This window comes from Tinamus guttatus, unplaced genomic scaffold (assembly GCF_059628265.1).
Source record: "Tinamus guttatus ecotype Peru unplaced genomic scaffold, ASM5962826v1 Tinamus_guttatus_pri_ptg000115l, whole genome shotgun sequence".
In the NCBI taxonomy this organism is placed as follows: Eukaryota; Metazoa; Chordata; class Aves; order Tinamiformes; family Tinamidae; genus Tinamus; species Tinamus guttatus.
The window spans coordinates 4,288,667-4,575,783 of record NW_028288649.1 but is presented as its reverse complement, the minus strand read 5'-3'; the positions used below and the strand labels follow the sequence as shown (position 1 = coordinate 4,575,783).

Below are 287,117 nucleotides of genomic sequence, written 5' to 3'. Positions count from 1 at the left end.
GACGGGTTTATTTACTTCCCTGCGTTTTTTTCCATGCTTGACTCTCTCGCAAAGTCCAATCCACGGCCCTGCCCATTTGCAGCGATCCGGTGACCCAGACGTTGCAAAGGCGTTGGCGGCAGCTTGTAGGATGGTTGATGATTAGTGGGCCTAGATGAGCTTCTGTCCTCCTAGAAAAACTGCTTGGGTGAGGGACTTCTCCCAAGGAAGGAAGATGACTCTACTGATGTGGCAAACCGCATCTTGGACAGGTTGCTGTTTGTTCTCATACCCCTCACAGAAGATCAGCTGTGAAGTTCAGCTCTGCACTGATGTCGATTTTTATTTTTAAGTCTTCCCTTATCCAGGATTTGGATCTGATCCTTCCACTGTGACCCTTGGTTCCTCCTCCCAGGGCTCCAAATGGCTTCTTGCAAGCTGCTGCGTAGCTGCCCCTTTCATCTTAAGATGAGTCAACAGCCCTTATCTTAAGTAGAAACTGATTCTCTGCATTGGTTTCATTTGCAGGATTTTAAGCTCGCTTTTGGCCATCACCAAGGCAGAATAAGTCCTCTCTGGCATGGAGGTGCAGCCACCGTTGTTCAGAGCCCTGGAGATGAAGTATGGGGAATAGTGTGGAAAATGAACGCTAGCCATTTAAGTTCTCTGGATAAGTAGGTGACTTAATTTTGCTGTCTTGTATTCCTTCAGAGAGCAATTCAAAAGTTAATTTTTGGCAAAAGCCAATGTGGAGGCTTTGCTTGGGATCAAGAAGATGCCTTTTATTTTAATATTTCAATTTTACATGTGCTGACTTCTAAAGTGTTTGTGGTTAAATGACTTTGTTTTCCACATTAATGCTACTTAGAGATATTTTAGTACAGAATGAAACTTGATTTGCACCTATGTTTGTCAGGTTACATTTTTACACTGTCCCCACAGTATCCTGCCCATGTCTGACTCTGTACTCCATGTCTGATCTGTGAGCTGTTTTCCACTGCTCTGAGGAGAGTTTGCTCTGAGATTGACACCAATTTCTGTCTCAGTATATCCAGACTGCAGCGGCAGTGGAAAGGGGAAGGGGCGAGGACCTGACTTTGCAGAAGAGAAGCAGATTTTTAACGCAAGCGAAGAGACCTTTGGGGGAAGCAACTTTTGCTTGTCTTCCCTTTTAAGGCTTTTAATCTTTGTAGATTTAAGGGAGATCCAGGCAGGGAGCAGTGGCAGTCTTGTTTGCCCTCTTCAGTGGGAAGAGCTGGCAGCACCTTGCTCATCTCCAAAACTTTGGCTGGTATCCTGCACTCCCTGTGCTGTCAGCACAGTGCTGTGCTCCTGGTGTGGTCTAGAAATGGGAGGAGGATGGAGGTGATTCTTCCTTGCTCCTTCAGGATGTATTCTTACAAAAGCAAGATGACTTGATGTAGTGTGATTCGTGCTAAGCCTGAAGGAGCTAACTATGTCCTTAAGGGTTCTACAGGCCAAAAAAAAAGAAAGAAAAATCAGCACAATAAATATTTGTATCCTCTCTGCCCCATCTTTTATATTGCGTAAATGACTGAGCGCATGGCAGAATTGTTGTAGAAAAACATCTATGAAGTGAGAAGGAACCAAAGAGGAAACTCTTCCTGTAAATATATAAAGAAGTGGTTTCCTTATCTGCATATCTTCCCTCTAAAATCCCTGGTGATAAATCTTTTACTATCAAGCTTCTACAGTGTTTTTTTTAAAGGATAGTTGATAGTGTTCTTTTAAGAATTGCTTCTAAGTATTTCCACTGAGCGTACATGTATCGCTGCTGAAGATGTTGGGATTCTTTGGGTGTGCACAAATGGGTTTATTTGGAAGTTCTCAGGTAATTATTTTCTTGCATTTCCGTTTGTCAAAAAAGAAAATGTCACCCATTTTTTCTCTCTGGGTAAAGAAGTTGGTGCTTGGTTAATCAGAAACAGAAGAGGAAGTTTATAATGAATGCTGCATGTAATTCAAACCCTAGTAAAACAAAATAATACTTAGAATGTAAGTATAGAAGAGGAATTTTTAGGTTGGATGATTAATGTTGTCCCTGAGTGGGTTTCAGTGCTCTTTTTCAGAGTGAGACCTGAGGGACTTTTTTTTTTTTTTTTTTCCTATCTTCTGGCCATCCCGAAGCTACAGATCATCAACGAAATGACTTTCCTCTAGCACCCCAGCAGACAGTGTTACATATTTGTATGTTTTTTCTTGCTCCCACCGCACTGTGTGACTTTAAATTTTGTGTTCTTTTTGTTGGCCTTGACTGTGCACTTAGCTTTCAACCTGTCTGTACCTCGTGGCTCACACAGCACGGCCTGTGTTATGTAGGTTAAGTAACTTGCAAAACAGTATTAAAAGAGAGATGATGTGTCCAACACCTGGATCTCATTTTGATAAGCACTGCTAGAACTCATGTCATCACTCTTATCTGTAGCAGATTTTAAGAAGCATTAGTTTTTTTTCTTTATATCTTACTATTTCCTAAGACTTTTATTGGTGATTAAGTATTAATGGTTAAAGACAGAACCAGAGGCAACAAAAATTATTTATTTATTTATTGCCCTGATCTTGCTTGTTGCTGCTGTACAGGATCTACAAGTCTTGTGCAAATTAAAGGGTGTCCTGGATTATGCACTGCCAGAGTTAGGCAAGTTTCCTCTTATTCAAATGTAACACAATGGGCAAGATAAAACTTTGCAATTGTTTTGTTATCTGAGCGGAAGGTAGTGAATGATGTGTGCCTGCCTTAGTAATTCTGATAGCCTTGCTTGTGCTTCTGTTGTAGATTATGAAACTTGCACAGTCATCAACTAATTCACAAGTAACCTTCTCTAATTTTGCAAGTTAGCCACTAGACTCCTCATATTACTAATGTGATAAAAGTGAGTGCTGCTCATTCTTTAGAAGGAGACTTATTTTGGGATCTGAAGCAAGTTTTGACAAAAAGCAGGGATTTTTTGTTTTAATTTGGTCAATGGTGCAACCCAGTGTTCTGCCTTAAGCTCTTTTATTCTAAATGCTTATGTGTAATTGAATACTTTGTTTGAAAGACATGCTGTAGTTGTCACCTGTGCATGGGTGGTTTGGCATGAAAGGAATGTCCTTTACAGGCAGGAGGGAGTTGAAGAAGGCATTTATGTCCCAATAGAAGTTAACGTCCACACTCAAGCAGGAGAAGTACTGACCTGTCGAAGCTACCAGATGCGTGACTGTGTTTGTGGTCTCCCTTCTCCCCAGTACAAAAAGGTAGGTTATGCATTGCTGTAATTCGGACAGCACGGACAGAAATGCATAGTGCAGTGCTTCCAATCACTGTAAGTAAAGTACTTATTAAACAAGATAGAAGGGGTGAGTAATTCTAATGTAAGGGGTAAGTTAAGCCTAGTGCAATGTCCTGGTGCAGTGCTGCTTACAGGTGATTCCTACCTTCTTAATCACTGTTGGTTTTTGCTTTGCTCTAATACGTGAGGGTAAGTTACAGAAAGTCTTTGTCAGTTATAACTGACACCCAGGGCTTTCTGAGGGATGTCAGATGTTTCCATAGACGCAACAATTCCCTGTTTTGGCCTTAAAAATGAACATGCTCCAGTAAAATGAGTAAAATGGGCAGCTTCTGCTGCCGCGAGGCTCCTGGCACCTGGTTTGGAGTCTCAAGGACACAGGTTTTTCTCTTAGACTTTTATAAAATGCTCGCTTAAGAAGAGGCCACCGCTTGTGGCAGGGCGCATGGCCGAGCGTCCGGCAGGGTTTTCCACAGCGGAGCAGGCGGCTCTCGGCATCGCCGCTCTTGCCCGACCGGTTCCAACCGGTTCCGACCGGCTCCGATGGGCTCGCAGAGCCGTGGTGAGCAGGACCGCGCGTGTGGTGCTGCGGGTAGAGCTTGCCACAGCACCGTGGTGTTTCTCCTCCTGCGCTGAGGAGAAGCGGGGCGCGTTGCTCCCGCACGTGCATCGCTCCCAGCTGAGGAGCTCACCCGCCGCGGCCGCTTACAGGAGCACGGCCAGGGCTGCCAATGCGGGATTCCTCAAGGAAGAAGGATCTTGCTTGGGAGGCAAGATTTGCCACTCCACAGACTGCTTACTCTGCCTTCTGCCCAGCCAGGTTTCTAAGGCTTTTCAGGGAGTTAAGACTAATACACTAATGATGCTGCGTGGTGAGACTCCCACTAGTTCACCGTGAGAGCAGCCTTGCAATACTGGCAGCCTTATCTAGGTAAATATTCCCCCTGTCCGGCTTGGCTGTCAGGTTTTTGTTCTGTTTTGCTTCACTTTCCTCCCTGCTCGTGTTTGTTCAAGTGCAGTTAGCCAGGCAGGAGGGCCAGGATTCAGCTCAGGTGCCTGCGTCTGCCTCCACGTCCACCCAGCACGGGGAGCGCTTGCGGCAGCGCTCCTGCCGCCCTAGACGTCCTCTCCTTGAATTCCCTGGCAGTTGAGTGGGTGAAAAAAATATTTACAGTGGTGCAAGCCTTTAAAATCTGCATATTTAGCTGTTTCTTCATTCCTGCTTGTGAACTTGCTGGTGTCCTTTCTAGTCGCAGTTCCTACAGCCTCCTCTTTTCCTCTCGCTTTGCCATTTAGTTTCTTCTGCGCTAAAGCTTCAGCTTACTTTGTGGGTAGAAGAAACGCTGCAGTAACAAATTTTAAGCTAGGTATTTTTACTAAGCTGTTCTCATTACTGTATTTTTTATTCCTCTAACCACTCTAGCTACTCACAGCTGTGCTTTGGATTCAAACGGTTTAGTTTGAAAAAGATTTTCAATAATAAATGCTGCTTTTCACTCAGATCTGATACTAAGGCTGAGTGAAGACATAGAAGTCCTCTTCTTCCCTGGAGGAAAGACTGAAATGCCTGAACAGGAGCTTAATCATGCAGTCTGGTGCATAGTAATAGCTTTTCAGGATCCTAAGGGGTCTGCCTGGTAGCACCTGGTATGACTTCTTCACATTAATTTTGTTGATTGTCTTCAATAGTCGTCCAGAAGCCTTTAGGTGTCCGTGGGTGCAAACAACATTATTTGTGATTAATTTCTTGTTACCATAAGCAGTTCTTCCTGTATGAGCAGAAAAGTCTGTAGGGATCTCTCTTTCCTAACATTATTGTTGAGGTTTTTCGCTTTTCCTTTTTCTCTCCTTTTGACTGCAGGTTATCTGCATGGGTGCAAGACAGAACGGCTTGCCAGATGAGTATCAGAAGAAATTAGAAGCTATAGAAACCAATAACTATGCAGGACCGGTGCCGATCCTGGAAGAAATTGAAGCTGCTGCTAAGGCAAAGAAAATGAATTCTGTGTAAAGTCCTGCTGCATCTGCTTGCCCATTCACCCTCATTTAGCTATGTTTCCGTGGGTGCACATCCACGCTACGCCAGGAGATGTAGCGTGCAGTTTGAAGACACACCAGCACTGCTAATTTCCTCACTTTTGTATGTCTGGTTTGAGAATTTGCTGAAGTCTTTTTTTGCAGTCCTTGAGCAGCGCTGCACAGGATCTGTGCTTCACATCCTTCAATTTACAGAGCTTTTTACATGGAAAAGGCCATCCCACTAGGAATTTGTGTCTCTCTCTGAGGAATAGAATCTGCAGGATCCAGGCCTTTGGTCTTAAATGGTCTTAACTACACTATTATTAAGGATTTCAAAGGTTTCCTGGGGTGCAAAATAGATTGAAACTTTAAAGCAAGACTAAATATTTGTCTTTTATTTTCTGCTGCTCCTCTTAATGGTTTCAAGCCCCACCTGTCCGAAGTGATGGCTTTTTTGTCTTCATTTAAATGGTTAATAATAAAGAAAGCAGAGGCATTTTCTTTTTTAATCTGTCTCCATGTTTCCAAGCATTTAGTCCAAAAGGCAAGCCAGGCCTGAAACATCGAGCAAAGGGTCTCATTCAGAGCATCATTTCCTGCTCCTATCCACGTCTCGTCTCATTCAGAGCATCATTTCCTGCTCCTATCCACGTCTCGTAACCCCCGTGATTGAACTTGGGTAGCTCCAGCTGGTAGATTTTGAAGCACTCAGATAATTCTCAAGACTTTTTTTTTTTCTTTTTTCCTGGTGGGGGAACAGAGCCCGAAACCCAGTGTAAGCAAGGAGCCTTCCTCAGAGTGAGTTTGGTGCATTGCGTTTCTCTCATATTTGGGCCTTCCATGCATGTTCCCCCAGCCCCAGTGAGCAGGTTTGACCTCATTTTTTCACTCTCTCCTCCAGAACTGGGGGCTCCTGTCAGACATCCAGGACTCCCCAGTCCTGGCAGCCCATGGAGTGAGTTTGGGGAGGGGGGATAAGAAGAATTGCTGAGAGAGGATGTGAAAGGCCTGAACTTTGATTTACCTCACGTAATACGTACAACCAGCCTCGCTGCCTGGTACAACCAGCCTCCCTGCCTGGAAAAATCCCGGAGTAACAGACCCACCGTGTGGGTCCCTCTACACCTTTCCTGTTCCCACAAGCCGCTCTGGCTGCTGCAGCCGCTTCCCGTGTTGGACTCGGGGCCAGGAGGAACCGAGCCGCCCTCCTGAAGCCCTTAGCCCTGCCCGGCCTCACAGGCGGGACAGGCCGCGATGGCCCAAGCTGCCCCGCTGGCCGGCCCCGCGCTTGCCTAGGGGGAGGCACGGCTGGAAACGGCCGGATCGCAGGAATTGACCGCAGGTTTCCCCAATTTACTGCTGTGAGCACCGGCTCCCACGGGGAGGCGCCGCGTGGGGCGGGAGCGGCGGCGGGGCCGGGCCGGCCCGGGCGGGAGCGGCCGCCCCGTCCCGGAGCGCCTCGTCCCGTTCCCGGAGCGCCGTCCTGGCCCGGCCCGGCCTGGCCCGGCCCGCTCCCCGACCGCCCCGGCCCGCCCCTCGTCCCGCTCCGGCGCCGCGGTGAGTGCGGGGCAGGGGCCGCGAGGGGGTCACCCCGGCCCGCACGAAGGGAGCAGCGCCGGGGGGGACAAGGGGAGGAGAAGATTATTTATTTATTTATTTATTTTATTATTTTTGTGGGTTTTTGGGGTTCTTCGGCAAAAAGAACCGGGGGGGGGGGGGGGGCGTGTGGAGGCCAGGGCGTATCGAGCCCCCCGCCCCGGAACGGGGAGTTTCGCCCCACAAATCACCCAAATTGCAGCAGGGACCTTGGGGACAGAGAGGGGGGAGATGGAGGTGAGGGGGACAGCATGGGGCAGCAGGGTAAACTGGGGGAGAAAGGGACCTCCTCGCGCTTCCCAGGTCTCAGTCCTTCTTTCCTTTCTTTATTTATTTTTAATATATTATTTATTTTTATGTTTGAGTTTCATTTTCTTGAGCAACAGATTTGAAAAAAAAATAATAATAAGTGCAAAGCGAGGCAAGGGAGGCCAGCCCGTAAGCGTGCACCCAGATCCTGGCCACAGGCCTCGGCTTCCCAACATAAACAGGACAGGGAAAGATCCCCTGGGAGCTGTAATGACAGAAGAGAAGCGCAAATCGAAAGCTCAAATGAGGGGGAAAGCAGTTTCATTTCTTTTAGACACGCTGTTAAATTGTTCCTCCCATCCTTCTTCAGGAAAAATAATAACAATCAAAAAAGACCTCTGTGATTGGAACTAATTTTAGCAGTGGCTCCTCCCTATTAAAGTTTTTCCTGAGACCAAATGGAAAGGATCTATTGGGAAGACCCAGTGATTTGTTAATGCATCCCGATCTGGAAAGCAAGGCCCTGTTTGCTCAAAGCTATTCTTTAGGAAAAGCAGCAGCAAAACCTGCCCGGGACAGGAATATTTGTCTAAAAACCCGAATCTTTTATACAAAAGCCACTCGGTCTACCAGGTGCAGGCAGAAATCATTTCTTCTGTGAGTTTGTTTATTTTTTCCTTTTTTTTTTAAAAAAAAAAAATATACCTGCTGCTCTTCAGAGAACTAGGGATGGCTGCAAAGGCTATGATCAAAGGAGAGAGAAAAAAAAATCACAGAGAGATGCTGATCTCGATGACCCCCGAGCAATGCAAAACCGCAGGAGCCCTAATGGATTTCTGCTAGTGTGAAGTTAGTATATGGCTCCCTGGACATTTATTGACATAAGTAGCATCGATTATAATAGTTACACTGAGACTGTAAACTGGGCTGTATGATGAATGCGCCTTGACAGCAGATACAGAGTGTTATTTAAGATCATTAAGACACACGGGGACTCTGTGCAAACTCCACTAATGCGCCATTTGCGTTACAGAAATAAAAGCCTATTTTTTTCCTTCCTCTGGGAAGCACGTTGCATCACTTCTTGCCCAGACATGCAGACTTTTCACGTAGATATATGTACCCAATTGCCTCCAATGTCTGTCTGCTGTTTGCTGTTCTGGTACTATCTAAAATATTTGAGGTTCTTTTAAAAGTGTGATTACAGTGAGAAAGAATAACTCTAAAGCTAATGCTATGGGGAAACGCACTTATTTATTTGACATATTAAAGGACTGGCTGGTGTGGCACACTTCAGATTGGACAGGAAGGAGAGAAGTAACATGGGCTGAATTTTCAGCTTTTCAGAGATAACTCGTTTACCCATATGCAGTAATGTGGATTATTTTTTTCACCTCTCGTAAGGTTGTTCAGCCTCTTTATGTACAACATAAACATTTAGGACCTCAGGAGGACCCTGCCGTGATAAATATCAGTGCTACCATAAGCAGGCAGATTCTCCCCTGCCCAAAGACTCGCAGCCGTGTTGGCCGAGGAGGCAGAGGAGCTGGTGGAAGCGATGGTGATCTTAGCAAAGCGATAGTGATCTTAGCAAAGCGATAGTGATCTTAGCAGCGATCTTAGCAGAAAGAGGATGTGAGGAGGGCAGGGCCACAAAGTATGTGAGTGGTTGCACAACGCCGAGGGCTTTCAAACAGAGGGAAGTCAGAGGCAGCTCCAGATAAAAGCGCCTTTTGCCATCAGTGCCACTGCAGTTTATTGACACGGATAATATGGAACCTTGCTGTAAGCACTGGTACTGCTACTGTACCTCTTTCTATAACAGATTTCGCTTCCCTTTTTCATTTCCCTCCTTGTGCCTGTCCTGATACCCCCTTACTTCTTCTTTGCTGCTCCCAGTTATGCAGGCTGGTCGTCTGCCTCTCTTGGCAGCCTTGCTGTGGCTCTCACGTCCTTCAGCTCCCCGCTGACCCTGCTCTTGGCCAGGGCCTTCTCCTGCGCCCTCTTCCCCGTTGTGGTTTCTGGGTGAGCTCTCTGCTCTCCAGCTCTGTTCAATGCCCTGGGGTCTGTTTTCTCTCTTCTTTGCTTGACCAGAACTGCTCTGCCCAACGTGAGGAGTTGTATTTTCTCTCTGACTGGGATCCCTGGCAGGGATGCCATTCTTTTAGAAGCAAGCCATTATTTCTTATTTCTCCCCACATGAACGAAATAGCCACGCTATTTCCCATAATATCCCGTTTCCCCATGTTGCGGCCTGTCAGCTGCATATTTCATGCACACACCTCAGCACTAATATTCATTTCTGTAAAGAGCTTGTTACTACATAGTAACAAGCTGTTGCTGTTGCAGCAGATGCTCTCTTCTTATCTCAAGGATGTCTTCAGGAGGAGCCTAAAAGGCTCAAGGTGGCATCCAAATCATGGTTTTCTTCCCTAGCCCTACCAGAAATGGAACAGTTGTTAAAAGCAGTGGTTCTCAGCAGCATTAGTGTTTTTAGACTCAGGCCAGCGCACTAATCTTGCACTAACCTACGCCCCAGTCTTTCATCCAGCATTCCCGTGAATGATGTCCTGTCAGGAGCTGGAACTGCCCCGGAATCGAGTCCGGCACCTGGAGCAGCTAAGATAAGGGAAAGGACGTCACGCTCACGTCACAGCCGGCCACGCACACGCGTCCAGCAGGGATTGCTGAGCTGCAAAAGCATTTAGGGCTCACCTGTGAGCATAGCACGTGCGCAGCCTAGCGCTGGAAAACAGAGAGATCCTTGTACTAAGAGACTGAGTACACTGTAGTTGTGGGATCCATCACTCAGCGGGCTCACTCGGAGCCGCCACCAGGCTCTTTCCAGAGAAGGGGGTGATGGGCAAATGGGTAAATTAGAGCCTTCGCGATGTCAACACATTGGCCTCATGTTTCAAAGAAAATGAAGGCAGCAAAACTGAATCGTGTATGTTGGGAGCGTCCAGCCAAGGGGTGCCTTTTCCCAGGAGAACAAGCAAAGCCATGCCAACGTGTTCCTCACGCTGAGCAGGACTTTGAGGTGCTGTTGCACCTAGGGCTGCTGCTGTGGAAAATTTCTGTGTCCCTTGCTCTGAGTAGGACCTCAAGTTTCTTCATGTGCTGATGCAGTTTGCTACAAACGTGCATGTACCTGCCTTGCTATTAACTGCATGTGACGGGAAGCATTTTTGTTCCAACTCTAGTTAAGGCATTAGTCACTGCAATGTTACTTTTCTGCAGCGTGTGGACAGTGGAAATTTCCCATCATTTTTGTTAAAAGAAGTGGGTGTAAATTACTGGTTTCTCCAATATTGAATGTCCTTTTTATTTTCTCTCAAAGTTAATATTGCCACTGAAAATATCACTGCATACATCATCGTGCACTGACTTCACACTGCCAGCTCAGACTCCCCTGCTCTGCGTTTTTGCTCTTGGTCTTTCGCCTCTCCTTGTGTTGTTCTTCTTCTCTCTTGTTTTTCCACTGTTTTCAGATCACACTGTGTGGAAGAGAACATGCTCTCCTGCAGCACATGTGTGTATACCCCTTCCAACAGCAACCAAATTGACTACTGTCCTGGACTTACTTAGGTGGAGTGGCGGCGTCTTTGAGATTTTCAGTCTTCCAAGTGTTTTCTTCTGAGACTGTCTTGTCTTCCCATGTTTTGTTTCTCCTTTTCTTGTCTTTTTGCTTTATTTCTTCTTTCTTTTCCTAGCCTCTTTGTAGCAGGATCTGAAAGAGTAAAGAAAATGTTTCTATTTATTCTGTGCAGGTGACACCGCTTTGTGCAACACTGCTTTTTGTAACAATACTATGGTTTCCTGGGTGTTTGCCTCACTTTTTCTCACAAACCAGGAAGAAATTCAAGGGATTAGTATAACCTGGCCTCAGAAGAACAAAAACAAGGAAGAAATGTTGGGTAGATAGAATATCTTGAAAGAAAAGATGTAATCTTTCTTTTGCCTGTGTTTTAAGGTGGCTGTATCGCTTTAACTAAAACTTTGCAAAATCTTTAGAGTAATTGACGTTTTCAACATTGTTTGGTCCTCATGGTAAAGTTCATTTATGAAATGAGCTTTCTTGAACAAAAAGAGCTGTGCCCATGTGGCTTCTAGAGGCCGAGTGACTCAGAAATCAGCCACTTCATCTGGTGGGTCATGTGAATAGTGTAATGAAAGATAGATTTGTCTGACTACATGCAGTCACTTGCTCATGTGATGAGAAAGTCGGGTCGCTGGGTTAGATTCCATCCAGTTAAAGGAGTTGAGTAGTTTTTAGCTGGCTTTAATCCCAGTGGTTTTGCCAGGGATTTGCCCGATCACAGCCATCCAAAGGCTCATCTCTCCACGTAGTTCTCCCTGTCCGTGCAGACTGGCAACAGACTTCTTGAAGAATGGTTTTTTTTTGTAACATGACAGTTGTACGAAATGTAAGAACGTTCTTCCAAACCTCCCTGGACCTGCTGTGTCAGCTCTGCTTTTCAGCCGTTGCTGCAGGGCGCCAATAATTCACGTCAGTCATGCAAATTCTCCGTTGTTACGCGGAGGTGACTCGCTAGTGAGCTTGTAAGAAGCCTCCTTCGTGCATGGGGAGTCGTATGTGCAGGGCCTGAACCTGAACAGTAGCTCAAGGAACATCGTTTTGAATTGAGACTAGTGTAGCCTCGTGCCTACTCGGTGGTTATATTAACTGGAATTTAAATAAAGCAAAAAAGTTCATTAATCCACTAGGGAGGGATCTGCTCCTTGTTCCGACTGCTTCATGACTTGGAAAGAAAAATGACAATAAATGGCCAGTTAAAAAGAGCGGCCAAGAGCTGGTATAGAGGATGAGGGAATACCTGGTGCATATAAATATATATACAAATATATATATTTGTACAGCTGTCCGAATTACTGTGGCTCTAGGTGCTGAGACATTCAGGCATAACTGTTTTGCACAGGTTTCAAATCGGCATCTTCATTACAAGCTGTAGCATGCACAGTCCTTGGACTTTGTGAAGACTGAGGTGGGTTGGATGCCCAAACTGGTAATGAACATGAATTGTCCTGCTGCCTTCCAGGCCTAGCTCATCATTTGGGGGGAAAAGCCCATGAATTTAGCTATTCTATGCAATCCCTGCCCAAGTAGAGATCCTGATTTCTTTGTGAATCTCTAGAGATGAGGTCTTATACATTTGCAATTGCTAATAGCGGTCCTTGCCATAATATTGTTTTTTTTTCAGGTTGAAAAAAGCTCTATTTCTAGCTCTAACTGTGATAAAATTAACCCACTTAAGCCAATGAAGTGTCATTTTCCCCGTTTTACATACTATCTCAGGCAGCAGCATAAGAGGTATGAAATGCTCTCCACCTCTAAGTGGTGTTTCACCATTAGCCTTGTTTTACTCTTGGCCCCCTTAAATCAGCAGCTGCTCAGTGGGTTTCCCGCAGTCTCATAATGCCCTGAAGCGAAACCCTCTTTCTTCATTTAGCTAAAAGAGCCTCTGAGCTTGCAAGGCCTCCCTTACAGGGACAGTTACCCTGTTGGCAAAATTTTACACAGGGACTGTTCTTGTAATAAGGAAGAAGCAAAGGGAATTGTTACTATAAATTAATTGATACGGAATTAATTGCTAAGAAGTATAATTTTAATCCACTTATTCCCTTGTTCAGCTGTGTTTGGACAGATGCCCCGTTTTGTCTATTGAAAAATGAAAAGCTAATAAAAACCATTCAATTATGCACTAAGAAGAGGCAGCTAATAAAGCAGTTGCCAATGGTGGTGTAAAGCTGAGTAAAGTATTTGTGTCACAGAGGAGGCTACCTGCAATGGGTATATTTTTTTTCCAAAACCCAAAGAAACGAAGGGAAAAACCTGAGGAAGAAATGAGAATATTTTTGAATAAAGTTGGCGATAGCATTATGCAGAGACTGGAAGTTCCATCCGATTGCTAGTCAGGATGTTTCTGCATAGATTCATGTCTAAATTGAGGCTCGGTGCAATTGCTTTTTGCAGTCGTGGTAGCGCGAAGGCCGAGTTCCTGTTCCGCAGGAATCCACGCCGAGCTGATCCCCCGCTCCCGACGGACACTTCGTCAACGATGAGGCCGGGCGGAGCGGCCTCTCGCCACCGCCGCCATGGAGGGCCAGCGCGGCGCTGACAGGGGCATTCCCGCCGCGAAGCGCTCGGCGCCGGGTCCCGCGTCCCGCATCGCCCTGCTCAAGGTGCACCGGGAGCTGCTGGTCGGGACCATCCGCAACACGCAGTGTCTGCTGGACAACTTGGTGAAGAACGACTACTTCTCCACTGAGGATGCTGAGATCGTGGCCCAGTTTCCAACTCAAGCAGATAAGGTATCGCTTTTATCTCACCAGCTAGCTGGTGCTTTCTTGCTTTCAGCTTATTCCTGTTTTGGGGGGCTTTATAGTTCGACAACTCTAAAGACCTGTGTACACGGCAGAAGATTGATGATAAACTTGATACATCCTGGCACATTGGCAGGAGAAAATGATCAGCTGGACTCCATGGCGTTTTTGCCTCACACTGGTCTCCCCGGCCAAGCAATTCCGCAGCTTCAGAATAGTGCCACAATTCAAAGCAGGCAAAGCATCAAACATCCAGAGACCTTGGCCTTTCCTCATAAAATAGTAATTCTTGCTGCCGAGTTGAAATGGTAACACAGTGAGAGGCACAGCTGAACAAATGCAGGCTGTGTGATGGTCTTCGCTTCCTTTTGCTCCGCACAAAGCTGTCGGAGCAGAGCTGGAGGACAGCCGTGCGTTAGGGGTCTATGCAGAGAACAGGTCACAGTGAAGTGAAGTGGACTCTCTAGGAGCTTCCTTCTCTGGAAGGCATAAATTTGCTTTTAAGAACATAGGAATTTTCAAAGACTACCTTTTTTTCTTTTGCTCTGCCATGAATGCTTCATCGCAGTTTAAGCTTCCAGGCGATTCCAGGCTCTGGAAACCTTTTGTGTGTTTCAGAAGTGAATTCTTGATTAATCTGCAGCAAAAGGAGTATCCAGATATTCAAAATAGGTCTCCAAGATGATTCACATGTCCTGTAGAGGGTTGTTGCGTAGCAGCTGTTCAAAGAACAGACTCTGCTCTGTCTCTAGGGGTAGTGAGTTAACTCCAAGCTGCTCCAGCTCCTACTGTGTGACACCAATTAATTTTGGCAGTGACCCCAGGTGATAAGTCCATCATAGCAGAGAGAATCTGCAGCATTTAATTGCTGTGTTTAAAGAATGGTAATTGTAGGTATCTGGATCTGCATTAGGTGTAGGGACATTCTGTCCACTCTGGATCTGGCTGGACCCTGTGGCAAACCTAAGTGTGGCTAGGATGCTCACGAGTCAGAGGATAAATTTAGGGCACTGAGAAATCACCTCTTTCTTTTTATATTCACCAGCATTATTTTTATAATACACTTTCCAGCTGCAGTATCCAGCTGGGGAAATCCTTTGGGATTCCTACTGAGGCGTAGTAGTTGTTTTCTTTGAGGTTAGTGTCAACACCTTGCTACAAGTTCAGACCTTAACCTCCAGAACTGACCTTTTTGCAACATCCAGGCAAACAGGAAGAGATTTTTATGATGGTTCCAATTCAGAACTAGATTTTGAATTGAATTCCCAAGCACCAGTTTTGATTCCAGTCCTCTGTTCCAGCCCCAAAAGCATGCTAAAGCAGTATGGAAGTGTAACTGAGCTAAAATGCTGCACATCAATGACCTCTCACATGGTGTTTCTTCAGGTGCGCAAAATTCTAGACTTGGTTCAAAGCAAGGGAGAAGAAGTTTCCGAATATTTCATCTATGTCCTGCAGAAAGTCACTGATGCCTATTATGAGCTTCAGCCTTGGTTGGATGAAATAGGTTACCAGCCTTCAGAGAATATTCTTAGTAAACCTGTGGAAAATACAGATCCAGGTAAGGAAAAGCAGCTATATCCCTTTCTTTCCAACTACCCTGCATGTGGGAAACTAAGCAGGGGACAGGAGGGTAACAGAGTCCAGGCAGGCACACCTGGAGAAAATAAATGTGCTTAAGCTCTGTTTGCTGACTGTCATAGCCATGTAATTAAAAGGTAGATAATCCACTCTATAACAAAACAGTCGTGTTGAAATATCTCCTGTTCTGCTAAAGTCAGCCCTTTCTTCGTTTGTTTGTGGACACAGTGGTGTTTCCACCTCATGCCTGTCATAGTATTGTCTAGGGCTTTACTATGGTGTGTTAACAACCCTGTGATGGTTTGACAATGGAAAAGTCAATATTCACCATGAGCATGGTCTAGTAATGAAGTAGGTTGCCCAGAGAGGTTGGGCAGTCGCCATCCATGGAAGTTTTCCAGACCTGTCTAGATAAAGCCCTGAGTAACCTGATCTGATGTGAGAGGTGACCCTGCAAGAGGTTGCACTCCAGACCTCCTGAAGTACCTTGCAGTCTGAATTACTCCATACTCCTAGAACAGATTTTGAGTTAAAAGAATTCAGAATATTAAGAATTAAAATACTGCAGGAATACATATCTTTCTCAAGAGGATTTTTTATGGTACATCAATGCAAGAATCACTTTACCCCATCTGAAGTGAAGATTCAATTGCAATAAAAGCACATGCTAACATGGCACAGACTTTTACTGTTGTATCACCTTAAAAAAAAATCCTTTCGAAGTGTCTGGACCCTGGGTTCTAAAACACATGCCTTTTTATTTGCAAAAATAAAAATTATGAAACAAGCTAGGAATCAATAACCACCTACCTGCCACTATCCCAGGGCACTAATCTGCCCTTTTACCTTCACAAAGAGTAAGACAGAGTCTATAACAAGGAGGTCAGGGCCTCGGCTTGGAGTCTCGTCTAGAAGGCAGCTTTCCTTCATGCAATGCAACATCCTGAGGTTGTGGCGACTCACCCATCTACCTGGTTAGCACCTGAATTTTTCCTGACAGTCTCCTGTGTGAAGAGTTACCATACAAACCTATTTGGTTTATAAGGTTTAATGTTGGCAACCCATGTAAATAGCAGTAATCTGCCAAAGAGTCAGTTCTGCATAAGAATCATTTTAGCTTGTCACTCTCTTTTAGTTCCTGAAGAAATGGTCAAATACTATAGGCCTTGGTCTCTTTTTAATAATAGTTCACTGTCTTTTTAGTTAGCAGGTATTATCAGAAACTCAGATATGAACTGGGCCGGGACTCGAAGTTTGTCATGTCGTATGCGCAGAGGGAAGAGATGCTGCTCGAAGAAATCTACTCTAACAATATTATGGAGCTGCTCACTTTCACCAATGAGAGTCTAGGCAAAGTGTCTCAGCCAGAAGCGCTTTTTGATGATACTGTTGGGCTAATTAATGAAGATGGAGAAACCATCTATGTCTACGGTGATGCAGGAATTGGGAAATCCATCTTGCTGCAAAAGATCCAAAGCCTTTGGGCCAGACAGGATTTGGATATAGGGGCCAAGTTTTTTTTCCGTTTCCGATGCAGGATGTTTAGTTGCTTTAAAGAAAATGAAGCCATATGTTTGAAAGACCTTTTGTTCAAATACAACTGCTACCCTGACCAGGACCCCGCAGAGGTGTTCCATCACATCCTGCACTTCCCTCATACTGTTCTTTTCACATTTGATGGCTTTGATGAGATCTATTCTAACTTTGATCTCAGTAGCGTTCCCGAGATGTGCTCACCCAACGAACCAATCCATCCCCTGGTGCTGCTGGTAAACCTCCTCAGAGGAAAGCTGCTTAAGGGATCCAAGAAAATTCTTACAGCGAGAACAGGAACTGAGATCCAAAGAAACATCATTAGAAAGAAAGTGCTGCTCTGTGGGTTCTCCAGCAGTAACCTGAAGGAATACACTGCCATGTTTTTCAAAGATGAGGGGCAACGAACACTGGTGCTGAACCAACTGGAAGCTAACCCCAGTCTCTGCAGTTTGTGTTCAGTGCCTTTATTTTGTTGGATTATCTTTAAATGCTATGAACACTTCCATTCCATGTTTGACAGCCATGAAATTCCAGACTGCTCTGTTACATTGACAGATGTATTTTTGGTCATGGTTGAAGTCCATCTGAACCGATCCCTGAAAACAGGTTTGCTGAAGAACAACACCAGAAGCCAAGCAGAAACATTCAGATCAAGAAAGGAATCTCTTGTGGCTTTGGGTGAAATTGCTTACAAAGGCATGGAGAACTCCCTGTTTGTCTTTGAACAGGAGGAGGTCTCAGCAGTGAACATCTCTGAAGAGGATTTGCAATTGGGCTTTCTCAGGACAGTTCAGGGTTACAGTGGCTGTGACGATCAGTCCATTTATGAGTTCTTGCACTTAACGCTTCAGTCTTTTTTCACAGCTTTGTTCCTGGTCATTGAGGAGAAAGTGGGTTCCAAGCAACTGCTTAAGTTTTTCAACGAATCCTCTTCCACTAACACCACACAACCTACTTGCCTTCGTATTCCTTGGCTGAGGAAACAACTGGCAGGGGGGGATCCTTTCCGAAATAACGAACATTTTCATTTCACCAACCTTTTTCTTTGTGGCCTGCTTTCTAGATCCAGGCAGAAGCTCCTCAGACATTTAGTTCTGCCCTCAGTCATTAAGAGGAAGAGAAAGACGCTCTTCACATACCTTGGGGAGAGCATGAAATCCCACCTTAAAAACCTCACTCGTGCCAGGCTTCCAAACTACTATCAGCTCCAGGTCCAGCCCAACTTTGTGTGGATGCTGCGGTGCCTTTACGAGACGCAGAGCGAGAAAGTGGGCAAGCTGGCTGCCAAATGCATGCGTGCCAACTACGTCAAGCTCACGTACTGCAACGCCTACTCCGCCGACTGCAGCGCCATTTCTTTCGTTATGCACCACGTCCAGAAGCGCCTGGGTCTCGACTTGGACAACAACAACATCAATGACTACGGAGTAAAACAGCTGCTGCCTTGTTTCAGCAAACTCGCCGTGATCAGGTAGGAGTCTGTGCAAGAGGGCCCTTGCTTGCCCTTGGTTTATCCCACCCATGGATTGCTGGAGCAGAGCAAGGCAGCTCCAAGCATGAGGGAGGTGAGGGGTCTCACTGCTGCTAGGAACTGAAGTGCTTTTGTCCCCGAGAGCTGAAACCAAACACTGGAAATAGCCACACGTGGCACCATTTGGATTAGAGGTTTGACTGTCCTAGAGTCGGCCAGTCTCAAACCTTTTGAAATGTTTGTTCACCTGGTCACAGCAGCAGGGACAAGCTTGAATTTTGGTGGGGAGGGTGGTAAGAAGTCCTTAGAAGCCTAAACTATTTATACCTACAGATTTAGTTAGTTCTATCTCTATTTGTTTTTGTCTCAAAAGAGAGTTTTTAAAGGAAAAAAATCTTAAGGGAAAGAAAAAAAACAACTTAAATACCTCCTACTTTACCTGCCTAGTAGACTGGGCAGGTCTAGACTGCCCTAGTCTATCTGTGGCCTTGGACATACGCGGTGAGAGAGGATCTACCCTTCACAGCTAGCCCTGATCAAAAGCTGCTCGTTTCTTGCCTTTCCATCCCAGCTGGAGGCCGGGCTTTGACAGCCCCAAAGTGCTCTCTGCCAGGGGTGCAGCTGAGGAACCAGTTGTGATACCTGCATGGGCCAGTGTGGAGGGAGGACATGGCCTGGCGTGATCCGAGAGGACTAACACCTCCCTCAGGTCAGGTTTGTCCACCTGCAGTCCCTTGGAGTTCGGGCCATGTAGCTAAACCTTTGGAGTTCCACACCTGAATGTTGGGACAAACCAAGTATTTATGAAAATTTAAAACTTTTAACTTCAGCCCCGTTCAACCCCCTGCTTTTTAAACCGGACTTACCCCTCCTAATTGGCTCCTCTCTGCTTTTTTTCTCTAGAAGCCTTTCATAAAGCAAAGCAAGTGACTGTTTCTTTCCAGTTAATTGGAAGTAACTGACTTTCCAAGAGAGAGGAATATGGGGACTTGGGAATAAAAAGGCATGCGTATGTAAGACAAGTGAAGGAAGGAAGTCACAATCTTTCATTCTCTCTCCCAATTACAGGATCATGGAACATGGTGTATGGTCTTAACACCATCTCCGATTCCAAACCAGTCTGTTCCTTTTGACCTTTGAGGCTCTTCCTGATGTTAGGACTTTTATTTTTAATGACCAATTTCTGCAGGACAGAAAATGCTGTTTCTACTGGTTTAATCTAATTTCTTCATTCACCCCTTTGAAAGAGGCTGCTCTGATCTGTAGAGATCCTATGTGTTCCTTCCTATGTGTTAGTGCATTTTAGGGGGAACAAATTACTAACCAGAGAGGGCCAGGGAAGGTGCTGGTGATAAGGAACAATCAGCAGTAAATGTTCAGCCTTAGAATTTGTGTTGAAACTAAAGCTGGTCAAAACGTTTCCACTGGGACTGTTTTCCTAGAAAATGCGATTCATCAGACTTGAAATGTTTCATGGGAACAAGTCCATTTGGCCAAAGTGAAAAATCTTTAGAAGATTTTTTACTTTTTTTAGCACTGTGAAAAGAAGTATTTTTATTCTGTGAATGACTGACACGTTGATTTGTGTCTGATTGGGACAATAAAATTAGAAACGTTCAGCACACCCTTGGGACTGCAGTTCCATTTCCTGGCCAGAGATTTTTACAACCTTTAGCCAGCAGAGCCTGAATGTGAGGTGACCTTCAAGACACCTGGTTTCCACTAGGTACCCAGAGAGAAGGCTGCAAGAAGAGAGGTTGAAAAACTTGCTTTTTTTAGGAAACCGGCTACAACTTCTTTCTGCATTTGTAGAGGGTGGAAGCAGCCTGGGAGGAGGATGGAGTTTTTGTCTCTGGTTTCCAGCCGACTGCATTTTGTTTTCACTCCTATGGACAGCATCCAGAACAGTGCCTGGGAGACCTGGGGATTTCTGGTTTGTTTGCAAAGCGAACCATGTACAGCTGAGCTCACATTTCCCTTAATGGCTTTTAATACGTGGCATAAGGACCTCCTGAAAATGTCAGAGGGAAATGCGTAGAGCTCCAGTCACTCATTAACTCCTGGGTGACGAACGCTTGCAAGCTCTAGTGATTCAAACGCTGCTTCCTTTCCTCTCGTTTCAGGCTCAGTGTAAATCAAATCACAGATCATGGCGTGAGGATCCTGTATGAAGAGCTCTCCAAATACCAGATTGTGACCTTTCTGGGGTACGTGCCCGTTGGGAACAAAACACTAGACACTGGTGCTGAATATCGAAACTACAAGGCCACGGGGCCGTCGCAGCGAAGGCCGGGGGGAGCCAGGGTTTGCTCCTCGTCTCCTGGACGGGAGCAAGGCAGCGTTTGGTGTCGGACGTGGTCCAGCAGCTCCCCCAGGACGCTGGCTCCCGGCGCGGTGCCGCTGGCGTCGCGCAGCGCGGGTCGCCGAGGGGCTCTGAGGGGCACTTCATAGCAGAGCCATCCGCTGCCGCGGCTGTAAATGGATTCATTTCGAATAGGGACGGTCGAGACAGCTCGATGCTGACTGAGGTTCAGGGACGTGGTGTCTCCGGGTGTCGTTTTCATGGTGCCCTTTTGTGCAGTCATAGTTTTCATGTATAAAGTAGAGACTTTTTAAGACCTTAATGAGCTCTTCATCAAGCAGAAACTAGGAGGCCTGTTAGCCCCTGACTGCCCGTTCTTGCTTAAGCAGTTACATAAAAATGACTTTTTGAAATTTAAGCATGAATACCAAGGATTGTGTCCTTCCTCCAGTGCCTCACTGTAAGTGCATGTGCTGAGGTATTTGATCCTCAGTAATATTTGCAAGGGGATTTTATGACTTCTAAAAGACTGGAAACATTTTTTCCTGACTTCTCTCCTGACTTATGCAATATTATTTCTGCTAACATTGGAATAAAGGGAAGCTTTGTTTGCCTGGGGAGACTATTTATTTAAAAAAGAAAGTATTTAAATATTTTCCCATGAGTTGCAATCTGGTCTCCTTGTACTTTAAAGTGCTTTAAACCCCTTCAAAGTACTAATTCTACATCAAAATGGAAGTGCAAGCGATTGTGAGTATGTACAGAGGCACACATGAAAAAAAGAGCGATGCTGCATATGCATTATAAAACATTCAGGATGTAAATATTAAAGTAACAGCATGGGTAACCTACTTTTACCAATGTGATTTTTCTTCAAGCTTATACAACAATCAGATCACTGATGCTGGAGCCAAATATGTTGCAAAGCTAATTGAAGAATGTTCAAGCCTTCAATATGTTAAGTATGTTGGATTTTTTTTTCTCTTTATGCTTCTACAGAATCATAATTAAGGATAAAGAAAATTAAGAGAGAGTTTAAAAGATTGTATTTCAAATAAAATATAGCTTAGGTTGTAGTTACATGCTCTTTTACGATAGTCTGGTAGTGATGGCCCCTAGTGAAACTCCTGAATCCATAATCTTTACTAAAGACTGCTTGGGCTACGAGTAGGATGCAGTTGTAAGCACAAGGAGAGTGCAAGACCTATTCTTCACTTAAATCCAGGCAGAGTATTTGAGAGAGGCTTAAGTGGTGTATGAGCTTTGCAGGCCTTTGTAAATACATTTGTTATTTATACCAAGCTGCTTTATATTCAGCCTTTTGTGGGCAACTGAAATCAGGCTGTGCCAGTGCAATATCTCAGTTTACGAATTCCCCAAATTCACTCGCTAAGTCGTACCCATTAATTCCTGGAATTTCGCCTGCTGGAAGTGTCCGGCCGTGCACAACACCAGTTTGACCTAAGGGTAGATCATTAACCAGTGTTTTAATTATGCCCAGAGCAGAAAACAGAGGTGACTGCAGCCGTGTCAGCTGCTGGGGTGAGCGCAGCGCCGGCAGCCAGGGCCTTTGGGGCTCTTGTCCTTGTTTCACTGCTAACCTGCTCTCAAACCAGACCCTAGCCACATCCATCCCGCTTGAAATACTTCCACAGAGAGGCTGGAGCCCCCAGCGTGCTCTGGTGGCTCTTCAGCTGCTTTGGCACAGTATTTGTGCGTTGTTTAATGTCTCATAACTTTCCCAAAACAACCCTGGCGGAGGATGGTGACTTTCGGGTTACACATTAAGCCCCGGGATTGTTCTGACACAGGGGGCCTGTGCATGTGTCTGCAGTCAGTCAGAGAAGACAGTTTCGATTTATGTGATGGGAGGGGATAGACTTGTTATTTACATCAATGCATATGCAATTGAGACTTAGTCCTTTGTTGAACTCCAGTCATTTGATATCCCCACACAGGCCAAAAAAAGAGGTGTACTTCTACACAGCACCAGCTGTATAGACTGCACTGACCTGTGTCACCACCTGTAGCCTATACATTGAACAGAGGGACGTGAAATCGTGGCAGTCTGTGCCTGCCAGCTGCAGTCTCCTCTGGAGCCACACTGCCAAGAAATGTTCTTTTCCTGTAGCATCATGAAATATGCACTCGGGAGTGCCTGTGGATATTATAATTTGTATTATAAACCAGGCAGGGTTCCTTGTCCTGAGGATCAGTTCCTGACTCCTTTCTGACATACGGAGGACCAAAAATGAGACCCTGCGGTAATACTTGTAATTTGGAGGACTAACGTAGTACAAGAAAGCAGAGTCTAAACAAAATGCATAAAAGGCACCTTCGACATTTTGCACCCTAGGTTAATCTTGGCTAATTCTAGCCTCCTGAGTTAACTGGTCTGAAATATTTCCATCATTTTCTGAGCTAGGTGTTATAAGTGTTGTTTCTCATCAAATCATGTATTTTATGCAGAATAGGAGCAAACAAAATAACTACTGAAGGAGGGAAGTGCCTTGCCCAGGCCATACAGAAGAACAAGATGATGTTTGAAATTGGGTAAGTTTGGGGCTAAGGGGCAGAGCTCAGTGCTTGCTTTTGGCAAAGCTTCTGTAAATCCTTCGGGATTACATCCTTTCATTCTTGCCTGCCTTCCCTTTCCTATTACTTCCTTCTCCTAGTGGCAACAGCACAAATCATTGCAGAAGCACAGCCACGTTTTTTTCACTCAAAGGGAAAATGAGGGCTGTTTTACTGTTTTTTTTTTCTTCTCCACATTTCCCTCCACAGAACCTTGAAGGTGAGACAAATTGACAAGAGGACAGAGTGTAAAGACAGCTATTTTCCTTACAACAACACAGTCATTTTATAGCTGCTTGATCCATTTTTAAAAGTCTGAGTGGTTTTTGTGACTCCTTGCAAACTCCTTACCTAGTTATTCAGCATGAAGGTTAAGATTGCCAAATCTCCTACATCAAGTTCTGATCAAGCCGAGAACTGAGAGAATAAGAAGGAATTTCCATTATCCTTCTCTCCAGTCTGTATGAGACTGCAAAGTCCAGTGGCAAAATTGTTTGAGAGAGATCCGAATGTCCTCTAAACCATTAATCCCTGCCCCCTTTTTTAGGAGAGTTGTTAAACTTGAAAGTCTGATAATTGTTCTTTTCCTGGCAAATCCCAGTTTCTCTTTCTGCTGTACATGAGGACATTCTTCTCAGAATCTGATATTCAAGTACATGTAATTGAAACCTCTGTTGGCCATTGTAAATATCCCAATAACTCTCCAATGTCAGAATCCCATTTGAACAATCAAATTTTTGGCCTTTTTTTTTTAAATGCTATAGTATTTCATAGGTATTGTCAACAGCATGCAAACTTCTGTTGTCACACAGTTGAGTTCCTTTATATGTGCTGTAATTTTCATGGAGAATCTGTTTTCTCCTTTGGAGAAAAACCTCAAAATGGGTTTAAGATAGTTTGGATAGAAAGTTGAGATAGAAAATTCTTGATTTTTGCATAACAAACTGTATTGGGTCTGAAGGGCAAGGAAATTCTGGGACTTACTGGAAATGGATGTTTAGATACCACAAAGATCAATTGATTTTAAAACAGCTGCCAGCTAATTACCCGTCGAGCTGAACGTGGCTCTGAGTCATCAAGACACGATCTCTGTTTAAAAAAAAAAAACCACCTGATACCTCCGGGTTTCTTCTCCTCGCAGGATGTGGGGTAACCGGGTTGGAGACGAAGGGGCCAAGGCGTTTGCAGAGGCGCTGAGGAACCACCCCAGGTTGACCAACGTGAGGTAAAGCCCCGGCGCGGCTGGGCTCCCCTTCTGCTCCCCCTGCTCGTGCCAGGGCTGGTGGCACTAGTGAGGGCCAGGCTCAGCGGCTGCTGTTTTGGAGTGGGAGCAGTAGCACAACCTGCCACAGAATGAGGGCCCCCTGGGCTCCACGTGGACAAGACTGTGAGTGCTGCATTTTTTTACCAGAGTATTCGCTAGCCGATAAGCTGCTTGGGTAGGGCCTGGTGTGGTCTGAAATTCTGGCTCTTCCTCCGTCCCAGCGGAGCTACTCCTCCATTAATTCAGCAGTAATGAGCCGTGGTTGGCACGGGAGCTCCGCATGTCCTGGCATAGTCTTCCGAAAGCCCCCGAGTGGGAGAGGTTGGCACGGGGAGAAGCCAGAAGCGTGGAGTGCCCTGTGCCCTGCCAGGCCATTGGGTGCTGCCCAGGGATTTGGTGTGTGCTCCAGCTGCTCCTGCTGTTCCGCAGGGCCTCCGTGTGGCCGGAGCGCTGGATCCTTGGCGCTCCTTGCGTCTGGGCCCCCTCTTCCCCTGGACCCCACGGTGAGGGAGCCGACCCCGACCGGGCTCCTTGGTTTCCCCACAAGGTGGCACATGGCACTACTTTTCTTTAGAAACACGGAATTTAGAGAGTTCCGGGACCTCTGGAGAGCTTATTGCTGCTGCTTCAGATCCAGGGGTTTCCGAGCTGGTGCCTTGTCTTCCATTCTGCGAGCAGATAGCTGGGCTTAAAAAATTCAAAGCCGAACAGGTGCAGTGACCTAGATTTGCTAAAATTTAAACGCTAGCTGAAATAGCCATCTTCCCCTAAACACAGAATCCAGCCAGGTGCCCCAGGCTTGAAAGAAAACAGTCTGAACTTGAATCGGGCCTGGGTTATTGCTCAACCCGCGACAAATACGGTGGTGAAAAATGGCCTTGCCAAAAATAAGAGCCAGCTTGAGCTGGAGCCTGCGCGGGGAGGATCTGCTGCTGCCGCTCTGCAGCGTACCAGCACTTGAGTTCACTCCTGTCTCCTGCTGCTCAGCCTCGCTCCCTGATTTGGAATGCATAGTTTGCACCGGTGGAAGCTTTATGCAGAGATGAAGGGAAGATAGTCACTGCTGCATCAGTTTGTTTTAGCGTGTTTGCCATTTTTAGGCCTAATCATGAGGGACAGAGGATCTCCGGTTTCTGCTGAAATTAGCAGGGACTTGTGCTAACACATACTTGTGCCATAGTTAGACAAGCCTTAGCCCCTCTAGTCCCCCCCATCTTTCCCCCCCTTTTTTTTTTTCTTAGGCCTTGCACTATTTTCAGGCTATGGCCTGACTTCTAAAAGGGAAACTGCTTTTTGAACTCTCAAAGCCTGGAGCATAACTTTAGCTGGCTGTTTTTGCCACTGCTTATTCAAAGAATGAGGGGCAGACTAGGAAACGTTTGTGGTTTGCAATGGAAAGCGTGCACTTACAAGCTCATCTCCCCATATATATCAGAGCAGGTGTTGTGGCTGGAAGACAAATGAGGTTTTTAGGAGTCTGCACACCCCACCTGAAGGACGACGTGCTGGGTTTGTATGGGGAGTTGGGATGGTAAATGCATGTGCAAACCTGTAGCCTAATGAACGCAACCTCCTCTCCTTGTTGAAAGCCGCAACTTCCAGTCCCGGGAGTGCAACTCCTTGGTGGCAAACCTGTAGGATACACTCAGGCTGCAGCCTACGAACTGTTGTCAATTGTAAAACCACAAGGAGTTACCTGGTTTGCAGAGTACCTGGGCCTTTGAACCCCCCAAATGCTGCCCCATACAAGGGGCAGAGATCATCTGGGTATTCGTGAGTGTTTGAAGCAGGGGAAGGGCCAGGTCACGCCAACTGCTTCTCACAATTCCCTGTCTCCTGTTCCCTTCACAGTCTCGCATTCAACGGCATCACATCGGAGGGGGGCAGAAGCATCGCCGAGGCCATGCAGCACAACGACTCCGTGAGGATATTCTGGTAACCGGCCTTGTGACCTCCTTCTCCTCTTCCTCCGGGAAAGCTGCAGCTAAATTTTACTTCCTCTAAACCCGCGTCATCCTCCTCTTCTCTTTCTCTCCTTCCTCCTGTTCCCTATGCCTTTTTTCAGCCACTGTGCTATAACCACTCCTGCGTTTTGCTGCAGAGATTGAGAAGTACCTGATTCTTGCTGGGGAGATTTCTACTTTGACTGCATCAGGAAACAAGAGGGTGAAGTTACAAACGGCAGTAACCAGGGGTCTCTAGAGGGAGGGGTCTCTAGGGGGTCTTAATTTATTTCTCTTCTCATGGGTTAGGAGTTGGGCAGGCCTGGGATGGCTCCGCATGCTGGAAATGCAAAGGGACTTGCATCTCTTGAGCAGATTCTTGGCCTGCAAAGCTGATACTTCCCTGCTTGTAGGGTCGTGGTACACTTGCTAGCGATGCTGTGGGAAGGTGCACATGTACTGTGAACACCCTACGTTCCTCCAGGCCTTATTATGTTACTATAGGATACCCTGCCACCTGCACCGCGTGCGTTCGGGGCAGCCAGCTCCAGCTTTGGTGCCCCCCAGTACTGGCTGGGGAGCAGAGCATGCACTTCACACAGTGGCTTGCAAACTTGACAGCTGCTGACCTGAAGCCTGCGTCCAGTGAAGGGGCAAAGGTCTGGAGAGGGAATTTATGCCTCCTGATTACAGCTTGCACTCCTCAGCGCTGCTCTCAAGCCCCTTTGACAGAGCCCTGTCCCCTGTTTTGCACTTTCCTGTGGCAACCAGAGGAGTGCACACACGGGATTCTGCGTATCCTGCTTAGCTGTGGAAAGATTGATTGATTTTAGACTGAAGGGGGCAGGGGCTCTCTTAGTGCCTCTGCAGGCAGTTGGCTGAAAGCAGTGATTTAATCCGCCTGACTCTGCTTTTGCCTTGCACAGTATTGAGTTTTGGCTTCTCGATTCCCTCTGTGCATTTCTGGTTCATGCTTCTTGCTGCTCCCTACACCTTGTGTTCCCTGTCTTCTCTCACTTCCATCATGTGAAATCCAGTTCACTGTCCTCACAGTCTTCCCACTTCTTCAGCGCTGTCCTGACTGCCTTTTCCACCACATTTTGTCCACTTTTTAGTCACCTTAACATTGTGAGAAGGTATCATTAGATGACTGCTCTGAGAAATAAGGTCCGATATTCTTGTCCCTGTTACCTGCAGGGCTTCTCATGCCTCTTTGTGCCCAGTCTTGAGAAATTGCTTAGGGCAGAAACAGCATATGCCTTTTTGGCGATCAAAAAGCTAAGTCACAAACAAGCTGGAAAAACACAGAGCTGTAAAATAATGATAACATCCTAAGTGAACATGTTCTCTCCCACCTAGGTTGACTAAAAATGACTTGGATGATGAGGCAGCAATGAGTTTTGCAGAGATGCTGAAGGTCAACAAGAAACTGGTGCATTTATGGTGAGTTACATTCCACAGAGGCACAAGGCTCTTTGGCAGTCACTGCATTAAAACTTCACCTTTCAAGTATATGTAGGTCACAGTAAGCTCTCTGCGCATGCACTGGATGCAGCTGACTGGTTACAGACAGGTCAGATGGAAAGTTAATAAAGCTGCTGTCTAGCATTTGGAACCTGATTTCATATGGGGAAGAGTTTTAAGCTGTTTGTGTGTCCTGGTAACTAGCTGATTTCATCCACCTTTAGCAGAACAGTACTGGCCTCAGAGATAGACTTTTCAAAAATACAAGCAAGCAGCTAGGATAAAATAACCTCATTTTCACCCTTACTGTCACACCACCAAAGCAGGAGGCTCCACTCTTACTATACAACCAAGAGCCCACACATGATGGGCGCCGAGGTACCTGTCCGTTCACAGCAAGTTTTTTTCGGAGCTTCGGAGCACTTTCACTCATGCAAGGCACTCAGCTATGGGACACAATCCCCAGGAAATCAGACATTATTATTTCTAGCGTCTGCGAAGGGACTTGTTAAACTTCTAGGAAAAAGCAGCACTCGCGTTTCTGATCCGGAGGTTCCCGAGAGTTTGTCCAGTGACAGGGCTTGGCAGGCGCAGGCGGTGGAACAGCCGTCTGCCCGCTCATTCCAAGGGATCAGGCAACATAAAAAACAGAGTCCCATAAAAACCAGACCACATAGCAAGTCTTTCTAAGCACACATTAGCATTCCCTGTATGGTTCCTGCCCGTAGGAAGCACGCTGCTTGGCAGAGGCACGCGGTGCTTACAGCCTCTGCTGAAAGCAATAGAGGCCCTGGTGCCCATCGCCCTGAAAACACAGGGTCGAGCCTGGGCTTTCCTGTGCGCAGCTGCTGGCGTGTTGCACTGGACAATTTGGCAGACATAGCACCCAAGAAACATGTCTTTACACTGCCTCAGTATTGCCCAAGGGTTTCTGGTAGTAGGCAAGTTTATATCCTCTTTTCTTGCGTATACCAGTGGGTATCTCCAAAAGGTGATGACCTGTATGGGTATTTGCGCTTGAGGCAGAGCCAAATGCTTTTCCTGTGGGTGAAGGAGGTCACTGGGTCCCTTCACATTTGGATTTGTCCTTTAGTGGGGATTCATCTGTCCCTTCCTCCCTCCATGAGAGATGTTCATAACAGCGCATTCCAGCTTTCAGCCACATCCTGAATCCTATGGGATTCATTCAGCTGGTCACATGCAATAGTAAAGATTCCACCATGGTAGACTGCAAGGTAAATAATGAATTAGTGTAGACTGGCAAGTATTTTTATACTCATGTAGATGAGGGGTTGCTCATTTTTTTTTTTTTTTAGCTAGGGAGATGCTGTACAGTAGTTGATATGAATTAGTTATTGCTTCTTCAGTTGTGCTACTTGAGGATCTTTCTTTTGTATCTTTGTTTTCCTAATCTCAGATTAGGTGTACTTTATAGCTGCTAAATGAGCTTCATGGGAGTAGCACCTGCCCATACCTGAGCCAAATTAAATGCATTATTTTTCAACAGTCTTGCTGGTCTGATAAACAAGACAAGCAGATTTGGCTCCTCTGAATCATATTTGCTAAGGCGTTAGGCCCGCATAGGCTATATTCAGAATTTTCTCTAATCAGCTTGATGATTAAGACCAATATCTCCAGAATGTAACCACAGGGAGGCTTCAAGGAGGAGGCTCTGGGTGTGAAAGTGCTTCCCAAGTGCATCTGTGGGGCATTTGACCACTGTTGTGTGCCATCCTCATGGACAGAAATCAGACCCACCTTCTCGTGGCAAACAGGCCACGTCTTTGCTCCTTCCCATCAACTTAGGTCACACATGTGCTGAGCACACAGCAAAGGGGGTGCTGTAAATGAGAACCAGTATGTTAGTTTGACACCAAGTGCTTTCTTTTTAGGCTTATCCAGAATCAAATTACAGCCAAAGGAGCGAAGTACCTCAGCGAAGCTCTCAAGGAGAACACAGCCATTAAAGAAGTCTGGTAAGGATCCCCTTCTCGGAGGCTCCCTTGGTTAGCTTTCTTTCCCTTTAAAATGCTTGTGCTGTTATTACTTTCCAACATATATCAATTTATGCATATATATATATATAAATAATTCAGAACAAATTTATGCGAGGCAGAGGTTGTAGTTCAGCCATGGGTGTCAAACAGATAAAAAGCCTCTGTCATTAAAACACTTCCCCATCCATTATGAACACCAGGCAGTTTTGTTATTTCAGTGTTAACTCACTCACTGTGTGGCTTGCAGCGCAGATGCATCTGCAGACTTGGGGCCTCATTTTATAGATGAGGCTTTGCTTGTCTTGATTTATTTGCAAATTTCAGAACATTCCCATGCTTCTTCTAAGGAGCTAAATCCCAACAAGTAGGAGGTGGCTACATTTAATTAACATCACTAATTTGGTCCATAGAATTTGGGCTTGGATTTTCTTTGGGCAAGGCTCCAAACACACCAAGTGCTAAGCTACAAGAAGATTAACTTTTTGCAAGATTTGCTTGTTTTAGATTAGGTCGGCATCACATAGTCGTGCACGTGCATTGGGTGGCACAAAGCCAGATACCACATTCCTCCCCTCACCTCAGCGAGCACAGGAGCCCATACGACTCGGCTGCTTTTAGCACTGCCACTTCCATTCTCTAGAACTTGAAATTTGGGGGGGGTTTCTTTCTTTCTTTTTAAAGAATATATTTGCTTCAGTAAAAGGACACTGAATTCTTGCTTAGAAAGATGGTGACTCACTGTCTGCCTTCCCTGGAGATGTGGACGAGAGGCTCTTCTCAAAGGCGACCGGCCGCTGTCGCCTATGCAGGAGGCCCCGCTCGAGCCCAAGTCTGGCCCTCAGTTCTTCTTGGCTGGGGTTTCAGAGGTGTTTATTAACCCTAATAACTTCATACAACTGAATGGCTTAATAGTATTCAGCATTTCTGAAAGCTGCATTTATTGGGTGGCTCGTATTTAGGGCTGGAAATATCAGTGTAGATTAGCTTCATTTAGCCAGACTTGGAAACTTTGCCTTAAGTCATTTTGTATTAATAACGCCCCAGTACTTAACACAGTTTTTTCCTTGTTGCTATGGAAGGCACAAAATGCTCTGAAGACCATTTAAATTTCTTTATAAACAAGCCCTTTACACGTTACAAACCTCTGTCCACTGCATGCCGCTTTTCATAGAGATCCCATCAACCTAGTGCTTAGTTCCAGGTGGTGTGGGGCTGTTGCACCCCGTTGGGTATGGCCAAGGCTTCTGGAAATGGAAGGGGAGCCTCCAAGTCCATGGGCTTTTGGCCAGCCTCAAGGGCTGCTGCACGCTGAAATGCCAGCAGCTGGGCATCCAGCACCATGAGGGAAATTAGGGATTTTAGCTTGAGGAAGTTGAGGTTTTAGCTCAGCCTTCGTTTCTGAAGAAGTAGGCTCTTTCTTTTTACGTGCAGTGGAAAGAACGGTGCTGTAGTTGGCCCCTTTGAGGCTTGTTTCCAAGCCGTGCGCTTGGGAAGCACGTAGTTTGCTGGGCTTGGAGCACTTTGATCTCTGCTCCAAAACCTTGGGAAAACAGAAGCTGGGAAGCGGTCACTACCTTACTTTCATATCCCTTCTTCCCCCCTCCAATAGTTTGAACGGGAACCCAATAAGCCGAGAAGAGGCCAAAGCCTTTGAAAATGAGGAACGGATCATTTGCTTTTGAACGAAGACTTGCCTGTTTTGTCGAGTTTCACGTTACAGAGGCTGCTCCTCCACGTGGCCTGCAGGGTTTAGGAAGGCATAAATCTGCAGTGCTCGTGGCAGGAGAGCGATACAGGACGAGCTGCCTGTTTGTGAACGTGCTGCCCTCTCTCAGCTCCATCCCTTGCCCTGCCTGTTACACTTAATCCGTCTGGTGAGTGGGAAATCGCCTTGGCAAATAGTTAATGTTTGTATGGTGCTTTGAAATTTAATTGCAGAGTGTTACCAGACCAAACCCACTGGCAGGCTTATGCATTTTGATAAGCCAGTTTATTAGGTTTATTCTGTACAATGATGTAAATAATCTCTAACTTATTTATACAGATAAATATGTATGTATATGGATGCAAGATGCACAAACTCCATAAACTCACAGTATTATATTCCTCATAACTGAAGAATCAGCATGCATAACCTTACTGAAACCATAAACCATCTGTAATAGTGGTGTGGTACTTACTGTTGCTTTCAACATGACTATTTTCCTTCTGCCTAGAAATCAGGCCCTCCTTCCCCCCTGCCCGACTACAGGGAGAGCTGTAGGCACTGCATTTATGGAGAAACGAATACCTCGGGCATAGATTACTTTCAGTAATCTTCTTTTTTTCCCCACGCTGAAGCCAGTGCATTTACTTTTATTCAAGCAAAAGCCCTTGCTCACATCACCATAAAATGGTAATAGTGGCAGTAAGGCACCTTTGCTTAAAATATCCGAAGGGCTGCATGGAAACTGCCACCTCCTGTTACCGCAGTGTTTATTCTGGGGGGGTCTGGGGATAAATGTGAAAAATTAATTAGCAGGCTGTTCACTGCCTTGGCTCTTGGCCTAGGCGCTGTGCTGGTGGCAATACACCAATATTAAGTTGCCTGGCTTCAGTGGGGAGAAAGGACAACTGAAAATCAATTGCACTGAGTTGAAATCCCTTCTCCCAGCAACATGCAAGCGCACAGAAGCATTGAGATTTGCTTGGAAAGCTTTCATTCTGTACTTGAATTAATGGAAAGTGCAAGGCAACGTGTAGGTAAAACTGTAAGAACCAGCAAGGAAGCATCATCCCCCCTGCAAATAATTAGCTTGGAGAACATAGTTTTTGGTGCCTCTAAGAGAAACCAACTTCCAGGGGAATGTTTTTTTGATATTGTTTCCTGCAAATTATGCCTTCTTCATAAACGGCATCTCAAATTCTACTCCACACTACATACAAGGAACCCAGAGTGGAAAAGCGACATCCGTTTTCCTTCACATGCCCATGTTACCCACTGCCTTTGACAAGCAATCCTCTGGGTACTGGCTAGTGCACAACGCCACAGTGGAAAGCAGAATCTCCCATTAAAATGCCAGATCAGCAAATCTCACGTTTCCCTGCTCCCAAATCTGCCCCCAAAAGGAAAACGTGGGGAAAAAGAAAAAAGAAAATTCAAGAAAAAAGAAAAAAAGGCTTTTTTTGTAGTTTCAGGTCTTTTCCCATGTGGTCACAGATCTTTCCTACTCCCCAACTCCAACTACTTCCTCCATCCCCCAGAAATGTTTTGTGCTCATAAACCCTTTTCACAAAACCAGCAAGTACCTACATATTATAGATACATCATATACATATTATACTATATATAGAGAGAGTGCAGTGGATTTTCGTCCCTGGCCATGCCATCGACACCGATTTCTCCCAGGGAGGCAGACAGATGAGGCTTTCAGACCATGAAGAGGAAAGTCGGGCTGACTTGAGTGATTTGTGCACCTGAGCTGTTTGTTTACTGAAGCTGCTGAAGCAAAAGGGCACTCTGTTACACAGGAGGTGGGTTTGAACTGCAAAAACATTTGCCAAAACAAGATCTTAAAAAGAAGAAAAAAAACTTCCAGTGACTTAAAAAAAAAAAAAGACAAACCAAACCCACACAGACACATCCCCATGCGCCTTGCTGAAATGCTGTTCATGTCCCGCCAGCCTCACGGAGGTGAGGACACTGCTTTCCCAGGATGAACCTACACCATTAAAAGCAACAGATCTTGTCCTCACATCAGTGACACTCCAGCAGTGCAAAGCATCCCTGAACATACTCTCCAGGCCTTCCCATTCGGACACCTCTGGTGTTGGGAACTACTTGTGGCCAGACAACATCCTAGAACTCATTGCAAGTGCCACGTTTCCTGCTTTCTAGTATTACAGGACTGCAGAGCACTTCTGAGCTACATATTTGCAGCTTGCAGCCAGTGTTGTTTACTGAAATTCAGAGACACCTTTTTTTTTTTCCCCCTTTTAAAACTTGGTCATAATCTGCTAAGACATTCTCTGTATACAGTGTTACTTTATTTTTCTCCCACTTGTCCACAGTGATAATAAACAGCTTTGTAAAGCACTTCTAAGAGACTGCCTGCGATTCCTGTGGCTCTGCTGAAGCGCTGTCACAAAGATGCTTGGCCAGGCGCTGCTGGGAATGTGACAGCCCAGCCAGCTCCGGCTGTAGAGGACAGGGAAGAGCTGTCACCCCTGGAGAGAGCTGCTCACATCCACCTCCATCCCTGCTGGGCCTTGCAGACAAGCGCCTACAACTCACTTACTTAGCAGCAGCAAGGAAAACCACCCCCATGGTTTCCCAAGGCACAGACACTCTTGCTGGGCTCTGCCCCTCGAGTTCAGCCACCAAACTCACTGCAGAAGCTCCCTGCTGGGAACCAAGCCCCGTGCTGGCTGGTGGGCACAACACCTGTGTTTGCCTGGGGCAGGAGGGCGGCCCTTGGACGAGCTGGGTGGCACTGGGGGTTCCAGCTCTGCCCACACGCAGCCCCTTCTTTGGGAAAGAGGCTTTTCCAGAAGGTGTCACCAACTGGAAGTCAGGCTGGAGGCTTTCTGCTCTACCGCGCAGGAAGCAAATACCCTTAGAAGCAAAAAGTGACCAGCTGTGTGTGAATGTGTTGACACTTGCTTTCCAAGTAGGAATGCAGTAGCTGGATGATGCTAAGTGAAAATGGGTGCCAGAGTGTGGGGCTGCCTACCCCCGCAAGGACCAGCTTGATTTATGGTTTTTATTTAAACCACTTCTCTTACCTTGCCCAGGGAGCTTTCTTGGTTGGGATAGCACAGGGTGAGGGTTCCATAAACATGATTTATGTGACAGTGGCGAGTCCTTTCTCGCCAGCAGATTCCCACCACATAAACTGACAGAGGATGTAAGGAGGGCCCCAGGCACTGGGGAATTCCTGCTTTTTATCCTGATGAATTTATCTTTGCATTCCTGGTGAATTTCAGAGGGGCTGAGACCAGCCCTGGTTCACTCTGAATTCTCTGATCTGGGTGGCAGGTGAGGGAGCCGCAAAGTTTTGCAATCGCTCGCCTCGGGTGCACGGGATGCTTTGATCCCAGGGATGAGATTTCAGCGGAAGCAGCTCCGATACACACCCCAGGGAATAGCTGTGTGGGAAGACATCCCTGTCACCCGAGGCTGAAGAGCATCATGACAGAAGAGGCCAAAGGAAATAAGACCCTCATTGGTCCCTCCCCAGTCGTGACTGCAGCCTGAAGGCTTCGCAGGAATCCCCTCAGCGAGGGAAGGTGGAGGAAGATGGGGCAAAGCTGACCTGCGATCCTGAGCACGAGGAAGACGGAAGGGGCTGCAGAAGTGCATCCACTGCCTGTTTTCTGGGGAAAGCTACTTCTCCTCCTCCTGAATGCTAAGGGATTTGTTGAGGTGCTAAGTCCTCCTGGCTAAACCAGGCGCATTGAGGCACTGGGTGCTCAGGGTCGCTCTCCGGCCAGGGGCAAGAAGCACAGACCTGGTTTTGTACTGTGAGACCCAGGCACTGCCCTGCGGCCTTGCACAACAGGAGACTCTGCAGATATAATTTTCCCTCTTCGTGGAGACCTCTAACTTCCTTTCCCTGCACGCCGGCCCGGACACCTCCTTGTGCCGTGCTCCCGATCCCACGGGAATGCCGCCTCATGCGGAGACATTGCCCGTCGCAGACCGGTTCCCCCGCCAGGGAAAGGCAGGGCTGGGGCTCCAGGAAGCCCCTTGCGAACGACAAAATGGCCGCTCTGCGGCCTGGCGTTCGTCGCAGCGACGCAGTGGGCCATGAACGCGCTGCGAGCCCACGTCGACCCCGCGGCTCGGGCTGAAGTCTGCTGAAAGAAGCAACCGGGACAAGGGAAGAAGAAGAAAAAAAAAATTAAAGAGCAGATCTTTGTTAAAATTTAAACGAGAATTCAAACCGCAGGCAGTGTGCAAGCACAAAGCAGAGCAGGAGCGATGTGACTCAAAATGCAACAGGGGGAATGCGGAGGGGTGTTGAGCACCTGCGGCTCCCACCGAGCCATGGGCAGCGAGCAGAGCGGGGCTGGGGACCTGTCCCCGCGCTTTTAGTATCTGCCTCCTCCGCAACGCTGCCTTCGCGAGGAGTGAGTCATCCTACGTCAAGCGACGCCGGGCCCTGCACTGTTATTTATTTATGCCCAGCCCTCCTCCCTGCCCCCGCGCAGCCCTGACCTCATCGCCCAGAGAAAACAGACGCACCATTAGACAGGGCTGGGAAGCGCCGTCTTGTTTGGCTTTGTCTGGGGCAGGAGAAAGAAGCCATGAAGTTTGTCATCAAGAAAGAAGCCATGAAGTTTGTCATCCGGCACCTTGCTGGGGTTGCTTGAACTGCCGCTGGCTTCGTTTGTCCCTGGTTGCCCCCAAAAAAGCCAAGGCCGTGCTCCAGGGTGGCATCCTCTGAGGCACCACAGCGCCCATCTCGGGCTGCTGCTCCGTGAGAGCCTCTCTTGGGAAAGGCAGGCCAGGGCCTGCAGCACTCGCAGCCCTGGGGACACCAGTGTCCTGCAGCTTGAGGAGCAACCTCGCACCAAGGAACTTGTAGCCCCCGCGATAATTCAGTAGCCCCCATCTGTACCCGCAGCTCCTGAAAGTGACCCAGCCGCGAGCATCCATCGAGCGCCAGCCTTCGCACCCCGACACGGGTGCGCGCCAACGCGGCTGAGCACCGCGCGGTCGCCACGCTGCGGCGACGGCCCTCGCCGGTGTCCCCCGCGCGCTGCCGCCCCGGAGCAGCCCTGCGCCCCCCGCACAACCCAGCGCCTCGCCGCGACGCGCGGGAGCGCTCACTCTTGAACCATGAAACCCACACCCGCCACTCATTAAATTCCACACAGGAAACCGCTACCGACTCACTGGAATCACTGAATTTCCTGCAAAGCAATCTGCTGCTAATGTCAACCGCTTCCATAATACAGCTTCTCATTTCACACACACCCAAGCCAGAGAAGAAAAAATGCAGGAATTACTGGCAATGGAGGAATTCCGGCTTCCCAGAAGCCAGGCAGGAGAAAAGTTACACTAGCAGGAGATGTGGACATGCTCCATAGTAATGATATCCAACTGTCTCTTGGCGCAGACTTGAATAATTCATACATTGGAACTATCAGATCCCAAGGAAAGATGTGCAGGGGTCACGACAGTCCCCATGCTTTAACGACCCACGTTAATGAATCTGCTAGGCACTCGTGAAGGCGGCTCGCCAAAGAGGAGCAAGCAGGAAAGGACCTTTGAGGAGGTCATGCCGTCCAACACGACTGGAGTGTGGACAGTCCCGGCTGGGAGCAGCACCCTGCTCCTCAGAGATGCCACGCGCCAGCATCAAGGAGCGGCGTTTCCTGCCTCATGAGTAAGAGAAAGGGTATGTGGGTAGAGGAGACGAATGAATGAGCAGTGTGTTCAGCTTAGCAGCTTGATGCTTTGGTCTACCTCAGCCTTCTGCTCTCCCATCTCTAGAGAAAGGGAAGGAGGTGGCTCACCTTTTTTTAAGGCACCCGCATGGATTTCCCACCTCCGGATCTAACTCATTATGTGTCGACCCCAGATTGTGCTAATCCTGAAGGCCATTATATCTGTGAAGGATCATGAGAGGACGCATCACCCAGACCCACCCTCCTCCAGCCACCATCTCCCCTGGCAAAACAGCAGCGGCAGAGACGCTCCTCAGCCAGCTGGACAAAGCCTGTCACATGCCCGTGTTGCAGGACATGCACCGAGCTCAGGGGGCTGCGGCAGGCCAGAGGCTGGCCCAGGTTGTCTGGACTCCTACCTGCAGGAAAGCTGCCAAGCTGCTTTTACAGCTGTGCCCGTGGCCCATGGCCTGCTTTTCCGCTCGCTCAGTTTTCAGCTTGGTCGGTGGTGGAGACCTACAGCATCTCTGCCCCACAGCTGTGCCCGCTTCAGCGCTGCTCACAGAAAAACAAACAGCAAAACCTCCTGGAGGTGTGATAGAAACTGTGCTTCAAAAGATTTATTACATATATTTGTACATATTTTACATGAATGGAATGTTAAACATACAACCTAAAAATCAATAAAAAAATATTTTCATTCATGATTATGTACTGGCAAGACCGCCGGAAAAAAAAAAGTACCTTAGAACAACATAAGTCAACTTGCAATCATACTGCTCAATTAAAAAAAAGAAAAATTACAAACATGTTTTTTACATCAGACATCGCAAATTACATTCTGATTTCTGCTTAAAGGGTAACGAAGGAAGACGTCTTGCCATTACCACTACACGTGAATGTAGCATTTCCTACGCGATCACGGAGCTCCAGCTTGGTGAGCGGGGTTAGTTCTGTGGAAAGAGGCATATAAAAAAGGGGAATCGCGCCGCGCTCTCTGCCCGCAGGTACGTCTGCTAACAGAGCCCAGGCGACTTTCTCAATCAAATGATAAGGTTAATGCTGGACCACCACTTGGTAAATGTGATGCTGCAGCTTTTAAAATTAAGTAGTTCATGAAAAGGTCCCCTCAGCGCCTAAGCTGCCTCCTTTCTTCCTCCAAAGTTACAGTACTTTGGCAATATCAGCTAGAAGAGATTTTTTTTACTGTACAATAACGAATACTTGAGCTTCATCTCAACACGTGCAGGAAGAACAGAGTCATGCTTTGATGCCTCTTCCTGCTGCATTTCAAACCTCGAGAGCCCATTTATGCTGAGAAGCGTTTACTAGTAAAAATAACAAATTAGCAAAAGAAAAGAAGAAAGGACAGACCTGAGGGAAACAAGAGCAACAGGATTCAGCAACAGATTAGGTACTTGCAACGTCGCGTTCCTTACATTTGAAACTCTGCCAGAATCGAGCAAATCCTACTTATCATTGCAAAATCTTTGCCAGAGCACACCCAAGGGCAAAAGTCTCTCCAACAAACATAGGCAGATTAAAAGCTGCCAGAAAGATCAGCGAGTAGTGGGCTTGCTGCCTGCTAGTTACTCTACATTGGCAACTTACTAGGTCGGAGGCAGAGCCAGGCGCAGTCTTCAGGTGCAGGATAATCCTACGCTAGTTGAGCTGAGCAGGCCTTGAGCGATTAGCAGGGCCCCACAACTAGGTCACGCTGCAGCGTGTCCCGTCACCAGCTGCGCGGCGCTCGCGGAGAGCTGCCCTTACACAGGGTTGCGCAGCGGCTGGCGGCGCAGGCCCAAGCGCGGGAGAGCTCTCGGGGCACAACCAATGCAACCGGGACCGCTCTGTCTCAATGGGCTACACAGTCTTCAGCCTGATTTTAGGAGCAAACGGGGCTTCTGGTCATTTATACGGAAAAAACACTGCAGAAGTTTCACACTTAGGAAGCAGAAACTGGCCACGGTTCGGGTGCGAATTTCTCACGTGGAGTATTTTGGATGACAAAAATAAGCGGGTACAAGCTGATGCCACTGCCACAGGAACAAGAAAAAAAAAAAAAAAAACAAAAGCACTTGGCTGGGTGGTAGCAAAAAAAGCCCTCCTCTTCCAACTGCATTGCCACACTTTACTCTTAAACATGCCAATGGAAAGATTAAGGGCACAAAGCCCTAGAAAAGCATCATTTCTTCAGATAGAGAGAAGGGAAGAAACTGATAATAAAGTAAGTTCGAAGCTTTGAGAGGTGAAAACCGAATCTCGGAACACAGCACGGATGGGAAAACACAAGCTCACTTCCCGCCCCCCTGACAAAGGTAAGTTGGAAGATCCCGTAGTGGCATTTCTGCATTCCAGGATACTTGGTAGTCTCTTCCCAGGAAACTCCACTGTACATCAGAATCAGCAGATAGATACAAAACCGCAACACCAAATTTACACACAAATATTCTTTTTTTTTTTTTTCCTATGCAACAAAGCAGCTAAAATTCACAAAAACTCAGAGAGATCATGGCCTGTGCCAGAACCATTGTAGGCCTTGTTGCTGTACACTGAGAGATAGCAAGAATATTCAAATGCCAAGTTCCCTCGTTTTGGTGCAACACATTAACAAATGGAGTGAGTTTCTGAAGCCCTCAAATGGAAAAGAAGGCATATTAAAAACGTCCATAAATACATCCCATGTGTATTAGACATTATCCACCTATAAACACCAAAGACCCATATTTCTGACTAAGAATTATCTTTTCCACATTTGCTGAGATTTTAGTCTTCTGGGAGTCAGGTTTACCAGCTCTCCAGCCTTTCAGCAAAAATTTAATTAAAAAGCCAGTATTCCTAACATTAAGAACTAGGATAAATATAGAAATCTCAAGACTGTTTAAGTCATAAAACCCCCTTTATATCATAAAGAGGGGGAGCAGAGAGAGCAAAAAGGTCACAAGTATCCACCCACATCTTTGTACTTTACCTACAAATTTTCCATTTAAAAATACTGCAGGACACTTATCCTTGAATATGAAAATTGAATACAAACAAGACCATCTATCTTACATTTTACCTTCCCAAAAATAAAATACTGCAAAGCTTGCAGTGTGCTTTGTATTTTTCCAATGTCCCATTGAGCCCACCATCTAATGCACATGCTGAAAGAAAATTAGCTGACTACTTCAAAAGAAACACATTATTATAGATGTGCTGATTTATAAAATACAGGATAATCAGTGCCCTGTACTGACAGTAGCATGGCTCTCTTGGTATTGTATGGAGTATGGTTATATACAACCCAAATCATAGCCACCTCCTCTATTAACTTTAGAAAAAACAATTGCTACTCAAGATACACAGTTACGTTACAAGCTCAGAAAAACCTGACATTTCAAGACAGTGTCGTGTCTACTCTTCCCCTTCTGGCAAGCAGCATGTTAATGGCAGACCTGAGTATGGAAATCGCTTCACACCCTCACATACTTTGAGAAGATATAGCTCAGATGACACAAAATATTCTGAAACAACACAGAATTGGCAATCTCAATATATTTACAGGCAAAGAAGCATATCGCACCCTAATTTAACTTATTGCTTCTTGTGGACAAGCGTGGTGTTCCTTAACTGCAACACAGGACTCGTTTGCTGTTTTTCCCTCCTTTTGAAGAACAGGGATTCAGGATCACCGTGAGGATGCTTTTAAAATGAAGGTGTTGCCCACAACTAGAGCTACGGGTACAGTGAGTTCATCTGCAACGGAGCAACAGCGCTGGTGACGGAAAGCTCAACGCATGTGAATCTCCACAGGAGTTTTCACACCTGAGCACCAGCCTGACACATCCAGGGTCGCCGTAGGCTTGGTCCATATTACAGGCTGTGATACCAGCCAACCTTCCGTGGGCTCTGACAGTGGATTAGCGTGTACCAAGAATGCTTAATTGGGGTCTAAGGCTGCCGTCGTATCACACAGCCCAGAGGACAGCTGCTCAACCGGGCCAGCTCTTGCCCACAGGAGCGCAGGTGAGAGCAACTGCTAGTGGCACTTTCTCCCCACGCTGGCCCCAGCACAGGCCAGGGGCGATGACTCTTGGGTCTGAGTCATCTACTTGCATCTGACTCCAGAAAAACTGAGGTTTAAAACAAACAAACAAACAAACAAAAAACCCCAAACCCAGCAAATGTACTAAAATATGGACTACTGAAACTGAGTTTAAGTTGTAAACAGGTTATGTTCATAAATATTTATCTACTTAGTCCCCAAGCCAAAGACTATCTACGACCTTGGCACATGGGAGACCAAAGCGCTAACTTACCTCCTTTACATACTACAGATCAGTTCCTGTAGGCATGAAGCCAACAGTAAACATCAAATCAATGCAAATGCTTTACTTCCAGAAGATAGAAAGAATTCAAAACATTGGAAAAGTGGCCCTTCAGGCAACATCACTATTAAAATACTAGAGGTGCTGTAATATTTCCCCCTTAACAATAATACAAGGCAACACAATGATACTCTGCTAAAAAAACAAGGAACCCATGGAGGAAAATACTGTACCTTTGATATGACTAGACAAGTGAAAGCACAACAAAAGGCTTCTGCTCCCACTGAAAAAGGGAACCCAGTAGGGCCCCATAGTTATAGGTTCAGCTGAAACCAGTTATGCAAGCCAAAAAAATGCAGAAACTGCACCATTGATGTTGACTGTTATCTAGATTGGACTCCCTTCACATTTGCAGCACAACAAAGGCATTTCACAGAACAACATTCAGGGAAAAATGTTATCCAGGCAAGGATCACTCTGCAGGCAAGACAGGAGTCTAGTAACATGCAATGCACTTGTTTTCCTGGATAGCAGCAGATGCTGCTGTTCTCTGCCCTTTTTGATATGAATCACAGTAGCAACAGAGAGAAAGATGTGCTTAAACAAAAAAGGAAAGCAGAATTATGTATGCACAAGAAAGACGTTTAAAGTGTTGTGCGATTTATTTTAATTGCTGAAACCACCAAAACGTCTGCCACTAATAAATATTCATAAACTCTTCCCTGTACTGTAAATTTTAGAAACTATGAATTAATTCTTGATATAAAAAGTATGCTTCTAAGCCCTGATATTTGTTCCAGTTTTTTGTCCTGTTCTTTTTCCTCTTTTTGGACTCCAGTGCTTTATGGGAACTACTACTTGTCCACAGTTTCACCTGATGTACTCCTTCTACATTTCCTGGAGCCCTGGTTATATCAATATAACATAGTAAAATAATAATAAATTAAACAAATGCAGATGCCTTTAAAAAAAAAAAAAAAAAAAAAAACAAGCCACACTGGCAAATGCCAGTCTTCACATGAAGAGACCAATGATTAAGATGCAAACTACTACAGATCCTGCCATGAAAAAAAATACTAAAACAACAAAAAACGCTTGCACGTAAGTATTTTAAAAATTAAATCCAAATCCCACCTCATGTTACCTCACCTATGCCTACAAAAACCACTTGCTGTGCCCACATTTGCAGTTATTCATTTATACCTCAGGAGGCAGCCTGGAGATGAGAGTAGTACAATAAAATAATTACCTGAAACAGTTTCTTAAAAAAATACCCGTTAAACAAATTACCTTAACTGGCAGCACTTAAAATTCGTAATTCTTCTTTTTTTTTCCTATTAAAAAAAAATTGCATAGCTGTAAGATTTTGCTTTGCTGCATTTCTTTTTATCGGTTTTACTCACAAGCAGTAAAAGAGAAGTTTTAGTTACTTAAATAGCAATACAACGTACAGATTTCAACAATCCCTACAGCTAGATCAATATAAATTAGTTACCTGTCTTGGTTTTACTCTTTGGACTGCATTGTGACAAAGGTTCAGTTACAAAACTTGGAAATATAGTATTCCTACGCAGAGAAGTTTATGTTTGCTGTTCTCAAAAAAAGTGAAGAACATACAAGAGGGTGTGATTTCAGTAAATAAGGTCACACTGTTAGGTTATGTTATATTCAGTTCACCATTTACTCTTCTTGAGCCAGTAAGAAGGTGAAAATGTTCCCTCTCAAAGCGGGGCCGTCCTCCTGCATGGGTCTCAGACCGCGCGTATCGAACATCTCCGCTGCCCCGCGTGGCGCTGGGAAACGTGTCCAATAATCCGCTTCTTCACAGAGCCAGAAGTTAGGCTGAAATGAGGAACTTTGGCCTTCCAGTACAAAATAGCAACAGTAATGTCTGTGGGGAGTAGATTGTTACAGAATGTGCAGCATTTTCAAAATCCCTGTGTGTCCTTTGCATGAGTGTTTGGTATCTGAGCACTACTGGCAAGTAGCTGGGCTCCGCAACGCTTATCCCGTGTCCCTGTCCATATTTGCCTTTTGCAGCCACAACGAACCGTGAGTCTCAAGCCAGGCGCGCTGTGTTCAGCGAGGGAACCTCCATCTCCTACGTCGTCCGATCAGTGGAAGCAGCTGTTGAAAGAGCAGCAGACAACGTGCCATCATTTCAGCTATTTCAGTGCATAACTCAGAGAAACAGCACGACGATGAGCATCGTGTTTTCCTTCCCCCTTTCCCTAAGCCCTCAATTATCGCGATCTCTGCTGCGATAAAAAGGCAAATTGGTTTTAACATGAGGTTAGACACCTATGAGTATATTTACCGAGACAAACGTGTTTATAAACAGCATATGGGCTTCTTCCACAAATCAGTGGCTGCATACATAAAGGCAGACATTTATTTATTTATTTATTTATTTATTTATTTAGGCTAACACCACTCCGGGATTAAAATAGTTCCCTTGGAGCAGGCTATTTTCCTCTAGGCTTTGTCTGCTGCTCCTGCAACAGTCATATCCGGTATCACTGCAATGTGACCCACAGACTCACGAAGCAAAATCAAACAAATTAACAAACAAATGCTAATGATGAAGCTTTCTTTTTTCTGAAACTCAACCCACAAAAAACACAAGCTCCGCCTAATAGCAAGGAATTTAGATAGCTCGATTGCTATAAGAATTATTATGACTGCTGGTGTGTTTTGCAATGTTTGGGGCCAATAGTTTAATGCTAGATAAAGATTTAAAACTCGGCAACTAGCAGAATAAACCTATCTTTTAAACCTTTGACACTGATTGCAGATCTGAAATCATTAACACAAAATATAAGATGGAAAAATGTGACGCCATGGAATGGGATGGGTAGGCTCACATTAGTACTTTTCATTTTGGAGTGCATTAACATGCAAGTGGTTTTGAAAACACATAGTTTAAACTTTTCATAAGATTCCAAAACTTTCTGTCGGCAATAAATGCCAGTGTTTATGTAACAATCCAAAGGTATGTGATTATATTAATTTTGCTTCATTTCATTTAAAGAAATAATTTTTAAAAGTTAACGCTATAGCTTCAATATAACTTCAATATAATGCTATAATTTCAATATTTGCTCATTAATATTGCAATTATGACACAAAGTAGTAGACTCACTTTTTTATATAAAAAGGTTATTTAAGATAATCAAAATAATTATTCTAGAAATGTACTTGCCTAAAAATATTACCTAAAAACATGAATCTTCTCTTAATCCGACGGATGCTCAGGGCAAGATCTATTTACTTCAAACCATTCATCTATGCAGCTGTTGGACGAAAGACAAAAATGAAAAGAATGGCTGGATGAATCTCTTGGTAACATTTAGCAGTAAGATAAGCATATTAATGGATTCAGAATTGTTTAAATGCACAGGATTTTATGCTACACAAAAAAAATACAGGCACACACACACTACACCTCTTTAAATATTCACACACAAGCAGAAAAGAATAAATTTCAGTATTCATGAAAATGTGATGACTCTGAGCCAGAGTAGTATATGGGTATTAAATACCGTTGAACAACTAATTATCTTTGGTGTTAATATTTCTTTTAAGCAGCCATTTTGCAAATTCCTATCCATATTTTACACAGAGTTTACTTGACTGCTGACACCATTATCTCACTTACATCTTTTGTTTTAACTACAGGAAGTAGAACATTAAACACAAGTGAAAACAAACATGAACCAAGTTTAAGAAGTGAGTAGATTTTTTTCCCAGTCTACCAGGATTTGGGAAAACGTTTATTATATTAGCACACAAAACCTAAGATCCGTAGCTGACATTCGCTGTATCCCCACAGAGGTGATCACCGCTTTTGTTCCTGGGAGGTTTTTCATGCAAATGCGAGAGACTTCAGATACGTTAGTGGAGACAGAAAAAATGACATATTTTTAAATTCTTTTATTTATTTTCTAAATATAAGTGAGTCATTTTTAGTGCTTCTTTAAGAACCACTCAGAAGTGATACGCAATAAATACAACCTTCCAGAATTGCATACGCAGTGTGAGGAATACTTGCCCTTTATGATATATGCAGAGGCAAGGCAGCCGTGCTATAGTATCTCCTTGCTGCAGCTCTTCCAGGCATATTGCACACTCCCCAGCATCTTTACTCAGCACGTCCTCTGCAGAGAGAGAACAAAGTCACATAGTTAGAAAGCACATCACTAAAAGCCCAGAGTTCTTTATGGAGAACCTCATGGATGATGCAGAAGATGCCTCTTGTCCTACAGAAAGCCTTGTCACGGTCGGCTCGCTCACACTTGTGCTGGGTGACTCAACGTTCCTCTTAGGAGACATCTCAACAGATTAAAATATGGTTGGCACTCAGTCTGTTGCCTGAACAGAGCTGTAGCTCCAAATGAAATCCTGTAGGAACTCACCTATTCACAGGATCTGCGGACAAGCTGGGTAACCCTAATCAATAGCCAGTAGCTCTCTGAACCTATTTGAATTAATTAATTAATTTGAATTAATTAATAACCTCTCTTGGCAGGTTGTATCCCACCACACAGGCTGCTCTGGTCTGAACCCTGAAGCCCATGCTTTGAACCACACAACAGCAGCATACGCAAGCTGTGCCGCTGCTCCCGGACAAGCAGGAATGGAGAACTTGCATTCTTCATGGAGGTGCTACCTAAGTTCTTCAGGGCTTTCAGGATTCATTCGAGGTGGATTTTTCCAGCTATGCCCTTCTCCTCATGTTCTGTTTTTTCACATGTCTGAATATAACATTTCTCACTGAACAGGAGTGCTGCACTGAACTACTTCAGGTAGTTAACTGGGCAAAAACCATATTACCTTCTTCTCTTTGAACAGCTGGAGTATCATCATCTTTCTCCTGCTCTTTTATACACCCAGCTTTGCTTCACCTCTTACCAGCCACTCCAATACCCTTATTTCATACCTTCATTCTACCACATAACATCCACCTTGTCCTCAATGTAACTAGCTGACAGATAGCAATAGGAAAGGGCATTTTCCATCAGGAAAGAGAGCAATGCTGTATGACTCCAACAATCTTGAATGCAGAATCAATACATTCTCCAAGACCCTGAATGCTTTGCAGCATTTCCAAGTCTCATAACAAATGAGAAGGGAAAAAAAAGGTTACTGTGAATGCACAGAGCATCTTTCAAACAGAAGATTCTGTGAAAATACATTATTTTAAATAAAAACCTTCTCTCCAGGATGCTTCTCTTAGACAGAACATGAGATGCTGAATTCAGTCTTAGCACAATGCAGAACAGGAGACCACATAAGGCCAGGTTTGCTAGAAGCAGGTTAAAAGTCTCAGTTAAAAGCAACCTCACACTGTGCACAGAGCTTGACCAGTAAGGGACTGTGTCATAACCAGGGCAGCAATCTCTGGCAGATCACAAAGATGCACATTTAGGAAAGCATTCAGATTTTGTACAGTCTCTAGAGGAAAATACAGTGTGGCTGTATATGAGGAGTACGAATCCCAGGCAAGACTTTGAAAGACCATCAGCAATGAGCAATTTGCCCCCAATAGTCATCACCATAACATTCAAAACATGTGCCAAGGGACAAGGATACAAGTAAAAAACTAACCAGTGCAGGAGAAAAGTGAAATAAAGATGTATGAAATTAAGCCCATCTCGTTTCCTCTATGATTCCTTCCAAGAGAGTGTTTGTTCCAGTTGCTACTTTATTAGTTGGTTATGCTAAAAATACTGTACAATGCCATGTGCATGGCATCTTCATGAGGATACGTGAATAATATCCACCGAAGATGAACTGATCTAAGGTAAAACATCCAAAAAAAACAAGGAACAATATAACACAATGAAGAAAATATATATTTTTTAATTTTACACATCGTAATATTATTTTTAGAGAGCTTATTAAGAAATTGTTCCTGCTGTTCTATCAAAACTTGGAAGTTACCATAGATATTACTGGCACCCACAGAAATAGCAAGTTTAAACAGTAGAAAGATCTTAAGAACTCTCACATCTGTCATTGAACCTTCCAGACACCAAGAACTTGCCCAGAAGAGGGTGCTAGGGATAAATACTTCCTTGACTGCTTTTGTATAAAAAGATATATTAATATCTGACACCAGGAGGCAAAGACTCTACAGAGAGCAATGTCGTGTTACAGAGAGATTAAACTTTTCCGGAGGCGCTCCAGACACTGCTCTCTTCGACTGCCTCTTCGCACAAGTGCTCTAACTCCACAGCCAGTCCTACGAACAGATCTACTCCCTCCCCGCAGCCAAGTCACAGGAAGAAGCGCCACTAAGAACCCGAGCATGTTTCAGATACACAGAGCACACTTCATGGAAGTTATTTTTTCCAGTGAATTACTATGCCAGAGGAGTGATTGATACCCCAAATCCAAAGGACACTTAAGACACAATGGATACAATAAACGTAATGCAAAATGCAGTGTATGCAGTTCTCAGCTTTTCAACACTCTCAAAGCATTCAGTCAAGCTTTGAAGATAAATATTAAAAAGTTGTCCAATAAAAATAAAATTCATAAATGGAAACATTCCTGCGAGCTGCTTTCACATCATTCTTCATTGTACATGTCTGGCTTATCGTGTACTCCACAGACTGCGCAGCGCTTGGGTCACAACTCCTGCTAGAGCATTTTTTTCAAGATTCTGCACCTTTTGGCTCACATCAGGGCGAGATGCCAATGTAAACATTTTTATCTCTCACCAGCTCTGGCCTAAGTGTCTGAGACTCCACTTCTTTCCTCCAGTACTCCTTGAATGCCACTAGTCTCCCTTTGGCCAGCGCTGGCCCCAGGGAACCCCCGTCTCAGGCAAACAATTTGCCCCTGGCGAAGCTTCCTCCTGGATGTTCCTCCAGGGATGACGGGGCCGGGTGCCCTGTGCCTCATCTAGCCGTGCCCCAAGGGTAGATGTGAACACTGAACACAGCCTCAAAAAGTTCAGTAGAGCTCTGCCACTCCCCGGGCATGCAGATTCTAGCAAAGGGTTTCAGTGCTCTTGACCTTCCTTGTCAACGAGTTAACACTCACTGCTTCTATGACCCTAACATAGTCTTCCCAGGCTCTCACACTACAGAAAAGTGCAAGCACTGAAGCAATTAGTAGAAAAAGCCCACCTCCCAGAAAAGCCCAAAGCACATGTTGCTAGACCCAAACTCATGGAACTATTCTTACAATTCATTACTATCACTGTTCTTAAAATTCAGTGGACTCATGACAGCAAAACCAATGCTGTCAAGGACCTATGACACTTCAGGCTTGACTATATTTTGATCATTCTTGGAAGATTCAGACTGTTGATCCCACATAACCCAAAGGAAGCGAAGGAAGCTGTTACACCTGGATCGGGTCAGAACTCCTCCTGTGCTCGCTTTTCGCAGCCCTCTCCCATGCCACCAGTGGCTCACACGAGATGGAAGGCAGGGTAAGGGCCATTTACGAGTGACCTTCCAATGTATCTGGTACGGAAAAGCGTGTAAAGCATTTTAGGCTGACCCACTGCAGTCTGAACAGTTCTTTTGTTTCTCATATTTCCCTGCAGTGGAGTGATTCAGCAACTACATATTACTAATTTAAAAAAGAGAGGGGGGGAAAAAAAGAACAGTTTGAGAGCTCATCAATGTTTTAATCATAACATTTATATTGGTGTATTAGCTAAGTGGAAGTGGGGATAAAGAGGAAATAAGCAGAAGCATCATCTTTTCCACTTCGCCCACACGTGCACGATATACAAAACACGCCACCACACCCCCACATCCATCTGCCTCGCACCGAATCGGAGGTAAACACTCCTCCACCTTCCCAGCTACGCGAACAAGTACTCACTAGCCAAAGGCTGCTGTCAAAGACGAAACCTGGCAAAACAACACAGCGTTTCCCCCTCCTGCATGTGCTCAGATGTCTCCTCCTCCTCCTCTGCGTCTGGTTAATGATGTTCAGTATTTTAACTACTAGCTGTCAGTCATTTTGCCTCCTAAAATCCTGCTTTTATGCTTAATGAAAAATAAAACTCTACTCCACTCCCGAGTTCATAGCAAAATAGGTAGTACTGAGTTAAAAGAGAAGTACCCTGACAATTTTGCATGTATCATATCAACTAAAAATAAGAAAATTTTCTAGATCTTTTGAAAAACATATACAACAACTACCAAAGCCAGAAACTCAGCCATGGTTAAAATTAAAGGCAATGCTCGTGATGGCATATTCTGTCCTTAAAATAAGGACTTCAAAAGCACATGCTGTTTAGATGATGCAGACCGTATCGATGAAGTCATTACAGTCTGTGCTGCTGTTTTTTGTTTTTCCTTTTTTAAACACTGATAGATAATGTCCCGGGCTCAGGAAACCCCTGCATCACAGGTCACGGAGGCTGAGATAGTACTTGTAGAGATACCACTTCAGTGTTGCAATATTTTATTTCTCTCTAGACATTTAGTGGAAACAAACACCAGGCTAGATGGACCTTTGAGCCCATCTATTACGACATTGTTCTTAAATATCCACATCATTTCAAAAATTTAAAAGCTCAAATCTACGTGGAAGTTGCTGTTGCAGCTCACCTGATAGAGGAAAAACAACGCTAAAACACACTGTTCTAGGAATATGACTGAAACTATCAGATATACTTTCTGAACAGCATTTTATCAGCAGTAAAATTGACCAAATACCACAGAACAAGAGCTGTAAAAGGTTTAAAAATACTGATGGAACTTCATTAAAGAGTACGTCTCATCATGTATCTGATGCACATTCTTTTCTTTTTATCTTTGAGTATGAACATCTATCATGGTTAAGTGCTAGGGGCTGGCTGTGCCTGAACAGGGTAGGTACAGCTCGAGAAACCAGCATATTCCTGCACGCGCACAACCTCCGTTCATCCACACTGCACAGGCTACTCTATGCTTTTACTGGTATCACTGCTTGGGTTAAGCCAAAGTTTTTCTTTTTGTTGTTACAAAAAGAAGTAGACCACGAAGACTTGCATTTTCCAAAGGCGAGTCTTTGGAAAGACTTAGCCAGCAAATGTGTATTTGATTAAAGCACCGATTAAAGTACATGTTATTAATTTGGTTTACTACAGCTTCCTAGCTTCTAGCTTCTGCTGCTACTTTTCTGCCTCGACATTTCTTTTCAACTATTTTCTACTACATCTTCCTCCTCTTCTTGTTTTTACTCCGTTTATGCTCAAAATACCATTCTCTCTAGTCCCACTTTTTCTACCCTATCTCCCCAGTCATCTCATTTCATTTACTGATAAACTTTTTGTTCCAACTCAGGCATTTAAGAGAAAGAAGGAATTAATGTTATCAGTCACTATCTGATACAAATAAAATCCTTGTGAGACATGAACATAGGAACAAAGGGAAAAGGGAACAGGTTTTGTGTTTCTTGCATGCAGTTTAGTAACTGTCTTTGCAACTTTGTGCTGGCTGCAAGTGAAAGCCTTCTCTCCTAGCACATCCTAAGCACTAGGAAAGCAAGCTCTTTCTTTTGAAAATCCACCCATACCTCAGTATTCTGGCTGTGACAAGGAGAATACCTTCAGTTCAGCTCTCTTCAGCTACAGACCATTCTTGGGTGACCAGGTCAACCCTGTCCTGGTGCTCAAAAGTTGAGCCAGAAAGACAAGCTGAAGGAGACCCAATTCTTTACTGCTCAAAGGGTCCTAAATAGCAGGAGAAAACATGAAAAGATCGTTCAGTTGTCACTTCAGAAGGCGCTTCTTTTTACTGATAAGAGCTCTTCCAGCTGTTGCTGTCTGCCAGGGGACTTTGAAAGGGAGAGCTAAAGCCCTAGCCTGGCTCCCTCCATGCAGAATGTTCTTCAGAGCCACAAGTTAAGCTTTGCGCTGTCCTCAATGACAAATGTTCCTTATGAAGAAAGCAGGAGGCTCCTGGCTAGAACTATGTCTTAGCGACTGAAGGCAAGAGGCCTTCTGCAGCTGCGATACAAAAGTTTAGATTTTTAAAGTCTGCTGATGCTTTTAGTAGAACGTTAACTAAGTGGTTGTCAGGATTCACAAGTCGTGCACATGAAAAACAAAAATGCAGCTTTCTTGAGTCCCCTCAGCTCACACTTCCTCCTATATTGCTGAGAAAATACCTCAGCCCTACTCGAACATGTGCAGCTTGTACTTTTGCATGCATTTCTAAGAGCACAGTAGCCCAAAGCACCATTATACAACTTGCAAAATTACCTAAAATTTACCAAGCTAAAACATCCCCTCACCACAATACACAAACACACAATCTTTCCTACACAAACTGACCAGCTACAACAAACGTGACACTTCCTCACCAAATACTGACATGGTGTTTTGGGGATAGAAGGTGTTTTTCTCTTTTTTTGGCATTTTTTTTCATCCCTTGCCAACATGGCAGCCTGTTGCAGTTTCCTATGCAGATTCCAAACATCACCCTTGTTTTCCCCTTCCCTCTCACCTCTTGCAGTGTTGCTCCAAGACTGCCATATCTATGTGCAAACAAATGTCCTGCTGCACAAACACTGCCCACACTCTTCAGCTCTCCCATCACTTAGAAGACGTAACACGGAGGCAGCGGACGAAGCGGCGAAAGTGAAAGTCACAGGAAAAACATCTGCAAGAGCAAATCAGGCCAATGGGCCTAACTCGCAGTGTTTGCATTGCAAACACCTCACTGAGAGCAAAGGAAGTGCCTGTGGAAGTTTCGGTCTGCCTTTAAGCTAACCAAAAATTTTAAGAACCAGATATTTTGCGTGCAACAATTATCTTTCAGAAGCCAATTCTGAGAAATAACAAGGTCCCTCCTTTTAAGTCAGATGCTGATCAGGTGTAGGGTAATGAAAATATACTTTTTTGCTAAATAAAACAGAAACACTAATGATAAAAATACTTTTTGGAGTAATGGAATAAGTATACAATCCACACAGCTCTCTTGATACAAATCTAATTTAACTATACTAAATAATCTAGAAAGGAGATGTCTTTGTGCACTGGTGGAAGATGTTCTTTAGAAAAGAAGTTTATTTCAGTGGCTACATTCAAAATCTACCTGCACTTTAAAGATACATGTGCTCAACACAGATGGTAACTTAAGGCATAGCTTAAATTACAGCTTTTCTGGAAGTGCAGAACCCTGAAACAATGCAGAAAGTACCTGTAGAAAACTGCTTCTTTTTTGGTAAGTAAAGACAAGAACAAAGGATACGTATAGCCTTGAATGCTAAAAATACAGTGATTTGTACAGGAGGTAGTGCCTGATGTTACTCCCTATATGAAGTATTTCACTGATTGGAGTTGGAAGACTGTGAATTCAAATAGCACCAGACACATACAGTTTGGCTGGTAGTTAATGGGATCTTCCTCTTCTCTCCAGGAGCTGGCCAGGAATCTCAAATGAAAGTTCTTTTAAGAAACACAAAACTACCAACAGTCACTAGAAAGTATGTGCCTGTACAGTGTCTGTCAATGCCAGTCTGAAGGACGCTTAGGGTAGCTACTCGCACGCTGAAACAAGTAAGCAAAAGACTTGGAAATTTATGATAATAGCAGCTTTTTACTTCATGCAACTCCATCTTGAGAGGTTTGCATTTTCTATGAGTACAAGTTCTACATCTTGACCCAAGGACTGTTTTTGAAGAGGTAACTTGCTCCTTTTTGAAGCCACAAGGTTCAATTAAGACATCTTGCTCACAAAGCCACATTTGCATACTTGTAAGGCTCACAGGGATGAGCTAGACTTGAAAAGGCCAGGCTGTCTGGGAAATACAGCTCCTCATCTCCAAACAGCAGCATCCATGTGACCCCAACACGGTCATGTGCTATCAGGATCAGCGTACCAACCTCCTCAATCAGTATTTACGCTTTTGGTAGAATGTGTTGGGGCGAAATAGGTGCTAGGTTCATTTTATCAGCCAAATTGAACATGAAAGGTCTTCTGCTCCTTTCTGGAGGTTTTGTACCAGCGTGACTGTGTGTTTCTCAGTGATTCAAGATCTGCTCTGGACACAGAGGAGACAATTATCTGACCAACTCTGAAACATCTGCTTAAGCTACAGTTGTTTCCAGCTCCTACTTAATCAGTCCATGCGCAGTCTGTGATGCCTTTGAACCTTAAATCCTCTCAGAGTAGCTAAACAGTTTTCTCCTGTTGTACTGATGAGTGAAGATAAGATCCGTCTGCTACATTTCTAAGTATCTAAACTGTCAACTTTTAGCCAAATATTGGCCAATGAAATGAACTCATTCACAACAGAACCACAAGTCAACAGTCTTGTCCTACAGAACATGACGCAAAGAGACTTTGCTCCAGCCCTATCCATCTTTTACTTAGTCCCCACTCCATCTGGATGATACATATTTACATTTTCAATGTCTCTGAGAGCAAAGACTTCTTGAGCAGTCTCCTTGGGATACTGTTTGTCCCCAGACTTTCCCTCCCTTCAGAAACATTATTACTGAGATGAAAGTTTTCTCATTATTAGTCAAGAGTCTAAGTATTTTCTTATCAATAAGAGACTGCATGAAAAAGTCTTGGGTACACCAATTCCAAACTGGTGCTCCACAATAAACTCCACACAAGCAATGGGCTTCAGCACGCGCTGAATTGAAGCTCCTCATTGCTATGCACAGAAAGAGGAAGCTGCCTGTTAGCTTGTTTTTTTTTTTTTAAAAAGAATCCACATCATATGACCTCATAGGTTATCGATTATTAATCTAGACTTGTTAAGAGCTAAATCAAGATCAGGACATAAAGGGGCAAAGCCACAGGAGATGAAACATGAGCAAAATGAGACTTCTCAAGGAAAGAGTGCAGGGAACTACCACTTGGAGAATACCTCCTGCTTTGCTCCACTGGGTAAGAAAGATTTACATTTCTCAGAGCTGAATTTACCATCAAAGAGGATGTTATACCACAAATATGCAGGAGCGGTTGAGTAATTGGCCAGAGGCAACCAGCCCGTGTTGCTGACAAAGAGGCTGCGGCAGCCAGAAAGGGTTGTTTCTTACAGAGTAGGAATTAGTTGGGACAAAGGAAATTTGTAGAAGTGAGGAAGTTAGAACAATATCAGGGCAGGATCCACGCATGCAGATCTGCCATCATTTTTATTCTTTCCTATGCCGTGCTTTATATCTTTGAAGAATAAATCAAAGCAAAATATTTAAGCACTGCCTATATATCCTGGTCAATCTGTACCAGCGTCAAGAAACTCATGATAGATGCCAAAATCTGTTTAGGCCTGTTGAGAACTCAGGAGTGTAATCCAGAAATCCATTCCAAAAGCAGTTGGACCATCTGGCTCCACCCAGAGCAAGGGGCAGAAAGGAGCCTTGGTGCCAAGGGGGGCACACTCAAGACAGGGAAAGAGGCCTGAGATGCCTCACTTTGCCTAGTGTGTCGGGTGACTCCTTCATTAAAGGTTAAAATAAAAAACCCCAAGAACAACAACAACAAAAAACCACAAAACCCCAACACCCTAACATGTATGTATCTACAGAAGCATCTTTGGGTTAGTCACTCAGGTTGATGGGGAATAATAACGAGGAATAAAACAAGGAAAAGGCCTCACTTTGGTCAGGAGAGCAAAGAATTCTTTTCATGTAGGAGGCACAGACAGTTCTGTTCAATTAAATTTTCCTTCCAACCCACTTCACTGGGATGCTGTACTCTGCTAAAATGAGCACCTTCACCCAAGCAAGAATGGCTGCTGCTGCCAACAATGTTTGCAAAGACTAGGAAAGGGAAGAAGAGCATGTGCAGGAGTAGATGGAAGATGGTTGCCTCTGACCAAGCTGAAGGGAATGTCTGAGCTAGGAAATGAAACAACTTCTTGCAAGTTTGAGATGTCAGTGTGGCTGTGCAGTAGGAGCTGCATGGAGGCCAAGAAACCCCTCTTGCTTTGGCAGTTTTTAAAGTGATGTTAAGCTTATTGTATTGCCAGATCAGAGGGACTGCAGAAGAGAGCTTTTCAAATGTCAAGACTTCACCTATTCAGTGCCACTGAAACCCCGGTCAGAAGTCTTAAAAACTGCTTTGAAATTATTTTCAGTCAAGAACTTTCATCCTCGTAACAGTTTGCAAGAAACCGAGAGCATTGATGGGGACCCTTCCGGCCTACTGGAAACCATCTGTGCAAACTTTCACCCAATGCTTGGCAGGTAAAGCAGGCAGATCAGAAACCTTTATGGAAAGAGAGGGCAGGAGAAAGCACTTGTGAAGTGCAAGGGGAGAAAGGGAATGAGCAGAGGTAGCTCAGTTGGGGTTAGCTATCTTACTGATCTTGAGCAACACAGGTTGTTTCAGGAGTGACTTGCTCTGAAGCTATATGTAGGGTCTGAGTCACTGTCCTCTCCACTTTGCCCTTTTCCAAGCTCCTATTCCAGTCTTCTTACAGGTGCCCTAAGCACAGTGAGTTTTGCCAGGTCTTTTTTCCTGCCTTTTAACATAGGCCAAATGACTGACTCATTTCTTTGCAAGCTTGACGAGGAGCTTGGTTGGATTCGATGCAAAACAAATGCACAGGCAACGCTAGGGGAGATGGCAGGAAGGATGAAACTATCTGTCTGGGATCAAAATAGAGCAGGGGAGGAAAAGAGAAAAGGTGCGTCTGACTGAGACGCTGCTCTCTGGGAAGGTATAATGTGTTACTGAGAAACACAAAATGCAAACACGGGTGCCAAGACTCAGTGTGCAGAAATTCTCTCTTGTTACCCACAGTACCAGGTGCTAGGCCTAGAGCGGGGTTATGCAGCAGGTTTAAAGCCATCTTCTCCCAGTAAAAATTGAATGCCTGGTGTCAAAGCACACACAGGACCAAGACATAAATCACTGCATAACGTTTACTTGGATTTTTTTTTTGCTGTTCACAGTAGACAGACTGTTTTTTTTAAGAACTATTTCTATTTTAAAAGCAATTATCTTTGCTACATAGATGGAATGCTACTTTTTAAAGCAAACTATCAATTTCTGCATCTTAGTACTTAAGTCAAAGAGAAAGCACTCATGTAATTTCAACAGTATTTATGAATCACTCATAAATAATAAAGATTAATACATGAAATATTTTAAGAAAACTTCTGAAGGAAAAGTCTCCAATAACTGTTCAAAGGCTTATGCACATAACCTGGCAATATATTTCTACAACCATATTAAAGTTGTATTTCTCTCCTCATCTGTTAATCTACGAGCAATCAAAACTACTGAACACCACTTAGACATTGAGGTGTTTCAACTAGTAAAGCCACAGATTGATGTGTGCTTGCATGGAACTGTAGGGAAAAAAAGATAAAAATCTAAACCAAACAACTCTCTCTCCCCTTCTCCATCTCTCAAAACCAGCAGGCATTGCTTAGGGGCTGAAGAAATCACTGAACACCACAGGCTGGGGGCTTGCTTGGCTACTGGACACACACGAAGGCTACTACGTAAACTCCACACGGACAAAGCAGGCATGAGGAACGCTGACAAAATAAACAAAATTTGACCCAGCTTTAACACAGAGCTAGCAATCGAGCAGCTCAGCACTAAAGGCAGCAACAGTGAGTATTCCAGGTGGGTTCAGCTAGAACGGTGGGTTCAGCTGTGCAGCTGCACAAATCGATGGCCACCGGAGACGACGTCGCGCCAGCTACAGTGAGGTGAGTTCTGCCCGTGGGGACACAATACACCAGTCTAGTATTCCCTATGCCAGTACATTGCCAGTGTAATCACTGGCAGGAGACAAGTTACAAGCTGTTTGAGAATCACACAATTTAATTACAATTGCTCGGAGCTCATGGAAAAAAAAAAATCTATATAAACACTGCTGATAATCCCCAATTTAGACATGGGAATGTTTTCATTCAGCGTCTTTCGGATGTTACTCAACCACTGAAATACCCTGCAAAGGATTGCACCAATTTCTTTTAACATTGAAGGCTCAAGTCTGCAATTCAGAAGTGTGAGACTACTTTATTAAACAAAAAGAAGCAAGTTTTAAAGCAAGATTTTAACCCAAAGAAAAATAATACTAATAACATTTTGGGCTATACTCCCAACTATCTGTCCCAGAGCAGTTTCTCAGCACGAAGTGCTGCCTATTGCTTTAGATTTCTTTAAGATAGAATTCTTGATCCGAGACCTAGTTGTTCTCAAAAAACTGTGTGGAATATAGGGAAGGAAATACCATGAAATTCCTACACAGGTCACCCAAGCTCAATGACATGCAATGTGGCATTCACTTTTAAAATGTCTAAGATTGCAAGCATTTTTATTTTAAAACCCAGCCTGCGAAATATATCCTCTAAGAGTAGGAAAAGATGTGTATTTTCAAGGATATTATTTCCACAGATCAACTGAAAAAAAAAAAAAAGTCATTTTGCTGCTAAAAAACGAGTTATCACAAGGTTTTAGAGGTATCAAATTTAAAGACTGTGGAATTACCGTGCAAGACTAGGGACATCATCTTCCCTCAAGCTAAATTCCCAGCAGTCACAAGACTGCAGCAGTAGCAGACACGATTTATGACATCCTCTGAATGACCTCGCGGAGCTAAAGACTGATTAAGTGCAAGGCACGGAAGGTAGTTCCTATCCTCCTGCATCACATGATGCAGAGTCACAGCACTGCGAGGCTTTGTCGCAAGCTACGAGCCTGTCCTTTGGGTTCCCACAGCACTGCACGTCCATTACATAACACAAGCACAGTGACATCCAGCAGAATATCGACGGTGCTCTTCCTGCCTCAGCTGAGCTACTCTGCTCTTCACCTGCAGATATTCTTTGCAGCACTGATATATCTACAGTTTTCTAGGGCACGAATTGCCATCTGGCTTTAGCAGTGCTGTCAGTACCAAGGCAAGACCACACTCTATTTGAGAGCCACAGTTCATAAGGAGAGGAATGAACTTGAGTTATTCAGCACACGAATGATCCAGTTTTCCCTATTGCTTTCACAAACAACCAGGCCTTTTTTATAATCTGTCAATAGCTTTAATGTATTTACTCAATACGGGAGATAAATATTCCTGTGACATATGCGCACTTTTAGAATGGTGATTCCAACGTATGGAGAAAAGCATTGCAGTCCCACCCTCAAGAATCAAGCACAAAGTGACATTAGAGCTATGTTGACCAAGAGTCACTTTTGATAGCTTCATCCCAGAGAGTGCTGCCTAATGGACTTTGACCTGGATCAAGGGAAAGGATGTGGAGAAATCATGAACCAAATATATTCCCCCTAGAGAGTGTCAGTCCCATTCAGAGCAAACCAGAGAGGAGTGTCAAATATGACTGGATGTATCTCTGGCTTGTACTCTTCTCAGGAGGATGCAAACATGTGGCTTCTCCTTCATCACAGCAATAAAATATAGCATAATCTACTGAGCATCAACAAACTGCAGTATGAAAATGTCATGGTTACTTTACATACTCCTGCCTCCCTTTCTCTTACATGAAGAGAAAGGTGGTAAGTGATGTGGGTATTTAAACTACCACCACTGAGTTTCTGATATTACACCTTACCAGGATAAATGGGGTAGTCTGCAGTTTGGGGAAACGTTGTGCCAGGCCTTCGAGGCAGTTCTCTCGCAGTTACACTCAGTTTCCATTTCAGCCAAACTGTTAAAAATACACAACTGCCCTTCCCCTTCCTCCTGTCCTGCTCGGAGCGGAGGTTGGTCTGTGGTGAGGGAGGGAGGGTTAGAGACTGCAGCCTCCAAAAAACACTGCAAGGCAGATCACATAAGCAGGGAGCCCATTAGTAGGTAGATCCACACCGCACCACTGCCACTTAGTGTGATCTTATTTAGCAACATTTGCCACCACCACTCTTTCAAATGAAAACAAAGACAAACAAACCTTCCATCCGAAATCATATGAAAAATTAAAATCTTAACTTCTTAACAGTGACAGGCTGGTTTTGCAGCATTGCTCTCCTATGAGGCACTGAAGCTGCTGAAAGAGAGACTTGCTCAGGTTGGAAGGAAATATAGCTCTATGAACCAAAGAGGAAAGAGTTTGACAGGGTTCCTCTTGGCAGCCAGGGTTGGACTAACAGCTCCCCACAGCCGACACTGGCGAAACGGTGTGAAGGTTCCCTCCCTGCTCAAATATCATCCACACTTCCCCAAGGGAGCAAGTACAAACTAAGCAGAAGAGCTGAATCAAGTTCTTCAAACTTGATTTTTCAAATTCGAAGATTCTTCAAAGTAATTTCTCTCCTTGAAATTGTAACAACGATTTGCAAGACAAGTTCAGAAAAGCTTGAGCTGATATTAGAGCAATTCATTGGAGTAACAGCTATGCAAGTGTCTGAGATTATTTTATTTACTTTCATTTATTTATTAATATATTATATTTATTATTATAATATGTTATTATATTATACTATTAATATTATATATAATAATAATATATTATAATTATTTATTTATTATTTTATTTTAATGTTCTTCTGTTATCACCACACTAAACGAAATCTCCAGGCTGAACAAATGTTGAACGTTCATTTTAATTTTTTTGAGATATACAGAAGAAAAAGTATTTTAAAGCATTAGGAAAAATTGAATGAACTTCCTATTGACTCCAAAGGGTATTCAGGGATATATACAAGATCAAATCAAGAGATGTTACTATTTTAACTGGAAGGACAGGGCAATTCTCTACCTGGGCTGTTAAACTCCTTTGTACGGGATACTCTTTTTTTCCCTGAGGACAGTGTGCAGCACCAACTAAAGCAGAGCAAAAAGCTAGACCTCACAGCCAATAATCCCATTAAAACTCCAAAATGGAAGACTTAAGGAATTCTATGGAGAATTTGCTCCTCAGATAAAGAGGAATGAAAGAACCATTTTCCCTTAGTATGACTTTGTACTGCTTTGCTGAAAGTCTAGTCCTATTAAAGGATGAGGACAGGGAGTGAGGCTTAAGCTTTTCCAGGCAGACTGGCACAATGCCCTTTTCCGAGGTCTTTTAGGGTTCGATCTCAGGAATCCCGGCACAGAAGTGAGCTCCAAGTTGGCAGTTCTCTTCATACCAGACTGCAGTTCTGAGCGCATCTGTCAGAGCAGTTAAGCTGTTTGTGTGTGTGCGCACACACATGCGGAGAAGCAAACAAGGAAATCACGTCACTGCAATAGGTAGGGCTGCCAGAATCAAGTCTCTCAGTGGTCTCAACACTGGGTTAAGATGCACTCCTGAACAGTATAAAGCGACCATTCATGTTCTGGCATAAGCAATTTGCCCCTAAGATCTTGTAGCAGCCACAAGTCAAGAACACTTACACTTCTTCATAGAGAAGTTCAGGTGAAAGAAAATGATTATAAAATATCGTAATTTAGGTCACTTATGCCACATCTCCACTGCTGATTATAGGTTATAATTTTCATTTAGATGTTGATAACATAGTGAGTAGATTATAGTTTCGATCAGTTGCACTAAAAGGACTCAAGCCACTTCAAATTCCACCAGACAGTGCTGGAATATTGGGCTAACTGCACTCTATTCAAATGCCCCTAAAAACAAAGTATGTTGCTGGATTGAAAGAACACTGAGTTGCACTCTTGTTTTCCTTCCAGTGTATTTTGTTAGTCTTCTACTTTAATTTTAAATATTCATCCTATAACAGTCTTGCCACGTAATAATCCAACACTCAAAACAGAGCTGAATAAACCCTAAATACAAAGCCATGCATGTAATCACCGTTGACAATATTTGATCCTCTATCCTTTTTGAATGTAGGGCATGAATTTCATTGATCGCTGTTATAAAAATGAATAATAATAATAAATAATAATCATAATAATTAATAATAATAGCAGCAGAGTAGTAGCTTTGAATAAGTAAAAAGCCTGGACAGCTCAAGCACTATCTTGACATTTTCTCTTTGAAATTACATTAGCAAAAGCTTTAGCCCTTAAAATGAACCTCAGTCAACGTTAATCGGTCAGCCAATAATCAGACCCACGGCCATATTTGAACTATATGCACTTATAAAGTAAGCAAGCAGCATTAAGGAGAGCCAGTTAAAAAGTTTCCAGTAGAACAACGTTCCAGCACAAAGTGCTGAGTTGATGAAACTCAAAATATTCCACAGGAATGTGCTAATTCAATCAAAACTTTTAAAAGAGGATGGGCTGGTTTGCCGAGCCAGCCAACCGGTCTAGGGAGAGGACTGGCTCTCCGGGGTCACTGGCTTCCCCTTCTGGAGAAGTGCCAGCTTGCTAACTCCAGCTGGCAGAGAGGCCCCTTAACAATGATAACACCACCACTACCACCACCACCACCTTACAAAGTGTTCTGAGAAACAAGGAAATATTAAAAGGAAAAGCAGAATTAACTTCAGACAGAATCAACTGCAAGGTTTTGCCAAAAAGGAGTTAGTTTCATCATCTGTGAAACATCTAAAATTAGTCTCTCTTAAATCACAACCCTCCCTGCCTCCCCTGTGCCTTTTCATTTTTTTTAAACATCTTGTAATAAAAAATACACCAAGACTAGAAAGAAAGTGAACACTTAGCCTCCACCCCACCAATACCTCAAAACCTAAACTGGTCTGAGTAAGTCTGATCTGTTTCTCAGTAGCTCTTACTTATGCAAACTAACTTTATAGCAAGGAGTTAAATGCAAGCTGTTCCCAAAGCGCTAGTGTTATTTAAGCAAATGCCTCTGCTTAACCAAAATAAGATCTAGTTTGTAAGCCTTGCCTTTCTTTGGTAGAGTAGTCACCACATGGGCTCTGGGCTTAACTTAGCAGAGCAAATGTGAAAGAGATGGTGCAGGGGGCCTCATTAAACACTCTGGAGAAGATAAAAGCAGTGACAATGGGTACATAGCATTTTGGCAGTTATTTTTTTCCAAGAAACCAGTCAACTGGCAAGTAACCCACTTTCTTCATAAAACTGCCTTTTAACACTCTGTGGCACGAGTGCTAGCTAGGCCACGGAACCTATTCTGGCTTCTCAGCAAGTAACAGTATGAAAAAGAGTTATTAATTGCTAAAAAAAGGCAAGTCTATTTAAGACAGTAACACGAAACAACACAATGTTTTTGCACAGTTTGATTCATCTAAACAGCTTTTGTATCAAAATGACTAGATACTGGTTCATGTCTGAGCACAAGTAGTTTAAGAGATACTTGGAACAAAGTCCTACAGAAACAAGAAAGAGCTCTCTTTATGTGCCAAATTGAGTAAGCAATGAGACCTCTGTTGGAGGCAGGTCACATGATTTCTCAAGAATAAGGCCAATAAAATGTACCAATTTATTTATATGAAACTCAGCATAGCTTCTAGCATGGAACGGGGGCAGATTTGTGACCAGTCTCTTTCAGAAACACATATAAATCAGACAGCTGCCAGAATTTGCAGTTCACTGACCCTTCCTCCTGCCAAATGTAATGCACAAAGGTAGCTCAGAAAGCAATTAGAGATTGGATGTAAGTGAGAACTCATTAATTTTTGTTAAACTACAGATCACAACTGAACAGTCTTATCAAATTTTCCAGGGAAGACTATATGCTTCAGACTCCTACTAAACAGAATGAGGATTTGTTTTCTCAGAATGATAATATGCAAAATTTGTTCCCAGGCATTTCCTAGAAAAATAACTAATCTTCAAACATTTACACTATGAGGGAACATATCTAGAACAGAACGAGATAGCCACACAGTTCACTCCAACTGGGCACTTTTTAAACATCTTATCACCCATAAGTATAAGGCCATCTTCAACAACTTGCGACATAAGATTCAGAGAGAAAATAATGAAAAAAAATGATTTTTTTCCTGCTATTGATAATAGGGGAACAACCAGGGACCAACACAAAACAAATACTGCCTACTTGGCTCTTGTTCACTGTAACTGGCTTAAGGCCAAGATGCCAGAAGAAAACAGATAGAGACCTTCCATTTGGGAAGAAGGTATTGAAAGTCAGAGATGACATCTCCTTTCCCCTCAAGCAACACCTTATATATACTTGAGTGATAAAAAGGCAAATCCATCACTAATCTCCCCAGCACTGCAAACAGCAAATTGTACTGAACATCGAGTCATTCATAACCAACACGTAATCCCAGCAACATTAAATCAAGTCATCAGCCTGCTAATTAAGTCTCTTGCATTAGCCTGGTTGAAAGGATCACAATCATACCACAAAGTAGCCATTGATGCTACTCAACTCTGAAGAGGGATCCAAGGTTTCCCTGTGCTGCACCAACTCAACATTAAAAAAAAAAAAAAAAAAAAAAAAGTTCTCGTGGAGTTGCATGAGACCTTATTGGCCTTTCTGAGTACAGAAAAGTGCCAGAAGACTGGCAGACTAGCAGCATTCAGATGGGTCTACTCTATTAAGTGCTTACATTAATACCTGACATGCTGGGATTGAAAATTTAATCCACTACCCTAAGAGTTAAAAGGATCAATGCACAATTTTATTACAAGTTTATGAGAATAAACCATACTTCTAAATAAGTGTCTCTCAAATCAATTTACACAAGTTGGTAGTTTTCTTCTTTCAAGGCTTATAACCACTTCCTAGAATGAGCACCCAAGACTCTGTGCTACACGTAAACTTCTAAATAGAGAACTCAGGGAATACCTCATATTGCACTGTCCAGAACTGCTCTTGTCCTGTTGTTGATTATCGGGAGAGTGGCTTCAGATGCCATTTGACACATTTGTACTTCTGCTCCCTTATATGAAAGCTTTTCAAGTCAAGAGACTGGACAAAGGTAAAAACATGCCACAAGAATGGGCTCCAACCAGCAGCGTGCCAGCCAAGAGAAATAATCCAGAAAAAAAAAAAAAACTATTACTTTCTTATGATACCAAAAAAAAACCCCAGAAAACACAGATAACTGCTGTTTCTTTGATAAAAGTCAGTCATCTACGTGTGCACATAGGTACACGTGGAAAGCAGCAGAGGCAAAGAATTTCACACAGTTGATTTCTCATTTACACACATCCCAGCAGCTCGATTACTGGAAGAGCTTCTCTGCCAGCTTCCTCCTCCACCCCAAACTCAACCACTTCTTTCTTGACGGAATCTAGACTGTTTTTCCCTAATGCACAACATCTCCAAGTACTCAGATTTCTTACAATATGCATTGGAAACTGCTCAGTCCTAACTAAAAACAAAAACCAAAGCAAATAACAACCCTTCGTTAGATGACGTCAACTCTTTTAAAAACGAGTAGTAACACCAAGAAAAATAATTTACTTATCTTGATTCCTATGCTTTGAAAAGAACTTCACATCTAGATGTATATGATTTCAAATTATTTTGGCTCTTCCCACAGCCAGGATGCCTTATTGTTCGCAAAACAAAGAATAAGGTGGGCCCAACCATCCTTCAGGACTTGTCCCTGAGCAAAATCCAGTTTTGAATACCGTAATAGCAAGAAAGCCAGGAGAGTCATATTGTCCACAAAACTATGGGTTATTTACACAATAATATTCGCTAGAAGGGAGATCTGCAGGTCTTCTGGTCCAGCTCCTTAATCACAGAAGAGCCAGCTTAGGCTAGGTTGCTCCAGGCAATTTCTGATTATCCTCAAGAACAGCAGAACCTCCCTGTGCTGCCATTCCCCTGTATGACCACCCTCATGAACAAGTTCTTCCTTATACTGAATCAGAAGTTTCCACTTGCATCCACTGCCATGCATCCTTTCACCATGCACCTCCAAAGAAGCTCCAGTGCCACCTTCTTTCTGACTGTATTCATTTCTCCTCTATTACATATCTGATGACTGGTGAGCAACAAACTCATTCAGGAAACACTTGCAAGATTTATAACAAGGCAGCTCTGTCAAAATAGGCACTAAAATTTCAGTAACATCTTCCAATTCCTATTTTTACTATATCTTTCTGTATGCTCCTCCTAGAGCCTCTGAGTGTCAGGTCAAGAAGGAAAAAATTATTTAGATACCCAAGTCACTTTCTCAAATAAGGGGCAAGTACACACTTGCAATGACCAATATCTGATCTTGTGGTCCAAAAATGAAATGAACACACTCAAATAAGAATAACTCTCTAGTAAGAGTTAGCAGTGTAAATTATATTGCCATGCAGTTTAAAAAAAAAAAAAAGTTAACTAGAAATTACTCAAAAAAAGGGAACTATAAGCAAAAATCATACAGCATTCCTCAGTCCAGTCACAAACAGTAGATTTAATTACCAGATTATTTTATTAATAAAGAATTGTTATCATGCTAATTTTTAAAATGGAGAAATACTTATCAGCTTACTTCTTTCTTACCATTGTAGGTTATCCTTGGTTTTGTCAAGCACATCACAAGATGTAAATCCATTTCATCAGAAGATACAAATTTTGAACATACAGGGCACTTGAATCCTATGAAAAACAAACATATGTAAGTGTGATTACACATGATCATGTTGCAAAGCTGTATATTTATATTCAGGCCAGAAAAACTTGTTCTGCACACATTACAAGCCAAAAAAAGCCATAGGGCAGCGCTGAATTTTTGACCTGGAATCTGTCATGTAACTATAACTCCCTGATTTCAAAAGAATTCAAAATGCAAGAATGTTCACATGGACCATTGCACCTGCAAACAAATCTGTTGCCTATCACAAACATGTCCACTGCTGGAATGCAAACACTTTCACAACAGCTCTCTAAGAGCAGTTTAAGACAGGCACAGGAGGCTAATATGACTCTCCTAAAACAGAAATTAGAAACATAGAGAGAACATAGCCATTAAAATCTGAACTTGGGCAGGAGCTCTGAATTAACATCTCGACTTTTTCCAGGAGTACTACTGAAACTTTAATGAAGGAGCTCAAATTTACATCTCACCCTGCAAGCTGCAGCATCCCTTACCAGTTTGGGACACAGGGATAGCATTAACTCCTGGGTGCCTCCTCACCTACTCCTTCACTACCATTTCCTGAAGCACTGAGTTTTGGGTTGGCTTCCCTCGTCCTAGCCATGTGTGGCCTTGTTTAGCTGGTGAGGTCAGGGCTGGAGGCAATATGGGGTGAAGAATAATTAGAGAGTCTGAAACATGATGCAACTTCGTAACAGTCATGACAAAACCCTTAATACCTTAATTCCAGTCATTGCCAATGGCAGTAGCTTTCCAGTTACAAGGCAAGATTGGTCGGATAGGTTTTATGATCCGCAGTTAAGCCTGAGTGATAGACTGATTCTGATCTGCTGAATAATTAACGCCACAGCAAGAGACAAAAAGCCACTAACAGTGGCCTGAAAATGTAGCGACTGTTAAGGAGGGAACCTACAGGATAACAGAGCAAAACTACAGAAACATATTGCCAGCCCGTGCCCAGCTGCGGCCTGCTGCCATGCCAGTTTGCCGCTGCCCCTTGGCCTCGCACCAGCAACCCCAGGAGCCCCGTGAGCAGCAGAGCCAGGCAAGGAGGTCAAGGGACGTGACACCACATTCGAGTTACTGGTGCCTGAGGTTTCATCTCTGCTGTTAATCATTATCCAGATGTGGACTAAGCAACTAACCTGAAGCAGCTGTACCCAACAGAAGTAACGCACTTCATTTATGGAAAGGGGTTTTGGAGAGCTTGTTTCTGTTTTATCGGGGTGCAGCTAATAGGTAACTGTCAAAACACAGGAACTGAACAGCAACTGAACGTGCACCCTGGAAACCACTTCCGGGCTTAAAGTACAGGGCTCTTTCTTCCCATTTTACTCGTGAGCAGTTGGTATCTACTTGTTCTTCTGCCAGGGTTACACTTTAGTTTAAATCTCTCTCCTCATTCCTCTGCCTCTCCTCACGCCCATGTCTTTACAAACAGCTTATGTGCATAGGTTAATAAGCACAAAACAAGCAAACGTATCTTGGGAAAAACAGGTAGAAAGGTTTCGTATACTCGTAAAAAGATTTGCTGGCTTGTCACATGAAACTCTCTGTCATGCAATTTATAAATAGGTGTAAAGCCCACTTCTTCAAGCAGTGAACAGCCTGCAAAAGTAGTGTTTCTCTTTCCCTCTCCCCTCTCTGAAAAAAAAATGATGATTTTGCTCTTTCTCCATACTTTGTTGTTTTTGTTTTTTACTATTATTTTCAAATTCTTTTAATCTTAGCCAGCTACTGTCCAGCTTCTATGTAGCCTCTTTCCCCCAGGGCTGCATCTCAGCATGACTAAAATCTAGAAAACAGTATCTTCGTCCTCCACCCCCCTAAAAACCATCCCTAACTGCCTTGCACGATTTTGTTACAGTTTTCTTCATGAACTGACTTAAGGACAAATTCTCTCTCAACCTTTACCAGTTCAAGCAGCGAAACACTCTTGTGCCCAGTCATAACCAAACACTACTAAGTCCCACGCACTGTTCTTATTTACATGCTTCTATAATTAACAAGATGTCTTGCTTTATAAAATAGCACACGGTTTCCTTATAGACCACAAACTGGCTCCTGCTGGGCCAGAAGGGAGCATTGGCATCACAGCGCTGTAACGACTGTGTTGATACCTAGTTAAGCACCGGGACAGTCATTAACAGGTTGTCTCTGCTGTCTGGACAGAAGGTTTATGGTCTGTCTAACAGGGAGGAACAGGGAAGCAGTCTTTGGGACCCTTGCCGAAGGTAACAGGGAGATTTAAGAGGTACACAGCCCAGGAACCCTTGGAGGGAAGACCTGAATCCAAAGAAAACACTAGGGAGAGTCTGGATATATAATGATTAAAATATGTGTATAATGGTAATTACACTCCTTATCAGCAAAAGCCATAAAAAACTCTTACTTGAAGCTATGCATAAACTTAGGGCAGCTTTAAGATACCTTTCTGGTTATCTAGCTAGGGTATCCAGTTCACTGTGCCTACACTACCATGGGACTCCCATCCATTTTTATTTCTGTACTCCTCCCCTCAGTCTAGGAAAACGGTCAACATTTTACCTCTGTAATACCTTGTAGTTTGTACAGAATTAAAGGAGATCTGGTGAACAAACACCAGTGTCCTCCTAGCACAGTACCTCCACGCTATCTGACTGCTGCTGCTCTGCTTGGCAGCCAAACGTTGCTCTGAAGAACCCAAGAGGTTCTTCAGCAGGAGGAGATACTACTTCACTAAGCCCTGCGGCTTGCGGGTAAAGGTGTCCGTGGAAAAGATGTTCTTGCCACTAGCATTAGCTGTAGGCCAGAAATCAGCAAGACAGCAGGAAAAAATGCCTTGAACTCTCATACTTGCTGAAAAAAAAATACAAATGAAATCTCACTTTGCAATGCTCTGCTGCAGTAACCAGAGCCTGGATTTAGTTGTCTTTCTCAAGAGATGCACACACATGTTTTGTGGGAAGGATATTATCATTTCCAACTCCTTCTGCATCCCCAAACGACAAATTATTTTGAATATAGGCATCATATCTAGTTAGTTTTAACTGTACTTGAAAAAAAAGATTAATATGTGAACATTCAACACTGTCCATCAACCAGCTAAAGGTCCTTTAAAAAGCTGGTATTTTCCCACCTTTTCTCAAATGAGAGGGCAAGTTTCACAACCCAGTTTACCATTAAGTGCTCGGAAAGTACAACAACTCCATTGTGTGGCTGTCCAGCAGGCTGCAGACATAGCCTATGTTTGTTTTTACCACCAGACTCAATGAACAATTCTGATAACTTAAAAGTTTCACATGACTTTGACAGCCATGACAGGGCAACAATAACTTAGCATCTACATGACTTGCCCTGTTGAGTTCTGCAGGTTCAAAATGGATTTGCAGACGTTTGGACAACAAAGTCATTGGAGGAGGTAGCCTCAGGTGAAGTCTCCTTGTATCGACTGTGAATCTCATGTAAGTATTTCCTTCCTTCCAGAGTGGCTCCAGCACACACCACTGAGTGAAGTGCTTGCCTAAAAGACTCTGAGAAACAAGTTCTCACCTAGGGCCCTCGTTTGGTTTCACAAGCCTGCATTCAATACTGAAAGTAACCAGTTACTTATAACCACAAGCCAGGAAAAAAAGCACAACTACCAGACGAGAAAGACAGAACAGAAAGTAAGGGTAAAGCAAGTCAAAAATCCCCACATGGCACAGAAAGTTTGAGATAACGAAACCTGAAGAAGTGGTAGGGCTTCAGTATTCAGAGGTTCTCTGGAATGTTCTCTCGAATGCATCACTTTTCCCCAGACTCCGCTGCTATATTTTGCAAATGAGTCTTCAGGTAGCTATGAAATATCATTGTCTCCCACATCCATTTACAGAAATGCTTCATTTCTGATAAGTTGGGAAACAGGTGGACAGGATGATGGGTGGCCACCCACTCTATCCATACCAACTTCAGCCTTCCTTTCATTGCTATCTGGCTCTGTTTGCCTTGCTTTGCAAACACCAGATTGCTGAACTGGCAGTTCAGTTCACAGCAAAGCTAACAAATAATAATAATAAAAAAGAACAAAAATCATAAACTCCTGGACTCCGCATGTTTCACAAAAAGATTCTGATGCTAATTCTGGAATATGTGTGTTGCGGTGGGGAGAAAAAAGAGCAAAGAACTTGCAGACAATACAGTGAAGAGTGTCACAAAACTACACATAAAAGAAATGTATTGAAGTCTTATTAGAAATGCACAGAATGGATTTCCTCCAGCACAACTGCTTAATGCTAAAACACTGACCAAAAAGTAACCCCGAATAAAGCCCTCACTAAGTCAAAAGCCTGATCCCTTGGCTTGATCAGGACAACCTTTCACAGAGGAAGCCTCAACTAGAACTTTACCAAAACCAAACTAAAAAGACACTGAGACCAAATGTCCACTTAAAAATAATAATAAAAAATCAGTACTGCAATTGTCTTGTAAAATAAGAAGGATAAATCCACCTTGGTTTACATTTAAAGTAGTAATATGCAAGGAGAAAGCAAGCATACATATGCCTTTGTAAAATGTATTTGACAAAAATAAGCTTGGCAAATGTTACTATATAAAGATCCTACCCTTGCTTGTTCTTTGGCATTTGGAAAAACAAGTATATACAATCAGGAAGGACACCATTCTGTGAGATCACACAAACAAACCTGCATAATGATGCATATATATGTGTGTGTGTGTGTGTGTATATGTATATATATATATATATAAAATACATATATATGTGTGTTTATGTGTGTGTGTGTATGTGTGTATATATATATATGTATATATGTAAAAGAAACCACAGAAAAGATCCTTCAGAGACAGGGAAAAAGGAACCTCAGGAAGTCACCATGTTCTTTCTATATTGGGAAACTGGGTAAATAAACTTAGAGGACTTAATCTGTCCTTAAAAATCAACTAGTGAAAGATTTTACAGCCATCCTAGATAACGTACAGTGCTGATCAGCTATTTCCAGAGAGACTGAAAAATCTTCCCTTATCTCTCATCTAACAGTCCTGACCAAAAAATAAAAAATAAAAAAAAAAAATTTTGTTTCTTCTCATATCTTCAGTGGACGTGGAAAATAGTTGATAATTGAACCAGTTCACCTTCCCTTACAGGTCCTGATGACTAAAAAACTTATTTCTCTTACTGCCCTCTAGACTGCCTCCAACCATGACCCACTGCATTGCCAAAATCTGGGCAGAGCTTTCACGCCAAGACTTCAAAAGTGCTAACCAGAAATGAGTAGTTACCTATTCTATGCTTCCATTACACTTGGTGTTGAATGAAGAAGGTATGTATTACATATGGCCGTGTGAGTATGCACTTGCCCAACACATGCAACACACTTTTAAACCAAAGCAACAAGACTGTCCTCTGTCAACCCATTCCACCCATGACCTAAAAGAATCCCCAAATCCTCAGCAGAACTGTTACTAACCAGGTCCTATTTTGTAACACTGCATTTTATTTCTCCTTGTCAAACTTAGCACTTTTTACTTGTCTTTTTTCTTCTGCTTTCAACACTTTTCTAGCGTATCACAAGACAACGATGAACTCCAACTTTACCCCCACCATGTTTCAGCAATTCCAAGTATGCCATTACAGCTCTTTTTTTAAAGTGCACTTAAAAAAGAAAAGATCTCAACCAAACCCAAGGCAGACCACCATTTGAATTGCTCTCCTACTACAACCATGGGATGTCTTCTCACTATTTCTGCATCCACCTACTGTTTCACCTAGATCATGTTTTCCAAATTTGCACATAAGAATGGCAAGTGAAATAGCACAAACTTTATTATTGAAGATGCAATGCTTCTATTCTTTCCACTTCTTCCTTTTATTTTCACTGTGTAGAAGACTGTGAAGTAAGATTGTGAAAACGGCAGAAACACAGAAGCAAGTAATTCAGATTCTTGCTGAAGTAACAACATCCTAGTCAAGTTGAACTTCCTACCCCTTTCTTCTAAAAAGTAATTTGAAAAGCTCAAAAGCAAATTAAACAGATAAACAGCACCAGTAAAGAATACACTGTCTATCAGAGTTATCAAGCCAAACCGTTCAGTTCGTTCTTCCCCCCAGTCAACTGAAACGGAACAACAGAACGAGTAAGTCCTTAAAACAAAAGCCCGAGGGTTTGCCTGGGAAAGTGGATTTCTTTAGCACACCTCGCACCTTATCTGGCAGCTTTGCCCTTACCACCCAAGGGGATATGAGGATTGAATTTCATTAGATTCTAGAACAGAGAATCGACAAGAAGGTCAAAAAAAAATTGGGGGCATTCCCAATTTACTGACTGCCTAGGAATAACCAAATGAGAATTTCTACATGCTGCAACTCCAAATAAGAAGCAGCTTGTAAAAAGGTTTCTGCTTTATGTAGATAAATTCTTTATTAGGGCAGAGGGATCTCAGTGAAATTTCCTTGTTGCTGTCCATTCTTATACTGTCAGTTGTGTAAACCAGGAGAATACACCCAGAAATATTTCTGAAGGCAAAAGAAATGAAAGGAGAAGGTCCCTCAGTTTGGGAGGGAAGAGGAAATCGCAAAAACTTAAGGAACACAACATAAGCACAATTTATTTTTTCTTCCTTTCAGCATATGCGATTTTGTGCTTACAACCTAGAGTTTTTTTCCCTCCTTTTTTGTAGACCCACACTGAGAGGAGCAAGGGATGTCCTCTTGCATTTTCTCAAAGATTCCAAGGCGCATGAAAAAAAAAAAAAAAGCTACAGAAACTTCTTTTGAGTAAGGATAAACTCAAAGGAGCCTGCAGAACAGCTACAGGAGACTTGTTTGCCTAAGCAAAAATATATAAAAGAAGACAGAATCTTACAATGTAACTTCTTTAACTCCTGTCATCTGATTATTTGGAAAAGTGAGATCTTCAGTAGCAATTATTGAAAAATAATGCAATAAAATATCAAGGAGAACAGTTGAACACAGCACATTTTCTTATTCAGAATAAGCCTTTATTACCTGCACAATTTCAGGTGTTACCAAAGTAACATGACAAAGAATTTAACTGACAGCGGCACATTTTTAGAAAGTGAGGAACAATAAATACAGCTATTAAAAGATAAGGGGAGGGGGAAAAAGCCCCACATGAAAATACACTGCAAGTCAGAGGAGGGAACTGCAGGTGGGGGAAAGATATCTCTTCATACAGAAACAAGAACAGCTGTAAGAATGATATTTAAGATCAATGCAAGCACATGAGAATGGGAAGAATAAAGAGCTTCTTAGGTCCATGTGAGTGCACGTGTGTAGAGCTGGGTGATTGTTTCAATCTCTCTTTCATCCCACTCCTACGGCACCTATGAACTTTCCAATTGACAAGCACAATGACAAGCACAACCTCCAAACTCCTCTGTAAGCTGTTAATTCACTCCTTGACTTACTACTTCAGAAACTGCACTTCAGACATGCCACATATCCGATCACAGATCCATAATTTTCAATGCCCACAAGCTTCTTCGTTGAACAGAAGTAGCTGATGTTAGTAATAGAAATAAATGTGAACATGAAGTTTGCTGGGATTTACGTTAGGTAGGTTTAAAGAAAAGAGCAAGCCTTGGTTTTCTTGTAGGAAAAAAAAAAAAAAAAGCTTCCACGTGAATTCTAGTCCAAATTATTTCAGATTTAACCCACTATGTATGAGAAATACACTTTCAATCAGGCACTGACTGGACACTACATCTATCCACAATGTGTAAACACTTTTCCAAAACGAGTATTTTAATTTCTGTAGGCCCTTTCCTGGGGTGGGGAGGGAGAACCACCCCAAATCCTCTCTCTCTTCCAGTGTGAGGTCTCCCTCCCAGAATCAGAGTCCAGAGGAACATAGGAAGGGGCTTGCCCAGTTGCTCATGAGATCTTTGGGACAGAGACAAGCTCAAATCAGTGTCATGTCCCCACACAACCACATTGGCAGAGCGAGAGCCCCCATGGGTGTGGGGAGACTCCAGCCCATCACGACTTCAGAAGCTCCTGTGCGCAAACACGTTCTCAACGCGTCGGGAGAAATCTCAGGTGGACACGTGGACACTGCCCAAGTTATCCAAATACACAGCTAAGCCAGCTGGACACACTTGGAGCCCAATAAGCCATATTATTAAAAAAGCGAGGAGTCTGAAAGCATGATTGACGATTTGGGGCATTAATGTATTTGTACATGACAAGCAGGATTAACCTGGCAAACAGGCTTAGCTGTTGCACTATTAGATGATGCCAAATAATTTGGAGCAAGTCAGCCCACAGGCCTGAAAATGCTACACGAAAGCCTTAATATTCTTATTTGGAAAGACATTATGTATTTCCATCACTTTTTTTTTTTTTTTCCTTTCTTAACTTACCTATTGCAGTAAAAGAAGAGAGAATTTTTCTCTCTCTTCTCTCTTCCTAGTTTCTTTCAACCCTGTAAATTCCTTCCTTCCTGGGTTTTCCCACTCCCTCAGTTTTCTATTGTCCCCTAGAGCCATGTATTTTCCTCAATCACATGAAAAAAGAAGGCTTCTTTCCATCATTCCCAGGGAAATTGGCTGGAGGGAGGGGAGACAGATTAACACTCTCTTACGGAGAGACTCTGGCCCTTGGGAGCAACTAAGTAATTTGGCAAGACAATTAGGTCAAGGTCTAGACCTCCCATTCCTCACAGTGTCAGTGAAGTCAGTAGTGTCAAAAATATACTAGAATTAAAGAAAACTTCTCCAGAAAGCGCTGCTCCAAGATGGGTAGAAAGAAGGAAGTCCTACTTTTTGGAAATGCACAGATGTAAATATCTTGAAAATGTGTACTGCATAAGGCAACAAATCTGATTAAAATTACATGAAGCATGATAATAAGAGAGGGGAAGGTGGAAATATCATGCTGAGAGTCTAGTGACAGCTAAAAGGGAAGAGGTTATGATGTGAAAACAGTTGAATAATGGTTGACAAGGATGATTAAATTGAATGTGTGAAACAGACGGCACCTTGCTGATGTGGAGGAACCTTCAGAGCAAACTGGCCAAAATGTTTTAAGGTCCTATGAAAAATAAATAAATAAATGGGAGAGACAAAGAGGACACTGCACTTGGACCCGAGCAGACAGAAACAAGGGAATAAGCCCCAGGAGAAGGCAGCATCTCCAAAGGCAGCACAGGTATGGATGCTGCTTGAAGGCATGCAGAAGACAAAGTCTCTCAGAGAATCTGAAAACTAGGATTCTACTACACAAACAAGGCAGTAATGAAGACCTGAGAAAGCACAGCATTTATAGACAAGTTGTCTGTTGGCTACAAAGTTTTTACCAAAGTAAGTGAGGGTTTAAAAAAAAAAAAGTCCTCACTAGGGAAAAACTTTGTAATGTCTGATTTGGTTGAAATACTTACCAACAACCTACTTGTTCCTGCAGAAATAGAGGTAGCAGTGATAAAGAAAAAAGGGAAGAACCAATCAATGACAAAAAAAAGTCAAGAGTACAAAATATTAAAGAGTACAACTGGGAAGAATATATGTAAATAAAAGTTAAATGGTTTTATAGAATGTCCAATAATTTAAATATTAACTCTCCATATAAGTTCTGGTATTTTAACAGCATCATTAAATTATATATATAGCAAAGTAGTTATATTTATCGTTCAGTGTAATAGAAAATTATACCTATTAAAACACAGTTTCAAGAGTGTAAAGGAAAAATGTTTTAAAGCATACTTAATTTTCTTCCATTCATCTCTCTTTTTTTTAGTCATATAAGAATTTATATTACCTAATCACAACAGCAGACTTTCCTGCAATATTTATATATGTTTTTTCTCTTCAATTCTCAAAATAGCAGCCCTAACAGTCCTCCCTAGAAGGTTTTGGTTCCTTAAATCTGAAAGGAAGTCTTTGCCCTAAACTAATTTATTTTCGTTCACTTTAAATTGTTGAGAGCAGATTTTTTTCTTTCTATTTCTCCCACTCTCCAACACACACCCCAGAACAAAAGTATGATTTATGTGTAACGGAGCTTAGTAGAAATGTCTGGGCTGGAAAATAATTTTTAAAAAGTTTTAACTTTTTTTTTTTTAATGGAAAATTCAACTAACAGAAGTGCTCCCTGTATTGACTTCTCTAATCTTCCAACTTGGAAAATATTTATCTTAAACTATTATATAATAACTAGGATGTGGGTTCATATACCACCTGACTTTTGACAGAGTGATTCGGAATCTTAAAAGTAGGAAGAGCAAAAGTAACAAAAGATCTAGCTTGAGAAAGGTGCATATTGAAATTAAATCCTTAACTGCCTCACTTTTAATGGAATTTGAATGTTTAACATGAGTTACATACAAGTTGTAGAACAATATGAGAGCAGTTTCGTGACTGCACGATATGGCATTTAACAGTTGTGTGTTGCAAGTTTTGCAAAACTTCCTGTTTCCAAGACAGAACCCTTTCCCAGCCTTCAGGAAAGTCTGGCAGCAAAGCAAGCATGTACAAAGCATGTAAAATGCCTAATAGATGAAACAGCAAAGTATTTCATAAGTGGTTCAGAAAAGCTAGAACTGAAAACATAAATATATAACCCCCCGCCAATGGTTTCCTAATTATTGTCAAAAAAGCTGAAAAAAAAAAAATCAAGCTGTTGACTTACATGCTGTAAACACCTCGATCACAGCAGATTTGTCTTTATTTCCCATCCTTTACCTCCATTAAGAGAGAACACAGCCCCCTGTAGCAGCCCCTGCAGCCTTACGCCAACAGAACATCCCTGTAGGACAAACCCGCTTGCAGATGCATGCCCTAGCATTCCTAGCTCAGCAGCTAAGCCAGCAGCCTCATTCCTGCTCTTTTCACATTGAAGATGCCACTGTGTGAACGAAGAAATATTTTGTGCATTGCTCACATTTTAGGACGCCCTTTGTGGAGTTTTCTACTGAAAAATTTCTATTTTTCTCCAGTTATAACTGCTCTATCAGTTCATTTGTCTGATATCAGTTATTAATATGAGTTCAATTGTCTGACCAGAAATTTGCTAATAGGTGCCTATTTTATACACCTATTCCTAGAAGAGAAACAGTTTGCTCCTGTGATTCTGTGATTACCCAAGTCATGCTAACAATAAGAAGATGATGCACATCTGCATACGTACACCAAAGACTAAGTAAATTTTAACAGGGATGTACACATTTGGAACACGGCCTCTTTTCACTGGTGGCCACCGACAGAACTAGAGGTAATGGCCAAAAACTGAAGCACCAAAAGTTCCACATGAACTTAAGGAGAAATTTTTTAATCATGAGGGTGACAGAGCACTGGAACAGGCTGCCCAGAGAGGTTGTGGAGTCTCCTTCTCTGGAGATCTTCCAAACCCGCTTGGACGCAGTCCTGTGCCACGTGCTCTAGGTGACCCTGCGTGTGCAGGGGGGTTGGACTAGATGATCTCTAGAGGTCCCTTCCAACCTTAAGCATTCTATGATTCTATGATTACTTCAAATGACAGATATTTTGACTTTAACCACTTTGAAAAATGGTATGGTAACTAAAATACCTTCACCTCTCCAGTAATGGCTTCTGTCTATATAAATGGATGTTTTCAGCAATTCGCTCACCCATAACACTACTGAGGGCAACAGATGCTGTAACTATTTAAGTCTTCAGTAGTGCAGTCTTCATTGATCAAACAAACTCGTGCCTGAACCATCAACTGATACATATATAAGTTATACATAAAAGATGCACTGCCTTGAGTTTAAATTTGAATATCAAGGTAACATGAAATTACAGCATGGTAAAAAATGGATTTTTTAACTTTAAAAAGCTGACTGAAGACCTATCATAGTTCATCTATCTATTTCAGGAATGCCCTTGTAAACTTAAGGTTACAGTGTGCCAAGGCTGCAAATATGCCTGCATGTATTGCAAACACAAGCAAATATTTGTTTGCACGTTTGTATTAGCCCCTCCTCTGAAGAGGAAAGAAGCAAAGGAGAAGATGGGAGCGACGTCTCCTTTGTATAGCGGTGAAAGGCATCGAGAAACTTGCCACAGCTTACACGGAAAGTCAGGCAAGTCTCTGGGTGTTACTGTTTAGAAAAATGCCTAATTGCCCACAATGACATTGTGCCAAGGGTGACAGGAAATATAAATGAGGATATAGAATTGCACTGCTATCCCAGACAACGTGGCCTTCTTAGCCAGAACCTTGCTATGAAGTGATGAAGTGACGAAGCCAGGCTTTTCCAGAGATCCCTAAAACCAGTGATGGGCAGGTAAAATATAAAGAATTAAAAGTTTAAATGAACAACAAAAAAGCTATTTTTAATGCTGAGAAAAGCTCTTAAGGACAGCTAAAAGAATACAAACGTTAGGGCATGCATGCCTCCTGGCTCTTTTACATACTACCCCAGCCACTTCAGTCTTGCTATTTCTTTTCATATTGCTCTCCCTTCCTGCACATGGAACTTCTACAACCAGGCATGAACTTAAGATGTTCCAGAGGTACCTTTAGTTAAGAGGAGCATTAGTCCCTCAAAAGGATTTTCAATTCAGTAGATAGAAAATGTCCTTTTAAATGCTTTGAAAACAAAACAAATGCCATGACACTCTTCAAGGATCACAGGTTTAAAATCTGTTATCAATTTACTAAAAGGCTTTCTTATTTTTGTTTTTAGGGGAAGGAGAGACCAAAGCAACTTTTCTGCACTGACATTAGCTGAAACGAGCTCCTCCTGCTATAGGAGAAGCCCTCAGAAGGCAAAACTATTGCACATAGGTCACTGCAATAGCGGCAGCTTCACAGTGAGGTGGAGAGGCAAAGCCAGGCATCCCTCACTTAAGTCTGGTTCCAGCTCTTCTGTATTAAGCCCTGTTTACAACCAAGTGAGAGTTATGCAAGCACAGCCTCTGCCATTTTTCTTCAGTAAGTATTTTCTTACTTAAATTTGCTAATAACTAATGTTTTCAGGAACAGCTCACAGAGAAAGCGTCACATGCCTGTAGATCATTACAAAATCACACACTTTTCTCCTTCTAAGGCAGTTCTGGGAGATCTTGCCCTGTCTTTTACAGCAGTCAGAAATTAGCGAACTGGTAGATCGGCCAGTAAAATAAACCTACTTTTATTGTTTTCCTTGAGAGAAGCACAATTCCTGGCTTTGTATAGCGAGAGCACCATGTACACTTGGCTTTCTGGGACTCTGCAGACATAGTACCGCTCATTCCTCTAAACTTATAAACTACAACAGCAGCTTCTCTTTTGGAAGACCTCTCCCCAGGGCAGTTTGCAGGCTACAGAAGACAAGCAGCTGTCTAATTTTTCAGGGAGATCCTCCAGCTAAAGTCTAAAGAAAAGAACACTGGCCTTGTTCTGTGAATAAAAACACTTTACTTTGAAAATGGTATATGTCCAGTCCTTTCCACAAAACATGGTAAGATGGATTGAATTTTTGCTCTTGGTCTAAAATCAGTCCCTCAGTAAAAACTCATCACAATGGGTAGCCTAAATACTACCCAAATAAAAACAGATGCAGTTTGAAGGATTATATCAAACATACAAACATGCTTGGAAATATTCTTTCAAATAGAAGTCAACATAAAATTGCAAATTGCCCTCCCTCACTGTTGTGTACACAGGACCATTTTTGTCTTGATATCAGAGCTATTCACAACAAGAATAAAAATTACGCTTTTAGCTCAAGAACGTGACTTCACAGCATTTAACACCATCTATACAATGACTTTCAGAAAGAAAAATTAAACCTTCAATTCACTCCCTGGTTTCTCATGTGCAACAAATTTCTTAAAAGTTATCAAGTCACCTACAACACAGGTGGAATTACAAATCCACAGCACATTATTGCTGTTATTGACCTACCCTGTATCTGACAAAGCTGAAAGGATCCAGGAGAATAAGCCAAGAAGCATTTTGGAACAAATTCAAAGCAATAAAAGAATAATACAGTCTTCTAGTCTATCAATATTCTGTTAAAAAATATATATATATATGTACACACAAGCCAGAGTCTTTAAGAGTAACTTAGACAAAAATTCTGATATCAAATGCATTAAAATGGACTGCTACAAAGCTCTTTAACAGGCAAGCTGCTTGTACACAAGAAATGTGTAAAATATACAGAAATTTCTTTTAAAGTCCCAGGTGTGACAACTTTCTGAGTTTTGCAGAGGGCAACTTTAAGAGTCAAGGAAATAAACCCTCCTATAAAGCTACTATTTCCATCTTCTATTAACTGTTAGAATAACTTCAAAATTAAATATTTTTAAATTTACATGGCAAGTTCCTCCCCCATCCAAGCATATGTGAGAAGCATTTCATTCACTATTCAGTCTCCGTGCATTTCCTCAACTAATCAGTGAACTGCCAGAAACCTAAAACAATCAGAAAGCCAGGGAAATAGCTTTTAGAATATGACTTCAATAAAAACTTCAGAGATTTATAAATAAAATCATGTTATCTCTCTCCAAATTAATACGCAGTGAAGCAAGTCTAAGGAAAAAAATGTATCAGAAGAAAAAAGGAAAAAAAAAAAAGTAAGGCAAGCCAAGAAATTACCCAACAGCTTGCCACAGCTCACCAAGACATATTGCAGAAGTCCAATCTAAACCATGCAAAGTTACCCCCGAGCTACAGACAACTCGTTTGGAAACGTAAGTTTTCCAGGGTGGTGAATAAATCTAGTATTTGTTTAGTGATGGCATTCCCACTTTTTTTTTAGAGGTTGAAATGTGCACATGCTAACAACTGAAATAGTAAAATTACAGTTTCCTTCCCCTTCCGCTCAAAACTGACTGTATTTCTTCCAATAGTGAAGGAGGGAAAGAAATGAAAATGGCTGTTTATATATGTATGCAGCTTATATATTACATATAATGCCAAAGATCTCCTACATATAATGCCAAAGCAGCTTCTTTCAGAAGCTCGTGTAATGATACAGAAATGGACCAAAGGGTCTTCAGCTTAAGAAAGAGAAAATATTTACTTTCGGATTGCCACCCCCAAAGAAAACCTTGCAAGACGTTTGTATAAAGATAACAGTAAGTAGGGGGAAAAAAAACACACATTATCTTAAATAAACTGCACTTAACAATAGGAAAAAAATATTCAAACCACATAGCTCTCTGCAGGCAGGGTCATAGAAAGAAAGGAAAAAGGTCACTGAAGTATTTACAAACCCCCTTTTCACACATGAATCAAAGTATTACTGTTTTACATCTGGGCTTTGAAAGCTATTAAGTGAAATTAAATATTTACATGTTTTGTTCTCTTTCTTCTACACAAAACATGGAACTTATTACCTCAGCATTACTGGATGCGAAACTCTTTTTTTGTAAGTAAATATTTCAGCTTCTAGACTTTAACCTGTTGTCAAGATAAACTAATGTTATTTCAAAAGGTTAATCTGTTAAAGAGCTTCCCACTGCTCAAGGCTTCTTTCTAACATTACTTCAAAAAGTATCAGATTAATCCTCATCAAAGCTCCTCCAGATTTAATTTTTGAGGTCTAATATTTTAACCATCTCATTTAAGAGAACGTGTCACACAGTGTCAAAGAAAATTGAGCAGATGGTATGATGTAGAAGGGTTCTGTATAACCATTTTATTTTCTTCTCCTTCCACTTTCTAGGAGGGAAGTGCAGTTGAAAGTACAACACTAACAAAACTGTGGACAGAAAATGAGAACTCCCCCAGAAAATCTTTAAACCACATGACAAATTAGGGGAAAAAAAAAAAAAAAAAGATGAAACTTGGAATAAGGAAGCTAATCGTCAGGGCTGTCAGCGCTGCTTTCTGTCCCACAGGGAACTGGGGGTTAAAAAAAAAAAAATCCACTGCAAATTCTTTGTGTTTCAAACAACACTGCAGTCAAACCAGAAACTTTTTGGGGAGAATAAAACACTTCAAGGACACCTTCCTTTTCCTCCAAGGGTTTCTGCCCGGAGCACCCCAGCAGCAGCGTCTGGAGGGGCGAGAGGGGCCTGGAAGAGGCATTTGGCCAGAGCTGTCCAGGGCCCGGGTGCTGAACGTGCCTCTGCCCTGGGGGGTGACCTGCCGCTTTGGGGGTTTTTTTGTGGGGGAGGGATTGCACTTTGGAAGCACATTTGTGTTAAATGCTGAGCAATTCATTTGGCGGAGTGAGATTAATTCCCAGCATCTTGTTAGTCCCGTTATTAAGCGCCGTTATGTAGACAGCGGGCTGACAACACCCGCCAAGTTATGAACACTGGGAGTGCGGCCGCTGCAGCCGGGCACCACGAAGCCCTCGTCAGGGTTTTTACTCCGGGTGCCCGGGCAAGCCTCAGCGCTGAGGAATGCAGACTCCTTCCTTTCCTTCTACACAAAGCACAGCGAGGCCCATGCAAGTGTCAAATCACGGAGAATCACCTTGATTTGCACAGCACCGGTGCCAGCTTGTAGTCACGGTCGATATTTCGCCTGTGCTGTGGAAAGTTTCTTGACACCCCAGTCAGGTGCTCTGAGTTTTAATGAATAACTGTGTCCGGCTTCTTGGTTTGTACGCAAAGCAGCAGTTTCAAGTTTACCAATGGGAGTAGTAATGCCAGACAGCACCCCGAGCAAGTTTATTTTAACAAATTCTGTTATCAATCCATCCTCTTGAATCTGGCTGAGCAGACAGTTGCTGGCAGAAACAGCAACTGCAACACATATTTTAAGACAGTTACTTCATTGTGAAATGTTGCCTGCCCATTGCCACCCTGGTACTTCTTTGTCAGCCACAGTCAGCAAACAAGTGCAGTTGAAAGCTGGGAGATACTAAACCCTAGTGGAGCAATAAGTGCCTTTTCAGTTGTATTTCAAAGCTATATGACTGGCTGAAACTATATTTATTCCAATAGTTAGAAAGAGTCAAGTACTATCAAAAGGAAAAAGAGAGACCTTCATACTGTAATGAAGTTAATAAAATGCATCAATTGTATATTTCTGCATTTTAAATCAGGAATTGGGTGTGAAAAAGTGAGAGTAATTTGCAGATTAAGAAAAGTTTTTCCACCACAGACAAGCACTTGCTGGCATATTCCTCTCCCTTGCTTAGGGGATTCATTTCTCATGCCATCCGCTAGCTTTCAGGGTTAGCAAGGCACCACTACAATTTGTTGAGGAGTTTCCACCAAGGACAGTAAATCTAACAACTTAAAGGTGTGACTCCTGCGATTCCATGCAGAGCTCCTTTCCTCCTGCAAAGGAAATAATAATTTCTGACAAACAGGATGACCGTCTTCAGGGCAGATTTGTGAATACAGCAGAAGTTTTGCAGGTGCAAAACTTACCAAATTGAGTAAATCCATCCTCATAGTGTTGTAGCTGTCCAGGTAGCTTAAAAACACTGAACTGAGTACTTTTGTCATCACCGACAGAAGGAGCACAAGGCTAAGTGCTTCACAGAGAGGGTGTAGCAATAAGGAAAATGAAAGTCACTTCTTGAGTGACTTCTCCATCTCCTTCTAGGTTGAGTTTGACATATCTGAAATTCAGTTACAGATATGTAAATTTGTACATTTACAAATCTTTAAAATATAAGAAAAAACACTTGAAAGCATTAATATATTGACATTTGAACTGAAAATTGTAATGCTCTGGGCTACAAATACAGCACATTTACCCAAAGAGGTCTTTAAGGAAGTAAGTTAAATCAAAATCGGCTTAGCTTGTGAATGGGAAGATCTGCTTCAAAATATTGCTCAATAAAATAAAATAAGTTACATATGAGTTTTCAAGTTTAGGGAAATGAAAGTTAGAAATACTGAGAAAAAAAAAAAGATAGCTAAAAATAAGGAATTCCATCAAGAATGAATTCTCTTCTCTTGATACACAGCCAGTTATCTATTGCAGTGCAGTACTAGTCAAAACTGGAGAAAAAAGTGACCAAATAAATTAAAACTAATAGCCAAAATTCTGTATGTCTAGGGAAAAAAAATCCAGAACCACAACACTGTTCTTTATGCATAGTAGTATTTTTAAGATCCAGCTAAATGAAAATTTCTGCAGATTTATTTTTGTTTCCAATGACACTTCAGTTTGTAGTTCTGGTGTTGCAAGCAAGATGACTCATTATGCAGAAAATAGCAATCGGGCAAGGAAGAGAGGGCAAGATTAAAAAGTAAATTAAAAAAATAAGTAAAAGGAGAGATTCTCAAGGAGCTACATGCAGCTTTCGAGTGCTACAGGATCACAGTTTAAGAGATTAGAAAACAGTTCTATCAGCACACTCGCATCCTGATTACCTCTAAGTAAGAGTAACATAACATTTCTATGGGGATTTTCCCCTGCTCCTCCTTCTCGCTTACAAATTTACTGTGCTTTTTATAGGATTTCCTCTGGGGCCGACATTGTCTGTGATGCTGATGTTTTTCACTCTTTTTAATTCTGAAGCTTCCTGTGCAGCATCAGGCCAGCCACATGTTCAATACAAATCTTAAAAATATATCCAAGAATGCTTGCATACTACAGTTTTCCAATTAAGAACAGGTTACCACAGGATACAGCAGTATAGCAATAGTCCAAATCCATGAGGGCACAGAGAAAATAAAAATAAATAAATAAGAGTCCTTAGAGATGCATCTTGCAATTAGCGTTTTGCACTTATCATTCTCAAAGCATTTTACAGGTTTTTCAGCTAAATCAATCAGAGACATTTGCAAGCATTAGCCCTCCCGATGTTGATAAATCACACATCACTTTTGCACGCCTAACCTGTGAGTCAAGATATTGGCTGACTAAAGCATAGCAAAAAGTGCAGAAATCCCCAAATTCCCATCAACTCATCTAGAAGAGAGGTTTTCAGGTTTCGCATTCTTAGCTCAGAATCTCAGAGCTGTCTCTAGGGCAAACCCTGGTAATAAAAGGCAGCACATCAGCCAGCAGCCTGTTTGTCACCCAGGAGCACCAACCCAAAACGTCCGTGTGATTTTTCACACAAGAAAAGCCAACACCCCTCGAAACCACACGACACCCTTGGGATGCACCTGCCATTTCACCAGTTAACTAACGAACTGCAGAGATGGAGGGAACCACCTGGGGACAGCAAACTAGAACCACCACCTCTTTGGTACACTTCAGCAGAGACTCACTTTTGGCTACTTCTAGCTTTGCTCTTGAATGTACACTTTGTAATAAGAAAACATGATAAAATATCAAATCTGCATGCGAGTATTTTCATCAATAAAGTTTAGCTAAAAAGTAGCTCAGCTCAGTGCACTATTAAAAAATGGAGAGCAGTGGTACAAGAGCTCACATTTTGCACAGAAAGACCTGTCATGTCTGCTCCAGAAAGTATAAAGCAAGCTATACTTAGCACTGACAAAGACTGCTCAGAGTAGAGTATTCTCTTAAGTGGTGATTAGAACATGTAAGGAAGAACTTGGAGAAATTCATTCTTACTCATTTCTGGCACCACTGGAAGAAAGGGCTGCAGCAAAGCTATTGGAATTTGGTTGTTACTATTTTCGCTCTCATGTCGTGTCACTTAACATGACAATTGGTCACATATCTGAACAAGTTGGGAGAAAGGAGGAAAAAAAAAAAAAAGAAAAGAAAAAAGCCGGGGGCAAAGTTACTCTGCCCAAAGATTAAAGCTAAGGAGAATCAATACTGTCTGCAATGGAATAACTGGACTGCTTTTTGACATTCACTCAAAGACCTTAGGTATAGACTAAGCCTAACAGCATAGACTTATCTGTGTGGATAGAATCGAAAAAAAACCTCAACGCTGCTGTAGGCCCAAGCAGTCTTCATAAAGCTTAGCTCTAGTCCACTTTTGAATCTATAGTTTCCCCCCCATGTTAAAATGTCAACAAATGATATGATCTAAGTGTAAAATGGTCTTGAGCAAAGCTTTACAGCAAAAAGCACAATCAATAAATGTATTTAAAAGGTTGATTTTTGATGATACCGGCAGCATGACAGATACCTGTAGAGGACAGTCATATTCCCACCCAGCCCACGAGAAAGGCAAAACAAGGATTCTTGCCCTCCAGTTCCAAATATGTTTGCTATTTCCTTTTGACTTCATCAGCTGAATGCAAATGTGTGCTTTCCAAGTGGAGAGACAAAGAGGAGAGCGTGGGCTGAACAGCACGTCATCTGTCGTACGTGCTCTACAAAAAACACATTCATGGCTTTAGCCACCTTTTTTGTTTGTTTGCAGCAGAACTAGCCCCACATTTGCAAGGAACATTTCCTCCACTCCCTAGCTGCATGTTTGTCACTGGATTTTTGTCTTATCATGCGCATGAGAACCAAAGTTTATTTTAGCACGCAGTTTATTGTGTCAACAATGAAGTCTGTATTTCCTTCAAACTGGAACCTGTTTCAGTATTGTATTTTCCTTCAGAAATATTTAGCCACATTTTCATATCCATGGTTAGAAAGAAGCCTGGTATCTCCTATCTTTAAATAATGCCATTTGCAAAATACAAATTCATGGATATGAGACATTAAAATATAAACTAGCATATCTAAGGCTGAAACAAAACAAACAAATAAAACTAGCTGACGAGTAATATAGTTCCGTACTTAGGAAGCCAACAATGCCAGCATACTTTAATATCTAAATGTTAGGAGAGCTGAATTATATATTCAAAGGGTACTTTTTTGATAGCATTCAGACATTCAACACTTGTGAGCTTCATGCTATTCTCACTCGCATGTTGTTCCAGGGATCATTTCTCTTCAAAGGCAACAGCCTCGTGGTTCGCTCTCTATGAGTGCACCTAGTATGGCTTTTATTGCTTTACAGGTGGAAAAGCATGTTACAAATATGAAAGTGGATGCACAGTTATTTTTTGCAACTTTGGAAGTATAATTTGTTTCTATGTTCATTCAGTTTTCACAAAATGTTTTACTTTGTTATTTTAACTCAGGCAAAAAAAAATGTACATGCATTATCGCCAATATAAAAATTTAACGAGTATCTATACACACTGATCTAGTTTTATGAACTATATTCTCATATAAGCACATAGAGAAAAAAAACACAGCAATTAAGTTTGCAAAATCATAATGCTGGAAAATTAAAAAGCTATAGAAAAACTCACATGGGCAACCTTACGCTTGGCCACTTCATACCTAATGCTGTAATACTATCTTGGCTGACAGTTCGTCCGATTCTGTTTTGAAAATGAATCACGGTTCCCAGCGCAAGGGACTGTAGGAGCCCTGAGTCACTGCTGCACGTGTGTAACGTGCTTCCCAACACCTGGAATGCAGATAGGTGATTTTAAACCCATTCCTCAAAGGACAGCAAAATACCATCTGCCTGTCTGAGTGTCTGCAGAAAGTGTTTCCAGGCAGACCTTTCTTTTGCTGCACATGAAAATCTTTACCAGGTTTAAATCCGCTTCGTGAAAAACACATCTCTTGCCGTGCATTATGACACAGCTTTTATTTCAGCAGTATAGAAAAAGCTGCTTAGGTTACACTCAACACAACTGAGCAAGAGTCTGACCTTCATCTTTATGTCAAATTTAGTACTCCGAGACAGACGCACCCTTGTTTTAAAGGGGCACACATGTCTCCTCTTTCCCCCTGAGGATCTGTAACTTAGGGGTGACTATTTGATTATACTTCATGTGGTAACAACCTTAACCATGTTTCAACTCAAGCTATAGGAAAAACCTCCAGGAGTTTCGTAAGCAAAGCATAGGACAGCCTTTATACACATTCTGCCAATGTGCTAGCACTAGCATCAAAAAGAATGGCATTTACTAGCATTAATAATGCTCCAGATACTAAACTACTAGCCTCTGACATCTAAAAATTCCTCCTTCTTAATTTATAAAATGGTTACGAAACCATCACTCTGACATAGGGACTAATAATGATAGTCTGACTAGGAAGAGTTTTGGAACAGCACTAGTTTTCAAAGCCATTTACAAGCCAGGTGTTGTTATATAATTGCTTTACGCAAGCAGTATCTTACATGTAAAACCAAATAAATTCTTCTGCTTTCTTAGGCGAATGTGTTACATGTTAGCAGAAGACATGCGAAGCACACGCCAGACGAGAACTCTGTATTTATAGCACGCTAAGTCAGTCAGCAAATAGAATCTACTAAAAATATCAACAATGGTATGCAGCACACCCGCTCTTCGGGGACTAGGCAGTCCATGGTGGTCTGATTTTTAGACATAGCAAAGAAGAAAGAAGAAAACACTCAGGCAGGTCAATCCCTAAAGAAGACTAAGGCATCCAAACCTCACGGAAGGCTTTGCATTCTGTGTGGCACACAGGCAAGCGTCCCAGCCCCTACAAGATTTGTCTGTGGGCTTCCTAGCATCCCCATGTCACTTCTACACCATGTTGCACAGGGAGCAGAAGCATGTGCTGAGTGAGGCTGAGCATAAGCCTCATAGGTAATACATCTTCCCATTCTTACAAGCCTTCCCATCAGGAATTTGAAGCCTGTTAAACACTAGGCACCTAACAGCTCTAGATGACACCAAGACATCCTTATGAAAGTCATTATGGTTACTCACAGGGAAAAAGCTGCCTTGGGAACTAAGGCACTGCTTTAGGAAATAGCTAACAAGGACACATGCAATTAGAGCAGACAACAGAAACAATTTCCTTTATTCTTACATAGTGATGTGCAGGTAACTAAGGTAATCATGGATTTTACAGAAATGTTTTATTTTAATCTATAAAATGGAAACCTCTAAAATGCTCCTAAATAAAATCTCTGAGTAGAACAATCAAAAGTTTCTTACTCCTCCTTCTCACAGTTAAACATCTGCAAGAATGTGCCATTACCACAGTAAAAGAACATTCCAGGTAGAAACTAACGTATCTCTGCCCTAAAAATAACCAAACCACTAATTAGAAGTAGGCCCTTTGAAAATAACTGTTCAAAATAACATAATTTTGGTTCATGCATCTGCGAATTGCTGGGAAAACCCCCATCACTTTGTAACACTATTCAAAAACCTAGAAGCTTCATGCAAGACTAAGACAGCAAACCAAGAACATTTACATGATGAAGTTTTCCATAAGCAGGTGACAAACAGAAGAGAACTTACCTAATTTGAGAGGTAAACAGTGGGGTTTGTGCATGCATGCATGTGTATGTGTATGTGTCTTTTTTTTAAAAGTAGGTTTGAATTTCTAGCAGTGACAAAGGTTTTCTCTAGAAGACAAAGAAAAATCTTGGAAAGCTGTTGCAGACTAGTCTACAAATGTGTGAGAACATAAGGAAAGACATACGTGAGGATATCAGAGGTGGATGAGGTATGGCCAGAAGGTAGAGAGGAAGGCCTTGTTTGTACTGGCCTGCTAAAGGCTCCATCAGGTATAATCACTGCCTCCTCAGCCAAAAGAAATATTTATATATGCCATTGTAATTAAGCTCTTTTCTTCTCTGGATACCATAAATATTGAAGTTTCTCCCCCTAAATACAGCACTGCCCCTTTTATTATTTGGCTTTCCTAAGCCCTTGCTTTTATCAGGCAGGGAGAAGTAAAAAAAAAAAAAAAAAAAAAAAAAAAAAAAAAGTCTTTCTAAGATCCTCTGTCACTTGCGTCAATATTTACTTTGGTGCCATCATGCTCAGCCTAGGCTCCTCCTTGTTTGGGTGGGGTTTTTTTGTTTTTTTTTTTTTTTGGCTTCTTATTTTCCTCCATCCACTCCTTTGCAGTGTTCATGTCTATGTCTTTGCTGCCAGTCAGGAATTGCATAGTCCTCATTACATGGGGGAGCAACAGAAGTGCTCGCTATATCTAGGTGCATAAAATCCTGAAGAGGAATCAGACTCCTCAAATTCATCTGTCAGAATATCCTTCTGAAACTCCTTATCAGATGATTTATCCTTGCAACGCTATCCTAGCTCGCTGGAGTTTGTATCTGTATTTGGGTAACGTGATGCTCTTTCCAAAGCCTCCTGTATCAGCAGTGCCTGCTAAAGTGACCCTTCTCTTTCACCTTGTGGTCAGCTCACACAGGTAGAGCTGAAGAGAACCTGAGGCTCTTGTCCATCTCCCCCTCCATCTGTGGTTGCCATGAAGGTAGCTGTATGTGCATAGACATGTTGGTACTTCACTTCCAAACTGGTCTCTGTTTTAATCTTCTTTCACAACCAGCAGAATTCAGACAATGTCTCCCAGCTATTGCTCACGTTTTTCCAAGGCAGAGGATCATAGGTACAGTTGTGTAGCATTACTGTAGACAATTGAACACAAACAAACCAAAACATTAAAGAACAGAGAGACTCCTCCTCTTTGCTGTTCTGCATCTCGGAAGACTTATGAGCAGCAATAGCAAAACTATCCGAAATATCTTTTATGTTCATAACCACAAGTAATTGTTATTGTAGCTCTAGTTGTCCAAGACAGTTAGGATTTGTAGGGAGAAGTAATGGCTGCTATTAGACTAAATCCTCACTATCTTTCCTCATTCTCAACAGTTAGGCACTAGTTTAGAAAAGTTTGACTGTACTGAAGATTCATCGATGTCTTCAAGCATCATGACAAATTTCCAGCTGACAGGAAGGGAATATATGTCAAGAGGTACTGAGGCATTCAGCATGAAGCTACAACAGCAAGCTTTGCTGCTTCCAGTGGGATTTCCATGCACACAGATACGTGGAATCTCCCAATAGTCTCACTGCAAAGCAAACTTCCCAATCCCTTCCAAAGTCAGTGAGGAAGCCTTGGCTGCCAGAACAGGAACAGCATGGAATCCAGAGCCTTTGGGAGCATCACACTCCCCATTCCAGGAAGCAGCAGTACTGGCGTGATACTGGGAGAAGGGTAAGAAAGTGACCAGAAGATCCCCACAAACACCAAGAAAGAAAAACAGAAGAAAGATCATGAGACTCTCTAGAGCATAGTCCAATGGGCCATAGAACAAAACAGATCAGATGGGAAGCAAAACAAGATGTGGCATTCTGTGCAGCAGGCTGACAGCCCCTAAAAACTACCTTTTTGAGAGTTCGCGGCTTCTTCTCTTGTCATTTGCCTCCCCCAATTCATCAAATAATCCAAGCTATAACCTGAGGTTTTCATGAACTTTCTTCTGTGGAATGGAGAATTCATTCACCAGCAAATTACTATTACAAACAAATGCTACAAAATATCTTTAAGGGTTCTATCCTTTCAATGTTACACTGGCAATAAATTCTGCATTGTAAGGGACTAAGTAGAAAAAGCCCAGTGGATTCTACCATTACGCGATTTCCTCAAAGATGCTTAAAGATAAACCTGTTTTTACAGGTTTTATTTCTTTCTTATAGCAGCACAGCCATGAGGAGATTTCAAAGTGAACCCTAGCAGGGTATTTCTACTAGGTGTTTTCAGAAGGAATTTTCCCCTTTGCGACCACAACCTCAAATCCAGAAATAGGATCACAATCATAAGGTGGGTTCTAAGTCTCTGTCAACATTTTAATTGACACAAGCAACACAACAGTTGCTCAAAGCAGAGAAAATCCTGGAGGACTGTTCATTTTTACAGATAAATCAGTTGTAGTAGTAAAGGAGTGTTACGGGCAAAAACAGATGGGCTATATTGTAACTTCAAGACTAGCCTTGCTACAAATGAATATAGGGACAGTCCATGAAAAAACAGTTATTGAAAAAAAAAAAAAAAAAACACAGTGCAAAAATGAAACTGTGGCCCTCAAGGCCTACTCATTTAGTGGCTATTCTTAATAGGAGATTAATAGAAAATTTATTTTGGGGTGAGAAGAGAGGTCAAGTCCCCTTCACCAAGGAGCAGAACTGGAAACTCCTGCCCCAAATTCCTGACCAAGGCTTATCACCTTGATGGAAGCTGGAACTAGGACCGTGTTGCAATAAACCCTGTGAGCATCACGCACTGGTTTCAACTCCACTGCTGGGGTGGCCCAGATAAGATTTCAGAGAATTTGGGCCTCCTTCTGTGTAATGCCCCAAGCCACTCCAGGAAAGCTCACAGCACAGTCAGAAAAGTACACATATGCTCCCTGAGACAGGCCTCAGTTTTGAATTGAACTCTCTCTCTGAGACGAGACATAAGGACACATAGTAGTATTTATTCCATTATACTTAGATCACTGAGGTGCACAAGACTGAGCTCAGTCAGGACCATTAGACCCTCACAGAGAGAGAAGTCTATTGATACCACAATTCGTAATAAAGGGATATAGCAATCAGTCGATCATACTTCCCAATATGTTAACATACGACAAAGTTAATTTTTATGCATTCTTGTTTAAATGGCATATTAATAAGCACTAAGGATTTAAGTATGTGATGGAGTTAATATTTATGCATTACTTCTATACGCTCAGCTGCTCCATGAAAGTGACAACAGAATTCACTAATGGCAAATTAATTAATCTAAGGAATGCAATATCTGTGTGTCACTGAGACAAAGCTAAACAATGTGTCTATAAAACATAATAGTTGAATAATCAGTTCAGCGTATGAAAAATTTTAAAAAGGAAATAACTTTCATAGAACTGCTATGCTGATTTTCAAAATTAGTGTCAGTTTTTAATATAAAAAGAAACAATTCACTTAATATGTAGGTTGCAAAACAAGGGACGGTACCTCAGACATGCTCATAACACGTAAAATAGGTGCCAGGTGCCACACCTAGACAAGCTCGAGCTAGTTGCCATCAGGACAAGAACAACCCTTCAAGTTATTTTCCACCATGGTGAGTGCTACTACCACTAATTTATAATCTTCAGCCTCTCTGCTTGTGCCGAGCATCTTGTTATTATGAGGAATCAAGAAAACACAAAGCAGGCAACTGTAAATTTCATTTCCACATTCAAAATGATGGAGAGTTACATATCACAGAATATTTAAATAACAAAAAAAGTGTCAAGAAGAAAGTCCTTCCTCATAAATATTGCAATACTAGGATTAAACAGCCATTCATCTCCATAAGAAAGAGTAAGATTTTTAGAACAGAATACAAGTAGATTCACGATCATCTTGTGACCACGTAAAGAGAGTGTATTTTACAAGCCACTACTCACAACCCTAACATAGAAAATCCCATTATTTATTAGTCAGTAGATAGGGTATTGCACCAAGAAAACCAATAACCTCTTCATCATGTCAGTCGATATTCTTGGGAATATTCCAATTTGAAAGGTTCTCCAAAGACAAAGTAACTACGGAACAGCAATTAACACACAGATTACCACCTGACACAGTAAAGCATGATCAAGTGCAGAGCCATTCTGAAGAGATCTTACTGCAGCTGAATAAACAGTTTCCTAGATTACTGCTACTCATCCCTATGACTGTATCTACATTTAATCCAGTCCCCCTTCACGAGGGAGCAGGTTGCAGAACAACGTTTACCCAGGGAGGGAAAAAACATCTTACCTTTGAGCACCAACTGGCTATACGTTCTAACGATTCCCTTGTGCCTAGCATACACTGCACAATTCTCATCAGTATGGCATCCTTTCATCACTAAAAAGCACACACGCTCTCTTCCCCCACAAGCTGCCGCGATGGTATAGCAAGTACCCTTGCACCAAAGCACTGCTATTCAGCTGCTTGGCACTAGAGAATAGCTGTGCTTGCTCCTTTAACACGGAGGGGTTTGACAGCCTTCTATTATGTTGTGTTCAGCCACAGCACTGGGAGGAGACACTTTTAGATCTAGGAAATAAGACAGAACGCTATCTGCACGTTAACGCACCAAGAAGGACCCATGGGTGGCTTGTCATGTGATGGAAACCTCAAGCAGCATATGAGGGTCAGGTTGAAGAGCGTCCTGCTTTACCTACAAACTGGCTGCACTACAGAAAACTCCATTTTCTACAAACAACACTTATAGAAGGATTAATTAAGACAGAGAAATATTGTAATTTTACACTGACCTCCCTTGTCCCCAGAAGAAATCTTTTCTGGAAGTTAGTGCTTTACCACATTATAGCACATATATGTATTTGAACTCGCAAGCAAAGGAAAGCATTAAAGAGGTGGCACTGCACCTTAACGTCTGTCTGATGAGCAATGACCTTTAGAACAAGCAGCACTGAAAGCAGTCAGCAATTTATACGTAGCTTTTTAACCTTAAGAAAGGACACAGTCAGTAAAATGCAATGCCTACTCTGGCACTATTCCTCTAAATATCCCTGGAAAGACAAAACTCGGGACAACTTGCCACACGTTTAAGGTGCTCCTGAACGGCCCTTGCCTTTTGGTGAACTCGGGGTTGGGCTGAACCTCCCTGTCCCCTCCTGTCCCAACAGGGCATGTGGCACCCCCAGGACCATGCAGTGTTGGTTCCACAAGGGCTCCTTGGTGGCACTGCCAGCCACCCAACTATTCTCATCCCTTAAGGGGGAAATACATTAAATAAAACCACTTCAACTTTTGGTTTTTCACAGTTGAGAGCACGAGGGTCCAGAAACAGGAACAAGCAGCAGCCCCACACTAAGCAGCGCCCAAAGAGGGTTTCAGTCCCATTTTAAAATAAACGGCGGGGACACATGATCCAATTAAACCCTAATTATGTAAGTAGCAGGGAAGAGTATTTACACAGGCACTGATTACGGCTATTAAAGTCTAAAGTCGGCGGCCGGCGAGCCTCCCTCGCCGCCGCCCCAGCCCGCACTGCCGGGGGAGAAGGAGGTAGTTTCGCTTCCCAAACTCCCACCTCGACCCCCTGGAGACACCGGGACGCGCCCCCACCCCCGGGTCACCCCGCCGATGATTCACTGTGACCCGTGCGCCCCGGCCGGGCTTGCCCCCCACACACCGGCCCCCCCCCGGCCGTCCCCCCGTTACCTCCGAACAGGTGCGGCGAGAGGTGAGCGGGCAGCGAGCCGATGACGAGGCGGGGCCCGGCGGAGCCGCCGCCGCCCGCGGGCCGCTCCCGGCCGCCCTCCTCCGGGGTGCTGCTCACCGAGTCCTGCGAGCCGTAGGGGCCGCTGCTGTGGGGGATGTTGAAGGCGGAGTGCGCGGCCCGCGCCGCGGAGCCGCTCGCGCCCATGAGGGACCTGCTGCGGGGCGCCGCCGCTCCAGCCGCCGCTCCGCCCGCCGCTCCAGCCGCCGCCGAGCCGCCCGGGGCGGCGTGAGACGCCGCGGCCGCCAGGTGCGTGTAGCGCCCGCCCGCGCCTGCCGAGCGCCCGCCGGTGCCGTTAGCGCCGCCGCTGCCGCCGCCGCTGGAGGAGGGTAAATCCCCGCCCGAGTACGCCCGGGTGCGGCCATTGGCGGCGGCCGGGCCGCTCTGCTTGGCGCCCATGGTGCCGCCGCCTGGCGCTGCCCGCTGCCCTTCGCCGCCGGCCCCGCGGGCGGCGGGAGCGGGGGCGCGGCGAGGCGGCGGTGCGCGCGGAAGCGGCGCGCTCGCTCGCTCGCTGTGGAGAGGGGAGAAGCTCAGCTCGCGGCGCCGCCGCGGCCGCTGCTCGCGGGTGTGCGGCGCCACCATGGGACGGTGCTGGCTCCCGCTGCGCGGCGACTCGGCCCCGGCGCTGCTGCTGCCGCCGCGGCCGCCGCCATCCTCCGCCTCCCGCGCCGCGGGGCTGTGCGCGGGGCAGCAGCAGCGGCGCCGCCGAGGCCGCTCGCCCGCCCGCGCCCCTGCCCTGCCGCGGGGGGCGGGAGGGGGCGGCCACCGCGGCGCAGCCGCCTCGCTACCGTGTCGCCATAATGGGGGCGGCACCAGCGCGGGGAGCGCCGCCGCCGCCGCCTCCCTGCCCGCCCGGCGCGGGGCCGCCCCCGGCCCGGTGCGAGGAAGGGGAGGAACCGCGGCCGGCGGGGCCGCCGCGGGAGCGGGGCGCGGGGGAGCGCCGCGCGGCTGGGGCCGGGGCCGGGGCCGGGGCCGGCCGAGCGGCGGAGTTTGCCTGACCGCCGCTACCGTCTTGCCGAGGCCAGGAAAGAGTTAAAAAATTGCAAATAGATTAAAAAGAACCGGCTGCCGGCAGAAGCGGGGCTGCTGCTCGTGCCCGGCGCGCGCCGCGGCCGCCGCCGCCGGCCGTTGGTGACCGTTAGCGGCCGTTAGCGGCTGTTGGCGGTGGCCGTTAGCGCTGGGCAGGCCGAGGGGGGTCCTGAGGGAGCAAATGAGCGCAAGACACTGCCAAAATGAGTCGTTCTAGCATTAAAAAAAAATAAATAAATACAAGCCCACGAGGCAGTGCAAGTGGCAGCGTGTGTCCTGCCGATAAGCAGCCTCACAGCCGCCGTTGGCACCTCCAGTAAAACCCGTGGCTGCCCAGTGTGGCAGGGCTGTAGCACCCTGTCCCAGCCAGCTGCATCCCTGGGTCTTGGGCAATGCAGGAAAAACCCGTGGCCTTTTGCTGTCGGGAAAATCCCATGGTTATTGATGAGAGCGCTACACAAGCACGGATTGACTGGCAGCCAAAAGTTTTTGCCCGGTGACTTATACCCATGTCAGTAACTGGCTCGGTTTGCTCATGACGTATTGAATCAAGGTGTAAGATTTCTTGGTTCTTTAACAGGGAGCGATAGGATGGAGCAGCTTCTGCCTTGAGAGCAGAGGAGCATAGTTCCTGCCATCAGTCATCCGAAATAACCTCTGTAGTGCTGATTAGGTGCCTCCCTCTTTCCCCTCCTTTTCCCACTTCTGTTACAACTCAGCGCAGTCCGGTTCTGTAGCCCGTGCGGCTCACTTTGATCCGCAGGAGCACGCGGCATCGCTTCGGATGGCAGGGAAGGTTGCCAGCCCTGCCTGTGCCTCCCCACACCTTCTCATGGCCAGCTGAGACACGCTGAGGATAACACCCCGAGCGGCCCCATGCCCAGGAGGAGAGGGAGCTGTTGCTGGTTTCGATAAGCGGCAGCAGCGATTCCACAGCTGCCTCGTGAACAGCTTGGCCTTTTGTGCGCCGGGCGCTGGGCAGACAGCTGGGGTCGGTAATCTGCCCGTCCCAAGCTCTGCCGTCCCCACTTGTGAATCATAGGCTGCAGTTGGTGCTAGTCATGGTAGATACCCTGAGGTGGATCACACATGGGCATGTTATTTGTCCATCCTTAAAGAAAGAAAATCAATGTGGCTGTGCTGCCTGCCTGCTCTGCCGACAGCTGCTTTTGCACCCCTAGAACAGAGGTACTGATGGCAAGAAAATAGGGAGCTGTGTAGGAAACGGAGATCCTATTAATGTTCACACAGAAGGAAAAGCTACAGGAGGAATTCATTTCTTAATAGTTTCCAAGAATCCACATAGGCAAAGGACATTGCAGACATGACTCATAATTTCTGCTCCTCGCAGAGTGATTGCTGCATGTTCAGCCCTATCAGAGCAGGTTTAGAGGACAGCGTCCTGCAAGTTTTATGGAGTTTTTAAAATTTCCACTATGACAGAGTATTAGTGGACCTGGTCAGCTGCTAGAATAAACAGTAAAAGTATTTTGAAAATAATGCACTGCCATGCAGTACCATAGTATTTTTTGGAATTTCTCCACAGTGGGTCCTAAGAGTTGAGCAATCACTAATATAGATTATGTTTGCATGTGAATAATATGTAATTTAGAATTAAATGGTAAAGTCTGTGAAAAAAAAAAATCCCTTATGATATCCAAACAATTAATCAGTGTTACAATCAGAATATTACTTCCAACAGCGTGGAGTGAATTGTGTTTCACAGAAAGCAAGTCACAGAAAAGAAATATGTCACAGTAACCTTCGTTCCTGTCCCCTTCCCAGAAAGGGTGGACGTTCCCAGGCAGGCGTGCACATTTTTGTCTTTGTTTTTTTTTTTGCTTTGAATGTAGAGCATCTGGTTATAATATTTGCAAGTCTCTCACTATCCAGATGTGTGAATCTAGGCAGGACATGTACCTCAAAGAACACCTGCATCCAGAAGAGCAGTTTGTCATGCTTCTGAGCCAACTTGGTCCCCTCCTTCACTCCCGGTCCCTCTTATAAACAGTTAAATAGAAATTTTTGAATGTATGGACATTTGCCTGTTTAGCAGATAGTACAGTTACATTTTCAAATGTTTTTTCCCTACAAATAAATGTCTACTAGCAATAAGACTTGTAGAGGCAAGCACCTGGCACTTTATCTTCTAGCCATTTATTCATTAATACACTCCAGAAATAGTTTGCATAAAAATTTCAGCATAGAAAATAACCAGTGACAAGGGCACACAGTGCAGAGAGAAATTAGGACATTGTGTTGCTGACCAACTTTCCACTGATCTCCAGAGCTGAGTGGAAAGTACGTAGTTATATAAACAAAATTAACTTCTCTGGGCCTCCACGGATGAGTGCTGCAGAAACGTATCTAGGGAATCTTATTCTTAATTAATTAAGCATCAAATAGGAGCTAACTCTCTTGTTCCTTGTCCAGGACAGCCGAAGAAACTGGTTTAGACAAACAGAATAGACTTGCTGTTCTCCATTATAAACTGCATGCCTCCAGTTCTGGCTACAGTGCCTTGTCCATCAGCGAGTGCAAATAAGAAACTTGTTTCCTTGTGCCCTAAAGAATACAAAATTAGCTACAAGTGCATAATATTGCACTTTTCATAAAACATGCTCAGATAAGCAGAACAAGGGAGATTAATTCTACTAATCAGTGACCTATGCAAAGAAATCATCCTCCCTCCCTTCCCCTCACATGGCTATTACAGCGAGGCTAAAACGAGGTTTAGGGCAAGGTTTCATTTCTGGTAAAAGCACCTGGCCTTAAACTAACAAAGCCAGCCAGAGGTTTGCATTCTGTTCAGATTTCTAAAGGAGACAGATTTTTCTACAGAAACAGCAAACACTAGTGACATGCAACTATTTTACAATAGCTAATGAGAACCCTTAGTAGAGTTTGGGCAACTAGATTTTCTCATCAGATACCAAATTGGATATGCAGGTGGTAGCTGGGAAAGATGTAGCACTACTGCAGTGATGTTTTTGCATTTTTATATATTTTGGGTGTTTAAAATAAATAGCACTGCAAAACACCTCTGCCCAGATCCCGAAAACAGGGATTTTTGAGATGCTGGGTGCTCTTAGAAGAAAGCAACACAAAGCAGTTTTATCACTGGGCAGGGATAAGATGTATAAAATGCACATGCCTTAAATATCTGTAGCTAGATTAAGCCATCAGGCTGGCCAGACTGTTTTTAGATATGTTTGTATCTGTAAGCTAAAGGAAAAAGGTTTCCTATTATCCCTGGAAAAATGGCTACGAATGATACATAAACCCATCATATGGGTCTTTTTTTGACATCTTTTGGTATCACTGCATCTCCAGCTGGTAACTGATATTTCAGGAAACAAAAATGATAATTCAATATAATTCAAAAACTGAAATCTAAATTTGCACGGAGTATCTCTTTGCACACTTGACTTCAATCTTGCAAAGATTTATGTGTATGCTTATACTGATGCGGTGAGAACAGTCCTACAATGTGCTGTGGTCACTCCTCACAGAATAAAAAACATTAAGCACCACTGAAAATATTGTCAGGTTTAGGTCCTAAACTTATTCTCAAAATGCGTGATGGCTGATATTTTTAGTTTAAGAGACTCTATCCTTGTTTTCCAAAAAAAAATCTGTTAAAATTGTGTGTCTTTTGTCTGAAGCTTATGCTTTCATGCAGTTTCTATCACATTGTAAACAATAGGCAGTATTTTAGATACTAGACTTACCTATGCCGAAAACTGGTGTTCACATAAAAGAGAATCTAGTCTTAAAAATAAGCTGGCATCTTGAGTTGACTTCCTCACGAGCTACTTGGTACAGGAATAAACACTTTGAAATTACTTATTTGAAGAGATGGCTATTTTTGCTGTGCATCACCAAGGGCTATTAAGTAGTACTATAAGAAATATACTTTAGTCTAACAATGGCAATTGAAATTATTATGGTGAATACGTTTCCCTAAACTGTTTTACATTCAGAGCTGTTTTATTGTAGCCACTTCATACCTTCGTGGCTAACCAGGCAGAAATGCCACTTCCGTGAATTTGCCATTCTTGTAGATAATTACTGTAGTGTTGTACCTGGTTCTCTAATAAAATACATTTGATTTACTTGTTTGGCGGGTTTTTTTGTGTGTGTGTGTTGGGTTTTTTGTTCTGTTCCTACTTTTGCAAGCAGCCTCCTGCCGTGTAACTTTTTTCCTGACCTTTCATGCATCTGTAGTCCGTCTCTCCCGTGCTGTCCTTTTTCAGAAACCATTGTGCAGGCCACTGTTAGGCACTCAAACCAAGAACAAATGATAGTTTACCGATGGCTCTATCAGCACTAAGTATATTTGAACCGATTCATCAATGAAGTTACACACTACAAGTTTCTTTGGGCAAGGTCCCATGCACTTTTCTGCATGTATGGGAGTATGGGGATAGACTAGCTGACCTGCAATGGTCCCATCCGGCTGATTTTTGTCTGATCTGTGAGTTCTCTCAGGAGTGGGTGGATGACAAATGAACAGATGGGTGTTGACTCTCTCCTGCTTCCAGCTCTCAGGAATCAGCACCCAGCAGTGCCAGCTGGATGTGGAGCTGGGAGGACTGTGGATCAGCTCTTCTCCCTTCGCTTCTGCAGGAGATAATGACGGCCCCTCACAGGCTACTCCTTAATCACACTGTTTGGTCTTGCAAGTCAGAGTGCCAGACCAGGAACCCCTTGTGCACCTTGAGAGGCTGTTGGCTTCAATAGACAGCCTTATCTGAAGCCTTCACATCAGTTATAAAGAAAGCACTTGAAGTCTTGAGACAGTGCATATTACTCAGGTAAATCAGCCCTCAGAAACTGGGTGCAGATAAGCTCTTTTACAAGATAGATCTTTCATTAGCAGCACTAATTGCTTGAGTGCTAGACCTCCATAGAAAGAGGTGAGTAAATGGAAAACAGCGTTACAGAAACAATAACAAAGTGAGATATGTACGAATGACAGCAGGTGGTAGAGCCATGTGACATTAAATTTGCCAAGTACAATTTGTGTTCTTGCAGGTTCTTCATTTTCTGCCAAACATTACCTTAACTCAGCCTCTCTGAGTCTAGGAGAAAAAAATGACTTTATCCTCATTTTTTTTTTCCAAAGTATTTGTTAATATTTTCAATCAGTATTTTTAGCATTTTTATTCTCATATTTTATAGCCTCCTACCTACATTCTGCTACTGATAAGCATAATAATTAGAAATGAAAACATAGTGAGTAACTACGTATACAGCTTTTAATCGCAGCCGCTTGGGCAGTCGCACACACGTTACAGTGACTTCTTGCAACAGAAGTCAAAGGGGCACTGACAACCATAACGCACAGCAGAAACAAGATGTGTCTGTCAGGGCTACCCTTTATGAACAGGTGCTTGGTGAAGAATATGGGGGCACATAACTGGATTTTCCTGAAGGCCTCGACCGCGGCTGGAGCTAAACTGAGTCAGGAGGAATGTCAGAGAGCTCAGATTCACGTTCTCTCCCAAAAACATGTTTTCTATCCAGGCTTCTGAGCATCTTGCACCAGGCGTGAGGATGGTGTAAAAGGCTCCGTCTGTTGTGCTGGCTCTGATCCACTTGACAGGGGACAGAAACCATAAAAGTAAGAGATGAGAAAACAGCACTAAATCCCCATCCTCCTCTCCCCTCTCTGTCCTTCCCCAGTATTTACCTCCCTAGGAGCAGGAGAAGAGGTCGCTTGTAGATTAATGATAGGGTTGGAATGCTTCATGTCTCTTTCTTCAGCCTTCCCACAGTAGCACAGGGACCACTCACAATTTAGACTGGGAGGTTCACGTTTCTTAAAGAAAGAAAATGCTTTCCAAGAGTGGTAGAAAACAAAGGAGTCATTTTACCCCTTAGCCCAGCATATACTTCCTGGTTGGTCATCCAGCCCCAAGCTGGTTGCAGTCCAGTTTCCAGCAACACTAGGCAAGTAATGAGTAAGGTTCATGTTAAAACGCTACTTGCCAGAGCAAGTTGTCACAGGACTATGAAGTGTCTTTCTGGGTAATGGGACTGCATGGCCTCTGACTTAGCAGTAAGAGTCTGATGGAGGTGAGATAAATGATTAACAACCCCCTGGATCACCTGTGCAGCTCCACCTTAGCAGGGTCACAGCTTCCCAAGATGATCCAGAACCTCTTATTTTTCTCCATCGGTCTTTTAAACAAAGCTGTTCCTCCAGGGCTAGGGTAGCTTCTCTGTAACGCAAAGGTGATACACTAAGTGAATAAGCCCTTTCTGCAGCTTTATTAATCCAAATCGAGGACACAATACAGATTTATTCCATCTGGAGACTGAATGGTAAACAAAAGATCAGTTCTGTGGAAACATCAAGAAGCTGGACAGACATGATTTTTTTTTTTTTCCTGGATGACAACTTTCTCTTGAGAAAGGAAGAAAGCCGAGTACATTGGTATCATGAGTCCACACTGACATCTAGTGCTGAAAAAATTACATCAGCTAGTGAGGAAACAAAGAACAAAAAAGGTGGCTGACAGGAAGGAAGATCTAAACTTAGGGCTCAGCGCATCCCTCCTGCTTCATAAAAGGGACTGACAGTTTATGGATCTCTCCGCTGGCGAGGAGCTGTGGCCCCATGAGCTTGGGTGCTGGGGAGGCACCCTTTGGAGAAGAGGTTTCGCAGTGGGACACTGAGTGTAGCCCTCCCTGGCTGCCTGTGCCGAGGGACACAGAGAACCGAGGCAAAACAGTTGTTAATTACTGTGTTTGTCAGCCACTGCTCCGTGGAGGGAGCTTCATCAGAGGCAGCATAACTAATAGACCTCTGCTGCTAATGGCCCGGTAATCTTGATTTCATAAACTCAGATTTCACAGGGATAAAATGTTACCTTCCAATCGAAGGAGACAATTCCTTGGTAAATCATCAAAAAGATTTTCCTTCTCTGTAAGCTTTTTTTTTTTTTTTTCCCCCCTGAGAAATGGTTCATCTGTTTAATACAGGCTTTTAGGTTCAGTGCTCCCTTACCGCCCTTTTTAATACAAAATAGTCTCATCATTTCTCTATTAAAAAAAAAAAAGTGTTCTTAGTATTTTACTGTGCCTTTAAGGGCCAGCAAAGACTGAAAAATAAAATATTTGTGATTTTTCATCGCAATTCCTATCTTCCAAGGGGAAGTAATAACAATGCACAGAATAATGAGTCCTTTTCACTGCCTTGACTACCAGCACACTTCCTTCCCTATCACCAGGAAAAACGTAAGATTGAAATTATGTGCTCTGTGGGCTTCAGAAGTGATATATGCATGTCAGTGTTCTATAAATCATCAAAGGAGGAGAGCAGAAGGACAACACCAAAGCCACTGAGATCAGGGGATCTTTTTTTCCCACTGAATCCCATGAGCCTTGGACGAGGTCTCATGTCAGAGCTCTGCCAGCCTCACTGGGAAGCTCTAGCCCAAATGCCGGCATGCTGCTTGGCAACTCACAACAGCGAGGTGAAGCAGATGTTGCCAGATGTACCCTTTATATAAGGAATCTTGTTGCCTGTGAGCAGGATTCCACAGCGGGACCCAGCACTTCTGGTTTCTCCACGTGGACACAAAGCAGGTGCCAACCTACCAGCCACTTCTGCGCGTGGTGACCGGACTGCAGGCCGAAATCCTCGTCCTCCAGAAGCCCTATGCTGTGCATGGTAGCACATCAGCCAGCTTTATCTCTTACTGTTTGGTGCCACCCTAGGACAGCTCTTAACCCTTCGGAATGGCTCTTAACCTCCCCTCTGAGGGGAGCAAGCAGCAAATGAAAGGAATTAGCTCTTAGAGAAAGATTCCGAATGAAGGGTGGCTTTCGTCGTGGCAGCTATATCCTTCCCGCCCTTATAGTCTGAAAGCCCTAGTATAAGGACGTGATTTCTTCTTTTAATGTTCGCAATTCTGTATTTTTTTCTGGGTAATAAGCATACAGAAATTTGCATATCATCACATCTAGACTGTATTCTTTTCCTCTCCATGTAATCAACAACCATATGCAGATTTAAAAAACATTTCAGACTTTTGTGTCTGGATTGGACAGATTGAGACAGACAGGGAGGATTGGCAGGCCCAATTAAACCACGGGTAGCATAAGTTGCTGTCAAAAAATAAGGATAGAGCAGGAGAAAGCATGTGGCATCTCTCACTAGAAAACCTATAATGATTGGCACGCTCAGTCGGAAACATTCTTTTTCCGATTTAATGGGGGCTTACAGTACTCCAAACACAAATTGTCTCACAGCTGAGACCATGCAAATCAATCATTAAAACCTTGGGTTAGATCCTGATATCAGTTTAAAATCCATTAATAGAAGTAGAATTACACCAAATTTACACCGATGGCCCGAATGTGCCATCATGAGCAAAAGCATGCAAAACTGCGTCATGTATTCAGACGATGTAGCAGCTAGGATATTTTATTTTCTTGAAGTAAAAAAAAAATAGAATAGTAAAAAAACAAAACACAGAATAAAGCTGAACAGAACAATATCAAGTGCAGTAGGGTAGGGTAGTATAGGATGAGATAGAATAAGGATGTCAGTAATTAATTTAGGAAAATTCCTTGATGAAATTTAAAAACACGGGAAAAAAGTCCCCAGATGGTTATTATTATCATTGAATTATATCACTTAAGCATAGATGTCATGATATCATGATCTTATTCATCCCTTCCTTTCCAGCTTTTAAGAGGACCCAAAGGGCATGTAATTTGACAGTAGCAAATTATTCAAGAAGGTGCTACTAACATTTTAAAGCTGACTAGTTTGCAGAGCATATTCCTTGCAGTAAATGAATATCCAATGTTAATATATTTCGCTGACTTTAGTTCCTAAACATTTAGGAACATTGCAGAGTATCTTAAAAGCAATGGTTTTTTTTCAGTGCAGGACTAGACAATAACGGATATAATCACAACTAAGAGTACTGACTTGCTTTGTGCAGACTACAATCTATTTTTATGAAATTTCCAATATACTTTGGGGGAACAGCAATTGAGGCTGAATTGTAATGATTTAGTGTTTTGGGGTTATTATTAGATCAATGGCTGGATCCTTTGCGCTGTGTTTGGAAGTGAGATTCAGTAAGGAGAGCAGACCCATTCACAGGAGCAGCATGAATAAGGGCTGCTCGTCAGTGAGAGCTGCGGGAGCGCAGCCTGCGCACGGGCACGTGCGTGTGGCCTTTGGTTTACACCGGGAATCAGGACTCGCACAAATCCCTAAGTTGGGGTGCAGGAATACCTTTTGTAGACGGCTTTTACGAAATCTTATTGCCCGTGAGACGAGAATGACAGGACTTTGGCAGGGAACGGGCTCAGGCAGCAGCAGCTTAAACAGGGCTGGCTGACACAGCTACCCTTATCCTAGGGGCTGGCATCCTTGCCGGGAGCTGACGGAGGGATACGGACAGCTTGACACGTTCCAGTAAAGCAGCAAGGACGTCAGCCGTGAACAGTGGCACCTCAGGAGTTGCTGCGTGTCCCTCCAACCTCCTCTCCTGCTGCTCGCAGAAAGCAGACGGTTGTGGAGGGCCCCACTTTAATCCATTGCCACATCTGAATTAATATCCTGATGCTTCAATGTGGCTCTGGACAGCCTCTAATTCAAGCAGTCTGTCCTCAGAGACAGAGAAAAAAATAAATGCACGATTATAGTTATGAAGTGCAGTGTTTTACACACGCTGGTGAAATAAAATAATGCTTTAGAAAGTCCGCAAATAGCAAAAATATCTTGAAAGAGTCATATCTTTTTTTGCAACTTCCTCCTTATACTTTGAGGAATTCTGTTTTCCTTTATCTGAAAATTATTCTTTCCAGAATTCTTTTATAAGCTTTTCACTTTAATTAAAATCATATTTGATCATCTGATAGCTTGTTCTGTCAAACAAAAGGCACTGTGCTGTTTTCATTAAAAAAAAAAAAAAAAAGAATTCCTCTATTGATAGCACTCAAACCATTTCAACATATTTTGGCTTCAGGTTCCTATTTGCAATGGAAAATGAAAGAGAGAGCTTATGCAATTCTACTTTTATCAAAAGCCTTTTGCAATGGGAAAAGAAAAAACAAATCTGAGTAAGAATGTTGAAAGCTGTTAAAAACATGCTGTTAAATCTAAAATTATTCAAATGAAGAGCTCTTTCCACGTAAAAGAAACTGGAAGGAGGGTGCAGGGCCTGGAGAGAAGGAACACAGGTCACAGTGAAATCTGTCCTCATTTTTCAGCTGTCTGGCTTGATTATTTGGGCTATTTAGAAGTCACTTTGTCTCTTGTTGATTCAGTTCCTCTCCTTGAATTATCTAGCTATTTATCATTTTGTCAGGATAAAACATGTTACAAATTGCAAGAAGCTCAAGCAATAAGTAAAAAGGGTCTTAATAAGCACAGAAGGTCAATATGTTTTATGCTAGATGCCTAAGGAAAGATGTGCTTTGGAAATTTAACTCTGCTCACAGAAGTCATGTTATCCAAGTTATGCAAATACCAGTTACAAAAACAAACAATCAAACAAACAAAAAATACCCCAAAACATTCTCAGTTGCTGGCCTGCTAAGCAGAGCCATGAAGCACAGAGCATGCTATAAACATTTCTGCAAAAATACTGTGTAAGTTCACTTACAGAAGAGTAGCTCTTAAAAATGAGTCACGAATACTTAATTATATAGATGCTATAATGACTAAAGCAGACGCTTTAGAATTTGCCCGGGAACTTATACAACCTATATTGGAATATAATAGTAAGTATTTGGTCAATTGGCAGCTGACATAAAATAAATATGCTTGACTGTTAATGCTGCCACCACAATTAATCACAAAAATCCCAGAAGCCAGGTATTGCAGCACCGACTGTTTTTCGTTAACATTGCTGTGCAGTGCATATTAGGGTTTTCTCAGGTAGGAAATTAATTCTTATTAAAATGCCTTGCAGGCATCTAAACTGAGACAGGAACGAGCTGGGAGTCCAGCAGCAAACAGGGGGTTTTATATAAAACATCTCTTTAATAATCAGTTGGGGGAGACTCATGAGAAAGAAAAGGAGGAGCGTGCCAGATGGAGCCAGCTTTGCCTGCAGCCCGAGCAGAGCCTTTCACCCCATTTTGAAGCAGCAGCAGGATGAAACATTGGGAAGGCTGATCCGTTCCAAAGACAGACAATAAAGAATTTGGACGTGCTCTCTTTTCTGCTGTTTGTTGACTTAGTTGACTGCCAACTCATAGGCTACTGGTAGAAGTTTAATTATGAGCCCTTTTGTTTTCATTATAAACTGCCATTGCTCAGAGTTTTATTATTCTAGTTCTTAAGGCCTTTTCTGTGTAGTTAGCAGAACTGGATCCATTTAGAAACAGATTTAGCCAGACTGATGATAAAGTTGTGTTTAAACCAGCTTGACGTACTTCTTCACCTCTTTTTCTGATCCACACACTAAAAACCCTGCCATTTTATTTACTATAGAGTCAAAGGTAAGTGGAACCAGGTTGATAGTCTCTATAGGAAAAGCTCACTAAGATTCCTATCCCAGAGGCGTATGATTAACCTGGAATCTCCTAATGAGGCTGCAACATGGCACACATCCAACGGACAGGTCATTTGGTCAACATTTGCAAGAAACACTGGATTATATCCCAAATTCTGGTTCTTGCAGATCTTTCCCGAGTCCTTCATCTAGACCTGTGATACATGCCAACCTGTAGGTTCCACTGCTTAATAGAGGTCTGAAAACATAGCTGTTACAGGAAGACTCCACTGTATTTTATATAGTAAAAAAATGGTGTGAAAACACCTGAAAGGACAGAAGCAGATTTCTATAGACAATATTGCCTTATGCTGATTTCAAAGAAACAGGAAGAGATTTTTTTTTTCCCCACAAGTATGGGAAGATCCGGAAAGGGTAATCAGTTTCTCTTCTTCAAAGGATGCCATAATTTTAAAGCCCATCCAGAGTATTTGCTATCAGTACGTGTTAAAACACCTGTGAAGGTATTTAGAAGGCTACAATATACCTTTTGGAATGTGTAATCATATGGCTACATTTTGTGTGGTTAGTTGTGAGAACAGAGACTACATAACACTTCCGGAAAGCTTTTCCATCGTGGCAAAGAACAAGTTGAATTTGACTAACCAAGTTTTACTAGGTCAAACACAGCCCCGGTTTAGGTTTAGGCTTAGATTAGCCCCTCAGGATCTGTGCTGAGGTTTAACTCAAGTGAGCAGCAGACCCAGCTAGAACAAAGTGTGTAGTCATCCTGCAGAACTGCATTCACATTCGCTCCCTCATGTCCCCTTCCTAGTGAGAGGAGTAAGAATGAAGGGAGGTAGAAGCATGTTGGTTGACACTTCTATATGGTCTTAGCGGTGTTGTGGGTATATCCCCCACAGCTTTCAGCATTGCAGTGCTCCTGTGCTTCTTTTCCAATGAAGCTCAGAGTCCATAAGATAAATGCCAAATATTAAATGGTTGACCTGCCAACCACAAGATAGCTGGAAATGCCAGAAAATAAATGGTTGGTATGGTTCCCGTTAGGTTAGCAGTGTGACCGCAAGCAACACCAGGATTTAAGGTTGCAGTCCAAACTAGTCCTCGTGCGAAGCACAACTATTCCCCCAGAAGAGCGGGTCCATATGCACGGACAAATCAGAGATTTGAGTGTAGCCCCCGGCTGAGACCATGAGTTAATCCTCAAGGAAGACAGGCCTTTGAGTCATACATGCACAGACAAATGGGGATCATCTCGAGCTCCCTGTTGTAATCTGTCTTCTTGTCACACTCAAAGGCCTTGCCGATTTGTTACTGTGCAAATATGTCTAGCATGCCCCAGGCAATGCCCCTATCTCAGAGAAAAATCTATAAACCATTTGCAGATACTAAATGAATGCATTTTAGCTTACCGAGGATATGTGTTATCCAGCCTGTCCAGTGTGAATTTTAACCGGTGCGTAAGCACTGTGTAATCATTGTTTTGTGTGGTATTTACACATGCTTTTTAAAGATCCAGCTCTCTGCCTGGAGCGGCAGGCTAGGGTGTTCCTTCATTTGTATGGTAATAAGGAGTATTCAAGGGGCCCATTCTCCTCTGCTCCTTACCCAGCCCTGCTCACTCTGATATCTGAGAAAGGGCCCAAGAGCAGAGCCGCTCGCTAATGAACATACTGGCAGATTAGGATAAAGAGCCCCCCATAGCTATTCAGGGAGAAATCTGCATCTGAAAGTGACTGCTGCAAATGGGCTACATGCCAAACAGCAGGGAGAAGGGTGAAGCTGTAGAATATAAACAAGGAAATACTATTATATTTTCCTGTCTTTAGCACACTGACTATCTGTAAATAATAATAATAATAAAAAGGAAACAAACCAATGGAACCATTTGATCTGGCAGCAATGTACCCTATATTCATATCCAAGCAAATGCAACACACCTTCTCTCCCCTAGACCTGCCCGTCTCGTTAGGAATATAGGTTCTGCAGATGAAAATATGATGCCTAGAGCTCAGATCATACACTCCACTTGCTCAGCACTCCCTAATACTTCTTGAATGGCTTTTAACATACTGTGCCTGGGCAGATATACTGCTGTCCTGCTTGTGCAGCTCTGTACCTCCTCCATTCTTGCTCCTCTTATGCAGAAGGTGCCTAGGCCTTTCCCTGCAGAGTGCCTGTACATACCCTGCTCTCTCTAAAGGAAGAAGAACCTGACAGAAAGAAGAGCCTACTGAGAGACCCAGTTCTTCAGACCCCAGTTTTTAGTGGTATTTCCTGCTGAAGTTATGTCAAGGCTCTCAGTTGACCTTGTAAGAAATATAGAGAGCATCTCAGCAGCAAGATAGAATAGCAGAAAGGCTCAATTCCTCACTGTTCATGCACAGAGAGGACAAACTGCAGCAGGAGCTGGCTAACGTGTAGAAACACCGTGCCTGGACAGCATTGGTGGGCGCCATAATGCTGGACTAGGCCCCTGCAGTCTTCCTTCTCTACTCCTTGTCCAGTAACTAGACAGGCTAGTAGACAGCAGCCATTCTGGAATAAAAAGGGGATTATATGTAGACCCAGAAGGTGGAAAGACAATCTTTGCATAAAACATGCTGTAGCTCCAAACCAGATTTTCAGAATGGTGGGAAGAAAGCTTCAGGCCCTGCAGTGAAGTTTGATAACAGTATGTGAATCATGGACCGGGGCTGAGAATTCAGTATCTAAATCTGAGTCTTCCCAGTGCCAGAAGCATTCCACTTGGGACTCATCCAGGATTAATTTGCAGAGGCTAAGAAAGAGAAGGCGCAATGACTGAGATGGTAATACAGCATCTCCCATGCAAAAATGCACTCGCCTGCTCCAGCATTTTTATAAACAAACGCATACCTTGTTTGCACTATAAAGAGCATGGGAATGAGATGTGATAATGAGACATAAGGAGATGCCTGTAAAGTAAAAGCTATGGACAGGCAGTGAACATAAAAAGAGACATGTACATGTTAAAGCACACAGGCTGCAAGTGAAATATATGCACTTTCTTATAATCTAGCAACACTAACCATGACCAGGGCATTTGCCATTTGCCGATGTAGTACATCTTTTTATATCTTAAGAAGCCTGTCTGTCTGTTTGGGTTCTTATAGCTAGACTCCTGTGAGTACTATCAGAAATGCCCACCAAACTCCACTTAAATCATTAAGCGAGCTTTTTTTATCTGTCTTCCTGCTCCTTGTGTTCCACTGCCTCCCATATCAGTAACAAAAAAGCTGTATAAAAAGCCTACAAGAATGCATTGTACACAGAATATTGAAAAATATTAGTTTGGAGTTTGCTTTCCACAATCTGTGGCACACCCAGTACTACAAAATTGCTTTCATCTTATCAGGAATCGGAAGCAATACCAGACCTGTCTGTATTTCTAATACTTGCAAAATGAAAATGAGCAAGCTTCAGATCAGAACGGACTTGAAGAGATTGCTTGACAAATATTTTCAAATTATAAATAGTAGGGAAAAAAACTGTCTGGACAGTACATTGGAAGAAAAAAAAAAGCAACATTTGTTCAATAAACTCTCTTCTAATCATTGACATCTTGCAACTAATCAGCATCAAGGGCAAACAGAAGATGTAATGTATCCATGTCCTTGTCTTTTTGGATTATTTCCAGTACTGATTACACCAGAAGAGCATCTGGACTGGAATCTTCTTGTTTTTCCAGTCGTCACTTAGAGGAACTACACACCTGCACAGAAAGTCTCAGGCTTCCTGTTTTTTTGCAGTAACCCTCTTCTCCTTTTGTCTTTTTTGCAAGGCCATAGATCCACAGCAACAACCCTTTAGCTGAGAGCCTGTCATAAGCTGAACCAACGGTGGCAGATGCGCAAACAGATTTCCCTTGGGAAAGAACGTCAGCTCAGTCTGACAACAGTTGTGGCAAGTGCTTTCAGTGTTCATTGTCATTGTACATCTTTGGAATAAATGTCCTTAAAATGTCAGTGACTGACAGCAGATATTGAGTAGAGTATAAATGCTGTAGGGCACAGTGTACATTTCTGTGCTCTCATTGCTAAAAATGACAGTGAACCATGGTTTATATTTGGTAGGATGTAAGCACCAACACTGTTGCATGGAGCTCTTGAGCAGGCAATGCTGGGGAGTGAGGACCATTCTCCTGGAACTTGCTATGATGATCAGTGTTCAGTCATTATCTTATTCCTTTATATTTGATGTGATCCAGGTTGACATTTCTTCTTATTAAATCAGATTTTTTTTTTTTAATATATAATACAATGATAAGAACTCCGCAAAAACCAAATGTGGATATGGTTCATTCCTTTTGCTAGAAGCAGAGCTCAGCATAACATAAGCAAATCATGCCCTCTCTCCCTACTGTGTCACAAAGATATCAATAACAGGCTATGGGGATTTCTAGTCCCTTTTGGTTTCCTATCCTCGAGGAACATTCGCAGCCAATGTTCCGGTCTTGCAGGAGAAGTAGTGCTGGTTGCACACCCGCTATTGGACTGAGAACTGGGGCTGCCTTATGACACTAAAGCCTCCCTCTAGGCAAATTGTCCCCCTCTGCAATCCTTCAAGATAGGATCTTTTTGCCCTTTTCACCCCCAGGATGCAAAGAAATAACTGAATGGGACATAAACAATGAGGGGAATTTCACTTGCAAAAGCACCAGGATGCTTACCTTTGCTACTTTGTACTCATGCCTGGATCATCTCGCAATGGTTTCTATGACAACAGAAACATAATTTCTTAACATAAATCAAGTTTGTCAGGCTTATGCTTTTTGCATACCTCTTGCTGAAAGCTAGCAGACAAACCGATAGCAGACAAACTGATCTGCTCTGTTTATAAAAATGAAGTTAACATGGTTCTGAAATAGAAAACATACCCTTGTTTTCCATGGAATCTGCTTTGGATATTGGATTTTGATTTTTCTTTTACATTTTGGGAAATAATTAAAAAAACAGGTAAGATGAATACCATAAGTAAATACACTTATCTTTTACATAGGAAGGCTTAGAGACAAATCAACTCTGTTTCTAAGAAAAGAAGTGTGAATATTGAGTCCATAAATAACACAAGAAGAAGAAAAAAGAGGAAAATTCACACAAGTTCCTCTTTAAAAAATGTCAAGAAATTTCTGAAAATCACATTCTATGCCTGTTTTGGTATTTGGTAACCTGGGCTCTGAAGTACAAAATCTTAAATTTACCATTTGCTTGCACATTCATTCTTACCCTTGTCCTCTGACATCTTTTTTATTAAGCCCTAGAATCATCATTTTTATACTGAAGGGATTATTTTGCGGACTGCTTATCCCTGCTACATGTGTTTCTGCTGAATAACCATGAGCCTTTTAAAAAGCCTTCAATTCTTTGCAGTCTTAGTGATGAATGATAGCATTCCATGCCTGTTTAATCTGGGGTGATTGCTGCTTCTAGTCATGACAAGATCCTTTCAGTAGTTTAGTGAAATTCTGAAGCTCCAATGTCGCAATAAATATGCAGTGGATGGGCCACTCTTGTTAATCCACAGTAGTTGGAAATGGGCTGTTTTTAGTTATACAGTCGCTGACATAGGGTATATCCTTTTCTTTCTGTGGAGAACAGACACCAATCCAGAATAAGGCTATGATAGGAGTATAGGTGAACACATTGCCTTCTGTCCACAGCACAATCCCTGCCGGTCTCAAAGGAAGATTTGCACAATGAGCAAAGGCAAAGTCTCATCTTTTGCTGTGGCAGCTAAAGCTTGGTTTATTAATCTTTCACTCCTTGGCACTTGATTCTACAGAACTCAGTAGGAGTGATTTCTCTTCTTTTCCCACCTTCCCATCTCTGTTTCTGCTCCACTTCCTTCTTGGCATCTCTCCTTTCTTCGTTCTCCTCCTTCCAGCAATTCTAAACCCAGCCTCAGCTGCATGTTGGCTTCATTTCCATCCCATCTGCTAAAACGCGTTCATGTATTATGTATCGAATGTTGACATGTATAATGGCATCAATAGGGTTTTAAGTTGAGCTCCCAGTGGAAACAAGCAGTTTGGGCAGTTTACCTGTCTCTTCAGTATCATTTCAGCCCGCTTGCAAACTCAGAAAGGGAAATAATGCACATTTTGGTCATATTTAGTCAAAAGCCAAATGGCTACCTTCAGCGTGAAATAGTCACCTTTAATCACCTTCCCTACATAATGGGGTCACTTTCTCAAATCCTAAAAATTCAAATGAAGATATAAAACATCAGTCTGTCTCAAAATATTCAGCAGACATGGATGATGAGTCTCCATTCATGTCCTCCAAATCTGCGTTCTTTACCTTCCTCTGCTCATTCGAAAAGACAGATGGATAGAGGTCTTAATTTGAAGATTCATATATCAAAGTAAACATATGCAAATGCAGTAATGTGAATGCATATGTCTTATGAAGCAGCCACATACACACGCATATATGATTGGGAATGAATTTGTACGCTTAAGGCTGCAGTACCAGAACACTTTGATAAGACAGGGCAGCCTTCCACCTTTCCTTAGCTGCACTTTCCCACTCTTCACTCTGATACTTGTCTGATCACACTATGAGCCAGTTCAAGGTGAGAAAGAAGCAACTCATTTTAGGGAGAAAATAACAAAGGAAGCATTTTGTTTAACCCCTTGAACCAGCTCACTGCAAGGTTTTGTGCCAGCGCAAGGGAGACATTAAAACCCAGTCAGTAGTGGAGTGAGGCCAAGAAGCACATAGTTTTGTGGTTATAACAACCTCGATCAGCTTGAATTGTTACAGAACTGCAGCCTTAGTGGGAATTTTGAAAATCTCAGACATGACTTTGCTGTATCCCTACAAGAACCACAGGTGCACCAAACTTGCTTCAGAAGTATTGTGAATTTAGGGATGCTTAAATTTAGAGCCCTGTCCTCTATTTCTTCTCTTCAATGTATTGATTGTTACTCTTTCTCCAAGGTATTTGCTATGCATCATACTTTCATTCTTCTAGAGATCTCCAACATACTTTGAAGATTTGGGAATCTTCACAGTAAGACCAATTTCTCTTGCTGCACAGATTGATTTATATTTATAGGATATCTATACCTGACTACTTGGACTCACACTACACATTCACTAGAATAATTTGATTGTCATTTGCACAAGTCTTCCAATTACAAGACACTATTTTCAGATGGAGGCAAAAATGAAATAGGAGCAAGGCACAGGACAAGTAAGTACATATTTTTCCAAAAGGCAGATTTTTTCTATTTCACCCAATACAAGGTTCAGCATGTGGAAGGAAGGGAACAATAAATAATAGGAATCCATAGGATTCATTTCTTCTATGAGAAAACAATTACAACTCGAAACTAGCTGAAATTCTCCTTCTCGGTTAGCACTGTAAAGTAAATAAGAACTAGACGAGGCAGAGTAACAAGTAAATTCTCAAGTCTAATGGAAAAAAGAGGTGGAAAGAGGTTGGAGAATAGAAAAAAAAAAAGATTTTCTACAAGCTTCAGGTCTTCAAAGACTTCACTACACATAAATCCAGCCAGCTTAACTATGTCTTCTTTATTCTTTGATCTTAATCTCCAAATGATTCATGGCATGCAGTGATCAGCTAAACCAGCTCACTAGTCAACTTATTAGGAAGTCAAACACAGCTGCTCTTTTTGCATCCAACCTCTTGTCTTTTACTTTATGCAGATCGTTCATCAGAACTGTACTTGCAAGTGAGAAAGAACCACCAGCAAAATGGAGAAGAGCCTTCCCTCTGTATGGCCCCACTGCTGCACCCTTGGTCTTGGGTTTAAATGTTTTCTCTTGTGCTCCTTTCTTGCTGCTCCTGTTCTTTTGTAATATACTCCATTCTCTCTGATCATTCTAAAAAACACAGACTGAATCAGATGACACCCTCCAGGGGAGAAACAACTTGTGTTAGGATCAAAAGTCTGGTTTGTTTCCTGCAAGAGGTCACCTCTTGTGTACATTACATTCACAAGTTATTTCTGAATCACTGTTTATTCACACTAGGTGATTCCATCCATTTATAATCTCCTAAAAATAGTCCCAGTCTTGAAAAATGCTGAAGACCACTCAAGAGATACCTAATGCTTCCCATTCCCATGAGAGCTGAAGGCTCGAAGTAACTTACGGTATTGTGCCATAACTTCGCTTCTCAGAGCATCACTGAAAAACTTTGCTCTGATGCGTCTGCTTCCTGCCTTTCCTGTTTGCTATCACTTTATATATTTCAATAAATAAAGCAATATATTTATTGAATTATTACCCAAAGGAAGAAGAATTCACCTGCTCTTCTTCAGAGCGTATTTTATGATTATATTTTCTATCCACTCAGCAGTATCTAGAAGAAGGAGTAAAGCTGTTCTCACAGTTTTAAGTGATATTGGGCCATTTAAGAATTGTCTCTGGATCACTTGCTCTCTACTGGGACACTCTCTGCCTAGAGAGGGAGCTGTGGTTGTTTCCCTCCTCTTTCAGGTCAAAGTTAGCCAAAAAGCCAGCAAGATCAAACAGAGAATAGCAAGCACCAGTGGTTGAAATTACAAGCAAATGACCTCTCTCAAAAGTGTTATACCCAAGGTGGAACACGGTATAATCACACAGGCAAAACCTGTCTTCATTCAAAGGGATAATTACCTTGTTCCCAAGTAATTCATGATGGCAGGAAAGATTGTCTCTTCCTGGAAGAAGAAATTTTCTTTGTCAAAAGAGATCAGTTTTCAGGAATCTGTCTTAAATCATCTTTCAACCTCAAAACTGATATGCTATTTTCTAGGCAATTTTTAAATCTCTGATGAAAGCAGAGCTCTCTCTAAACTCAGTGCTTGAAGACTTCAGAATCAGGTCCTAGTCTGTTCTTTTCCTCTGCCCTAACTTCCTTCCCAGAATTGTGCACAGCATCATGAGACCCATGACTACAAAGCCATAAAGGCTGACTGATAGAGACTTCTTAGAAGACCTGCCAGCTTCAGTGGGATGAGTGATTTAAGGGGGAGAACCACTTGCGAAGCAAGTTACTCTTCTTTCTGAGGAAAAATGGCTATAATTTACAGGCTACAACCAGCCTGAAAGTCCAAAGCCTAGATTGACTCTCAAAAGAGGTAGAAAACTCTATCTATTGCTGATATCAGTGAAAAGTGAGGGTAGAGAGAAAGCCAAGGAAATTTCTTAGAGTTTTGAGACTTTTTCTTCAGCTACCTACCATAGCTATCTAGTCAAATGAACAAAAAAATGAGATTTTTTTTGTAGGTGAATTCCTATTTTTTTTCCTAATAAGAGCTGTGCAGGCCTCTGTGGAATGGACAGAATTAGAAACAATGCTTTGAAATTGTGGTTTGCATTCGTCAGAAGAGTTTTCAATTTAAACATCCCATTCTGTGACATTGCATCCATGAATTTTCATATGCTACGATCTGATCCTGACATTTCATTATAGGATGACACATGTCTGTCTTAGAATGGTGGCAAAGTTTTTCTTTTCAGTAGGTGAATTCAGAAGTGTAAGTCAACCTACCTGTCACTCTCATGGAAGAGTGTATTATTTAGTTTATCTTTATTGTTTATAGTCGCTGAGACCTATTAAAGCTCTAAAGCTGCATGACCTGAAAATGAACTTGAAAAACTTGACTTGAATTCTTTTAACCCATACTATACCTGGAAACACACTAAGGCGTAATGCAGTAGAAATCTGATACATGGAAGAAAGATGTAAAGATATTTCAAAAAAATAAAGAGAAGTGTTCAGTCATAAAGCTAATATTTGATAAGGGGAAACACAATGTCTGTAGACCATCCACACAAGATGTTTTCAGAGGACAATGAAAGAAGAAAGATGCAAGAAGACTGTGCCAGAGGGCAGAAACAGCAAATGAGAAAATAAACTGTACCCCTCCCAGGCATTAACATGGCAATACATAACCCAGCGGGCTGTGCTCTGAGTCAGTGTAGGCTGGAATAGCTCCATTAAGTCAGTGAAGCCAGCACATTCTGGTGAGGACTTGGAGAATGAGGGGTTTTATTAATCCTGTTCGTATAAACCACACTTTGGTGCTTCCCATGCTATTTGTTTTCCCCTTATAACATGCTGTCTAGGGGCCAAATTTGGCTTACACATCAGTTCGCTGGGCAGCTTGTAGCCCCTAACCGTACCAGCATCACTGCTGCCACTTCTAGAAGTGATGAGTGTAGAAGTGTTGCAACATGCAGCAAACAAGATGCTGTGGACCAGAACACGGCATCTGTGCTGGGCAGCGCTAACCAATGCTAAGCAGACATAAATAGATGGCCACCTTGAAAACTGCTGTCTGAGTCTGTCGGCTCTCACCTACATACACCCCAGGACTGGCAGGACCCGGGGTGCTTGGGCAGCTAGAGCTCCTGCATAGCTATTACACTTCATCTCTTCTGCATATCAGCTGCTTCTGTCCCTCCACGGCTTCCAGAAGAGGCAGGAACAAGCAATTGCCAGTCTGTACAAACACTGCCCTGGCTGGTGTACTGTTATATCCCTAGATCTGTCCCAATTATATATGCTGCAGTAGTGGAGTCAGACACAGGACACTTTGTACAGGAGTACAAGCTCTTTTGAGCAATTTTAAAGAAAAGGCAAACTAAAGAAAAGGCAGAAAGCATTATTTGAGGGAAATAAAATTTATGTTCTAGAGCGTACATAATATATGTAGCTGCTTGTGACAAAATGACCATATACAAGGTCATATACAAGAGATGACTTGCAGAAAAGCACCAGTCCTAAACACAAAGACATTTCTAGGAGAGGGCTACTGTGGGTTTTGCCAAGTCTCTCCAATACTGCCCCTTGGCAGCAGGAGAAGATGACACCATCTGATGTATTTTTCCCTCCAACTCATTGCCTTGGACCAAGGCAAGTCAAAATCCATCTGTGGTCAAGTTTTGTGGCAGTAACAAGCTGCACCAGACCTCCAGATAAGTGGATGGAGTGAGTCTTGCAGAGGCTTAGAAAGTTCAGTGCTCTCGAAATGAGTCACTCTTATTTCTTCTCTCAGATTGCACTTGGCATCTCTGATTTTTTCTAATTTTACCTACCACCAAATGCCTTTTAGCTTCATATACACACCAGATAAATATGACACTGTCACATATCACGGATTGAGAGCAAGAGCCTAGAGGGCAAGATAGTGGTTGAAGTAAGTACTTCACTGAACACCTCAGTGAGTTCATCACCTAACCTCAGACACTGAGGTGTGTATCAAGTGAAAAGCTTAGTTTTTTGTTTTGTTTTGCTGTCTTTGGACGTGTTACCTATTTAGAATAGTCATTCATTCTTCTTTTCAGTAAATGGCAGTACTTGGACCAATGAATTTGAGCTTGCAGTTAAAAAAGTTCAGTCCTCATGACTTGATCCTATAAATTCTTAACTAACATGAATTGTTTTGTTAATTATGCAAGGAAGAAGGTATTACTTCTGCATGGAAGTGTTGCATTGCATTGGACTCTTGAGGGTTAAGATTCTCCTAGCCATGATCGCCTTCCCAGGTTGGGCAGCCTCCAACAAATTGAAGACAAGCAGTGCATCAGTGTACAATATACAATTAAATTTCTGACACGCTGCATCTTGCTATGCCATCTCTTTTTAAATCAGAACCTGTTTTCACTCTTATAATTTAATAGAGCATGATATGAGGCATCAAATAGAAGGCATTTCTTTTGAACTCGACTAAAAATAGCTTTCCTAGCACAGTGAGCTCATATCTTTTTCCTTTATCTTATGGTCAGTTAGCTCCCCCTTCACACATACACGTATTTTATGAAGTGGATTCATACCGTTGAGAACTCTAAATTATTCATTTACTTGGTGTTTTATTTTAATAGTTTCCTGTTATAAGAGTTCTGAGAAAAGCAGTTGGCTTTTATGCAAATGCACATTTTTCAGACTTAACTTCTATTCTTGTACATCCAAGTATATACTCTTCTACTTTTCATTTAAAAAGCAGTAGCTTTACTAGTTGCTGAGAAAGAGTTTAACTAGCATAACTTTGTCCTCTTTGAGTTTTGTTAATCTCTGTGACTGCAAATTTGCAAAACAACCTATAGGCTTCTACCAGTCAGATTGGTCAGAATATATGGCGCAGTCCTGAATAAAAACTAGGCCCCATTCTGTACTTCTGGACCAGCATTCTCTCTTGTATCTGTTAAATAACTAAGTTGCTTAAGGATGGCGAGAAGTTCAATTAAGTAAGAAAGCCCTTCTCATTTTGTGGGGCCATGAACCACCACAGACTCTGTTTGCTGAGGAAAGCAGTGACCGATCAAGAGTGGCACAACTGCTTCCTCAGAAGACCTAAAGGGACCCTTGAGGGCATTAACACCAGGGAACAGAAGATGCTCTTGGCCCAAATGACCTAACTGAAATAGATTTATTTATAGAAAGGAGGCAAGTTTAAAGATGTCAGGTGCAATCTCATTCTCCCATGGGGCCCGCATAGGATGGATCAATTACATAGCTGATTTAGGTAAAGTGAACAATCAAGACGGAAAACAGTTGTGGATATTTGTGTTACTGAAACAGAACTCGATCCTGCCATCTTTAGTCAGGTAAAAACCAACTCTCTTTCAGTGGGGAGTTTTGCCTGAAGACTGTTTGGAAAGGCCACTGCTCTGTTTTAAAGTGAACATACCCAGAGGCAAGGGCTTCCAGATGCCACTTTGTTGACAAGACAATTCAGATCTAAAACAGCAGCAAGTTTTTCTAGAGGCCATACAGATGGGCAAATGAAAGGTACAAAAAACAAGGTTTGCAAAGGTTACTTCAATAGTCCAACACACTTAACATGTTTATGCTGCTAAGAATATGCGGGACTAATGTATTAAATGCTCAGGTGGTGGTACAGAGAAATAATGAGATTTGGAAAACAATTTAGACAGACGAGCAAGAGCCAAGGCTAGATTACAAGGATATTATAAACTTGCCCTGTTGATTCAAAAAGCTGTAACATCAGGTTTAAAGGGATTCTGAGCTTGCTTGCAGGGGGACATAAAAAAGTGGAAGGAGTAGAGTGGGAGGAGATGTCGTGGCACAGTGTCTTGTTTTTGTACTTTGGGCTTGAAACAAGAGACCTGATAGCCAGTGCAAACATGATGGCCAAAGAGACCCTTCCAGTAGGGGTGAACACCGAGTACTTCAAAAATGTCAGTACTTTGAGACGATTAAGCTCAAGTCTAACTTTGTAATACAGTACTACAGCTTGTCTGTCAGCCCCACAGCTATCCAAATATATGTGCAAGCATAAGAGTTTCAATTCTAAGTGATCCCTCAACATAGACATAGCCTGAAATACTTCAGGAGCTCCAATAGCATATATTAAAGTTCAAATCAGGAGAAGACAGCCTTGCCATTGACTCAACAGCATGAAGCTCGCTTCATGCCAGCAGGGAATTTAGAGGATACTGAAGGACTGGGTCCATTGAAGAACTGTTGATAAGACTATGACCCTATTGAAACTTAAACAGCTGTTTCCTAGGAAAATCCAACCTTGCGTTAAGCCAGTTTTACAGAATATCAAGATGAAGCACCATAAATGTCACAAGTACAGCCCTAATTCTGCCCCTTTGTCTATCACAGTACCAAGCTGTTTTTCTTGCAGCGCAGGCTGTAGGATAAGTGACCGGCTAAAAGCAAACCCTGGAAAACTTGGCTTCCATTAACAGATATCTTAAGATATTTCTCTCTGCACCTCTCAAGTCCTTCCCAAGCCAGTGAACCCTCACTCCCTTTAAATAAGCAGTCTTTCTTTTCTGATATCCCTTTTCTGTGCAGTCTGAGGGAGAAGAAATTCTGCAACTCTGCATTCCTTGGATATCCCAGGAGAGACTCATTGAATTTACTGTTGGCCAAGTCTTACCTGGAGGCTATGAGAGGTGCTACTTCAGAGAACAGCCATGCCTCTACCAGTATGAGGCCGTATCTTTTGCTGCTCTAATAATCAGAAGGAATGTGACACAAATATTCTCTTTTCACTGCTCTGTCATGTTTCTAAACTGCCCCCAAGAAAATGCATCAACTGAAAATGCACCAGCTTAATTCCCTATTAAGAGAAAAGAAAAAACAGAATAAAATAATAATTTTCATAGATTAAGATATTTTCGCTCCAGATAAAGAACAACACTTGAACTATAAATGTAGATGTCAGTAGATTGTTCTTCACTTTGTCATGTTTTAAATCTTTGTTATAATTACATCATAATTTTTCTGAAGAAACTTGGAAGTTCTCCTGTTCTTAGTGACAAATATTTTGCTATATGACTCACAAAATTTGAATATTCTTGTAGCCTAATTGAGCAATTGAGTTCTAAACAAAACTATTCCCAATTCCTAATTGCCTATTAGTAATTTTACAGCTAACCAATATCTGAGCAGTGTATCATAAAATATCTGTTGAGTTTGACTCTTTGTGGCCCTGCAGATTAAAATACACACCTTCTCATAATAAGTAAGGAAAAAAAAAAGCATTGTTTCAGCAGCAAAGAAGAATTTCACATCTGCTTTCTGCCCAGGTTGGGAAAAAGAGCAAGCCCATAGGCTCCAGATCCCACCACTTAGAAAAAAATGAATATTCTTTCATCTAGGTGACTAGCTACGTCAACTAACTACTCAAATTCAATTAGCTTTTTTTTTTTTCCCTAACTCCCAGAGGGTACTTTATCTTTTACAGTTCTCTCAGCCAATAAGGCAACAAGCAAAACCCTCAAAAACACTCTCACCTTTCTCAACGCCACAGAGAACAAATTGCCCGCTCCCCAGCAAGTGAGCACTGATGCTAGTGTTCCTAGTCAGACTTGGTCTTTGCCTTCATCTAAGGGAGGGGAGTGACTTCCATGTTCATTAGGGACAGTCACTACAAGCACAAGAGAAGGCCAAGTGTGCACGTCCCTCTGTGTGCACGCCGGCGCTCATGGCCCACGGTGGTCTTATTTCTGCAGCTGCAGAAGACATTCTGCATGAGCTGAATGTCACTTGCCATCAAAGCCAGACAAGCCTAGTCACTGTATCTGCAAGAAGGGCTAAGCTGTGCGCTTCACTCGAACAGCACTTGCCATGTGCTAAAAGTTTAGCACGTGTATGAGCATTTGTAGGACCCAAACCCAAAATACTTGTTTCCCACACAGATATTGAACCCAGATGCTGGAAGCATGATGCTACCACACACCAACCTGCTTTGCCATCTGGACACTACTGGAAGCATTTTTTTCCTGTAAGCAGACTGAGGCTATGTTTTCTCTTTAGCTAGATCACTAAATTGCTAACCAAGTGAGCACACCATGTTATAACATGCAAACATCAAGCTTTAATCAGTTCTAACCAATATCCTTCAAATTAGTAAGGAGAGTCCTCATATCTTTGATTTCCTCTGTTGAAGCACACCTGATACTCAGACTCAACATTAGCTGGCAATGTGAATCAGCTGCAGATCATTTACTCAGCACTGATACTGGCTGGCAGCCCTAATAGAAACACCCAGACGGTCCTTTCTTGCCACCTTGCAGGGCTCTGATGGATGACTGCAAGCCAAGAGAGGATTTGTAAAACTACAAAGAGGGAGAAATAAGTGCCAAGCGCAGTGGGAAGCCCAGGAGACCAGAGAACAAGCTATTGTGCAATGACTCAGAAGCAACCTCCTCCCTTAGGAAGCATTATATGCTTTTTGTTAGAGGGTAGGATTTCACATTAATGAGAGACTTGATGGGTATAAATAATAATATCACTATTTGGGAACTTGTGTAGTCAAGAAAAATGATCCAGACAATTTGGCTGTGAGTGCCCATAAAAATTTATTGCCCCTGAATTGAAGCTATGCTGGACTTGGAGTGTTAAAATAAACCTGCCAAAGTGGCTATAAATGAGAATTCAAAATGCTCATTCGTGACATCTAAAAAGACAATTTGATGTGCAGCTTCTCGCCTCCTCTGGTTTGTGCTGCAAAGCCTTTCCATCTTCAGTCTTGTGTGTTATGCCAGATTCTAGTGAAAGGGTAGTGCAAAATCCATATCATGCCTCTTCTCTGTCCTGCCCTGTTTGCACAACTGGTGGAATTTTAACCTAAAGGATGAATCACAAAATGATTAAGGCTGGAAGAGACGTTCAGAGATCATCTAGTCCAATCCACCTGCACAGGAGCATGTTGCACAGGATCATGTCCAGGCAGGTTTTGAAGATCTCCAGAGAAGGAGACTACAACCTCTCTGGGCAACCTGGCCCTGTGCTTTGTCAGTCTCATAGTTCAGAAGTTTTCCCTCAAATCTGAGTGGAGCTGCCTGTCCTAAAGTTTTTGGCATTGCCTCTTGTCCTATCACTGACTACCACTGAAAAGAGTTCTGCCCCAAAAAACAGTGATTAAAGATCAAATCTATACAATTCTAGTGCCTCCAGTTCATGGAATGAGGGGGAACAGCATTGCAAATGCAGTTAATTTATAAGATGGTCTAGATGGAAACTGGAAATATTGTGAAGGGCATGTCTGGATGCAGCAGAAGGAAAATAATACACAAATTTGTAGGAATTCAATTTTCATGTGTTTTGTTGTTCATAGAGCAATGTGCCTTCCTGAAACAGTACTTGCAACAAGTTTGGGCACAAAGTTCTGCCTTGTGATGAATGAGACCGGTAACAGCAGAATTTATCCTGTGGAATTTGAATGGTTAAATGAGTTCTGCCTAAGAAACTAGAAACTATGACAAGTACTATGATTATTAATGGGTGTTGTCATAATGCTCGCTTATTCCATGTGAGGCAGCTGATTTTAGCCTTCGCATCACTTCTTTGTGCACTAGTGTGAAATGCACCAATCTCTGAGGAACATTCACAATTACAAGCTAAGTATATAAATTTTAGATGTCTGAGGTTGTGACTATCTGATTTTTTTAAGCTGCCTCCTCTCTCCTGGCTTCCATATTGGCTGTACCCTCCCCTCAAAAGCTATGGTCAAAGCTTTTTCTCTGGCATCTCTGTCCAAAGCTTTTTCCTTCTAGTTATTAATATTGACTGGCTGGCCCTACAGGATGATTTTTGGGTATCCTTAAAGCACTTAGATTGGACAGTAGCCGTTCGATGCCAGAAGCAAATTAGTCATAAAAGTATGGCTTAGGAATCCCAGAATCATCCATACTCACTGGCTGCATGATCCAGTGCTGGTGAGATCTTATTAGCTGGTTGTAAACTGTTTCAAAACAGAATCACTGAGTTTATTATGTGTCTCTGCAGTGCCTACCCCAAACCCAGTACTGCCAGTATTTACAGACCTGTTCAGTGGGATTACACAGCTCTATACAGTCCAAGAGTAACACTTGGAGAAGAAATCAGAAATTTTATCAGTCAGACAAGTAGTGATTTTGGTTGAGCCTTGCATCCCTCATTCATTCCAAAGACAACTTTGTGGATAACTAACTGACAGGCTTGCTTTTGAAATGCAGAAATTACTACTAGTTTGAAGGAATGCTACCAAGATGGATAAATTGGCCAAGCACAATTTGGCCATCCTCTGAGGTTGTAACACCGGCCTTTTTATAATACTAATCATTAGGCCAAACGTCTGAGTGATACTACAAAGATTACCTCCTTTGTATGCAACAGTTCTGTAGTCATCAACAAATCCAGGAATTTCTTGATAATCTTTGGATGAACAAGTGGCACTGTCACTGTTTGTCACAGTATGTGAAGGATGAGGCCAGGTAAATGGGTTTGAACAATGTTGGTGACTGCCTGGCTCTGCGTAATGCCAAATACTTTGCTGTAATTCATGTTCCTACATCATATCTTGCTGTGTCACTTAACACAGTTCTCCCAGGTGCCTAACTGAGAAACAACTGCTACAACCATCCAGTGTGAAGAACCACATAACCTGGACCACCAAGTCTAACCCACCATTTTACTTCAGCTGAGCTGATCCAGGCTTCATTTCTTGTGCAGTGGGAGAACACTCAGGTCTAATATACAGTTCTGAATGAATGGTGACTTTCTTCTCCAGCTAGTAGATGTGAGAAAGCAGTCAGATAAAAGGTTTCTCATGAAGTCGGCACATAATAGCACACATCAGATAGGTGCTGAGTAATCCGCATGTGGTGTTGTCTAACTTGTTATTTTGTATCTTACAGTAGTTTGGCCAGTCAACATGGGAATCATCTCACCTGAGAACAGAAGTCTCCATATGAGCTGGCCTTGGTAATCAGTGGAGAGAAGTGGATACATAGAAAAGATGAGTCATCTGCCCTCTTTTAGATGTCTGAATTAGGGAAAGATGACTCATGTCCTTCCCAATGACTGCAAAGGGAGTTCAAACTGCAAGATCAGAAATAGACACTTACATTGTCATGTCTAAAGGTAGATAAGTTGAGTATTACTCTTAATATCTTGTGGCGTGCCGCCAGCCCAGTCTCACTGCCTAGTCTGTCATTTTTAAATAATACATTTATTCTGGGAATGATATATCGAATTCCTACCTACTCCCACAGAGATTAGGAAAAAGTTCCTGTAGGTCAGCATGAGTATGTGGTATAAACGAGAGGACGTTGCTTCACAAGCAACAGTCTAAACTTAAAACTGAGTAAAAACATTAGGGCCTCAGTCTTGTTCCTATTCCATGCAGGCAAATCCCAAAGCCTCCAGAGAGCCTTGCTGCTGCTGCTGCTGCTGTTGGGATCTTATAAAGGTACAATGTAGGGGCAGGGTTTGAATTTGGATTTAAAAAGCAGCAAAGACAGACATTTTGGGGCCCTCTCCTCCCTGCCTAACCTGGACATTTTCAACCATTTCCACCATTGCTTCCTGCTAATCCCACTACAGCAAACCTGCAGCCTTCTGTCTGACCAGCTTTGTGGTGACAACTGCCAAAGTGAGCCCTTCCTCTGCCGTTTGACATCTCCTACTTTTGCCACTTTTATGATCTCCTCAACTGAGCACTTTCCAATGGGAAATTGATTTTTAGTTGATTTTTAAATAAAGAGTTTAAAATATCTTATGGAAATGCCTTCTGTCTCTGGTTTCTCCATAGCCACCTTCTATCTTTTGCTGTTTCTTTACAGTCATGTCTTCCTATTATTTTTTTAAACTGTGTTTTTTCTCCCCACCCCCAGGCCCCAGAGCGCCGCTGGGAGACCAAACAAGGCATGCAAGGAGTAGACAGCAAAGAGAGAAGACAAGACCGTGACCCAGATTCTGTCAGTTGCATGAAATAAACTGATGTCTCAAAGATTTTTTCTGCCCTAATCTCTATTTTCTATCCACAGAAATAGTGTTTACTTATGACATCAATACAGACTTCCTCAACAGAGTGATTTTCAGTGGGCTATGGTCTTTTAAATTAGATTTTTCTAATCCAATAACTAACTTCATCAAGCAGCCAAAATCAATGCTGGGTACTAGACCTGGAACCAAACCCATTAAAGCCTTATTATTCAAGCACTCACCTCCCTTCAGCTTTTATCTCCCCTCAAGGGTTTTCATAGTAAAGCAGGCTTTTGTTTTTGTTTTTGTTTTTTAATTAGCCCTTCTGCCCTGGAGTCTTCTGTTTGATTTTGCAGTATCCAGGGAAGTATTTTTAAACTACTTGGTACTTAAATAGAAAATTTTGCTTCTTAATTCTTCATTACCAGTAATAATAAAGCTATGTGAAATACATTTTGATAATGTAGAGAGAGGAAAGCACAAAAGCAAAGCAACACTTCAAAGGGGCGTTAGCTCTGATATTATGAATCTTATTCATCCGTCTCGTTCATAAAGGACAAGTGAGCAATCCACTGGGGTGCAATTCATGCATACACATTAAGGGGCATGAAAGGGTATTGCTATCAGAGCTGCTTGATTGCAGAGCCCTTGCACATGCGGAGCTTTCAGGGAGCTGTTGTGTGTTTATTTTTTTTCTGTATCTTGTTCAGCAAACTTTCTTCTTAGCTATTTTTGTGTGGTACTGAACTACTTCAATAAGAATATTCTTATCTGTTCTGGTAGATAACTTGTGCATCTGTCTCCTTTACTAAAGAAATGGCAGTTTTCTGCACCTGGCTAACAGATGCCAAAATCTCTACAGACAACAGGTTGTTGAAAAACTGGGGTGCAGAATCTGAGACTAAAAACCCAGATGTCTCTGCAAGAGTGAATTTAAGGAGCTTAGGAGTTAGTATAAGTCAAAGGGATCTGGATGCTTTATGAAGCCTTACTTTCATTCTTTTAAAACCAGGTGTCACACTGTGAAAACGAAACGTCTTAGCGAAAGCAGAGCTTTGTGACCTAAAACTAGCCACTTAAATGTCAACATAAATTATTTTGTTCACTCATCTTATTGCTATGAATACCCAGCTAATTTCATCTGGATTTCATCTCTCTACATCAAAACCACATCTTCCCAAGTTTCAGAAACTCCCAAAGTCTGCACACTTCCAAAGCCTGCAAGTTTGGTGTGCACTGTTTTGAGGGAAAAAAAACAGTAATAGTAGATGAAAAGTGGAATATGTTGTAAGACTGTAAAAGAACTGAATCTGGCAGGAATGGCTGTCAGAGAGACAAATTTGTCACTTGTTTAGTCCAGTAGTGTCATTTTCAAGGTTAAGTGATTCTTAAGTGATGCTTGACCATCTCTTCCCTGAATCTGAATAGCCCTTCTTGTACAGACCACCTGAGCCTGTAGGTTTCCCCTTGAAATTCTCCGATCTATTCCTCAGCAATCCCAGCAAACCACTCTGCTTTTTGACCTTCATTTCTCCACAGAAGGGTGATTTGAATAAATGTTGTTAGCTGGCAGCAGATAAAGTGCTTGCTGGTAAGTCAAGGAATGTGGGCTGAAATGCTGGTCCTTGTGGTCGTATCAACCCTGCCTTAAGGCAACCCTCCAATACTGATTCCCCAGCAAAGAAGGGGAGTTAACCACCCAAAGCCTGTGGCAGGCTTCAGCACAGCTGATACGCTGAGTTATGTGCACAGCAGATGCTCAGGAGCTAGGCAGGACTGTGTTTAGAGCTGGGTTTTAGCAGAGTAGACGGAACAGGAATTTTCTGCCCGTTTTTCTTCTGGTTCTGCCACACGACCTGCTGTGTGACCCTGGACAGCTTGCTTCCTAGCTCCCCTACCTTGCTCTTTCCACCTTGCAAATGATGGTTCCACAGTCAAGGAAAGAAATGTGAACTGTACAGTATTAGGATCTATAAAGTACATGTGTTACAGGAAAGCATAGGGAAAGAAAGATTATCTGGAGCCGTTGGATGGCAATTCCCAACCTATTTATTGACAAGGTTTTCCTAACAGATTTTGCTCTGTGGAAAGCTAGTTTTGTGGCTCTTTTTTTCCTCCTTCTTCTTTCAGCTTGTTTCAAGAACTGACTGATATCAGCTGCAAAACCACGCTGGATATAGGCTCCTCGGTCACCCGTGGGTGAGCACACCACCTGAGCTTGTGACATGCCCTGTCCTCAGAAAGAGGGTAACTTTTTATTCCCACAGCTGTTTCAGCAGGTTGCCTTACCATGACTTGTGTGTTTCCTGTGAGCACAGTAGGTCAAGTCAGGCTAGCTCACACTGTGCTGGAAAGTAAATGAAAACCCACAAAGCAAAATGTCCCAGGCTACTTGTCCCTGCCCTGTGCTGGGAGCTCTGGACCCCTGTGACTCGACAGCTTATCTGGTCATATGAGCGCTTTCTACCCCAGTCAAGTCCAAACAACCCTTTTTATTGCTATAAATCACGACCTTTGCTAACTTGAGAAGGACATGGGGATATGAGTTTCAGAAATGCGTGATTTCAGGGATTTTGTGTGCTTCATAGCCTAAAGCTGGATGGCTGGGAATCTGATGAATAGCTGTTGTTAGATTGTGTAATAAATGGCATTTTTAATGATTTGCTTGGGACATTGATAGTTGACTAAAAGAGAAGTTTCACTTCATAGCCAGACCATGGTTAAGAACATGCCAAGCATGCAAGTTTGTTATTAGAATCAAATACCTAGCTCTTACAAACTGTTTAGATCATTAGCACATCTAAAAAGCATGTCAAGAAATAGGGCTGCCTCAGGCCTGTAGCGGCCGTCTAGTCCATCCTTCTGTTCCAAAGCAGGATCAATTAGATATAAACCATTTTTGACAGATGTTTGCCTAGTCTGTTCCTGAAAACTTCCAGTGACAGAGATTCAATAACCACCCCAGGCAGTCCCATGCATGCCCAACAATGCCTATTGTCTGAAAACTCATCCTACTTTCTAGTAGAAGTCTCTCTTACTGCAATTTAAGTTCGTGACTACTTGTCCTCTGTGCAATGGAAAACCATTTCCTTCATATTTACAGGCCCAAGCCCCAGTTTTCCCAGCCTTCTATTTTACTTTCTGATCCAACAAGCAATGTTCATTTGTTCGATCTTCTTCTGCTTGTAGTGTTCTTTAGACTGCCCTCCTCCCTCCCAATCATTTCTCTCTCCTGAAATTTCTCCAATTCTTTTTCTGGCATGGTGTTACATATACACACTGTATTCCAGATACTTACAGCATCTACAGTATGACACTCTACACTGAAAGTCCTTGGGGGAATGGTTCACCCTAGTCTTTCTGCACCATTCCAGCGGATGGGAAGACCAAGAAACAGAGAAGTAAAATCGCTTGTGCGGTCTCCCTCCAGGTCAAAAGCAGAGGTGGGAACTGGAAATAAGAGATTGTTTTTAAAAGACTGTCTGAAAAGCAGAGAAAAAACACAGTAACGCAAGCATCAGGCATTCATAAGAAAGCCTGTAGGAGGCAGTTCTCACTGCCAGTGTAAAGGACCAAACCCACCTCCCATGTCCCAGCACAACTGGGAACTTTCACTTTCCTCCAAATAAAAACAGAGCAACTATTCGAGCACTTGAGGCCTTGGAAAATCTGCCAGGTGACAAAGCAGTACCTCCACGCTGAATCAGGACCCTGGTTCATTTTGGTATGCTCCTGGAATGCTTCCATGGAGAATTTTCTGCCTTTGGCGGTGGGAAGTTCAGAAGTGGAACAGACTGGGAAAGGGAATATTGCCCTCCAAAGCCACAATGTGACCAGATGGTTGTGATACTGCTTTGCATTTGCATTGGGAAGGCAGCTTTCTTTTCTAATGACTGCCTACAGGGCCCTGCCTTTTCCCTTCACACAGCCTGGTCTGATAAGGAGTGGGTCAGTCACGCAAGCTGCTCTGGTCACAGTCTTACTGAAAGCTGAATTGTTCGGAAGTTGGAACATCCAGCTTAGAAGGCGGCCACCTATTTTCTCAGTCCCTGATTATTTGGCAGACTCTAACGATGCCGGATCCCACCTGAGGAGCCCCCACATCTGGAAGGGAGGTGTATCCCAGGGAAAAGATGTGCACGGCTGTGTGTCACCTTGGCTGAGGAGAAACAGACGCGGCAGGAGGCAGGGCTGTCAGGAGCAGAGCGGACGGGAGCCTCGCAGCTGTCACACTCCCAGTGACGGCCCCTATTCACTCACCTTCTGCCATCCGCTCCCCTCAGGTTTCCAGGGATCTCCCCCCTCCTTCTTCCTGTCATTGAGGAGCCCCTGGGAATGCTAATGCCCTATCCTGTCACCTACAGCAAATTGCTCCCTCACATGAATGGGAAGCACTGTTTTGAAGTAGGTTTAGTGGGAGGCTTCACACCACTAATTAGAAAAGCTTGGGGTTTTGTTTGGGGTTCTGTTTTTCCATTCTTTTTCTTCTTCAGAAAGCTGATCTGAGATGAGGAGCCGACTCCCCCTCCAGCAGAGTAATTATTTATGAACATTGTGCAGAGACCAGAATGTGTCAAAAAATGCTTAAGTCGAGCACTCCCCCTCTGCTCACTCTGCTTTCGCTGAACTCGCGGCCATCACATTTGGAGAATAGGATAGAGTTTTTATTAAAATAGGCTGCCTACCTAATTGCTTCCTCTGGGGGAAAAAAAAAGTCCATTTCTTCAACATCCTCATCTCCTTGGAGAAGAGCACACCAAGAATAACTATGCATGACTATATATAAACTCATACATAAGTATTTGCATGACTGTAATTAATGAACATGCACTAGTGTATGCCCACAGGCATTAGGCAGGGAAAGGTGGTAAAGGCGTCTCAGGTGTCTTCTGCACAGTGTGAGAGAGCGTGTGGGGCAGGGTAGCAGGCAGATCTCACCAGGCCTGAGAGAGGACGGCTCAGTACCTAAAAGCAAGGGGAGAGATCCATGTGGTCAGTTCCTTTGAGCTCAGGGTGCCAATGGGCAGGGAGCAAATGTGTGTGACAGGTCAGTTGACAAGGAATCTTTGATGCTTTTATCTGTGCTCTGCCCACTGCTCCATGTCTCCAGAAAGAGCCGAACCTGCTGAGTAGTGAGTCCAGCTTGAATGCCCTTATCGCTCATGTATCCCAGGATACTCATGACGTAGCATGGTCAGTGCCCTCCTACTGATGAGGGACAGGATTCTGAATGTGAAGGATGACACTTCTCCAGCATATTCCCCCAGCCTCCAGCACTCTGATGTCCAGGGATCTCCTAAGTCAGAAGTGGCAGCTGTGTGCTTTGTCTTCTGTGAATTTGCCTAACTGAGCAAAATTCTGGATACCCACTACCAACCTCCTCCTGTGTGAAGGATGGCATTCCACCCCTTCACTCTTCTTTCACCTGTCTTCTACTTATCTGAACCTGCCTCCTACTAGTTTCATTTAGTGATCCTTGGCTCTTATATTGGAGGAGAAAGTGAAAGACTTTTATTCCCATTCGTCACCTTCATATCATTCATGGCTTTACAGGCCTTTATTATTCCTGCTATGCACTTCTCCTTTTGCAGGAAGAGGGCCCCAGAAACATTTATCAGCATTAATATTAACACCTGCCATTTTACTGCCCAGTCACTCACTATGAGAGTTCCCTCTGCAGGCCTTTGCATTTGCCTTTCATTTTATTACATCACTTAACTTGAACTTTCAGAGATGAAGAGTGGACATCAACAGGAGAGTATTTCTGCCATGTTGTAAAAATGCTTCAAAATGGGAGGCCTTGGGTCTGGTTTATGATTTTGCCCAGGAGAGCTTGATCTGTAATTCTCCTCAGTAGAAATTCCTAAAGATTTCAGAAGCAGCCAGCTCCAGTTTTTGCCTCACACCTTAGAACAAGGGCCTCCTGCTGGCTGATGCCCTTGAAGGAGCAGCAGGATATTGGTCAAAACAACTGGGTGCATGTCCTGCTTTGCTACAGCGTGGGGACCGACCCACACGATGCATGCAGGATCCCAGCTTGCCCTAGTTCTCCAAGGAAAGAGTCTGCTTTCTGCACTGTCACCAGTCCACGGGGTTTAAAAGTCTTAGAAGAGACTGGAAGAAAAGGACAGCTGCTCATGAGCTAGATTAAAAACCACTACTTTTGGACCTAGAATTTAGTTCCTGTGTTATTAGGCTTGCAGTGCTCATGAGGCATCAAAGCAGGCAGCTGTGAAGGCATATAAATAAAATGTTTATTAAAAATGGGACAGCTGCAGTTACACGAGCCCTTGCTTCTCTCTGCTGCAGACACATCCCTTATGCACCCCAAAGATGGGTGAGATGAACAAGGAGACAAATGCTGAGCTGTGAATTCCTGAGCCATCCAGCCTGTTACTAATTACCATTATTAAATATTGACACAGTGGCTGCACACAGAGCTCTCAGGCAGGGCTCAGTACCCCTCTGAGGCAGCAGCACAGAAACCCAGACAAAGAAATAACCCCCCAGAGCATTTACGTCGCAAGACCTCAATCCGTCCTGCAATTAATGGCTCTTGGGGACTGCTAGCATGTGTGAAAAAAAAGGCTATAACAGAGGCCTGATAGTAGAGGTAGGGAAGTCTCTGAGCCAAACTTGCTGCTTTTGGGGTTCCCTTGCTGCAGACTGGTCTCCAGGAACTAGTAGAGAAAGTGGGGTGGTGGTAGGAGGACGGGAGCAAGGGGACTCAATGGGATCTGCTTTGCAGTGGCAGAAAAGTTACTGCTTGGAAAACAAGTAGGGTTATTGCTGCTCTGACTGCCAAAGCCAGGACATTGTCAGGGAAGCCTCAACCCAACTGTAGCCCCAGCTGGCTACTGTCCTGTACATCAGCCCAGGGCTGGGAAGCCTTGTGCCTGCTGCCTGGCACTTGGATCCCTTCTGCTCTTTCTGGAAAGGCTGGAGAGATGGGCAGAGAGGAACCCCATGAGGTTCAACGAAGGCAAGTGCAAGGTCCTGCACCTAGGGAGGAATAACCCCAAGCACCAGCACAGGCTGGGGACTGACCAGATGGAGAACAGCTCTGCAGACCTGGGAGTTGTGGTGGACAAGTTAACCATGAGCCAGCAACGTGTCCTTGTGGCCAAGAAGACCAATAGTGTCCTGGGATGCATTAGGAAGAGTGTTGCCAGCAGGTCAAAGGAGGCAATCCTGCCCCTCTACTCAGCTCTGGTGCGGCCACATCTGGAGTACTGGGTCCAGTTCTGGGCTCCTCACTGCAAGAGAGACATGATGCTATTGAAGTGAGCCCACTGAAGGGCTGCTAAGACGATGAGGCTGGAGCATCTCTCCTGTGAGAAAAGGCTGAGAGAGCTGGAGCTGTTCAGGCTGGAGAAGAGAAGACTGAGAAGGGATTTTATCAATGTGTATAAGTATCTGAAGGGAGGGTATAAAGAGGATGGACCAGTGTCTTCTCAGTGATGTTAAGCAAGAGGACAAGAGACAACAGGCACAGCTTGAAACACAAGAAGTTCTGTCTGAATGTGAGGAAAACCTTCTTGACTGTGAGGGTGACAGAGCACTGGAACATGTTTCCCACAGAGATTGTGGAGTCTCCTTCTCTGGAGATGTTCAAACCCTGCCTGGACGTGATCCTGTGCCACGTGCTCTAGGTGACCCTGCGTGTGCAGAGGGGTTGGACTAGATGGTCTCTAAAAGTGCCTTCCAACCTCAGCCATTCTGTGAATCTGTGCCCATCTTATCTCCTGCTCTTTCAGAGGTCCCAGGCAAGAGATCAGGACAAAAGCCTATAAAACATAATCTTATGACTGTGCCTCTTCAGGAAACCATTTAATCACTTGGCTTAAGTGTGTGCTGCACAGAGATGCATGAACTCAACAGACAGAGGAAGTTTTTGCCCAAGGGGCAGAATGTGGGAGTCTGTGAAGGCTACAGCCCTTACTCCCTTCCCCTCCCTTTCTCTAACACCGCTGGTTTCTGTGCGGGGCAGTGTGCCAGGGGAGCAGACGTGCAACTGCATGGTTTCTCCTCCTGTATCATGGTTGTCTATGCTCATTTTTTAATGCAGCATTTGGCATGGCCACAAGCAAAAAATACAATGTAATCTGTTGCATTTGCGAAGTGTCCCAAGTTAGCTGCAGCTCTCAGATCCCTGTCCTCTGAAAGTATGGAGTGGTATTTGTGAAGCCTTCTTGTATCCAGTCTGTCTGCCAATTCCTTCTTCAGCAAATCTTCCCAGTTTATCTCTCCAAGTAATATTGGACAACCGAAAAAGCTAGGATGAGTCTGCACTAGTCTAGCACTCTTCAAAGAGCAGAATGACCATGTTTTCAGTTCGAATCCCCTACCCATCATAAGCTTTCTTTTTTTAATATTCCTTGTTATTTGTGTTAAGTGAAGAAGAGCCACAGCTTTAAGTTCTGACAAGCCCCTGTTTTGTGGGTGAGGTTCGTTGTCCTGGTGTTGGGCAGGACAGTGCTTCTCCAGGACACTCCTTTGACCTCAAAGCTGATGGAAGATCCTCTGGGATTACATTTTCAGGAAAGCACCTTAGAAGGCAGATGGCACTTTAGAGCACATCACTGCAAGGCTCCTTTGCAAGCTTTTCTTGTCCCCCCAGTTTTGCACTGTGGCTGCAGGTCAGCTTTGCCCCTGTGTGCAGCAGTGCAAAGAGCTGAGGGGAGCCAGGCAGGAGCACCCTGTCTCCTTCTCCCCTTCCCACTCCCCCAGGACCAGTCGGGATGGGGGAGAAGAATGAAGGACTTACGCTGCATCCTCTTTCCCCATGGGAAGCAGCCTCTCTGGCAGGGCAGAAACTGCAAAGGCTGATGGAGGGAGCTAAAGACAGACTCGGCTACCCACTTGCACAGATTTTTATCCCCTTTCTTGCAACCTCTGCTGGAGATACGGAGCTCATATCATCCCTTACTCTCCTGTAATGCACTCATTGTAAGTCCTTATTTGGGATGCAGAGAGGAGAAGACAGGACACTATGTATTTATTATATATCCCAGACATAATCAACAAGCTGTTAATTATCAGTCTGTAGCATATACAACTGTAGCATACATGGTTTATATGGGAAGCTGTTGTTTAAACAAAATATCAAGCAGGGTGTTCTGTTGCCTTCTGGTTTGCCTGCACTTTATTTAGTGTGAGCCTGGTCCGTGTCCAGTTAACGGAAGCTGAGCTGCCTCTCCTCTGGAGAAGCCCAGCAGCCCCAGGTTCACGGGTGCGTTAGGTGGGGAACCAGGGCACTAACTCCCGTTCTCCTCCAGCCCAGACATGTCCCGCCGCTCCAGGTGAGCTGCTTAGGCTGAGGGTTTTGTTCCAACTCTTGTTTAGCTTCACATATCCGGCCTGATTTTTCTTCTTTTTTTGGCATCCAAGAGCTACTCACCAGTGGCAGTAGGAGAAGAGCGTGTGGGCGCTGCAGGTGGCAATGGGGGAATTTGTGCAGGGGATGGAAACCGTAACTCCCTCTGGCCTCTTTCCTCAAGGGGCTCCAAAGGGAGCTCAAACTCTGTTCTTGCACTTTTAATAATGTTTTAATATTCATTGATTAAGACAGCTATGAATACAAGTGCTTGAACATTTGCAATTGTTCATGTATAACCTCATGCTGCAATTCAGAGGTTGCTGCAACTCAGAGCAGATATCCATACCCAGAAACAAACACCAGTGAAGTGCTGGCAGGAGAACTGACAAACAGACCTCTTAAGCAGTTAATTTTCTGAAGAAATGCACCCAAATTTTAATCTCCACTTGACCACAGCCATGTATCTGGGGGAAGAAATACCTCTACAAAGCAAGTACCTATCACCCATGTGCATTTTTCAACCTTCTTTCCAATCAGCTTGCATTGCTGCTTCCCAGAGTACAAACTCCGAATGCTCTAATTTAAATACCATACCCCATGTCAGTACCTGTCTGCCTTCCACAGTGCTGCATACAGCACCCATTAACTTAATCCCTCATATGTGCCTTTCACCTGTGCACTTCTGCAGTGATAAAAACCTCTCTTGTTTGGTCGGCATTAAGGGCTGTCCTGCTCAGTGCATTCCCAGGTGATAAAAACCCAGCGTCTCCGTGGGCTTCCCCGGAGCGTGCTGGAGGCAGACCTGGAAGCCCTTCACCACCTGCACTTCTCTGCAAGATGTGAGGTCCTTTAAGGGTCTGCTGGGTCTTCCATTGCGTTGTGCTCCAGCACAGGCTTACCAAGGCTAATGGGGATTATTTGGAGGAATTCAGACTGCTTGCAATTTGTCAGGAATTCTCATCTATTTTCCTTAATGTCAAAAAGATCATTTGCCAGAATGGCTAAAATGGAAGTGGTGGCTATCAGCATTCTTCTCCTTGGCCTCTATTATCATGGCTAATGAACCATTTCAGGGGATATTGGAACTGTAGACTGAAGCCATTTAAGTACAGCAGAGGCAGCCGCAGGGTTTATGCAGTGGTATATGCATTTCGAGGAATGAGGGCAGGTGACGGGTGCTAACTGGAGGCTTTCCTCTGCCAAGCAACAGCAGTCTTGAATCGTCACAAGGTTTTGTGCTACTTGCCACTTGGAAAGACAACAGTGGCTCATTGATCATGGTCCGGGGATGTGCAAGAGCATATGAGCTGGCCATCGGGCAGCCTCGCTTCAGTGGTAGCCATCAGAAACATATTATCATTCCCTTTCCATTTCGCTTTTCTGCTAAGGAAAGCATTTTGACTTGAGGTCAGCGGCTTTGGGGCTATGATGTCTTCTGCGTGATTTGCTTTCTTGCCTGCTTTTCAAAACAGCAGCATGTGTCAGGCCACCCCCAGGTGACTCAATGGCAGCATTTGTCCAGGCTGGTTTGTGTTTGGGAGCTCTCAGCATCGCTGTGCCATTAACTCTCAGGGTTCAGCTGGGGTGAGCACAGTGGCTCTACAGCCGGGGCAGGTTCCTTGTCTACAGTTAAACCTCCCTGTACATTGTACAGGTAGCATTGCCATGGGGCTAATGGAGGGAAATAAAAGTCCTCATTAGGAAGGACAACATGACTTTATTTTTCTGAAAGAACAGTTGGTGGAAAATTTGCGAGCAGTGATAACATGTGCAGCACTGTGAATGGCACGAATGGATGTGGTGGCCAGCGGTGCAGAGGGTCGAGGGGTCTTAGCCAAAGAGCTGCAGAAATGTCTCACACAGCAACAAATAGCCGTTTCTCTTGGTGGGCTAGCAGGTTTGGTATGGAGCACCACGGCAGCAGGCTGGTGCTTCGGGGTATGGATTTATTTCTTGCAAATGCCTTTTTCTTTTCTCGCAAGATCAGAAGAAGTAAAGGTAAGAAAAGGAGGATGGAAACCAACTGTGGCCTTGGGAGCAGAAAGCGATGAGTGTAGGACCAGGCATGAAGCACTGTGCTGAGGGGTGATGAGAAGGAGGAAGAGGTGCAGGGGAGTGACTGCTGCACAAGCTATGGCTGTGTTTGCCTGCTTTTCCATCAGCAGCTGCTACCCTTCTGTTGCCTGCTTGTTCTAGCCATACTGCACTCAGTTATCACAGGTTCCTTCTTCAGTCCCACTGCAAAGCAGCTTCATTCCCACCTCCACCAGTCCCTTGCTAGTTACCATGATGCCCTCTCCCTGGTAAGACAGGCCTTTCATTTCTGCCATTATCATTCCCTTTCCCTGTCTCGGGTACACCTTCAGCTCCTGAAGCACAGTCCGCCTCGAGGTGGGGTCTGTGACCCCTCTGCACACCAACTCCTCAGCGCTCTTTTTTTTTTTACCTCAGGTTGCAGCCTTGCTGGTCAGAGGTGGCCACCGCTGTCCCTCCAGCTCTCACTCCATGAGCTTCCACTCCTGCAAAGCAAGAAGAGGAACAGGCTGCTGTTCGTTGTTTCGTTTCCACAGGGACAAATATGGCACTTTTTCCCCACCCCCCTCCAGATCCAAGAGGCTGTCTCCACAGCCTCCCAGGAATTTCTGAAGGCCCTGGTGAAGATGAGCCCCTTCCCACCTTCTCTCTTGGGCTCTTCTGGGTGCGGATGCATGAAACCTGGTTCATCAGGCTGGCAGCAAGTGCCTGTGCTGATTTGCTGCTGTGCTGCAATCTATGTTTTACCAGAGACACTGTATGGGGCCAGTTATCTAATTAACTCTCCCGTGTGCTTCGTACGGTTTGGGGAGCTGGTGTCTGCAGTACCGGTTCTGCAGGCAGTTCCTCTCTCTCTTGGTGATGCAGCAAAGAAATGACATGTTTAGAAAGCCAAAGGGAACCTCACGAGAGCTGCAGTGCCGTCGTGCCCAGGACAGCAAGCCCTGAGGAGCTGGGAAACATGCGCCCGTCTTCTGGGACCATGGGGAGGAAGTCCTGCCCCAGCTCTCAGCAAGCTCTTTGCTATCCCATTTAACTTCTCCAGCTCAACACTTGCTGCAGTCATAAAACTCAGGGTCAGACATTTCACGGAGGTGAGAAGACATCTGCGTGTTTGTGCTTTGTGCTTTATGCTTTGCATAAGTATTTTGGCATGGTCTGCTACATTGACAAACCAGAGCTGCGGAAAGCCGAAAATCACAGATGGATTTGGCAAGGCTAAGTCTTCCTGCAGCAAAGATGTGACAGGCATCATGGTCGGCCACCTTGGACCCTGCAGATAGGAAAGCCTCTTGCATCTGGGACAGGGACCAGCCGCCCCCACCAGGAGATGTGAAAATGGGGCACAGCCTCTCACGCTTGGCTCCCACCGCCGCTGGGCTGCCGCTCCCCATTGCTGCTCCGTGACTCACAGTAAATTCGAAAGCTGATAAAGCTTGGGCAGAAGCAGGAAGATATAGAGCAAACACAAAGAAACAGAAAAACAAAAGCCGTCGAGAAGAGTCAGCAAAAAATGATTCCTAGCTTTTATTAAGCACAAGGGACAGTGTAATGGGATTAAAAAAAAATGCCACGGGTTTTCTGTTTGAATACTCTATATTTCAAATATGACATGCTCTCTTTAATGTCTCAACTCTCAACAAATGTGCTGCTGGAGATGAGTGTACAACCCTTGAGGATGCTGAGGAAAACGGAGAACCGTGTTTGGACAGTGGCCAGATAAACAACGGAGAAAAATGTAGCCACAGTCCTGGGCGCATGGGCCAGAAGAAAAACTGGCAAGAAAAAGGTTCTTTTTGCCAACCATTTAGCCTGCAGCTGTAGCTAGGGAGAGGGTGAGCAGTACATTGGGTGAATGTTAGCTTGAATCCTCTCACGACTCAACTCCCAGCAACGAGAAATCCAAGGCAGTGACAGCCCTCGCCAGTGAACCCAGCTCTGGTGCCCGGTCTCCCCGGCTGGGCCACCAGCTGGAAGTCCAAGAGTTCCCAAGGGCCAGCAAAGCGACTTAGGGTCTCGGTTTGGGCTCTGCTCCTGGATTTCTGGGACATCCAGGGTTGTCTCATCACTCAGTTTTCTCCATGCCCTGTAGCCTAACTTTGTGCTCGTGTCTAGTGCCAAAACTCTGTCCTCCTAGTTCTGTAGAAAACTGAGGGGAATAATGTAGGCCACGGAGAGGCTCCCTCAACCAGCGTGTCTGCCTCAAGCCCTCTGTTTGGATGTGGCACCACGGGGCTCCCTCTTGTGGACACTTCAATTCCAGAAGGGAGAAGGTCCAGGCAAAGCACAGCTCCACCTCCAGGCCTGAGCAGGGCCAGCGGGTAAAATGGGTGACCAGCTGCCTTGGGGTTGCAGGAGCCCGTGCGTGCAGAAATGGGACATCTGCTCACACAAAAGGGGGCTGCAGTGTCGCTTAAGCCGAGGTGACATCACTCTGGACACCAGTAGTGATAAAATCTCCACAGCCACTTTCCAGTGACAGCAGCACAGAGCGTTGCAGTGTGTGGACACTGCTGCTCATATCTTCTGGGCTTTTGTCCGGTGAACTGAGTCCTCCTCACCGGATTCCCCAGCAGGAACTGAGGTTGCAAGAAAGCAAAGCAGCAGAGTCTTGCAGGCTTGAAGCAAAGTTCTTACCATGATTGCTGCAGACGGTTATCACTGCTGCAGGTTTCTTCAAAATTGGGGCTATACTGACATCTAGGGGACTATTATACGAAAAAAAAAAAAAAACAAAAAAAAAACAAAAACAAACCTCAGGAGCGCACAGGCTTGAGGGCTCATTTGCATGATGACCCTATGATGCTGCGCTGTCAAGGAGGTGTCACACAGTGGACATCCAGTTCTGAGCCCTTTAGCACCACCAGGAGCTGGTAACCCAAACAATCTTTGTCCCTTCTACCGTTATGGCTTGATACCTTCAGGAAAGCATGCAGGCAAAGCAAGACTGTCATGAAGAGGTATGACCTACTGTCTGTCTGCTCCATGTAACCACTGCTTTTATTTCAGCAAGAAGCATTCAGGAGTTTGAAAGCTTATCTGCTTTTTCCCCCATGCTGTTCCAGTTTGTCTTAGAAAACATATTACTCTCTTCTACAGCCTTTTTCACATCGTCACAGTGCCTCAACTACAGCCCTACTCAAGGAAGGGAACAGATGCATACACTGAGACACCAAGTCCTAGAAATAAAGCTCAAATGTGCTTTTTTTACAGCATTTCATCACTTTCTAAACAAGCAGTGGAAGCAAATGCCTTTCACAGAGGAGTAGATGGATCATAAAGAATAGTGTAATCAAACAGTTAATTCTGATGGGCTCCTTACTATAGCTAAGGACGGGTAACCCTACATTGCCACGGACTCTGCTACATGACAGCTTTGATGGAAGGCAATGCATTAGGCATGAGCTGTAAAGACAACACAAGCTATAGGCCTCTAATGCATCTTTTCTTCTTGATATTAAGCCAAAATGTATCATAGCCCTGGAAGAGCCCTGTTTGTTGACGCCGAGGGGGAAGTGATGTGACTCTGGAGGAGCTCTTCAGTGCGGACAGACCCAGAGCGTGAGGAGAGCTCTGTAAGAAGAGGAGTGCTCCCCAGCTGCAGACACCACCTTCTGCAGGAGTTTCCTAGCCCCTCAGATGTGTCTGCAAGGCAACTTGTTCACCCTCAGATAAGGGCTATATTAGCAGAAACCTACTATTTAATCTGTTTAAGTTTGCTTGAACATCAGAAGCAGCAAGAAGTCCGCCCAGCAGATGCCGTGGATCCTGAAGATCTGAAGACGGGCCGTGACTTTCACCTCTCCCGCAAGTGCTGTGGAGCTGACAGGGAGAGCAGCCAGAGCCTCAGTCACAGCATCTGCTACAATAAGCAGAAGAGGTTGTGGAGCTTGCCTTGCCTGAACTGTTCCTCAAGAGAGGGAAATCAGCCCTGCTAGCCACACCATGAGCCACAGGAATGGCTGCAGAGCCTTTCCTGCTGGCTCTGGACATACCATGGGGCACATTGCTGGCACACTACTCCTATCATGTTCATGCTGTGGGAAGTGGCAAAAATATCAGGTGAAACACTAAGAGCACTTGTTCTTCCATGGAAAAATGAAAAATGTTCTTCGACCTACAGAAGTAGGCTCACTACAAAAGCTAAGGACTGGCACAGTATTCCTTGGACTACATCAGGGCGAGAAGTTGTCAAAGTGGCAATTAAAAGCACCACGTTTAAAGAAATGAGGCAAATCAGCAGAACAGAACCACCAATTTTCATTTCAACATTATTACATGTCTCTTAATTAGAACAGATGTCTTTCTAATCTGTATGGAACAGAAGAGGACATGGGAGGTCTGAAATACTGGCGCCTCCACCAGTATCACATTAATTTCCATGTTCTGACAGCAAACCTACGGCCTCCGATTGCACTCAATTGAAAGCCTTGCCAAGCCTGAATGCAAACCATGTGCAGTATCCAAAGCTTAGCTGAAATCATTTTTTCTTCCTTCCACCTGCAAACACTGCATTTATCCCACCATGCGCTGAGACTGCTCAGGAAATACAAGCTTTGCCACACTTCTGAGCTGTGTTTTACGCTGTTGTAGTCCCTGTTTCACTGATTTTGTTCACAGAGAAAAGAATCCACCAGTCATCCAAGTTTGGTAAGCTCTTTAATGGCAAGCGTATGGGGTAACTACACTGCTGGCTTTGGTGCCTCGGTGCTGGGGGAGGAAGGAGAAGCGGGAGGACAGGCAGGGCTCCACGGAAAGCTCACACCTTTTAAAGCACTGAGCAGAAGGGCAGCATCTTTTGGCAATGCACTTCACAGTTTTGTAGTCGTGAAGAGAGAGATCTTCCAGATGGAAAAAGGGTGCAAAGTGCAACAAAAACAGTCTTTGTGCGGCATGGCACAACATTATTTCTGCTTGCCGTGCTGAGGACTGACAAATCCCAGTACTAGTAAAGGAAAACTCGACAGCAAAAAAAATTGTATTGACTGAAATCCAGAGCTGACTTTTCCACGCTCCGAAACATGAAGATAGATGTCCTTTACATGCAAAGATACCATGGGTCTTTCCCTACATAAACAACAGTAGGCCAGTACAGAGAGGGAATTTCAGAAGTTCAGTGTATTTTACATGAAGCCGTTGAGCTACAGTGAGGAATAACTAGTTCAGGGGAGGTTTTGCTTTGCGGGTGAATGAAGAGCCTTGTCGTTAACCTGCAGATTTCAGCTTGTGACCAGGCTGTTATGGACAGGGCAATGTTAGGCGGCTCTGTAGAAAGTGGGGCTTGTAATGGTGCAGATGCACTTTTCAGCACCATCCTGCTCCTCCAAAAAAACACAAAACGGAGAAAGGAATCAAACACAGAGCAAATTAGAGACAATTTGCCATGCTGATGTGGCTGCTGTGAGCAAGGAAACAGGTGTCATCCCTCAGAAAACCATGTACACGTGCCCCAGGCATCAGACACCAACGATGCAATTAGCAGGGCTCAGAGGTCCACGAAGGCCCGCGGGCCCAGCCTCTGGCCTCAGAGCATTTCCTGGAGGAGGTAACAAGCAGATTTAAAGAGAAGCCTCCCTCACATCTATTTTTTGTTAATATTTGCCTGGGAAAGCGGCAAGTGTTGCTGCTGAGCCTTCAAGGGGTGCCCCCATCCACCTGGCGCCCTGTGAGAAGGGGCTGCGGGTGCAGAAAGGGCAGCGCGGCCGCACAGCGCGGCGCCGAACCGCACTCCGTGTTGACGCACCCGGCTGTGAGCATGGAGCCTACGGCGTTTCCTTCCCCTCTCCCGGCTGTGAGCATGGAGCCTACGGTGTTTCCTTCCCCTCTCCCAGCTTCCCCTCTTCTGCCGGTGGGAATTTCTGGGAATGGGGCAGCAAGGATGGGCAAAGGAGCGGCCTCGACTCCTGCCACAGCTAGCTCTGACTGTGAGTAACAGCCATGGGCTTCACTCACCCCTGGCTTCCTAGCGAAAGGTGGAAAAATGTTGAAGGAGGCTGGGAGTCCGTCCTACACGGCAGTTTTCTCCGTAACCCGTCCCAGGTCACAGAGGCAGAAATTCCCACCAGAAGTGGTATTTCTTCGAGGATGCAGCTTCCCAGGGCACAGCGCTAGGCAAGCAGGGAAACCTCACAGGAGGCTGGAGGCTGAGCTGCAGAAGCCTAGCAGGGTTCAGGGTCATGCTGTGGGCCACATTATCGCCCACATTTCTGCTAGGAAACGGTTTGCAAATTTTGTCTCCCCAATTGGTTGTCTGCATTGCAAGCAAGTTCCTTAGGAGACTTTTACTTAGCATCTGATAAAACAGCTTCCTGTTCCCCAATAGTTGTTCCTTACATACTCGTGCAATATCACAAAAAATAATGCTAGGGAAGAAAGAAGGTTTTTCTCCAGCCTTTCTTTCCACCCTCCCCATGTGCTGACATTCACCAAGCCAGATATTATCATAAAAATACTCCTGAGGAAAAGGTTTTAGTAATTTACAGAGCAGGTTTTTATAAACCACACAGGTTCAATAAGCAGATCCTTGACAGGACGGTTTAGCTTGCCTGAGAGATCCCAGCATCTCTCGGAAAGGCTCCTTTTCTGCTCCTGCCCCTGCAACCTGAACCCCGCTACTGCATCTCTGAAACCTCCCCTTTCCTCAGGCACCCCATGTATTTCTGATCCCCCCAAGCAGCACTCAGCTCACTGCGTTCATGCAACGCGCGTTCGGATACGCCAGCTCTGCAACAGCCTCTGCTCTGGCACGGTTATATTTAGCTAGAAGGGAAACGTCTATGAGAGAAGAGCATGGGAGGAGAAGGGAAACCCACGTGTGTCCTTTCACTAATGCCTTGCTTTGGGGACAATGATAATGCATCTCTCCACATTTAGATCTAAAAGCACTTCAGACACTGGTGGGCAAATACTAGTGGCCCCTTTTTGTAAAAGGCTTAAGGTTGGATTTTCAAAGGAGTTACCCCCCTCCCACTGGATTTCCCAGAGGCCTGGATGTGTAATTCCCAGAGGCTGCCTTGAATCCCAGCCTGAGATGTACCCAAAGCTCAGAGCAAGGCAACGGCAGAGCTCTGAATCCAAATTCCTCCCTCCCTTCCCAGAACGGCAAGTGTTCACACGTGTCTGCAAAACCAGTGTCTCCATCGGGCAGTCCGGCCCCCAGGTCACGCTGCCCCAGCTAGTGGCCGAAGGGCTGCTAACCTCAAAACGTGGCCAGAGGGAGGGAAAAATAAAATACAAATGAAATATATCTTGTGATACTACTAAAACAGCTTCTTGCATCATTCGGTAAGTATGGAACAAGTAAGATGATAATACAGAAACGTATTTGGTCAAGGCCTAAGCAATCAATATCTTTTTCTTTTGATAAAATACATTCTATATTAATGCTCAGTCACAATTAATGCACATGTAAACTAAAATCTGCTATGGATCAAACCGCAGCGTAATGCTGCCTCGCAGAGCTTCGGTTCAGCAGGGGGACCCAACACGTTCAGCTGCCGGCGACGCGACGGGAGCCAAGAGCTCTTTGCAGGACCAAACCTCGCGGAGGGCCTGGTCCTGCAGCCCTCGCTTGAGCCACCCCCTTGCTCTCTTCAGCAGGGCTGTTGCATGAGTGGGGGTTGCAGAAGGATCCCCCCGGGCCATGGAGCACTTCTGCTGTGGAAATCACTCAAGTGGCACATGGCATTCCGAAAACAAAAAAGAGTTAATTAATACAGAAAATAATTTATCTACATAATTTACAGCTTTATGTTTGCTTACAACCATATTAATGCTCAACCGCATCATTTACACATCAATCAAAACGCAGGCAAAGGTAGCAAAGTGCAGTATATATTATAATCTGTGTGCAATTACTAAGCACTGGATCTCCTAATCTCTCCTCATTTCACGAATTCCTGCTGAGTCCCACCATAATTCACAGCCCGATTCTCCACCACCTTGAGGCTTGTGGGCTCGACTCCTAATAGCACTTAGGCCTGTTCAGCCACATTGACACCTCCATCCAGGGCCCTTAGCACCTCCAGAAAGGCACAAGGAGCCTCAGGCTGTGCATTCCCACCCTGCACCATCCTTGGATCACATCCCAGTCTGGCCCAAGAGCTGCCTGCCAGGGAAACCACAGAAGGGCATGGCCAGCTCTAGGGCATAGCCTAGCGCGGGACACGAGGAGCAGAGCTGGGAGCGCAGGAGGCAGAGGGACACGGCCACCATGGGGGCACCGTGCCCAGGACGGGCAGCACTGGGCTTGGGCTTGTGTGTGTGTGTGTGTGCACGCTCGGCCACTCTGCAAAAGGGGGGAATGCAGCTGGTAAACCTGAGTGCTAGGGCTTTGCCCCGAAACCCAGCCCCTCCACCGATCTGTTTATACGAGCTGCAATCAAGGGACTGGATGCTATGAAGGAGACGGCTCTAAGCAAGTCTCCATTTAAGGTTATGGCATCCTTTTTACCTGGAGAGGGGAAAAAAATTTAAAAATTTAAAAAAAGAATCCTTAGGGACTTAAAGCAGGGATGGAAACCACTGGTCTTGCACTTTATTTTAGTAAGCAAAAAGCCTATTGCTGCTGTACAGTGTTATACAATGAACTGCCACAGTTCTCACGTCACTGGTCCATAGGAAATGTGTTGCGACTATCAGGTGTATGCCTGCATGCCGAAAGGATGTACAAAGGGTGCCTAAGGTCTGCTCCTCTTCCCCTCTTTCAGTGTTCTTAAGCTCAGACTTTTCCAGTGTTGCAGACACTTTGGTGCGTACTCAGATACCAAACACCATCCTGGTTATGGAAGGTCTTTGCCTCAGGTTAGAAATGAATCAAGTGCTACACATCTCTCAGGACATCACCAGAAATGTAAATCCCCTAGAAAACTTATCCCCTTAAATAACTGTGAAAATAAAGTCTTTTTAAAATCTATTGAAAAGGAAACATTGCTAACAACGGTTTTCAATATGGTGCGAGTTGTTTCTGGGAGTTGTCCAAGTATTTTCCCTTCATTCACATTCTGTTTTTATGAAGCTAATTCTCTGTAAAAGGGCTTTTGGAGCATGTGACCTTCATTTCACAATTTTAAAAACTTTGGAAAAATCGCATAAGTTTAGAAACATTTAGTTTGACTATGGAAAATAGCTGCATCCCAACAGAACCCCTTGGTTTCTAATATCTTCAGTATAAAAGGCAAGTAATTAAAGAGACCCTGTATCTTCACTGGATAGCACTCATTGCAGTCATTTGAATCTATGCAAAATAGGTATAAAATACGAGGGGTCTTATTGCCCCTTACACCAAGACCCCCTCAAATCACTCTGGGGAGCAAGTCCCAGCTGAAGAAAACCCTCTGCTTCACTAGCTTTTACATGGGCTGAAGGCTGGTAGCGCAAAGGGGCTGGTGAGTTACCTCTGTGGTCCCCGTGAGGCTTTTCTACCTCTTCAAAGCAGCACAGGGGCCTCACTGTTAAGAGACAGGTCTTTCCCTTCTGCTTGGGTAGTGTTTTAGGTCTCCTCCAAAGAGGTGTAAACGCCCTGGCTCGGTCAAAGACTATTTACACGGAGGCCTGGAGCGAGGAAGAAGTCCAGCGTAATTTCAAGAGCCTGGTGCTGGTTTATACCCTTATGGCTTCAAAGTTAAGTTGCACTTCAATTCAGGAGATTGCAAGATTGGAATAACAATTTATCAACATATTAAAAACGGTGAAGTTTAAAGTTGGTTTTCCTGCAGAAGTGGCATATGTAATGGAGATTTTCAATTGCTTCAATTTGTCCCAAAATAGCATTTGGCTTTGGATCGATTGGTGTCAAGTAATGAGGTTGCTTGTAATGTGTATGGTTGATGAGAGCTTTCATTACGCCCCGTGATTAATCCAGCACTTGCAAATTCAAGTGCTAGTAAAATGACATTAAGGCGTCTCATACAAACACTCCACATGGATTTCCCACTTCCCGTTATTTTCACGCAGCCTCTATGCACACTTCTGCAGTACTGACCACTATTAAACTAGCGTTTTTCAGAAGAAAGCTCTCAAAGTGCAGTACTTTGCCTGATAGCATAGAGTTGAAAAAATCATAGCTGTTGAACTAAAAAGAAAAGCATGGATTGCACTTACTCTTTGCATTAACTTCCCCAGTAAGGTCACATGTGAGTACCCGGCACTCTAACCCAACAGCTCCTACATTCAAAGTACTCTACATTCATGCCAGCGAATGTTATTCTCTAATACAAATCAAGGAGACAGTCAGCAACGAAACTACTTCTAAACTGATAGTGGCAGAATGCTATCAAGACAACTCCATAGAAACCTCACTGAAGCAGGAGCGAAATTCAGGTCACTTCTCAGCAAAGCTCATCACAGGTTGGTTGGTTGGTTGGTTGGTTGGTTGGTTGGTAGAACCGTTGTTAAGACTTTTACCCTGGGAGCCCGATATCCCAGCATGATGTGCTAATTCAAATAGGCTAACGTGGGACCATGTGACCCCACCTGGTACCAAGGGGTTCCAAATTTTTTAGCTTCTCGGAAAATTACTGCTGACTGACACCCATTTGTTGGTGATCGGCTTCTGGCTCCTCTTCTTCCACATCCGCGTTGTATTCTTCAAATGCATCATCATCAACATCTGGAAGCCCAAGTAACTACAAAGAGGAGAAAATACTGTGTAATAGTGCATTACCCACTCATGCAATTTCACCACAAATCTCCACAAAATACCTAGATGCCATTTCTCGAAAACTTCAATTCCTAGAACAACAGTATTACGTGACTCTCCCTCTGTCCTTCACGTGACACAGGGAGATTGGAAGATGAAGCTTCACACCAAATTAAGTGCTCAGGGACCAGAAGATAAATAAAACCAAAGCAAAGCACTTTCAGAAAGCTTTGTGTTTTTCCCTGAGGTCATATCACAATTTTATGAGTGTTTAGACTTGGCAGTAGTTTCACTTCAAAAAGAATCATGATAATATTGTAGCACTAGCAAACTCAGTTTAAAACCGTGTTCAGTAACCCTATGAAAGACAAAAAAAAAAAAAAAAAAAAAAAAAAAAGAAAGCATCAAAGAGATAAGTGGCTAGTACGGGGTAGGGAGAAGGTCCCTAAAGACCGAGGATCCCACCATGAGGGTGCTTCTCTTGAACCCTTCCCTCCATCACTCCATATGAAGGTTTGCACGCTGGGTGTAGTGAGCTCAATGAGAAATTCAACTCAAGGATTGCCCAATTCCCTTTAAATTTCTTCAGATTACATTTGGGCTCATGAAAACCTGCCAATCCACCTTCCTTGGACGACACTTAGATGCTGCCACTCTGATGTCCCAGATTATTACAGCGGCACTTGTTGGCTACAGGAAAAGCAGCAAACAAAGGGTTGAACTTTTCCCCTCACCTCCAAAAGGTTGCCAAGCCAACACAAGTGAGAGACAGATAAACCAAATAACAGTCAAAATAATGCATCTGTTCTGGAAATCTCTTACGAGGATCCTACATAAGCTGCTATTAATATCTACTGAGCAAAACTATAAGCCAGGCATTATTGGGAATACTGTGTATTTAGCTGCCAGAGCTGAGCGAGCAGCGCAGGCTCATGCAAGCCCCTGTTTGGAGAGCAACACAGCTGTTCTCCCACAAAGGAGACAAAGCCCAGAAAAAAACAGGAGGAGGGTGATGCTCCCTAGGTGGTAGTATGAAAGTGAGAAGGTGGCAACAAGGTTGATTTCTAAGGATCTAAATGCATTTTGTCTGTTATCACCATTTCAAAATGATCCAGTGGATGCAAACGCAACACACAGAACGAGTCTCCAGGCCCAGTTGTATTTTTTACTGGCACTACGAAAACAGCAGGTTTTGCGTTGCAGGGGATTTTGGCAGTGAACTGGAAGGAGAATCTGCTGACTAAACCCCCTCCTTCGTATTTTAAAAATACTTCTGGAGAGACCTCGAGCTGAAAATGTTCTTGTTTCTTCCCAGGGAAAAAAAAGAGTAAAGAACCCTATTTGTATGTATTTTTTTTCAAATCAGATGTTTAACTGAATGTGAAACTACCTGGTTCATTTTCAGAATTTGGGGGTTTCATTTCATTTGGAAGCTAAAATTAAAACATGCAGCTTTTTAAATGCAAAAACAAGGCCTCTAGGCATTTTTATCCATCAGTATTTTTTCTTTCTAAATTGATTCAGTCTATTCAAATTAAATTTGTGTCTTATATTGCTCAGTTTGGCAGAAAGAGCTTTGATGACTTCTATTTTTTTTCCTGTCCAGCTCTAGTTATAATTCCTCCTTGATGTGCTCAGAAATGAGCCACATGAGTAAGAGTCTCATCTTTGTTTTATGGAATGCTGTCTTACCTCTGTAAAATTAGCACTGAATAGACAGCACTCACCCTGAGAAGGAAATGGCCAGTACAGGGAAGGAACCTATTCTGCGTACCTGAGCACCCCCGGCCTCGTGAGCTGATGAGACCGCAGGGTCCGTGATGGAGATCCCATCAACTCCCCGAGGTCTCCCACCACCATTCATTATTTTCTGCACTGCAGGGGCAAATCAGCCAAGGGTTTGACCTCATCAAGAATCAGGGTCCAATGCACTGGCATCTGTGCCAAAACAGGAGGAAGGAGGATAAAGCTTGGGGCACAACAAGACTATTAAGGTGGTGCTAGGGAATCCCAGGCTGACTCCCACATTGTCTTCTTTCAAACATAGTTTCTGCTTGTAAGCTGTATCTAGCAGATGCTTTCCAGCGTCAGCTACGGAGCAGACGAAGGGGAGCTTAATGGAAAGTAAAAATAAGGAGGAAGGAGGCAAAACATGAAGTGTGCAAAGAGAGGAGAGCTGTGGGCCAAAGGGGCAAGGAGAGCACACCAGCCAGGTGAGATCGTCAGGTAGATGGCAAGGAAGTGATGGAAAGACAGTCCCAACTTTATTTATTTTTTCAGGCCAAGTTCTCTGTCTGTTAAGTAGTTTTTTTGGAGGGATGTCACTGCTTTAGCAGTGCATAAGAGAGATAATGAGGCTGTGTTGAATCTTGGTGTGAAGGAATGAATCTCAAGGCAGATGGGCTTACAAGTGCGAGCACGGACACCTCTGCCTGCTCCCAGGCACTGAAATGGCACAACAGAAACAAGGATTCCTGAAGAGCTGGGGCACACTCATGCAAATGGTTTATTTCATCAAGAGGCAGCAAAAAAACCCATGAAAGCAGTGAGCTTAGATGGAAGATGAGAAGTGTTCACTAGAATCAGGTTCAGAAGCTGATCCCAAATTTGAAACAACAGATAATGTTCTCTTTTTTTTTTTCTCTCTTCAGACAGAAGACAGTGAGAGAGGTATTTTCCTGTACAGCAGGCAATGCTGAAAGTCTTCTTGGAGCTATTAGGTGAGCCTCCAGAGCTGTGCTTGTCTGTAACGCTTCGTGGGCACCTCACCATGGGAGATGTGACTGTGCTCAGCCCCCAGCTCCGCAGGACTGGGCTCTCCTCCTCCAAAGCAGAGGGAAGGCTGCTGCCCCCCAGCTGGCATGCATGTGCCCAGCCACAGGATCATGAGAGGACCTGGCCCTAACCCTCGGGCGCCTGCCCAGCTTTGCTCTGTACAAAAGCTCTACAAGGAAGCTCTCCAAGCTGGAAGACTGTCTAGTGCTCTTGGACACTCTCTGAATAAACATGGAATAAGGCAAGTTACACACCTTTGTGGAAGTGAGGGCTGGTGAGCAACCCCTGGATCGCCCTGGTTGCCTCCTGGTTGTCCCCTCATCATGTCAGATACACAGGCAGCGAGATCCCTCAGGACCAGTCGACACCTCCCTTGCTAGGCCACAACTCTGGGGCAGAGCAGGCAGAGCCCCTGCTGCTCCTGCGTGCACAGAGCTGGGCCACATTGAGGTGCTGGCTGCAAATCCAGCAGATCCAAGAGCCTTCGGGCAAGGAAGGGCACACACACAGGCCAGGTACATGGGCCATGGCCAGCAGTTCCTCAACACTGCTCTTCTATGGACCCCGGCAACGGTTTTCAAAATCGTCCAATAATTCTGCACGTCAGACTGGAAATGCCGTAATGGAAAAGGCTCTTGGAAAGTGCTTACCAAACAAATCCTAAAAAATCTGGCTCCTTCTCCACATTCCAAATTGAGCATCCAGCATCATTAGACACTTTAGAAGAGCATGACCAGATCTCCATCACACAACCATTTTCCTAACCTGTTTTTTTTTTTTTTTTTTAAAAAAAAAAAAAAAGCTGAAATTTTCCAGACCGGTCTTTGACAGAGGACTTTGGATAGTGGGGCAGAACTGCACTGCCAACGCACTCCTACCTCCACCCGCACATAATGCTTATTTCATTAACGAAACAGGTCTAAAACAGAAATGACAGCGGGCAGAAGGAAGTAATGCCAAGGAAATAGTCTCCCAGTACCGATAAATAAAGTGGTTTTGTTTTTTATGGAAAATGCATGAGAGGGCATAAAATTACTTTTCCTTATATCTGTTGCAACACGCTTCAATTTTAAAAAGCTATCCTACTTTTTATAGCAATTACAATGAGAGAAAAATGTCGATACGTTTCTTATTAGACTTGTCTACATAGAACCATGCACTGAATGACAAAACTGCTTTCACTAGACCAATGCAAACCTCTTGACAGTAGGTTAAAGAAAACCCAGAAAAACTGAATCTGCACAGTATATCCCAGAGAAAATGAAGAGGTGCTTGATTATAGTCTCTGGTAATTGAGGGCACAGTTCTCAAGCAGACAAAAGCATAACAAAATTTATCGATGAGGAAGCAGAACTACACAAATTCAGATTAGATTTTTTTTTCAGTTGAGTGTAACTAATAATTGGAAGAAAAATTGCCCAGCAGTAATGTAGCTTTTAAGTTACCTGAAGTCTTTAAAGCCAGACCACGTGCCTTTTGAAGAGATGCTCCAGCTCAACCACTACTTGCATGCTTGTCTGCGGGAATCGTTGGGTGAAATCTGATGTATTTTAGGGGAGGGTCCAGACTAAGGTACCACGTCAGCTCTTCTAGCTTTGAATCTTCTTACTCTTAAGAACGGCTTAATGTGGTTTCACTGAAGACAATTTCTCATCAGTTTAAGTTATGCTGAAGTAAACGTGGTTTGAAACAAGTGATTTGTGCCAGTTTAATTAAATCTTTGTGACATCCCCTTTAGCTAAACCAGTGGAAGTTTCTCCTCTAAGACACAGCCTTTTTGAGTAGGAGAAAAGAGTTATGAGGATTCAAGAGCTGAACATCATCCTGGGAAACATATTTGTATTTTTATATGCTTTCAAAATTACAAGCAGCTGTACTGATGGATCAGCTTTCCAGGCCTTTCTCAGAAAAGTGTGCATCTGCTCTATTTATTTTCAGTCTCTCAAAGGGCTCTTTAAAATGATGTTCTTTTGTATGAGCCAGCTGCGGCCGTTTGCGGCAACGCAAGGGTGTAACAGGGAACACAGGGAGGCCCCGTGATTTTGTATCAGTACTCCAGGCCCTCCCTTTTGCTCCAACTATTTGGGATAGATTTGCAATTTCTTGATCATCCAGCCAAAAAAAGAGAAGAAGAAAAACTGTGTACATTTTCAGTTAAATTTAAAAATGTACAGTGGTCAGCTTTACCACGGGCCTCAGGGGAGACATGGGGAGAAGACATGAGCAATAAGCCTCTGCTTTTCATTGCACCAGCCTAGGTATCACAGGCCAAGGCAGGCAAAAGGAGAAATTGTGCCAGGATGGGGGGGATTTGGCAGGCCAAGAATCCGGGAAGGACTATGGCCAACCTAACACACTGACCAAACACAGGCTTTAGCCCAAATCTGAGTGTTTAGCAAGAAGAGAGGAGGTTGAGCAGCAGCAGAATACAAGCCCTTCCCCACAAAACCCAGTGCCCACTCTGCTCTCTCTTCCCAAGGAGTGATTAAACCAGCATTTTCAAGTATGAAGTTGCAACCACTCTAACAGTAAAATCCGAATGTCTCAGTTTGGCCCAATGGAGGGTGGAATATCTGAAATAAAAAATAATAATAATGAAAAGAGAGGCACTCACAGGTCTGAAGGATTTGAAGACTTTTTCCAGCACTTCATGGAGGGTCTTCTTCCCGCAGGAAGAGATGTAGTCCTGCGCGAGCTGCAGGAAAGGCAAGCAGTCCTCGCTCTCGCTCCACACGTGCTGGAAGCCAACGGCAACAGAAGGCAGGAGAGGCATTAGCGGGCGCTCGCGCCGACCTTTCCGCGTGGCTTTTACGGGGTGACACGTTGTAAACGTGTGCCAAGCACCCCGGGCCTGCAGTTTGCATCCGCACCGCGCGCAGGCCTGGCGCGCTACTTCAAAGGCCAAGCGAGGGGAAGCATTTGGAAAGCAGCACCCAGGGGAAGGATTTTGATTTTATTAACACATGAATCAGAACATGGGGAAACCAATCACCCACAAGAGAAGGCTTCCCACGACTGCACTGGCGGTGAAGAGTGAGTGCACACATTTTAATGAGCAAAGGTGCTTTTGCTGGGCACCAGCCCTGCCTGTCTGGAAGCCAAGCAGGGTTTTCTCTGCTTCAGCATCACCAGTTGCAAGAAAAAGCCCTCAGAAAGCAGCAAAGCATCTCTTTGGTACCAGCCTGTGGCTGAGGCCACCCTGAAAATGGGATTGGGTGCAGAGTTGTTGGTGATGCAAAAGCAAACACAACACAAAATACATCACGTGCTAGACACAGTGCCGGGGGGAGATGCGTGACCACCCACAAGACGCCCACACTTTGCCTTCCCCTCCAGTCTGGCACCCAGGGCTGCATCCTCTCTTCCCAGGTAGCTGCTCTTATATCCACTGGGAATATTCCTCCCGGCTTGCTCCTGCTTGAGAGATGGGCAGCTTAAATAAGGACACAGGAGGGTCTCCCTGAAGCTTACCTAACACTAAGGAAAGAGTAAAAATCGCAGACGTTTCAGTGCCTTGCATAAAACTTGCTTGCTGCCTACATGCCAGAGACAGGCTTTTATGTTTACATGTACTTAACATCACCCAAGCTGCCTCTTTAAGACAATAAGGATAAGCGTCTTCCCATCTAACCTCACTAGGTCCCCATTTTGTTCACTGCCTGTTGCATTCAGCAAGCAGAAATACAGTGAAATAGGGAAAAAAAAAAAAAAAAGCTGTCTGACTGAATAGGTTCTGCTCTTTCCGTGATATCCAGCATCATCTCTGACCACTCCAGCAATAAAAATAAGTTATTTACAGCCTTGCCTGCAATCACAGACACATGCCACTAGTCTCATGATATTTCATGCCATCTCACAGCCGTGGGCCTTGCAGTCCTATAAATATACAAATCTCAGCTTTTGTTTACAGAAAGAACATCCCAGAAACAAACAACAAACACACACAAAAACAAACAAGACTTCATGATTTCTATGACCTAAAAAGGCAACAAGTATATTAAATGAACTCAAATGAACCCTCTTTAAAACATCAAATAAACTTCCTTAAAATCGCAATGTTATAAGTACAGTCTTGAGATTTTGGAGATCTGACTCATGATTTCTTCATACTTGAGGTTAGCAATAACCCTTTTATTATTTCCAGCCTTTACGAGAGGAACATTTTATGGATTGGCAGTTCACGAGTTGTCCTACACTTTCTGCGGTTGTTTACTCACAACCCATTAAAAATGGTTATGACTATTAATGTCCTGATTCTGCTGTAAAACCACAGCTTTTTTCAACTACCAGAGCTATAGGGGGTTTCTATCTTAAATGAAAAATCAGACATTGTCACTTTTTGAAAGGATGAATTATAGCTAGCTTATTCCCCAGGGACACTTAACCCTGTGCTACTCTGGTATTTTAAGAGAATCACTTTCCAAATTGCACGTTCTGGACCACAGCATGAATTTGCCGACAGCGGCTCAAAACGAGATGACCTGGCACCTGAAGGAAAACCCAAACGAGTTACTTGATCTTTTACTTTTCAAAGAGAGAGACATTTTTTCTCGTAGCACGGTAAGGCAAGACGCTTTCAACAGCCTCCACATCTGCAGAAGATTTAACATTTTGGCTATAGGAACAGCTTGCCTTGCAAGGTCTCACACGCCCTGGCGCTTGCCTCCCATTTGGAAATGGTTTCATTTCATCTCCTGAAAGGCTAAAACACCTTGGCCACAGCAAAGACCAGCGTGGTGTCACCTACAGCTGTGTGGCAGTCGGGCGCTGCACGGAGCCAGCGCGGGAGCTGACCTGCACCGCGCTGCCTCACGCATCTCCAGGGGAACCCACGGAAGGAACTTTGGCCTCTCAGAAATAACAAAACTAATGTAATTTGAGGATTCAGCTCCTGCTAGGGAAGTTATAGCACTCAGTGGAAGCACATGTATGGAGATGCCTTTCCTGGAAAAAAAAAAACCCTTGGTGCCTTCGTGCCTCTTTGCAGGGGAAGAAGGGGCTGCTGGCAACCTGGTGGACAACCTGGCTTGGTTGTTTTTCCCCCTGCTTTGACAGGGCCAAGTGCTGCTAGGTGACTTGGTCACTCCCTAGATGACCCTTTCCTACCCAGCCTGGCACTTTCTGAAGTCTGTTACAGGAAATCTTGCAACAAAGTGGCACCACATTTGTATTTGCTTTATCAGCATCAACAAGGTGACATAAAAAAACAGGTTGCAAGGAACAGCATCTCACCCCTCACCATGTTGTTTATGGCTATACAGCAAGTTCGGTTAAATTTTGAGGGGAGAACAGCACAAGCCTCAGAAGCTAAATTATACGTAACTTAGCTAAATAAAATGCTGACGCAGTAAGGTTTAGGTGACCTGGCAGTTCTGAAAAAGCCATGAGGCACCTAGATGCATCCTCTGCATCCTTAACATGTTGGAAGGACAGGGCCCAAAGGTACCTATGCGTGAAGTCAAAATTATAAGACCTTTGTGATCTCTCATTTAACACAGGATGCAAAGTTTTTCTCCTCCGGATTGTTTCTTGGCAACCTTTCCATGTCTTTCTCCTCCTCCCTTCTAAGCTCGTCGTGTTCATCATTTCCTCCTTACCGGTGAGGAGTTATCATGGACTTCTCTGGCACCTCCTACGTAGCTTTTTAAGTCACCTTATTATGAAATGAACATGTAAAGAAAGGGAACATCAAGCCCCAGATGCTTAGCGGATGCGAGACCCCTTTATCAGATTCAGAGGGTGTAAAAAGACCATCAAGTGTTAATATTTACTCTCACTTTCACGCTCCTTCATGTTACCAGGACCAAGAAACAAGGCTCAAGTGCAAAGGAGGATCAATTCCTTGCTTGCACTAAGACTCCTTAAAATAAAATTTAGTTTGTATGCGCAGGTAGAAAGGAGAACACCTTCCAAAACGATAAGAAAACAACAACAAAATGTCTTTCAGGAAAACACAACAGTCAAGCTGGGAGCATAAATGAAGCCTCACAGCACACTACCAGCAGCAAACGAGATGCTGGCGAATCTGCTCATTAGCGGCCCTTAATCACATTAAAGAGACACCATCAGCAGGAAAAGAATTAAGAACACCACCTATCTGCCTCTCTTAAGAGTATTATTACTACACCACAAAAAAAAAAAAAAAAGTGCATCAAGTAATTATGCCAAAAAGGGTAGGAGAAGACACTGGCTCTGGTTTTCCTGCTACTGACGTTCTGCATTTGACAGCAGTCACTCCGTTTTACTACTGGCAGCTTTGGGTGGGCATGGAGCAACCCTGGGACGGAAATATTCATTAAAAAAAAAAAAAAAAAGAGAGAGAGAGATTAAAAAAGGGAAAATGTGGTTGTAAGGCCACAAAAATTGGCTGTAGCCCGGTGGGTCCCGCGGCCGCCCGAGGTGACACTCGCCCAGGGATGCTCCCCTGGTGCCCGTGAAGCTCGGATGTGTCCCCGGCCGGGCACAAAGCCAAAGTCCCAAATGCTCCCGCCTGCCAAGCACCTTCTCACCCCATTTACCTGTGGGGAAGGGAACAAACTGAATTTGTCAAGAGGGGCCAGGAGGGAGGAAAGTTGCTCCAAGATGGGAAGGTGCGACAACGTCTCTACAATAACGCCCTGTGCTAGGAGCGATTAAAAAAATGTGCCTACGTAAAGCACGAACATATAAATATGTAAAATAGGCTCGGTGTGGGTATAACCATCCCCTAGCTGCGCTGAAGGGCAGCCCTACAGCTGGGCAGCCCTGCGGGGAGGCTCCGCTTTGGGGCCCCGCGGGGGGCGCGGGGAGCAGCCGCCGGGCCCGGGGGAGGCGGCACCTGCCGGGACCAGGACCGAGACCGAGACCGGGGCCGGGGCCGGGACCAGGACCGGGGCCGAGCGGGGGGCAGGGGCGGCCCCGCCGTCCCGACTCCATTTTATCCCCGCCCGCTCTCCATTTGGCGCGGCGGCCCCTGCGCGGTGCGGGGGGCTGCGCAGCCCCGCGCTGCGCGCGTGTTGGGGGGCGGCTCTGCCCCCACGGCCGCCCCGTGGCCCTGCACCCCCCGCCTCCATTTTGCAGGTTTCGGGGTTCGCTCCGCCGCGGATGCCCCGCGCCCCCTCCCCCGGGCCGGAGCGGGGGGCAGAGGAGCAGGGAGGAGGAGGAGGGAGGAAGGAAGGCGGGGGGGGCACTCACGAAGCTGTCGCCGCAGGCGGCGTCCGGGCAGAGCACGTAGAAGGAGACGCCGGGCTCGGCGTAGAAGTCCATGCGCCGCTCCGTCTCCTCGGCCGCGATGAGCTGGAAGGGCGTCCGGGCGCACCAGCGCTCCGCGGCCTCGGCCAGCGCCTCGAAAGCCATCGCTGCCGCCCGCCCTCCTTCCCCCCTTCCCTCCCTCCCTCCGGCCGGCCCGCCCGCTCCGAGCGCCGCCCCGGCCCGCCCGCCCGCGCACGGCGCCGCCGCCCGGCCCGGCCCCTGCTCCTCCCGCCGCCCCGCGGAGCCGCGCGCGGCCCCTGCTCCTCCCGCCGCCCCGCACGGGTCCCCGCGAGCCGGGCAGCCCTCGGGCCGCTATCTACAAGCCCAGGATGGTGTCTGAGGTACGGGAGCCGCGCTGCGGCGTGAGGAGGGCCCTGGCATCGCGCCACGAGAGGCAAAACCCACCAAGCATGGGCTGGTGGTTGGGCTTTGCTTTGTTGTGTTTTGTTTGCTGGCTGGAACTCGGGGGTTTCCCAGGGGAGCCCACGTGTGACAGGTGACACAGGCGTTTGCACGGCCACGTGCGACACCAGCTTCCGCGCCACATCTGCGTTTCCCCGGAGCGCTGCTCCAGTGCTGCTCCGCAGGAGGTTGCCAGCGCCAGATGCCTGCTTGGCAGAGCCCGTGTTACATATTGCACACACCGGTCATATAGATTAGTTACTCGGCACCAAAATCACCTGAGTGCTGCCAAAATACTCAATAAGAGCACAGTGGGATCAGACACTCTTTTTTTTTTTTTTCCGATGAAGGAGACTGCTTTTGCTTCATATGGAGACACAGGGTGACCTGGGGGTCTTGGGGACCACCGTGCAGGTGGCCATGGCTCCTCAGCCACGCAGTTCAGGCTGCATCACTCCATTTATTTATTAACTCGTGTGTGCCAGGCGCCTTTGCCCTTCGTGCCTGTCCCCTTTGCAGCAGGAGACATGCCAAATTAATGGAGATACCCCCTTAAGTGTCCTGGAGCCAAGGAACCAGCACATCGGTATCCTGTGAACTGCCCCCCTCCTCGACTGCCCTGTGTCTGAGGATATTCAGCTCTCCAGAAGGTCTAGGCAGGGAACTGCGTTCGTCTTGTCTTCAAGGAGCCATGGGAGGCCTTGGCTGCCGCTTTCCTGTTTTTAAGCCATGGCCATGGCAAAGGGAGCTGAGCAAAGTGCAGGAAGCTGCCTTGAGTGAGCGGAGCCACCGAGAGCTTGTGGAGGGAAGGTAGCCGGCCTAGGAACACACATGGTTCCGACTTTGGTTTTAGAGGTCTAACGTCCATAGGGAATAAACATTTCGTTGCTCCCCGGAAATCCTCCCTTTGAAGTCAGAAGTCCTTTTGAAGACATCCTATTGCTCAGGCTGTAAAAAGATGAGCAGGTACTGGAGAGAAGATCTGCACTGAGAAAAACACTAGACAGCTAGAAGCTTTCTCTAGGTGCTGCTGCCTTTTCCAGCATATGAGTTTACAAAAAAAAAAAAAACTCAAAAAACTAACAATCACCCCCCCAAGCCTGTCCTCCTCCAGCCTCTACTTTCTAGGAATAGAAAAATCTCTTTGGGAAGGTGAGGGAAGTATCTGTTGCAGCAATGCAGATCAGATGCCTCTGCTGCTCCTAATGCTTTGGCCTTTTCCTTCCAGACCAGCAGCTCTTCAGGGTCTCCTCCAGCCTTTCCCACCAGCAAGGATCTGGAGCGTCTTGTCCTTGCTCCCCCCTGCTCGATCCATGCATGTGGCCAGATGGGTTTATCAGAACCCAGATTAGTAAGAGCTGAGAGTTAATTTTAGGGTGCTCAAAAACACCATAATCTCTTTAGGCAAATGGAGAGGATATTTTTTGGTGTGTGGATTCACTCTTCCTTCAGAGCATGGAAAGGGCACCGAGGTGCAGATGCTCCCTGCTTCCCACATGAGTAGCTCCACTAGCAGGGCAGCTACGCTCATAATGGTCCCAAATTAGCTGATTGCTCCAAGTGCCAGAATTGGTACTGCTCTGCTATTTTAACATATGGAAATTGATTCAACACTCACCGTCTCTTCAAATGTAAATTTATTGAGAAAAATGCTGCTTCCTCTCAAGCTGCCGGCAAGCTCGGGTGCTTGAACTTTCTGGGCACCAGGCGGGTTTTTATGAGGACTTGTGATTTTAACCGCAATGATTTATTTTCCTTCAAAAGGGCTATGAGAAACACAGGAAAACTGTCTGGTCTGCAGAGAGGGCGCAGAGATGAGTGCCGGTGCGAACCGACACAGCCGGAGCCACAGCAGCAGTCGGCACATGGTGCCCTGGGCGCCCTGCTGCCGCGTGCCCGTGTCCGGGCGCAGAGGCCCAGGCGGGAGCAGCAGATCAACAGCCACGTCCCAGCGGGGCCACCGACGGTCCCTTCTTGTGACCATGCTCAGCTCCTTGCTCATCTGCAAGCTGCAGGTGTGCGTGCTACATGGGAGTGCTGCTGGCGCCCTGCGATTTGTGCAAATGTGAAATGCTCCCGCAGAAAAAAAGACCTAGGAAAAAAAAAGATATGGCTCAGCTATTTGATCATGTGTTATTATTCAGCATGATTCATATATTAACTCCGCAGCGAGACTGCATAAAGCATAATGTTATACTTCTGGGATTAAGCAGTGTTTCTTGAGGTTTTTATCCTGGTCTTTCCACAGCGCTGAGGAGCGGGAAGGGGGCCCGCGCACGCAGGGGGCCCACACAGCAGCGGTGCTTTGCGCAGGTCAGGACAGCACCCGCAGAGCCAACGTCCCCGTCATCGTTGCCGCTCACAGCATCGCCACACGGGCACTGAGTGGATTCCTATGGGACACGACCGCGCAGCGCTCGCGGTGCAGACGCAGCGCTCACTCGCATTACGGCTCGGCTCTGCTGGGCTCCCCGGTGCAGCTGTGGCACGTGTGGCCCTCGGACAGCTGAGCTGGCCAGCAGCGTCACCGAGTCACCAAAGGTGGCACCTTGGCTGCGCAGCGCTGTGCTACGAGCTCTCGTTCCTTGTGTCTGTTTTGGTGAGGCCGAGTCTGAGCTTGGCTGCACTGAAGAAGAATAAGGCTCCATTCCTGGGATAAAGCGTCTTTTGCGCAAGCTCGGAAACATCGATTTGCAGCAAACCAGCGTTAGCCCAGAGCTGGGTTTTGGAAGGTAGCGTTCACGTTTCGGGGGTGGCTTCGACCAGGATTGTTTCCCCCTGTGGAAACTGGTGACGCCCCCTGTCTTAGGGTCTGTTGCTCCACCTCGAGAAGGGGGGACCCCAGGGCCTCCTGCGGCTGGGTGGCCCCCATCCCACCCCTTCCTTCTGCTTTTGCCCTCCAGCCCCAAGCAGCCAGCGCTCCTGCCGAATTGACCAGCAACTGTGTTCCTAGATCTACATCTCGCACTGCGAGGGACGCGGCGGGCGGCCTGCTGGGCACCGGCACCACGAGGCTGCTGCAGGGCCCGCGGGCGGCAGCGCTGGACGGACACCCGGCTTCGGGCCCGTCCAGGAAGCCAGGGCACGCCTGCGCAGGCTGGAACAATCCCGAGACATAGTCAAAGCACTGAAATAATAAAATAAATAAATAAATAAACACATGCTGCTGACTACAGTATTTGATCACTGTTTTCCTGAACAGATGCTTGGTTATTTTTGTTAGTGATTCTGATGTCTGGCAGCAGAAGAATGCTAAGAAAGTATCAAAGCTATGAAGGAAAGAGCCAACTTCCAAGTTGCCAAGGAGTGATGGCAGAACTTGCAGGCGGGTTGGAGCTGAAAGCAGCGGCCAACTGCTCGCATTAGGTATTACTGCCAGCACATAGGGAACAGCTTCCTTCAAGTCGGGCCCTGTGTAACTGCATCTCCAAGGTTTTTCACAGAGGGTCCTGCTACAAAACTAGCACGCCTTGGGAGAAATTCAGCGTTCCTCAGTTCATCAGGGGCCTTTTATCCCAGGGACCTGAGGGGTGTGAAAGAACTGAGGGATATTTTTAGGACTTCAAGTCAAAACTCACGTGATTCCCTCCAAGCTACCCCATAGTTTGTCTCCTTTAGCCCATGGCACTTTTCAAACCCCCGCTACAGCCGGAGTCCAGCAGCAGAGAGAAAAGCCAGGGAGAGGCAGCACTTCACCACAGCGAGGGGACAGGGAAGACGCGAGCTCAGTGAGGGCGGCCGCAGCACCGCAGCGGCCAGTGCTCCCGCATCCCACTGCCTCGTCCCGGCGGACGGCCCAAATCCCTGCGGCCTTGTCCTCTGCAGTAAATATAGAAGGAGGGTGAATGCAGCTAATGTGTTCGTAGCTCTTCAGCATCCACCCCCTTTCCTGCAAATTTCTACAATGCTTTGGCCCCAAAAAAACCCATGCATGTGCTAAAAACAAGGGTACTGTAAAAACAGGGAGTCTAAGTAGGAGGAACAGGAAGGAACAGCTGAACAGACACTTTGCCTTTCAAACGCTCACCCATCTCTCATAAGCCATGACTAGGATTCAGTCAATGGCTCCTTGGAAGGACAAGATTTGGGTGTGCAGGAGATACTCACTCAGCACTTTTAAACTTACATGTCCATCCCAATGATTCTGCAATGCCTCAGCTTCTGTTTTTAAGGCAACTTCAGCAATGTTCCTCTCCTTTCCCACCACATATATTTCAGCGTGTATATGTATACAAAAACCTGACCAAGCAGGTGTATCTAACATGCATGTATCTAACTGACCACCTTGACCTGAAGTGGAAACCTGGCGCTAGGAGCACAAGCCCTCAGCTCACCAAGGTGACCACAGCTCGGCAGCCATGTTATCCGCAGAATCACCGACTCACAGAACGGCTGAGGTTGGAAGGGACCTCCAGAGATCATCTGGTCCAACTCCCCTGCTCAAGCAGGGTCACCCACAGCCACAGGGTGGCATCCAGGGGGGTTTTGAAGATCTCCGCAACTTCTCTGGACAGCCTGTTCCAGGGCCCTGTCACCCTCACAGTAAAGTTCTTCCTCACATGGAGGTGGAACTTGCTGTGTCTCAGCTTGCACCTGTTACCCCTTGTCCTATCACTGGCCACCACAGAGAAGAGCCTGGCCCCATCCTCCCTACATTCACCCCTCAACTACTTGTACGTGTTGATCAGATCCGCTCTCAGCCTTCTCTTCTCCAGTCTAAACAGGCCCACCTCGCTTAGTCTTTCCTCGCACGATAGATGCTCCAGTCCCTTAATCATCTTCGTTGCTCTACACTGAACCCTCTCTAGAAGCTCCACGTCCCTCTTGTACTGGGGAGCCCAGACCTGCATCCAGTACTCCAGGCACGGCCTCACCAGAGCTGAGCAGAGGGGCAGGATCCCCTCCCTCAAGATCCATAAGGTCTCTGTAACCCAGCCATGAGCAGCAGACACCTAACATGGTAAAGCATGGGGAGCTACTGAAATAACTTCTCCGTGACAAGTAATTCCAGGCTACATTTCTTTCAGTTTCTCAATTAAAAGGAGAAAAAAAAAGATGACACACACAGACTGTTCAGCTTCATTTTTTATTCAAACAAATGGACTTTGAAGGAGGAGGAACACAACCTCTAATGCTTTGCACAGCAGATTAGTTTTATATGTAACTATAAACAGCCACATGTCTAGTCTGTAAAAAGCAATCTGTGCAGACCAACTCGGGCACAGTATCTCCGAAATAGGTGCATTGCCCACAATGAAGCATTGAGCTATTCCTAGCAGGTACTTGCTTCACAAATGCCCGAGGAAAGAAGCAATGTTTTGCTATTACCCTTTCCTCGCAGCAAAGGAGGCAGGAAGGTGCTTTGGGGCAGCAAAAAGGGCACTGCTGCAGAGCCCTCTCCTGTGGGGACTGGGCCGTGTTCTGCCCCACTCTGGATTGAGCTCCAGGCCTCAAGCTGGGCCTGTTCTGTGGGGTCCCAACGAGGAAGACAAGGCAGGGCTGGGTTTTCTGTGAGTGACTAGAATTCCAAGCATGAGCTCAGGCACCACTATGATCGTTCCAGCTTTGGGAAGAGGAGCTCAGGCAGCGCTACGATTGCTCCAGCTTTGGGAAGAGGGTGTAACCAGGCCGTGTTTGCTGGTGAAGTTTTCGGCAAGGTTACACCGCTGAGATGAAGTCACTGAGCAGAAATGCTCAGAACTGGCAGCTTCTTGAACTGCTAAGCCAGCAACAGCCCGCAGGCGGCGCTCCCCTGAACGCAAAGAAACATTTTCCTAGTTTCAGTTTAGTCAGAAAACTGCACTCTGTGCGTACCGTTTGCTCGTATTTGAACTAATTGGAAGATTTAAAAAAAAAATACTTCCACTTTTGTATAAAAATTACCATGAGATGATAAGATCTGCTAGTTCTAAATTCCTCCAAGATCAGAATCTACCAGAAATAATCAATGATACTTTGTTTCATTAGCAAGTTTAATCAAAACATATTTTAGTCAATTTTTTTCCAGACTGCTTAAGATATCGCCAGTCAACTAATTAAAAGAATCCTAAACGACCCCTTTTTGCAAGCTATTTGAGTTCCAATTTCCCTCTGAAAAGAACTTGCTGCAAAGCACAGCGGCTATCTAATAAAAAGAGGTAGGCAACATTTACTGCTTTCCAATGTGTGCCACACAGCAGTGAAAACACGAGGCGAGGCAATGCCTTTAATCCATACTTACGGATGTAAAGCAGCCAGCCGGCCCTTTGGATCCTGCGAGTTGCCGAGCGGAATCCCCGTGCGGTCGAGCGGTGCGAACCTCGCACATCCCCAGGGGACACAGAGGGCCACCACAGGAAGCATTCCCATTGCATGGAAATATGCTGGATTTTAGAGGGCGTGCGCAGCTAGGAATGACAAGGAATGAGAATACTGCACTGCTGCTTAAACATAAGCCAACAAACCTCAAGGATGTGCTGCAGCAACAGGGAGATGGAAGCAGCGAACGGCTAGCTCCCTGTTTATCTGTATCTGGAGCTGGGGAAAAGTCAGGAGCGGTATCACCATTAATGAGGCTGCAGACTGCCAGGCAGCAGCAGATCTCTTGCCCCAAAGAGCGAAATCTCAGACTGGCAGAGCTTGGCAGAACAGAGCACTGGTACTCTCAGAGAAGGGAAGAAAGAAAAAAATCAGATCACTCATAACTTTACATCATGTATATTTCATAATTGCATGTTAAAATATGTACCCACATCATAAAACACTTTAAAAAAACCAAGTATTCTTAAACATATGTACAATGATGCAAAAATATGCCTAAATACATATCTAATGCAAAAAATAAACCCTTTAATAAAAATCTCCCTTCAAATGTCCCCTTGCTCTTCAACACCTTAAAAAAATAAAAAAAAAATAAAAAAAAAGAGAGCTCAGTAAACAAACAGGAGTTAAAGAACAGACAAACAAAAGCTGCGTAAAGCAGATGTTTAGGCAACCCATTTGGCTTTGCCTTCTCCCGAAATACTCTAGAACTAGCAGGTCACTTGGCCTTTGCTACTTGAGTTCTGGGTTTAAAAACTCAGCCCTGTGTACCAGCTGCAAGAGGTGGCACTCATTTTCTGTGGGATCAAGAAAGTTAATGATAATCCACCCGAGCGTTCTTTAAACTCCATTAAATGGAGGTGATTTTCATACTCTGTGAATATGTCTTGTTTTCTCCCATCCAGTTCAATAAATATGAACTGAAGTCTACCTGAGCAACTGCAGTGGGGGAAGAGGCTTCTGTTTAACCATCTGTTGTTGACTTCCATCTTCTTTCTACTCTCTCTAGGAAACTGCAAAAAGGGCTACAACCTCAAACTACAGAAAGCCCTGTGTCTCATATTTGAGATACTGCAGTTTCACCAAAAATCTCTCCCCTAAGTATTTCTGAAGATCTGGGTCTCCATGTCTGAGTTAAAAGAGACTGCAGTTGCATGAGAGAAATGCTGCTCTGGTTCTTATTCAGAGGAGTTTAGGTGCCTGATGTGTGTATCTCATGCTGCTAGAGCAACAGCCCTCAAAGTGCACTTGGCCTGTGTGTGAAATGTAGTTCTTGTTTTCAGAAGCCACCTGAAGAGTTTTCAGTATTGTTCCTTAAATGGAAGGTGTGGGAGGAATTCAAGCTCCTTTAAAAGAACTGCTATAAGGCACTGGTGCTGCAAGGTTTGTGATGAACAAAGTTTTATGACTTCTCCTTTCCAACTGTTTAAAAGTATGTCCATCAAGCCAACCATAAATAGCAATAAAAAGACATTAGAAAAACCCCAAACTGGAGAAATCTACTTAGAGTTGTAACTTAATTTATGACAATCCCACTTCAATGCACACTGGAACTCCTGCATATTTTTCTTAAACTCACTGTTGGCTAATGCTCATGCTATATACAAAAATCCCCTGGACAAGTCACGATGTTTCCAAATATCTTCTACAAAGAAGAATTGTTGAGATGACTGCAAAGGCTACACATTAAACTTACAGATAAGGGACAGGAACATATATTGGCTTACTCACTGTACATATCTATTTAAAACTTTAAAGAATAAGAATATTCACAAATATACACTTAATACACCAAGTAAAACTGCCTTCAGCATTTGATATTTTGGAGGATGATGCATTTCTTCCATTAAAATTCCACTCATGAAACTATCCCTGTGTCAGCTCGTCTTCATAAGCAACAGGATCACTGCAAAGTAAAATAGTTCTTCGTGTCTATGCAACAGAACCAGCAAAAGCTCAGCCTCTAGTCATCACTGTCACTTCCAGACTCACTCAACTGCAAGTCATTTCCTACGGAAAACAAAAACAACAAAACACAACAAGGGAGTAGAAGTTAATTCACATTTCAGTGCAATGAAACCAAAGAGCAGTTGCATTCAATCAGGACCGCTGAAATCAGAGCAACACAAGAACCAAATGCAAACATCACTTCAGCCACTTAATGGAACTGCTCTTCATGCCCACAAACACCGCAGGCTGCCCAGGGCTGCTCTGCGGCCTCGTCCAGGCCAGATGGAGGCTCCTGGGCTCTCCTGGTGGGACAGCAGCCGCCGTGCATGGAGCTCCAACCAGCCCTGCTCCTGCGCCTGGCTCTAGGGAATTCCCTGGCTTCACCAGCCCTATTAAAATAGGCTTTTTTGTTGTTGTTTCAGGGCAGTTTGAATAGTCAATGGAGGGTAGCGTAGAAAGAACGCTACAGTAACTGCAACTCAAGGTTACAGGCTGAGCTAGGGTGATGCAGAGAATGACCTGGAAGGAAGGCCAAGCCCCTCCATCAAACACACACAGCGATTAGACACGAGAAGGCCGAGATCTGGACCGAACCTGCGGTGTCTGATCTCCATCGTGCAGAGCTCTTTGGATCTGGGGGAGGTTAGGAGGGCAAAAATAACACTCTTGTTCTGGTAGCTGAACTCAGGTCTCAAGAGCATTCCCTCATGATCATCCCCAAGCCTGTGTTCCCCCCAGAGCAGCTACGCAATCAGTCACAACTGATCTGCTGAAAAAAAAAAAGTTAAAAAACCCCAAAAAACTCAGCTTGGGGGTGAGGGACACTTCTCCCCATGTGTGGGCACCAGAGACATATATGCTCAAGGACGTTAATTGGGGTGAGATTCACTCACTGCCTAAAAAAGAGGAGCAACCTTACCAGTTCCCAAATACAGGTTCACAAACCCTCCTGGGGTCAGAAGCTCCTCAAAATTCAGTGATTTAGGCAGTACCTGTAGTTACAGCCCAAGAGAAGCAGGGAAGAGGCATCTCAAAAAGGGAAGTTTGGAAGCTACTGTCTTAGTCAGAGCCTACCTCAAAAAACAACAACAAAAAAACAAATCAAAAAACCCCACAGTGGTAAGAATCCTACTGACTTTGTTGAGCACAGGATTTCTCCCAAGGCTCACGACAGGCCTTGAGTAGTGACAGGAACCCTGCCTGACCTCTTCAGTTTTACAATGAGTCTTTTCAGCACTGTCAATACAGTATCAGAACTTGCCTTATTTACACTGAAAATCCTACGTTTATTTGCATTTAAGCTTCACCCATTCCCTGCATGCGGAGAGCTGCACTCAAACATGCTTTAGGAGGAAGGAGGAATGCTTTGTAATAACTAAGTTCTAGTTTTGTGTTAATGCAGTATTTTAATTTCACTAAGACAGAAGAGACCTGACCTAGCGTAAAGCAAGAAAAGCAGAGACTACACTGCACCCCCACTACAGCCTCATGGGACAAAACAACTCTTCCAGAACGGTACTAGCACTTTTGAAACAACAGAGTTTAAAGTACTGACTCAATCCTGCCAAACATCACAGCTGTGGCATTTTAATCAAATATCTGGCATTTTAAACTTCACTTCAAAACGTGAAATTTGTGAAAATGCAGCTGAAACAAGCTTAGTTACTCTGACAAAACACTGCAGATAATAAATAGAGGGAAAATACTGTGCATTTCTGATTACACCACAGTTTTATGCCAATCACACTTGTTTACTGACTTTCAATCAACTGACTCGGTGTCACTATTCCCAATCTACATTTCCACCTTAAGATAGTTCCTCCCTCCCATACACTGTGCCCCTGCCCTGACGCTTTGTGCTACCCACGTTCTCCATCTGGAGGCCCAAACCAAGGCTCAGCAAGGTCCATGGGGGCTGCTGCACTGCGGTCCACAGCCTCTGGACCAAACCTGAGTACTTCCCACACCTTACCACAGGCCTCAGCTTTCTGCCCTCAAGCCACATCCACGCCTGTGAACGTCCCTTGATAACTCTTTGGGAAATCCACCTCCATGTGAGGAAGAACTTCTTTACTGTGAGGGTGACAGAGCCCTGGAACAGGCTGCCCAGAGAGGTTGTGGAGTCTCCTTCTCTGGAGATCTTCCAAACCCACCTGGACGCCACCCTGTGCCACGTGCTCTGGGTGTCCCTGCTGGAGCAGGGGGGTTGGACTAGACGATCTGTAGAGGCCCCTTCCAACCTCAACCACTCTGTGATTTTGCGAAACCGTTTGGCGCCGGCCACGTGGGCGCTCTCAGGCGGGCTGCCCCGGCAGGAGGGCGCAGGCTGCACTCACGGAGGGTGTTCATGAGCTGGTTGCTTCCCTGGGGCCGGCCGGTGCCGTTGGCCACGGCGCTCCTGCTGTTGCACTGCGGCTGCGCCGGGGACGCGTGCGCCGGCTCCTCGCCCTCGCTGCTGGAGCTCTCATCCTCGCTCCCCGAGGAGCTCTCCGAGCCCGACGAGCTGCTGCCGCTGCTGCTGCTCATCTGCTCGATAATCTCCACCTCCGCTCGCAGCTCTGAAACGAAAGGACGTTCATCTGCTTGAAACCGTGAGGGGACCCCATGGAATTTGGGAAAAGAATGTGAAAATGCACCACAATTTTGTCAAGTACAATTTACCGCATCTAAGTATCTCACATAAGAAAGCGCCAAGATGGAACACCTCAAAATCCCAACAACTTTCTACCTAGGTGTTGCAGCTGAATTAAAAGAACCAAGAGCACAGTACAGTATCATAAAGCCTTAATTTCTTTTATTATTGCATTTGTACGTATATATATATATAGACACACATACTTTGCACTCTTGAAAACATTTCCTACTTCATTTTTTTTCACTCATATGATCTACATACAAAGCAAGTACATTTCCTGATACAGTTTTACATGCCAACAGGTAGCCTCCTTTTTTTTTTTTTTTTTTTTTTTTTTTTTTTAGAAGCACCTAAATGCACAGGAACCTAAATTCCATTGCAGGACAGCGACTTACAGGCTTTTGGAACACAGAGGGAGGGAGATAGGGCACAGGACAACGAACACAAGGGAAATTGCCCTGACAAGGTAATGTGTGAAACTGCTTCAAAACAGTCACACGACTCATTTTAACTAACCTTAACGTCACCAGGAAACTTTGCTGTGGGGCAGATGAGAATATTCCTACGACGGACTGGTAGCAATACCCTGATCTGCTGCAGAGCTTACAAATAGCTGGGAAACAGAGACCAGTTGGAAACCGGAGAGTTACTCAAGTTCGTCCCACCCTATTTTAGACCCTGTGGAATATCCTGACAGCACCATCTGAAATGGCCAGCAGTGGCTAAGGGTGAACAGCTATTGAAATAAGTCACCCCAAACCATTGCTGTTTATTTTTAAATTTGTCATAACCACAGTGGTCTAGACACTGTTATAGGAGAACTCCTTTGTACCCACCCACAAAGTCAAGTCTCTGATTACTCAGTCCACCTAGGCAGGTTTCCAACAGACAGCAACATTCACGTTTCTGTTGGCTTGAACACGTGAATCCCTCCGAGTTCAGGCCTTTGTTGTGCTGGCAGCTCTGCCCTGAGCAGGTGACATGGGAGTGCTGGTCCTGCAGAACTCCGGTCGCAGGGACAGGAAAGAAGGGAGAGGGAGAGCGAGAGCTTGTAGACACCATCATCTCTATAGGACAAATGGGAAGCCGAGGCCAGCAGGAATTCACCCCAAATCAGACGTGGGAGATAAAGGGAGGTAAACCCCAACTCTTCAGCTGTGTGCACCTTTCTGGCGCATGGCACAGCCTTTCCTTTATGGAAAAAATGGCACCAATTTTAGTGCTTCTTATCTTGACCTCCTCCAGAAGTTAAGGTCGAGCAAGTGGAACTCTTTTTAATAAGAGCTATTTGCCCTAGGCTGCTTAACGCTTTGAAGCGACCAGCTTCACCGTTTCATGAAGAGAGCTCCTCTCAAAGCATGCACTGATTTGAGAAAGTTTCCTTCTGCCAGCTTTAAAACTGCTGCTTTTCAATTTCAAAGTTCATAACTCAATTTCCATGTTACAGTTACATTTGATTAGAGGCAAGATAGACACAGAACAGAGGGGAACAACCGCAGGGTTAACTCCAGCTGGCTGTCTAAGGATAGTGGGGCTCCTGCAACTTAATTCCTGAAGCTCGATCTCCAAAACCACCTTCGTTATCTAGACTTGATTTTTATGCCATAGTAAAGAATAAACCCACCTTTTCATCTTTAAGAAATAATTAAAAAAAGAAAAAAAAAAGCCAGAAGAATGTATGATTAGTCCAAAAGAACATTCTCTGTTACTGGGAAAGATCCTTTCTCTCTCATTCCTCTCCCAACACAGGCTTTAAAATTCTACGCCATGCCTGGAGGCTGAAATACAGATAAATGGGCACTTGCAAGTCACTATCTGTCTGTGATAGCCTGCCCCTATCTAGGATTTCAAATTGTAAATGCACTCTGTGTCCAAGACTAAGAAATCATAGGTAAAAATTAAAAGAAAGGTAAACATGAATCACTGTTCTATCCCTTTAAAATGCCTATATATTTTCCCTGTCTTAATGATGTAAAAATTCCACCTACTTCCAATGACCATTAGGGTTGCTAATTATAGTGTGTTGTTAAAATATCCTGGATTGTAGCAAGCACAATCCCCTACAGACCCCAGCCCATATGGTGAAAAGATTCAATAAACAAACTACAGAACCACTAGCATCTGCGATCACCCACAGATGCTTACAGGGCTAGAAGGTGTAAGGCGGAAAAGAGAGTGTGTCTTGGCACCCAGGGTGAGAAGAACTTACCAGCCCAGAAAATGGCATCTAAATGGCACGAAGGCAAGAAAGAAAAAAGCATGATGGAGCAATCCAAGAGGCTCTGGTGGTGAAAGTGGAAAGACGCAACAAGAAATGCGATCCAAAGAATTAAAGGGAAAATGTCCAAACTAGAAGTCTGAACTTGGTAAAGCAGATGAGGAGATAACCAAAGCAAGGAAGAAACATAGGACGGGAAAGGAAGATTAACCTATTAAATTTGAAATAGAATTCGAGATGAGAGGCAGACTGAAGAGTGTTTTCCAGGGAGGAAGCAGAAAGCTGCAAGAGTCTCTAGAAGAGTTTCGATTACGAGGAGGGAAAGAGAAGATGTTCTGGAAAAAGTAGTAAGGCCCAACACTCAACAGATATTGCCAGTGAGAGAAGTTAGGGATGGCAACTCGTTTTGAGTTCATTTTCTAACCAGTCTCATGGGCTGGCTGCTTCCTTTCCAGTCTCTTTTGTCCCTTAATTCCTTGTGCCCACAATTCTAAACGGCTCATCTGTGCAAATGAGGAAAGAATAATTGTTTCCACTAATGTTACAGTGGCTGCTGAATCATTAAAAATCTATCAGGCGACACTCCAGCAGGATCATTAAGGAAGTCTGTTCAAATCCCTCCAGTATCACCTTGTGAAATGTGGTGGCTAAGCCTACCATGATATCAAAGCCTTGGAGGAAAAACACATCTGCTTTATAATTGTTAGATTTCTGCATTTTCCTACATGCGCTTAATACAGTCACAAGTACTGAAGCCTTGGCTACTTGCTGCCTTCAACTAAAACAGACACGTGTGTGTACGCACACACATACGCCAAACCGAACGATGAAAGTCAAATCTTTCTTGAATCACTTTGCCCAAAGACACCAAACGCCTCACACTGATGCCCTCTAAGGTTTAAAGGACGACAAGAGTGAGGATGTGCAGCAGCAGCTACTTTTAAGAAAGCTTTTCCTACAGTATATTTTTGAATAGTTGCCTTAATGGAGCCTACATCATCTGAAAAGGTTGATATTGCTAGGGGAGCCTTAACTTGTGCATGTTCCATGTTATGACTTCAGGCTTTCTTACAAGAAAGAAAAACAACTTGCTGCTTTACACTGGCAGTCAGTGCAACAGTTTTCTAGTATAAAAAATAATTTAAGGTCAAAAATCACTATGTGAACATAGAATAACCTTTCTCAGCGGGGCTGCTTGCTGTATATATTCTGTATCAAGTTTCCTAATTAATTAATCATTGCAAAGGGTTCATATTTCTTCTCTTAATAATAAGATAGGCAAAGTTTCTAACTAAAGCCCTAACTTTGGCCTGCAAAAATACTTTCAGAAATAAAATTCAGGTTAAGAGAGAAAAAGGCTCTGTGTCCATAACAAAATGGTCACTGTTAATACTGGTGTGCAAGGGGGCAAGAAATCAATATTGGCACTTGGAGTATGCAGAGATGGCAGCTAAAAGGAGCAGTATTCTACAGTCGAGTGCAGCCAGTTTGACTGAGATGTTCTTGAGAGAGAAACACAGTTCTATGGCACAATCCTTACAGACTACAGCTCCATGTTAGGTAAACGAGAGCTGCTCGGATTTTTAAGCACCGAATTCAGAGATTCCGAAATAGACACATATTCCTGCAGTTTTTCAAGTAGTGCAAGCTTTAATTATGCCAATGGTTTTGACATTTTGACAATTCAAAGTATTTCCACTGCGGTTAAATATGCCTAATAAATGCCAATAATTTCATGTGCATGCACGGTACTGTGCTATACGCATGCAAACGTTCACTGCTCAGTGAAATGTGATCCAGTGAAGCCAAGCATTCAAAAGCAGCAGCTCTTCACCTCTCTCCTGCTCCTTTCAGACAGGAGGACATTATAAAAGCTTGCCAGAAGAGATCCCTTTGGTGCACAACTGTAGAGACGGCCAGGAAGCTGTCTCTTCCAGCATGGAGGAAAGGACTGCTTCAACTCCTGCACGCTCGGCCCTCGACCTCCGCACAGGAACGCGGGCGCCTGCGCAATGGGGAGGCTGCGAGAACTGACCTACCTGACGGTTCATTTCCCAGCCCACCTTTAAGGGCAGATAAGGGAATCGCAGCTGAAGGCAGACGTCTACACAGACTGCCTTACCAACCATCCCATCAAGGGCTGGTTCCCACCATACCCTTGAGAAGGGCACACCGGGAGCAAGGGTGTCGCAGAGCTGCTTCTTATCACCTCCTTTGGCAAGCTCTGTATCGTTCCCAGTAAAGAAACCACATGCAATCTCACCTTCAAGTTTATTTGTACAAAGGAGGTTGCTCAACTGAAAGGAAAGTCACTGCTTGAAAGGAGAGAACAGTCTTTGGTCCTATAACCTTCCTTAACATGTATCTTTATGGTTGTAGACTTCTGAGTTCAAAAGTGATATTCGGAAGCTTACATTACTGAAAGGTTGAGATAACTCCTGGAAAAGTTATGACGAGCATCTTAGAAACGTTATAGAGAGTATTGTAAGCAAAGAGAAACCACTCAGGCACTTGTTCTCCCTTTTTCTGGGCCTTTAAAGAATCTCTCTATGAAGCACCATATTAAGGTCCTATTTATGATAGAAGTCAGGTGCTCTTCTGCTTGATTTTGGAAACAACTTCCAAGTAAATAAGTAGAGTTATATTTCCAACGAAAGATATTTGGGTGTAAAAAAGTGACCAGGACAGCTCTAAGCAATGTGACTTACATTCTTAGACCAGTAGAAAACTCTGTCTCTCCGAACAGATGGCACACCAGACAGGTATAATTATTTTAGTACAAAAACAAATCGTTCTCTGGCTACAAAAGAGTGCTCCCATGGTTATGTAATTTATTACATACTACACACAAAACATACATATAGTTGATGTAGTTACTAAATTGATATACTGCCTGATATCCCCTCCCCCTTGCCTATTACAAAGGAAATAAAAATGGTAAGGAAGCTGAGGGAACTACAGCTAGAAATCTCAGACTTTGATTCTGTCTTCTGACCATCATCCAGGTATTGAAAATACTGCTGCTGGGAAGCTGTGAGACCACTCAGCTCCTACACAAATACTCATATGGCTTAGCACTAAAAGTGGCACCTAGTGATTAGCACGAACTAAAAAAAAAAAAAAAAAAAAAAAAAAAAAAAAAAGGCAATTAATGGCATCTGGGCAATTAACAGACTAAGTCTACAGGCAAAAATAGCTATAGGGATAAACAAAGAGACACAGAAAAAAAAGTAGCTAGAAAAAAAGAACAATCTTAGAAGTAAAATAATTGTGTCTGATGCTAGACAAGAAACCCAACAGAATCAAGACTTAAATTCTTCTACGCTTTGGTTGCACTATTGAGAGCAAAACCAGGCACCACACTAACGTGAAAGGAAGGTTTTGGGCAAGGAATCTCAATGCCAACCACCTAACTCTGACATATGCCCAGTGAAACACAAAGTCCTGCCTGAGCTGGAGCCTGGCTGGGGAAGTCAGCCCTTCAGCTGCTTCAAGGTGTGATCGTGGCCGGGGGGAAGCTGCAGGGTTGCCTCCTCTCTGTGCTTGGCACGGCACAGACTCTGGGCCTCATGATGCGACGCAGCCACACGGCCCTTTCATCTGCTGAGCACCTGCCTCCAACCTCACTCTGTGCACGAGTAACTTCTTCCCAAGGTACCTGATTGCATAACTGAATATTGGACTATAAGATTTGCTTATTGTTGTCTGTGTTGCCTAAGATACCCATTCAACTTGCCTAGCTCTCACCTGGCATAGTTTTGTTTTTGTGAATTCACACTTATTTTCGCCTTCTTTTTAGCACAGAGAAATAGTTTGGAAGATAGAAAATAATCAGCAAAGAGCAGGTTCTCTCATGCCAGAAAAGACTGCAATATAAATACCTGTGCTGGCAGAAGAGAATAAATTATTCACTAAGGTGCCTTAAAACAAGAAATAAAGACGACAAACCAGCTGTCAAGTATCAGCTTTTAATCCCTTCACATTCTAGCATGTTTTTATAAATCGCACCGTCACTGTTTTTAAAAAGAAGACAGACACAAACAACCACACCCTGAAAACTACAAACCCTTCTTTACCTCTCTTAATGTCATCCAGCTGAGGCTCAGGTGAAGGGTTATCCTTCAAAGGAGAAGTTTTAGGTCCAGCTGCTGGCTTGGTTGGGGCTCTGAACTGTGGTGGAGGCTGAGAGGCTCGGGCAGACTGCTGTTCTATTCGGGCCTGGATCTTACTGCTGCCCTCCGCTCTGAAACAACACGCCAGAGACTCAGCAGCACTGTGCAGCTGTGTGAGGTTTTTTTTTTTTTTTTTTTTTTTTTTTTAGTATATTTGTATTAAAATATTATCAGCAATTTCCTTTTGAAGAGGTCCCCCCCATACTCCGCTTTTTTTTTTTTTTTCTTGCCCATCTGCTGCTTGAGGGAACTGGAAATATTCTTTGCTCTCCTCCAACTTTTGCTTCACCTGGAAAAAATCCAGGTGAGTGGATCCTGGCCATCCATAAATCGCCAGGGCTTCAAATCTCATCTCTAATGCACTCCTATGCACTGGACAAGATGCCCTGCCTTTAAATGCTATGTGGATGAGTTTTCACATCACTGACTCAGAGGAGTTACAGCCCATTTACTTTGAACTCAACCTGTCTTTGACAAACTTTCAGCTAAGTGTGCATGAGCTGTAACCCACACAATTATATAGCTTTAGCAGCTAGAACTTCTACATGGCAATAAAATTTGTCTCTTAAAAAATAAATCATATCATCATAAAAGTATTCAAGAGCATCTCCTGCATCAGACACCTGCATAGAGACACACTGGATCTCAATAACTGATGAGTCCAGTGGTGTTGAAAGAATGATTCTGAGAATTCAGATGCTTGCAGATCAGCAAGAGTACTAAAAAAAACTTCAACTGCACACGTTGTACAGTGGAATTTAGGCAGTGAAGTATGAATATTGGGTCAGAGGGGACTTCTGGCCTCAGCAATTTGTCGAGACAAAGCCTTAAAGCCATTACTTCCTCAGTTTTTCTCCTCCATCTGGAGTCTTTGGACTTTTGCTCCACTTAAATATCATCAGTCCAGTGCAAGGATGAGTGTTTCTTGCTCCTTAACAGCATGTTATTAAAGCTTCAGGACTCCCACAAGAAGCTGCAGGGAATGAACCTGGGAAGTCCACCAACCCTTTTGACAGGCTCACATCTCCATTTTCAACTAACTAGAGATTCCTGAAAAACATCCCACCTTCTCGACAGTTTCCAAAGCTCCAACTCATCAGAAGTGTTTCGCTGCAAACTATAATTACAGCCTTTCCATAGTGGGGAATCCATTAATTCTTTACTCTTGGATTCACACTTCCAACAGCTGTTTACATATTTAGGCAAGATAATTGGTCCATAAGGTTTAGTAGTTAAAACTTACTACAAAATAAAAGAAAACTGAGCTCAGGTTCAAACAACACAGCCTGAATAGAAAACTTCAGCAAGAAATCATGCTATTAACTTAGCCCTGTCCCCAGCTTTACCTCGTTTTCTTCACTTGAATGCTGCTGCTGAGTTTTTCCAGTACATACTCCCCAGTGTCATGATTGATAATAAGCACACAGTCCTTCTGGTATGGCCTTTTGTTTCCTTTAAACACAGTCATCGGTGGAGTTGAACCCTGGCGTCCAAAAAAGAGCACACACTGGTTTGGTTATATGCCCTCTACCCGGAAAGTTCATAAACACCGATTCAAAGGCAAACATACTGTTCTGACATAGAGACTAAGAAGTTAATATGCAGCTCCTACAGAAAATGCTCATTCATGAAAAGGGAAAAATACAGTTATATGCAGGAGCCCAGGTGTTTCCTCACAGCTTTATTATGTCTTTCATCATTTTAAATGTCTCTGAAGTGACAGAACATCTTCTCTTTACTTGCTATTATTTGCAGCCCTCTCTCCCAAAATGGTAACTTGATGATAATTTGAATAGCTAGCTGTGACAAATGTCAGGAATTTTCTTGAAATTTCTGCTCTGGAAATTTTCTGCTCTTAGATCAGATAAGACATAAAAATAAACTAGCAGAACTGTCATCTAAAGAAGTGTGTGGTCAATTGACACAATATTTAAACAGCTTTGTATTTAATATACCAAGTTCTTTTTTTAAAGAATAATTTTATGATGGATTATAAGCAACTGACACACACTGTGCAAGAGCAACCACCTTCAAAATCAAATTAGCATGTGGATGCTGAACATTTACAATATTTACTTCTCAAAAGAGGTGTCCTTCCAGAAAGTCCCCAAGTCCACACAATGCTGCATTAGAAGAACCACAGAAATCCAACGGGTTAGACTGAGAAGTAATAAAGGCAAATTGAGGTGATGGTGCATGCCAGCAAACACTGCTCAGACTGTGCTCTTCCACACTGCTTCCACACACAAGCCTCACAGTGGTTTTGGGGTACAGGAGGTAGAATCAGTTACTGTCTTTCTGCACACAGCAGCGTGAACCCGGCCACATCAAAGAGAGGACATATTTACTCAAGCGACACATACCCAAGTGCCTTCTCAGTGCCAAGTACTCAGATTTCACAGGAGCTACCAAGAGTAATTAAAAAAAAAATTATGCACCTGGACACATATTGGATAGCAACTGAAACCAAGGGGAAGAGGAAGTGAATATATTCTTCTACGTTTTATTCTAAATAGTAGAAGGAATAATTAAATTTAAATACTCAGAATGAAAACCCTGATCTCAATATTGATAATAAAGAGAATATGTTCGAATCTAAAAAGGGTCTGGAACAGCAAGAGTAAAATAAATCAGGATTCCTCACAAAGATACAGTAAGAGTACAGTTCAGAAAAGATCATAGTTTCACAACAGTCAAATCTGCAAAGACATTTTATATTTTTAACATTCCTACATTTAAGAGAGGAAAACAACATTTAAGAAGATAAAACATAAGCTGAAAGTCAAAGCCAGCTCACTGCTGACAGTAAATCACAAAGCAAAAAGCACAAACACAATCAGAATCGATAAAAGTAGCCTATTATTCTGCTACCTAGAAACCTCCTAACTCAGAAAAGTCTGCAATTTTGGCTTAAAAAAAACAAAAGGCACCAAAATGAAAGCCATACTTAAGCAAACTAACAGTCCTAACCTTTTACTTAAAAGTAAACATTTAAATGTCTTAAGGTTGGTGCCTAAATAGCACTAGCTTTCAGATCCTGCTGATAACAGGACAGAAAAAGAAGGTAAGTGAAACTGGTAACATTTATTCAGGTTTGTTTTCAGGAATGAGGTTTTTTTTCCCCTCTAAATGAAGCAAAAATTCTTCGTTTCCTCAACCAAGACTGATTATTAGAGCCACTAAATCCACAATTAGTACTTCAAGCTCTCTTAGTAGCCATGAACACCAGAAAACTCCACTGAAGAAGCCATCAGAGAGCAGGCAACTTCAAAAAACCTCAGGAACCAGGCAATTTCAAAACAACAAGCAAGCAAAGAAACAAAGAGAGAAGCAAAGCTGAGAATGCAAGAAATTCCGTAAGCCTTGTAAGGATGAAATGATCTCAGAACTCCTCTGGGTTTTGCAGCTAACCCAACCGAGCTTCGGCAACGCTGCCTTGGAAAAACACGCGCGCAGCGGCTGCGCTTTGTGCCGTGAGCTGCGCAACCCCCAGAGCTCACTAGAAGCTGAAAGCTGTTCATGCTCGTGGGAGGACAATCAGATTAAAACCATCAGTAGAGATTTGTAAAGGGACGGCACAAGCAATTTAGTTCGATATGCAAAAGATAAATAACACAGTTGTCAAAGATGAATGTCATTGCTATTAATCGCATTATTTTCCGTTGTATTTAGCACTACTATATTCACTATTTTACAGACAAAAATCAATTATACCACATCCTGCAGCACTAAAAGTGACCAGTGCCATATAAAATAGGGTGAGGGGACCAGGTAAGCCCTCATTTGGTGAGAATTACCACATTATCTAGCAATCAAAATACTAACACAGTAGAATAAACGATACCGAACGGACCTGACAGATGGCTTCTAACCTGACTGTTGACCCCTCCACAAACACCAAATCCATCCATGTCTGAAATCTGGCTTATTGACTTGACATGCAGCACTGGCTTCAGCTAACAAACAATCCAGTTTCATAATGCAAGCACTTTCTTTTTTCACAAGGAAAGCACTGATTCTTCAATTACAAAACATCTATGAACAGTTTTACCATTTGTTTTATTGCTGTTTGACCATCTGACACAGTAGAACTTTATAGCGTAATCTGAGGAAGAAGTGGACAGACACTTCATTGCCACTAGCTAGAAAACCCTTTTCAGCATCCACTAATAAATCTAAAGGCAGTGAATAATCTATGCTATCTGTACACACTTTAGTAATGGAAAGCACAGGCTTAAAGGCCTGCCTATGGCTGCTGAACCTCAAATCTTGACACAGCTCAGAACTACTCTGCCTTCATTCCTTAAAGCAAGCATGAAAACACAAAGAAAACTATGTGCAAACTTTCAGCCCCTTGTAAAGTCTTCTTGCTTGTCAAGGAATAGTAGAAAGGAAGGAAACAAAGGCAAAGACACTGAACCTCACAAATGTAATCTTTTTTACAAAGTCTCAACTGGTCTTTCCCAAAGTAACATACTACAGTTTTGGTAGCTGAAATATCCACTTCTTTTAACAAAGATGAAAGAGAAAATAACATCTATAGTAAACAGCACCTACACAGCAACTACTGGTAAATTTGTTAGAGAGTAAGTAGAGAAGTAGGCAACATAACACAGAACCAACTTACTGGAATATGCGGCAAGGTGATTGTTACTTCATCTCCTTTACCAACTTGGAGCTCCCCTTCACATGATGTATCGATCGATGCTGGTTTAAAATCATCTAAAGAGAAAAATAATTTGAATTATATTCATATGTGACACTGTTTCTTAGAGCCTTCATAGTTCATCCTCCCCTGTGAAGTATCTCTGTACTTTCACTGTGATTATAAGGGAGATTAAAACATGCTAGAGTTTACATCAGGGACAGAGTAACGTACCAGTGCAGTGTGTCCCTGCTCAGAACCCAGCCACATGGTAACACCAGAATCTAGAAGTTCTTTTTAAAACAGAAGCGAGTTTCTAGACCTCCGTGTTTGAAAATCCAGAAGCAGCTTTCTCCCAACCGAGGCAGCACAGGGACACTGGATGTTGCAGACAAGGGTAGCACCACTCCATGCATCTCAAAAGAGGATTAAAGGCAGGTCCCCGTGCTCTGTAAGGGTCTCGTCTGTCCGTGACAGACACTAACTTGGTGCAGCCACCCACGCTGCCCTCACTGATATCTGACCCTGTAAGAACCTTTTTGCCCCCAGACCTCCACATCCGGGGAGCAGAGTAGCTCTCAGACCCCACCTGGGAGGAAAAAGGAGGTGCTGGTCTTTCTCAATTAACCAGCCTGGGATTTCAGCTGCTTCTAGTTCAAAGCGCTTTTGCTGGCTTGTATAGCATGCCCTCTCCTCCCAGCAAGATGCTTTTGTTTAAGGTGCTTAATTGAATTAAGAACATTTTAACTTCAAAGTATTTTACCCACAATTACTCTGCTGTGCTGATGAGCCATTAGAAGAAAAATACAGAACAAATGACCAGAACCATAACCTTCAGACAGAGGATCCAGACAAAGTGAATTATTATCAGACAGATACCGATATAGGATTGCCTTTAAAAAAAAAAAAAAAAAAAAAAAAACACAAAACACAAGCATCCATTCAATCCTAGCATCTCAGAATATGAAGATATGCAGTTAAATTCACAACCAAGACTTTTAATTATTGCATTAGTTAGGACATTAATATCTCTGAACAAATGTATAATGTAATTCCACTATGAAAAGCACATTGCAGGGGAAAAAAACAGCTTTGTAATAAATTCTCATTAGGAAGACATTAGTGTCTAATTGAGTATTACTCTGACAGCACAACAAGCAAAATGAGGCACACTTGACTTAATCCTCATGCCGTAACTGCCAGACCAAATCATATCCTTGGTTTTCATCTGAACAGCCTGTTTCTGGCTATTGTTTCCCATTTACTTTATGTGCAAGCTTGCTAAATAAAACATAAGCTAGCTGTAGAAAGGCCAGGGTCTTTGCCAAACAGGGATCAAAAGCTTCAGCAGCACAGTCACTACATAAAAAGGAATGTATCACTAATGGGGTGCTTTCTTAGATATCTTAGGAAAACACAGAATTATTCCAAGCAAATACTCTAACATAAATTGTTTTCTTTTTGAAAGTTTACTGGCTCTACATGCTTGGATAATTTTCCTGTGGATGGAGTACACATACGTCCATCTAAACGCAACTTAAGTCCTTTCTCCAAAAGTCAAATTCCTTCAGATGGGTTTTCCATGGATAATCCAGTCTTTTCAGTTCCATATTTCATAAACATTACAGAAAACAATGAGGTATTTTAAGAAGGAAAACGCAAATTTAGCCTGCAAAATGCTATTACTGCAGTTTGTATGAAGAGGGTGAAGAGAACAATACGATGCTCAGATCCCAGACTGATCATTTAAAATCAACGGTTAGAAGAAAAACTGTAGCCAGGAAAGCGAGAGATTTCGCTTGAAAGTGACTGAAAAAACAGCATACAGAAAGCTCCCTGAAAATGATACTGCATTCTTTAGCTGTAATCTGAAGGGCCTTGGTTTTGCAATGCCTTAAGAAATTGATTAGTCAAGTCCATTCAATTCTAGAAATCCAAAGTATTTTTATATGGACACGGCATGGGTTTAATTCATGTACTATCAGACAGTATTTATTTGATGGTTGGGCTATTTTAAAATTTTGATAATTTTGGGCTAGTGCCAGACAAAACTGAGAGCATAAATAAATATTTAAATATACCAAACATACGGCACAATATTCCCTATCATCCTGGGATCATGCAAGTCTAATAGAGAGCTGAACCTCACAAAAATTAAGCTCTAATCTAAAGAGTTTACTACTTAGTGAAAGCTTTGCTGTAAACACTGATCATCTACTTGAATAATAGCTCAGTCTAGAAAATTGTTCTTTCAAGCCTCACTCAGCTGACTAATCTCACTGAAATTACTTGCTCACAGTGTATGAAAACAGGCCACAAAACTGGGCCTAGGATTACACACCATGTAACAAAAAAAAAATCCTGCTATTAGTAGCATAAATTCACCACACTAATACGAACATGCTAAAATACAATTTCAGCATTATTCTCATCTCCTGTTCTGGTCTTATTTAGGGCATGAAAAACTACTTCTTGCTCATAGAATTAAAATACTAAGATGTAGTGATCCCCTCTTCAAAATAACCTTCTAATATTATATAAAATGTACCCACTGGTAGAAAGCAGCACTTGGAAAAGATGTTCGGTGTCTCAGAAAAGAAAAAAGAAGAAAAAAAAAGTTCTTTGAAAACAGATTCCTGTTTGAGACTTTGCCTCAAAATTTCTCTTACGTTCTTCAGCATAACCACGTATGAGGCAACGCTGTACGTGCTTGAACCATTTCTGCTTGCTTTCCTGGAAAGCGACTTATGACAGATCGACAGAGTCAACACTGTGAGGGAAAAGGCTGCCAGGTTACGTATTGCCTCATCACGAAAATAAGCAGCTTAACCCAAATTGGGGACGCTCTGGCTGCGGATGAGCTGCTCTCCTTTCCAGACCGCCCTGCCCACACAGGCCAAGCCAGATCGGGGTGCAGTGACCTACAACGTCAGGGCCACGAGGAGAGAGAAGGGAGTTGCTTTATTGCTCTGCACTGTTCAGGCGCCCCTCATGAAGGGCCCCAGAGCCTGCTCCTCTCCTGCAGCCTCCCTCAGTCACGGAGCCCCCGGTGAGGCCGTGGGCTGCACGCAGAGAGCTGCCCTCGCAGCACATCCCAACACCCCCAGGACAGCCCGGCCGGCTCTCCCGGGACCTTCTCCTCCCACCCCTGGCTGCACCACGGAGCCGGGGGGAAAGTGCTGGGGTGGGCACGAAGAGATGGGTGCTGAGGCAGCAGGACAGGGAGGGGAGGCTACAGGAACTAAAGTGGGGGATAAGAGGGGAAGGGGGTGCTCAGAGAGGGCGATATGGGGGAAGGGGGGGCCAGGGTGGGGAAGGATGGGGACAGGCCTGGGGAAGAAAGGGTACCAGAGGGATAAAACAGGCGGATATGATGGGAAGGAGATACTGGGGTGGGATGGGGACAGGCTCAGGGAAGGAAGGGCACCGGAGGGATAAAGCAGGGGGATGTGAGGGGAAGGAGGTGCAGGCCCGGGGAAGGGAGGATGCAGGCACCGAGGGGGGCGCTGGGGAAGGCGCTGGGGTAACGCTGAGCCCGAGGGCTCCAGGCCGCGGGGGGCGGCAGGAGCCGGCGCCGGGGGGAGCGGGGCGCCGGGGGGAGCGGGGAGGCGGCGGGAGGGCGCTCACAGCGGATGGTGTGGAAGGAGGCCTTGGGCCGGCGCTCGAAGCTCTCGCCCAGCTGCAGCGGGTGCTCCTCCTTGTCGAGCAGCGGGTTCGCCGCGCCGTTCATGGCGCCGCCGTGCCGGCCGCGCCGCCGCCGCCACCACCGCCACCCCGCGCCCTTCCGGGGCGGGTGCAGCCGCCAAAGCGCTCCGGGCCCCGCGCCGGGCCGCGCCGAACCGGGCCAGGCCGGGCCAGGCCGCGCAGGTGGGAGCGCGGGGGGGCCGGCGGCAGCGCGCGCGGCGGGGCGGGGCGGGGCGGGGCGGGGGGGGGGTGATGGCTGCGGGGGGGCGGGCGCGGCCGCTGCCGCCGTTAGAACCGGCCGGGCCGGGGCCCGGACCGGAACCGCGTGTTGGGCCGCCCGTGTGACTGTGTTTGTTAAAACAGGGCGTCTGCCCAATGCAACGGGGGCCATTTAGACGGTTAATCCCTTCTCTCCCCGCCCCTCCTCAGTTTCTCGTATGAAAAATAGGGCAAACATTGTATAGGGTTGTATACAGCCCCCCGGTAGTGTGCCAGGCTCGTCGTTGGCTGCTTTTTGTGCTTTTTGTGCTGATTATTATTGTTATTTTTCCCCTGAGGGTATATTTGTAGTGTGTATGTACTATATGTTGAGCTATATGTTCAGGGGGAAAAAAAACTTCATAATATATATTTTATATACAATATATAACCCCAAATACTGTGTGTTGGGAGAGTATGCCCATGTCTGTAGGAGATTTTGCTTCTCCGAGGGGCCCTCTTCAGGGAGCCCTTTCAGCCTGTTGGGAGGAAGGGGCTGTGCGCTCCGACACCTGTGAAATGGGGCAAAACTTGGGCACTTCTGCGCTTTGGACCATGCATCCGCGTGTTTGTGTCACGGGTTTGTGCTTGCAGCGTTGTGTTTGTGGGATGAACTAGCTAAACAAAGTATGACTGTATATACCTATATTGCTGTAGACTAGATTTTATTATTTTAGTTTTCTATTTCTGTTTTGGGGAGACATCATGAATGAGGGATGTGAACAGCACAGTTCACCTGCCCGGAGTTTCAGGGGAGCTACTGAGTGTTTGCAGGGCAAGGCAGAGGTCAGAGCCAGTTTAACACCAGGAAAATGTTTTGGGTCCTTTCCCGGCCTCCGCAGAACTGCTGTTATTTCTTTGTTTTTGATAACTTACAAAAATAATAACAATAAATGACCACAAACCATACACACGATAGTTCAACCTGCTGCAAATCCCCGGGAAGAGGCAGCGTAAGGAGCATGAGCGCAGGAAAAACGTAAGATGAATATTGATCTATTGACTGAAGTGGGAGTCTTAAAGCTGTGCCACCTGTTTTTCAGCTGCGAGTCTTCTGAGGTGCTACTCCCGGGAGTTACCAACCCGTGTTTTCCTTTCCTAGGCAGCTATAGGGAAAACCAGCTCAGAGCTGCAGCGCCTTTCCCTGCTGTCTGGGTTTCCACCGTGCGTGTGGAAAAGCAGTGCAATTGATCCACTGTCCTCTCTAACGTGGAGATCAGGGTAATGTCCTCCTATCTTATCCAGTTCCCCAGTGGCTAGCTCTGGTGGGGGATTCCTGGAAATGGGAGAAGCAAGCCTGGTGGGTTGGCAACGTGTGGTATAGTGCCAATCACCCTAAAACCTCAAAAAGTGCACGCAATAACTTCTTTTTTTTTTTTTTTTTTTAGTTCTTCCAAATCCATGGTTATTTACTTAATTTAAGTGATGGAAGCATACGTTAAAAAAAATAGAAAACTGTCAGGTCTTTCATATTCATACCACTGTGAAAAACAGTAGGATGTTCCATGAAAACACATCAGCTGGTGGGTTAAATTTAGTAACCGCATCGACTGAAGATGGTGCCTTCCAAAAAAAAGGCAATAGTGCAAGGATCCTTAGCCCAGAAGAAGCTGAGAGACTGGCAAAAGATAAGGTTTTGGTGACTGATTTCAAACAAGCAAAACTGGAGAAAGAGGCACAGAAGAACTGGGATCTGTTTTACAAAAGAAATAGCACCAACTTCTTCAAAGACAGGCACTGGACAACCAGAGAGTTTGAAGAATTAAAAGCATGTCGGGAGGTGAGCTGTCTACAACTTATTTATAAGTAAAGAGATGGAATTCACTGGTTTCCAACAGTTGAATAATATTTCAGACAAAGTCATAACTGTGTGAGTTTTCACATCTTAAGTGTGCAGTACCCTGTATAGCACAACCTCTTCTATATAGGGAGAATCAAATCCAAAATATTTATTTTGTGTTCTAAATAGACACCTCGTCTCTCTGTGATGTGACATGTTCAGAGGCAACTTGCAGCACTTGGAAGGGTGTTTTAAAGAAAGCTCCCCAAATTACAGGCTAATTGCAAAATATCCTTAAGGGGAAGAGTCAGAGGCATCTGTTGTTCATTTTGTCTGACTGAGACACAAGGCAGTGATGGTACAACTATCTGCTAATTAAGTGGGTGGATGACTGAAGAAGTATTAAGAAGTTCAAAAAAAAAAGAGGTGTAATTTTGCACATACTAAAATTCCTGTTTTGCATTCTCAGATTACCAATGGATGGCAACTTCAGATTTTGAATCAGTGGTAGTTACAATAGATTTTGGCTTTTAAAATGTTGATTGAGCAACTGTGTCTGCTTGTGTGGAGAACAAAAATGATGAGCTGTGTATTGCACTTCTTCTTCCCAGTTCGCAGACCAGAAGCTGACTATTCTGGAAGCAGGCTGTGGCGTTGGGAACTGCTTGTTTCCACTCCTAGAAGAGGATCTGAATATTTTTGCATATGCCTGTGATTTCTCTCCTAGAGCTGTTGAGTATGTGAAGGTTGGTGTGATATTCGGTACTTCGCTTAGAGTCTTTAGAAGCTTACAGATGTACAAATGACTGGAGTGAGGGACTTGCCTTGCTTTTTCAAGAAGAGGGAACTGGAGTTTGTGAAAGAGCAGAAACGGATCTGTTTCACTGGAGCTTCTTCCAGCCTCAGCCATTTTGTGATGCTGTGAAGATGAATTGTTGTTCAAAACCTTATTTTCAAGCATCAAATTGTGGTAGCAGCGTACGCATGTTACTCTGCCTGAATGTTCTGTGAGGACTGTGTTTCTCGGAGAGGGAAGTTTGCCCTTCATGTTTGTGTGGTAGAGGAAGTCCCAAGGATAATCTTGGAAGCAAGGATAGGAAAGTTTGTTGTTAAGGAAGTTTGGAAATGGTCAGAAATCAGTAGGTTTATACTTACTCGCAGCTAGCGTGCTGCAACACAAGGCAAGTCTTCCGGTAACGTTAATGGTGACGCTGGACTTTAAGATTCTCCTGTAGATTTTTTTTTGTTTATCTTTGGTCTGAAAGCATTCTCTTATGGACTGAGCACCTCGAAACCCATACTGCATATCTTACCCAACAAGAGGAAGAAATACGAGTGGCCCACACATACGGGGTGGCAGCAGCTCCCTGGGCTGCCACGTGCTCTTGGGCTGAGTGTATATGCTTGGTTTTGGTCAGGTTGTGGTGTTTGCCCCACAGCTCTTGCTGGACTTTGTTTCCAGAACAAGATTTTCTTTTACCCCAGAAGAGAGACCAACCTGCAGGCTGCTTGAACTGTTCACAAGCTACTTGTTGCTGAAGAGCTGTGCTTCCGTCCCCTTGCAATAAAGAATTCTATTAATAAGTTTTCTGTATTTTTACAGAATAGAAGCAGTTGTTCAATAGAAATCATACGATATCTGAATTGTGCCTTAACACACATTCCTTCTCAAATTCATGAGTACAGACTGTTTTTTCACTAGTGTCCAGCAAAGAATTTCATATTGCATTAGTCACTTGTTGGAAGTTAATATTTTTTTGCCACTTCCTTTGGTTTTCTCTACGAATTAGTTTCACAAGTTTCCAATCTTTTTTTTTCCTTAATGACAAGCACTGCCAATTTTCAGCTAAAGCATATTGTTTTCGTTTCCTTAGAAAAATTCCTTATACAGTCCTGAAAGATGTAAAGTGTTCCAGTGTGATCTTACCAAAGATGATCTCACAGAAAATATACCAGCAGATTCTGTGGATGTTGTCACACTTATATTTGTGCTCTCTGCCATTCATCCTGACAAAATGCGCCTTGTCTTGAAGAACATTTACCAGGTAGGCAGGAATGGCTGATTTTATAGCCTTTAATGCACTTTTATTCATTTTGACTTTGATTTTATTCTGAAAAAAAAAACCCACAGTTTTTAATGTTGCTTTTAATGTAGCAATACTCGCCTCCCTGGGCTGCCTTTGTATTTGATAGATAGAGACTCATCTGGGGCATAGCTTAAGCCATGTGAATTGTGGCTGTTCTGAATTTCCCTGTCAACATAGTACAATTTTAAAGCTTCTGATTTCTTTACAGAAGAGCAGCAAAAAATCCCAACCTGCAACTAGTTTTCCTGGGATTGTTCCTTTGCATTTCTTATGTATTAGGATATATTGTCTCAGTTGTATGTATGTATATATAGATTAAAATGTCAAAATCCATTTACTTTAATAAAAAATATGTTTTATGTAACAGGTATTAAAACCAGGCAAATGTGTCTTGTTCAGAGACTATGGGCTCTATGACCATGCGATGCTCAGGTTTAAATCTGGCAGCAAGCTTGGAGAAAACTTTTATGTTAGACAAGATGGGACAAGATCATATTTTTTTACTGAAGGTAAGGCGTCTTGTAGATTTGTTTTCCAGGTGTCTTGTAGATTGTTTTCTTTATTGTTGATCTTGTGTTTAAGCCTGCTTCAGGAAATTGTTACTGTGTCCGTAGATATTTTGTTTTACATGGGTGAACTGTTAAATTTTAATAAATCTAATTTGCCATGTCCTTCTGGGAGCTTATTTGTAAGACTGACAAGACTTTTAGACGCTCTTATTTGCATGTAAAGAAGCTTCTGAACATTATGTGACAAGAACAGTGATTTCTGAACTTCCTGTGTTTCATCAGATAACTTATCTAACGGAAAAAGAAAAATGCTGGGTAAGAGTTTTGATGAGCTTCATCAAGAGACTAAGCACTTCTCTTGCCACTGTCCTTTTTTGCAATGTTATTCCTGTCATGCAGGATGGGGGGGTCCTGATGAAGTCAATGGCATTCACAGCAGAATCGTGGCTCGAGTGCTGAGAAGCTTGTGCGCCCATCGTGCTGAGAGCAGGGCCTAGCTGCTGTCACTTTCTGCTGTCTTTTGTCAAGAGGAAATAAAAAGCATTTCCACGTGATACAGAATTTGAATGGCTTTTCATTCAGTGTTCAGGATGCTGTAGGAATGAAGGTAACTGTTGCAGTTTAGTGCTGGGAAAATCGAAACGCAGAGTCATGAGGGAATTTGCTTAGATTCTGGCAATGAGTTGTGGTTATAGCTCTCGTCTCCTGACACCCAATCCCTCATGCTAAACTTCAGTGAAATGTTACTTCCCCTATCAATTACAGGGCTCTGTGCAATAAGAGCTCTGTGTTTGTTTCTGTGGGGCTTTTTGTTCTTACTCAAAGGTAAAATACAGCTGCGGGGGAGGCCGATTTGGAGCCGAGTAAATGTAATTCATATTTTATAACATAATGTAGTACCTAATTGCTTCTAATATATAAAAAACATTAATCATGTCCAAGCTCTTTCTATTCTTCATAAGATGATGAAATTAAGATAATGTAGTCTGTTCAATAGCTTCATGGAAGCATTTCTAGAGTGTTATTTGTTGAGCGGTTTTGGTTCTACATAAACAGCTCTTACAAACAGAATGAGTGCAGAAGGGAAGAAGTAGGAGACTGGTGTTGCAGTGGAATTCTAAAATCCATTTGTGTTGTATGTTATAATTATTTCTGAATTAGAAATTTCTTGCTAGCGCAAATGTTGGTGTTGAAGAAGGAGCTGTGGTGGGAAGAGGGAAAAGAAAGGAAAAATAAGAGGCGATTAGTCTTATATTCCTGATGCTGGCAAATGCTTTGCCTTGGGCTGACCTGTGACTGACTCTGCTCTTGTCACATAGTGCACGTCAAGAAGCTTCTGAACAAGTAAGAGCTCCCAAAAGTCTCGTCAGTCTTACCGGTAAACTGCTCTGCCACTATTTTTAATCCATATGATTGGTTTCATTTCAGTTTTTATCATATAAATGTTGCTTAATGCTTGAGACCTTTTTTGGTCTGCTAGAATGACAATCTCCCCTCATTCATGCACTTTGCTGTTAGTGCTGGTTTTTATTTGTTAGCAGTAATTGCTGAGTGGGATGATTTGAGTGATGCCTATTTACAGAGTGCCTGCCCCCCGTTGTCAATACTGATCTCTGGCCATGGCAAAGAATCCTCTTTCCCGCTGTTTGAAATAGTTGTAAATTACGGAGGGAATTCGAATTTGTAATTCTGGCTTATGGACCATGTGCTGCTTCCTCGAAGGGAGGTTTCACCAGCTGCACCATCAAGCTCAGTGTGTTTGTATACCGCCCTGTGGGTATGAATCCCACTGAGGTTACAACGTGATTCATGACAGACTTAAGTAGATGCAAGCGGGTGCTACCCTCAGATTGGGTGGTCTTTTCTCACCTGACCAACATATTTCCTCTTCTGCTGTTGGGGTGCCTATAATCACAAAATCAGCCATTTTGCCAAGCTGATCCACCTGAATATGGGAAAAGAAGTGAGGATATTTTTCTTCATCTTCTTCTTTTCAGGTAGCTGGAGTTTTGAGTGGCTTAAAATAACCATGGAGTTACCCCCTAAATAAATGAGATAAGGTACGGGAAGGGAACGGTAGTGATTTGTAAGTCAACAGCATGGACAACCCCCTCTGTTCTTTAGGTGACTCTGTTTTTGAGGCCCTTCTGTCTCAGATTCCCTTGTTTATAGGAGATATATTCAGTTTGACACAGTGTCAGCCAGGTGCCCCCATACCCGCCTTGCCATTCGTTCCCTTCTGCTGAGCTGTGGCACAGAAAGGCCTGGTAGCCTGCAGTGATACTCTCCCTCGGGCAGAGATGCAGCAATACCCGGCTGGTTCACCTTGGAAATACTTGAAGTAAGTGAGATCAGCTGCACAAAGTGAAAATGCGCTGAAGTTGGTCGCAGGGAGGATGAGAAGGCTCACTACGAATAAGAGAGGTGGTGAGTTTGAGAAGCTGGGCTGAGTAATCAGCCAAAGGCTCAGTTTTGCAGGGTGACATCTCCAAAGCTGAAGTGTGTTGATTTCACTCAGTTCAGGTGCAGCAGCCTATCTGCACAGAGCAGCTCAATCTGAAGGCCTGCGTGTTGGTTTGGTTTTGTTCCTTTTCATACACTTAACACACAAGCACACATGCTTCTGTAAATGCTCACTGGTGTTTTAAAAACGGCTTAAACATAATCTTGCATCTTTTTCTTTTTGTATTCTCTTTCAGAGTTCTTGTCTCAGCTCTTTAAGGCTGAGGGATATGAGCAAGTGGCCAATGAATATGTACAGCGAGAAACTGTGAACAGGAAAGAAGGCTTGTGTGTTCCAAGAGTGTTTCTCCAAGGCAAATTTCAGAAGCCTTTGGTGAAAACAGAAGTTCTTGCTGACTAGCAATAGCACTGCTCGTTTAAAATGGAAGCTGGCACCTTATTTTCCCTTGGCCATATTTGCTAAACCAGAAATGGCTGCATCTATCCTGCTGGTTTTCATTTTCAGATATGAAATATGAATGTTAATGCTAATTCAATTTTGAGGTGTTTTAGTAAGCAGATAACCTGATGAATATCTGTATTTATGTTTTTTAAAGTAAATCCTGGACAGAATTGTTGGAGGGTCCGGTAAGGCAGACAAATATGGCTATTTTTAAACACAGTTTTTTTTTTTTTTTTTTTACTTGTAATTACAGTTATTTCCATTTTATTAAAAACTATCTAAAAATGGTTTTTGTTTCTTTTTACCTATGTTTACTGTAGGCCTGTCAATCTTACTATATTTTGTCTACTTTCGTAGGACTTCTGAATATAATTTCTCAAACACAGGAATGATGTGACCGAGTGAGTGGTGTTATATAAGCTGTTTCTGCAATTGGTATCTTTTTAATGTCCTCAGCAATTAGGTATGCTTGCACGTGTTTATAGATTAAATATAATGCTTATTTATTTGATTTCATGCTTGAAGGAAGCTGTCGAAGGGTTAGGCTGTCTTTTCCCCTGAATAATTTCAGATGTTCGTTATTTGCTGAGCAGAAATAGTTGAGATTGTGAGAGGCAGTTTCCTACTGGGAAATGAAATGAGTGAGTCAGAAGTATCTTCTCCTGTGTGAAGTGTGTTCAGCTACCAAGTCCCAGGGCAGAGCCCTCAATTCTCTTGTGCATGGCCGTGAGGGAAAGTGTTGATCTTTACCTTTGCCTCCCCTTTGCAAAAAGCAGCCGTGTTGAAGCTCTCCCTCATATCCTCTCCCAAACTTGACTGCTTGAAGAAACTTGGTCCACTTCCTTCTGCAGCCCTGGTACTTTCTGCTGCAGAAGCCCTTGTTTTTTCTTGGATGACGTCTCCAAACATGCCTGCATCTTCAACCTGCGTTTTGCACAGCTGTGGAAGCTCAGAAGAATCTGTTGACTCATGCAATGGATCGCCCTCATCTTGTGCAATGTGCATAAGTTGCAAGAAGGGAAATCCCGATTAGATATTAGGAAAAAATTTTCTCTGCAAGATGAGTCACGCACGGGCTGAGATGCTCAGGGAGGTTGTGGAACCTCCCTCCCTGGAAATATTCAGGAATCACCTGGGCAAGGCCCTGAGCAACTGGCTCAAAGAGGCTCTGATTTAATTGTATTCCAACCAGCAATGTGGTTATGTGAGTCAGGCTGTTGTTCACAGGACTGTGTGCTGCTCTGTGCTGCTGGCCGACCCAGTCGCACGCGTCTGATGTGAAAAAGGTGGGTGTTTGCCCGTGTGTGCAACACACCAGCCATTCCATGTGCAGCTCCGTTTCTGCAGTCCTACTCTAGCTGTGTGTGCGTGGAAGGAAAGAACTGTTAGGTTAAGCAGCATAAAGCCTTCTAATGCCAAGTTAGCAGCCAGGATTTTGTTAAAAGAAATGGAACTGTGAGAGATCTTGCACGGCTGATAGATTTCTGAGTGAGTTTGCAGCCGGTCGTTGCATTGTGTCAGGGCACCACAGCTTTTCTTCATTTGGTACCGTGGGCTCTAAAGCTGGATTTATTGCATTTGTGTCATCAAGCTTTGGCTTCAGAGGTAAAAGACTAAGGCACGCAATTTTCCTAACAGCTCTTTGAGGATGGTTATTACATGACATTTCTTCTTCATGGAGAGCATCATCCTGGGGATTTATAAATTGTTGACTCCTGCCGTGCAAGCTGTTAGCATTTTCTGCCATACCAGTAATAAACGGCTGGTAACATTTACAATAAATGAAAAAATATATTAAAAGGGGTATAACACTGAGAGCACTTTTACAGTCCGAGCAGTGATCATTCTGTGGCTTCTCCTGGCGAATGTTCATCTCTAGTACTGCGGTTCTGCAATGGGTGAATATAGCCTGAGCTCTCCTAGTGTGGGGGTTTCACCCTGCAGCACCGAGCACCTTGCAGGGCTGGTGCTTGGTCCCTTTTTCTGAATACACAGAATGTGACACACAAATGAGACCGAAGACTTGCCCTGAATGGCTCCCTGTCACTCAGCCTATGCAAAGGCAAGTGCACCGAGGTGCGGGTGTCTCGGGAAAGGCAAGCTGTAAAATAATAAGAAGGTTGAGGCAACCCAGTACGCTTAGCTGCAGCCAGCCACTCGCTTCCTTATTTTCTTGCACTGGACTAAACATCGCCTGAACAATAACATACATTTTTATGGTTGCAGCATCAGTGTTCCTTCCTATTGCTGCTTTCTGCACAGCTCAAGGGAGAGCGCTGGTGTCTGTTAATATTTTTGTTCTCATTCAGTCTCCTGTCCAGCCAGACCCTGCACGAAGCCCCTGCCAGAAGCCTCTCCACAGCAGTCAGCAGAAGGCAGAGGTTGCTCGGGGGTGAATGGTTGTAAAGACCTAACCAGCCTCTCTCCCTCTGCTCCCGTGGGCCCCGTGTTAAGGTTTGGGGGAGCGGGGGGAGCTTTAAGGCCTTGCCTTGGCGTGTTGGACACGGTAACCGGTGGGATGGAAGAGGCCGCTGTAGCACAGAGTGACACGGATGCGCTCACCCTGGAGTGTCCCCTCTGCAGACCTTGGTGCCTAGAACCCTTTCCTGAAGCACTGTCCTTAGGAAGGCCTTGTAGTCAGGGTAAACAGCATCAAAAAGACCCTCCTCTCCCTCTCAAAAGGAAAAAAAAGGAAGAAATGGACATACTGAATCGTCTTCACCTTGCAGGAACAGGATATGCATTGTGTGCTTATGTGCATATATGCTCATAATCTTAGGCTTATGAGGAAAGATCTCAAATAATTTCAATTATCTGGGAGTAAGTGTTTACCGATTATACATCGGCAAAGGTATGTGGGCCTCTGGGGTGCAGTAAGTTCAGGATATGACTCTGTTTGCACTTTGTAATGGGTGGTATCGTTTATTAGAAGCAGGCAGATGGCAAACCTTGGCCACGGGGAGGAGCACAGAGGTATGAAAAGATAAAGCCATTAGCCAGGTGAGACGTCTCATTGGAGAGCCCTTCTTTCCATGCCTGCTTCCCAAGCTGAAGCAACTTCTGCCTATTCCTGATACCATTCGTGGTGTTTGCAGCAGGGAGAAAATCCTGCTGCTGTGAAACTGAGGGAATCAAGGGCACCAGCAAACACATGTGTGGTTCTTCAAGGGATTAGTGATTTCATGTACTTCTGCTTAAATGATACCAGGCTGGAGCTATTACCAGTCTCCAGCAAATGTTAGGCTTCATCCTTGGGAAATTTGGTTGCTTTTGGAAGTCTTGGCCAAAGATGCAATAGTAACCAAATGTATGCTTCTAGAATATGCTAAGTGTTGAAAAGCAACTGCATTGACTGAATTATATAAATCCAGTTTTGTCTTTTTTCTCAGAATTTACACTTCACAATCGCATCAGTGCTTCTCAGGGTTCCCACCCTGGAGCACTCTCGTTCAAGCTGGATGCGTCCCACCAGCTCCAGCTCTGGCTTCCAGCACCGCAGTGACAAGCGGACGTAGCACAGGAGTAATGGAGGCAAAGTCAAGGAGCAGACAAACCGCAGCCCGCTCACTGTCCAGGCTCCACTGCCACCGAGTGACCTTCTGGCATCATCTTCTCTGGACTCTTGTATTGCTGTAGTAGGTTTTAAAGGCCAGAAAAGCTACTCTTCGCTGGAGCAATGATATCTTCACATTTATGAGACAGTTGTGCATCTGTAACTTAAGGATTTTGAAGATATTTTTTGTTGGCTATCTTTTTTCTCAGCTTTGGCTTCAAGCTTTTATGGGAAGTCACATTTAGTTGGAATATTTATCATCTCATTTCAAACATAAGCTTTTTTCTTTTACCAGCCTGTTGTTATGCTAAAACCAGAGCATTTAACAAGTAAAGAGAGAGGGGGAAGAGGATTCACAATCAGTGAATCTATTCTTTTTGTTGCCTTGTTTGTGAAGCAAGTTCCACAAGAATATAGGAATACCTGAGGAAGCCACAAACTCATTACCACTCTGATTTTCCGAAGGTAGTATGAAACCTGAAGTCCTGTCCGACCTGCTCGGACCTGCTAGGAATGAAGCGTTGGCTTCAGCACCCTCTCACGTTCATCATCCCGGGGTGCTCTGCCCTGTCCTTCAGGTCTGGTGAGGGTGTCACCTCTCAGCTGGATGAATGTGAATCACACACTGGGAGTTGAAAATAAAGGGCTCCTAGACTCAGCCTCTTACAGTCAAGTACCCTCTTTGTGCCAGTGTCTATGCCAGCACTGTGAGAGGAGAAGAGATGGAGATCCCCTTTTGAAGAAAACTTCCTGAAACCCCAGGCTGATACAGAGCTAGTGTGTATTTGAGAAATCCTGACAGACCTTTCTCTTCCAAATAGTCTTTCTACTATACCAAATATACTGGCCAGTATTAGCCTGCCCTGCTAGTCAAGAGACCTTTTCCGATTCACTAAATAAAAATTTTAAAAGAACGTAACTTGAGGTGGAAAGGAATATAAGATCCCAAAATTGAAGGCTGCAGGAGTGTCTTTGAAAGCAAAGTGAAAAGAGCCCAGACTTTGACTTTGACAGATGATGTCTTTCAAAGAGGATTCTTTTGAAGAAGACCCTTTAACAAAGATCCCTGCATCATACTGTGGTATGTGCTATAGGCACAAAGAATAAAAGACAGTGTCTGTCCTAAAAATCTTACAGTTCAGTTTTGCAAGTTGGGTGAAAAAGAGGAAGGAAGGATGTTATCACATTTTTGATGAGACATTTACCCTATTTCAAAAGTAAATGACTATGGAAAGGGGACTGAAGAAATGATTTCCCAAGTTCAGGTTCGTTAGCTAGATAACAAGCCCTCTTGCTGCAGAAACGATGCTCTAGTAACGAGAGAGAGGAGCTCTGGTGAAAGGGGAAGGCACCTCCTGAGTGTCCTGGTGCTGTGACTGGAAAGAGGGAGACAGTGACCTTGGAGTGAGAAAAGGTGCTGGGAGACCAATAACTGCTTTTGGGGTGTGATCCAAATCTTTCCTATTCCCTCTGTTACCAAATTTTTCAAAGTTCATGAGGTAAAGAAGGCACCACAAAGGTACCTTGATGAAGAAAGGATCAGGCAAAAGGGCAACTTGTGGTAAAAAGCAGCCACTTCTTTCAGCCAAGTCAGTGTGAAACCTTTGCCCGGCTGCCTTGGGAGCCACTGCAGCTCCAGGATGGCAAAGGGAAGTGCATGGCAGGAAGGGAGTCTAAGGCATCCCTCCCTTTGCTGCTCCTGGGTGTTGGGAAAGGAGGAGCCATCAACACATTCCATTAGGGAGGAGGTGCCAAGAGCAGGGGGTCCAATTAAAATATTGATGTGATGAGAGGTGGCAGGGCTGCTTTTTGCCTCATTGCTTTTGGTTCCTTGCATCATCCAAATACAGCAAATCCAACTCTCAAAGCATCCGTGGGGTGATCCGTATGTCTGGCAGTCTGATGGATTTATAGCATAAGTCTTTTTATACCAGGTGGTTTTAGAGCAACCCTGCCTTGCACTGCTGTTTTAAGTGCAGCCACAGAAGAAATAACTGGAAAAAATAAAGTGACTTAAGAAAGGAAAAAAAGTTTCCCCATGAGTACCCTGTTGCCAAAGTCTGCAGCTAAAACAAAGTATACTTTTTGTGAAAGGGTAGCATTAGGTGTTGTCTGCAATGGAGAGAAAAGGAATAGCTTTTCTTACCATCCTTTATACTGTAAAATAATTTTCTTCTTTCTAGACTGTATGTTGTGAACCATCTTATGGCTAAATGTGGATATTTCATCAGTAAGTTACTTATTTGTGCATTTATTATTATTATTGTCCCTCTTGTGGTGCATTAAGCACAATTTGACTCAAGGGAGGAAGGGTCGGTCTTTGGAGTTTTGTTCACAAGATGGCACTAGCTACTAACTAGTGCCACCTTCCCTTTAACTCTAAACTGTTGTCTAAACTGTTAAATCTTATGGTAGGAAGAGATGGTAAGGGTTATATCTGTATCTAGTACAGCTAGAATCGTTCTCAGATGCAGTTAAGTCTTCCTTTTGCCTACTTAAACCTTGGATCTTGAAGGAAGTAAGCAAAAGGTTATTGCAAGCAAATATAGTTGTGTGTTAGAGCTGTTATTTGGAGGGAATGAGCTTAGCACAGTCTTGAGGGAGCGTAAGGTGAAATCCCAACACTGTTAAAGGCAGCAGGGATCCTAATTGCCTCTACACGCAAGGCTATGATTTGCTACATTAACAACTTGCAGTTTGTTTCTGTTTTAATTTTGTTTTCCATTACAGTGTTATCTCAGATAACTGCATTGGTTGAAGATAGTTGCGGTTCTCCAAGGTTCTTGATAGAGTGCCATAACACAGTATTTTAAAAATTCCTCAAAAATAGTAGATGTGTTTCTGCTCACTTGAACTGCTCCTGTTTTCTTCTGCTTTCTTTTGCTTTGTGTATGAGGTGTTCCCAGTTGAGCAGCCGTTCAAGCAGAGCTGCAGAGGATGTGCATGATGAGAGAGGCCGTCGCTCTCTCATTAATTAATGTGTTGAACTCAGCTGTGGTCCAATCTTGCCATTTTGTATTTTTTTCCCATTCTAGTAGTCCCTCTCTTGTCTCCAGCACACTCTCCTCACTTCAAAGGAAAGAGGAATAATAAAGTGACATTTATCTCCTGCTGCCTTTATGTCTCACTTAAACACTGTGTACTTAGTATAATCTGTTGCCAGGCAGCACTGATGGCTCCATGTAAAACTGTCTCAACTGCATTTTACGCAACAATAATTCTTCTAGATATTTAATATTTGGATTATTTAAATGCTCGTCATTGGCCAGTGCACAAAACGATTCGTAAAAAGCAGCTCCTCTCCATGCTTTGCTTACACTATTCTTTACGTAGGTCAAGCTTATCCTTGCCTCTTGCACAAGCAAGTGAGATACACTACTCCCAAAATAAGGAGCTCAATGACAAGGCGTCTTAGAGCAAAACTTATGACCATGGAAAGTGCAGACTCCGTAATATAGATGCTTCCTCCTCAGCAACAGATGAGAAGTGGAAATGGAGCGGCAGCAGCTTTTCCCAGCTTGCTATTCCCTCTATTTCCAGCTATTCCCTCTAAATAACAGTTTTAGCATGCAACTATATTTGCTTTAAATAACCTTGTGTTTTCTTCCCTCAAGATGCAAGGCTGAGTGGAACTAACTGGCATGTTGAGCACAGGAGAAGTGTTGCAGAGGGCTCTTGCTGCTGGTAGCCTTTTTCGGTGTGCTTCCCTCTGGCTCTCTCTCCAAGCCACTTGCCTTCCTATTAGGTCGTGCTGTGGCCTTCCTTGCTCAGAGCCTTCTTATTTATTAACAGACCCCCTACAAAATGCTGAATTGCACCATCAGTTTCTACTGACTTCCATGGAAGAACCCCAATATTTCACAGGTTCAGGCTTTGGGATGCTTTGAGAAAAGTTTGCTTGGGGCAGGGGTGGGGAATGGCAAGGCTGTTCATGCATGGCTGTAAGAAGTGCAGAATGAGAGCACTGGACATTGTAAATGTTCTGCCTTATCTTCACACCATCGCTGCTTTTCCCCTATTTCCACTGTGTGGAAGTAGCAGTCTGTCCTCTGCAGTGCTTGCGCCAGGGCAGTGCCTGGGGCCAGCAGCTGCACGGCCTGCAGAGGGGCTAAAAACTGGTGCCTTAGGCAGGCTGGACCGCCTGGGACACACTCACTGAGCAGGACCAGAGCAGAGCTGCGGCCTGAGTGATGCTCCTGTTACAGCAGGCTCAGCAATCGGATTCATCCACCGCATAGTAATAACCATGATGGACTAGGAAAACCCTCTTGAGTGGGCGAAGATGGCACCGTTAGAAACGCAGCCGAGGTTCTCTGGGAGTGCAGAGGGCAAGTGGGAAGCCGGCCTGTGCAGCGCTGCAGCTGGCGCTGCTGGCACCGGGACCCAGCAAAGGGGAGGCGCTCGTGGCGCTTCGGTGTCTATCTTGGTCTAACCCAGTAATACGAAAAGAAAGTGAACGTCAAGGAACCAGTTTTTCTGTCTGTGGGAGTTAATGTAGGCCCTGATGAGTGGCCATGTGCTGACTGGGGTGTAAAGCAAAGTGGATAGAGAAAGATTATCAGGGAATACAAAACTGAAATAGCTCAGGTATGATTTGTATATGAAATTTATGGAGGGTGAACAAGTGTTCGCTGCTGTGGATATAATAGAAAGCGCAAACTGCAGTAGCACAAGTACAGAGGTGAAGGGCAGGAAAGCCAGAGCTCAGAACCGGGCTCCGAAGAAACCAAACGTGGGTCCACACAGACCGTGGCTGACACGGAGCGGGCACCAAGCAGGGCCCTTTCTGTCCCTTTCATTTGGGGCAGGAAGGGCCCAAGGGCAGCAGCCGCAGGAGGTACCTGCTTGTGCCAGAGGAGGCTGCAGGGAACAGCGTGGGGCTGCAGCCGGAGGCAGCTCCGCTCCTCTGCCCCATGGCCATTAGGATGTGCGTTAGTGGCGGGTTGGCTCCTTGGGCACAAACTCAGCTACTGTCAGAAATCAGCATCCAAGCAGTGCTGATGAGCTCTGAGTTTGTCTGTTTGGTCTTATGTGATGGTATGAGCTGAGTATCTCGGTAAGTTGTGAGCTGGCACTATTATAACTCGTTGAGGGCTGGGCTGAGATGTGGAGGACAGGAACTGCTATTGGAACTTGGGACTTGCCAAGTCTTTAGTCCCTTCACGTGGATATACTCATTAGAGGGGCAAGGCCAAAAATGATTGAGAAAAGAATCTGAGGAAGTTTCCACAAGCCAGGAATCTTTCTTACCCAATACCAAAGAAAGACAGTCAAGATGTTTTGCAATTCACCCCCAAGGCTGAAGTTCAGACTGAGACAGGCAGATTCATTGTAGCTAGAATCACAAAATCAACAGAAAAGCTGGGAGAACGGGTCCCCATTTGCTTGTTATTGCAGGAGAGGGTAAAAAACACTTTGCATGTGAACCCAAAGGAATTTGATAACTATATAGGAGGGGAGCATATTTTTTCCCAGTAGCCTAGAAGAATGAAAGGAGCTAACTATTTTCTTAAGTTCGGTGCACCAATGAAGTGCTGAAAGACACACTTTAAATCACCATGTGGATGTATTCAACCCTCTGCGTTCCTGTGATGCTGCTTCTCAGGTTGTAGCTAAACTCTGGGACTCAGCCCTGCACCCTGGCCCCAGAATGAGCAAGTGTTGGAATAAGCCTCTTTGAGCACCGTTTTCCCTCTGCTCTCTTTAGGCTCTAGGGTTTTTTTTAGAAAGAGATTTGGTTGCAAAAGCTGGGAGCGAGTCCGAAGGGTCTCCACAGACACTCCTATGTGGATGTGTTGCAGAGCATTTCAGCCCTGATACCCCTGTGTTGCCATTTGGGATTTCCTGGTACTCAAGGGGTTTTGCTGGAAAATGCCAAGGGCAATCAATGGTAAGAGGAGCAAAGGAATAGGGAGAAAGCTGCTTTAGGAGCCTGAGTTAGTGCCTAGGATCTCTTCTCTGGCCCCAGACAAATGTGGGATATGCATTTTATTAAATTAAATGACTCAGAAGCTGAGTGATCAGGTCAGTGCAGGAGATGGAGCCCCTAAACAGGTCACCTATCCAGCCCTTTCCCCACCTTCCCATAATACTCTTCTTTCTAGTTCTGCTAGTTCTAGATCCTAGGAATTTGTCTTGCCTGGCTTCTTGCTCCCCACAGTAATACAAGCTGCCATATAACTCAAGTTTGCCATTGGTATGTGGCATACATTTCCTTCCTCCTCTACTTTTATCATCTTTAAATTACAAGTGTGAGGAGCAGAGTGGAATCTAAATTTGAACTGTATCTACCATGTTTTAATCCCCTCCATTCTTATTTATCACTTACAAGGTGCCCCTGCTGGAGCAAGGGTTTCGACTAGATGATCTCTAGAGGTCCCTTCCAACCTCAACCATTCCGTGAGTCTGTGAGTCTGTAAGAAGACGAGCTCTACAGGCCAATGTTCTGGCAAGAGCAACGTCTCTGCTGGTCCAAATTGCAGCTGTGCCAAGGCCTCCCTTGCAAAGAGGATGTGCTGGAGGAAGTGACTTTATGCTCTCCATAGTGTTATTTACTCCTTTTTATATCCTTATTCAATGCATCTTTGTTTTTTATTTTAATTACTCCTTGTTTCTATGGAGCACTAAAGAACACGTTGACAATTCAGATTATTTTTCCTACATGAGCTATAATGGCCTTCTCTAGCTCCTCATTACACTGACTATCGAGTTCAAATAGTTTCATACTTCTCTTCACAAGCAGATATACAGAGGATGTCACATCCACCTCTTCCCTTCCCCATTTCTTCCCACCTCAGTGAGCTCTGGGGCTGCTGATCCTAAATCTCGTTAATGGACCTGTGAGGCTGCGTGCAATGAAGCCGGACTCAGAAAGTCCTAGGTAAAGGAAGAGCTGGTGTGTTGTAGGCTTAGATCATGTTCCTTTTTACCAGCCAGACAGCCAAGGCAAGTTTACACATATTCGTGCAAAACCAGCACGTTCCCTGCAGACCAACGGCCAGCGCCTTTCTGTTTTCTGGTTTGGGGACAAGAATGTGTTTATTTAATAACTGATGGTATTTTAGGGTGAAGATCTCATCAGTAGATGTGTTAGAAGCACCTAGAAGAGAGATCTGCTCTCTTCTAGAGAAGCCACGCAAGACCACAGGTGCTAATGTGAACCGTGTGGCAGAAACACAGAAATCTCCTCCTGTTCCTGTCCAGGCAGTTTCTCATTGTACCCTACAGAGAACAGATTTCCTAGGGAAATCATTTGTCTTCCTACCACATGAAGGAATAGCTGTTGTTTATTGTGGGAAAACAGCCTGGAAATATATAACTTCTGAGGGCTTAAAGTTTATCTCTTGCATAAGAAAAGAAATTCAGGAGTTCAGGTCTGGAGTCCAAGTGTCAAAGTGCATTTTATGTGCATTTCTCAGTAAAATGTAAGTTTAGGAGTGCAGAGAAGCAGGGGGATATGGAGTAATGACAATCCAAAGGGGACTTCTGAGTCCTGAGTTTGACATTCATCATCACCAGTGTCCGAATTCTTAAAGTTTGGTTTATTTTAAAGCCATTTATTTACCTCATAGTTAAGTTATCATGAATCTAGGAAACAAATTAGCCACACATCTGTGTGCAGAGTGGTGCCATCAAAGCCTGATTATAGTAATTTGAAAATCAGATCTTATAAGCGAAATCTGTAGTATCTATTCTTATCAGGATAAAAAGCAGCACTGTGTTTGAAGAGGAATTGATCTAACTAGGCACAGTTGGGTACCAATTAGGAACAAATTCTCCCTATAAAAGCACAAGGAGGAGTGAGCAGAGGGTTGTGCAGCCTTTAAAAAGGAGCTGAAACAATGCCCTTTTTATAGTTATGTAAATCTCGACATATGAATCACAGACTGTACGGTACCCTCAGCACATGCTTTTGGGTGCAGGGAAGATGCACGGAGAATAAACAACCAAAGGGTGCCGAGCTGCTCTGCCCCAGCAGTGAGATACTGCAATGTGTCTCTTGCAGAAGAGATGCTGATTTTGTTTGGACCTATTTATGTATTTTAGGTAGAGATCCTGTTTCATCCGGAACAGCTGCAGTTGTAACCCAGTGTGAATGCAGGCCTTCATGTAAAAGCGGCATAGGATGTTGCTGTTTCCTCCATGGGGATAAGCTCAGACCTTCTGCATCCCACATGAGACTTAAACCCTTACGGCAGCATCGTCCCCTACGGCAGCATCGTCTCCAACGCTGTCAGGGCTATGGGCAAGCCCCCTGCTCTCCACAAACAGCCCCGGTGCTGCATCCTGGCTCTCGGTGGCTCTCCGGCCCCGCGCGATGCCCGTGGATGCGTCGCGGCTCCCTGGAGCCCAGCGGGGCTCTGCTCTGCGTGTGAGCGGAGCTCTGATCTGCTCTTGTCGCCGTGCCCGGGGGGATGCGCGTCCAGATGTGGTTACTGCTGTCACTGGGTGAAAAATACACAGTTCTGCCCTAGATCTGCTTCTCCGTAACACCGTGGTGGGGAGGGAAGGTGAAGAACCATCCCACCTACTCTCACTCCTGCTGGTATTTACTTACACGTGTGACAAGCTGTCATTTTTCCAGTTTGTGTGAAAAGGGACACTTAATCTCCCTTCCCCCTCCTCCAACCTTGCCAGCATGTTTGCTGCGAACAGATATAGATTTGTGTTCATTTCCCTAGCAGATGTCACAGTGATTCAAGGCAGAATGTGCTCGGGGACATGATTATAATTGAACTGTTCTCCAGGAAGCAGAGATGAATGTATTGCTATTTTCTACAATACTAGAGCTTTGCATTTCAGATCCTTGCTTTGGAGCTTTCACTTCACAGTTTGCATTAAAAGGAAGCAATACTTTCAACTCTCTTAAACACTTCAGAAGTTCTGCAAAACTAGATATAAATACCAAAAATAGCTGATCTGAAAAAATAACCTGGGTCGGTGCTGACCACCATGACTAGACTCTGAATGTCCCTGCAGAGGCACGTAAAGTTTCCAACGTGTTTTACATAAGGCTGGGTGAGATGCAGTGATGTAGCAGAGTGAGGTCAGTGTGATGCTTCCTATAGGGACTGTGTAGGGACCGCTTTTCTATTCAGTGCCACTGTGAGCTGATAGTTGCTTGCTATTTAGATGTAAGAAAGTGCCTATGAGTAGTTAATATATATACACATACTACTATATGTATATGTGTGAATATATGTATACATGAATCTTATAGCTATTTAGAATAAGGCTAATTTAAAGAGCAGGCTCCAGTCGCTCACAGTTTACTGACAGCGCTTACCTTCTTCCTTTCACATCTCCATCCAGTTTGGTAGGGAAAATCTCCAGCTGCTGCAGAATTGCCCCACACAGGCTTGGCTTTCGTGCGATGATACCCCTGGGGCACCACTTCCTCCTCCAGAAGCACGAGTTAATTATACAGCTGCCGCAGAATGAAGTGGGAGTCTAAGTGAAAAAGAGCAGGTAATTATTTAGCTGCTAACATCGCTTCTGCTGTGCTGCTGCAGGATAGCTGTGTAATCGATGTGCGCTGCCGCGACATCCAGCCCCCGGCAGCGCAGCTCTGGAGCCTGCGTGCTCTGCTGGGAGTTCCCAAATGCCTGCTGTTTTCTATCATTACAAGTGGGTGCTTGTGCACAAATACGGCTCCAGCTGGCTCTTGAGCAGCCTTCTCAGCACTTGTGGAAACAGCCTAGCGTTAGCAGGACTTGCCACCTTCCACCGTTTCCCATCCTCAGCACAAAGGAGACGCTGCTCCCTCCCTCCGGAGGGTTACGCAGCGCTAGGGCTGTGTGCGTGGCTGCTGGGTAAGGCTGAGCTCATTGCTGTGCAGGTGGGTTTTCTCCCCTGCCCGCGGTTGCAGGAGGGCTGCCTCTGAGGGCAGCGCTGCCCTGCGGCTGCCCGGCATCTGCTTTGCTCTCCTTGAGCGCTCAGCAAAACCTGCTCTGGAAAATCGATTCCTCCCGGCTGCTCGCGGAGGGTGTTCCTCTCCCTGCAACCCACTGTGCATCCCTGCTGCTGGAGACTGGCATGGGTGCCAGCGAGCAGCCTTGGTCCTTGTGTGGCCAGGCTGCGCTCTCACTGCAGCTTGGCTTGAGGAACCTCACACACTGGAGAAACATCATCCGTAGCCTGCAGTGATCTGTGCCCACCTGGATGTTAATGTCAGGCTCCCCCAGCTCCTCTCAGGCTGGATTTTCCGCAGGCCTGTGGCCTTATCTCTTCCTGCTGCCTTGGAGCTTGCCCCTGGAATATGCCCTGCCTCTTATGGCTGGGAAATGGCCTGTCCATGCATTGGAGCTGGAAAACAGGCGCCACTCTGATACGGTCACTGCCTGAGAATAAGGGAACTGTCACCTTGCCTCTCTGTGCCAACAGAGCGATGAGAGCTATGAGCGGCCTTTGGGGATGGGGAGGGCAACCGATTTGAATCCAGCCATCTGAAGTTACCCAGCACGTGTCAAATCTAGGTGCTTTGTGCTGGCGAGCCAGGCACCTTAAAAAAAAAAAAACACTAAATAAAATAATAATCTGGCCAGCAGCTGGCTCTTGCAGGGACTCCCAAGGTGTCTCTTGACTCTTCAGACTCTACAGACTCTTATTCAGTAGGATTTCCAAGGCACACGCTGCAAAACTACCCCCTCCCTGGATTTCAATGGAAAAGAACTAAATTTTAGTCTTTCCTAAGGTTAAGCATCATTCTGGGACCAAAAAAAAAAAAAAAAAAAAAAGACATGTGAATTAAAATAATCTGTAGTTATGGATTTGGACAAATGCTTCACTTAAGCCAGAGCTAATGGTAAGTGCTATGGAATAGGTTATATATGAACATGCAAAATCTCTTAGTGAAAGAATGCATCACCATATCAAGGATTACTTTTTTTTTTCTTTTTTGAAATTTTACTGAGGTTTTTTAAGGACTATGAAAAAAGACTCAGCTGTCAAGTAGGCAATTCAGATTCAAAATAAGAAAATGCCTTTTGCAGAACTAGAGGAATGGAGGAAGGATAAATGATGCCAAAAAAGAGAGAATTTAGAGAAGAGATTAAATCAGAACAACAACAAAAAACGCAAATCTTGTTTTCTGCCTTTGAAATCTGACTACCCTTCTGCAGTCATTTAACCTCTTCATAATTTCATGAATTTGCCTAAAAAGTTGAGATAATAATAGCAGTACAGGCCTTCTCTCAGTATCTCACCCAAAGCTACTTCTGTTAGCATTCTCTGGTGAAGCACCCAGTTTTACCATTGACTGTAGCTAGCCTGTCCTTGGAAAGTAATTTTTATTGGTTTATTGAATTTAAAGCTTAATTCTGGAATTTTTCTGCATCTGCTGGTAAGAGATGAAAATTTGTGGTGGTTCTGCTAATAGGGAAACTAAAAGCACGTGCTGCAAGTGTCAGTGATCCTGTTAACAGTAAAAGTTGGCCTTGTGCCTATAGAGCTCTTCAATTGATGGAGGTCTGAACTACTCAGCGTCACAAGACTCTTAAGACCCCTTTTTTCCCTGTTCTTATATAGCTGGCTTGGGCTTCTCAGACCCACATCAGTGTCCAGAGGCAATAGGGGTATTCCTTAAACCTCAGAAGTTCTCAAACCAGGGGGCAGTTTCGTATCTTTTTCTTTTGCAAATCTTGGGCTTTGGCTTCTTGTTACTGTCTCTGTTCCTCTCCCTGATCCTCAGATAACTCCAGCAGCCTCCACTTTATGTACTTGGAGATTCCCCCAAGAGAGGCATCAACAGCCAAGTGCTAGATGGGTGAGAGACTTGTGGGGAAGGGCTGGTGAGAGATGGGAAGGTGAAGATCCATCTGGGTATTACAGCTGAGAGAGCACCAACAGGACTGCATGTTGATAGTGGAAAGTTGGCATGCGAGGAAATAAGAAATGGGATGGCAGAAGGCAAAGGGAAGAAAAAAATCTCCTGGGGAGAGTGAGCAACAAATTCTGCCTCTGGGCAGAATGTGCTCCTGCACATTTCAGAGTGTTCCTGCTTTTGGATCCAGGCAGGATTCACAGCCTTGGGCTTGGGAAGCCAGCAGGAGGTGAGTGCACTCACTGTTGGGATGTGATGTGAGGGGAAGGACAGAGAGGCAACAACCGTAAACCAGAGCTTCTTCGCATGTTGTATCAAGTTAGCTGCTAAAACAGGCTCTACCTCACTCCTACACACAATGTGCTTGACTGCTTGATTTTTATGTAACGGGAAGCTCTGAAGAGTGTGACTTTGTCAGATAGTAGGTGGGGGACAGAAAATCTAGCTATTAATGGGAGAGAAGCAAGACATCACCTTTGCAAAGATGATATGGATGTCTTAATCTGAATCTTTTATTGAGCTACAGATTTGCACGTGTGTAAGGAAGGAAGCATTTGAATTGTAGACCCTGAGAGCCTTGCAGGCATCAAACTCAAATTTGTTCTACCAACAACTGTTTCTGTAATTAGAAACTTGATGAGTTCCTGTGTGCAGGCACAAGGTAAACAGACTCTGAGAGGCCTGGTCAACAAACAAAGAGCAGGATATATATATAAAAAATGGTGTTTCTCCTCTTACTGCTTAGGGGTCAGCCAAGTGTGGTTAGGAAACAGGGCAACTGTGCAAAGACCTTTCTTAATACCTTGCTAATGAGGCTTGGCTGCTGATGTGCCTGCGCTTCCCTGTTGGCTATTGGTCCATCTCTGCAGCTCAGGAGTTCCCATCCCATGGGAGTGTCAGGCCTCATCACATATTTCTCTGGATGTGGACTTGGGTTCTGCCTTTTCCCTTAGAATTTAGCTGCCTGTGATGATACTGAGGCCCCAGGGTCTCTCTGGATTTCTGCATCTATCTTGGTCTACCCAGGCCCTCGTGCTCCACGTGAAGTGTTCCTCTTTCTCAGCATCTTACTGGGCCCCCTTCAGCTTGAAATGTCCCTTCCCTCCGTTTAGTCGGTTGTCACCTATAAGAAGTAGGATTTGTGCAGGAAACCAAAGGGAAAGCATCTCTGGAGAGCTGCGGCCTAAGGGATCCTCTGATGAATGGTGTCCCTTGGGCTCCGGGCGTCAAGGGCCTGTGTTTTTCAGCTTTAGAAGGGAGATATTGGTGAATTTCCAGTCTGGCAGTGAGATTACCGAGAAGTGAAGGCTGTGCTGAGAGCGCATTTAGCCCCCACAAGGTCACTGTGGCGCGGGGCCCACTGCAGCCTGCGCACGCTCTGTGCTTCAACGCGTCCTCAGCGCCGCAGCGTGTACGGGCCGCCCAGGCTCAGCTCTCAGTGTCATATTTGGGGGTTATCTCCTAAAAGCTAGCAGGAGGATGCCTACTAATGTAATAAAATAGCCATGGGTATGGGGGCAGTATGAACATTAAGCAACGGCCTGGAAAAAGTGAGGTATTCTTTTGCACACTGCTAGTGTGTTATTTGGGAGTTATAGGGGATTCTTTAAATAAATGTTTGACATGTGGCTTATCTCGTTGTCTAAGGGTAAAGAGCAAGCGAGGAGGGTGGATATTTTCGTGCCAAATAGCAGCAACGTGTGTCCATCTCTGTGGGACATGGCTGGATTAGCAGGCTAGATGGAAAGGAAGGACTCCTGCCTCTTGTTTTGCCTCTCACGAGGCAGCGCTTCTTGCCTGAAGCCTTATTTGGGGTGCAATCCAGCGCCTTTGCGTTTAATCCTATTCCTGCTGAAACTCGTGGGAGGATACTCCTGAGTAAAGCAGGCGGCAGGGACCAAAGTGGGTTCATGCAATGTGAAAAAGGTGCAGTTTGGGGTTTCCCCCGTTCGGGTATCACCTACTGCAAAGCTGTTAGTCATGCACTATGTTTATATACACTGCACTACTTGTGTATATATTATGTGTATGTATATACAAAAATATATTGTATCCCATCTGTTGTATAAAGCATAGATACTAAGTTTCAGAACAATAAGAGAAGTAGCTCATGGGATACATAAATGCATACCCAGTAGAAATTGGCCCAGCAGGTCCAATTTAGATAATAATGCTCTTGCTTCGTTTTTGGAAAAGATATTAAGATTACTGTGGTTAGAAAATAGAATGGTACCTCCTCAACTGAGCCTCCTTTCTTTGTAGCCCTGTGAAGCCTGCAGGGTATCTTTAATCATCTTTAAAGGGTGCTTGTTAAAAAATAAGTTAAATTAAAGGGTGTTTTGGGAAGCAGTCCTTTGTACAAGCACATTCCCTGTAGGTGGGGAAGTCCAGTGTTGTTTGTACCGTGGTCCTGAGGCCCACTACTGTGTCTTTGCATGCACTGTTTGCATGCAAGTGTGTAAGGTGATGGCATTGTATAAAGTGGGGTAAAAAAAGAATAATTGATTTTTGGCACTTTTTAAAATGCAGAACACAAATGTGCTACATAACTTTGAGTACAAAAGAGGGAAAACTTGCTTGAGAAAAAAGCAAGAGGAAGTTTTTCATGCCGACCACTTCTTGGGGTTTAATACCCCACATGTGAATCCTGCATGTAGGGTATTTACAATCACCCATAAATGCAGTGTCTATCTTCAAACCCAGCTCTGTGCCTAGCCTCTTATCACCGAGGCTAACTCAGAGAGAACCAGATCTTCAAACATATTTTGAATGTGGATAAGATCCTCCTTAGTGTTTACAAATGTTTGGAACGTGTGCAATGTATTCCTGAAAGGCAGGAGAGCGTATGGAGTTTGGATGGTGACGGAGCGATGTCTTCGCTGCGCCTTGGAGGAGAGTGAGATGGTGGCTTTGCCTTTGAGTGAAAAGCTCCCTGCTTGGAACTAGTCTTCGCTGTAATATCACAAATGGCAGTGGGCTCACACGGCCCGTGGGATTACTTTAGTTAGGGAAACTACTCAGAGGATTTTATTCCTGCAGATGTGTTTATGGGGGCATATTTTGTGCATATTGTTTTCTTAAGATTGGGCTGTTTATACCTCTCTGGGTTTATTTAATGGAAGTTATTTAAAACAAAACAGTAACAGTATTTGAATATTTGGGGCTAACTGGAAGTACTCTAGCACCATATTCAAGGCTTTTCAGAGAAGAAGCATTTTTCCACTCCCCTTGAGAAAAAGAGATGCAGGATTCCTAAGAAAGCTGTCTCTCAGCTGGTTTTCACCACCAAGTTTTCCACAAGCTGCAAATATGTTTTCAGTAATCAAATGTAATTAATCCCAAAGCTCTGCTCAATATGGTCTAAAAAAAAGAAGATAGCAGAACTTGTTTTGAAGGAAGGAGATGCAGCTTGGATTTGTATTCCTTTTTTTTTTTTTTGCCTCCGGGGCTTAGGTGGAAACAAGTTTTCAGGGCAAGTGTGAGCAGAAATTTGAGTGCAAGACTAGCTTTAAAGGCAAACAGAAAAATCCTCTTCTTTAAAAAGCATTCAAAAGCTAACCTATGAAATATATGTAAAATTACACTATCCATTCCCTTCAATTTTTCTTCCTTGAATTTACTACCGCGATTAGTACATTTCCCCAAGTGGCTACATGCTGATCACTAATGCATCCTTCTTCCCGCACAATTTTATTTAAAATGCAGCTCTTAGTTCCCCAATGTCTATTCAAAAGAGATAACACCTGATCTACAAAATATCCTCTAGAAATGGAGAGGGAAATGTTTCTCCGTGCTACTTCCCCAATAGCTGTTTCTTCCTGCCTTAATTGTACAGCGCTTGATATTCAAATATCAAATGCTCCGAAACCAGGGTTTTGAAATACTGATACAACAGAAAGTCCAGGCTGCCTCGGTTGGGACTTTGGGGAGGCTTCGCTCGGGCGCTTCCTGCGCGCGTGGGCCCTGCGTGGGAAGCACAAAGGGCAGCGCAGCGGACTCGCTTGTTCTGCTGGGGGTTTCTGGCTGTTTACAGAGATTTGCTGCGATGAGATGACTCACGGCTTGGTGAAGGCAATACCCAAATGCCATCATCTGCAGTTTATTCCTTGTGCCAGACCGAGCAGAGCGGAACACGAAGTCTCCCTTCCCGGGATGCTCCTGGGGCTCCGCTTCCCTTGACACGTGACAGCAGTTCTAGGCAAAACTGCTTCTTTGGGAACAGAAAGAGCTGAGCATAAAATGAATATTTCTTCATGTGCACTGAATGCTTCTTCTTTCTCTTTTGCTCCGGATATCTCTCAAAGTCACTTTCTCTGTGTGCCTTATGTGATGCAACTTCTCCAACCCTGCAGAGCCGTCAGTGGGAGCACGGGCTGTGCCGGAGCGTTTCCCTCTGCATTCGCAGTGCTGCAGACCACATGGATTCAGAGGTAGCAAAGCTTTGCCTGCTGCTTTATGGAGCCTTCTTTTCTGGAAATGGAAGCAGTTACAGTGGGATTGCCAGCATTAGCTCTTCCACGTGCTTTTTTGTGCCCTTTTAGGATGGTTGGAGCTTGGGACATTTGAGCACTGCAGTCTCAACAAGACCCAGTAGGGATGAGACTTGCTGGGACTTGAGAGCTGGTGGCCATTTGTACGTGTGGGTTCCCCAAATGGACCTCCATAAGGGTAAAACTGTTGGGCTGGGCCATCCTGTTTGTTTTTCATTACATTATTCCTCCCACTGTGTAAAAATAAGGTGTTGTTGAACACAACCCATCTGCAGATCTGTTTCTTGATTACTGTTTATGATATTTGCAAATATTTGTGCCATTCTCTTCTTGACCCCATCTTTATTTTTGATTGCTTTACAATGTTTGGAAGAGCCTGAAGCCTTTTGCTTTACCTCCTTTTTCACCTTAGAACATGAATTTTTATCTTCTTTTGCTTTGCTGGGAATTTTCTTGGAGTTTTCAGTCTCTCAGATGAAGTTTCTTCACTCAGACTAAGAAGTGGCTTTTTTTTTTTTTTTGGTTACCCCTTTGAGGAGTCCCCTAACAAAAGCAGGGCTGAATCAGAAGTGATGCTTTTGAGGAGGAGATGCGTTCCTCGCCTCTTTGGGATCACTTGTTACCCACTGCACATGAGCGTGTCGTGCGGGGCTACCCGCAGGGCTAAGGAGAGCCAGGCCTGGTGCCCAGCTGCTGGCCAGGGGCAATATATTTACGTACAGTCAGTTCTTCCTGCAAGAAGTGGCTTTTCACCAATGCCACAAGGACACATCTTCACTCTGCCTTCTCCCACCGCGTCCAACCAATAGAACTGTCGCTTGCTCCACTGTTGCACACCACGAAGATTTACTAGCAGAGCCTGCAAAGGCAGGGAAAAAAGACCAAAAAAAATGACTAAAAAAAGGGCAAAAAATATAAAGCCATAGAGCATGTAGTGGGCATAGCCTGGCACCTGGAACTGCTCCTCGGGGCTTCATGCACTGCAGCTGTGGGGGCTTGGGGCCTGTGTGTCACTGCGTGTATATTATCATTACTGTAATTATTATCAAAAAAATAATTTGATAAATCAATAATAATAATTACAGTCAATAAGATATTTAACTGTCATTGTTTTATATTTATATTATTTTACATACTATTAAAATAATAATGATAATAATAACGAATTTAAAAAGCAAGGAAAGACGGGAGGAGGGGGCGTGGCTAACAGAGGGAGGGGGCGTGGCCGGTTGGAGGCGTGGTCGCTGGGGAGAGGGGGCGTGGCCGGGGTGGGGGCGTGGCCGTGCGGCGCGGCGGGCCCGCGGCGGCGGCGGGCGCGGGCTCCGGGCCGGGATCGGGATCGGGATCGGGATCGGGATCGGGTCTGGTGCCGCCATGGAGGCGGCGGGACGGCGGGGCCGCGCCGCCGAGGAGGCTCCGCGCCCCGAGGAGGAGGAGGTGGATCCCCGCATCCAGGTGAGCGCCGCCGGCGGGGGGAGGGGGTGCCTTAATTAAAATATATATATATACATTTCCATTTTAAATTTCGTATGTATATAGATATTGCCAATATCAATACATATATTTAAATGCCCGCGGCGGCCCCGCAGCGCCGCCGTCTCGCGCCCTTTGTTGCCCGCGGCCCCGGGGATGTTGCCGGCCCTCCAGGCAGCACCTTCCTTCTTTTTCCCCTTTATTTTCCCCCCCTTTTTACATTATTTTTCATTATTTTTCTTTCGGGCCGTGACAGCGCAACCTTGCTGGTGAAACAGGGCTGACGCTGAGGATTTCAGCAACGGTGACGGGAGAGGAAACAAGTATTTAATTAAAAAAAAAAAAAAAGGGAAGAAAAAGGCGCTGCAATGGAAGGTGGTGTTTCCCCGCTGTCAGTGCTGTGGAAATGCTCGTTATTCCGCCCTGGGCTTCAGACAAAGCTTTTCCTCCCCCAGATGGTGCTTTGACCTTTATTTGGTTGTTTTATTTTTTTTTTTCTTGTGCAAACTTCAGTGCATACTGTCATTCCCCCTCCCCAAATTAAATGTATTTATAGGTGTCTGCAGATCGATGGCTCTTGCCTGCGGCACCCTGGGGACCACAAGTATGTGTGAATGTCACTGGAGGGCCCTCCGTGCTGACATCCCCCTGCTCTCCTCCATCCTGTGCGTGGCTTTTGGGGGGCAAAACCCCCCAAACTCAGCTTGGCCAGGGAGGCCTTCGGTCCCCATGCAGCCCTGATTTGCAGCAGCCTGGCTCCATGAGTCTGATTTTGGCCTTGGGTGCTGCAGTTCATGATGTGCTTCCACCTGCCTGGTCTGCACATTGCCGAGGAGAAACGTGGGGTCTTGTGGGCTTGGCTGTTTGGTTAAAAGATGCTCTGTCTGCACCCACAAGAGTCAAAACTTTCTTAGCCTTATGGTGAAAAGCAGCAAAGCAATTTCTGTGCAAGCTTCGGAAAACAGGAATGTAAGCGTGCGTCTCCAAAATCCCAGAACCTGGGAATGAAATCCCTCCTCAGAGGCTAAGAGAAATTGGAACTGATTCCTTTTTGGTGGTAACTGTTGTAATCCAGTGGGAAGTAGTTGGAACGACGATCAGCTTGCAGTGTTGGGATCGTGATGTGAAACCTTTCAAGGCAGATCCTGTAATGCTGGTTGCAAATTAAATACCGATTTACTTAGGGGCGACTCCTGCCGCCATCGTAGCATCACGTCTGCATTAAATAGCGATATTGGCGTCTGCTCCCCGGGGTTGTTGCTTTTTGTGGTTAGAAAGCCATTAAGGACGAGCGCTGTTTTTACAACAACTCACTCACGCCAGCACCACCTCGGGTAAATATTTATTTAAGGGATTCAACCCCTTTGCTTTTGCTGTTGGAGAGCAAAACGTTGGCACGAAGGCTGCCTAAACACGCATGATTGCGCGGGGACCCACCGACTTGCTGCTTGTAAAATGGTTTGCCGAAATCCAGAGGAAATGCCTCCTTCTCGCAGCCCTTCTCCCGGTTGCCTCCCGTGATATCAGCAGCTTTCCTCTAGCCCCCTTGCAAAGGGCCTTCTGCAAACTGCCCCCCTGCAAAGCAGCACACGTGGACTCGATTCATTAACAAGCCAGAAATGCTTCTGCCTGGTGTTTATTTTTTAATAGAGAAGCATAAGCCAGGGCAGGAAATGTGCTGCCTTAAAATAAATCTACAGAGCCTCTACTTAGGCGGAAAAATAACCAGAGCAGCCTAAAAGGCCAGTGGCAGCAGTTCATCTAAATGTCTTGAGTTTTCCTGTTTTCACTGAATTCGTAAGCCCAGCCCCTGCGAGCTTTGTAGGGGGTACTGGGTTATAAATCACAGCTTGATGCTGAACTTCTCAGATTTTTTTTCTTTTTTTCTTCTCCTGATTTCTCACTGTGCATTTGTTTTTTTCTCTCTTTCTAGGGGGAGCTGGAGAAACTAAATCAGTCTACAGATGATATCAATCGCAGAGAGACAGAACTGGAGGTACAGACTTCACCTCATCCTTTCGTTCTCCCCGTGTGCGGGCTGCGCTTGCGTGCGGCAGGGCGATATTTTTTTTTAGCAGACCCTACTCTGACTTGTTCCATCCTGAGTGGTAATTTGGCAGCCAGGACCTGGTAGATAAATTTCACATGTGGAGGCTGTGCAGCGATGCTGGCGGTGTAAAAGCCGAAAGTGGAGCGCTCAGCCCCCCGCTGCCAAGCCCTATTTTTAGCTTGTGAAACTAAACTTAGTCAAGTTCTGTTTTGAGTGTCACTGGTTTAGGTTCGTGATCTTGTGATCTTAGGCAGTGAAAGTGCGTTTGGTTAAAACATCTTTAATCATATGGTTACAAGCCAGGATCTTCCCTGTTGTTTTCACTTGGTGGTGTTTTTCTTTTCTTTTCTTTTTTTTTTTTTTTTTTTTTGGTCATTGCATTCTCCATATGAAAGGTAATTAAAGGAAATTGGAAAGTCAAAGGAATTGAAAGAAGATTTGTGAGTCAAAGGAGAAGGATTTCTTGGGCATCTAAAAATCCCCAAGAGTAAGCTTTGCAGAAGTTGTTTTTAAAGCCCGAAATTTGAGCATCAAGTGAATGTGCGGTTACAGTAAAATTATCCTAAAGTGCTACTTTGTATTCAAAGTAGCTATAGTAACATTTGAAATTTCAAGGGAAGCTTCAAGTATTTTAAATACCGAATAAGAGCACAGTGAAGGGGACTGCAGTATGAAGATGCTTTAAAAAAAAAAAAGTCCTCCCATACATGTTTATTCTGCATCTTAAAAATGCCAAAATCTGTGTTGGTTTTTAGATCTGGCTGCTGATAGCTTGAAATCTACTGGGCTAATTTGTGTGAGTGGGGCAGACCATGAGATGGTTACTTAGGCATGGGGTGGTTGTCCACAGCATTTTAAAGGACTGGGCTGTGACACCTGAGGAACCAAACAGAGCAGGGACAGGCAATGGGGTCACCAGCTTCTGTGGCCACTCTGCAGCCCTCCCTGGCAGAACCGAACCCTGCTGTTTCCTTCAGCAGACAGATGCTCCCCACTTGTTTCCATTCTCTGTCCTTTTCTGCACGTAGCTGGCAGTGAATTTATGGGTGAAAAAACTTGGTGGAATGGAGGACTGTTTGTTATGCAAAATTAAACTATATTTCAGCAGCAAAACGTGTTCAATGTCTCTGAATTTTATGAAGGAACATTAAAATATATATATACTAGAGGATCTGTTAAGTCACAACGGTCGCAATTAAATGGTTTCCAGGTTTCTTCAGGAGCAGTGCTGGCTTGACAATATATCTATCTTTTTCAGTCTCCTTATTTCATGCTGAGGTACTGAAATTGAAAGATAATGCTATGGATAGTTGCCTGAATTTCATTAATCTTGTCATAACCTTGCATTAAGAGTGTATTATGAAGCAGATGGAATAGTAATAATAATGCAAATGCAGGCTCATGGCATAAGTCCCAATGACTAAGATGGGACTTCGTGGTTTGCTTAAAATTATTTATGTGCTCAAGTGTTTATGGTACCTGGAGATTTGTAGCTAGTCTGCACGTGACACATGCAGCTCCAAATGCCAAAGTCCTCCCGTGTCTAAACCCCACCAGCACCTCTGCAAGAAGTCTTTGCACGTTAGCTTTTCTTTTTTATTTATTTGTTACTGCTTACCTCACTTAATGTGAGAAATAATTTCAGATATGCCAGAAAACCATTATATGGTGCTGTCCACCTCTGTTCTCCTCAGATCTGTAGGTAGTAATTATGATAAGCAGTACTTGATGCAATTAATTGAAAGGTTATGGTGTGTCTCCATGAATGTTTCTTCACTTTTCATCCAAAATCCATCGAAATTGGATTGAAGCCAGTTTGTGCTATCAGGCAGCCGCATAATTGTTCACCTGTAAAGATTTTCATTACTTTTGATCTGCTTAAATTCTGAAGTACCAACATTGGCTGGTGTAAGCAAGCCTTAATTTACCTGCTCAGTGCATTTTAAATGGACTTGACATTTTTCTAGGGGAAAGACATTTTACACACAAAAAAACTCCTCCATGGTTAGAAAAAAAAAATAAACAGCATTCACACTATAGACAAGAGACCTCTGCAAAGCAGCAAGAGACCTCTGCAAAGCAGCAATACAGGACTAAATGCAGAATTTGGAAGGAAGAGTTTGAATTGAGGCAATTCTCTTTCCAAGACCTCTAGAGCCCTTGAACGCTGCTAGAAAATGTGGGCCTCAGGGAAAACCCTGTTGGGTTTGCATGTGGAGATTTGCTATTTTGACTCTTCCTGGCTGCTTTGGGTACCTCTTGTTGCCATTCCCTAGCTTGTACTGTTGCTGCTATTGCAGACTATTTCATTAGAGAAAGAAAATAATATTTTTTTAAACAGACAATGGAGTTATGTTTATCCTGATCTTGTGTTATTATTTCCTTCATATTTTTAGTCTCTGATCATAGTTGAAACCTTAACGGACAGGCTATTTCCAGGAAAGAAGCAAACAGCATCTTGTGGTATCGCTTTGTGGTCCGTGCATTTGCACCGCTGAACCTTCTCAGAATAATCTCAAAAAGTAACTGGAGGTTTTGAGGAGAAGGTATTTCTGTGAAGGAAATTCAGAGAACAAAACAAAACAAAACACTGTACTGTCTGATAAGCAGGAAGAGTAACCTTGTGGTGTCTAAATTCTGTGTGTGGTTTTAGACTTCCTGTAGCTTTGCACAACTGGGCTGCTGAAAGTCAGGTCCATTGACAGGAAAAAAAAAAGCTGCAGGTGGAAATGCCTCAGAAAAGTCAGGCTTTTACTCCTGTGCTTGCAGGTTCACATCTGAAAACGGAAGCAGAAGGGCTTTTAATTAATGGGAAAGTTATGGGGCTAAATCACTGGATGCTTCCAGGATTCAGAGATGCTCTGGTGGCAGCCAGAAACATGTCAGTATTTGACTGATGGAGGTTATATTGGAGCTGGCTGTGCAGAGAGGTGGTAAAAGGAGTTCTCTTTAAATGGGTGTCTGCCTTCATTTTTTGAAAAAAAAAAAAAAAAAGAAAAGAAGATTCTGTACCCAAACCACTATGTAAGAGGTGTTGGTTGATGTGTGGCATGACTTGAAAAATATGGTGAAATCATCTACCTCTGTCCTTGTCATTTGTTTTGAGTGTTATGTGTAATTACTCCTTTTTTGCTCTCTTGACCTATTGCATTAAATCCTGGAGGAATATGCTGACCTGATGATGCTCACAGGCTCTTGAGGACTTGCGGAGCTGATAAAGGGCACCGAGTGGTTGGTAGTTATGTGTTGCTTTAATGTATTGTCTGTTAATGAATCTTTAAATAGGCTTGATTGAAAATCCATAATGCTGCTCGAAGGAGTGTGACACTGAGCATTACTGACGCAGCAAAAAAGACGATAAGGGTCCTCTGAGGAATTTGACTTGTAGCTTTCCTAATGGCCCGCCTGGCCTCTAAAGCCACTGTGAAGGAGTACAGGAAACGCCTTGCAGTGAAGATGCAACTTTATTTTGTCCAAATGTGACTTAGAGCTGTGTCTTAGTGCTTGAGCTTTTTTTTTTTTTTTTTTTTTTTTTTTTTTTTTTCCTGTTTGTTGGAAATGCATCTCCTGAACTCGAGTCAGGAGCTGCAAATGCACTTAGCAAAGTCTGTGACCCACCCAGCCTGTCCTAAAAACACAGCTCAGATATCTAACAGATTCCTGTGGGACCCTCCAGGCAGCATTACAAGGGGGAAGTACAGCGCATACCATCCAAATGACCGCTGGAATTCCAGCAATCCCAAATGTGTTTTGTGTTAGAGAGCATTGCTGGGACTGCAAGCTCACCAGTGTCTCTAGCACTGTGTGATGACTGCACAGGGAAACTAGATCTGAATAGTGTTTTCCTTCAGCCCTGCTTTGCTGCAAGCAGGGACTGAGCAGGAGCAACTTGCCTAGATGCTCTTGGCCAGATCTGTAAGGTTTCCTGGTGCTTTTGGCCCTGGACTTCTCTTAAAGGTCACATGGATAGAGGCAGGAGAAGCTCCAACAGCCACCGTGTCCTTCCTCTCTGGAGCTTGGCAACGTTTGAGCCCCTTGGAAGAGGAAGGGCTGTTTTATTGCAGACTTGCTCTCCTTGCGATGCTGCCAACGGGCCTGCTTGAGGGGTTCAAGTTTTCAGGAAGGAACTCGTCCCACCCAAGGGTTTCAAGTGACCTTCCCGTAGCTGCCGTCTCCAAAGTTTTTGTGTTTTCCAGCCCCCTACATAGGAGCGTGCAGAGAAGGGAGGAGGAGCTCGCTGACTGGCCTCGGTGCTGCCTTTCGGGCCGTGCCGTGTGTGCGTGATGAGTCTGTGTCAGCGGCCCTTTCGGGTGTCTCTAGTCTGCCTGCTTCTATAGGAAGTGGCTCTTGTGTGTGGTCTTTGTTGGTTTTCCGTTTGCTTTTGCCTGTGGATGAGTAAGGAAAGGGTTTTTCCTCTGTGCTAGCTCCGGAAAGATTTTGTGGCCCGAGTGAGTCAACGGGATTTACAATGTGGCTATGAAGCAGAGATGGGCTTCTTGCTAAAGGGGCAGAGGCAGAGTTAGCCACAGAAGTGTGTTTTGGAGGGACCTCCCCTGGCTTCCCCTCCCTCCACCCCTCTCTTTCAAAAGGGCTAAAAGACAAAATACAGTAGCCTCAGTCTGTAGCAGTCTGCAAGCTTCGAGCCACTTCCAAATACTCATTTTAATTCTTCTGAGATGGCAAACGAGCAACTCTGCGATAAGCAGATGTCTTCTCCCTGCTTAAAAAAAAGAAATGAAGTGGGTTGTTTACTTAACCCCTTCCTCACACTTATTTTTGGAGCTTGGAGGCTTATTCTGATTTATTCGAACTGCTCAGGTACCAAACAGATACTTAAAAACGTCCGTAACTTCCCCAGCCTTCCGAGGTCCCTCCGGGCGAGGAGGGCAGGGTTGAGCGAAGGAGATGATGCTCTGATGCTCTCGGCCAGGCAGCCGCCCCGTTCTCACACACCACCCAACTGCTTGGAAATTCACACTTATTTGGATGGGCAGAAATAGCAATTTGCTTGTCGTGAGGCATCTGACACCAGCTCATTGCCATTGCTCGTCAGAAAGGCAGCACGGGCGTGCTCTATCCTCCAGCAGTTGCATTTTATGTGCAAAATGGTAATTTTGTTCCTTTCCTCATGGGAGAGTGGGGTCCCCTAAATACGGCTGGATGAACAGCCTGTTGTTGGTATGGGCCCTCATGGCATTTCGGTGCCGCTGCTCAGCAAGCGGCTGGAAACAAAGTCTGCCTTTGATAACAGACTGTGACAGCAAAAACATGTGTGGGATGGAAGCCTAGCCTGCTCCCTAAAACTGCCCTTGTGCTAAGGGCTTCCGGGAGAAAAGGTTATGGGGAGAGGAGTCTCGCGGCCCTAGGAAAAGATGCTGCAAAGTAAACTGCAGTTGTCCACGTGAGATGCACTAAGTGCTGGTGATTTTTTTTTTTTGGTCTAGCCTGTTACAATTTACCTGCTCTGTGTATGTATTGCTTTCCTATAATGATGAGAAAAATATCACCAGGTGTTTTTTTTTCCCCCTTAAAACCCAGAAATGGGGAGTTTGTGCCTGAGATTACACACTTTCAGTAATAAGTAGCCTTTGTGTTGGGAAGGTGTCTCCTTGGAGGGACTGAAAGAGGAAGCCAGAAATTACTTGGGCTTTGCATGCACTAGCTAAAGGTCTGAATGCAGCAGGAGTTTGCTGGTTAAATAGTTGTACTCCTGGGGAAGCACCTCATGCTTCTTGGCTAGGTGAGCGGCTTGAAGATGGGACGGCCGACTTGACACAAGTGCAGGACTTCCCTAAAGTTGGGGACCACAGCGGGACTTCACCAATGTGTTGTCACCGAACTGCTTGGTCTCTGAAGTGAGCATCCTTGGAACAAACACCCTTGTGAGGATTCATAGCTTAGAACTACTGCATGTGTGGGGTGGTGGAGTGTCTTGATGGTAGAAGCACAGCAAGGAGTTCTGCTGAGGGAGCTGCCCTCTGATCAGGGGCGACGGAGCCATGGTTCCCACATAGAGCTGCTCTCGCTGAGGCCAGGAGAGCTGACCTGGTTCAGATCCAGGCGGCTGGTTGGTGTGAATGCACTGAGTTGCCACGGCGGGACTTGCAAAAGGGATGAGGATGTTTAACCTGGCAATGGCATGCCCCTCCTTGGCAGGGCTAATGGACAGTAAAAGCAGCACATCCACAGTGCGGGGGCTTGGGAATGGTGTTATCCCTTCTTGGCCTTGACATCTTGTTGAGGTGTCCAGAGGAGGTGGCTGGAAAGCTTTGGACATGACAGATCCAAGTAGAGCACGAGCTTGTTCTCTCGTGCAGAAGGTGGTGGAGCCTCTGGGCTTCTCTTCCCGATGGTCAGGTGCTGGAGGATACACAGGCCTTTCAAAATGCTGCATGTGGTGGATGACGCTAGTCCAGTCTTGGCAAAAATGAGGATGGTTGGCCTCGGGTGAAGCCTCAGATTTCCTAATTGTCATTTTTTGGGGAAAATAAGAGGTGCAACTTTACTCCTGTATGTTCTTAAGCTGAAGCTTCCTATTTTGTGGAAGTGTAGTTATCGTGTTGAGTGGTGCTGTGCTTTGGGTTACAGCTGTGTATACTGGCACTGGTGAGACCCGTGCCCGAGGTGCCAGGGGGTCTCCTCAGACTTGCTATAGGTGGGACAGCCCTGTGCCTGGGGCTTTTGCTTGGCTTTTGCTCTGTCTTTCTAATTCCAGGTGGAGACCAGTTGTTGTTTTCCCGTGGGATAAAAGTACATGTAATTAGTACAGGAATAAATCTGGGTTGTGCCTCTGTACTCAAGATTTGTTAGTGATAGTGCCAAGTTGCTGTCGACAGGTCTCTTTGTTCCAAGCGCTTGTCTTATGGACATTGGAATGGGGCTTTTTGGATATATCATTACATAAGGCTCCTTTTGCTTGATGCATGCACACATTTATATTTTTCTTAAACTATTGACTATCTACAACTAGTATCCAGCTATGCAGCTTTCATGGAGAAAAGGAAAAACAACCTCCCAGGCACTCTCACTTAAAAATAAGTTTTTATTCTGGTGCTTGTAGGAAAATGATTTTTGATAAATATATTTCCACACTTCATGGTGTTATAGTAGTCATGCTTGCAGACTCACTTCAGTTTCTGTGAAACTCGTTTTGAGCAGTGAAGCACATATCCTTATACCTTAATTAGCAGTGCTCAACCTTTTGTCATTGAGAAACTCACTGACTTGCTACCTGTTGCTTGAGAGATGCACTTTATACTTTTTCTAAGCAAAGAGGTTATTTACTGAGTTGGAGTTAAGGGAATACCAAATTAATGTGGGTTTAACTCCCCATTTGAACCCTTTTATTCACCTGAACATTTCCTTAGAACAAATAGGAATTTCTTAAGACTGAAAAGCTATTTGCATTGGACAAAAACATTACCAATCCTGGTTAAGGTTTTAGGTGTCACTGAAAAGCAACCAAACCAGCTTTTACTGAACTGCGGTTCTCTTTCTGTAAAACTCATGCCTTGTTGCAGTTGTTGCCTGCTTCTGTGAAGGCAGAGGCAGGTTCCAATAGATTTTAATTCCTCCAATGAAGAAACAGCTGTGCATTCCAGAAATCCTCAAAAATAATGCCAAAAACCCGCGGAATTAGAGCACTTCTTCAAACCAGCTGCTTACTGATAGTCAGCATGCTGCTCCAGCAGTCTGCCTAAATCCTGCTCCCTAATTGGGATTACACGGCTTGTCAAGAGCTCACGCGGCCCCTTCCTCCCGGTCTCCTTACATCCACGGCCAGAGCCCAGGCTGGATTTGCATGTCTCCTGGTCTGATGCAATTACATGGATACAGAATCTGGTTTGGATGCCAAGAGTGGAGTCGGGATCACTTTGCTTAAAAGGTGTGGGAATTTCATTGGAATGGAAAAGGTATTTTAGTTGCTTTAGCTACTAACATAGTGAGGGCACAGCCAGTCTGGAAATAGTTGGAATATAGTTTTCTTAAAAATAATAAGCAATGGCAATCAAATGGAAAGTGGAAATCTTTCCCCATTCACAAACCAGATATCACTGCCCTGTCCAAAGTGTCCAGTCATTCCTGCTGAGGAAGCCAGATCCTAATAGTTCATCTTTCTTTAGGGTCTCTGGGAACATGGGTGAGCGCTGAGAGGCATGCAGAGGTTTTAGAGATGCTAGTTCCTCCTGCAGTTGGTACGAGCTGAGCTGTCAGCCTGAGGAGAAAAACTGCTCTTTTGGACCTGTGAATGTGTGATCCGTGCTCCTGAGCCACCCTGAGCTGCAGGACGACACAGCAGGGACATGTCTTTGCCACTTAAGTCCCTTTCAGAACATGTTATGCTGCTCTTTGCTTCCCACTGAGTCTGTTTCTGAACTGTCCAAGAAAACCTTCCAGAGGGGACACCTAGCACAGGCTATTGCAACCTTTGTATAAAAAAAGGCCTCTGAAAGACAAAAATGTGACGTTCAGCAGGTTAGCTTTCAGATGCAGTTCTGGGTCCCTGTTATTACCTCTGCTGAAGACATCTGGTTTAATCCAAATAATAGTGGCTGTTTTGAATGTATTGGCTTGTGTCTGAATCTAAAGAGCAATGCAAAGATAGGAGCAAGCTAGGGGAAACAGCAGTTTTAAAACTCTAATTCTTCTTTGTCCTTTCTCTCCTTTCCCAAACTTCCTAACATTTTGAAGGATGCACGCCAGAAGTTTCGCTCAGTGCTGGTTGAAGCAACATTAAAACTGGATGAGCTGTTAAAGAAGATTGGAAAGGCTGTAGAAGACTCCAAACCGTACTGGGAAGCTCGGCGGGTGGCCAGACAGGTGAGAACTTTCTGCCTTATAAGCTCATGCTGGTCGCTGGATAGCACATCGCTTTGGGCTATTAATAAAGTCTTAAGTGTAGGCATTTGACTGACACTGGTCTTGATATCAGCCATGTGATATCTGGATATATGGGTATCAGCCATGTGAATCTAGCAAAATCTGTTCCTTCCCAGCCACAGCTGCACGTGTCCTTCGGTCCAGGAGCAGCCACAGCAAAAGACTCGTGCTCATTAATAACAGCCTTCCCAAGTCCTGCTCTTTGCTGTCAACGGTTGTAATTGCTTGGAAACATATTGTAGAGTTTGAGTATCTGCTTATCTCCTTGCAAAGCAAAATGTTGAGCTGCTAGTGGCTGCACCTGGAAACAGCTGGGAAAGGAGTTGGAGTGGAACAGAGCTCGGTGCTGATTTTGTTGTGTTTGGGCAGGAATGTGCTCTAGGTTTGACTATAAAGTGTGTTGGTACTGTGAGAAACCAAGGACTGTCATCTGGACCTTATCTGCCTTGCCACAACCACCAAAGCAAACTTGAGCATTGGTAGGCACCTAGAACTGTTCCTTGGTTGGAAAGAAGGCTCCGTGTGGCTAAGGCAGGGGAGGACGAGGTGGAAGTAGAGGTGGGATCTGCTGACTCTAAAGGAGGCTTGTAAAGTGTCAGGCTGCTTCTCTCCTTAGGAAGAACTAGCTGAGACTGGAATGTGTGGTGACACAGGCAGTGCTTCTACTTGTTTTCCATGATGCGTTCTGCTGGTTTCTGAGGGGTTTTATTTTTTTCCCACCAGGAAGGAGGCTGTTCTTGGGTGCTGCTTTCTAAATGCTCTGAAGGCAGGGAGGGAGGAAGGGGAATTGTTGGCTGGAGCTTCTATTTTTGTGCCCAGGCACCCTTTTGTGGAAGGGTGGCTGGGTTGTCAGCTGTGGCTGGGTAACTGGGGTGTGATTGTGTGCACAAATTAGTGGAAAGGAGTGGTGCAGCATGTATGAAATCTGTAAAAATTATATGATGAAGGTTTCATAGATTAAAAAAGGTGGGGACTCGGTTTGAGTTGGGGAGAGAAGCAGCGTAGGTATCTGCCAGGATGAAGAATATAAACTCACTGGGTGCAAGAGAAAAGGGGAAAGAAGAGAATTTACTCTAAGAAAAGGCACAGGAGAGGGAGACATGGTTGCAAGCTTCATTGCTTTAAAAATGTTAAGTCAGGAGATTGGTTGATAGGGTGTGGGGTACTGGAAAAACATGTGACCCTGTTGATTCTAAATTACATGGCATTATTTTGGTACTCTGGCCTCAGTTAGTGTGGGTGATACTTGGAGAGGGGGGGGTTAATCCTTCAGACTAGAAACAAGATATCAAACAGATAAGCTCCACTTCAAGGTACAAGTATAGCATTTACTGTTCATTTGTAACTGCTCCAGGAGCAATTCCTGCTCATGGAGCTTATGGTAGAGACAAATCAGTAGTCATCTAGAGAGGTGAAGCTGGGGACAAAATAAGATCAAGGAATCATTTGTACAAATTGTCACAATGTGAACAATGTAAAAAATACCTCTTGTACTCGTCTTACTATAAATAGCTGTGTAGGGGATAGACTACATAGGGCTTCAGGAGGTATTCTTGAAAAGGTCTGTAGTAGAAAAGCGCACTCTGAAGTGCTGGAAAATCAGAACACTTTGGACTGTGTAACGCCAGGTACTAAGAACCGTGAACTTTGTCCTCTCCCCTGAAGTTGGCTTCAGATTGTATCTGAAAGTGGCATTGTATGAAATAGCTTGGTATCTTTCTATTCAGTTTCACAAAGTACCTTGCTCGTAAAGATTGTCCTCTGACTTCTGTAAAATTTTTAGAGATGTTAGCCAATTTCTGAAAATAGAGACAAGGCCTCTGTGATTGAAATAGTTTGAATTAAAAGAAAAGGAGGAAAAATGCTCGACTGTGCTCGTAGAAAAGGGAAGTTTTCTTTGTCTTCTTTTGTTGTCTCTAAAGGGAAATAAAAATACGAACTACTAGTTGAGGTCTTCTGAGAATGAAGAACTGCCGAACTAATGACATCTAGCTTGGCAGAAACGACAGTGTCATCTTGAGTTACTTGCGTTCAAGATGCTGGTTGTAGGGCAAGTTGTCTGAAACAAGCTGCAGAAAGTCAGTTTTCAGATGGCACTGGTATGGCTCCCTTCTGGAAATACTTGTTTCATCTCTTAAGATAAAATCCATAAAAGTGCCATTTTGATGATGCAGAATGGGTCCTCAAAAACCTGACCCCAAATCAAGTATTTCTTTTGGGAGCCTTTAAACTTTTGAGCCCTTTTGTCTCCTCACCCCTATCCCCATCTTGTGCAATCCTTGGAACAAATTAGTTCTCCCATTAAAGATGATCTTGCATTAGGATCTTGTTTGTGTAGTGTATAAAGAGAACAGTAAAGAGAAGTTCAGCCGGCCCTACCTTGGGATGAAACTTCACTGCAACAGAGAAACAGTCCCTTACTGTTAGGTTTTGAGCGCTCTGTGCTCTGCAGTATTGGCACAGGGAACTGGGATGCTGTCTGTTGGCACTGAGATATTAATAATCAGCTATTGCTGAAGTTGAGAGAAGCCTGAAGTCATGCAGCCCCCATAGATTTCATGTTGTTTTTGTCCCCCCATAGCTATCACATAGCTTCTGCTTTTTCCTCTTTCCATATTTTTCTTTAAGTTATGCCATAATGCTCCTCTGGATGTGCATGTGCACAAGCAATGAGGATGTAGCCATAATCCAGAAAGTGATTCGGGCTTGAAGTGTTATGATAATCAACTTTCCAGTGTTACTTTACATATATATGTATATATACATATAAATATATATATATATATATATATATATATATATGCTGATCTGGGAATTAGACTTGTCTTGCTGAGCAGTGATGGGGGAGAAGGGTGAAGTTGCCAGGAAACATCAATAATTTAATCAGCAACGTAGGTCTCGAGCCTCTGAGGTAAGGAGGGCTTTGGCCACTGCTCACTTAGCACTTAGTGGTGTCGGGGCAGGAAAGTTGCTGTGCGATAGTGTCTGAGCAGGTGAGTGGGTTTGGGAGAGATGTGTTGCCTCCCTTGCGATAAAGTGCTCTGGGATGGGATGCAAAAGCAAGTGTGGCCCGTTGCATAACCCTTCATGCGGTTAGGAGTCAGTCTGTGTTGTTGCATGGCCTAGATGAACTATTTCGTCTTTCAGCTCCCATGTAAATTGAGCTGTCAAGCCTCTGTGAAACTGAGTTCATTAAGGGAAGTAAAAGTGCTTTGGGGTCACTGGGTGAAAGGGGCCACTAAAACACTGTTATCCACATGTCATCACATGTGAACCCAGGAACTGATGGAACAGGAAGATTGGCCCTCTTTGGCTTTGCTTCTGTGGAAAATACTCCAATAAAAATGTGTCCCCTACTCCCACCCCAACAAGTATAAGAATTCCTGCCTCTACAGTGAACCTAGGCAGAAGAAAAGGCCTAGGAATGTTGCATTTGATTAAGCTGTAGCTCCTGTTCCTGAGCTCTTGATGTGGAGTGAGGAGTTATGTTTTAGTGTCCAGCACTGGCCCAGATTGGAGGGATGTCTTGCTCTAGTGCTAAGTTAGGCAGGAAAAAACATAGATTTTTCTTTTCTTTCTTGTCTAGCTTTTACAAAGCGTATCGGTAAGCTTGCTTCAGGCAGGAAGAGATGAAAGGCCTATGCCAGGTCATATCTGTATGCATCTCTCACTAAGGGACCTGTCTTTAGCAAGTCTTCAGAGCGTAGTACTTTGAAGGTAGACATGTTCTGCTTCCTTGTGGGTCACCTTTCGGGGTTCAGCTTTACAACTTATTCTTCTTTTCATGCTCCTGCCATACTTTCTTAAGCAGCACTCTTCTGCTGTCACAGAAGATTTGGAAAAACGTATTGGAATTGGTATGTACAACGGTTTCTTCCTTGCTGAAGCCTAGGCATACCTGAGACGAAACACAGTTGCCTGGCAAGTGGGTTCTGTTCAGCGGGTTCAGCTGACACATCCACTTCATTATCGCTTTGTATTAAACGCCCCTCCTTTCTCCCTGCCACTCCGCTTTTCTGATTAGCTTTCACTCATCGAGTATTTTATACTGGATTGCTGCATCTGTTTGAAGGAATCAGCCCACAGGAAGGAGGAATCATTAAGGGTGAACTAGCAGATTCAAGGCCTGGGATCCTTTCTGCCTGTCTTTGCGAAACATGAGGGAACCCAGTTACCACCAAGCAGTCATTTCCTCTCTCAAATGTAGATTTTGGTTGGACTTGGCAGGTGGAGCAAAGTTGCTATTGGACATCTGTAGACCAAGGTGGATATAGAGGATTTACCTTGATGAAGTTTACCACCTACCAAAAGGTTTGGAGTCCAGTCCACGCTAATCATTTAGGCACTTAATCACTGAGTGTGATCAGTGTTGAGAGGTAGGCTTGAACCAGCTTCTGAAATCCCATCTGCCTTTTTTAAATACAGAGGGAATTTAGACATTTAGTCTTTAGTTGTTTAACCATTTAAAAGTTGTCAAATGAAGCCTGAATAAAGTGATGCCACAAACTTTATTTCCAAAGTGAAAGCCAAAAAGCTGCTGTAATCCTGCAGAACAGGAACCGAGGAGTAACTTGGCCACTGGCTGCTGTAAGTGGGAAGGATGTAAGCAGATAAGAGCACAATTACCTAGTTGGAAGTCTCTTCCTCAGCAGATAGGATTGATACTGTTTCTCACAGAGGGTGGGATTGCAGCGCCTATAAATGAACAAAACTTTCCCAAGTGGCCATTGCATCTGAGTTCCTAAGTGTTCAGCTTGAGACGTCTGCGAGGAGTGTGACTCCACAGACGGGAGATTGCCGGGAGCTTTCAGAAAACAAAGGCTGCTAAAATGCTTATAACTTGGAAGTTTGGAACTGCCAATCACCTTTAAAAAATAATTAGGAACTGGAAAGTGTTGTCTTGCCTGTATGGCTTCGTACAGCACCCAAGTTTCCCATCCAAGTGCGCTCAGCGAGCGGGAGCAAATTGGATCACAGCACCAGCTGGTCTAGCTGTAGCAGGAGGGCAGCATTGAGTGGGGGTGACAGCTCTTGGGTCCACATCCAACACTGCTCAATATCCAGGTTTTCTCCCTCTGGTCCCTAGGTACCTGGTGTGTTGTTACCTGTTGGTGTATTGGAGGTATCCATGTCATGGGGAATCTCTTTTTTCCAACCTGATTTTGTGGGTTGAAGCCCACAAATGTGACGCTCATGTCGAAGACAACAAGGAGTTAAGAGCAATTTGTATTATCTTGTAAGCTTATCTTGGCAAAAAGATGGAGGGAGGGGGGATTTGAGAAGCAAAAATTAAATGTCAGCAGAACTGTGACAGACTTATATTCATATTTGGCAGCTTGCCATGAAGCTAGTAAAAAGCAAAATTCTTGGCAAAGTTACAGCAGAACAACCAACTGACCTCTTCTGGTTGAAGGAATGCTTCTGGTTAACTGTTTAGAAACCAAAAAATAATCTGTTAGATTCATATTTTCAAGAAAGGACAAAAAAGATTTGAAACTTGATTTTGGTCAGCCTTCTACAAATCCTTCCAACTGTTCAAGGAAAAAAAAATAAAACAAAGTAAAATTAAAATGCATGAGTGCTTTCTGTGGCTATAGTCTGCAGTGGTGCGTTATCACTGTGGCGGCAATGGGCTGTCCAGCACTGCTACTAACGGACCGTAACTCTAGTTTCTCTTACAATTTGTTCCTTCGTCACACACAGAGGAAGTAGTGGTGTGACTGAGAACAACTCTTGTTAACAGAGGAACAGTAACTGCCATAGGCTGCTAAGAGCATGTCCATGGGTTTGTGGTGGTGGAGGCAGCAGTACTGAGGTACTGAGTATGGATGTTACTCCTCGGTCCAGTTGTAATAACCAGTCTAAGTTGGCAGTGTTGGTTGTGTTACCTGTGGTCAGCCTGTGCTGCTGTTTGGTCTTTGCAAGGAAGAGGCTGTGTTGGAGATGCTCTGGTAGCTCTTGTGGGAACTCCACAGTAGTGTGAAGGAAGAGGAGGTAACAGCTTCTGGTCTAGCCTAGGCAGATGCAGTGGCCATGTAGGTGATCTGTGTGAGAAATGCCTGGAAGAAGGCAGTGTGCAGCTTGTTCCCTGGGAAGTTTTATGTGTCCTTTTCCCCTTTCTGTTCCCTGTGGACCTGCTTTAGATGGGAACCCCCATCTTCCCACTGACCATTTTGTTTTTGTTTTGCAATGCATGATTAAATGTTGGGGAAACCGTGTCGACGTGACGTTATTCCTCTTGTGAAATGTGGAGTTCCCATTGCTGTAATCCCGAGGGGTGTTTCCAGCGTGTTCATCATCCATCTCGCGCGGTGTGTATTCAGCTGTGGGACCAGTCACCAACCTGTGGAGGGAATAAGCCAAGCAAAGGAATCTGACATCAGGATTTTTGTTATTATTGAGGGTGGGGAGTTGCCTCATGGTTTTCCACTAGGGAACCCAGTGAGTTTCACAATGTTTATTTCTAAAGCAGGATGTACTTTGGGTTAGGTAAAGAAAATGTTTTGCCACGCTAAATTTGATGGAGTGTCTCTTGCGCTCTCTTGTAGTGTTTGCTCAGTTGTGATTGACAGCCTGTACGTAGCATGTAGGAGTCTCTGCCTAGGAAGCAGGGAGGTCAGGGAGACTTCACTGGGCCAACCAGCTGGGCTTTGAGTGGCTGATTTATTCTCCACACTCTTTATTTACTTAAAACTTCAGACCCCGATTTTATGTTTGTTCTCTGGCTCTGTGAGCTGGTTGAGCAGCGTGCTATGCGAGTGTCTCGGACTAGCTCTTCTTGAACTGCTGAGAAGATACCAGGTGTCGCCTGGTGAGATTTGGAAAGTTATGCCGAAGATCAGGTCGCTGAAGGAAACCTCCTGAATGTATCTGCCCTCCCATCCGCCTGGCTAATGGGGAATAGTAGGTCAGTGTGACTGGCAGGTTTCTGCCCTCTTAATCCTGGGCAGCTGGGAATCTGGCCCTCCTTTGGGAACATCGACAGCTGGTGCTTCACAGGCAAACTGACAAAAGACCCCTACCTGCCCCAGAGACATGTTTTGTACTCTGTTACTCATATTTCCCACAGGCTTGGTGCCATCTATAGCCATCAAATCCTATCTCCAAATAGGATATTGTAAATGCCTCGGCACCTTTGGAAGTAGGAGGCGATTTTCAACCAGTGAAATACCTGCAGTGATAAATTCGTTGGGCACATGACACCTCTAAAACTTGGATCGGCCCGTCGTCTTCTGTGCATCCTGTGCCAGTGAAGAGATCTGTCTATTTTGGGATGATATTGATACATCCTGCCTTTCCATTTTATGTGTGCATGACTGTACTGCTCTGTTGATGGATTAATTTGTGTAAGCCATTGATGCAAGAGCTGTAATTGATCTCCTCATCATTAAGAAAAGGCATGCCTTGGAGGGCTCCATTGCTTCAGTTTGTTAGCGGTGCACTGGAAATTAGAGGTCCTTTTCAGAAGCAGAGGAAAAAATACATTCTCATCTAAGTGTTTTGAAGGATTTCTCTAGAAAAGATGAAATGCTTTTTAATTTTTCTCCACTTCCCCCACTCCAAACCTCAGAGCTTCCATCTATCCAAGGCAGCAGTGGAAAGCAAGCAAGTGCCTCATTCTCCTCCCCAGTAACTGCAAATGGTGTAATGAGCTTCTTGTTGCCTCTCCTTGCTTTTTTTTCTTTCACCTTCCCACTCATCTTTTCTGGCTGCTGCTAAGGGCTTTTTTCAAGGTGTTGTAAGCTACAGGCACGTTAAAAATAGCAACCATCATTTGAGCCGGGGTGACACAAGATCACGATGAGATACTACGTACCTGTTTTACATGGTAATTGCCCAGTGAGGACTTGCTGAAGGCAGCACAGGTCTTGCAACCTTTTGGGAAATGTCCAGCCACCCCAATCTTTTGTGTACAGTGCTCTAAGTAGGTAGTAGTTTATTATGAAATACTAAATGCCCATGCTAGGGGCTTCTGCCAAAGCAAATCTGATATGGATGTTGGTTACTGGTTTCTGGGTGTGTTGTGTTATGCCTTCTATAACGATATGAATTTATGATGTTCTCATCTTCTTCTGGAAAGACAAGATTATCCTTCTGGAAAAAAATATCTGAAGAGTATCGCTTTTCTGTAGCATGCATGAGAATGACCCTATAAAGACCCATTTTAGCTTCTGTAAATGAACATCTCTTTCTTAATTGCAGTAAACTTAAAAGTTTACCGTTACATGGAAGATAAATTCACTGTTGGGATGTGGAAGAAAGTGCCATCTTTTTTACTTGTATCTGCTTCTGATTGTTTTTTGCTTCGTAAATGGTTACAATGGTTGATTCTTATGGGAGAATTATACTGTTGTGAAGCGGAATTGAAATTTTCTGTCCCTGCTGCTACCTAGACTTGTTCCTTCAATTAATTATTTGTGCTTATCGATATCTTTATCCAGGACACTGTCCCTGGCCTTTTTCTTTAATCTACTGATACCTAACATTTTTCCAAATGGAGTTGCACACCTCCAAGTAGTACATGTGAAGATTGGACTTGCTTCACCTAATTATCTTCAGATAGATCCCTCACACATAGTCCATAGGCCCTCAGGCGTTGACTGAGCACCTCTGAAAATTACCTCTTATTAAAAGCATTTTATTGTGTATAAAATAAAAAATAAACTGTTTTAAAAGTACATGTCAACGTGCTCTCCAAGATGCGAAAGGTCATCATGAGCCCTTCTTTCAGCCTCCAACCCTGCAGGGAGGACAGCAGCAGGTGTGAGGCTTTCAGGACTTGGAGAAACATGTCCGGAACTGCCCATGGCCCAGGAGAACGAAACCCCTACATGTGTCCTCTCTTTGCATGTGTTAGGACCTGTGGACAAAACTTGTTTTCAGAACCAGCCTGCCAACTCTCCTGGAAACCTTTATAGACAAACACCTGCTTTGGTGCCCATAAGATGTGCCCATGAATCCAGAGTATCTCCTACTTTGTTGAACATTTATCATCTTGAATAACTGGAGAGCAAAATCCACTGAGGCAGAATACTTGCAGCATGTGCTTCTGGGTTTCTGTTCCCTGCCTCTATATTTGATTTTGGCGAAGAAGTCTGCTGCCAGGTGCAGATGAGCACATACAGTCTCTGTAAACCTAGAAACCAGCTGTAAATGCTAGATTTGCTGACTCACTGCCTAAGCCTTCAGGATGCAGGTGAACATGTCGGGAGGGTTGCCTCAATGTTTTTCTCTCTTAATAAGATATTTTCCCTTAGAGAGATAGAGAGAAGAAAAAAAAATTGACACTTGGCTATGTTCTATGATTCCTTGCTCCAGAAGGCAGCAGTTTTGCAATTTTGCCTCCAAACAATTGCATGACTAACAAGCAAATGGCAATGAGAGCCCAAGAAGGCTGGGTCTGGCCAGCATTAGTGTGAACAGCGTGGCATGTCGTGGTGCCCTGGGCTCATGAAAAAGGGTAAGGTCCTCCAGGCAGACCAGCACCTTGGGACGAGCCCTCATATAACAAGGTTGGGCCAACCGCCTTGATGTAGGACGCCTTATACGATCTTCATCTGTGCCCCAACGAGTGTCCCGCCCCATACTGCAGTGAGACGGGAGAGTTGCAGCTAGATGACCAAAAACAGAGAGAAATCCAGTAGGTTTTGAATGTTGTAGGCTTGGCTGGCTTATTGCTTACTGGAAGAGGGTCAGAGATCATGTTCTTGCCCTTGTTTAGCAAGGTCCCGGTGTCGAGCCTGGACAGGAACCACTGGAGAACAGAGGGACTGGCAGTAGATGACTGTTTTGGTCCAGGTCAGGATTGGCCTTAAGGAAATTGAGTGCATTTTTTTTTTCTTTTTGCTTCTTTTTCTTCCCTTCCATAGCACCTAAAGGCAGGAGATGATAGGATTAATTTAGCCATCTATGTGCTGGTAGCAGAAGTTAAGCTCTAAGTCCAAACCTTTTACCTCTGAGAACAGCTTTTGATACATGCTTGGAAAAGGGCACTTGAGTGCAGTGACCCTGCCTTAGGGTGGTTACACGTATCACCTAACATTAGGGTACAGAATTAGTGCGTATCGCTGTTACTTGCTGCTTTGGGTGCTTTGTGACTTAGAAAGGTTAGATGTGGAGTTAGGTGTCCATTAAAGCACTCTTTGTAGCTCTACTCTGATTTCCTAGGCCTGTTTATAGACTACAGGCTTACCAGGAAAATAAACAAGCTTAGAGCCAAGACTCAGCTTAGTTCTGTGGCAATTCATCTTTCAAAAGAGGGGGAGTGGATATATGAACAGGACCAAAAAGCCTAGCCCAAGAGCAAGATATCTAATCAAAAGCAGAGACCAAGGGACATCTGGTCACTGTATCCCGCAAGCCTTTCATGAGCTATGCAGCAGGGAGAAAATGGTTTGTGCTCCAAAAAGCTTTAGCAAGCCTTGCCCACCCTCCTCTTCCCTGCCTCCACCCAGATACAAATCTTCAAAACTCCTTTTAAAAGGCAAATTGTAACCTCTGCACAATTTTTAAGTTTTTCAATAAGTAGAAATAGTACAAGGGTGTTACAGACTCTTGCAAGAGACTTCATTTACTGTCAGTTACACAGACAGTCATCGCAGATTAAAATATAGCTCACAAAGTCTCATAGATCTGCCAAAATGAGGTCACTACAGAAGCTATGGATTTTCTAAGTTGTTGATAAACATCTGTACATGGCCTACAGCAAGAAGGGGTTTCTTGTTCAACTAACTTGGTTCTGGTTTGGCTGTGGATTTTTTTGTTTGTAGGGAGAGGGGAAAGGAAGGTCAGGGAAGATATTTTGTTTTTAAAAAATGCTATTGTGATTATTTGAGTAAAACGAATGTGTGCATCAGAGAATCTAGGAAAACAGAATCGGGGTTAATTTTTGTAACTGTGTTCCTTTTTTAAAGGAACTGTAAGGAAAAAATGTGGAGAAATGAGATTTATGGCATTTGAGTAGGATCTGGCTGCAAAAACATGTGGCGGTGCTTTCTCTGAGAAATGTTCTTAAAAACAGAGCATGTCTGTCTCTGAAATGCAATACTTCTTCCCCTCCTTCATAGAAACACTGCTTGTAGAGATGGCCTCTGGAGGTCATCTGATCCAACCTCCTCAAAGCAGAGCTGTTACGACCACTTTGCCAGGTCTTAATCTCCAGGCACAAAAATTTATAGCTTCTCTGGGTTGCTGCACTGCCGTCTGTGTAGAAAAGATTGTCTAATGTGTAACCTGAACCACTGAGCTGCAGTCGGTTGCCCTATGTTGTCCTGTGTAGTACCTCTGAGAAGTGTTTGTCTCTCTCCTCTTGACAGCTTCCCGTCAAATTATAGCTTGGAGCCATTAAATTACCCTTAGCCTCCTCTTTGCTAGACTGAACAAGCTCGTATCACTCAGCTCTCCTTGTGTCATGTGTTATTGGCCTGTAAGCACCTTCCAGACCTCTGCTGGCACTGCAACAGCGTCTTGACATCCCTCTAGAGCTGGGAGGCCCAAAACTGCATGCAGGGTTTGATGGGCAGCCTCGCCAGTCTCGAGTGGTGGGCAGTGACACATCCTCATGGTCTGCTGGCTGTAGTCCTCTCTGTGTAGGCCAGGATGTGGTTTGCCTTGTTCACAGATTGGTCACTGTCAACTATATGAGCCCGGTAGCCGTTGTACCACAGACACCCTTTCTGGCAGCGCTGAGCTTCCTGCTGGTGCGGGTCATGGGTTATTCCACCTCAGGTGCAGGACTGTGCATTTCTCCTCCTTGAACCTCACGAGTTTCTGCTGGGCCTGTCAAGTTTCACAAGGTCTCTCTGCTGTCTCTTGCCTTTCCAACCACAGTCTCTAATTTAGTATCGTCCACACGTGCTGAGGGTGCAGCTGTGTCAGTACTGAAGTTGTTATTAAAATATTGAACGGTTTGGGTCCTCGTATTGACGTCTGGGGTGCTCTACTCCTAACTGCTGCCAGCTGCATTGAAACAGATGGAGGAAAACTGGGGCCAAAATAGCAAGGCTTGGGGGTAGTTAATGCAAATGCTGCAATGAGAGCTTATTGCCTTCACCTCGTAGGTGTCTGCATGACTGAAACCAGCGCGGTGGGGAGCACAAGCTTGCATAGCAGAGGGGTTGTGGTCCTGCTCTCCTGCAGAGCTCTAGGGACCCCAAAGCCTGCAGCAAGGACAGGTTATGGCAGCTCTGGCAGGGAGCTGATGCAGGAAAGTTCCTGTCATTTTAAAACATGTTTCCTGTTGTACGACACACAGTGACTGGACCGTGTAGCGTTATTAAATGAATGAGAGAGCCAAAATGAAAACACCTGAAATCTATTTTGCTCCTGAAGAGTCTAACTGGGAGCCAGTTAATCATTATTTTGTAGTAAGCCGGTCACTGCTTGCGGGTAGCAATTAAACTATTGTTTTAAAGGTTAGTGAGCAAGGGAGACATTGGTTTCATTTTAACAAAACAAGAGCCTTTCAGAGCAAAGGCCTTGGGCCAGCATGTGACTTGCTGGTGCCTTGCTCTGCATGGCAGCTGTGTTCCCGTCATGCTCCAGCTTCCAGTGAGTTTACAAACAGAAATCATTCATCTAGCAAGAGCACAGAAATACTGGAGTAAAATGATTGTGTGCATTGACCGTATCGGGTGAGATAAGCTTATCTGGATCCTTCTAAACTAGAAGCTGTTTTTTAAATACTCGAAAACTTGAAAGTTTTGCAGACTGCCATATCAAATGGGAAATTTGCCAGCAGTGTTAGCGATGCCCTTCTCATGAACGTGCCAATGCTTGTGTTCTGGGCCTGTGGAGAAGGCTGACTGGGCAGGGAAGCTCCGTAGCAGCCTCATCCCACAAAATACTCCCACTGTGCTGGTTTTTGGCACCAGAGTTGGGCTGTCAGCTGCATGTGCATGTGTTCAGAGATGAGGGCTGGGCAGTGGCTGCCCAGACGTTATTTTAGATGTCAGCTAACCTGGCAGCAATGCTATTTTTGCTGAGGTTCAGTATGAGTGGTGTTGCGCTGTCGGGCATAACTTGGGAAAACTGGACAAAAGAAAAATACAAACTGGAGATGCTGTGAAGGGAGGAAGAGTGAAGAGACTGTCCTGGATCTTGGCTTTTTGTGTTCTTATTGCTGCTGTAGACTTGCTTCCTGCAAACCGTGAGCTCCAGGCACCACCCGCTGCTGGGCACGGTTCTTCTCGGTTCCCTTTGGTGCAAGGCTCTGTGAAGCCTGGGCAGAGAACTGCCCACGAGGGTGCAGCTTCTCTTCCCCTAAATGGGATTTGTCAGAACTGAGCTAATATCACCGGTACATTAGCAACTCATAATTACCAAGCCTGTCAGCGTGCCTTGAAAACATGAAAGTAAATGCAGACCTTGCAGACCGTGGCTTCTTCCATCCAATGGCGCAGTCTGCAGCCTTGAGCCCGTGAGCAGGAGACAGCTCTGTTGGTAGCACGACAGACCTGCTTGTGTGCACGGGAGGGTGTTTTAAATAAATGCTAATTACTGAGTAACTGCACTAAAAAGGGTTTGAGCATCGTTTTTCACATTGACAGAGCCTTTTTTTGTTCTTTTCCTGGTTTTCAGTGAATTGTTTAAAAATAAAGGGCTGTTGACTCTCTTCAGATAACTGTTGAAGATAATTGTTATCTGAACTTATTCCTTTGCCTAAACCAAAAGGCATTTTGCACTCCAGAACTCTGCTTTCAAACTCTTGTTACAGAGCAGCGCATAACCGATACAGCAGAGAGAGTACCTAAGTAGTTTCTGTTGGGTTTTCCACTTCCCCATACAGTTATGGAGCATTAAAGTGAGTATGGCCAGAACTATAGGTCTGCCTGTCTGCAGCTTTGGCTGTCAACATCCCAGAAGTCCAGATGCTGGAGATACCCAATAGCTAGAAGTCTGGCTGCACTGTGAATCTGGCATGTGGATTGCTTATCGCGGAGTGTTTTCTTGCGACGCATCCAGTTGTGCTTTAGAGGCTTCATCAAAACAACTACTGGCTCTGCAAGCTCCCAATAAATGTTGTTTTCCTTGGGGATTTAGTAGCTGGGCCTCTATTGCTCTGCAGGCTTTAAATGTGTTGATCCCTGGCTTGGAGGTCTGAGCCAACAGAAACATAGTGGTGCATAGGAGGCTCTGTCCTAAAAATCAGTCCCATCTAGTTCCTGTTCTTCCTTTCTGCAATATCTGTTGCAAGCGATTACTGGATTTTTTTTTTTCTTTTGTATCCCCTCTCAACCTATTTCTATGGAAAACTTTTGCCTTTAATTTGTATTTGACCCCTTTATTTACAGACCAAACTTACAGGAGTAAGAGGGTTGTGAATTTTGAGTAAATAGCAGATGGTATTTCGGGGACCAAGATTTATGCTGCCCCATCCTTTGTTGGAAGCTTAACTCGGTCCTGTTTAAAAATCCTTTGAAAGCCTGGTCCTGCTTGGTGGGTACTGTGAGTCAGGTTAATTAGTGGTTAAATTAAAGTATTTATTAGTCAGACTCATCTGTATGTATAAAATGCATTAATTCATCTGAAATGGGCAGCTGATGAATGGAGTAGTGGTGAGGTTTCGTTTAGACTTTCTAGCAGGCTGTATTAACAATAAATTTATTTGCAATAATATGTTGGTATTACGTGTTGCTTATTCCATTAATACTGGTCCAATGTACTGTAGTGCTTCAGTATTTGCTACATAGAAAATTAGCACTTTAATGTCCTGGCTCTTAAAAGCTATTTTAGATGGGGTTGCGAGGTGGAAGCTGAGTAAAAGCAGCGAAGGGCCGTGGTTCAGTGAATCTCCTGCACAAAGCACCAGCGGTCACTGCAGAACAAAGTGCAGCAAAGAGCTTCGTGCAAGGAAATTACCACTCTTATTGTTCTGATTTTGATCTTTTTTTTTTTTTTTCCCTTCAGCTAATAGATGAGGGCCCTCTCACGCATTTTCCACTGTAGTTTTGGCATGAAATACCTCTTTGTGTGATAAGAGGAGGGAAGTAAGAAGCTGGTATTTGCAGACATTGTGAGGGAAACTTGGCATGCTTTATTTCCTTTGGAGGCTTGTGTTTAGATTAGGTGGCTTCTCATACACACACACACACGCACACACACACACGCCAGGGAGAAAAGGACTTTTTCATCACCTTTACAAGGAACTGTGCTATTTGAAATGTTGAAAGCATTTGGTGCAGCTGGCGTTGAGGATGTGTAGCCACCAGCTGTTCGCAAAATGCCCCCTTGTTCTGCTTATTTCGCGTTCTAGAGCAGAGGTTTTTGGCCACTTCCCAAGTGGCCACCACTTTTTGGCATTCAAACCTCTTCCTCAAATAAAAGACTTAATCTCCCTAAGTGTTGTGCTCTGCACACCAGAGCGCTTTCCTCTACTTCAGCCTCAGACTGCCATGCCATATATCATGACATGTGGACTCATATTCGTTAGTTCACTCTGTCAGTCATGTCTGCTCGATGGTGATGCTTCCAGTAGGTGCAAACTGGATCATTTAATTTAAAAAATGTAGCTGAAAACTGTTTTCACCTGTGCCGGATGTTCACTTCACTGTGGAGCCTACATTTGAAGGGTTTTCATTCAGTGCAGAATAGCTCAAAACTCCCTTTTCAACCTATAATTAGAAATCTGTGACATATTTAAAAATTGGTGTATAAAAGATCAGGCCAAGATTTTGTCTTTTAAGTAAACCTTTTATTCTGCGCGTTGGCCTAGAAAGGGCTCTGGAGTCATTGTTGTCGGATGATTTGGTTTAAAAATAGCACATGACTCCAAAGGCTTCACTTAAAATTTTCTGAAAAAGGAAAACAATGTGAAAGCTGCCAGTTTGAAAGCCTGAATTTTTAAAAACTCTGATAATTCAGTGATAGCCATAAAAGAGCAGGCATCTCTAATCTTGTGTTAAAAAGCTGGCAGACAGAAGGGACATGAGGCACTCGCAGTGTTACGCTTGAGTACCAGTGACTTGTCCTAAATAGACTGTTCAAAATAGATGTTGGTCCTCTTTTGTCAAAATGGAATAAAGGAGCTGCTTCAAAGGACAGAGCAGGCCTGTATCTGTGCTGCAACGTGTTACAACCCGCCGGTTCCCTTCGTTTCGATTCGCTTGCGCCATCCCAGGCCTAGCAAGGAACAAGGATGTCGGAAGAACCGGGAAGGTGCCGGAGCCGCCGCCTTGGGAATCCGTGGCCGTGCTTCACAGCAGTGCAGTGCCCACAAAGCCGTTCCTCCGCGGGACGAGTGGTGCTCCAGCTCCACTCCCTGACCGTGTGTGGAGGCAGTGCCCTCCCCAGCCAGCTGGACCGTGTGTGGAGGCAGTGCCCTCCCCAGCCAGCGCTCCACGTGCCGCACGTTTGCTGTTGCGCTCACTTTAGTTTTCTGTTCTGCATTAAACGTGCATCAGAGCGGATTTTTCTCTCAGCCCGATGCCCGTTTGTAGGTGGTCAGCAGCGTGTATTTGGGCGGGAACCCCATGAGGCAGCCCTTCCCAAATGACCAGGTTGGATGTGGGTTGCTAGTTAATCAGTGGGGAGATGTGCCCCACTGTTAAGCAAAGCATTGGGAAACAGTAATGCAGAGTGGGTGTTTTTAAAGCCCCCGGATTAGTGCGATAGGCCTTTGGGAAGTGACTGAGGGTTCCTTTGTGTTTAATCCCGACGTTTCTTTTTCAGGCACAGCTGGAAGCTCAGAGAGCCACGCAGGACTTCCAGCGGGCTACGGAGGTGCTGCGTGCGGCCAAGGAGACCATTTCGCTTGCTGAGCAGAGGCTCCTGGAGGACGACAAGCGCCAGTTCGACTCTGCCTGGCAGGAGATGCTCAACCACGCTACTCAGAGGGTAATGCAGACTTGGGGCTGGCTTCTGGAGAGCCACATTTTTGCACGTGTTCCCAGACTCATGACATGTAGGTAATGAAGCTACAAGCAGTAAGAAAGCCTAAACGGTTTGGGCTTTAGGCTACTGGGACAACTGTAGTTCTTAATCTGACTATGTTTAGTAGTGTGTGGAGTCTCTCTCTTAAGGAAAAAATATTATTTGTAAAATAGGGATAAACAATGTATTAAGGCATACCTACATTTGAAGTTATTGCAGAATAATGGCATAGGGATGACTGGTTTTGAGTGGATGCATTATGGAAACTCTTACTGTTTAATAATGGAGACGTGTTCCAGTTTTAGCATAGCCTGTCCTCAGCACGGGCTATGTTGAACAGGGCGCTTTTATCCTGCAGCGTGTGTGTTCACATGTTGAATTACCCAGGAATGTATACTGCATTTTAATCTTGTGTCTGGCTGTATCCTGAATTACCTTTCAAGTTTAGGCAAGGTCTTACTTCCTAAATCCAAAGAAAAGGCACACCATGTAACGATGAAAGGCAGTATTCATTTTAGCAGCTGTCAGGAAGAATTTTCTTGTCATTTACCCTGTCTCTTCTTTTTCTTGCATATTAAAAGAATGCAGAAAGGATTTTTTTTTAATGCTAAAAAAAATCAAAATGGAAGCTAAACCCCTTTGTTCTGTCAGCGTTCCCTTGGCACACCAGTAGAGCCGAACGTGCTCTTCCGCACACGGTGAGCGTGCTGCGCGCCGCTCTGAGGAGAATCTTGCAGTTCTCAGCAGTGTCGTGGCTCTGGTCCGTGGCAGAAGCGTCTCGCTTACAAGACAGCTTCTGTTTCAGAATGGACTGTTAAAGAAAAAAAAAAAAAAAAAAAAACAGCTGCCAGATGATGAAACAGGGAATAAAAAGGATGTTGGCTGTGTAGGGAGAGGTGGGAAACCTAGTGAGTGCAATATGTATTATGCATATATATTATGCCTATAAAATGCATAATATATAATATAATATTAATTCCCACCCCTAAGAAAAAAACAAAGCAAAACCAGAAAAAGCCAAACCAAGAAACATGAGGTATTGCTTATGTTATTGTGCTTGTTGCCATCAAGTATTTGCAGATCTGGCTGGGTCTGTTGGGTGTTTCTTTGTGCTGTTGTGTTTGGATGCCTTCATCTTTCCCTAGCTCTTAGCCTCTCTGGTATGAGCATAGTCTAGAAATGCACAAGCCATTTTTGATTTGGAGTGACTAGGAGGGAGCACTGGAAGCTCTGCGCAGAGCTCCTGCCTGCTAAGCTGCTGAGCTCCGATGGGGAGCGATAGCAGCAATGTGCCAGCAGCCTCGCTCTGCCTGGCTTGGCTTTTCTAACCCCCCAGCCTGAGGAAACAAATGGGCGTTTGGTCTGAGCTCTGTATCTGGCGGTGGGGGAGGTGAGACAGCCCATGTTGGTGGCACAGCCTGTGAGACATCTGCACTTCAGCAGTAGCTGCTGCCTTTTTGCGGGAGTCGAGAAAAGCCTTCATGTGCTGGGCTTGCAGCCTGCTGCGCTGGACAGCCTTTTGGCAAGGGTAGAGGCAGTGCATGGCTTGTGGTCAAAGAAACGTGGGAGAGGAGAAGGATGATCTGAAAATACTTGTTTGGAAGCTTGCTGGGAAGAAGTAATGTGCATTTTGGTGTTCTCCTTGGTATTCCTCTGATGGGCAGTGCTAGTGTTGACAACCCGCAGACAGGTAAATACTTAATCATCAGGGATACAGAAGGTTTTGTGCTAGGGTAGATCAGGGATGAAAGGATAGCAACACAGAGATTTTGAACAGATTGCCCTTTTCTGTAGGTATCTCTAGGGGATCCTAGTAGCCTCCTACCTGCCTTTTAGCCCTTTCCTGGCAGCCTGTGGCGGGAATGTCCCCGAGATGCGCAGAGCCGCTTGCCGAGGATGCACGATGACGACCGCGCTGCGCAACTGCCCACGCTGTCCGGGGGAGCCACGCTGCTCATGTCCATATCTGCCCTCTCTGAATGCCCAGCGTCTGCTCGGCAGAGGAGTGATGTCCCCAACGGCCACAGCTGGGCGGGCCCTTGGATAGGTGGCCCCAGGCTCAGGATATGGTGCTCGATCACACAGAGCAGCTGAGAGGGTTTTGAATGGAAGGAGTGTTACTGTCATCTCCCAAGCTTAAAATAGGGTAAACCCAGTTCCCAGACGGGACATGGTTGTGTCTTTCTGGGATACAGTATGGATGTTTGCATGGAAGTTTGTTTCTTGATTTCCACTGTCTCAAGTGGGAATCACAAGCCTAGGGCCAGAGCAAACCAAGGATAAAAAAATAAACATAACTCTTACATTATTGGAAATTCTGACTGCACACTTGGCATCAGGTTGCTTGAAGTGCCTGTTGGGTTTTGTGACTTCTTCAGGGGCAGGGAGAGTGTTTTCTTGGTCTGAGTGTATGAAGTTAGTGACGATGAGCTTAGTGTTCAGTGAGGTAAAGAAAACAGCTGGGGGCGGAAGGAACAGAAAACATCATTTTTCCCTAGCCCGGCATGCATGAAAACAGGTGGGAGGACAGGCTCCACTAGATCAAAATGCTTGCTGGTTATCAAAATGTTTCTGTTAGCTCGCATCATTAACTATTATTTACATTAGAAATGCCTAGCTACAACTAAAATTTATTAAGGTAGGCAGTTAAAAAAAAAAGTGGTTCTCCATTTTCGCATACAAAATGATTATTGCAGAAACTTTCTGCATTTTGGTTGCATAAACATTTTGGGAGGATTTGCCAGCTTTTTATTGTGTATTTGTAAATGACAGAGGTATTGAACATCTTGCACTATGCCTTGCACAGCAATGAATCAAATGCAGGAAAGCAGCTCTGCACCAAATGTCAGAAGTGAGAAGTGAGTTAATTACTCATTTGTTTCTGTATTGGTGGAAATGTCAGGCAGGAGTAAAGTGTTATTATTCGCTACTCTTAGGCAGAGGTAAAAGGCCCTATTGAATTTGTCTGGAACTTGGAACAGTTCTGAGCAGCTTGGCAGGTGACAAGCAGTGCAAGCAAAGGGCAGAAGGCAAAAGAGTGGTCAAAACAGCAAACAAGACATCTCTCTTTTATGCGTATGTGTATGGAAATATTGCCAGGTTACTTCTGCTTTTGACCTAACAGATGTGGACAAGGACTTGGATTCCAGCATGTTGAACAAGAAGTGCTATTTAAAGAGACTCATGGGGAGGAAACGGAGACAGGGGTTGCATGCTGGGCCTGCTTTTTGATTTCTTCGTAGACTGGAAAGCTGTCAATACCATTATTTTTAATGTGACAGTGTATAACAAGAGACAAGGCTTTTGTAGTCATTGAAGTGGCAAATTGTCCGATTAAACTTACTAAAAACAGGAGAGTTGCTGCCCTTCTGCCTATCCTGAGTGTGTTGGAAGCATGGCACGTGGAAGAAGCTTTTAATTCACGAAGCAGGACCAGAATGAGTAGGTGTAGGCAATACAGGCTGTCACTCAAGAGCTTTTTCACCCTGTATTTTGGGCTTTGTTTCCAAAGAAAGCAAGGGAATCTGGGCGCCTAAGTAGAAGCCAGATGCCTACCTGTCTCTGGAGATCCAACTAATCCCTGCAAGCATCTGTGTTGGAGCTTTGTGTTGTTTATAGATGTGTACAAAAAGAAAGCACTGACGAATGTGCTACCTTGCGTTTGAGGTGAGCTGGAGTAGAGGGGAAGATCCTGCATGAATTTTGAGAGAAATTGGTGATAATTTCTAGTTGCTGATGCAGCCTTTAAAAGGCTCCGCTTTTTCTGCTTTTTTCCCTGAAATATGTTCACAAATTCTGGCAGGGAGAAGAAATGTTTTGGCTCTTGATCATGAGGCATCTTTGAGTGGAAGGGGTAAGGGGAGGGCGAAGAGGGAGGACGCATGCTCCCTCTTGGTTTAATTTGGCTTGTGAAGCTCCCTTTGATATTACACCGCGAAGTGCCATCTGTCAGTGTGAAATGCACGGGTACTTTCATGATGTACAGAGAAGTGATACTTCCTGCACACCGGACTACTTGGAGGAAAAGGAAGAAGAGAAAAAAAGTTATGAAAAAAGCAGCAAAAATATCTACAGCCTTCCCTGCCCTAATCTGTCCTTCCAGTCGCGCTGGAGATAACATGCAGGGTGTTTTTTATAACCCTTCTGCCCCAGCATCTTTATCCCTATGTTATTGATTCTGTCCTTGTATACTGCTGCTGTATTGTCTGCCGTACCTCTTTTATTTCCAGTTCTTCCTCTGTAAGAGTCACTGATTTAATATTCCCTAAAAGAAACAGAACTACGGAGTAATTCCCCGGCCAGGCTAGTCTACTCTGCTAAATCTCACTGATACATTTTTCTCTTGCATCTGGGTTATTACAGAGATTTCTGCACGGAGTCCGATTTTGACTCCAGATGGTGCAGCTTTCCTGGGAGAGTGCAGGCACGAAGCTGCTCGTGCAGTGGTTTTGTTCCTTAGCTTCGGACTGCTAAGCAGGGGACGGGGGATTGCGGGTTGGGTGGCAGGTAAGGGAGGATTTTGTTCCTTCTTGTCCATATGGAACACTTGAATGCATCTTGGCAGTGAGCTACCAAGGAGGGATCTTACAAATTTTGCAGAATTGGGTCTTTGTCCTCAGCCCAGGGATTGCACCTTGAGTTGCCGTTCCCAGGGAAGGGTCCAGGCAGGGCCTGGCTTCCCCTGGGACTTGTGCAGATAATGTCCATGTAGTGACAGACCGCTCTTAAGAGAACAAAAACCTGGAGAGGGAGAGAGCCTTCCTTACATCACTGATTTCTGAAGCTGAAAGGATGAAGTGTACAACCTTTTTTTTTTCCTTCCTATCTTTCCAGGAAAGATAAAAAAAAAAATGTGGGTGTATACAGCTGGCAGCAAATTCTGTATTTTGTCGGGTATTTTGAGGTGATTACAATGTGTATCCTCAAACTCCAGTCTTACAGGGTGAAGGATGTTCTGTGATGCTTAATAAGAAAGATTTGCAAAATCAGCTTGATGCCAGACACCTACCTTGTGTTATGACTCTGGTACTTATCATGTGGTTGATCCTAGATATCAAAGCACGTGCTGGTTTCGCCCTGACAGGGGATGGGGAGGATTGACACGGAATTGAGAATCAACAAATTCCAGCCACACCATTATTTTGTAGCTTGCAGCGTTTTTAAATTGCAGTTTCCTTGCTGTGCTACAAAGAAAGCAAACGAGCTTCTGCGTTGTCCTTGGAGACTGTATTTTAATTTAAGACACTTCTATGCTCAAACCAGTCTTGTCTGACATAGTTTGCTAGGAAAAGGCATTGCATCATGCTGGCTTCCGAGTAGTTATTCAAGATGAGAGGCTGCAGCTTGTTTGCAGGATGCAGAGGAAAGTCTGCTATGAATCTAATTTTTTTTTGACCTTTCTTCAAAATTTAGAGCCTTATTTGCTTATAAAACAGCTGAAGGGTGTTGGAGTTGAATGGATTATTTTACATGTGATTAGAAGAGCCTTTGAAATCCTCTGTGGGTTTCAAGTTCTGTAGCAGCTTCTTTGTTTCTTAGCAAGTGGTGTGTGCAGATGAGCAAAATGTGGCTTCCAGTTGTGGAAACAGGAGTGTCCTGCCCTGGACACTGCTTCCAGTTGTGGAGTTTCAGTTGGTGCTGATACAGTTTGGGCTTGGCACGTAGCGGTTCCACGGGTTTATTTAGGCATTAAAAAGGATGCCACACCAATCTTCCTGCCTCGTGTGGTGTGCCAAGCAAGTGAGAGCTGACTGTGCTCTTCCCTGGCTTCAGTCCAGCCTGAGGGCTAAGAGAGTCTTGCGAAATTAGGATGATATGTGAGATTATTTAAAAATTTAGGTCCTTGGATTTTGTTCTATCTGTGGACCTGAAGAGCACAGGCATCACCTTCTGCTCCGCTCTGAAATAACTCGAGCAGTGGAAGGGAGTTTGAACCACTTGTGTTGACGTTGCCAAGTATTTGGATTCATTGCTGAGAGATCTGAAGACCCAGTACTGGATAAAATCAGGTCCTACCGTTTTCTGTAAGGACACTTCATAGCGACAAGAGAGAGAGCCTGAAAATTCAGGCTTTTCTGGAGCTGGAAAGCGAGGGGGCTCCTGGAAGAGAGGCAGGAGGGACAAGAAAAGACCCCGGTGAATGTAACTGTGTGATTTCTGCCAGTGCTGTGGCAATCCCCAATATCTAACTGTGTTCAAAGAGGGGTGTTCCCCCAGTCTGAGGCTTTTCTGAACTTCCCCTAAGGGATATTATGCAAGAAGCTGCAACACCTCTGTAATAATTGATGTAGCACTTGCAAACCCAGTGTGCTGCTGCCCATTTCACTGAAAGCAAGTTTTTTCCTTTACTATCTCCCTGGTCTCCTGTCGTGAGCAGATTGGAGAGATTATGAGGATGCTGCTTATTAAAATAATACAAAATAACTTGTTGTGGCTTCCAACTTAACTTGTATTTTCTTTCTTGAAGGTCATGGAGGCAGAGCAAACAAAAACAAGGAGCGAGTTGGTTCACAAGGAGACTGCTGCCAAATACAACGCTGCCATAGGACGGATGAAACAACTGGAGAAGAAGCTGAAAAGAGCCATCAACAAATCAAAGTAGGTCTTGTATTTGGAGATAAGTTTAAAGGTGAAGTCTGCTTCACCTGTAGGGTGATGTAGATTCATGGCCCAAATGGTACTAGAGTATTTGGTCTTGCATCTGTTCTCCTTTCTCTAAACATCTTGAACTAGCTGAGCGATAGATTGGTGAACTAAATGGGATAAAGAAAAATTTCTGGGCATGTTCTTAGCTTTTTTCTTCCCTATTGTGTTGCACCCTTTTGTGATGCGTGACTTGAGAAACTGGCTTGCAGGGTTCTGCACAGATGCTCCCTATGCTGTGGCAGAGCCGAGCAAGAGCTGTTCTTGGGGAGGAAACACACTTCAGACAGCATCGCTAAGCAGCAAGGGCCACTACCGAATGTGTGGGATTTTGATGTGCAGTTTTGCTCTGTTGCAGAGAAATGAAACAGCTCTCTGCTCATAACCCACTTAAAATTTCAGCCTTGTATACAACCTGTCCCTAATCCTCTCTGTATTTCTCTTTTTTTTTTTTTCATAAATAAAAATTTCCAGATTGTTGCTTGTCTAAACAATCTGCTTGCTGCATTTAGCTTTTAATCCCTCCATTTAGAAATGTCTTTTGGGGCAAATCGGTCAACTGAAAATCAGTTTGGATTGGTGTCTTGCTCATTGCAAGAAGGGATTAGCATTCTTCGAAGGTTTCCTAGAGCGAGCTTCATGCTGTTTGTGCAGCACTGCCCAGGAGCTGCGAGACCACTTAATGACAGGTTCCTTTAGATAACAGCAGTACCTGAGAGACATTTGGGCTGCCAGGCTGCCTTATGACAAAATGAAGACCCTGATAACTTGTCAGAGGGGGCTACCCGCCTTTTTATAACAACGATGGTGCTGAGCGTGCTGCCCTAGACACCGTCTTCTCCTTATGTCCTTGCTGAAACCGTCCTTGCAGGGAGATTGTCCCATGCTGTTCTCCTCAGGACAGGTGGATTTTCACTGCTGTGTAGAAAGAGCCCCCAAAAGGGCCTTTTTTGCCTCACAACAGGGCTGACTACAGTACAAAGCAGCGACATAGGTGTTTTGGAGATTCTCTGGTAAGGGGCGCCACAGAAGTGTAGTTTATCCTAGCCCAGCAGAAGATATCAAATGTCATGAACAGGTGTTTTGCAGATATATTGAAGGCTATTTAGGGATATTGGAAATGTCACTTGTCTCATGGAATTTCACTTTTCATGTAAAGGTAAGTTGAAGCTGAACTGAAAACATTAGTGCTGTCAAGTGGCTATGTAAAGCTGGGGGGTGAGTCTCAAATCTGGGGCTCTCTTGTAGGGTGTGACCCTGGAAAGAGGCCCTGTCTACTTGCTGCTTTCCTTGAAGGAAACCACCTCCCCGCTCGGGGCATTTCAGGGCTGTGTGTGCAGCCACTCTGCCTGAGCCCCTGAGAGACACACTGGAGGAGTCACTTTTTTTCCATGGAAAGCCTGATTATGCTTGCTCCACGCTTCAGTGTGGATTAAGATGCTGACAGCATTGCTATTTGAAAATAATAAGACTGGAAGAACGTGGAAGGAAGTTAGTTAGGTTGTTTGCTCTGTAAAGATGCGGACTGGATGGCGATTATTGTGTTCATTCTTTATTTATTAAAATTTACATATTTAAATTTGCTTTCCCTATGCACTTGCAAGCTACAAACGTGCGTACGGCTGTATGTTCTTAACATTTTGCCAGATTTTATGGCTTGGTGCGTCTGAGCTGCAGGATTATGATTTTGCCTGTCTTGGGCAGCTCTTGGAAGTACGTTTCTGCTCCGGTGAGTTGGGCAAAGAGTCTGACAGTCTTCCCATCCACTACTTGAAAAGCACTAGGCTTTAAAACACAGGTTTAGCTCACTGGTGACTTAGGACACCAATCTCGTTGACTTGAATTGCCCAGGCGTGTTTTGTCATGAACCAGGTTTCAGGAATTATGGGATTGCAGGTGAAAGCAGGAAGCGACCCAAGGAGGCGCAAGTCGCCGCGTTGCTTCTGGTGTCCGGTGCTGCCGTCAGCCGTGCGGCGGTCGCTCGTGGTGCGGGAGGAGGGGAGATTCTGCAAGGATTTACACATGTTCGGAGCTCTAAAATGAGATAGATATGGAGGGGCTGCTCAGGTCTAGAGCTTGTTGTGTTTCAATATCTTGCAGAATCTAGGCCTGAAGGAATTCTGCTGTCAGCTACAAAAAGTGAGATTTTGAAAATCGTATTTAGGCCAAGAGACCCATGAGAAATAGATATATCAGAGGACAGGGGTGGGAGAAAGAAACTTGAGAGCACACGTAGGTGTTTCATGATCTAGATCAGTAGTCCCTCAAGACCGCAATGAAACCCAAGACAGTTGTGTTAATGTTCAGAAGAGAACTCCCACGCCAGGGCTCCGCGTTCAGGCCCGGCGCTCGTAACCGCTCGTTCCTTGTTTTTCCACAGACCTTATTTTGAACTCAAGGCCAAGTACTATGTCCAGCTAGAGGTACGTATGCACTTCAGATGCATCTGAAACTCATCACTGCTGATGGTAAATATTAAAATGAAATGTGAAATGCTCCGATAATAACTTTGTGGAGTTTCTGTACAAAAGCAATTCTGTTTGAAATCTCTTATCTCGACCAATTTACTAAGCACACTCTAAAGATAAAAACTGGAGAGGATTTGTTTCCTCATGTGAAGGAGGAGGGCTCCAGCTCCCTCTTCATATCCTGCTCGCCGGCACCTCCATATACGAGAGTAGTGGTGATACCTGCTGCTCTGGGTGTGTGGGATGGGTGCGGGCACATGGGGGGCACAAGTCAGTTGAGTACTTAATGGGAAACTGAAGATGGTACTTGAGGCCATTCATAATGAAAGCTCCTCTGATATCTGTCTTTCTTGTTAGCAATTGAAGAAAACGGTGGATGACCTTCAGGCAAAACTGGCCCTGGCAAAGGGAGAGTATAAGACTGCTTTGAAAAACCTGGAGATGATCTCAGATGAGATTCATGAGAGGAGACGGTCCACGGCCATGGGACCTCGAGGCTGTGGCGTGGGTGCCGAGGGGAGCAACACCTCTGTGGAAGACCTGTCTGCAAGTAAACCAGAGTCGGACACCATCTCAGGTGAGAGAGCATTGCCCTGCTAGGGAGCGTCCTGTGGCCTTCGTAAGAGATGTCAAGATGAAGGCTACTGGGCGCACTGCCTGGCTGTGATTACGCCATTTTTTACTGGAGTTTATCGGGTTTTTGATAGCCAAGTTTCCCAGGAAAAGGCGGCAAGTCAAAGTGCCTCAGCTGTTGCCTTAGCAATGCTGCAGAAAGGAATGAAAGGAATAAAACTAATCCACATAACAGCATGCTGCTAGTTTTGAAGCGGACAATGCTGCTGTTAGTGACTTTTGGCTGGAAGGTTGCAGACTGTGTTAGGTCACAGTGATGAGGACACGGGCTGCTTTGGAGCAAGCACGTGTACGGGCAGGCCTGGCCTCACAGCAGGGACACTGACGGCTGCAGCTGCGCTCGTATAGAAACGTGTGACATGAAGTAGAGTGGGTCCAAGGACAAGCTCCTTCCCGCCACGGGCTCCCTGGCCGCGTGTTGGCTTTGGCGCAGCGCGTGTGCTTCACGGAGCCGCAGCGTGTTCAGGCCTGAACCACGTTTCCGTGGGCGATGGCAGCACCCTCCTGAGCGAGCTGCCCTCCTGGCTGACCTGCAGGCCAGCTGGAGCCCAGCAGCCCCCACAAGCCCCGAGCGTAGCTGCGTTTGCTTCTGCTGAAGAAGTTTACGGCGTGGTGTGGAGGGGCTGAAACAACCAGGCAGGTTTTGCCCCCCCGGCCACTGCTGTGGCTTTAGGCATGGCGGGCAGCTGAGCTCACCCCTCTCTGTGGACGGGACGAGGGCCTGCATGTGGGGCAGGGCTCCAGGCTGTGTCTGGGGCAGCCCCAGGCGGCAGGGCAGCACTAGGCGCCTGCCAGACATCACCACAGCAGCACGAAACAAGCTCCCCTGCGCTGTAACTCGGTGGGAGTTTCCACCAAGGCCTCCTTATGTCTTGATTTCTGTCTGTTAAGTCAAACACTTCAGCATTCAGCACAATTTTTTTAATGGCCTAGCAGATGCTCCTCTGTGGTTATAGCAAGTTTGGGTGCTAATAAGTAGACTATAATTTGTGTTTGCTCTAGGCTAGCGGGTGCCAGTGCTCTTTACCAATTAAAGGACTCCTTGCAGCTTGGAACATCTCTTTTACTCAATCCTTTTCGCTTTTACACCTGCAAGTTATCTGAATTGCTCGCTGTATACTGATAAAACACAGCAGGTGAGAAGAAGGGTCATTGTGCAGCTTGGATTTGACATTAAAAACAAAATCACAACAAACTCTCTCCAAGCACAAGACGTCCCAGAGGAGGCATCGTGGAGCTGGATAATGCTGGTTGTACATGTTACTTTCTGAAGCCTTTTAGGTCAGTTCTGAAGTGCAGCTCACATGGTAGAAAGAGGCTGCATCTCTGAACTAACCATGATGGAGGCTGCCTCTCCTTGCCCCCTTCATGCCCGAGCAGAGCACGTGCCCCAAGCTGCGGAGATAACAGATCTGCTTTGAAACGTTTCCTTTAAGCCTATTTGCAGTCAGTGCTGCTACTTTGCTCCTACTCTTCTTTCAAGTTGGTTCTGAGTCTCTCTGACAGCAGCAGGAATCACAAGAAAGCGCAGTGGAAGAAAACCTCAGGTCGTTATAAGTATCTTGCTCCTTGTGGGATGGCTCCAAGCCTAGGCAGTGCGAGGGCATGTGTTTGTTGTGCAAAGGCTGATGCTTAAAAGTAACTTTCTTAGCCCAGTGGGACTGTTTGTGGGCAAAAGTCTTTGGTTCATAGGTCTCCATCCTGCAATAAGGCCGGATGGAAAACATTGTTTCTTTAATGAGATCTACACTGCATATATTGCACAAAATGGAGATGGTATTAATGGATTCCTCCTCTTCCTAACAGAAAGCCTGTAGCTACACAGTTCAGACTTGGTTTGCTGTAACTGGAATTCTGCATATGAGTGACCATAGGCAGGGAGAATGATTTTGTGTGGGTTAGGGCTTTTTGTTTTATTTGTTCTCATTTAGTGATCTTCATCCAAAGGAAGGTCTTAGGAGTTCATGTTGAATTGGAATTGTAGAAGTGGGAAAGCGCAAGTAGTTCTCTCCTGCAGACACGTCTGCTTTCTGATTAGTGCTGTAAATTAACCCGGAATCCTTGGTGGGATTGAGATGGTGCTGGCTGAGAGGGGCACAGTGGGCCAGTTGCTCTCCTAATTTATGTATAGAAGGTAACTGTCACAGGGTCTCGTGAGCAGAGAGCAGCATTCAATAGCCAGGGTGTCAGTATAAGGAGCAGCTCTTGTAGGGTTTGTCATTGGTCTGCTGTTCCTGCCAGCTTCTCTCTGGAAATGGGGCAGGATCAGCCCTTCCTGATCTACTTAGGAAATGCTGGGTTAAGGCTTTGCAAGGGGGACAAACTATGAGTGGGATAGCAGTGCATATATGCACAGAAGATGCAAAACTGAGCAAGTGAAATTCGCTGGCAGGGGGAGACATGTTTCCTCATTGGGGTGTTCTTTAATCGTTGCAGTGGCTTCGGAAGTGTTTGAGGACGATCACGGCAGTAGCTTTGTATCCGAAGAAGAGTCAGAAACGCAGTCGGTGTCAAGCTTCAGCTCCGGCCCCACGAGCCCGTGCGAGGTGCCCTCTCAGTTTCCTCCCACGACGCGGCCTGGAAGCCTGGATCTGCCCAGCCCCGTCTCCCTCTCCGAGTTCGGCATGGTCTTCCCAGCCCTAGGGCCCCGGAGCGAGTGCAGCGGGGCCTCGTCGCCCGAATGCGACGCGGAACGAGGTACGCGCAGCCGCACGCGCCCAGGCCGCCGCTTTTTGCCTTGCACGAGGAGCAGGAGAAGCCCCTCAGCTGCCCTGGGCCTCTTGGCAGCTCGCAGTGGGGCTAGAGGTTCCTCAGGGAGTCAGTGATCAGTGGGATTCTGATGGCACACATATTTTAAGGAAAAACTCTGTTTATTTATTTATTTTTTAAATTGCTGTCCTACTTCCTGAAGATCGATCCTGCTTTCCAGAACAAATCAAATATGCTGCCAAAAGCAGCCTCCTAATGCGGGGCAAGCCTTTGCTGACAAATGCAGCCTGGGGGATTCCCAGTGCTCCGGGGTACTCCAGTTTAAGTCTGTTCACATTTGCTGAGGCAGCGCACAGGGTGAGTGCAGCTTGGAAGGCCAACTTGGGTTACTTTACACCTTCCTCCTGCTCCTGTGATTTTGTAAACTCTGGCTAAGGAAGCTGCGGGGGCACCTGCTTGAACCTTACCTTGCAGAGTGAAACGTGGTTTTAACATCCAGTGTAATTCTTTCTTTGCAGGGGATAGGGCAGAAGGGGCAGAGAACAAGACAAGCGACCGAGCGAACAAGAACAGGAGCAGCAACAGGAGCAGCGCCGCGGAGGGGCTCGCTCTGGATAACCGAATGAAGCAGCTCTCCCTTCAGTGCATGAAAATCAAAGAGGGAATATGCGCAGGCAGAAAAGCTGCCCAGATTGGCTGAGACCTTCCTGTGCCCTACCCGGATTAATGGGAGTATAAATATTTATACATGAACTTCTGAGTGTCCGAAGAACGTCGTGCCAATAATACATGCCAAATCTTAAGCGTTTACTCTAAGAATTTTAAAACTGCACTAAGAAGTCTGAGTGATGCTGAGGGCTGAAGTTTTTATTCAGTAAATCCTTTGTGGGCCGGACGAGTTGTCAAACGTTGAAGCTGTGCTCGTATTTCACAGACTTTGTAAATTGTTTTGTAGCAGCCTGGCTGAAGCAATAACGAGTAACGTTCCCGTGTAAATTCATGCCGGTAGGGGTCTGAAATCTAAGCCAGACATTTGCAGTGAGCAGTTTGGCTTCAGTTTTGTAGAATTGAAATGCTCTTCTTTAGATACAGTGGATCTTTTGAGTGCAAGTGGCATATTCTTTAAACATCTGTATTTGTCTGTATGATGCTGAAAGTGTAGAAATATTTTGTATAGAGGAAAGCTGTTGCATGTGTGGGCCTAAAGGCCTTCACTCTTCCCTTGGTGCTCGCAGAAAGGATAAAGATGAGTGAGTCGTGCCCTCAAAAACTGGCATAGGAGAAAGAGGGAAACGGGCTGGTAACGCTCAGCAGTGACAGGCCCTTTCTAGCCACCTTGCCAAGTCTGCTTTGGTCTCGAAGGGTGATTCCAGTGACCAAAAAGAGTTGCTTGGCCTCTCGCCCTTCCCCTCCCCTGAGAAGTAAGTATTCTTTTTCAGCACTTTAAGTGTTATTGCTCGAAAATGGGAGTCATAGATGTGTTCAGGACAGTTATGCTATGGGATTCACCCTTAAAATATGCATGAAGAAATGGAATTGCCAGTGTAGACTGACCATGTGTTCTTAAATTTCTCTGTAGGTTGTACTGTGTGGGGTTTTATAATTGTTAAAAGGACTTGAGGTTTTAGAATGCCCTAGAGAGTGTTCAATAAAACTAGAAAGGGCACGGGCATGTTTTGCCAGGAGCTGTTAGGCAGTAGTAGTATCCGGAAATTATGCTAATAAGTGGTAGTAAAAATCCTAGGACTCTTTAAGTTTTGGTGGCTAAGCATTTCTGAAAGCACCATTTTATCTAAAATGTCAGTTTATATTGTTAATTTGATGGGAATTTTAGTATTGCCCAACGTATTTTCTATTCTATGTTTTTGCAGTCCTGTTGTATTTTGTCCCTGCCACAGCTTGTGTATCTATTCTCAAAGTTAATGTAAAATTCTTCACACTACAGTAAACGTTTTTGTTTTTCACATTTCATTTGGAGTCTGTGCAAGCTACATGTATCTCAACTGCTAAGTAAGTACTGAGTCTTTTCCCAAAGCAAATTTTGTCCTTAAATATCCTCTTGCTGGTGAAGATTCCAGAATTCCATAAGGCCACAGGCTTAGCCAACTTTTCAAAAATTCCTTAGCAGAAAAGAGGAAGGTTATTCTATATTATGTAACACCTCTTATTATGTTCTTAATACTGCTGAAATTTGCCAGAAGGCCATGCAGAATTGAAGGAAACTGGTCTTCAGAAAAATAAGATTCTGTAGATGAGAGATAGTAAGGTGAGACTTTGAGCCCACAGGGATTTACATGCTGAAGTAAGTGACCTAAAGACTGAACATCAGCAGCATTTCTCAGCTCAGCAAATGCTTAGGAAAGAAGTGGTGGATCCAACTTCAGAGGTAACAGTAACTTGGGAAAAATTCGCTTCCAGTATTAAATTTGAAATAAAAAGCAGTACAGAAGTGTTGCATTGTAGTAATAAGCCAGATAAGCTAGTGCCTGTGCAGCACACTTGTGTTTTTATATTTTTTCCCCGTTTTAAAGCCCCCCTTGGTATCTCCCTGCAGCTGGCGAATGACAGCTCTTACCTGCTGCAGGATACAGACCCAGGGCCGTAGCCAGGACTTGCAAATGCCCCAATCCTGCGTTCAGCTCCCAGGAGGGGAAAACCCTTGATCAGCAAGGGTCGATGCCTGCTCTTGCAGAAGCCAATAAAACAACTTGTTTCAGACTTCTTCCCTTGGCCAACCCAGCCCTGAGCGGGTAAATGAACACTTGGGCAAGCAAACAGGCAGAACTACAGGGCTAATTAAAGGAAAACTCATTTTATTTTGAACTTCCATAAAAGCCATAATGATAAATATGACAAATGAACTTAAATCACTTTAGAATACAGGAAAATGAGTAAGCTCTTTCCAGTTACTTTTCTGTTAGAATTCCTAAGTGTAACATGATGGGTACCAGGATGTACCTTCATGGGTATAAAAATAAACCTCTGATGTATGAAAGTGTGTTTACATGATCATAACAGGTAGAGTTGTCCTGAAGGGAGAATGTACTATAAAACAAGTGTTAACCCAGGAATTCTACTACTCTTTGGTATTTGGTCTTAAATGTCCTTTTTTGACTAAACAATGAGCACTACTATCTGTGCACAAACTTAATTAGAAATAACTGTCTGTTCAAACACCTTTTTTGGGATATGATCAGGTGCAAAAATCCCTGTACCAAGCAGGTACAGGGAACCTGCATCAGAGAACTAGGGCTGAATCTGGAGCTCATGGGGCAGATGTGATGGAAGCTAATATGGATAACATTCTTCCAGGTGTTAATTCTCAGCAAATATTTGAGAACTAATAGATTGTATCAACTATGGATTAACCCCATGTTTTCCTAGAAAAACAAAACAAAAAATTGAAGGGGAAATTTTACCCTGAGCCATAAAACAGCAGCATATGGTATCCTGCATGCAACTTTAAGGTAAGGTCACAAAATGCAGAAAAAGATTGCAGTGCATAAATAAGGATAATGTTAAAATAGCTGAAGAGGATATATCCAGATGTTCCTCAGTACTCCTCATGTAGAGAAATGCAAACAAACAAAAAAACCATTTATTTGTAGGAGGCTTCTCTTAGTGACTGGCAAAGAAACTGCAATTCTCCTAAAAGCACCTGCCTTTCATTTAGTCATTTATCCCCACCCTTCTGCACTTACATAGTGGTGAGAACTGGCTGCTGTGTGACAGACAACAACTGAAGGGTGCAGGATCCTTGCTGCTATATTGTATCCTAATTTTTAGAAGCTTGAATTGCATGGTTAGAGGCAGAGAAGACTCAAGGCTGAAGCGTTATGCAGTCAGCTAACTGTAAGTATGGTGATGTGGCTCTGCAATGAGCTGACTCTGTTACTGTGCAGCGATCTCTGTTGTAAAAGTTGTATCTGTTGTAAAATCCAGGGCTTAATGCAGCATGTCACATCCTCTTGTCTTGTGGATCAAAATCAGTGTGTGGTATAGGGCAAAGATTAGATTTAGGGATCGGATCACTCGCCGGTAAGTTTTCTGGGGATGTGGAAAAATGATAGCAGTAGATATATTGACAGCTACCAGTAAAGCGTAAGTGCATATCCAGATGTTATTTTTGTAAAAAGAAGAAAAAAGGGGGGGGGGGGGGGCAAAAAAACCTTTTGTTCCAAAATTAGTTTGTCACAACCAGAAACTAGGATTTATAGTAATATTTCCTAAGTGCCTGTGAGTTCTCATTCCTGTATACGGCAGGAAATGTGCAACAGTGATTCTCTACCGCACTAGATAGGCTGCAATATTTGGGTAAGACTTGCCTTATAAAGGACATTGATCCCGAATTTAAATTTTTACTTGCTGGGATGAGCCCAGTTCACTGATGTACTGTGTAAGAGGTGTTATTGTATCCTTGGGGGTAACAGCCTTTCTCTGGCCTTAGGAAAACACATCCATTCCTTGCTTATCAGTATGTACTAAAATACAACTGCGATACAGAAGGGAAGCTAAACCTCATGCTTGTTTCATCCTGCACTTAAATTAGCTGCATAAGTTCTGGCCGTTGGTCATGCTTAGATTAAAACCAAAACAACCCCCCCACAAACACACACACCTTACTGCAGCACAGACAGTAACTACTGAACAGCAGCTTTTACCATAGCCAAGTCTTACTGACTTGATCTCAAACAACACAGAAAGTCCAAGTACTTTGTATCGAAAGGTGGAAGTTGGTGGCATCTGTCTTTTGTATTGTCAAAATTCATCTAAGCTGCCTGTCATATCTATTTCTAACTTTGTAGGTGATAAAATGCATGTATTGCCACCCTGGTTGAGGCTGAGCTAAAAAACTTAACACCCAGTTATAGCAAAAAGTGTGGTGAAGCAAATGAAATTTTAATTTTGTAACAGAGAACAGTCCTTGAGGCAACTGACTCAAGCTCCCCCAGGCCTGTGCCCATGCTGTTCCTGCACTGCTTCCTTACAACCCTAACCTGAGCCTCGCTTGGTTAACAAGGTAAGTCACCGTGTGACAAACTTGTCCTGAACTCCCTAACCCAGATGGAATTTGGAGTCCAGAAGAGCCTGCTTCTCCTTTTCAAGCTAGGCACTTGTCAAGCAGCTGCCTAATGAAAGAGATGAAACAAAAGGAAACTTGGGCTTTTGAGATGGGGCAGTAGCAGACTTCTTTAGGAATAATTTTAGGACACAACTTTCTAGTCCTTGATTTCTAAATGGCACTTGTACTCCAAAAATAAATTTAAACTACATTTTTTTTGTCCCCTGAGGAACTGCTAAACAAACCCAAATGACTAAGACTATCTTGGGAATGTTTCAAAAAACACCCTCTCTCCCAAAATGTCAGATCCTGTGGAGTTAGATGTCTGCCACATGGTTGCTCAAAAACAAAAAATACTGAAGAAAGTAATGTTAAGTGTAATATAATAGAAAAGGGTGCAGCTTAAGAGATGGTCATGTGTCATGATTAGCAAGCACTGCACTTGCAGGTGCAGCTTACAGGGAAGACTTTTAGGTGATCCTTCTGATACCTGTTTGACAGAAATGACAGGGATATACTCTTTGCTAGGACACTGATGGTAGCTAGTTCACCAACTCTTAGCATCAACAAATGGGACAGATTCAGCAGACAGGGAATCTTACAGTGCATCTCTGGGAAGAGCTTTTCACACGTGGTGGGGGTGCTGGTGTGTTATCCTGCCTGTATTGTACTGCTGGTCAGCTCTCCCCACTTCTAATGCTCATCCCTATCAACAGGGTTCTTAGCGCCAGCCGGACAAGAGAGCCACAGGGGACCTTGTGCTGTGAGACCATTAGGTGTTAAAATAATATAGGCATGAAAGAGCATAATGTGTATGAAGCCATCGCTTTTCTTTTACAAATAACTTATGGTGGAACTCTGCAAGTCCTCACACAGCCTTCTCTTGCTTTATTCCTACATATATACTACAGACAAGCAATGGTAAAGTCAGCATGGAGTTTTGATTGTGTTCAATTCTGAACATATTCAGGAGGGGAGCTTTTAAAATGTTTTGGTTCTGAAACTGAATAAGTGCAATACACAAGAATATTATTTTCTTACAGGTTTACTTTTAAGAAAAAAAAATCTTAATCCCATACACAAAGAGAATTCCCATGTGACTTTTTCCTCTTAATTCACCAGGTCTTGATTTGAAGTGTCAAAAATTTGAATAAAGGAAATCTTACATGTTCATTTGAGTACAAGGCTTTTAGCATGTTCACAAACCTGTTGAACAGTGCTCACTCTAATACTGGAGCAGCAAAAGCCACAGGTAACTGCCTACTGCAATTATTTGACAAGTTGGTGGCTCCATGGTGTTTGCTATAACTTAAGAGTGCAATTGTCTTTTATATATGTGGAGTCATCTGTTCTCAGGCTGCAGCATAATTCTTAACTACCTCCTTAAATGGCAATGCACAGACCTCTCTCCTCACTGAAGCTGTGATACCTTTAGAGGAGTAGCACTGTTAAAATCTAAGAAAAATGGACCTTCTTGTTGAGGCAGGAAGGTGGTGGGGATGATGTTGTAAATTCCAGCAAATATGTTCTCCACTTCCAAGTAGCAAAATCCACACCTAGGATAAAAGAAATTATTAGTTAATTAAGATCCAAAATAATGAAATCTCAGAGTGCTGAAACAGTAAGTGAGCTATTACCTGTAGTCACCACTATTCTTTTTCTGAAAGCCAGAGGTACCAGGATCTCCTACTGTTGAGACTGTGACAAGTTCAAAACCAACACTGTATTGCCTGTAAGTGAAGTGACAGGCTGTTACTTGAGTTTTTGTGGATGATCAGGATTATCATGAAGAGAGTGACTTATTAAAAGCTATGAAGCAGAACTGGAACACATTTGAAAGTTCTAGCATATTTGTGACAGAATTGCTAGTCAAACTTACTATAATATGAAAATAGACTTTGGAAGAAGACAATATATTTCAGATGCATAACTATACCCTGTGGGAAATCCCTGCTAGTTTTCTTCCTCTGCACCAAAACACACCTCAGGTGGTTAAGCTAGTGGTGACCTACTTAAGTGTTGGGAGGCACAGAACGTGGGGTGTGATCTGATCACTGTCAGTGTTGGCAACCTCAGCAGCATTTCTCATGGGGTATTATGAAACTTAAGAAAAAGTTATCTACTGCTTCTTAATACATGTAGCAGGCAGACACCATTGCCCCGGTCATTGAAATAAATATGAGCTCAAAACTCAGGAAAAAAATATATTCAAAAGAAATGGTGGAGTAGCAGAGCCCCGCCTTTATGGAAGTGCCTTTACCCATCCTCATTTCAAGAGGAAAGGAGCTCCATCAAGGAGAGGAGAGGATGGATAGATAGAAGTCTTGCCGTTTTGGGGGGGGGTCTGTAATACAGCTTTGCAAAAACCAATCAAAAATCCCCCTGAACAACAACAAAACAATCCCTCCCCAACCCCTGACATGGCAGGAGATGTTACTGATCAGACTTTCTGCATTGTTATTCTGAGGTAGGAATATGGACATGTATAGGATCTATAGAAGTAATCTCAGTAGTAAGGCTATCAGTTGCGAGGAAACCCTTTCTTCTGGCCTTTAACAAGTATCTTTTAATATACTGAAACTTTTTTTTTTTGGTGCCAAATCGCATGAATGGGAGTGTGAGAACTATAAGCCTTAAGCTTAAGTTATATCTATTTTAAATTCTGCTTTCTAAGTTTTCCCTTGAAAACTCAGTACTCCTGAGCCCTTTCTATGGCTGGGGCATACTGTGGGATATACATGTATGTGCTGTAACAGTAACAGCTGGGTATCCTGTAATATGAATATTCCTTACGAGTCAGGGAAGAAACTTGCAAAATAAAAGATACTCCACAGGGCACCAACATCTAATTCTTCCTTCTGGTCTACTAGGGGCAGAGTAAATGGCACAGGATTTTCAAGGAACTTCCTACTACCTTTTTGGAGGATGCTAGGAAAGTTTATCCTTAGCACACATACCCTGTGTTGATGCACATTATTTTCTACAAACCTTGGTCCCCGTAGTTCAATTAGCAATGGCCCACTCTTGTCCACCTGAAACTGATAAATGGGATTGTTTTTGTAGCTGTCTCTGAAATTGCCACATCCTCCAGCAGTGTGACCTTTCCACTGTCCGTTAACCTAGAGGGAAAGTACAGAAAGCATTTTACATATTTAGGAAGATTTATACTGCTTATATGTACAGACAAAACAAGATAAGACTTTTCTTGCTTTACACATCACTGACTCTAGTAATCTGTCCTAATTAAGTGTGAGGTCAGAATATTTAACTATTCAGAAATTTACTAGCCTTACACCTACCTAGATGAAGGCCTTAGATCCCCCCCTCTTTTTTTTTTTTTTTTTTACATAAGTGATAAATACAGATGCAAAAACATTTTTATGTTTCTAACCATGAAAAATGTGCAGTCACCTGTAGGCCCATTAAGAACCAGCATTCCAAGCACAACAAAGACATCCATAAGGACAGGTTCCAACAGGACAAATAAATGTAAGAGAAAGAATGCTGCTCAGACTGTGAAAAACAGGCCATCTGTTCACAAGTTCTTTCTGCTAGTCATTAAAATGGAAGGTTAGACTTGTAAGACGTGCCAGTCGTTCACACAAAACTCTAGCTGAGATATATTCCTTGTATGTTACTCCCCACCTCCACTCCCATATCAAGCCAGCAGTGAGCAGAATTTTTTTTTCAGGGAATTAGTTTTTCCCCTCATTGTTCAAAACCCTCTAAGAGGACAAGCTTGGAAGCAAGCAGCACTATCCTGTGGGCTCTAGGCTATATTTACAGTTCAGTTGAAGGTGTAACTGCAGCTCATAGCTGAAATAGTAATAGCAGCTGGCCCCCAAACTGCCTGGGCCTCTAGATTCTAGTCAAGTTTCTGGCCCTTGCCCCCACTGCTGTACTCTCAAGGGACACTTGTGCATGAAATGAACCATGGAAATGTTGCCATGATAATATTTGACAGAATGAGTGCTTTGCCTAGTGACAGCAGTCTTTTGAGATGTCTTACATAAAATGTAAGAACAGTAGCGTATTATGTTATTGTCAATCTGTCACAGTCTTGGTACTGGTGCCTATAGTTTCCCAACGCTGATTTTGTCTCATAATGCCAAGAATTCTTCCAAAAAAAATCATGCATATTTCTCAAGAGAAAACAAGCAGTACTTTCAGGGTTTTTACTTTGCAATTGTAGTTGCACAATCTGATCTTTGCAGAGCAGTTGCATATTATGGCACAGGTTGGTATTCTAAAGGTTAGTCTGTTCTCCAAAGGCTTTATAATATATCTGCATTGCTACAGTTTTACCAATACCCTTTGCACTGAAGATGGACCTTATATACCAAATAGGATTCTTATGTTAATAGAAGTTAAGTTACCATCCTGAACAGTGTCAGCCAGCCCAAAAACTTTTCCTTCGGTATGAATTATGCTTGCAATGCAGCTAACTGTTGGGCAAGTTACGTGCAACTTGAGCACAGGTTTGGCCTTACGCTAATTATGCTCAAATTGAGCATTCATTAGCTTTGTCCAGCTTCATTTGCTGGAAGATGATCTAACCTGACATTTTTAGGCATAAGAATATATATTTAATAACCTTGGACATCTCAACTCTGGAAAAATTAAAACAGAATTATCCAGTGAGCCATAAATGAAAATGTTTCTTTACCCGTTTGGAAACCGTGTAAGGCGTCGGGATCTTGGAAAAGGTAAACTTGCACAAGGAATACACCTGTATTGTAAAAGAAGAAGCTGGTCACGTTCATCTTGCCCCTTTCATGTGAAAGGATGAAAAAGTTAAACCTCTCCCCTCTTAAATCAGGAAAAACAAACAGCCTTGTATACACATTACTTTTAGAAACTTGCTCACTACATGCCCAAAACAGCACCACAAAGGAAATGAGACTAATACTTGGGCTCCAACCACCTCTCCTTCTTGCCTGTCCTTTACCAGATGGCATCTTTGGGAAGGATATGGCACTGGTGGAAGGAGAAAGAACTGGTGGCTGATCAAAGCAGCCGGGGGGGGGGGGGGGGGGAAAATCACCCTTGGAGTTCAGTATAAAAGATAATAACTTAAGAGAAATCAGAAAAATTTCAATCTTAGCAGATCTAAAATAGGCTAATGTTGTATACATAGACAGTCAATGCTCTTCCTGGATGCAGATACCAATTTCTTATTCCAGGAGATAAGAGTATTTTTCAGCTAACTTTTTACAGTTTTATATCACACCTGCATTGCAAAGTAGGAAAGATAAAAATTTCTTTACTGCTATGGGCACTATATTGTCCTAACTCTACTTGAAAACACTATTAAGCACTTCAACATTTCTGCTGCATCATTTGTTTCCTCTCTCCCCAGAATAACATTATCAATGTAAAGTATATTTGTTCATCACACTTCCAAGGAAACATGACATTACTTTAGTAGAACTGTTTAAATTCATCATGAAATCACCAGTACATACCCTGATGGTGTAATGGATAGTGTTCTGTTTCTCATACTGGGACACCACCAAGGTAAATGTATGGGACCCTGGGGAGGTCAGCTTTATCTTGGTCAGATAATGGGGGCTGTTGATCCGAATGCCATCAATATAGGGAGGAGGGTCAGCTGAAAAAGAAAAGGAGGAACACTTTCCCATCAAAAAAAAAACCCTGGCTCCCTAAATTCCTAAGTCATTTTATATTAGTGAATTATGCTAGGAAAATCAGACTGTTGGTACTAAAGTTAGACTGGAACCAGACATGAATGTTTCAGAAAGAACAGAACATTACAAATTTGCTCATAAAAAGGATCAAAAACAGTTCTTAAGCAGGAAAGATACATCACACATCAAAGGACAAAAATCTGCACTAGAAAATATAGCTTAAATGCCGTATCTTTCAAGAATCTCCCACCAATGTCTCTAATCCTAAGGAGACCTGTGATTCATTAAATAAAATGTTAAGTAAAAGTATAAGGAATCTTTGAGTACTCTTTAAAATTCTCCTGACAAGCAGTCTGTTACAGACATTCCTTCTCCACTGGCAGAACAGTTCCAGAATGCAAACTGCTAAAATCTTTTACTTTAAAACATGTTAATTTATTTAATCATCATCCACACTCCCTAACACAAGGAGGCAGAGACAGTCAAAATGCCTGTGATGATGCCTCGTATGTAGTTGCATTCCTGTATCAGTGCAAATGCACAATTTACAATAAACATACTAAATATTTTGCTTTCACAGTGATAACCATGTAATTTGTTATTTGGCCTCTACTGGGTTCTTTCCAGACTTTTGATTTCAGTGAATCAGGAAGAATTCTAGCCAATTACTTTGACAGACCCAGGATCAGGCCTGTGCTCCACAAGAAGGGAACGCTTAATATAAAACAATGAGAAGTTTAAGAATGGGAAATCCTTGTCTCAGTGCCAAAGGATTAAGCAGCTTTGTTCTGATCTCATTTTAACAGATGGTGAAAATAATACTGTAGCTTGACAAATCTATTTCCATGGGTAAAGGTTTTAAACAAGTTTGAATTGGGGAGATTAAAAGTTTATAAAAGAGTTTGGGTAGCAAGGCAAAACACATGAGTCATCCAGTTCTTGTTAACAGTCTTACTGAAAGACTATGAAGCACAAATAAAACAGTTCTCTCCAATGTATAATTTTTGTTTGGTTTGCTCACTTAAGAATGTTTTCACTAAAAACAAACATGTAAAAATAAGCTCTAGTAACATCAGAAGCATGTCTTGGACAGCAAGAAATGATTACTTTATAGGATTTTGCCAAAATAGATGATGATTTTTTCAGGTTTTGGATGTTTTCTGCAGAAAGACAGCTTGGACTCTAAAGGAATTTTTGTTGAATTCACCAAGTAAGATGACAGATGAACAATTCAGCCCTCACTAGCCCTTCCCATAGAAATATCCCAAATTTTACTCTTTGTTCAAAATAGCTTTAAAAGGTACTCTAATCTCTAACTCTTGTATGAGGAACTACCCGAGAAATTCAAGCACAGTACCAAAGAGGTTTCCTATTGCCAAAAACAACAGGCCAAATACTGCCTTCCTAGGATGCATATTCACTGGATGAATCCAAGCAGTATTTACTGCTCAGATCTCTGCCTGGATATAAGAAAGAATTGAGATATTATTAGTTCTAGGTTTAAGTTGCAGTCCAAACTGTCCATGCAAGCTGAGCATTGCATCTATTTCCCAAGTTAAAGATAAAAGCCTGTGCCTCAGACCTGCTATCTGTTTTGAGATAAAACATATGCAGCTTGCTTTTTTTTTTTCAGCTAAACCAAAACTCTAAAACACAACCTTCTTAAGGCAAGTAGAATGTGACCAGTAATGACCACCACCAGTGGTTTATTAAAAACTGGGCATCTCAATATTCTTCTTAACCACTCCATGCCTGAAGCTGAACACTTGCAGCATTTTTAAATTAAGTCTTTCATGAGCTTGCTCAGGTGGTTTGCTAAGTCAACTTCACATAATAATTAACATTGATTATTTTCATTTAGCAGAAGTTGGAAACCTTTAGAGAGTTCCACAGATGGGTAACAATCACTAGAACAATCATTCCACAAATAGTGGACAATTGTTACTTGATAACTAGAGGCACAATCTCGCTTCAAAGTATCAACTACTGCCACTACAAAAGAAACAGAACAAGGAAGAAAATGCCTTGCCAAAATAAATGTCAGCAGGAGTAGGTAGATCTCTAAGCAGGGTTAACCCTTTCTATCCCTGCCATGATCAGCTGGGCAGTGGAGATTGTACAGGGTGGTCAAAGAGGACCAAACGAGCATTTAAGAAGACCAATCAGCTCCTAGAAGGATGAGGACTCCAGCTTTAAAGCAAAGCAAAGCATGCCTCTCCTTCCCCTCAAGTCTTCATTCATTTCTAAGCATCATCTTCCTGCAACTAAGATGCACTAACCTGGATAGTAGACTTTTTTGCCATCAGTCTTGTATACAACCATTGTAATGAATTCTCGGTTGTGTGCAAAGTCATCCTATATTTAAAAAAAAAATAAAAAAGCAACAAGGAAGAAAGAAAAGAGAATTAACAAGAGTTTTACACATCTGTGGAACGTAACTAATGCATGATCAGAATGAAGCACATGTGCTATCCCCCCACCTTTGACCATCAGGTGGTATGATATGCCACTTTTACTTACTGAGATGTCTAGTCTAATTCTTTTAGAGAAATGTCTGAAATAACTAGATTGCAACTAATTTCACTGAAAAGAGTCCAGGCTTTTGGATGGAGAATTATTTCAGTACAATAAAAGGCTGTGGTTTTTAAATTATTTTTACAAATAATGAACAGGTAGAGGTTGCAAGAGCTACACTCTACACATCTATGCACTATGAATGGAATATAATGTCTTCAACAAATTTTTATTCTGGGTCTATTTCACAATCTTGTATTGAGGTGTGCATACCTGATGAACATAAAGAAGATATAGGAAGATAGTAGTAGTATTATTTTAATAATACAAAGACCTATAAAGAAATATGTACAGAGCGTATTACAGAACTTGTAATCCAGAAAAAAAGAACTAAGAACAGGGCACCTTATCTGTGATATGCCTGCTGAGCAGAACCCACACTGCAGCACCACCCTGTGGACACTGGACCTCTAGCTTGTACTGAGGATTATTAGCCAGGCTGTAGGCATCCTTCACTGGACCTTGCTTTGCATCCCAAGTACTAGAAATAATAAAGATACTTTATTAGGTGAGCGAGACATTCATTTACATTTTGAAATCCAACTCAAAAAAATATGTCGAGCTATATGGGCTCAATAGTTCAAGTTACTAAAGGCTAAATTTCTACTGGAGGCTATAACACCACTATGTAATACAGTAGTATAAGATTAAGTATAAGTTATCTTACAATTTTACAGTTATTCTCATGATTGCACATGCCAAATATAAAAAGAAGAGAACATACCCTACGATCAAAACATTCAGTGATGTCTCAACACAATAGTTCTCCTATTGGACTAACCTGTGGATACATGTAGATTCTTTAAAAAGACTTGGGTTCCAGCTCAAATAAATAACATCATAATACTGGCACAGGTCTTCCCAAGAAATCCAGAAAATTCCTACAAAGAAACTACTGTTATTGTTTGCTTACTAAACACCTTGATTTTACTCATTTTTCAAAAGCCTCTTTACAGGCAAACTATACAGCTTATGTGAATCTATGTTTTTGTAAAACTTAGTAGCAAGGTCTACATTGCCCTCATTTCTAAATTTCAGCTTAATGCCCAAAAGAAACAGGTTAAACCAACAGAAACCATTTAGTTGGTATCTTTTTTGAGTTAGTATTATTTAGTTGGTATCATTCAATATAGCTCAAAGGCCAGGGGATTTCTGAAGCAGTTTGGGTATTTTGCATTCTCAAGTACTGAGCAGAAGGCAAGAGAGAATCTATTTTGTCCAAAAACACATCATTATGTGATTCTGAGCTGCCCTGCCCTCTTCTAGGTCTCTGAAAAAAATTAGACATAGTCAAATAGTTTTCTCAATTCAACAACACACTTTAGCCTGCTATTTAGCTGAAGGTCTATCAAATAAGGACAACAAATCTGTATCATCAGAATACACACTGCTTTTTAAGACTACTACCATTGTCTATTTTCTGAGCCGTTCTGGGATCAAAGTTCAAGTATTTTTGTAGATCGGGAGTCCAATTTCTTGTGTCATTTTCACTGTATCGTCCCTTCCAACGTAAGTGGCTCCAAGGGTTTTTCAACTGAAGGAATCGAAGACCCTAAAAAAGGAGGAAAAAAAAAAAGGCAAAAACAAACCAACTCATTAGAATAATTTTGTATTTATATGAACATGTCATATGGACAAATAGCTTAAGAAAATAAATTATTATTAAGCTTCCTGAAATTTCCCAGTAAAGCCCAGATACAGAAACTGAATAAGTTCTTAGAGAAAGAGGGGAGAAAACAAACAAACAAAAAATCCACACAGTAGATACTTCCAAATGCCTATTTGAAATCTGCATGCTGTGGGTATCTTCTGTTTTACTTGATACCTTATATTCTCTTATATCCAAGACTGCATATGCATGGGTTGGAACTAAACCCCATTTTTCTCCTTCCTCTTCCGACATCACCCCTGTTGCTGTCGTAATAAGGACATCTCCTTTGTGAAATCTATTCAAAGAGAAGCCAAAAGAAAGAAATAAAGAAATAAACAAAAAAGCTTAATTAGAATTTTAGTACTTGTAAACTAACATTTACCAGACATTCCAATGGGGTATTTTTACATTTCCCATTACTGAAATTCTGTTTTATAAAGACTGATTTTTTTTTTCTTTTTGTAAGCAAAAACAACTCCCGAGAGAGCTTGAGAAAGTGGAATCATTTCCTTTCAAGTGTAGGCTTTAAATGGTAAGAGATCATTTTCGTTATATAAAAAAAGCAGTATTTTTTTCATTATACAATGAAAGCAGTGTTTTTCAAACCTGCAGTTTAATCTGTGCCACCTATTAAAGATAGGCTTTACAAATCTTCAGGTGATCATATATGTGGTTTCATCAACACTCAGCCTATCACGTTATTCAACAGAATACCCACTTCAATGCCCCTGAAATGAGAAACCAGTACCACAAACCAGATGTAGTTATGACAGCAGCAGAGCACTTGCTAGCTCAAACACGTAAGTTACACTTAGATCTGTTACCATAAGTAAGATTGTTACAGTAGATCTGAAAATCAGTACTACAATTTTGAGTCTTTCTGTACTGTATTTCAGAAGACTTATTAATAGGACATAGTTACCAAGACCTTGTGATGTGATCAGAAATACCATACCTTCCCATAAGGACAGCAGTTCAATGATCAAGTTCTGGGAAATGCTCTGCCTACCCATCCTCCTACTTTTTAACATATTTAACTTGCACACTGATTCCAACCTGCTCTTCCGACTTCACATTCTGTTTTCTTCATCAACTGGTAAGTGAAGGAATGAGCTATTTTTTTCTTCTTCAAAGGCAGGGAATAAAAGTTGTATCTCAAACAAAACTCCTCAAACTTTTGATCTTTGATTCTATCAAAGTCAGTAATACCTCCATTTTTTTCTTTCAAAAAGCCAAGGAACATACTATGAACTGGAATTTGTGATAGAACAACACTAGCAAGGGATCTGTGGTGACTCTACTGCTTTCATATTGGTAATTCAGCTATCACACAGCAAGCATTTTGATCATTTCGGAAAGAACAAACTTCTACCTCTGATACAGCATTCTGAAAGTATTATCTTTATTGAAAGCTTGATTGTCAGAGTGCATAGCAATCCTTTCAGGTATCCAGCCAGTCAGTGCATGGAGATCGATATTCTGAAACGCAAGCATTGAATGAAATCATAATAGATAACCCATCCACAAGCATATGATGCCTGTAAAAGAAAAATAAAAGTGCCTTCAAAGCATTCAAACATATGCTTGAAAGAGAACCGAAGAAGTAAACTACTGTACTGAAATTTCAGAGCTGTGCATGCATAAAAAAATAAGAAAATGATTAACCATGCTCAGTTCTATGATGTGTTCTGTTTATTTCTTTGATTCATGGTCTTTTAAAGTATATTCTCAGAAGTTCTATTTGGAACCTTGCTATTATATATGCATTTTTCAAATAATTAAAGTTTTACTTCTAAGGCTCGGGATATGGGTTCTCTTTTCTTTTTGATAAAACTAACGCTGACATGCTTTTCAAAAAGGCTTTAATCTCCCCATTTCATCTTCATGAAAAGTTACTTCCTTCCCTTTTTCTTCTGCACTCCTCAAAGCAAAAGCAGAGACTAGAAAGTGCTTGAAGTGCCAGTGACTGTTACCAGTAGGTGGGAACTCGGGGAGCTGTGTGTATGGTACAGCCAGGAAGTCATTCTCTGCTTATAAAGGCAAGCAGAGGGGTCGGGCGGGCTGGTGCTCAGAATTAATTGGCACAAGTCAAACTGTTTTCTGGATAGCAGGGAGAGGATAGGGAGAATACAGCAAGCTATTTCACCTCACCAGATTCTCTCTTCTCCAAAACAAAGCATCCCAGGATAAAGATATGCTTACAGGCAAATTTAGGCTACAGTCACCTCCTGGGCAAGGCCACTGTTGACTAGATGATCATATTTTAGAAGGTGATTACCTACAATACCTTCGGTGAATGTGATTACCAAGACACCACCTAGAATGCAAATACCATCAGAAAAATATACACCATTGCAATTTTTAAAAGGTTAGGAAGTATTTCTGATTTTTCATTCTAAGCAGTGAATGGAAATTATGCAGGTTACTCACTTCAGTAAACTAGGCTTTTAAAATAATATTTTCCATATCAGTCTAGTTGTACCATTATGACTCTCCTTAGGGGCCATATTATGTGAACATATTTCCTATTTATATAGATGAGTGGAACAACTTGGTAAATAGTAACTTTCACAGACCAACATACCTGTTCCTATTGTATACCTGACAAGATTAAGAAGTTCCTAGAAAGGAACTAGTCTGTTCCTTTCTTAGCTGACTCCCTCCTAATGAGCAAGAATTACTTATTACTCTGTTTTGATGGAATTTATCTGACCAAGCACAGTTAAGTGTGAACAGATACATTTGTAAAAATGCAACAACAAAACCTTCCACCCCCAAAGGTCAATATTAATCTGCACAAACAATTCACTTCACCACAAAGAAATGTTTTTTTGATCTGAAATGATTTTTTTTGCTTCTGCTAGAAATAATCCAGTACTTACAGAATTTGATCCAGGAAAATCATATCCTCCCATTACCTTCATGTAAGCCTTTTCTATTAATGATACCCATAATTCATTTTTATTGTTAGAATAAGAGCAGAGAAGTTCTCCGTTATGATCAATGGGTAACTGGTCATCTATGATAACCTGTGCAAAATAAAACACATGAAAATCACCATAAAGGTAATAATGTATTTAAAAAATAGATATTTTCAGAGAGATAATAAAACCAAAATGTCATTAATATACAATATCCCAGACACAACCAGACCTGAGCATTTTTCCTCAGATGTGAATACCTCTCTCAATCCTGCAGTAATTGACATGGTAAATTCTACTCCCAGCTTCGTCACTGGTCGCTGAGGCAGTTGTGATCACCTGCCTCGACTTCCCTTATGCAATACGGGGATAATGACAGTATCTTGCAAACTGCTTTAGTATCTACTGAAAGAGGTAGCCACAGAAAAGTCCAGTGTAATTAAAAAAAAAAAAAAAAGTAGAAAAAAGCCTAACAACATCCCTCACCTAACTGGGAAACAGAGCACAGAATGTGCTCGGTAGCCGGCAGAAAAATAAACGGTTATTATCTAAAGGGAAACAAACTATATGTCACATCACTTTCATAGTCTAGTTCCACATTTATATTTCTTCTCTCTGGAAAGGAAAAAATCAAAGAAGCGACTGTGAAAGAATTAACATTTTTCCTTTAAATTACGCAGAGTATGCTCAACATCATTGTAGACTGTTACTACACTATTTGCAATGGTCTGAAGTCAGTCCCCAAAACAGGTGTTTCAGTTTCACAGCAGCATTTGTCTGTCAGCAATACACACTATTAAGAAAACACACTTTCTGTTCAAGTACTATGTATGGAAGGATGGATAAAGCTATTCACGCAAGAACAAAATGGCTCTTCAGCCTAATAACCTGTCTTGGACAGCAAACAGGAATAGATATTTCAGAAACAGTGTTACAGAAGTATATAAATGATAATTTCGTGAAACACTTTCATATTGCAGAATTTTGCAGTCATCTCAAGACTTTCTGAGCAAAAGATTGTATCTTAGCATTTCATAGTTTTGATGACTTTTTCCCCATGAATACAACCACTCAGTTTTTGAAAACTCAATCCTTATTCACCTGCAACAAGTACAATTAAGTATCATGTGAAGATATACATTATTCATGTCCTCATTTATTGTACTGAGAGAAAGTAAAGCTGTTCTTGAGTTTCTGAAGTTCTATCATATCCCTTCAAGCATCCCTCCTTTTTAAAAGATCTTTGGTCAATTTAGCCATTCCTTTGTGGTCTTTCCATACCTATTCTCTTCTGAGATATCCCTCTCTGGGAGGCATTTTCTAGTTCTATTACTTCCTTTCTGAAATGGGGCAGAAAGGAGATCATTTACGCCCCAAATGAAGACACACCGCAAATTTATACAGTGGTAAAGAGTTATTTCCCACATCCCTTTCATTTTCTCCTATACTAGTTTCTCAAGCACTTTAAGGAAATGTTACGAGTTTTAACGTGAGTAGAGTTATTCCAGTGTATGCATGCAGAAAAAATACCCACTGTTTACTATATACTTCACAACCAGAAAGAAATCAGAATTAGCACCCAAGTGTAACAGTTAAGCTTCTCTTTAACAAAAACTTTGAATCATGTGTTTTTTTTTGTTTGTTTGTTTGTTTGTTTTGTTGGAGATAAGCACAGCTTCCCAGTGAAGGAGAGTGAGCCATTAAAATACATTGCTTAAATAGTCTTACTTCCCCCAAGACCATTTACCTTTCTAGGAACACCATTGATATGAAGTTTCACCATGTATTTCCCACAGGGATTATACTCTGGTTCTCCTTTCTTATTCTGAGGATAAATTATACTGTCAAAGGAAGAAGAAGAAAAAAAAAAGAAAAAAAGACAGTTATGACATAAATGGCTTGGTTTTATATATACAAATACTGATATTAAGAATTGAATTAATACCGTCTATTTCTGGATTTTTTAACTTCACAGAAAAGAGCTAAGCAAGTTTAGTAAAAATGTCAATGACACTTAACTAAAATACATTTTTCGGATCTTACTTTTGCTGCATTTCATAACAGAGTAACAACCCCTCCAGCAGAAGCAAGACAAGCAACTGTATCCTACTATTAAACAAACTGCATTTCTATAGCTGTAGCACAAATACAGTGTTTGTATGAATTACCATTCAGACCAAGAAGGAGAACATACAGAAGTAAATTGCTTCTTTTCTGGACACCCCCCCCACAAAAAAACCCAAACTATAAACCCCACAAGACCCATACCCATATGCACCTCTAGATAGTACAGGTTAAAACAAAAATTCCAGAAACAACATCAGCACTCTGGTCTTGCAATGGGCTCCTCGCAGACAGTCTGTCAAATATATGATAAACTTATCACTAGCCTCTAGTTAAGCAGAACTCAACCTGCAGCAATGTTGTTAACATTAATTCATAGAATCATAGAATCCTTAAAGTTGGAAGGGACCTTTAGAGATCATCTAGTCCAACCCCCCTGCACACGCAGTGTCACCTAGAGCACGTGGCACAGGACTGCGTCCAAGTGAGATTTGAAGATCTCCAGAGAAGGAGACTCCACAACCTCTCTTGACAACATGTTCCAGTGCTCTGTCACCCTCACTGCCAAGAAATTCTTTCTTAAGTTCCTGTGGAACTTTTGGTGCTTCAGTTTTTGGCCATTTGCTCTAGTCCTGTCAGTGGTCATCACTGAAAAGAGGCTGGCCCCATCCTCTTCCCTCCCTCCCTTGCGGTATTTACAGACACTGATCAGGTCCCCGCTCAGCCTTCTCTTCTCCAGGCTAAACAGCCCCAGTTCCCTCAGCCTCTCCTCATAGGGCAGATGTTCCAGGCCCCTGATCATCCTTGTAGCACTGCAGTCTCTCCAGCAGCTCCACATCCCTCTTGTACTGTGGGGCCCAGAACTGGACACAGTACTCCAGATGTGGCCTCACCAGGGCTGAGTAGAGGGGCAGGATCACCTCCCTCGACCTGCTGGAGACGCTCTTCTTAATGCACCCCAGGATCCCATCGGCCTTCTTGGCCACGAGGGCACACTGCTGCCTCAGGTCAACTTGTCGTCCACCATGACGCCCAGGTCCCTCTCTGCAGAGCTGCTCTCCAGAAGGTCGGTCCCCAGCCTGTACCGGGTTATTCCTCCCCAGGTGCAGGACCTTGCACTTGGCCTTGTTGAATTTCATGAGGTTTCTCCCCACCCAGTTGTCCAGTCTGTCCAGGTCCCCCTGGATGGCAGCGCAGCCCTCTGGGCTATCAGCTATTCCTCCCAGTTTGGTATCATCAGCAAACTTGCTGAGGGAGCACTCTGTGCCTTCATCCAGGTCATTGATGAACAAATTGAACAGGACTGGACCGAGGACTGACCCCAGGGGGACCCTGCTAGCTACAGGCCTCCAACTAGACGCTGTGCTGCTGTTTACCACCCTCTGGGCTCTGCCATCCAGCCAGTTGTTAATCCACCTCAGCGTCCGCTCATCTAAACCACACTGCCAGAGCTTGCCCAGGGGGATGCTATGAGAGGCAGTGTCAAAAGCCTTGCTGAAGTCCAGATAGGTGACATCCACCGCTCTCCTCTCATCTACCCAGCCGGTCATTCCATCACAGAAGGCTTTCAGGTTAGTCAAGCATGATTTCCCTTTGGTGAACCCATGCTGACTACTCCTGAGCACCTTCATGTCCTCCACATGATTAGAGACAACAGCCAGGATGACCTGCTCCATCACTTTTCCAGGGATGGAGGTGAGGCTGACTGGCCTGTAGTTGCCTGGGCCCTCATTCTTAATTGTACAACAAGATATAAGATGGACCTTCTGCTGTGCAGTAGTTGGCATGGCAAAGAAGGAAAGCAGGTCTGTAAAGTGCTCTAACTAAAATTTCTTTTAAAAAAGAAAAAAAAGAAAAATTCCTCCAAACCATTTATTCTCCCTAAAACTATATCTACAATTTGACTCTGTATGTATTTGTAATGCAAGTCCGCATTACACATGTACATAAAATTGTCTCCTCTTTTATGTGTTAAAGCCACATGAATCACAGCCATGAAAAGGAGAAAGGAAATGCTCAGGTGTTTTTACCGACCTGTCCAATGACATAGCTATAGAACGTCAGATGAAGTTAGTGAAAGCTGAGTATACTAACCCAAATATTTTATTTTAACTTATCTAGAAATATTGTGCGAGACCATGAGTGAGTTTTACAGACATCAATTTAAACATTGCCCCTATAAACCACACTTCAGAAATTTGGCAGTATTAAGACTGACAAAGTCTTAGAAAAGACAGACATTTACCTCGTAATCAACTTTTTGTTGTATCTTCTTTCATATGCTGCACTGATAGCTAGTGATGCCACAAAGGAACAATCTGACACTATTGTCTGCAAATAAAAGAAAATAGGAAGGACGTTAATTAATATTTAGATATTGAAAGAAAAATGTGTTGTGTGGGAAGGGAAGGGACGTTACCATTTTAAGTAGCTCACTTCAAAGGAAAGGAATATGATCCAAGAGATGCAAAGTTACTACTCAAGAGGCAAGAAGATTATACTTGCTCAATAGAACAAGACAAAAGTAAAAGATTTATGAAAAACTACAAGAAGTAAGCACTGAAATCTCACCTCATTATCCACATACACTTAACCCCACTGTCCCAAAACACACACCGTAGCATGTCGGATCCAAATGGTAAATCTGTTGCTGACTTCAGAATAATTTGGCCTCTTGTGCAACTTAATAAACAATATATTTCTACTGTTCTTAATGGGCCACTCTGCTTCATGTCAACTAAAAAGTTTCAAATCATGTCCAGTATTTTGCATACAACAAATTAAGTAAAGGGTATGCTTTGCCATTTTTGGTGCCAACCTTATCCCTGCTTTTGAGGGGGGCGGGGGGGAAAAAGGATTTTTACTAGAATTCATATTCTGATTTTCATATCTACCGTTAATGTGTCATGTCACAAGTATTAAACACATGGAATCTAGGGCAATATTATCTATTGTTTTTATTTATTTACGCTTAGGAGGGTCAAGAAAATCGCTTGCACTTGGAGGCTCCTTTTTGAAGAAGTATTTCTTCTCACTTTTAGAAGGCTTTCTGCAGCAAACATTACACAGTTCTCTAGGAACAACTTACCTGCTTTATGCTGAAACTTGATACTGTATAAATCATCGTAGGGTTATTCGTTATATCATCTGGTCGCACCCACTTGGAAAACATTGCTTTCTGTTTGGGGGATAATGGTAACTTGCCACATTTATCACTAGATTAAGAGAAGAAAAATAGCAATAAATGAATCAGCAGCAGTTCAGAAAACTTCTCATGGTACATCTTCTACAGCTGTTGCATGGCGAAAAACATGTAAAACAGTTTCATAGCTTTGTAGTTGTTTTACAGCCATGCAAAAAAAGAAAGCAGTACTGTAAAGGTGATGATTTGGTGGGAAAAAATGTGAAAGCTAATAAAGCATGAAATAAAGCCCAAGAGCTTCCCTCATGTAAAACTACATACGAAGAAACCTTATTTTTCCTATTTACTTCCAAACAATGAATTAATAAAAAAGTTTCCTTAACCCTGAAAATATTGAACTTGCCTGATTCCCAAGCCTTTAGTAGAAAGCTGAAGAAAAAAGTGGTATCAGTCTATGTGATCTGAATCTGTATCCCTGCTCATATGTAAAGCCCAGCGGTTTCACAGCATGCTACCACTACATAACCCTTCAGAGAGGAAGCAGTCATCACTTTCATTTTATAGATGGGATAAATGAGGCAGAGAGCTAAATTTATCAGGAGGAAGCAGAGTCAGGAAATGGACCCAAATTGCCAGCCCAGTCCAGTACTCCAGAAAGTCAAAACTAATGTTCCCTTTATAAGCCACAACAGCAGAAGACCTACGGAGCAGTATCAGGTCACACTCAGCAGCCCTAAAATCAGCCTAGAAAAAGTGGTAGTATTTAAATATCCTTAACTTGAACTATGATAAAATGCCTACTTAAACTATTTGAAGCTCTAAAAGGGAAAACATAGCCATACAGAATATGTAAAATAAAAAGAAGTGCAAGCTTAGTAATTGAATAGCACTTACGAAAACGGCATAGGGAAGGCAAAACGTTCCCTCAGATCAACACTCATGAAAGGGACGTATTCGATACCATTAATTTTTGAAGTCTTCCTGCAAGTGGAAGAGAAAATATAGTTATGAACTTACATTCCTTAAAAGCTGAGAATCAAACTTAAATGTGAATGTATTTAAAGTTTCAATTATAACCACAGAGTTAGCTGAAAAAGGTATGTGAAATATTTTCAAAAGATTTCTATGACTAAAGATACAAAACAACCTGAAGTTCTCTGGCACAACTTAAAAATAAATAAATAAATCCTCCCTCCCTGCAACAAAATGAGAAACATATGCTACATCAACACTGTAAGAGAAACAAGGGGAATTTTTGATTAAAATAATTTTTACTGCTCTGCAACTTCATCCACCTAAGTCTTTCAGAGTCAGGGAGCTGTACTTTATATCTAATCATATTGTTGAACCCTATCCCCATCATGATTTTATTTGTTGTGCATATAGCAGGAGGAAGAAGGTGGAAACATTTGTTAGACAATGTATTCCAGATATTTGATAAGTTCACAATTTAGGCTAAAAGTTTTACAGATTCTTCATTATTTGTGACTTATCCCATCTCTAATAAGTGCAAATAGAAATCAGTCCAACAGATGGCACAATCCTGCAAAATATTAAACTCCCTCATTTCCAGTGAAATACATCCTTATGTGTTAGACTTGCACAAATGGTAACACTTGTGAAAAATTGTCCTCATCTTACCTGAGTACTTCAATCTCCTCTGCAGTGTATCTCTGACCCTGAGATTCAGTAGCTTGTACTGCTCTGACTGTTTGCGGTTTATCATTTAAAGAAAAATCAGGCCCCAACGGAAAAAATGTTCTGACTGGCTGATTTGGTTTAACTACAGTTGACTTTTCCTTCTGCGATGACTTTGACATAGATTCCTTCAGTGCCTCTGCTCTAAAACAAAAACACATTCTGTTTACAACATTAAACATATGGTTATGGTTGAACTATTTGCTAGTTCACACTCCTGCATACACTAAATTGGATTAACAAACGCCCACTTTGTCCAATACCACTTATCCAAAGAAAATCAATTCACAAACAGCATGAATGGAAGATAAATGTTCAGAAAATTCCAAATGCCAGTACCTCTTTATTTTAGTGTTATAAATTCTGTATTTTTACTGATTCTATTTCACTTATAAGCTACTTTTGGCAGAAGTCATTAAATTTTAACCATCTTTAAAATTATGCTAATAAGAGAATATATGCAAGTGGTTATTATCTGCAAACTCAGAGTAAAACCAGACTACAGTCTTAAACAATCTGCAAACAGGAAACAAAACCAATTTCCTAACTGCCTTCCCCACACAGGCACAGAGTGATAATCCACCTTATTGTCACTGCAGTAAGATGATGGATAGTCACGTATATATGAATCAATACACAGTTTTTGAACACAGACTGAAACATGCTTAAAAGCTTTTGTACTGAAGCAGCACAGAGGCAGTATTCTAACCTCCATTATACAGCCAATTTGCAGAGTTATACCTAGCTTGCATTTGTGTAACTGCTTTTAGCATACAATTACATAGCCACCTTTAACCTAAACATTATCCAGTTTCCAAGATGTCCTCATTAAAAACAGATGCTGACACCCTGACTTAATGCTTGCCTGAATTCACACCTTTATAGAAACAAAAAATTATAACAGGCTATTAAAATCTGTATCTCTGAAGACTAAAGTGGTGCATTAGCACTAAAATACACAGTTCCTCCCTAAACTGGCATGCATTAAGGTCCCCACAAGACTGACACAACAGTGACTTTTTCATCTGTAGAGCAGTTGGCAGTTAGCTACCAGAAACACACTACACAAGATGAACCTAGACAGAATCCGGGCTCTGGGCAGCACAAAACAGACAGACTGGATTAGACAAACTGATTTGTAGCGTGTGTTTAATCTTGATCCTAAATGCTTATGCTGATGTTGGCTATACTCACCTATCCAGTGCTTGTCGAGCCAGCTGTTTTAGTTTTGACTGAAGGCCTGCTTCTGAAGTCTCGGTAGCCTTAAATACAGAATAAAAGAAAGAACTACATATTGAAAACATACAAATTAAAAAAAAGAAATCAGTCTGCCAGATTTCACACTTGTAAATTACAGCACGAAGCAGTAACTATTTATTTTTTTCCAGTTCTCCCTTGAAATTAGTAGATATTCTTTTTATTGTTGTCATAAAAAGCATACTAAGTAAATGAATATAATTTTGCAGTTCTAGTGAGTGTTCACAGAGTAATACTGAAAATGCTTGAGCATGAAAAAGTCAAAACAGTACTGAACTTAGTTCCATTCCAATTCCACCCCCATCTCAAAGGGGTCAAAAATAATTGTGAAAATTAAGACAAAGTAACATGAACTTCAAGATTTTTTTTTCATTAAGAAAAAAAACTGTTTCCAAGATCAAAAATCTTGCTCTTGCTAACTTCTATTATCAGTTGGGTTGTCAGCCATGACAGTTTAGTCATACAACTGATGTATACTTCTGTTTTTTCTTACAAGTGAAGCATAAGCAGTTTGCAAGAGGCACAATATGGGGTTTAGCTTCTCCTGGGGCACCCATAGGCTGGTTTCAGGTTTTAACTTTGTACCCATAACTCACTCTCTCCAGTCAGCTAGGTCATCTGGGAAAAATGATAGGCAAGTAACTTTTCTGTAAAACAAAACTAGAAAAACCCTCTATAAGACTTTCTAGACAAGTTTTTGTGATCTGGAAAAAAAAATATACCGAGCTGGTCTTGGCTAGGAAAGATTTGGAAAATTGCACAAAGGTAAGCAGCAGGTATAATGCCCCAGCAGACCTGTCCAGGAAAGAGCCACAGAAGAAAAGGAAGGGCTGCTCTCCAAGTACTTCAAGTAGGAGGAAGAGACAAATCTCTCCACCTGAATATACTGAGCAGAAAGGAAGGCATGAGCAATGCCTCAGGACAGGAGAACTCCTTCCATCTTCTTTCAGATGGGAAGAAGATGGTAGTTTTTCATGCACCTAAGGGATAAAGTCTATAATGATTTTATCAAAAATAATATGATAGTCAAGACCAAGAGAAATTTTACTAGAAACTGCACCCAGTGAAAGGCCAGGTAAGAGTACATATTATTTGACCTAATTTCAGATTAGCCACTTATATAAGTATTATTTGCATGCCCAGATGCAACAGAAGGAGGAACATAGCAGAAGAAAAACTGTACAATGCCTAAATAGGTTTTATACAGTAGATGAAAGAAGGTCTGATCTCGCTAATTGAACAGAAGAACTGCATCAGTTTTATGAGCCCTTAGTCTGGTTTCTCTGTATCAGCAGGGTTTTTGAGCCTATAGAGAACCAGAAACTCTGAGTACAGAAGATTTTTTACTCCAGTTTGTAGCCACAGGATTTCTCCCCTCCCAATACCCACATATATCTACATTATAAAAAGGGAAGAGAAGAAAAAGAAGAAAAACAGACTTGGTGGAGTTACATCATGATGGTGAACTCTTCCTATAATGAGTTAGTTATGGCAACTGGTCTTAACAGGAAAAAAGAGTAGTACCTGTAATTATATGCTATAGCACTCACATAATGGCCAGTTTATCTGTACCAGTTATGTCAGCGTGAACTGACCTCATTCATAATGGCTTTAATGTTGAGCAGTGAATAACTGAGTACCATTTTGGAAAATATTACTCAAAAAAATTTTCTTAAATTATTTCCTTTATCACATTAAGAAAGTAACACAGCTGACATTATCAAGTCATCTTCTTCAGTTCTGTTTCAAAATTAAAAAAAAATAAATTCTATTTTAGTGTCCCACTGGCTTCCAGACAAAACATGAAAAAAAATTTCCAATGTTATTTCTAGGTTTTAGTATAATGGGGTTCAGAGAAAATAAATCACAACTCCCTTTAACTTTACAGGAGTGAGTAACAGCATATCATCAAGATTGGAATAAACATTAAAAAAAAAAGAAACTGGAAAAAAAATCAAAAATAGTTTTTCAAAATACAGGTACTCCATTTTTAAGCCAGCCTTAAGGGTCAGTTACTTTTGTAAGTGGAAGAATTTCTTACCATCACATAATTCCACCAAGTTAACTTGTAGCTTAACATACTGTTTTCAAACAGAGTTCCACTGCTTCTGTGTACAACTCTATAGCCTCCTCTGCGTTGCCTTTGTCATCTTCATCAAAAGCCTGTGTAACTAGGAAGTGGGCACGCTCCAAGTCCAGCTGTTGCTTTGACTTCAAAGGGTCTGTGTTCTGTGACTGAACTAGATGAAAAATAAATTATTTACTATGTAAAAAAACATCCTTAGTAAGGTACTGACACACACTAGCACTTCTGATTAGATCGGTAATAGACTGGAAACTTTGCTGAAGACATCTTTGCGAGGACAAAATAGTAAAATCAAGAAAACAAAATCCCTACACAGAACACAGAGATAAAATTTCACCATATTTCACACATCAGATGCAAGTATTGATTTGCTCCTGCGCGTGTTTTTCTTTTTTTCCCCTGTTTCGTGTACCGATGTGATTCCTAATAATATTTAAAATAAAATAAAAATTGTAACAAAGCCCTTAGGAAGTCATTGTGTTTCTTTCCTCAGTGCTCACTATACCTGTGGTCCTTCACAGAGGAGGATATCTAAGAAAAACAGATCAAACATCACAGATATACATTTCACAGCACCAAAAAGGCTTTCAGTTAATTAAAACAGTGGTTTAATTAGAAAGCTCCTTACCCACCTGCTGAATGGAGGGCTTGAACTCTCTCCAAGTATTCATTTATTTTTTCTTGAATATTTTCCAAGTTTGATCCTGCCATCCCAGCATAAATTAAGGCTTGTGCAGCTTCCTGCAGAAATAAGAAATTGAAACATAGTTAATATTTACTGATTGAAAACAACTTCACATGAAATCTGCTGCTTGAAAACTGCAACTTTACATAAACATGAGGGCCTAGAGGAACAATGAACTGTATGAAAGCAAACCATTTTCTCAGTGGCTGTTAGGAAAACCTGCTGGAAAAGAACAAGTTTCAAATTGTAAATGAGACCAGTTCTCCTCTGTTAAATTTTGTGCACATAGTACAACCTATAAAACTAAAATAGATCTCTTTAGATTCAATACAAACTGATCTCAGGTCTGCCGGTATTAGTCAAAAGCATTGTTTAAGGGATTATAAACAACAAACTTGTTCAAGTGTGCACTTGACCGATTTACGTAAAGTCCTCAGGTCACAAACTGCCTTTTATTGTGAAAGGGCTTCGCATTTAAGGTTAGGGAAAAAAAAAAAAAGCCATATTACCTGCATTTAATCTGCTAATAATGAGAAGTGAATCAATATGAAGGCTTTTCAAACTAAAATGCCCCAAATTTTTGTTTAGAAATCACTTTTTATTAGCACAGCCAGCATAAAGCTATCAAATCTTGAAGTTATACAAAATTTTAAAAGTTCTCAGCTTCTCAAACTTTGATTTTTAAAGGTTTGCATGCATAGTAAACACTGGATGTTGACAGAACCTTGCTTCCAGGAGGCAGCATAAGTCTCCAGCATGGAAGCATAGTATGTTACCTGCATTAAGCCTTTTTCTGTACTGTACATATTTATTAAGGAAAAAATGCTTTCAATTTTCTAAGCTCTATAACCATTTCCTGAATTTATGAAAAATACGTAAGGTTTGGCAGGCAAATGAACAGGTCAGAGCCGACTCAGTCTCGTAATCACAGAAAACTGAGTTCTCTCAACCTGCCAAATGATGATAAAACATTTCACTTTGTCCTCATTCTTTGCATCAAAGTGCCCCACTTCCGTGGTAGCGCCTGCCTTGCCAACACCAGCAGAACAGAGGCAGTCACAGTACAAGACAAGTGCGTAGGAAGCACAGCAATAATGTCAGGGAGGTGCTCCACAAAGCTGGTGCTCAGAAAGGCTGCTCCGCAGAGAGCAAGCATAGAGGCAAAGCCAAGGAGTCTCTTGCTTGCTTTTATCACTGTGATTTTGCCCTGCCTCTGTCTGCACCCTTAGGCATCTGCCTAGTTTGTCCAAACCTAAAACTGATCATGACACAACCTGTGCTTATCACTAGGATTTTTTTAAACTGACAAGCACCACAGAATTGACACTCCCTGTCAACATTCATCACCATACTACATCATGTAAAATGTGTCCACAGCAACAGAAAGCTAGAGAAATACTGTTTCATTTATATGCAGAAGTTAAATACCATTAAGGCCTAGCATACAGCTGTCCTTGGGGAAAGGCAAATAATCTGCTCAAAGAATGATGTATTCATCTGCACCACAAGTACAGATGAAATGCATCTTGTACCATAATGGTAAGTTGTCTACATATAATACAAAGAACCAAGGTGGATTTTCAGACTAAGGCTATGAGAACACAGTGCATAATCAACGTTTCTTCAGTGATTTCAAGCACAACCACTTGGCTCTGTTTTTAGGGGGAGACATAGGGGAAAAAGGTCATTTGTGCCTAACGGACTGAAGCAGTTGACTCACTGCTGAGAGAAGACTGAAGTGCAATTCAGTTGGTATCTCCACCCTCCACAAAATCACTGCTCTTCTCAGCCATGATGACTGTACCACAATTGCACTAATCAAACTGCTGGTTTGTAGGTTGGTAGTTGCTGGTTGACAGTTAAGCTCGGCAATTTTCTTCAGTAGCTTTTCTGAGGTCAACAGCTGCTCCTATCTTTTTATGGTATCTGAGTACAGCACCTTTATCAACAGGGCCATGCTATTACCCTAAGCTAGTTCATACGCAACTCTCCTCTACGGTCTGCCAAAAAAACCCTGTAACGGAAAATAAACATTACTTGCTGACCTTAGAAGCTCCATTCAGAGAAGACTTGATCTTCTTAGGTCAAGTTCTTGTGGAAACAATTCAGTACCCAAGCCTTCTCATGTCTGTGGTAACTGTGGCACCAGAGCGCACTGGAGTGTTCTGAGTAGTTAGTGACAGAGTTTACTCACATGTCAGAACACACATAAGACACCTCCACAGTACTAGATCCTATTTCCTAACTACTTCTGTTCAGTCTCATAGTGTCAATGAGACAAACCTATCTAGTCTAAATTAGGTACAAAGAATTCAAACGATACAGGCATACTTGCTCAATACATACAAAATACACGTGATTGATACATGTTCGTCCTCCCCTGTCAAAATCAGGTTGAATACCAATGCCATCACGTCAGCTGACACAAGAGGTCACATTTGCCTTGGATTGCCAAGGGCCCCCTGTTTGGGTATCAGAAATGCTCACTGCAGAGATGAGCATTTTCTTTGTACAACACAGCGTCCCCTCTCACCTTGCTCTGTGGCCTGGCTTCTGTAAACCACAACAGTTTCTAGACTAAACTCGTGTAACTTGAGGCATACCAACACTACCAGAGAAGCACTTTTTACTCTTAGCAAGAATATCTTGCACATACAGCATGCGAAAAAGATTTTCCCACAAAATTGTATAGAAATAATTATCTGCATAATAAAGACTATTTTCTTCCATTGAGCACTCAACATTTTCCCAGATATGCTGAAAAAAGTATTGTAATAAGCAGCCACCAGACCACGTGTTTACACTTAGGCACCCCATGCTTATCAGTGTTTACTTGTAATTACACCTCTTACATACTTGTACACACACTGTTTAATCTCATGCTATACCCTACGTCAAAAACCAAATTATAAAAGACAGTGCTCTTCTTATTCTGCCACAGTTGCACACACAAGCCCACTGTTTAATGGTAAGTTAATGGAAGAGAATTACTTCAGCAGGAAAATCAAATATCTATAACAATTACTGCACCAAAGACAACATACACTTCAAAAACAAACAAAAAAATCCCTTTTTACAGGTCGAGACATGCAGTTCTAATGTAACTTTGCAAAGCACAAATCAACAAAATAAATGAAAATCAAACACGCAGAATATTGCATAATCATTGCACTGAAGCTATCAAATACCATTAGCAAGTCTGGATATACTGAGAAAGGCACTGAAGCCACTTTACCACACTTCAGGTCATGAAGGCCTGAAGTTGTGCTGTAAGAGTAAACTGAAAAATCTCAAAAAGACCGAAAGCAGTTTCCGTACAAGGGATACTTGTCCGTGGTTAGAGTACAAGTCACACGTAGCATGCAGTCTGAAACGAGTTTATCCAGACTTGTTATTGCGCTGTGTACTTTTCTGCTTTGGTTACTTATTTTGTGATTGACTCTATAGCAGAGCTGTTCCCAGTTGTGCATTCAGCCAGCCCCTTGCAGTTTTCTAAAACGCTCAGCCCTCACCTCTCCAATACTGAACACAGAAGACCTTCTGGCCTGGCTGGGGGTGAGCAGCAATGACAGCAGAGGGCAAAAGGCTCAGAGATGTTTTTAGCCAGGTTACAACAAAACAGCACCAAGCGTGGCAAGACACAGCAAAAGCCAGGTTCCCAAGAGGTGGAAGTCACGTCAGTATCCACTTTCCAAGCATTGCCGTGTTGACAAGCCTGGAGTGTGTTATCAAACAGCAACACATAGACAGTACTTCATCTCACCCAAAAATAAAACACACGGAAAAACTATTGCGCAACCTCCCCCCCCCCCGCTCCAACGGTCTCTCCAACGGTCGCGCCAACGGCCTCAGCAGGGGCTCTGGCGCGCTGAGCCCAGGAGAGCCCGAGGAAGGGAGAGCGGCGCAACCGAGAGAATCACGTCCCGGCGGGCGAGGGTCTCACAGCGGAGCGCGGCGGCCGAGCCGCCTCCCTTCCTGCTCCTCTTCCTCGCCCTGCCGCCGCCGCCATACCTTGTAGTAAAACACCGCTTCCTGGTAGCGCCCGCCGTGGTCGCGCTGCACCGCCAGCTGCGCGAACTTCACCGCGTCCAGCTCCAGCGCACTCGCATCCATGGTGGCGGCGGCGCCACCGCTGCCGGCACCGAGCCCCCCACAGACCCCCTGCCGGCCGCACGCCCGCCGTTCGCACCTCCCTCCGGAGCCCGGTACAGGCGCCTGCCCCGCCCCGCCCCACGCCCACTCGTGTTCCTCGGGGCCACGCGGGGGGGAAGGAGGGCGAGCGCTGCGCATGCGCCCCAGAGCGTTGGCGCATGTTCGATGAGGGCGACCCGCCCTACCCGCGCGCGTGCTGCGCTGCGCATGCTCGGGGCGGCGGCGGCAGCGCGGCGCACGCGTGTCGCTGGACGGGGGCGGGCGGTGTGCAGGGCGCGCGCATGCGTGTGGCGGTTGGGGCGTGGCGGTTGGGGAGGGGCGATTGGGGAGTGGCGGTTGGAGAGTGGCGGTTGGGGTGAAGCGGTGGTTGAGAGGTCTCCATAGGATGGTGTTAGTTGCCCCTTCGTCTGTCTCCCCATTTAAAAGCCAGCGGCAAAATGAGCTGAGGAGCTACTTAGGTTGGGGGGAAGCTTTGAGGTTGTCAGTTCTGTCTGGTGGAGCACTACTGGTGGGTGGAGTGCTTGTAGGGGAGATCCTCCAAAGTATCTGATGGTCTCTTAGGAGCTGTAGGGATGAGTTGTTGCTGGAAAAATGTGCTTTGGGGCTGAGGTTGGTTCCTTTGGCCTTGTAGGCAGTGCTTTGACCGTATGGCTATTTGCAATGCTAACTTGAAAGCAAGCGAGAAAAGGCCTACAGTATTATCTTCTTTTGAAAATCTCACTGTTCTGGGAGGGTTCCAGGTTGTCCTCTTGGGAAGTCTTCATACTGGTAGCTGTACAGCCTAAACCTATTATTTCGGCTGTCTGTTTTTTCTGTCTTTTTCAGAGCTGTTTCAGGAAAAAAAAACAGCTTTCAAAGACTACTACCTGTAGTCTCTTTATTCATTTGTCCATTACAGCACT

General features: G+C 43.8%; 7 protein-coding genes across 9 annotated transcripts in view; 3 read left to right on the top strand and 4 right to left on the bottom strand.

Moving 5' to 3' along the window:
- GGCT (gamma-glutamylcyclotransferase) overlaps positions 1-5,331 on the top strand; it is a 6,354-nt gene extending 1,023 nt beyond the window's left edge. Inside the window, exons 2-4 of the mRNA XM_088521224.1 lie at positions 508-653; positions 3,102-3,237; positions 5,134-5,331. Coding sequence (XP_088377350.1) covers positions 508-653; positions 3,102-3,237; positions 5,134-5,283 — 432 coding nt within the window. The 3' untranslated portion in view covers positions 5,284-5,331. The remainder of the gene's footprint in view (positions 1-507; positions 654-3,101; positions 3,238-5,133) is intronic.
- Positions 5,332-13,253: 7,922 nt separating this feature from the next.
- Positions 13,254-31,405, top strand: NOD1 (nucleotide binding oligomerization domain containing 1). Its single transcript, XM_088521223.1, has 11 exons — positions 13,254-13,469; positions 14,868-15,042; positions 16,266-18,069; positions 20,193-20,276; positions 21,250-21,333; positions 22,841-22,924; positions 24,087-24,170; positions 26,061-26,144; positions 27,512-27,595; positions 29,509-29,592; positions 31,223-31,405. Exons 1-11 carry the CDS (start codon positions 13,254-13,256, stop codon positions 31,293-31,295), a joined length of 2,856 nt encoding a protein of 951 aa, XP_088377349.1. The 3' UTR covers positions 31,296-31,405.
- Positions 31,406-42,652: 11,247 nt separating this feature from the next.
- Positions 42,653-95,023, bottom strand: ZNRF2 (zinc and ring finger 2). Its single transcript, XM_088521132.1, has 5 exons — positions 94,361-95,023; positions 65,530-65,625; positions 45,349-45,454; positions 44,513-44,590; positions 42,653-43,424 (listed from the first exon to the last, which is right to left on the bottom strand). The coding sequence occupies exons 1-4, from the start codon at positions 94,998-95,000 to the stop codon at positions 44,533-44,535; spliced, it is 900 nt and encodes a 299-aa protein (XP_088377258.1). The 5' UTR covers positions 95,001-95,023; the 3' UTR covers positions 42,653-43,424; positions 44,513-44,532.
- A 52,858-nt stretch (positions 95,024-147,881) lies between these two features.
- On the bottom strand, positions 147,882-158,265 carry MTURN (maturin, neural progenitor differentiation regulator homolog). The gene is made up of 3 exons (XM_088521131.1): positions 158,086-158,265; positions 153,527-153,649; positions 147,882-148,123 (listed from the first exon to the last, which is right to left on the bottom strand). Exons 1-3 carry the CDS (start codon positions 158,245-158,247, stop codon positions 148,013-148,015), a joined length of 396 nt encoding a protein of 131 aa, XP_088377257.1. The 5' UTR covers positions 158,248-158,265; the 3' UTR covers positions 147,882-148,012.
- An 8,297-nt stretch (positions 158,266-166,562) lies between these two features.
- Positions 166,563-184,234, bottom strand: EAF1 (ELL associated factor 1). Its single transcript, XM_088521130.1, has 6 exons — positions 184,092-184,234; positions 180,447-180,541; positions 177,166-177,302; positions 175,724-175,890; positions 169,131-169,352; positions 166,563-166,854 (listed from the first exon to the last, which is right to left on the bottom strand). The coding sequence occupies exons 1-6, from the start codon at positions 184,192-184,194 to the stop codon at positions 166,808-166,810; spliced, it is 771 nt and encodes a 256-aa protein (XP_088377256.1). The 5' UTR covers positions 184,195-184,234; the 3' UTR covers positions 166,563-166,807.
- A 1,618-nt stretch (positions 184,235-185,852) lies between these two features.
- Positions 185,853-255,246, top strand: SH3BP5 (SH3 domain binding protein 5). 2 transcript variants are annotated; one of them, XM_088521125.1, is made up of 10 exons: positions 185,853-186,186; positions 186,798-186,932; positions 214,958-215,020; positions 223,766-223,894; positions 240,623-240,787; positions 247,290-247,420; positions 249,846-249,888; positions 250,291-250,510; positions 253,003-253,263; positions 253,794-255,246. In XM_088521125.1, exons 1-10 carry the CDS (start codon positions 185,905-185,907, stop codon positions 253,973-253,975), a joined length of 1,611 nt encoding a protein of 536 aa, XP_088377251.1. In that variant the 5' UTR covers positions 185,853-185,904; the 3' UTR covers positions 253,976-255,246. The 2 variants fall into 2 exon arrangements, with proteins under 2 accessions (XP_088377251.1, XP_088377250.1); XM_088521124.1 differs by lacking the exons at positions 185,853-186,186; positions 186,798-186,932 and adding an exon at positions 212,916-213,006.
- A 4,298-nt stretch (positions 255,247-259,544) lies between these two features.
- Positions 259,545-286,232, bottom strand: CAPN7 (calpain 7). Of its 2 annotated transcripts, XM_088521116.1 has the most exons (21): positions 286,075-286,232; positions 282,011-282,119; positions 281,375-281,532; positions 279,230-279,297; positions 277,979-278,179; positions 277,232-277,318; positions 276,284-276,410; positions 275,441-275,526; positions 272,879-272,972; positions 271,093-271,239; positions 269,583-269,689; positions 268,385-268,505; positions 267,967-268,111; positions 267,341-267,440; positions 266,905-267,040; positions 266,265-266,340; positions 263,803-263,948; positions 263,004-263,066; positions 261,326-261,456; positions 259,975-260,067; positions 259,545-259,893 (listed from the first exon to the last, which is right to left on the bottom strand). In XM_088521116.1, exons 1-21 carry the CDS (start codon positions 286,174-286,176, stop codon positions 259,749-259,751), a joined length of 2,442 nt encoding a protein of 813 aa, XP_088377242.1. In that variant the 5' UTR covers positions 286,177-286,232; the 3' UTR covers positions 259,545-259,748. The 2 variants fall into 2 exon arrangements, with proteins under 2 accessions (XP_088377242.1, XP_088377244.1); XM_088521118.1 differs by lacking the exons at positions 263,803-263,948; positions 266,905-267,040.
- Between the last annotated feature and the right edge of the window lie 885 nt (positions 286,233-287,117).

Excerpts from the sequence above, each read along its gene's own strand:
- MTURN (XM_088521131.1), bottom strand. The coding sequence starts at position 158,247 with ATGGCTTTCGAGGCGCTGGCCGAGGCCGCGGAGCGCTGGTGCGCCCGG. Across the intron at positions 153,650-158,085 it reads CCGCCTGCGGCGACAGCTTC|CACGTGTGGAGCGAGAGCGA; the intron begins GTGAGTGCCCCC and ends GTTGGCTTCCAG. Across the intron at positions 148,124-153,526 it reads TCTTCAAATCCTTCAGACCT|TTACTTGGGCTTCCAGATGT; the intron begins GTGAGTGCCTCT and ends TCCTCTTTGTAG.
- NOD1 (XM_088521223.1), top strand. The coding sequence starts at position 13,254 with ATGGAGGGCCAGCGCGGCGCTGACAGGGGCATTCCCGCCGCGAAGCGC. Across the intron at positions 13,470-14,867 it reads TTCCAACTCAAGCAGATAAG|GTGCGCAAAATTCTAGACTT; the intron begins GTATCGCTTTTA and ends GTGTTTCTTCAG. Across the intron at positions 24,171-26,060 it reads CCCAGGTTGACCAACGTGAG|TCTCGCATTCAACGGCATCA; the intron begins GTAAAGCCCCGG and ends TTCCCTTCACAG.
- SH3BP5 (XM_088521125.1), top strand. The coding sequence starts at position 185,905 with ATGTTCCATGAAAACACATCAGCTGGTGGGTTAAATTTAGTAACCGCA. Across the intron at positions 247,421-249,845 it reads AGAGCCATCAACAAATCAAA|ACCTTATTTTGAACTCAAGG; the intron begins GTAGGTCTTGTA and ends GTTTTTCCACAG. Across the intron at positions 253,264-253,793 it reads CGAATGCGACGCGGAACGAG|GGGATAGGGCAGAAGGGGCA; the intron begins GTACGCGCAGCC and ends CTTTCTTTGCAG.
- ZNRF2 (XM_088521132.1), bottom strand. The coding sequence starts at position 95,000 with ATGGTGGCGCCGCACACCCGCGAGCAGCGGCCGCGGCGGCGCCGCGAG. Across the intron at positions 65,626-94,360 it reads CTCGCCGCACCTGTTCGGAG|GATTCAAGTGCCCTGTATGT; the intron begins GTAACGGGGGGA and ends TGTTTTTCATAG. Across the intron at positions 45,455-65,529 it reads ACCAAGGATAACCTACAATG|AGGACGTGCTGAGTAAAGAT; the intron begins GTAAGAAAGAAG and ends CTCTCTCTGCAG.
- EAF1 (XM_088521130.1), bottom strand. The coding sequence starts at position 184,194 with ATGAACGGCGCGGCGAACCCGCTGCTCGACAAGGAGGAGCACCCGCTG. Across the intron at positions 180,542-184,091 it reads CTCCTTCCACACCATCCGCT|ATGATTTTAAACCAGCATCG; the intron begins GTGAGCGCCCTC and ends TTTTCTCTTTAG. Across the intron at positions 175,891-177,165 it reads ATTCAAGTGAAGAAAACGAG|AGCGGAGGGCAGCAGTAAGA; the intron begins GTAAAGCTGGGG and ends GTGTTGTTTCAG.
- CAPN7 (XM_088521116.1), bottom strand. The coding sequence starts at position 286,176 with ATGGATGCGAGTGCGCTGGAGCTGGACGCGGTGAAGTTCGCGCAGCTG. Across the intron at positions 272,973-275,440 it reads AACAAAAAGTTGATTACGAG|TATAATTTATCCTCAGAATA; the intron begins GTAAATGTCTGT and ends TTCCTTTGACAG. Across the intron at positions 271,240-272,878 it reads TCAATGGTGTTCCTAGAAAG|GTTATCATAGATGACCAGTT; the intron begins GTAAATGGTCTT and ends TATTTTGCACAG.